Here is a 288,358-nt window from a genome sequence, read left to right on the forward strand (position 1 = left end):
AGGGGTAATCAGAGGTGACCAGAGGGTAGGTGGGGTGATCAGGGGCTGGGAGGTGGGGTGATCAGGGGGTGGGAGGAGGGGTGACCAGGAGGTGTGTGGGAGGGGGATGGGTGATCAGGGGTGACCAGGGGGTTGGGAGGGAGGGGTGATCAGGGGATGACCAGGGTGGGGTAAAAGTGTGATCAGGGGGTGACCAGGGGGTTGGGGGTAAGGGGTCGGGGTGACCAGGAGGTAGGGGTGATCAGACGGTGTTTGGGGGGGGGGTAATCAGGGGTGACCTGGAGGTGGTGGGGGGGGGGGGCTGACCTGGGTGTGGGGGGAGGAGGGATGATCAGGGGGTGGGGTGGAGGGATAATGGGGGGGTGGGGTAATCAGAGGGTGTGGGGGGGGAGGGTTGATCAGGGAGTGACCTGGAGGTGATGGGGGGGGGGGGGTGACCTGGGTGTGGGGGGAGGGATGATCAGGGGGTGGGGTGGAGGGATAATGGGGTAATCAGAGGGTGTGGGGGGGGGAGGGATGATCAGGGAGTGACCAGGAGGTGGTGGTGGGGGGGGGCTGACCTGGGTGTGGGGGGGAGGGGTGATCAGGGGGTGGGGGGAGGGGTGATCAGGGGGTGACCTGGGGGTGGGGGGAGGGGTGATCAGGGGGTGGGGTGGAGGGATAATGGCGGGGGGGTGGGGTAATCAGAGGGTGTGGGGGGGGAGGGATGATCAGGGAGTGACCTGGAGGTGGTGGGGGGGGGCTGACCTGGGTGTGGGGGGGAGGGGTGATCAGGGGGTGGGGGGAGGGGTGATCAGGGGGTGGGGTGGAGGGATAATGGGGGGGTGGGGTAATCAGAGGGTGTGGGGGGGGAGGGATGATCAGGGAGTGACCAGGAGGTGGGGGGGTGGGGAGGGGTGACCTGGGAGTGTGAAGGAGGGGTGACCTGGGGGTGGGGGGGAGGGATGATCAGGGGGTGGGGGGGAGGGATAATGGGGGGGGTGGGGTAATCAGAGGGTGTGGGGGGGGAGGGATGATCAGGGAGTGACCTGGAGGTGGGGGGGGGAGGGGTGATCAGGGAGTGACCAGGAGGTGGGGGGGGAGGGGTGACCTGGGAGTGTGGAGGAGGGGAGATCAAGGGATGACCGGGGTGGGGGAGGCAGCCAGGTCACTGAATTACACCCCTCCCCTCCCCCCTCTCCCCTCCACCTTTCCCCTTTTCCGGCCAGGGTTCCGTCACTCAGCAGCGGGAGGTGACGGCGGCGGCGGCGGCAGGAGCAGGAAGCTCTCGCGGGCCGGGCTGGCAGCCTCCCTCCCTCCCTGTGAACAACCCCGAGAGGCAGGAAACCGGGAGAGGCACCGCCTCCCCCCCACCCCCCCTCTCACTCACTCACTCACACACACCCCGTCTCTAACCCCCCCCCCCCGGGAGCTCGTCTCCAACATCAGCTCCTCACCAACCCGGGGGCACACACACAAAAAAAAATCAAACAGAGGGGGCGGAATGGCGGCAAATATGTACAGGGTCGGAGGTAGGTGGCGGCTGTTTGTTTATTGATTGAAATGGGCCGGGGAGGGGGGGGAGGAGGAGGAGGTGATCAATTTGTTTTGTTTTTTAAAAAAAATAATAACCACAGACTCGCCGACACGATTGTTTATTAATTCCCCTCCTCGTGAAACTACAGATCCGGATAATACTTTTTTAAAAAAGATTATATATATATATACATATCATGAAGAAAATACAAGTGGGAAAGTTCAGCCTCTCAGGACTCAGTTGATCGAAGATTTCCAACCACCCCCCCCCCTTCTTTCCTCACCATCAAAAAAAAACCTCTTTAATATTTTTTGCAAAGTTGTGTGAAGTGGTTGTTTGACTTTTTTTTATTAGTTGTGTGTGAAGGTGGCGTGTGTGTGTGTGTGAGAGGAAGGGAGCGAGGAGGGTCAGTGACTCCTCATCAAACACACACACACTTCTTATCAGGAGAGGAAAATGGCGAAGTGACACTTACTCACCCTCAATGTTAGGCCTGTACCTCCCAAAGCCAGGGTGCCTCTGCCCATCTCGCTCCCTTTTTAATGGCAGAACAAAAGCCACCCCCAAATAATCACCCCCCTCTTTCCACATCCATCCCAATCCAGTGAAACTGTGCACCCCTCCCCCCCCAAAAAAAACAAAAGGCTAAAAGAAGAGAGCCACATTTTATTCCAAGTCATCTTCCCAATTACCTTTTTGTTTTCTTTTCCCCTTACAAAGATTTAGTCCCAAAATAGCAGCATCACCCACCTTTGCGCAGATAGATAGATAACCTCTTTCTTGCCTTTGGCAACCACCCTGTTTTCTGTTAACCTGTACATCATGCCCGCTGGCTTGATTGATCTCCCACCCACCTCTCTCTCTCTTTCTCTCATCGACCCAGAGATTTTTTTTCAGACAGCCATTTACTTAACAGCTTGTGTGTGAGAGAGAAAATCTTTTATGTCAGCACCAAAGCTAGAGGGAAAGGAACAACCGGTGTCCCAATGATATGAGGATGGGGATGGTGGCTAAAAATACATTTTAAGCAAAGGGAAAAAGTTAAATCTTTGTCAGTGTTTTTGTTGTTGTTGTATAAATATTGGAATTTCAAATGTGTTGTGTTCAATTAGGGGAAAAAGGTTATAGATGTTTTTTGTCACTTTGCTTCCCATTAAGCCAATGATGCTGTGAATGCAATCCATTAATATTCTGATTTTAGCCCCCCACCCCCTGCAAATTAATTCTGTTCACGTAGCTGGGAGCATTAAGAACAACAGGAGGCCACTCATCCTTTTAAGCTTGGTTTGCATTTATTTTTTTCCATAGAACTTGTGAAAAGTTACACACAGAAGGAGGCCATTTAGTCCATCTTGTCCATCAAGCCCAAGGACACCCTTGTGCCCTTTCTAATCGCCTGCACTGAGCCCATAGTCCTGGAGCTTGTAGCACTTAAGATGCAGATACAGGCACTTTTTAAAAGAGTTTAGGGCTTCCGCCTCCACCACCAAGTTGGGCAGCAAATCCCAGACACCCACCACCCTCTGCATAAAAAAAAGCTCTTCCTCGTGCTTCTACACCTTCTGGCACTTATCTTGAATCTATTACCCTTAGTTCTAGAATTCTCTGCCAAAGGAAACAATTTGATCCTATTTGCTCTATCTCTTTGCCTCATAATTTTGTACGCCTCAATCAAGTCACTCTTCAGCCTTTTTTTTTGAAGGAAAATAACCCCAACCTATCCAATCTCTCCTTATAGCTAGACTTTTCTAGCCCTGGCTACATTCTTGTAAACCTCCTCTGTGTTCTCTCCAGAGCAATTACGTTCTTCCTGTAGTGCGGTGACCAGAACTGCATGCAGTATTCCAGGTGTGTCTTCAGCAGTGTTTCATACAATTCCTATATTAAATTCTTGGTTTTATATTCTATATTTCCACCTATGAAAGTAACCCATTCCATGTAAATTTATAAATATATAAAAAGGAAGAGGCTGGCTAGGGTGAACGTTGGTCCTTTAGAGGATGAGAAAGGGGACCTAGTGGTAGGGGATGGGGATATGGCTAAGGTATTGAATAACTTTTTTGTTTCTGTCTTCACGGAGGAGGACGTGAATAATTTGCCGGGTGTTAGCGATGGAAAGGTGGTAGGACTGGAGGGTCTTAATGACATTACTGTTACTAGAGAGGCGGTGCTCGACAGACTGGAGGGGCTGTTTGTGGACAAGTCCCCAGGACCGGATGGAATGCATCCGAGGGTTCTGAAAGAAATGGCGGAGGTGATAGTGGATGCCTTGGTGGTTATTTTCCAAACGTCGCTGGATTCTGGGGAAGTGCCGGAAGATTGGAAAACGGCTAATGTTACGCTGTTGTTTAAGAAGGGTGCCAGGCAAAAGGCGGGGAATTATAGACCGGTTAGTTTAATGTCTGTGGTAGGTAAAATGTTAGAATCCGTCATTAAGGAGGAAATTGCGAGGCATCTTGAAGGCAATTGCTTGATAGAGCAGACGCAGCATGGTTTCATTAAAGGGAAGTCGTGTCTGACAAATTTACTGGAGTTCTATGAGGATGTGTCTAGGGCAGTGGATAGAGGAGAGCCAGTGGATGTGGTCTTTCTGGATTTTCAGAAGGCGTTTGACAAAGTACCTCACAAGAGGTTATTGCAGAAGGTCAGGGGACATGGAGTTGGGGGTAGGGTGTTAGCGTGGATAGAGGATTGGTTGTCAAATAGGAGGCAGAGAGTGGGGGTCAACGGGTGCTATTCGGATTGGCGGATGGTGACTAGTGGAGTGCCCCAGGGGTCGGTGCTGGGGCCTCAGCTTTTTACCATTTATATAGATGATCTGGAGGAGGGAACCGAGTGCAGGGTGTCGAAATTTGCTGATGACACCAAGATTGGGGGAACGGCAAATTGTGCGGAGGGTGTGGAGAGTCTGCAGAAGGATCTAGATAGGCTGGGCGAATGGGCCAGGAAATGGCAAATGGAATTTAATGTTGGCAAGTGTGAGGTGATCCACTTTGGTAGGAAGAATGGTAGGAAGGACTATTACTTACGTGGCGAAAAACTGCAGCAGGCGACGGTGCAGAGGGACCTCGGGGTCCTTGTGCATGAGTCGCAAAAACCCAGCTTGCAGGTGCAGCAGGTGGTCAGGAAGGCGAATGGGATGCTGGCCTTCATAGCGAGGGGGATTGAATATAAAAGCAGGGAGGTCTTGCTGCAGCTGTATAGGGCATTGGTGAGGCCGCAGCTGGAGTACTGTGTGCAGTTTTGGGCGCCGCACCTGCGCAAAGATATTTTGGCCTTGGAGGAAGTGCAGAGGAGGTTTACTAGGCTGATACCGGAGTTGAGGGGGTTGAGCTATGAGGAGAGGCTGAATAAACTAGGCTTGTACTCGTTAGAGTTTAGAAGAATGAGGGGAAATCTCATTGAGACGTATAAGATGATGAATGGGATGGATAGGATAGAGGTGGAGAGACTCTTCCTGCTCAAAAAAGACAGTAGGACTAGGGGGCACAGCCTCAAGATAAAGGGGGGGTGGTTTAGAACGGAGTTGAGGAGGAACTTCTTCACTCAAAGGGTGGTGAATCTCTGGAATTCTCTGCCCGTTGAAGTGGTGGAGGCTGCCTCGCTAAATATTTTTAAGACGCGGGTTGATAGGTTTTTGATAAGAGAGGGGATTAAGGGTTATGGGGAGAGGGTGGGAAAGTGGAACTGAGCCACGACAGATCAGCCATGATCTTATTGAATGGCGGGGCAGGCTCGAAGGGCTAGATGGCCTACTCCTCCTATTTCTTATGTGCCTTTTTTCAACCTTGTCTACTTGAATTGCTGCCTGTGTACCTGTGTGCCAAGATCTCTCACTTCATTTACCCCCTTAGTATATTCCCATTTATTGTGTATTCCCTATAACTGTTTGACCTCCCTAAATACATTTCCTCACACTTCTCTATGTTAAAACCCAGCTGTCGCTTTACTGCCCACTCAACCAACCCCTCTTTATTGTTTTGGAGTTAATATATAATGCAAACAGAAAGGGTCCCAACAGCGAGACCTATGGAATGCACCTGTAGCAACTTTCCATTTGTAAGGGTATCCATTAGTCATTACCCTTTGTTTCCTGTTATTAAGCCAACTTTTTATCCAGTTTGCCACTTTACACTGCATCCATAGGCATTTAATTTTTTGACCGATCTGCCATGTGGGACCTTGTCAGACACATTGCTAAAATCCAAGTACACGATACCCACTGCAGTACTTCCATCAACCTTTCTTTTCATTTCCTCAAGGAATTAAATCAAATTTGTGAGATAAGACCTTCCTTTAACAAATCCATGCTTAAAAAAAAACCTTCCTTTTTGGGGGGGCTGCCCCTTTCAATTTATCCCTAAGTTAATTTGAGTTTGTTTACTTGTTTGGCATGGAAAAGAGCATCATGCCTGACTCATCCATGTCTTTCTACGTGACAGTTATCCCTATCTCTCAGAATTGATTCTACTGTTTTACGCAACAATGATGAAAGACCAACTGGCCTAAATTGTTTGGCATTTCCTTCAATCCTTTTTTAAATGGTGGAATTATGTTTGCATTTCTCCGGTCCTCTGGTATCTCCCATATATCTAATAGGATTGGAAAATCTTCTCCCCAACCTCCTTCAGCAGCCTCAGAAATAATCCATCTGGTCCTGGCAACTTATGAACTTTTAAGGATTCTAGCTGTTTGAGTACTTGCTCTTTTATGATTATCCCGTCCAATATCTCACTGTTTTTCCTGGACTATTATATGTGCATCATCCCTTTTGTGAACAGAGACAAAAATAACCATTTTAAACCCTTCCCACAGCCTTTGCATCTACATATAAATTCCCTCCATTATCTCTGATAGATCCACTTTTTCCTTAACTAACCTTTTATCATTAATATATTGGTAAAAACGTCTTCGGGTTTCTTTAATTTTACTTGTTTTTTAATGCCTGCTCTTTGATTTCCTTATTGCCCTTTTTACTTTGTTCCTACGCTTCCTATATTTGCTTAGTGTGGAATTTGTATGCTTTCATTTTTTGTTTGGTCTTCTCCTGTAGTATTCTAGATAACTACGAGGGTCTAGATTTGGCATTATGACTTATTTTGGAGGGGACACGCCTATTTTGTATATATAGGATCTCCCTTTTTAGTGCTTTCCACTGATTTATCCTCCAGCAGTGCTGTCCAGTTCACCTCAGCCAAGTACTTTTTCATTGCTGCAAAATTTGCCTTCCCCTAGTTCAAAACTTTTACCCCTGCTTTATCTCTGTCCTTTCCCATGGTAATGCTAAATCTAACTGCATTGTGATCACTATTCCTGATGTGGTTGCCAACTGTCACTTCACCCGCTTGCCCTTTCTCACTCCACAAAACTAGGTCTAGAATTGCATCTCCTCTTGTTGGGTTTGTCACTAATTGATTGAAAAAACTTTCTTGGACACTGCATGAATGTTTCTCCCTCAGTGCCCCTTATATTATTCGAATTCCAGTTGATATTGGGATCGTTAAAATCTATTTTTGCCCCCTTTGCAAACAGAAATTTGCCTACATATTTGTTTTTCTATCTTCCTTTCACCCAGACCTTGGGGGTCTGTTGCATACTCCAGTAGTGTGACTGTCCTTTTTTAAAATCTCTTAAGATCAACTGAAAAAAGCCATTAGTGCTACTTCTCTTCCTTTTTTATCTCCCATTATATCGTATCTGAAGAATCTATAACTAGGGATATTGAACTGCCAATTTTGCTGCTCTTTAAAGCCAGGCTTCTGTTATAGCAGTGACACCCAGCTGTCATGTGTCTACCTGAGCCTTTGACATATTTACCTTGTTTGGCATACTCCTCACATTGAAATATAAACAATTTAACCTATCAATTTCCTTTGCAGGATACTTTTTAAACTTTACTTCTCCTGTAATTGCAAGTCTATCACTACATTTTCTACATCACTAGCTAATGTTCTACCTTCATTTTTCTGATTTCCATCCCCCTGCTGCACTAGTTTAAATACTCCTGAACAGAACTAGCAAAGTTCAAAGACTTTGGTCCCAGCTCTGCCTGGGTGCAGCCCATTTGGTTTGTACAAGTCCCATCTTCCTCAGAATTGGTTATAGTGGCTCAAGAATCTGAATCCCTTTCAGCTACACCATCTCTCCAGTCATGTGTTTATTTCGTCTATCCTCTTATTCCTGCTCTTGTTAGCCCGTGGAACTGTAATCCTGAGATTACTACATTTGAGGTCCTGCATTTTAATTTATTCCCTAACTTTCTGTATTCAGCTTGAAGATCCTCATCCCTTAGCTTACTTATGACATTGGCACCAATGTACACCACGATCACTGGCTGTTCACCTTCCCTCTCCAGAATGCTCTGCAGCTGCTCTGTGACATCCCGGACCCTGGCACCGGGGAGGCAACATACCATCCTTGATTCATGTTTGCAGCCACAGAAGTGTCTGTCAGTGCTTCTTACAGTATTGAAGCTCCTATCACTACAGCCCTGTTATTCATTTTACTCCTATCCCTTTGAGTAGCAGAGCCACCCGTGATGCCTTGAACTTGGCTGCTGCTGCTTTTCCCTGAGAGGCCAACCCCCAACAGTATCCAAATTGGTATTCTGTTTGAGAGGGGGATGACCAGAGGGTACTCCTGCATTGCTTTCTTCAGTCTTTTACAGTTCCTGATGGTCACCCATTCCCTTTCTGCCTATGCAATCCTTTCCTGTGGTGTGACTGCCTTGCTATACGTACTATCCACAACTTGCTCAATGTTTGTGGATATTCCACATTGAGTCCACCGCAGCTCCAGCTCTGAAATCTGGTGTGCTAGAAGCTACATTTATACACCCTCTGCACGTATGATCATCAGGGATGCTGGACGTGATCAGATTCATGTCTGATCTGTTGCTCAAATCTATTAACCTGCCATTGCGCTATCTCCATCAATCCCCTTGCCAAACAGAAATCTGTTGATTTCAATCTTGAAAAGTTGAATTGTCTAAACATTTGTTGCCTTTTGGTTAGAAAATTACAAAAGTCCCCCTGAATGACTAATTTTAAGATTATGCTTACATGTCATGCTTTCCACCACCAAAGGCAGTGATTTCTATCTAGAAAATTCTTTCAACATTTTGAACATCTCAATCAGGTTGCCCCATCAATACTCAAAGAATACAACCAAGTTTATGAAATTTTATAATTTAACCCTCAGAGCCCTGGTTATCATATACAAAGGACTTGATGCAAGTGGAGGTGCTGAATGAGTGTATCACCCAGAGTGTTGATCGTTTTTTTTAAACGTAAGGGACCTTGGGGCTGAAGGCTGTTTGGCTTATGATGGAAACCATTAGAACCAACCTCAAATGTACCTTCACTTCAGTCACCAGGTCAGCAGGAGGGGAAACTGGATGATTTAATTCTTCTTAACTTAGTAGTGCTGTGCTCATTTTTGGCACGTGCTCTGTTACTACCAGAATGGAGGTCAAGAAATTTTGGTCCTTAGCCATGAGCCTTTAGAGAGTTATATGGGAACAGTGTTGTTGGAACATTTATGTGACTTCACTGGATTTCATCTTTTTTTGTTACAGATTATGTTTACTTTGAAAACTCTTCCAGTAATCCTTACTTAATAAGAAGAATAGAGGAACTCAATAAGGTATTTTAAATGTGTGCGTAAGTTTTTTGAAGGTAATTCACTCTATAATTTTTCCCATCATTGTACTTTCTAGGTCATAGAATACTAGTAACTGAGAAGGCATGAAATTTGTAGCAAGCTTTTTGCCTGTTCTGGCTACTCCAGCTGTCACAAAGCATGTAAGAACATTGTTTTGTTTAGAACTACTTTATGTAACTGCTTGTCTCCAATTATAGTGAGAAGTCTCACAACACCAGGTTAAAGTCCAACAAGTTTATTTGGTAGCGCAATCCATTAACTTTCGGAGCACTGCTTCTTCATCAGATGAGTGGGATTTTAGTTCACAAACAGGGCATATAAAGACACAAACTCAATTTACAAAATAATGGTTGGAATGTGAGTCTTTACAGATAATCAAGTCTTAAAGATGCAGACAGTGTGAGAGGAGAGAGGGTGGAGCACAGGTTAAAGAGGTGTGTATTGTCTCCAGTCAGGACAGTTAGTGAGATTTTGCAAGCCCAGGCAAGTCGTGAGGTTACAGATAGTGTGACATGAACCTAAGATCCCGGTTGAGGCCGCCCTCGTGAGTGGAACTTGGCTATCAGTCTCTGCTCAGCGACTCTGCGCTATCATGTGTCGTGGAGGCTGCTTTGAGAATGCTTACCCGAAGATCGGAAGCCGAATGCCCATGACTGCTGAAGTGTTCTCCAACAGGAAGAGAACACTCTTGCCTGGTGATTCGAGCGGTGTTCGTTCATCCGTTGTCATAGCATCTGCATGGTCTCCCCCAATGTACTTTGCCTCGGACATCCTTTCTTGCAGCCTATCAGGTAGACAACGTTGGCCAAGTTGCAAACACATGTACCATGTACCTGGTGGATGGTGTTCTCGTGTGAGATGATGGCATCCATGTCAATGATCTGGCAGGTTTTGCAGAGGTTGCTGTGGCAGGGTTGTGTGGTGTCATGGTCACTGTTCTTCTGAAGGATGGGTAGTTTGCTGTCGACAGTGGTCTTTTTGAGGTTGTGCGATTGTTTGAAGGCAAGAAGTGGGGGTATGGGGATGGCCTTGGCAAGATGTTCGTCTTCATCAATGACATGTTGAAGGTTCCAGAGAAGATGTCGTAGCTTCTCTGCTCCGGGGAAGTACTGGATGACGACGCGTACTCTGTCCGCTGTGTCCCATGTTTGTCTTCTGAGGCGGTCGGTGCGGTTTTTCGCTGTGGCGCATCGGAACTGTTGATCGATGAGCCGAGCGCCATATCCTGCTCTTATGAAGGCATCTTTCAGCGTCTGGAGGTGTCTGTTCCAATCCTCCTCATCTGAGCAGATCCTGTGTATACGGAGGGCTTATCCATAGGGGATGGCTTCTTTAATGTGTTTAGGGTGGAAACTGGAGAAGTGGAGCATTGTGAGGTTACTCAACGACTTGCGGTACAGTGAAGTGCTGAGATGACCGACCTTGATGGAGATGTGTGTGTCCAAGAATGCAACCGATTCCAGAGAATAGTCCATGGTGAGTCTGATGATGGGATGGAACTTGTTGATGTTATCATATAGTTGTTTCAGTGATTGTTCACTATGAGTCCAAAGGAAGAAAATGTCATTGATGTATCTAATGTATAACATTGTTGAAGGTCCTGTGCGGAGAAGTCGTCTTGTTGAACCTGTGCATAAAGATGTTGGTGTATTGAAGTGTGAATTTGATCCCCATGGCTGTCCCATGTGTCTGGATGAAGAACCAGTTGTTGAAGGTGAAGACATTGTGGTCCAGGATGAAGTGGATGAGTTGTAAAATTGCATCTGGAGATTGGCAGTTATCTGCGTTGAATACTGAGGCAGTTGCAGCAATGTCATTGTTGTGGGAGATGCTGGTGTAGAGTGCCGAGAGATCCATTGTGAAGAGGAATGCTCCTGGTTCAACTGCTCCATGTGTGCTGAGTTTCTGTCGGAACTCCGTAGTGTTGCAACAAAAGCTGGGGGGTTCTTTGTACAATGGGTTTCAGGATACCCTCAACATAGCCGGAGAGATTCTCGCACAGGGTCCCATTGCTTGATACGATGGGACGGCTGGGTGTGTTTGCCTTGTGTAGCTTTGGGAGGCAGTAGAGATCTCCAATGCGGGGAGTACGTGGGATGAGAGCATGGAGGGTGCTCTGAAGGTCCGGATCAAATGTCTTGATCAGCCTGTTGAGTTGACGGGTGTGTTCTTTGGTCGGATCTGCGGGTAACTGTCTGTAGTGTTCCTTGTTGTTCGGTTGTTGGTACACTTCTTTGCAGTAATCCGTTCTGTTCAGTATGACGATGGCCCCACCTTTGCTGGTTTGATGACAATGTTGCGGTTGATCTTAAGAGTGCAGATGCCATTGCATTGTGCTTACATGATGTTTGGGGCTGTTTTGTGAGTGCAACTGATGAATCTGTCATTGACGCACCTCCTGACAGCTTGGGCATACATGTGAAGCCGAGGGCAGCGGCCTTCCGGAGGAGACCAATTTGACTCTTTCCTCTTTGGTTGCTGCACGGCGGATTTCTCTATCGGCTGTTCCAGTTCATTGGCTGTTTCGTTGTGTTCACTATTGGCCTCTCGGGGTTTGTGGAAGAATTCCCGCAGCCTCATTCGCCTGATGAATTCCTTTGTATCTGCTGCAAGACTGATGGGGTCTATTTTGGTGGTGGGGCAGAAATTGAGCCCTCGGCTGAGAACTTCGATTTCATCCGGTTGAAGTGTGTAGTCCGACAAGTTGACAGTGGACTTCCCTGCAGTGGTACTGCTCCCCACTGTGGTACTAGGGGAGGCTTGGTTGCTGCTGGTGGTGATGCCGAGTTTCTCAAGTTTCCTGTTCTTTGTGTGCAAGTAGATGGCATAGTTCCTTTATCTCATCTGCTTGGCAGAGTTTTGCAGCTGGTCTGCGTCCTGAGTGCAAGCTGAGAATATGGACTCTACCTTGGTTTCCAGGATGCGGTGTTTGCTGTAGAGCTGGTGTATGAGGTGGTTGAGGAGTGTGAGAGAGGTGCGACAGCAAAGTCTCTCAGCATTAGTCTTTGTTATTCAGTAGTAGTTTGTGTCTTTATATGTCCTGTTTGTGAATTGAAATCCCACTGATGAAGGAGCAACGCTTCAAAAGCTAGTGGCTTCTGCTGCCAAATAAATCTGTTGGACTTTAACCTGGTGTTGTGAGACTTCTTACTGTGTTTACCCCAGTCCAACGCCAGCATCTCCACATCATGTCACCAATTATGCCAGATTTGTTGTAGTGGGAACACTCCTGTTGCTGAGTCAGAAGGTCTCGAGTTCACTTGGCATTTCAGAGGTTTGAGCATGCAACTTAGACAACAGTTTCTACTTCAGCACTTAACATATCACTAATAGAAAGCATTTTTTGAGTTGAGGTGCAGTCTGCCTCCTCGGGTTCAGTTTTTTGGAAAAAAAAGCAGGGAGGTTCTCTTAACCAATGTCTCTAGAACAAATTATCAGGTTTTTTTCCCTTTTTTTATTGGTTCACAGGATGTGGGAGTCGCTGACTAGATTAGCTTTATTGTCCTTGAAGTGGTGGTGAATTACTGCCCCGAACTGCACCTGATGTTGGTGCACCTACAACATTATTAGGAAGGGAGTTCCAAGACTTTGACTGAGCAATAGTAAAGGAATGGCGATGTATTTCCATGGATATCAGGGTGGTACATAACTTGGAAGACAAGCTGCCCATGTCCTTGTAGGGGTCATGGGTTTGGAAGGTGCTGTCAAAAGAGCCTTGGTAAGCTGCTACATTGCATCTTGTAAATGGTTCACACTGTTGACACTCTTTGTTGGTGGTAGAGGGGGTGAATGTTGAAGCTGCTGAACGGGATGCCATTCAAGTAGGCCCCTTTGTCCTGGGGGCTGGGGGGGTCGTGTGGCTGAGCTGAGCATTACAAAATCATCAGCGAACATCTCCACTTCTGACCTTACGAGATCATTGATAAAGAGCTGAAGATGGTTGGGCCTCAGGCACTAACTTGGGGAACCCCTGCAGCAATAACCCGGGACTGAGATATTGACCTGCATCAACCACAACCATCTTTCTTTGTGCTGGACACGACTTCAACTGCTGGAGGGTTTTCCCTCTGATTCTTGTTGACTCCAGTTCTTACAGTTTTGCAAGGACTCCTTGATGCCACGTTCAGTGAGATCCTGCCATGATGTCAAGGGTTGTCACTTTCACCTCACCTCTTGAATTCAGCTCTTTTGCCTGTGTTTGGACCAAAGCTGTACTGAGGGCAGGAGCGAAGTGGCCACAATGTAACCCAAATTGAGTGTCAGTGAACCAGTTATTGTTGTGTAAGTGCCGCTTGATAGCAGTGTCAATGATCCCTCACTCACTTTACCAATGATCGAGAGTAGATTGATGAGGCTGTCATTGGTCTGGTTGTGTTTGAACTGCTTTTTGTATAGAGGACATACCTGGGCAATTTTCCACATTGCTAGGTAGATGCCAGTGTTGTAGCTGCACTGATGGGACAGTGATTGGCTGAGTTGGATTTGTCTTGCTGTTTGTAGACCCTTGTTTGTAAATGAATGCGAACATAATCACCATTCCACTGTACTAAGTTAATGAGAGATTTAAACATTTTCTTATGTTATGGTAACACTTTTCTTTCCACAAAATATTTGTTTAAAGCCTATTTGTTAATATTTCCTTGTTCTACATACTACTGAGTATGTTTTCAGGCATCTGCCAGGTATTTTGACAGTGGGTACCAAGAGTGCACAAGCTGTCTTGACATGGTGAAATTCTATTCCTAACTCCTTCCATTTTTAAACATACTCCCCACTCTTACGAATCTTTTGGCTACCCCAAGTAATATTACCTTTCTGATCTGTCATCCCTTTCACGTCTTCAAGACATTTTTCTATGTTAAAGATGCTATACAAATGCAAGTTAGATCAAGTTTTTAGTGGTGTTGGAATAATCAGAGTCCTGCTTTCATTGATCTTGGTGATGGCATTCTAACCATGGTTAGCACTTCCTTGAAGACTCTGCACATATTTACCAACTAGCACGAAGTGCTATTTGCATTCCTGTTACTGGATTCCACACTGATGATTAAAACTGTAGGATTCAATGTAACTGGAGACTGATAGAATTCCATGATTACGATTTCTGTGAATTCATGTGACACAGTTCAGAGTTTTGATGTTCCTCAGTCAGAGCATTTTACAGTGATGAAGTGTTACTCGTGTGAAATGAGTAAAGCGCAAGGAAGTAGCACTGTCAGTCCAATTTTGTTAGATGGTCAGTTCCATGTCAGCTGATTGTGAAACAGAATATGGTAGAAAAATCTGTCTGCTGCTTAGTTTACCTTTGAGTAGTTGAAAGTCTGATCCCTTTGTTGAGGATGCTGGATAGAAAATTACTTATCAGTACAGATATAAATTAATTATTTAGCTGTGAATAAAATGTTTCCAATGGATTATTTGCACTTTCGATGGATAAATGTTTAGTATTTGTAATAAGGATGAAGTTAGTAAACAATTAAAACAACATGGACTAACCAGTGACATTCATCACAAACATGTAACAGTTCATTTTTAAACATAAGAAAAAGAAATAAACAAAATTAACGATGATGACTGAGTGCATTTGCAGAACTTTCCAAGTTTTGCCAAAATATAATTAAGGATTGCGGAAAAAGTCATGTTAAGAGAGGGATGCAGAAACAAAAGAATGAGTCTGACTGTGCTGGTGCATGTTAACTTGCCTGGTTCTCTGGGATATTATTGTTAAAAGAAAAACTGCAGGCCATCAACCCTGCTCTGCCGTTCAGTATGAGCATGGCTGATCTACGGTTTCAATTCCACTTTCCCGGCTGTTCCCCATACCTCTTGATTCCCTGAGACACCAAAAATCTGTCTGTCTCAGCCTTAAGTATATTCAATGGTGGTGTACCCTTAACCCTCAGGAGTAGGGAATTCCAAAGATTTATGATCCTTTTCTAATGTTCTTGTGTTTGAGGTGCCATTAATAGCTATTATTGGAGTCTGCCAAGGTGGGGTTTGACATCAGCTTCATTCAGAACAGAACAAAGAATAACTACATCTAGAATGAAACTTCATTCTTGTCATGAGGCTGTCAGGGAGAACCCAATCATGCGATCTTGCATCACTTCCCCAAGATGAAGTGAACTGTCTCACATCAATCCTTCACGTGACATTTCCCCCCAAGTCTGACTTAATCTCTAATTCACAGAGGCTTTAAGCTGTCTACCCATCTGTGTTCTCAACTCTCTTGGAGGAAATTGAGAATTCAAGCTCTTCATGCATTCTCTTGAACTCTGTTGGTCAGGATGAGAATTGCTGGAGGATCAAAACAAAAACAGAAAATGCTGGAGAAACTTAGCAGTCCTAACTGCATTGTTGGAGAGAGATGACCCTTTGAGCTCTAATGAAGGATCTTCCAGACTCAAAATGCTGTCTCCATTCTCTCTCCACAGATGCTGTCATACCTGCTGAGTTTCTCCAGCATTTTCTGTTTTTGTTTGATTCCAGCATCTGCAGCGATTTGCTTTTATCAATTGTCAGAGGATGCCAGCTCATAGTTCAAGTCGTACTCCAGGTCTCTGGAAGAACTGATCAATTCTGTAAAAGATTCCCTCCTTGTAAAAACTACAATACTTCTGTTCCTTTGCACTGTATCATTTTCTGATTCCGCAAAGTAGGATCATGGGTGTGCTGTTTTCTCAAGAACTTGGCCTTGATTAAGTTGGTTACGAATCCACACTGATTCTCCAGGTTGGAGGTCTGATAGTTCATGTACGATCTGGCAATTGTTGTAGTTCTGTGTTTGATTGGAAAGGTTCTCTTCTTTCTTCTCCCACACCTTGTCCAAACCTGCTGCTGTCAGACACAGTGTAAATACGTGCACAAGATTAGAAAGCTGAGCCCTCAGCCTTCTTAATATTAAAAGCTTGCACGAAACTGTACCAGTCTGTTTGTGGGATAGAATGATAACTTAGCAGTGTCAGGTCAATATCATTGTTCTTTTTAAATTAAACCTTTTGACTTCACCATTGGCTTGCGCATAGCTTGGCGAGCTATTTGTGTGGGCAAACCTGCACCCTGAACTATCTGTTAGCAAAGTATGGACTGTTTGAAATGATGAGATTCCATGGGTGGCAAAATTTTCTTTGTGATGAAATGGCATCCATAGATGTATGATCATGTAGACCTTTTAACTTTTACCACTTTGAATAGTAGTCAGTCACTGTCAAAAAGTTTTCTCAAACTCAAAAAGATATATCCTGATATGTTCTCATGGTATGGGTGGAAATCTGGGTTCCCTCTGGTCCTGCTGATGGGTGATGTGATGCAATTGTATATAATCTCTTCTACTGATTCAGAGAACCCTGGCCACCAGATAGAATTACTTGCTCTTGATATCCCAAGTAACTTTAGTGGAACCTCTGAAGCATATTGAATTGTAGGGCCCTAGGTAATAGCAATCTCTCATTATGAATCAGCAAGTCATCCAAGACACAGGTTTTTTTGCTTAACATATTGCCTCGAAATAGAATTTTGTGGCGTATATTCCAGCCATCCTCTGATGATGTCCTCACAGATGGTTTGTAACGTTTGTGCATTTCTGGTCTCATTTAAGCCTTGTGTTATGTCTGGTAGATATTTGTTAGTGAAGTAAAGTTCTCTTCAACAAAACTTATTTCTCTAGTTCAGACCTAGCTAAAGCAATATGTGACAACACATTCGCTGTAGTCTGTTTCTTTGCGAGTAGCATGAACTCATATCAAAGTCGTTTGACATATTTGCACCCTTGGCAGCAAATCCTTTGCTAAATCGTTCGTATTCAATAGAGAAACCAAACTTTGTGGCCCATCTCAGTCAGTTGTGAACTTAAGGCCCAGGACATAGTCTGTAAGCTTTTCACAAGCCCGGGTAAGAGCTAACACATCATTTTCAATTACTCCAGAGCTCTGTTTTGTTTTAGGCTAAGAGTGAGATGCATAGTGTGCCAGTCTATGTTTACCATCCCTTTGAGTCAGGAAAAGTACAGCATCCAGCCCTCTCCATGATGCATCTGCAGCAACAGATCTGGATCAAAATGAGCCAATGTGCCTGTGATTTTAACATTTCCTTGATCTTTTTAAACATCTCCTTGATCTTTTTAAACATCTGTTGGGGCTTCTTGCCAGAACCAAACTTGGTCCTGTTTTAGCAGCTGATGTACCACTTCATTCACATTTACCAAGTTAGGTAATAATTTCCTTAGTTCCTTCACTGTTCCCATCACTGGAGCTCTGTGACATTTCAGGAAGGTGGAAATTCTTTGATTGTTTTAGTTTTCTGATGATCTGCACTGACCCCTGACGTTTATGTAATACGTCCTAGGAATTTAATAGTGGGTTTCGAGAGCCCCCATTTGCTTGTAGATATTGTAGCACAGCCTTCGTTTGGCACCATGCTTGTTTGTAATGGAACCATGGATTAGGACATCATCCATGTGGTAAATTCTTCCCTCCGATTCTTCCAGGGTACATGTCATTATCTGATGAAAAATCTGAGGTCCAGATATGACATTAAAAGGTAATCTGATAAAGCAATCCCTCCCAAATAATGTAAGTTATTTGCGTTCATCCTCTCGGTGTAATTGCCAAAAGTCAATATTTGTGTCTACCTTAGTGAAAATCAAAATCTTTCCCAGCTTCACCAGACTCTCATCTACAGATGACATTGGACAAATTTCCTTTTCAACAACTTTATTCAACTGTATGAGATCTACACAGAATGTAGTGATCCATTTGATTTCAATAATGGAATGTACCTGAACACCAACTTGTAGGCTTTGTTACAGGTGAGATTACTTCCTGTTGTAACATTTGAGTCAATTTCCTGTTTTATCAACCGCAGAAGTGGATGAGGAGCTTCCCTCGATGTGAACAAACACACTGACTTTGCTTTGAGCCAAAGGTGATGTAATAAGCTATTTTCAGCTTCCCAAACCCTTTGAACAATGGAAATTCAGCATAAAATTTTTAGACTGTTCTTAGTTTTCCAATTCCTCCACTCTATAGATCAATTGTAGATCAGTACAAGAACTTCCACTTAAATGCGAACAATCCTTCTGTTTTACTTGCAAGATTTTGCTGTTTCTCCTCTCTTTTGAAGTGTTCCAGTCATCTGTCCCATGACTTTGTTATATGCCTCTTGCCTCTTGATGGTTGCAGGAAATCTCATTCCAAACACAGCTCAGTGTTGGAAAGAACCAAAACTGCAGCGTCAGTGTCCAGTTTAAATCATGTTTTTTGTTCAGTGACTAAAATTACAGCACTCCAGGAATTTCCTGTTGCCACTTTTATCTCACCCAGAACTGGACTTCTCAATCATTAACATTTTCAATTCGTTGTTTTTTTTCAACCTTTTGCGGATTTTTCTTTTTGTTTCTGCAACGTAAACTTCTTGCAACGACACACTGCTTTAAAATGACCCATTTCACTCTGCAATTTTGGTGGGATAATTTCTCCATTTATGCTATCTTTTCCTACCACACTAATAACACTTGGTTATGGTGGGTTGCTGCGTACTGTTCAGGCTTCCTGTTTCTGTATTGTCACTGTTTTACTCTGAAACTTAATGAACTCCATTTTGTTGATGCTTCTTTGCAAATGAGTCTCCCTGTCAGCTTGAAGTTATGAGTAATTCTGTTCCCTAGCAACTGAACAGCCTCGCTGCAAGAAGTCTGACAAGTTTTCGTCTCGACTCCAACAACAATTCCACCTCTCAAATTAATTCTTCTTTTGAGTTAGCCCAACTGCAACACAAACTTGCTTGAAGCAATTTGGTAATGGCAATGACTTTTCCATTCCGTTCTTTTCTTAAATCTGCTGCTCGTTCACATGCTATTTGGTCGCTGGCTGTTTTCCTTTTGTCCCTTACCTGCTGTCACCATTTAATGTTCTTGTGTTCAAGGTACTGCTAATGACTTGTTGGTAAGGGTTAATATCAACTTTATTTAAAACATGAAATAGAATAACTATATCTAAAAAGAGATTTCATTCTTGCCAAGAAGCTGCAAGAGAGAACCTGATCGTGTGATCTTGCATCACTTCCACAAGATGATGTGAATTTTCTCCTTTACGTATTCGCATTAACTCTTTACACCACATCTTTGAGTTAAGACATTTCTCCTCATCTCAAGCTGTTGAGGCCAAGTCATTCAGTGTCTTTAAGGCAGAGATAGATAGGTTCTTGATTAATAAGGGGATTAGGGGTTATGAGGAAAAGGCAGGAGAATGGGGATGAGAAAAATATCAGCCATGACCGAATGGCGGAGCAGACTCAATGGGCCAAGTGGCCTAATTCCACCTCCCCCGCACCCCTGTCAGTTGAGTCCCCCTGAGTCAGTGGCTTCACCTGATTGAACCTGATTTCATCACTCTACCATGACCCTGCCACCCTGCCCTTCCCACAGCACCTACCCCCCTGCCACTGCACCTCAACAACACTCCTTCACTCACTGACACGCCAAAAAGCTATTTAAATGTCTCAGGTTTTGCAGTATGTGAATAACTGCAGACGTATCAGCTGATGCTATCAAAAGAGAGTGTGGCTTGGCTTCCCTTGACTTACGGCACAATGAGGAAGGACTCCCAGAACAGATTTGTTGCGCGTTTCTGAATATGGTAAGAGGGCCTACAAACCATTCCCACCAGTGTCTTCTGACTTTTGCTATTCCCGATCTCCATTCATCCTGATTCTACGCCTTGATTTTCTGAGCCAAGATCATGTCTCATTGATGTCCTAAACATCATCGTTTATTAACAGGGTTATCCTTTTCGATTCTGCATCTTTGAGAGAAGTGGATGTTGTGGTTGTATATACAGTCTTTGGTAATGTATATAAAAATGTTTGTTGCAAAGGTGAAATTATGTGATATTTAAGGGAATTTGTCCTCTGTCTGGGTAGGTGGAGTGAAATTCAAGGGTGTAGAATTAGTTGGAGTGAAATATCCATTGACCTTGTGACAAGTAAACCATGGATTGCTTTCTGTGGAAACAAATTTGGTTTGACATGATCGTGCAATCTGAAATTGAGGGGAAAGTGGAAAAGGAATGATGGCACTGAATTTTCAGTGAGTAAAAATCCAAGACTGCAACCGTACCCTGAGAACACAAGCTCACTCTTCAGCTTGAGATCCAACACGTACTTTTTGAAGAAGGTTGCATCAGGGAGAACTGAGTAGTTGTGAGGAGCTTAGAACACAAATGTATATTAAAGCCAGAGGCCGGAATGTTATGGGTGTTCACACCAGCAGAATTTTCCCATCCTGCTGCAGTGAGCGGAGATTTGGCTGGGCGCCAAATTCTCTGATCTCGCTGCAGTGGGAGCGTGGTGTGAGTGGCTGTATCATCACACCCAGAGATTAAATTTTTCTTTGGGTGCAACAGTAATATCTTGAGCTTGAGAAGTTTGAATCTGCTGCATTTGAGGTGCACATGGACTGTTGCTGATGTCAGCCCTGCTTTGCATGATAGGGCAAATCCCCGTTGAATCAAAAAGAGGAACTGTCTCAAGAGAATTGTATTTGAGATAGATGTGCACATTTTTAAAATATTAATATTGTTGCATGTGATCTCAGGAAAATATGTTGGTCTGAGTATTTTGTATAAATATTTTGAAAATAATGTCTTGGATATGTCCAAACCTGTCTGATTCTGCGCAAGCCTTATTCTACTGAGTTGAAACACAAAACCCAATTTTAACAGTTGTTGGCAAGCTTTGGATCGATGGGTGGCAAGACTATTTGAGAAGGCATTTGTTGCTCCAGTAATTAAGCATGGGTTAGAATAATTGCTGGGCCTCTATTAAACCCTGCTGGCTGATTTTGTGCCTGCAATCAACTGAAATGGAAAATAGAAGGGCCTGGAGATTGTAATTGGAAATGGCACTTTCTTGTGGTGTTTGGATGTGCTGCAGAAATGGTTGAACCTTTCCTTATCAAGTGCTGTGACGCTCCTTTTGGTCCTACTTGGCTGCCTTGGCCCCTTTCATTGCTGCTTCTTAGCTTAGCTTTTACTGTTCAGCCCACATGGTGTGACTGGGCCCTAACGTGATCTATTAAGAAGGCCTGGCTTGCATTGATCAGATATTATTGCTGCCGACTACGTAGAACATGTTAAAGTTGGGATTGTAGTTTCCTGATAGTTTTTTGATGAGTGCGTGACCTAGACAATTTTAACTGTTCACCCATTTGGCTTCCGCTGGGTGTGTAGGGTTAAAACCATTCCTACAGAATAATGAGAAAGTGCTGTCTAACTGAGGGAGAAAAATCGAAGGCAAATCAGCTCAAGCATCACTCTTGCGCATTTTTACTGAGTGAATTCAGACATCCTGTTGTTTTGGTTGAGTGGTAGGAATTTAAAAGGAGGGTGTAATTGTACGTGACGACAAGAAGAGTTATGAGATGGTTTTCTTTTTGACAGACAGAGAAGGTTACTTTCCAAGAGACATATTAAATGATATGCTAAATGCGTACCCCTCTTAATTTCTACTCCATAGTTGGCTTTCTCGGCAATGTTTTGTGTTGCTTTTCTACATTAAAAGTGCTCTACGAATGTAGGATGCTGTGAATGTGTTTTTAATAGTTTTTAAGCATCACTTGTGATCCATACACTTCTGTTAATTGATATTAAAATATGTCATAGAGGGCTATGCCCTCAAAAGCATGGTTTGATATTTTGTCTGTTCTTTCCAGACTGCAAGTGGCAATGTGGAAGCAAAGGTGGTCTGTTTTTACCGGCGCCGTGACATTTCAAACAGTCTAATAGTACTTGCCGATAAACATGCAAGTAAGTTTCATTTAAGACTTTAAGTGCTGAGTTGTTGATTAACTTTGTGACCAATGGCAGCAGATTTGCACCAAGTTAGACTTAACGGTTTAAAATATATTTATTCGGTAAAGTACCCATCCGAGAATGTTCTTAAGTCTTTCCATAAATGTCTCTGCAACAGTAAGATATCGCAGAACATTTTGGTTATATTTCATACAAAAGAATTGTGCTTGTTTTAAAGTCTTTATATTTGGTTTTCAAGATTTCACTATTTTAGAAAAATTTAAGTATCAGTTCGAGTACACAAAGGTATGAAGAACTTCTATGAGATAAAGGAAGTAGTGAGTTGTGAACAAGCATCCCACAACCCAGTAGTACAGTGCATTGCACCATGCCATCGTAACCTTTGGAGCATTTAAAAAAAAGTGTTGTAGAACAACTACATAAATATTATTTTGAATCTATTAGCAAAGCATTTTAAAGTTGTTTGACAATATTGCATTTGAGCACAATTTCTCTTTTTTATGTGCCTCCCCAAATAGCAGTTTGTTGAAGAATGATGGTCTGCGGCCTAATATAAAATTTAAAAAGTTATAAAAATAGGTTAGAATTTTTGGCCTCAGCTAATAATTACCTCGTGGTTTGAAAAACTACTTCAATAAGAATCTTTGTTGAACATTAAATTACTGATGCTGTGCATGACTACTTATCAACATAAATATCTCTTTGTAGATTACTTGTTTAATCTTAATATTTGAATCTTAATTTCCTCTTTCTACCTTTGAATTTGGTAATTTTTTTTTCTCACCAGACTCTCAAACCATGTGTCTAATTAGAGATGAATGTAGCTAGATTAGAAGGCAGAACTTAATTTGTACTTTGCAAAATTGCACCAATAATTTTAAGCGATGACACAAAAATCAATCTTTGTTTTTGAAAATATTGCCTGCAGTGTTTATGAGTAGGTCTATTCTATCATAAACCATCATTATTTGCCAGCTTGTTTAGCGAAGTTTGAAGCAAAATTTGTGTAGTCTGGTTTTTTGTTATATTTCAGCCTTAAAACACCTAAACTATGCTTTAAAAAGCCTGTGATCTCTCTGACCTAAATCTCACTCGTCAATTCCCTAGTCTTAACGTTTCGGAATCAGGGTACAAATATACACGAGTTTGTAGCCAGCATTTGACCTAGCTTGCAACATAAGTGAGTTAATTTGGCTAATGGAAATGTGGTTTTAATTCAGTACCCACGCATATTTTCTGTTTGTTTCATATAGATTGGCTTTGTCCAATGTGGTACATTTGCGCTTGCACATTGATAAGAGATTTGTGCACCGTTCTGCATAATGCTTATTGCATGTTTCATAAAGAACAACTGTATTAAAATTTGTGGCAGCTTTCCAATATTCCTTAAAAGTAAAACCTTTGTCTCTGCCATTTTGCAACCAAGTTCTGTTCAGTGCTACAGCTGTTGGCGATAGCAGCTTTTTTTATACTCTTTCATGGGTGCGGGCATCAGTGGCTAGGCTAGCATTTATTGTTCATCCCGAATTGATCTTGAGAAGGTGGTGATGAGCTGCCACCTTAAACCACTGTAATCCACATGTTGTAGGTGCACCCACAGTGTTGCTGGAAAGGGCGTCCTTGAATTTTGATCCAATGACAGTGAAGCAATTGCAGTATAGTTCCAATCAGGAACTATAGCGTGGCTGGAATGGGAACTTGCAGGTGGTGGTGTTCTCATGCATCTGGCTGTCCTTGTCCTTTGAAGTGGTAAAGGTCATGGATATGGAAGATGCTGTTGAAGGTGAGTTTCTGCAGTACATCTTGTAGACTGCTACCACTGTGCATTAGTATTGGAGAGAGTGAATGTTTAAGGTTGTGGTTAGGGCGCTAATCTAGCAGGCTCCTTTGTCCTGGATGGTGTTGAGCTTCTTCAGTGTTGTTGGAACTGCACACATCCAGGCAACCTGAGATTGTTCCATTCCACTCCTCACATGTGCCTTGTGGATGGTGGGACACGTTTTGGTGAATTGGTATTACTCTCTGCAGAATTCCCAGCCTCTAACATGCTGCCGTAGTCAGAGTATTTACACAGCTGGCCCAGTTCAGTTTCTTGTCAATGTAGCCCCCAGCATGTTGATAGAAGGGGATTCACCAGTGATGATGCCTTTAAATGCCAAAGAGTGGATGGACTGATTCTCTTGTTCGAAATGGACATTGCCTGGGTAATTGTGTGGCATGAATGTTACTTGCCAAGGCTGAATATTGCCCAGGACTTACTGCAAACGAACACGGACCACTTCTGCTAACTTGGTTTTAAGCTTGGAGAAATAATAAAGGGATAGCATGGTGACACAGTGGTTAGCACAGCTGTCTCACAGTGCAAGGAACCGGTTCGATTCCGATCTTGGTTGATTGTGTGGAGTTTGCATGTTCTCCGTGTTTGCGTGGGTTTCCTTTGGGTGCTCCGGTTTCCTCCCACAAATATGTGCAAGTTAGGTTGATTGACCATGCTAAATTGACCTTTAGCGTCCAAAGATGTGTAGGTTAGGTGGATTACCCATTGCAAATGCACAGTGGTCCTGAATAAGATGCACTTTCAGAAAATCGGCGTAAACTTGATGAGTTGAATGATTTGCTGCACTGCAGGGATTCTGTAACTGTAATGATTTTGGGATTAAGGGCAGATCATAATTTTAGAATTGAGTCCATTTTGGGGTCATGGAGAAATTTTCCAGGGATTTTTTTTTTCCGTAAACCGGACAACTAAATTTTCTTCTTAAAATCTTATGGCTGGGGACATAAGGATAGCTGGTAAACTATGCCATTGCAGGCTCAGGCGGCACGGTGGAAGAGTACTAGCACTGTTGCCTCAGTGCCAGGGACCCGGGTTCGATTCCGGGCTCAGGTGACTGTTTGGGTGGAGTTTGCACATTCTCCCCATGTCTGCGTGGGTTTCCTCTGGGTTCTCCGGTTTTCTCCTACAGTCCAAAGATGTGCTGGTTCGGTGGATTGGCTATGATAAATTGCCCCTCAGTGTCAAGGGAATTAGCAGATAAATATGTGGGATTAGGGGATAGGGCCTGGGTGGGATTGTTGTTGGTGCAGTCTCGATGGGTCAAATGGCCTCCTTCTGCACTGTAGGGATTCTATGATTCAAATCAACCAATTTTTAAAAATAAATAGCTGCTTCAGTGTAATCTGAATTCAGTGTACACATTGAATTCAATTTGTACACTGAAAAATACAAGGCAGCTATTTTAAAACTGCATCATTTTGGTTTTAATGGAGATTTTGTCTTTGGTAAGTATTTTTTACTTTGAACAAATAGTGATTATACAAAATTGAATCAGTCTATCCAATTTTATTTTAAAGAGAAGTTGCATTCTTACTAGTATCTTGCATTGACAGCTCACTGTATGGATGGCTCATTAAAGCTTATTCCAAATGTGTTCTAAAGTAATAAGCATAGTGGAAGCTTAACTTAATTTTAAAGTTGGAATTGCTAGTAGCTATTTATTTTAAAAAAAAATTGATGTAGGCATGAAATGTGATGTTGGTGCAATGACTTATCATGTTGGTCTATTAAAAAAAATCTTCATGTTGTGTGTGCTTTTATTGATAAATTTTTTGGTTGTGAAAATAACATGATTTCGGTTGACTACACGGTATATAGTCTTGCCCAGGAATTCGATCGAACTCCTTTGAGCTTGTATTCCTCTTAGAAGTTATAAAAAAAAAGCAAAAGACCAGCTGGTCCATATGAACCTGCAGTGGCATAAGGTTACCAGCACTCCTCATGCCCCCAGCCACAAGTTTTTGAGGAGAAGAAAATTTAGTTGTCTGGCTTGGGAAAAGAAATCGCTGGAAAATTTTTCTCTGACTGCTGAAGGAAGTGGAGGAAGCCCTAAGAGACCACATTGACTTGTGACATTACACCAGCTGCCCACAAACCTCTGTGTAGATGTTTACCAGACCCAAGAACTACATCAGCCCCTTTGTGAATTATTTTTCTAAAAATTGTACTCAGTGCAAATGCTGGTGATTTTCAACAAACACTTTTTCCAAAAAGAAGGAACATTTTCCATTAAGCTTAGTTCTGTTTTTTTCATAACTTATGCTTGTGTCTCTGGTCTTTCCTCAAGTATCCAGCTTAAATAGTTTAACTAAGTGGATTGAGTCTAATTGTTCCACTATTTAGCAGATTGTAATTGTATCTCCTTGAGGAAAATACTTGAATGAAATTAAAAACTTCAGGCCCCAAAGTCTATGATATGTGAATCCTTTTAAATAGGTATCAATCTGGTAGACCGCCTCTGAATCTTTTCAAGAGTATCTATACTGTACAATTTGAGGAGACACTAGTCAGAAATAGCATCTACATCTGACCTGATCAAACTGTGTACAAGGAGATTGCTTTTGATATAATTGTCTACGTTGCATATCCTGACACACTGTTTTCACAGTAGTTCAGCAGCATTACTCATAGACCTTGAATGATTTGTACTTAACTCAGCAGCCTTCAGCACAGCATCCTGCATTGTGTCTAACATATTTGAAGAATCCCTCTATCCAAGTCCATCATGATTATAACTTATCTGTGTTGAAAGACATTCACCATTCTGCCACCTTGCATCCCCAGCTTCATTGCATTTTGATTTGCATGCAGCGTTTTAATGGAAGGTCCTTGTTTCAGCACAAAACATTTTGTCTTAGCCACGAACTTGCAAATAATGTCCTCATTCCGATTGTTGGTAAAGATACTAAAGAGCAATTAATTGTCTTGACTATCTGTGCGAGGCTCCACTAGTGACTTATGCTCTCATACAACCTCCACCATTGGTAACTTGTGTCTTCTTATACAAATAGAATAGTTTCTGATCCAATCCGAGATCTGCTCGTCAGTCCACAAGATTCAGCCATTTTTACTATTTATGCTCCCTATGGAGAGCAATAATGTGAAAGTACCTAACTTCTCCGAAAACAATAACAAAAGAAAAACCCAATGGACAAGATAATTTTAGTTATAGCAGAAACCAAAACTAACATAACTTAGAACATAAGAAATAGAAGCAGGTGTAGGCCATCAACCCCTTGAGCCTGCCCCGCCATTCAATAAGATCATGGCTGATCTGAAGTGGCTCAGTTCCACTTTCCCGCTTTCTCCCCATAACCCTTAATCCCCTTGCCTACCAAAAACCTATCTACCCGCGTCTTAAATATATTTAGCGAGGTAGCCTCCACCACTTCAAAGGGCAGAGAATTCCAGAGATTCACCACCCTTTGAGTGAAGAAGTTCCTCCTCAACTCTGTTCTAAACTGCACCCCCCCCCTATTTGGGGCTGTGCCCTCTAGTCCTGCTGTCCTTTCTGAGCGGGAAGAATCTCTCCACCTCTACCCTATCCATCCCTTTCATCATCTTATACGTCTCAATAAGATCCCCCCTCATCCTTCTAAACTCTAACGAGTACAAGCCCAGTCTATTCAGCCTCTCTTCATAGCTCAACCCCTCAACTCCAGTATCAGCCTAGTGAACCTCCTCTGCACTTCCCTCCAAGGCCAAAATATCCTTGCGCAAGTGCGGCGACCAAAACTGTACACAGTACTCCAGCTGCGGCCTCACCAGTGCCCTGTACAGTTGCATCAAGACCTCCCTACTTTTATATTCAATCCCCCTCACTATGAAGCCAGCATCCCATTTGCCGTCCTGACCACCTGCTGCACCTGCAGACTGGGTTTTTGCGACTCATGCACAAGGATCCCCGGGTCCCTCTGCACTGTAGCATGCTGCAGCTTTTCGCCCTGTAAGTAGTAGTCCTTCCTACCATTATTCCTACCAAAGTGGATAACCTCACACTTGCCAACATTGTATTTCATCTGCCAGGTCCTCGCCCACTCGCTCAGCCTATCTAGATCCCTCTGCAGACTTTTGGCACCCTCCGCACAATTTGCTGCTCCACTTTGTGTCATCAGCAACTAAACAGTCATTAACAGACAAATAGTATTCAACAGAAATCATAAGCTGATATAACAAAGATTAGTTTCCAATTTTTTGGCAGCACGCTTAGCACATATATGGTACCATGTGCAGCCCTAATGTCTCTCACAACTCTATGTTCCTCGAGTAGAGTTCAACCACTCTTTGTCATGCAAGATCTGATCCTCAAGAAGTCTCTGACAATTGCATTACTCCATCTGAATTCCATGGATGCAATTGTCACCAACAAGGTGCATTCCTCTAGATCCTCTGTCACTGCTGACAGCTATCCAAACAGTCAGTACCACCAGAGTAAATAGAGTGGTCGTTTTTGATAAAAGCTAACCTCCTCAATGTGCCTTGACAGTTCCTGCAGCTTTTCAGAACCTCTCCCCTGTTTTGTCCACGAGCTGAAATCTGATCTGCCAACATTGTTTCTTTTTCCTAAATTAGCTCTCATTTGCCTATAAAGCAGAGACTAGTTTCTCAGAAGTCTGTCGTCACACTCAGGAAATCCAATTAAACAAACCCAGAAACCCAACTTTTCGGTTTCTGATTCAGTTAGGGACAGTTTCAAAAAACGGGCTTTGAAATCCTTTCATCACAACTTATCAAAGGTTACTTGAAGAGTTTTTGCACAATATCAACTGCAGTACCATCATTATAACTTGCTCAAAAACAAATTCAAGTTTGTGTCATAGTATCTTCCTTTCCTGAAGCCATGTTGAAATTTTGGAACACGTGCTTTGGTTGTGAAAGCTAATTCTAAGCAATTGAAGCCTGTGCTGTATCCTGACACTCTGTCTGAATCTTCCCTGCAAAATCCTTTAATCATTCTTCAAGAACTGTCACTCCGACCATGGATGGAAAGACCATGCTTTTCTAGTATACTGATGAGTATCCTTTGACTGTACCAAAATCCATATTTATTATTTTTAATGCCAGTTTTTAGAATTCTCAGAGTTATTCTATTTAAACATAAAAAATTCTACTTTAGCCCAATTTGCGTTTATGCAATTGACTAGTTAAGTATTTTTCTACCTTTAGCGCTTTGGAGGTGGTGGCGTATAATAAAGTCACTTATTCAATAATCCTGAGGCCCAGGCTACTGTTCTGTAGGCACAACTTAGATCTCATCTTGGCAACTAGTGGAGTTAAATTCCATCGATAATCTGGAGTTGAAAAGCTAGTCTCGGTAATAGTGAGCATGCAACCATTGTTGTAAAAACCTCCTGGTTTACTAATACTCTTCAGAGAAGAAAATCTGCCATCCTTGCCTGCTGAGATGTGACTCTAGACCAACAGCCATACGGTTGACTCCTAACTGCCCTCTTAAATGGTATGGCAAGCCACACCATTTCAAGGAAAATTAGGGATGGGCAACAGGTGCTCATGTTACCAGCAATGCCACACTCCAGAAAGACTTAAAAAATGCATGAGGATAGCTCAAAAAAAAATTTCATTTATCAGTTTTGTTGTTTGTGACAAGTAGGAATAACCAAGCAAATCTAACATCTGTCATCTTTGCAAATTTAGCTCTCTTATGATCTAGTGTTAACATTAAGCTTGCAGCAGCATTAATTTGAATGATCATCTGAAGGTGAATATTTCCCATGAATTTTGCCTCTTTATTCCATTTCATATTTTGACAGCTACGAGTGGTCAGAGACTCTGAAATAGGACTATGAATTCCAATGCTTGTTTTTATAAGAGATTAAACACTTCAACGAAATATATTTTCTTATAAGGGATTATGTGGTGAAGGAATGTAAATGTAGTGTATGGGCTTTTATGTATGAGAGTTTAAAAAAAGTCTGCAATTGACACTGAAATTTTACTTTAACTTGGCATAGTTACTGAGATCTGTTCATGGTGGATGTTAGGTGAGTTGGGCATGGTGTAAGTGAAAATAATGGTGGGTGGGGGGAATGAGGAGCTGGCCTTATTTGATACTTGATTATAAAGGGCTATGAGTGGTGGTTGGAGGGGCATTGGTTGCCATGGGGTGGATAAAGGGCATGAGGTGACATGGGTGGGGCATGAGGGTGTGAGGGCTGGGGGATTTTTTTCTTGTGTTCATGCTTTTTAGAAAGTCTTTGACGATGTGCTGCTGTACCAAGGCAGGTCTTCCATTCAGCCCACACCCACGCTTGGCAGCCTCCACAGCCATGCCGAGGTCACCCACTGTGGGGTAATAGGATTCACACACAATCCCATTACCCCGTAACAAAAATCCCATTTCCAAGCACTTTCTCCCAGATCAGGTTTGTGGAGCTATTGCTTGAACTAAAGTTTAGGCTTTTGTCAGTTTGCTCTTTTCGTAAAGGCAGTGATTCATGCATGGGTATCAGTGACCACCCAGTCGGTCCCTTGCCCAAATAGCCAGGCTCTACATGTCTGACAATGATGTTTGAATTTACCAGCCATTTCTTTCCCCATCTTGGACAGCTTCTGTGTAGTTCTCTTGAAAAAGTGCTAGTATGCTTTCTGCTAACTCTAAAGCCCTTTGGGCGTTTTCAGATACACGCCTAGCAGTATGTATGTTATTGTGTTTATGTCAAGTTACCAATGGAAATTGTCTGATGTAGTGGCAGTGGGCTTGAGAAGTGGTTTTGTATTTTTGGGATATTCAATATTGCTAAGGCACCAGAGAGGGTATTAGATTTTAATGGTAGCCGAACTTAGTCAAATTAATTACCAAGTGTGAAATTTGGAGAATAGCAAGAAAAAATGTAAAAGTCTGCTTTTTTTTTTAACTAACATTACAGCCCCACAGAATCATAGTAATTTAACTATTGGACCACTTGCACGCCTTGCATTGATTTGTACTGAAATTTTGTAAGAAGTGCAGCACAAGTATCCTAACTTATCCTGGCTGGATTGGAGAGAGATGGATAGGTGTGGAGACTGCACAATGGGTTTGGAAAATCCAGACCTTAGTGTCAGTGGACTATTTGAACATATGGCTTACCATAGCTGACATATGGCTACCCATACTTAGTGTTGACACCTTCATTGTTCAGCAGGACTAGGTAGATAACAATCAGGGGCAGTAAAGCTTTAAAGTTCTGATACATTCAGTATCAGTACATAGAGTTCTGATAAGGATGGCATGCTGGCACAGTGGCAAGGACTGCTGCCTGACAGCACCAGAGACCCTAGATCGATTCCCGCTTGGGTCACTGTCTGTGTGGAATCTGCATTTTCTCTCCATGTCTGTGTGGGTTTCCTTCAGGTGCTTTCTCCCATAGTCCAAAGATGTAAATTCTCCCTCAGTGTACCTGGACAGGTGCCAGAGTGTGGCATCTAGGGGATTTTCACAGTAATTTCATTACAGTGTGAATGTAAGCCTACTTGTGACTAAAATAAATAAACATAAACACGTAAATCTTTGAAAGTGGAAGGACAAGTGGTTAAAATTGTAACAAAAACTATATGGGATCCTATGTTTTATAAGTGGTTAGGCTCCAGTTAGAATATTGTATCTAGTGTCTGGTGTTAGTTTGGGAATGAATGCAAGGTCAGATGCAGAAGAGACTCGCTTTCATACCAAAAATGAAAGTAGACACTAGCTTATTAGAATATTACGCTAAAAGGAGAAGTGATAGAGGTGTTCAAAATTGTGAAAAGATTTTATTGAGATAAATAGTGGAAAAATTTCTCCTAGCTGCTGTGCATAGAAACAAGATAGGCAATTCAACCCTTTAATCTATTTCATCATTTATGGCTGAACTGTACCTCAACTCTGAACACCCACCTTTAATGTATCTTTATATCACTGATGATCCTGGCTCAAACCCCCAAATGTTTGGTATGATTGGTTAGGACCAGTACCTTTTTGTTTAGATAAGGCAAAGTTTCAGACTCAAGACACTTGCTATCATAATAACGCCATGAGATTCCATAGTTTTTCAACAAAGAAAAGATAATTTTACCATGCAAGGTCAGAAAGATAAAATGATTGACAATATCAATCTTGTACTCTAACATTCAGGGTTAATTTGAGATACATGTGTATTAACAGGCAACCTGTGGTCAAATATAGCACAAAATATGGAAAATGCAACCAAGACAGATTCGAGATTTTTCAATAACCCACCCAGGTATCAGTGCACACTTGTGAGTCAGCTAATTTCATTGAAACTCCGTCTTTGGATTGCAGTCTTTACCTTTGAAAGTCTCATCTTGGAATTCTTTCCAAAAGTCGCTCCAACTCAGATGGCCCGAATGACAGCCCACTGTGCAAGGTTTTAATCCCATCTCCTGAGACTCCTTCCCTGGAATCCCGCGGCTGACTCCAGCATCAATTCACAAGCACAACTTCAGTTCTTTGGCTGTTCCAAGCTGAATATTAGTGCTCCAAAGAGGCACCTTTGCCCCAACAACCCATAGTATGGCATCAGCTTCAGCCTACTTCAATCTTGAGGGCATCTCCTAAGGCCCTATTACTTAGACATTGTAAATTGCAGCCTTTTGTAAGCTTTCTTCTTTTAAATTTTGGGACCCTATCCCCTTCCTGGGACTTTTTATGCGGCTCCACTCCTGATCACATGATCAGATTTCCCTTTCATGCAGGCATGCCGGGAGTTGTAGTCCCAAGCCTCCTGAGGACACAGTAAGTCTCAATCTTCTAATAGACTTGTTACTCATACCTAATAAAAATCTTTGTATTGAAAATTAGCATATAACTCTTTAATCCTTCATCCAAGTCATGGGTAAACGATAGTGAAGGCTTGAAGCTCCAGTACAGCATTATCCCAACCTCCTCCTGAAACAAGTTTCAGTCCATGACGCAAGTAGCCTTCAATTTCATACATTTTTTGGTTAATTTGTTGTGCTGAATCTTATCTATTGCATTCTGGATAGGGATAAAATCCATAGCCACACCCTCATCTGCTACATTAGTGACTGTCTCAAAAAAACTCAATTAGTCAGACATGATTTACCCTTCAAAAGCCTTGTTTATTCTGATCAACTCAAACTTGTCTACTGTTCAAATCAATAAAAGGAAGATGGGAGAGGTTAAGGGAATTATTTTTACACTGTGTTGTTAGACTATAGGTCTCCTACTAGCAACAGTGGTAGAAACAATCCATATGCAAGTGGATAACTATTTAAAACTGAAAATTTTAAAAAAAGTTTGCAGAAAGGAGGCAAATGGGACTTAGTGGACAGCTCTTTAGAGAGCTGGCTGAGGTGTGATGGACTGCATGGCCTCCTGTAATATAAAATTGTGTGATTTTTATTTGTTATCCTTAGTAATGATCAGTTGTAATGCACTCCCATCTGACCAGGTTGAAACAATAATTACTCAATCCCGAACAGAAAGCATACCAGGATCATCTTGGTCTTCGTGACTCAGTGCTACCACATTATGTGTTGGACCATTTTTCTATGCTAAAGTTAAATGCTGCAATGAAGCATGGGAATTGGTGGGTACAAATAGATCTGGCTACTTATTTTGTGGTTGATGGCAGTAGAATAAATAATATCTTGGTGAGGAGTTAGTTGCTTATCATGAAGGGAATGAACATTTTTTACTTTTGGTGAAAGTGTTGTCTAAAAGGTTGGAAATTCTCTGCATTATGTTATATAACTGTAATTATCTAGTGTAATATATAGTTAGTTCTTGCTGAGGGAAACTCACTGTATAGGTAGCAAGGATATGTTGATTGGTTGTCTGGATTGAAACCATAGCCATCCGGGCAGTATGGTGGTACAGTGGTTAGCACTCCTAACACTTTTAACTTGTGTTCTGGGCATATAAGGACTGTTATGAACTGAATCCTATACCCTAATGCCTGTCATAAATGGGATACCATTTGAGAAGTGTTAGCACTGCTGCCTCACAGCACCAGGGACCTGGGTTCAATTCCTGCCTTGGGTGACTGTCTGTGTGGAATTTGCACATTCTCTCTGTGTTTGCATGGGTTACCTCTGGGTGCTCCAGTTTCCTCCCACATGTCCAAAGATGTGTGTGGTAGGTGAATTGGCCATGCTAAATAGCCTCTTAGTGTCCCAAGACATGCAGGTTAATGACATTGCGGGGATAGGGCTGTGTTGGAGAGGTGGTGCAGATTCGATAGGCCGAATGGTCTCCTCTGCAATGTCGGGATTCTATGAACACTAATTCAGTAAAACTAATAGAACAGGAAAGGTAAAGTTGCCAGAGCCCCAGACAACCATAGGGGAGAGCTGAGTGGTGGTGATTTAACCTGAGGATCACCACACCTCAGGCAAGGGGCAAAATTGAGAAGGCGGGGCTTTCATGAATATTCTTAGCCCATACGAGAATTGAACCTGTGCTGTTGGTGTTGCCTTGCGTCATGAACCAAGTGTTCACTCAACTGAGTTAAACCGACTCCCAGTTGAATGATTATTCTTTGGAGAACTGTAGGTATTTTATGATGACTATTCATGTTTATCAAAATTGTTGTGTTGCTGACAGAAGTCAAAAATAAAGAATGCCAGATGGCCATAGCTAAAGCTCCATATTAAGTGTCATCAATGGTTGCTATCTTGATCAACTAAAAATTGAGATCAGATCAAGTGGACCAATTTGATCAAATGCATTGAATGATCAACAAAGACATCCATATCATTGAAGAACAGCCTAGTGATACCCAATTCCTTACTTTGTATCACTTGCCTAGCTCCATGTGTGATTTCCTGTGTAATGTCCAGCAAAGATGCCACTGAAAAGAACAACAAGAATTTTGGACTTTATTTTAAATCAGTTTATGAATCGTATTGCAATTTTAGCATCTCAATATGTCTTAATTTTATGATAGCTTATCTTTATTATATTATCTTTCTTGGAAGTAAGTTTATTAGTCATGAGAACTGGGTATGATGCCCACGTGATTGCCAGTATAGTTCACTATAGTTAAGAGACTGCTCAAATGGTATCCCATTTATGATAGTCATTAGGGTAGAAGGTTCAGTTCATAACAGTCTTTGTATTCCCTGAATACAAGTTAAAAATGTTAGGAGAAGGCTAAACCATAACAAATCATCGATTTTTTCCCAATTTGAATACAGTCTGGGATAGTGCATCTTAGTACCAATGCTTGTGATTGTACTGTGAACCTTTATATATTTGAGATTTCATCAACACTCATCATGCCTATGAACTTCAGAGTGAGTAGGGAGGGTCCTGTGTGAATTATATTTGGTAGCTTTAATTAACTTCAATAAGTTAGGTTAAAATCTAATTTTAGGGGTTTTAACTGAGAGGGAGTTTTAACCTGAACTAAATACAAAACTAAATTTGGTTGGCGCAAATTATGTGTCTTAAGTTATTTAATTATTTAGTGCTATTGAAACTTTTCAGCTTTCAACCCTGGGATTAATGGTACAAAGGAATTTTGGAAAACTATTGCAAACATAAAGGCCGAAATTCCCCCCAAAAAATTCTAAGTGTCAAATTTGCATGAAAACAGATGTAATTCACACTGTTATTTTTCACGCTGGAGTAATTTTCACGCTAGTGGGAGAAGAATCTCCCACATTCTGTGCATTGCAAAGGTCACTATCATGTATATCATTAAAAATAAGTGATTGGAACCTATTCCCGCTGCAGAGGCTGGCAGCATAGCGCTGAGGAAAGCCACTGCACATGCGCTGATCAGGCCACTGTGCATGCGCTGATCTGTCAGAGCTGGGATAGGTGCATGTGCAGTAACGCCATACTGCTAGCTTCCTGATTACTAAGCAGCTTGTTTGTTGGCCAGCTCTGCGATTTCCGTATTGCCTGTCTCTCCCCCACTCCACCCCCCAACTCTGCAGCCCCGATTGCTGTCCCCCCAACCATTCCCAGGCCCTGCGCCGATCCCTGGCCTTCCCTCACCGATCCTCTCAGCAGAGTGGCAGTGAGACTCCCCTACCCCCACCAATTGACCCATGAGGCCCAACCCCCCCCTCCCAATAGCAACACCCCCAATCCTGGTACTGCCCTATGCCTGACAGTGCCAAGGTGCCCCCTTGGCATTGACACTTTGTCCCTTGGGCAGTGACAGTGAGCTCAGGCTAACATTGCCAAGGTGACAGTGCCCAGGAGGCACTCTCCCTCACTCTCCCCCCCTCCCCCACTGCCTGATCCTCTGGGGGGGTCCTGATTGCCATCCCCCTTCCCTCCAGCAGGGTCGGGTCGTTGGTTCCTCATTATTGGGGAGCTAATGTAATCCCTGCTGGAGTGAACTGCTCTGGTAGGGAGGGGATAGATGCTTGTGGGGGGGTGGAATGCTAGTAGGCCCGGAGACTTCAGTCCCAGGTCCGCTAATCATATTTAATTTATATTAAAATGACCATTTAAATGGCCTTGGTTTCTCCCTGCTGATTTCTGGCGTGAAGTTGATGCTGCCAGGAATTCAATGCTGGGAGATGCTATCAAGATGCAATGGATGCGCGAATCCAGCGAATCGGTCGACACAAAAATGTCCCAACTAAATTGAATGGGAAAATTGTCTGCAACACATCAATAAATTCTTCAGAGTGTGTGGTTTTGCCCTGTGGCAGTAGTAGATGCTACAAAGGAGAGAGTTAATTGGTAAGCGGTGGGTAAGTGGTTTCTCTCCAATTTAAGGAAAGATAAGAGCCATAGCTTTTTTTCACAAAAATGTCTGAAATAATTTCCTACTTGGCATAAATTTAAGGTAAGAGTTGTTTAAGCTCAGAATATGTCTGTGAGCTCAGTCCCGCGTTTTGTACAGCCTGGAGCGTGTGGGAATTCCTGGACGTTCCGTGCCACACATGCAGAAAGTGCCACCGGCTTGACCAGCTTGAGAGCCGTGTTTTGGAGCTTGATCATCAGCTGGAGGCACAGTGATATATCCACAAAGCTGAGAGGCTTGTGGATAGCACGTTTATAGACGTAGTCATCCTGCAGCTTGAGGAAGTGCAGTCAGAGAGGCAATGAGTGACCAGTCAGAAAAAGGGGGGAAGCATGTAGGAAAGCCCCCGAGTGCATCGCACTCAAGAACCGTTTTTGTTTGGAAAACGGTGAGCGTGACAGTTCCTCTAGGGAGTGCAGCCAGAGCCAGGTTCACAGCACTGTGGGTGGCTCAGTTGCTCAATTCAGGAGGGGTAAGACTGGAAGAGCAATAGTGGTAGGAGACTTCAGGTGAGCTGGGAATGTGGGGCAGGGGAAGGTGTGTAAAAGAGGAGGTGATGTAGCAATATTGATCAAGGAGTCATTTACCGTGGTGAGGAAGGATAATATCTTGGCAGGCTCCTAAGTTGAGGTCACATGGGTGAAACTTATAAACAGAAAGGAGGTAATCACGTTACTGGGAGTGCACAATAAACTCCAGTCAGGGAGAGATAGAAGAGCAGATATGTAGGCAGATCTCAGAGAAATGGAAAATAATAGAGTTAAAGTAATGGAGATTTCAACTTCCTCAATATTAATTGGAGTAGGTAAAGTGTGAAAGGCTTAGAAGGGTCAGAATTCTTAAAGTTGCATTCAGGAGAGCTTTTTGAGCTAGCATGTAGAAAGTCCTACAAGAAAGGGGTGTGATACATGATCTAAATTTATGGAATGAAGCTGGGCATGTGGTAGAGATGTCAATGGAGGAGTATATTGGTGATGATGACCATAACTCGATAAGATTTAAGGTAGTGATGGAAAAGGACATCAATGGACCATGTATAAGGTTTTTGAACTCAGGGGAAGGCTGATTTTAATAGGATAAGATAGGATCTGGCCAATGAGAGAGAGAGAGAGTACAATGCCAACATGTTCCTGTAAAAATAAAGGGTGGGACCAACAAGCACAGAGAACCTCAGATGTCAAGGGATATACAGCATTGGGTAAGGGAAAAAAAGGAAGCTAATGGCAGATTCAGGGGCTCAAAACAGTAGATGACCTAAAGGAGCATAGAAAGTGCAGGGGGATACTTAAAAAATAATTTAAGAGAGCAAAGAGGGAGCATGAAGAAACGGTGTTCAGTATAACACCACTCATCACTCAACATCCAGGAGTGTTCTCTCCCTGTCAGGGAACACTTCAGCAGTCACGGACATTCAGACATTTTCGGGTAAGCGTTCTCAAGGCAGCCTTCACGACACATGACAATGCAGAATTGCTGAGCAGAAACTGATAGCCAAGTTCTGCACACATGAGGACGGCCTCAACCGGGATCTTGGGTTCACACTACCTGTAATGCTCACGACTTGCCTGGGCTTGCAAAATCCCACTAACTGTTCTGGCTGGAGACCATACACAGCCCTTTAACTTGTGCTTAACCCTCTCTCTGCTCACGTTGTCTGTACCTTTAAGACTTGATTACCTGTAAAGACTTGCATTCCAACCATTATCTTGTAAATTGAGTTTGTGTCTGTGTGTGCCCGGTTTGTGAACACAACTCCTCACTCACCTGAAGAAGGAGCGACACTCCGAAAGTTTGTGTTACCAAATAAACCTGTTGGACTTTAACCTGGTGTGGTGAGATTTCTTACTATGCTTACCCCAGTCCAACGCCGGCATCTCCACATCACAGAAGAATGCCAGAGCTTTTGAGGATAGCTAATGTTGTACCAAAATTCAGAAAGGGAAGAGCAGTTAATTACAGGCCAGTGGGTCGATAATCAGAGGTAGGGAAATTATTGGAAATCCCCTGAGGGACAGAATTAACCTGCACTTAGAAAGGCAAGGGTTAATCAAGGACAGTATTCATGCTTTTGTCGGGGGGGTGCGTAATCATGTCTAAGAAATTTGATTGAATTTTTCGAAGAGGTGACCAGGTGTGTAGATGAGGATAGTGCAGTTGATGTAGTCTACATGGATTTCAGTAAGTTTCTTGACAAGATCCTGCACGAGAGACTGATCAAGAAGGCCAGAGCCATGGGATCCACAGCAGTTTAGCAAATTGGACCCAAAATTGGCTTAGTGGCAGGAGGCAGAGGGCAATGGTCGAAGGTGGTTTTTCTGACTGGAAGTCTATATCCAGTCGTGTAGCACAGGGATCAGTGCTGGGTCCCTTGCTGTTTGTACTGTACATTAATGATCTAGTTGTGAATGTGAGCGGTATGATACTGAGTTTTCCACGCATGCATGAATGTACACTAGGCACGCAAGTGTTTAGTGGTATTGTTAATGTGCTGAATTATGTGAGATTTGTTTTATGTGAACAACATGTTAGACGTAGCCTATCTTGATGCTTCACAAAGTATTGACTTGAGAACAAACTAGAATGTTTGAATCCGTCATCAAGGAGGAAATAGCGAGGCATCTTGAGGGGAACTGCTTGATAGAGCAGACGCAGCACGGTTTCCTTAAAGGGAAGTCGTGTCTGACAAATTTACTGGAGTTCTATGAGGATGTGTCTAGGGCGGTGGATAGAGGAGAGCCGGTGGATGTGGTCTTTCTGGATTTTCAGAAGGCGTTTGACAAGGTACCTCTCAAGAGGTTATTACAGAAGGTCAGGGGGCATGGAGTTGGGGGTAGGGTGTTAGCATGGATAGACGACTGGTTGTCAAATAGGAGGCAGAGAGTGGGGGTCAATGGGTGCTATTCGGATTGGCGGATGGTGACTAGTGGAGTGCCCCAGGGGTCGGTGCTGGGGCCTCAGCTATTTACCATTTATATAGATGATCTGGAGGAGGGAACGGAGTGTAGGGTGTCGAAATTTGCTGATGACACCAAAATTGGTGGAAAGGCAAATTGTGCGGAGGGTGGGGAGAGTCTACAGAAGGATCTAGATAGGCTGGGCGAATGGGCCAGGAAATGGCAAATGGAATTTAATGTTGGCAAGTGCGAGGTGGTCCACTTTGGTAGGAATAATGGTAGGAAGGATTATTACTTACGTGGAGAAAAGCTGCAGCAGGCGATGGTGCAGAGGGACCTCGGGGTCCTTGTGCATGAGTCGCAAAAACCCAGCCTGGAGGTGCAGCAGGTGGTCAGGAAGGCGAATGGGATGCTGGCCTTCATCGCGAGGGGGATTGAATATAAAAGTAGGGAGGTCTTGCTGCGGCTGTATAGGGCGTTGGTGAGGCTGCAGCTGGAGTACTGTGTGCAGTTTTGGGCGCCGTACTTGCGCAAGGATATTTTAACCTTGGAGGGAGTGCAGAGGAGGTTTACTAGGCCGGAGTTGAGGGGGTTGAGCTATGAGGAGAGGCTGAATAGATTAGGATTGTACTCGTTAGAGTTTAGAAGAATGAGGGGAGATCTCATTGAGATGTATAAGATGATGAATGGGATGGATAGGATAGAGGTGGAGAGACTCTTCCCGCTCAGAAAGGATAGTAGGACTAGGGGGCATAGCCTCAAGATAAAGGGGGGGCGGTTTAGAACAGAGTTGAGGAGGAACTTCTTCACTCAAAGGGTGGTGAATCTCTGGAATTCTCTGCCCGTTGAAGTGGTGGAGGCTGCCTCGCTAAATATTTTTAAGACGCAGGTTGATGGGTTTTTGATGAGAGAGGGGATTAAGGGTTATGGAGAGAGGGTGGGAATGTGGAACTGAGCCACGACAGATCAGCCATGATCTTATTGAATGGCGGGGCAGGCTCGAAGGGCTAGTTGGCCTACTCCTGCTCCTATTTCTTATGTTCTTATGTTCTTAGAAGCAGTACTGTCATTTAAAACAGCTCCACGGTATTGTAGAAGTGCTCTTGTGGTAGTTAGCTTACTTTTTGTTTGTAAAATAAAGTGCCCAAAATTTGGATGTAGTGTTAATCACAGTAAACGAACATGTAATATCTGGAATGTTTCAACATGACAATCAGCTGGTACTGAATGGGTTAAGTACTGCTGCTGTTTTAATGTCAAGATGGCTGCCTGCCTAGAAAATCAAGCTGGATAGATGAAGGGGGAGGGGTAAGGACACAGGAAGCACAGTTTATCTCAGTCCTTGAAGTTGTGCAGCTTTGCAGGTCAGGGTCACATAATGACTGAAGGCTGTTCTTATCTGGAGTGCTATAGCGCTCTGTCATAACCTCCTGTTATTTTCTTTTGCTAACCAATATAGCATCTGATTTTTGAACTATGTTTTGCAACAAACCATGATCACGATGGAGACAATACTGATCATTACCAGTGTTATGTTAAATTTAGTTTTGGTTGATCATGTACAGACAAAGATAGCCTTGCCATTAGAGTGGCGACAGTGGTTAGGGCAAGATACCCATGCGGTCTATGTCTGTTAGGAACAGAGAAATACAAAACGCTGCAGCTGAAAATGGGAATCTGTTTAATTACAGTACTTAGTACTTCACAGGATTTAATTTCAGTCAGATTTTTACTATTTAAAATTAAGCTTATTTCCTTGATTTTTGTTTGCATTTTGGAAATCTGATTAAGAATTGAATGCAGTAGTTTAGCTATTGTTCCCAATGCTTATTGTCACTCTTTAATTTTTCTACTGTCCGTGCCTTTCCGTGGGAATCCTTTTGTTTAGATGGAAATCTGCAAGTCACATAGAACTACATTGAAAATATAAAGCATTTAACTCAACCAATCTGTCGATGTGTTTTATCTTTAATGCAAGTTGTGACCCGAATACCTGTTCCCATGTACCTTTAACAATCTATTCAACTTAAAATTAACTGATAATATGGTCTCTGCTGCAGTCACTAATTTCACTAATGCAGTCCAAAACCTTTTGCCCCAGAGAGAAAAATTCTGCTGTCTGTCTTTCTTACATTAAATTTTCTATATATGTTTGATTTGATTTATTATTATCATGTATTAACACACAGTGAAAAGTATTGTTTCTTGCATGCCATACAGACAAAACATACTGTTCACAGAGAAGGAAACGAGAGAGTGCAGAATGTAGTGTTACAGTTAAAGAACAAAGAAAATTACAGCGCAAGAACAGGCCCTTTGGGCTCCAAGCCGACCACGCTGCCCGACTTAACTAAAACCCGCTACACTTCCAAGGACCATGTCCCTCTGTTCCCATTCTATTCATGTATTTGTCAAAACGCCCTTAAAAGTCACTACCGTATCCCCTTCCACTACCTCCCCCGGCAACGAGTTCCAGGCACCCACCACCTTCTGTGTAAAAAAATCTGCCTCGCACATCTCTTTTAAACCCTGCCCCTCGCACCTTAAACCTGTGTCCCCTAATAATTGACTCTTCCACCCTGGGAGAAAGCTCCTGACTATCCACTCCATCTGTGCCCCTCATATTCTTGTAGACTTCTATCAGGTCGCCCCTCAACTTCCGTCGCTTCAGTGAGAACAAACCAAGTTTCTCCAACCTCTCTTCATAGCTAATGCCCTCCATACTAGGCAACATCCTGGGAAATCTTTTCTGTACCCTTTCCAAAGCCTCCACATCCTTCTGGTTGTGTGGCGACCAGAATTGAACACCATATTCCAAGTGTGGCCTAACTAAGGTTCTATAAAACTGCAACATGACTTGCCAATTTTTAAACTGAATGACCCAGCTGATGACGGCAAGCATGCTGTATGCCTTCTTGACTACTTTCTCCGCATGCATTGCAACGTTCAGTGACCTGTGTACCTGTACACTCAGATCCCTCTGCATATCAATACTCTTAAGGATTCTGCCATTTACTGTATATTTCCTATCTGTATTATACTTTCTAAAATGCATTACCTCGCATTTGTCCAGATTAATTTTATCTGCCATGTCTCCGCCAAGAATCCAACTATGTCCTGCTGTGTCCTCCGATGGTCCTCATTGCTGTCTGGAAATCCACCAACCTAGGTGCCGTCTGCAAACTTACTAATCAAACCAGTCACATTTTCCTCCAAATCATTTTTACAAACAGCAAAGGTCCCAGCACTGATCCCTGAGAAATGCTACTTATCACTGCTCTCCATTCGGAAACGCACCCTTCCACTGCTATCCTCTTTGACCAAACCAGTTTTGTATCCACCCTGCCAGCTCACTTCTGATGCCATGCGACTTCACCTTGAGGGACTTGTCAAAGGCCTTACTGAAGTCCATGTGGACACCATCCACTGACCTACCTGCAGCAGTCATCTTCGCCATTTCCTCGAAAAACTGAATCATGGCTAAGGTGTAGAGCAAGATCAACGTAATGCAAGTTAAGTCCCAATAGGGTCCAGGTGAAGGCTGGGATGAAAGCGCTTTATCTGAATGCACGAAGCATTCGGAATAAAGTGGATGAGCTGGTGGCGCAGATCGACACAAATGGATACGATCTGGTGGCCATTACAGAGACGTGGCTGCAAGGTGACAGGGACTGGGAGATGAATGTACAGGGCTATCAAGTGTTTAGGAAGGATAGGCAGGAGGAAAGAGGGGGTGGCGTAGCTCTGCTGATTAAGGATAGTATCAAGGTGGTAGCAAGGGATGATATCGGAGCCAAAGAGCAGAAAGTGGAATCGTTGTGGGTGGAGATTAGGAACAGCAAAGGGAGGAAGACGCTGGTGGGTGTCGTCTATAGGCCCCCGAATAATGATCTGGAGGTGGGGCGGGCTGTTAACGCGCAAATAAGTGCGGCGTGCAGGAATGGGACGGCAGTAGTTATGGGGGATTTCAATCTGCATATTGATTGGTCGACCCGTGTTGGACGAGGTGGGCTCGAGGAGGAGTTCTTGGAATGCTGCCGGGATAATTTCCTTGAACAGTGTGTGTTGGAGCCAACGAGGGAGCGAGCTATCTTGGATCTGGTGCTGTGTAATGAAGCGGGTAGAATTAGGGACCTTGCGGTGAAGGATCCTCTTGGAGAGAGTGATCATTGTATGGTGGAGTTTCTGTTGCAGATGGAGGAGGAGAAAGTGGGTTCCCGGACACGCGTCCTTTGTTTGAATAGAGGGGAGTATGGTAGGATGAGAGAAGAATTGGCGAATGTGGACTGGGGGAGCGCGTTGGAAGGTAGGTCTGCTGAGGAGCAGTGGAGGATCTTTAAGGAGATCTTTCTTGGTGCTCAGCAGAAATTTATTCCGATGGTCAAAAAGGACCGTAGGAGGAGAGGTAATAAGCCGTGGATAACGAAGGAGGTGAAGGAAAGTGTTAAATTAAAAGCGGAGGAATTTAGAGTAGCTAAGAGCAGTGGGCGAGAAGAGGATTGGGAAAGGTTTAAATGTCAACAAAGATTGACAAAGAAGTTGATAAAGGAGGGTAGGAGAAGCTATGAAGCTGGGCTAGCACTTAATATAAAAAAGGATAGGAAGAGTTTTTATAAATATATAAAAAGGAAGAGGCTGGCTAGGGTGAACGTTGGTCCTTTAGAGGATGAGAAAGGGGACCTAGTGGTAGGGGATGGGGATATGGCTAAGGTCTTGAATAACTTTTTTGTTTCTGTCTTCACGGAGGAGGACGTGAATAATTTGCCGGGTGTTAGCGATGGAAAGGTGGTAGGACTGGAGGGTCTTAATGACATTACTGTTACTAGAGAGGTGGTGCTCGACAGACTGGAGGGGCTGTTTGTGGACAAGTCCCCAGGACCGGATGGAATGCATCCGAGGGTTCTGAAAGAAATGGCGGAGGTGATAGTGGATGCCTTGGTGGTTATTTTCCAGACGTCGCTGGATTCCGGGGAAGTGCCGGAAGATTGGAAAACGGCTAATGTTACGCCGTTGTTTAAGAAGGGTGCCAGGCAAAAGGCGGGGAATTATAGGCCGGTTAGTTTAACGTCTGTGGTAGGTAAAATGTTAGAATCCGTCATTAAGGAGGAAATTGCGAGGCATCTTGGAGGCAATTGCTTGATAGGGCAGACGCAACACAGTTTCATTAAAGGGAAGTCGTGTCTGACAAATTTACTGGAGTTCTATGAGGATGTGTCTAGGGCAGTGGATAGAGGAGAGCCGGTGGATGTGGTCTTTCTTGATTTTCAGAAGGCGTTTGACAAGGTACCTCACAAGAGGTTATTGCAGAAGGTCAGGGGACATGGAGTTGGGGGTAGGGTGTTAGCGTGGATAGAGGATTGGCTGTCAAATAGGAGGCAGAGAGTGGGGGTCAATGGGTGCTATTCGGATTGGCGGTTGGTGACTAGTGGGGTGCCGCAGGGGTCGGTGCTGGGGCCTCAGCTATTTACCATTTATATAGATGATCTGGAGGAGGGAACCGAGTGTAGGGTGTCGAAATTTGCTGATGACACCAAGATTGGTGGAACAGCAAATTGTGCGGAGGGTGTGGAGAGTCTGCAGAAGGATCTAGATAGGCTGGGCGAATGGGCCAGGAAATGGCAAATGGAATTTAATGTTGGCAAGTGTGAGGTGGTCCACTTTGGTAGGAAGAATGGTAGGAAGGACTATTACTTACGTGGCGAAAAACTGCAGCAGGCGACGGTGCAGAGGGACCTCGGGGTCCTTGTGCATGAGTCGCAAAAACCCAGCTTGCAGGTGCAGCAGGTGGTCAGGAAGGCGAATGGGATGCTGGCCTTCATCGCGAGGGGGATTGAATATAAAAGTAGGGAGGTCTTGCTGCAGCTGTATAGGGCATTGGTGAGGCCGCAGCTGGAGTACTGTGTGCAGTTTTGGGCGCCGCACCTGCACAAGGATGTTTTGGCCTTGGAGGGAGTGCAGAGGAGGTTTACTAGGCTGATACCGGAGTTGAGGGGGTTGAGCTATGAGGAGAGGCTGAATAAACTAGGCTTGTACTCGTTAGCGTTTAGAAGAATGAGGGGAGATCTCATTGAGACGTATAAGATGATGAATGGGATGGATAGGATAGAGGTGGAGAGACTCTTCCCGCTCAAAAAAGACAGTAGGACTAGGGGGCACAGCCTCAAGATAAAGGGGAGGCGGTTTAGAACGGAGTTGAGGAGGAACTTCTTCACTCAAAGGGTGGTGAATCTCTGGAATTCTTTGCCCGTTGAAGTGGTGGAGGCTGCCTCGCTAAATATTTTTAAGAAGCGGGTTGATGGGTTCTTGATAAGAGAGGGGATTAAGGGTTATTGGGAGAGGGCGGGAAAGTGGAACTGAGCCACGACAGATCAGCCATGATCTTATTGAATGGCGGGGCAGGCTCGAAGGGCTAGATGGCCTACTCCTGCTCCTATTTCTTATGTTAGAAGTCTGACAGCAGCAGGGAAGAAGTTGTTCTTGAGTTGGTTGGTACGTGATCTCAGACTTTTGTACGTTTTTCCCGAAGGAAAAAGGTGGAAGAGAGAATGTCCAGGCTCATGGGGTCCTTAGTTATGCTGGCTGCTTTGCCGAGGCAGCGGGAAGTATAGACGGAGTTGATGGATGGAAGGCTGGTTTGCGTGATGGATTGGGCTACATTCACGACATTTTGTAGTTCCTTGCTGTTTTGGGCAGAGCAGGACCATACCAAGCTGTGAAACAACCAGAAGGAATACTTTCTATGGTGCATCTGTAAAAGTTGGTGAGAGTCATAGCTGACATGTCAAATTTCCTTCGTCTTCTGAGAAAATAGAGGCATTGATGGGCTTTCTTAACTGTAGTGTCGAGATATGGGGGACCAGGACAGGTTGTTGGTGATCTGGACACCTAAAACCTTTAAGCTCTTGACCCTTTCTACTTTGTCCCCGTTGATGTAGACAGGGACATGTTCTCCTTTACGCTTCCTGATGACTTTTCATCAGGAAATTACTATACTGTTCCTTCACAATTTAGGACACCTCCAGGCATCTCCTTTTGTTCAACAGTTACAGCTCAATTTTTGAGTATTTCTGTGTAATTGTATTTTCTTCATTCAGCATCCCCATGAATCTTAGCCATTGTAAAGTTTTGATGAACAAATCTAGTTGAATGTTAGAGGAGCTGACTAACATAGATAAATGAGTGTCAGTGGTTGTTGTTTATATGGACTTCAACAAAAGAGACTTAACAAAAATGAGAGCACCTAGAATTGGAGGAAACCTGTTAAATTGATTATGATAGAAAGTAAGGATAATGGCAGGCGCATTCAAATTGCAGGGTGTGACTAATAGTGTCCCCCAGGTATTTGCATGGTTTTAAACTTGATTGAGAAATTACTTGGATAAAAGAATAGATGGCCATATAATCTAGGTTTGCTGGCAGTATCAAGTTAGGTGGCACAATAAATAGTCTGGATGAAAACAGGAAGTTGGAATGGAACTCAAGTGGACAGAAATGTGGCAACAGCAGTTTAATTACAGGAAGTGTCATGTCATCCTTTTTCTTTGATTGATAAGAGTATTTTCAAAATGGTGAGAAGCTGGAAATTTGAGCAGCAGAGAGACTTAGTTGTCCAAATACAGAAATCATTAAAGGGTGGTGGACAAGTACAAAATATAATTTAAAAGGCTTGTGGCCTTATGTTGGGGTGCTGGAATCCAAAGATGATAGAAGTGTAGACAGAATCCATTGACTCTCGGCAAAGCAGCCAGCATAATTAAGGACTCCACGCACCCCAGACATTCTCTCTTCCACCTTCTTTTTATAGAGCTCTGGCTAGGCCCTACTTACACTATTTTCTGGCTATTGGTTGCACTATCCAGAGTTATGATCTCAATTGAGACTTGTTATGATCTGACAGGTGGCAATTGCTGTGCAAATCAAATCGTGAAGCGAAACATGGAAAGCTACCGTAGCGATTTTTAATGTGTATTTTATTGTAACAACATAAGTAAGCTGAGGTCAGGATTCACAAATTCCAATGCACTGTTGGAGATTCTAAATAGTAAATAAAAAATATTTTTGATCAAAAGAAAAGGAAACTTAAACACACAGTATTATATTTACACAGTTAAAAATTAGCCTTATAGACCATTTCCACAGCTGATTTTTGGTTAGAAATAAGTACTTCTTGAGACAACAGTTCTGTAGATACTTAACTTACTAAACAAATCAAGTAATACTGCCACAAAGTTCAACCCTCTGATGCTAGGGGGGAGATGTGTCACAGGGCTTCTTTCTTTTTCTCTTTCAGACTGGAAATCTTAAGGCTTTAAACAAATCCTACTTTCTGGAACAACAGACGTTGCTCTGGTAAAAGCAAATTACTGCGAATGCTGGAATCTGAAACTAAAAGAGAAAATGCTGGAAAATCTCAGTAGGTCAGGCAGCATCTGTAAGGAGAGAAGAAAGCTGATGTTTTAAGTCCAGATGACCCTTTGTCAAAGCTGATTGCTCTGGTTTGGTTGAAGGCTGCTGACTTCACTTCTTCATAGTTGTGTCCCATCACAGCACTTCGTTTAGGAATTCACAAGGCCACACCCCTGGCATAACTTCTGGCATATCTTTCACTATATCTTTCCCCTTTCATCTTTTCCTAATTGTCCTCCTTCTTCTTTGAAATTTACCATTCCCAGAATATTAAAATATTTTATATTCTTATCACCAAAACATTCAGGTAAAATCAAATTTCTTAACTCTGCCAAATTATGACAGTTATAAACTTCTTCTTGCCCCCACTTTGAAATCATTGCTAAAATCCAAATTCTCATTTATCCCCTAATGCAAATTATTAACCATGTTGTGTTTACTTGTAAATCATCAATCTTGGTCCTCATCACTTCAAATGCCTGCTTTGCATGCTTAGCCCTGCTGATTGTCTCAATTCTATTGGCACTCAGTTCCCAGCCTAATTAACATTCGCCTCTTTTTTAAAAGATGAAATCCAAAATCCCAGTGATAAAATAATGAAGCCATAAGACTCTACAAGAGTCAAAACAAAGCAAACACTACATACCAAGTATGTGACAACGTATACTGTAAAACCCAGGATCAACACAAGCTAAACATGAATTAACAGGCTAATTGCAGGCCTAAGTGAATTTGAAGCATATTTTTTTCCAGGAGAGGATGCAAAATAGAGTTAAGAAGAGGGGAAGATGGATGTGTTGGAGAGTGATGCAAGGAAGTGATCAAAGCTGTTCTTATCTGTTGACGGCAAGGTCAAGGGGTAGCCATGAATATGGGTGGGGGAATTTATATGGAGGTTGAGTTTAAGGGATTAAAGAAGATGGCATTTGCAATCCCGGTGAGCTATTCTATCCTGATTTAAGCTTTCAACCACGTACTGCATCAATAAGTCAGGCTATCCTCACCAATGTAACCATGACCACCTGTTTCCAATTAAAACTGTTCCTTGTATTGACTTAATGACCTTGACTCTCACTATTTATGGAGCCTATGAAAATTTGCAACTCTCCAAAACTCTGACTTTAGCGTCTTGTCATTCTCTCTCTCTCTCTGCTGTGCCGTTGATGACTCTGCCACCTGCTTTCTAAGCCCTACCCTCTATAATTCTCGCCATCTCCTCTGCTTTCAAAACCTCCTTAAAAATTGACAAATTATTTTTGGTCTGTCGCTGAATTTCTCCTTTCTTGAGATGATTTTTGTTTGATTGTACCTTGGGACACTTCATAATGTGGAAGGTGCTTTAGAAATGCAAATGTTGTAGATCAAACTAATATTTTAGCCTGTTTTTTGTTTGCTAACACAAGTAGATACCACGCTATTGTCATGCCCAACATTCTCTTAACTTTAAACATTAGACTGTGCTCATATGGAAGCTTCTGGAACTGCATTCATTTATTTCAAGAGGGACATTGATGAACTGTTAAGCTATCTCCAAGGGGTGAGATGATCCTTGCAACTTCAACACAGACTGTCAGACTTCTGGAATGTTCTGAATTGAATAATAATAGGTGTGGTATCTTGCCCCAGTCTAAACACACCTTTGTGGAATCCATGCCTGCTATTGTCAAAGCTTACTTGAAATCAAACAGTTTATTTGGTAGCACAAACTTTTGGAGCACTGCCCCTTCTTCTGGTGAGTGAAGAGTTGAGTTCACAAACAGGGGACATATAGGCACAGACTCAGTTTACAAGATAATGGTTGGAATGCGAGCCTTAACAGGTAATCAGGTTTTTACAGTTACAGATAATGCAAGTGGAGCGAGGGTTAAGCACAGGTTAAAGAGGTGTAAATTGTCTCAAGCCAGGACAGTTAGTGAGATTTTGCAACCCCAGGCATGTGGATGGTTACAGATAGTGTGACATGAACCCAAGATGCCGGTTGAGGCCATCCTCATGTGTGCGGAATTTGATTATCAATTGTAGCTCAGCGATTCTGCGTTGTGTGTTGTGAAAGCCGCCTTGGAGAATGCATATCTGAAGATCAAAGGCTGAATGCCTTGACTACTGAAGTGTTCCCCGACAGGAAGGGAGCAATCCTGCCTGATGATTGTCGAGTGGTGTCCATTCATCCGTTGTGGTAGCGTCTGCATGGCCTCGCCAATGCACCATGCCATGGGACATCCTTTTCTGTAGCATATCAGGTAGACAACGTTGGCTGAGTCCCAAGACTATCTACCATGTACCTGATGGATGGTGGTGTCACGTGAGATGATGGCATCCATGTCGATGATCCAGAGTGTCTTGCAGATGTTGCTGTAGCAGGGTTGTGTGGCATCATGGTCACTGTTCTCCTGAAGGCTGAGTAGTTTGTTGTGGACAGTGATCAGTTTGAGATTGCATGGTTGTTTGAAGGCAAGTAGTGAGGGTGTGGGGATGGCCTTGGCGAGATGTTTGTCTTCAGTGACGATATGTTGAAGGCTTTGGAGAAGATGTCGTAGCTTCTCCTCTCCGGAGAAGTACTGGATGACGAAGGGTATTCTGTCTGTCATATCCCGTGTTTGTCTTCTGAGAAGGTTGGTGCGATTTTTTGCTGTGGCGCATCAGAACTGTCGATTGATGAGTCGAGTGCCATATCCTGTTCTTATGAGGGCATCTTTCAACATCACCTCAGCACTTCACTGTACCGCAAGTTCATGGATAACCTCACAATGCTCCACTTCTGCAGCTTCCACCTTAAACACGTTAAAGAAGTCATCCCCTATGGACAAGCCCTTTTGTATACATAGGATCTGCTCAGATGGGGAGGCTCACAACAGACACCTACAGGTGCTGCAAAATAAGACAAATTTCTTCTTGTTGTCCAAGTTAAGAACAGGATATGGCGCTCGACTTATTGCTGACAGTTCTGACGCGCCACAGCATCTTTCAGCATCTGTAGGTGTCTGTTGAAACAATTTACACCTCTTTAACCTGTGCTTAATCCTCTCTCCACTCGCATTATCTCATAGAATCATAGAAACCCTACAGAACAGAAAGACGCCATTTGGCCCATTGAGTCTGCAATAACCACAACCCCCATATCCCTACATATTTACCCACTAATCCCTCTAACCGGTGCATCTCAGGACACTAAGGGGCAATTTTAGCATGGCCAATCACCCTGACTCGCACATCTTTGGATTGTACCTGTAAAGACCTGATTATCTGTTAAGACTCTCATTCCAACCATTATCTTGTAAATTGAGTCCATGCTTATATGTCCCCTGTTTGTGAACGCAACTCTTCACTCACCTGATGAAGGAGCAGCGCTCCAAAAGTTGTGCTACCAAATAAAGCTGTTGGGCTTTAACCTGGTGTCCTGAGACTTCTTACTGTGCCCACCCCCGTCCAATGCCGTATCTCCACATCATTACTTCAAATCACATAATCTCAGTTGTGAAACTATGTGATGTGTGAGACTGTGTGTAACTTCTTTTTGTACTCACCCCAGTCCAATGCCAACATCTCCACATCAAATCACATAGTCATCCTAGATTCAGTATCTATGTTTGAAATGTGACAAAGGAAAGCTAAAAAGACCAATTAGCCATAAGTGTGCTAATGATGTGATTTTGCTAAATTTCTTTGGTTGTGCCCTGAGGAATTCTTCCAATAGAATCAATTATCTTTTGCTTTCAGATATCTGTGAGCTCATTTTGTTCTGACTTCTTTCCTTGTGTTAAAAGTTCCCTTTGAAGAATGTAGACACAAAAGATATGCAATGGAGTTTTTAAATTGACTAGGATATTTCTATGCAGGATGGACGAGCTAATTTTCCTCAATACACAAGGCAGAAGGAACTTGATCATTTTTTTTGTTAAAATACAAAGGAAGTATAGCTTAAACTTAATGGCTGCACAAAGATATTGCTTTGATAAAGGTAACATTAGGTTCTGTCAAGATCAGCTTTTTTACTAGTCTCTTACTAATTGTTCCTCAAATCAAATGTAAAATTGAAGATCTGGGGCAGAATTTTCCCGACCCGCCCGCCGCAGGAATCATAGCAGGCGAGACAGGACCATGCAAAGGTCTGTTGACCTCGGGCAGGAATTTCCAGTCTTGGAATGAGCGCAGCCAAAAAATTCTGCCTGTGGTGTCAGTATTTAGGTATACGGAAAGAGGCCAGTATTAAGACCATGGTTTGATCAAAATTTAAATGAAACGTGGCACAGTAGCACAGTGGTTAGCACTGCTGCTTCATGGCTCCAGGGACCTGGATTCAATTCCTGGTTTGAGTCACTGTCTGTGTGGAGTTTGCACATTCTCCTCATGTCTGCATGGGTTTCCTCCAGGTACTCTGGTTTCCTCCCAAAGATATGCAGGTTAGGCTGTTTAGCCATGCTAAAATTGCCCCTTAGTGTCCTGAGATGCGTAGGTTAGAGGGATTAGTGGGTAAAATATGTAGGGATAGGGGGGTAGGGTCTGGGTGGGATTGTGGTTGGTGCAGACTCGATGGGCGGAATGGCCTATTTCTGTACTGTAGGGTTTCTGTGATTTCTATGATTCTTGAGAAAAATAAAAGGAAATAAACTAATGTAAATTCCCACCATCATTGCCGATTAAATTGTGCTGAAGATTGCACAATATTCAGCACTAGTTGCGACTTCATAGATACCGAAGTAGCGCACACTTATATGCAGCAAGACCTGGACAGCATTCAAGCTTTGGCTGGCATGTAACATTCACACCACACAAGTGCTAGGCAATGACCATCTCCAACAAGAGAGAATGCAACAATTTCCCCATGACATTCAATGGTTTAGCCATTGCTGAACCCCCCACTGTCAAAATCCTTGGGGATTACAATTGACCTGAGGCTGAACTGGATCAGCCATATAAATATTCTGGCTACAAGAGCAGGTCAAAGGTTGGGTGGAAAGTAGCTCACCTCCTGGCTCTCCAAAGCCTCTCCACTGTCTACAAGGCACAAGTTAGAAGTGTGATTGAATACTTTATGCTTGCTTGAATGAGTGCAGCTCCAACAATACTCAACAGACTTGACACCATTCAGGACAAAGCAGCCTGCTTGATTGGCACCCCATTCACCATCTTTAATGTTCACAGCCCCTCCCCACTCCTCAACCACCACCACCACCATCAACGTATATTGGCAGCAGTGTCTGTACCATTTACAAGATACACTGAAGCAACCAAGCAAGGCTCCTTTGACAGCACCTTCCAAACCCACAACCTTTATCTTGAAGAGCAAAGGCAGCGAATGCTTGCAAGTTCTCCTCCAAGCCACACACCACCCTAACTCGGAACTCTACTGCTGTCCTTTGACGATTTCTGGATAAAAATTCTGGAACTGCCTCTCTCTCAGCACTGTTGTGTACGTGTGCCACATGGCTTGCAGCGGGGGCAATTGGGCATCAGCAATAAATGCTGCCTCAATCAGTGATTCCCACGTGCCACTAAAGTATATTTTTAAAAATTACATGAGTAGGATAATGGGTGTTTTGATTCTCGCTCTGTAGATTTTGATTCTGTTGTTACTAACCTCAACACCGATGGCAAAAACTAATCTGTTAACCAAATGAGCAGAAGATACATCAGGAATGTTTAGAAAGATATTTCTTTTCAAGCCTTGTGCACTGTTGGTTGCAATCAATTTAGTTGAACAACTGAAAAGCAATATTTCAGTAATGCTTTTCTTAAAAAAACTGCAACACGGATGAAAAGACTATTTCCAGATAAAATGGAAACGATTTTTGCAGCATTTGTTTTGTGCTTGAATTCTAAACCATCTACGTTTTCGTTAGAAGAGTCAAATTTATGTCTTTGTTTTATAATTTAAAAATTATTTGACCATGCATTGATCAATGTATGCAGATTTTCCTCTAAAAAATTAAACAAGTGACTACATTTTGTTGCAGAAAGCTTGCTGAGCTAAATGATTGATTTATCTGACTCATGTGATCGGGTGAACACTGGTTTAAAACTCTGCCCAATAACACTTTCCGTGATTTCAGTGGAGAGTGAATTGAGCAGGATGCCTTGTACCTGAACCATCAGATTTTTCAACAGATGGGTCAACTTGAAATGGCCTCACATACCTTCGTTTTGAGTTTTTATTTTTGAAATTAAAATCTGAAAGTCTGTAAGGCAAATAGGCTTTGATTTTTGTTACCTCTATTGGACCAATGGTTAGAAACTGTAATTCTAACTTTTCAAAGGTTGACAAGACACATGCACAGACTCACCCCCACAAGCACTTTCTTTCACAAAACCTATACACCAGTTTTATCAAGCCTGGAACACCGTCCTTTAGTGTGTTTTTGTTGTTGCCACTCCCTCATTGCCAAAGGGTCCCAAATCCATCAGTGAGCTGAACCCCACATGCCTCTTCCAATCTCAGATATTCCTCATATAGTTTTACCAAACTCAACCCTGATTTTAACCACCTTTCACTTCCCCCTATTCTTTCACCAAACCCATTGGGCCATGGCTGACATACCAAAGGAGAAATAATAGATTGGAAACATTATGAAAAAAGGAACAGTTTTTCATGGTTGATGACCAAAGTGACGCTGAATGATCATTAATTTTCATCTGGCTCACATAAGTTTGCAACAAAGATTTTCTGAGCTGGTAATTTGACAGATTTTAATTTATGTGAAAAAGAACTGGAGGTTATTTTGGAGAAAAAGTACAAAAACTGCATGGTGCTAACGCAACAAAGAAACTCTTTAAACTCTTTGAGAAGATATACTAAAGACCCTAGGTTTTAACTTATACTGTCTATTGCCAACTGGCTGCTCTAACATCATGTTGTAACAGGACCTTTTGTTAATTGTCAAAAATATCCACTTTAAAAATCAGAATTAACCATCATTTATTGAAGTAAAAATTATTGGCATCCCCCTATCCTCAAACCCCATAGTTTATCTTTATGCTTTCAGTAATCATAGGGATCAATTTCATAGTCTATCTGTCCTCATAATATATTCCAGATGCTACATACTGGATATTATACTGGATCATATTCAATTTATTTTTTGTTTTGGAACAGCGTGGAAGTACATCAGTCCAGCTAGATAGAGTAGGCAATTTTCATAATTGCACAATAAATTTGTTAGGAAAACAAAGATAGTTTTAAGAGATTTATATTTGTATTGATAAACATTAAAAATAAGGTATAGTTTTAAGTGCGTTTAAATTAACGTTCTGTGCCTGGAAGGGTAAATCCGATAATTAGAATCATGCCGGACAGAAACATCTATGTGTGGGGGTTGGTTTCAATTCTAACTGTGAATCTGTTGTGCGTAGAGAGGGTTACAGTGTGACGAATAAATAAAAGGCATGGCCATTGCTTAGCAACTGGGACCCTTTGTAAGATGGCAAGGCTTTTATGTTTTAATGGGATATTTAGCAGCTGGAGGCAGTTCAGAGAGGAGAGAACATCTCAGCCCTGCCAGGACAAGCTAGACAGGACAAGGGATTTGTAAATATGCAGGCTTCCTAAGGAACATATTACAGTCAGATACCCAGGGAATTGGGACTTAATGTCTTCAGAGGACTGAAATTAAGAGAACAAAGACCAAGATATTGTTCAGAAAGTGTTCTGAGTTAAAGAGGCAATTGCAGTAATCAGCTTTAAAATGGGACTTCAGAGGCAAATGAAATACCATTTTACTAGAGGCTGGAAATCAAGACTTGAAGCAGTTGTGAACAGTTTGTACAACAGTCTAGACAAAGAGTTCCCAAAGAGATTGGTGTAAAATCTGGACTGGATTTGCTGTTAAACGCAGAGCAGAAGTTTTGTTTTAAAGTAAATGGTTAAAAATTATAACATGTTACTGTGCAGAGGGACCTGGGGGTCCTTGTGCATGAATCGCAAAAACTCAGTCTGCAGGTGCAGCAGGTGATCAAGAAGACAAATGGAATGTTGGCCTTTATCGCGAGGGGGATAGAATATAAAAGCAAGGAGTTCTTGCTGCAACTGTACAAGGCACTGGTAAGGCCACAACTAGAGTACTGTGTGCAATTTTGGTCCCCTTATTTGCGAAAGGTTATATTGGCCTTGGAGGGAGTACAGAGAAGGTTCACCAGGTTGATACCGGAGATGAGGGGGTTAGCTTATGAGGAGAGATTGAGTAGATTGGGCCTGTACTCGTTGGAGTTTAGAGGGCTGAGGGGTGATCTTACAGAGACATATAAGATAATGAAGGGGCTAGATAGGATAGAGGTAGAGAGATTTTTTCCACTTAGAAAGGAAACCAGAACTAGAGGGCACAGCCTCAAAATAAGGGGAACCAGTTTAGAACAGAGTTGAGAACGAACTTCTCTCAGAGGGTAGTGAATCTCCGGAATTCGCTGCCCATTGAAGTGGTGGAGGCTACCTCGTTGAATATGTTTAAGTCACAGTTAGGTAGATTTCTGATTATTAAGGGTTATGGGGAGCAAGCGGGTAAGTGGAATTGATCCACTTCAGATCAGCCATGATCTTATTGAATGGCGGGGCAGGCTCGAAGGGCTAGATGGCCTACTCCTGCTCCTATTTCTTATGTTCTTATCATTTGGAAAACCCAGACCAGATTTTGTAATGTCAGCTGTTAATGGAAAGCATTTTTGTGAATGAAGATTTTAAATATGTTTTTTGGGAGTGGAGTTTGGAAATTTTCATGTGACAATCATCTGGGCGGATTCTGAGGAGAAATCCACAGACATTCACTTGGGAGTCAGAGTGGAGATTGTATTTGACCACATCCATCTTGTATTTTTAAAGGACCTTTGTGCCACAGATCATCATATCTTAAGATATACTTTGTAATCCATGTTAATTTTAAAATCTGTGGGAATTAGTTAAGCTAAGGGGGGAGTAAATGAATACAGCACCATCATCTAAGTTTTTCATGTTTAATAAATGTTTTTTCTTGTTAAAGCTAACTAGTGGTTCTATGACTATGTTCCTTCACTAATAAAAGTAAAAAGTTATGATCTTTTGAGCCAGGGTTTCATTCTGGGATCTTCCCCTCCAATTATAAGATCAACTGGTACCATAGCAAATTGATCTGGTCCATTGTCAAAAATATAATTTTCCCCTCAAAACAAGCTTTATTAGTTGTAAACCTCCTTATGAAAGTGATTTCTTCTGATAAGATGTTTTGTGTTTTATTCTGTGCAGAGGAAATGGAAGAAGAACTGGAAACACCAAGTATTTTAGATTTGACAGAGAAACAAAGACATCAACTTAAACACCGGGAGATATTTTTATCTCGCCAATACGAATCCCTTCCGGCTACACACATAAGGTATGCAATTGCACTACAAAAGAAGAAATAAATTTATGTTGAATCCTACCTTGTGAATTTTGTTGTTGAGCTAATAAAATGCATCTATGTCATCATTAATGGTTGTCATATTTGTCCATGGCACTGAAGTTGACCATGTTCTTCATCTGGGGTGTTGGGTAGGGTCTGGTGGGTAAGCAGGTGACTGCTAAGACTTTTCTGTACCCAGGATAGGATAATCGGTTACTACAGATGATTGTATTTTGGATGAGTTGCTGCCTTGTGATTTCCTCTCCTTGCGATTTTACTTTGTCTCTGATATGCGTTTGCTTTCAAAGAAAGCCACAGCTTTATTTATTTAGATACAGCAGGTACAGCAATCCTAGGTGAGCTTGAAGTCCATATCAAACTCCTAAGTGAAGCCTTAAAGAGTGACTTTGTATTACTCCCTTTGATTGCCATGAGAACCCATCCTGAACTTGAGCTCATCATAGAAAATTTGCTTTGGTAAATGAGTGTCAGGCATTCTGGCTATATAATTAGCAGTTGTAACTGCTTAATTTAGTGTGGATCTTTAGCATGTTCGTTCAAGTGAGGACCTCAGTGTCTGGTATTTTGTTCTGCCATCTGATATTCAGAAGTTTCCAAAGGTGGCTGAAGTGGAAGTGGTTGAGCTTCTTGGCATGATGTTGGTAGTCCAAACCTTGCATGGACAGGACTAGTGCTCTACAGACTTACAATTTGGTAGGCAGACTTATTCCCCTTCATTCGATGTTTGAAATCTACAGAAGGCTACACTTGCTTTGCCAATTCTTGTATGCGTCTTATCATAAATTGGACAGTTTGGGAGAGTATGCTACCGAAATCGTGAGCTTATCCACTGCTGACAGTTCTGGTCATGGACTGAAAGCTTAGGCTTGAGATAGGCTTTCCTGGAGCAGGCGTGGTACGTTACTTCACTGTTCATTGTGCTGTAAGACTGCAGTTGTTGCATACATTGGAGAAAAAGTCAATGCTACATTGTATGTTCAGCTCTGAACCAACAACTAGTGAACAGGAAATTGCTGTGATTATATTGCGTCACCATTGATGATACTTAAAGTCAATTAAGTTATTAAAATACAGTTATTTGCCAGAAGTTTATCTGTTTAAATTGTACTGTCTTTTAAAATTTTTAACTGATTATGTATTATGTGCTGTGTTCATGAAGAACATTTTTAGTAAGTTTATCACCAACAACTTGTATTTATATAGAACCTTTAACATAGAAAAATATCTCAAGACATTTCACTGGTACATTTTCAAACAAAGAATGACATTGAGCTACCTGGTCAAAGAGGAAGATTCTAAGGAAGATGGGTCTCATTTAGGAGTTGACAGCATGTTTAAAGACTTCTAAAGGAATAAAAGGTTAATAATGAGCTAGTTAACTGCCAGGATTGAGGGATCAAGTGTTGCTACCTGGGCTCGCAGGAGGAAGAGAAACAGTCGAGATTGCTGGTCAGATGGTTTCAATCTTAGCGGCAAATAAATCCATGAGATCATTGCTCTTGTTGGAGGTGAAGGTGACCACAGCAGAGGAGATGGGTTTAAGACAGCAATTTCCAGTAAAGAAAATAGACCGATTGTCACCTTTGCATTTCAAGCTCAGCCTGCAAGTCAGTGAGCAGTTTTGGCAGATGAGAGCAGGACCTGATGGTGCTTTATGCTTTAAGAAAATAAGCATTATACTTTGTGTGGTAGTTTAGTTACAGATGCATTTATCTTTGCTAGCTGAACATGTATGCATATTCCATAAGCCTTTTAATATTTAGGATTTATTCCCTTGCTTTGACACCATTTCTCTCTCTGTCAACTGTCTGCGGCTGAACCACAAACTGTTCATAATGTTGGTGCCATATCTAACCCCAAGATGAACTATTTACCTCCTAATTCTGTCCTCAATTTGACAGCATGTTTCTGACTATGTGGTATCATCTGACTCTGCCTCTGCCTCATCTCATGCTGAAACTCTCATCTGTGCCTTTCGTTACCTCTAAGCTTGGCTATTCCAAAACTGGCTTCCACGTTCATCCTTTGGAAAGCCTTAGGTCATCCAAAATTCTGCTGTCTGTGTCCTAGATCATAGAAATTCTCAGTGTTTGCTAGCTTGCAGTTCGCTCCTGGTTAAGCAAAGCCTTACTCTTAAAATTCTCATTCTTGCTTTCATTTTTCTCCATGATCTTATCCTTCCCTTTCTTTGTAACATCCTCCAACCCGACAACCCTCCAAGATCTGTGTTTCTATCATTCTGACCAATAGTGAATGCTTAAGTCTTCTCTTGCCCAGCTTTAGAATTCTCTCCCTCAACCTCTAGGCTTCTGTTTCTTCTTTTAAGACACTTGTTAAAATCCACTTCTTTGTCTAAACTTTTCTTTATTAACCCTCCTCTCTTACGTGACTGGGTGCCAGGTTTTGCTTCAAAATGCCCATGTGAAGCACCTTGGGAAGTTTCATTATGTTAGAGGATGTTATATAAAAATAGGTTGGTAAGAAATTCCTCCTCATGTCATCATTTGATCTATCAAGTGGCTGTCATTTTTATAACTCCATATTCCAGACTTCCTTTCAAAAGGAAACTTTTGTCACATCTATTCTAGTGAAACCCTTCATAATTTTAAAGACCTCTATCGGGTTTCCTCTTAGTTTTTTTTCGCAGTGAAAGAAGCCCAGCCTGCTCAATGTTTCCTGATAGTTAATCACCTGGTAACATTTTCCTAAATCCTTGTTGCACTTTTTCCAGCCTTTTTGTAATGTGGATGCCAGAACTGCATGTAGTCATCCAAGTTTGATCTAACCAAGGTTCGACATACATTTTACATTATTTCCTTGCTTTTATTTGCACTCTTTATGACCGTAAAAAATGTGTTGCTGTGGAAACGGTTCACATAGATGTATTCCTAGATCTCTATTCTCCAAGACCCCATTTAGTTTCTAGCCTTTCAAGGAATGTGGCCTTTGTATTGCTTTTCCTGATTAGAACCACGTCACTATGTTAAATGTTGTTTACTATTTATCTGCTCATTATGTGTCTGCCTTTATCTTGGTGCAAGCCTTTTCTTCACATGATTGGCATCTATAAAATCTTGACACCATACCTCTAATTTCTGATTCAAAACCAAATGCATATGGTGAACAACATGATTCCAGCACAAACCTTACAGGCATCACGCTCTACTTTCTACCAGGATGAGAAAGATTCTCCCCTCATTATTATTTCTACCCTCTCATCTACCCTCAACCTATTCTGTACTGGCCTCTGACTTTGTGCATCCTTACATATTGTGAGTCTTTTATATGCCAAATATGCCTCATCCATTGTGGTGCCCTTGTCTATTGTTTCTGTTGGCTCTTCAAATAGTTCAATAAGACTTCAATAAGACTTGCTGTTTTAAATTCAAATTAACTTTTTTGTTATTGCACTCTTTGCTTCTAGCATGTTTCCTACCACAGATATTAAAGTAACTGGTCTATAGTTTCTTGGATTACTTTCATTACTCCTTTTAAAGATATGAATTACATTTGATTCTTACCAGTCCAATGGCATTTTAGTTTTATATTGATTTTTTATATTAAGGATACCAGTGCCTTTGTTTTTGAAAGTATCTGTGGGCCCAATTTGTCAGAACCTGGTGCCTTAACTGGCTTTACAATGGGCCCTTCATTCTTAGCCCAACTGCTATCTCTCAATCCTCTCTCTACAAATGCATCTGGAGATTGAAACTTGTACTTTCACTAATATTGATGGAAAAAAATAAACTGGTAATTGCCACCTTATGCTTGCAAACATCTTTATGCTAATATAAATGGGAATTTCACGAGTTTTTCTGCTAACAATTTGAGGTGTTTGTTTCAATACCCTGTCCTGAATCCACGCTGGTTATTCTTTATCCTTGAAATTCTTTAATTAGGTGGATTTCTGTGTAACCAGTGTGATGATTGTGTGCCTATAGCAATGTTTCTTGATTATTTTTACCTCGTAATTATATCCGCTTTAGAGTAATTCAAGAAGTAAGTAGACATTGCAATGGTAGAATCATAAGTTTCAATGGATGAATGAGCTTGATGGGATAAATGGCTTCGCTCTCGTTATTTTGGTGATCTCAATCTTTGTGGTTATATTATCAGCAGAACAATATTCTTTGTCATGATGCTCATCTAAGTCAAATGCATAACACTCTGAAGATACTTATTATTTTGTGAAAAACTTATGCTAATGCCTGAGATCACCAGCATGTTTCAGGGCTCTCTCCCTGACTTTTGTTCACTTGCTTCCATGCATAACTGTGGTAATTGTCCCTTGAAGGACAACGCAACAGAAGATCACCTGGCTTCAGGGACGAATTGGAAAACTCCAGCAAGAGACAGTGGGCAATGTACAGGGAAATTGGATGGCAACTCTCAAACAAGGCCTATGAGCAGCCAAGACTTCAAGGAAGAGGCAACGCAAGACTTCAGGATTCAGTAAGACCTCAGGGAAGCGAAAACGTCTTGCCTCAGAGGCGCAAATGAAGATCTCAGGGAAAGGCAATGTAAGACTTCAGAAGAGGCAATAAGACCTTATGGGAGAGGAATTGCCAGATCTCAGAGGACGTAATGGTGACCTCAGGAAGAGGCAACGGTAGGCCCCAGAAAGATTCTAGTAAGAGGGAACTGAATGATCCTAGAAGAAGGGCAACAAAAGACACTAAATGATCAAATGACACATAATGAGAGAATCGCATTCCATTGGAGACCGACTCGACCAACAATGAAGCCAAAAAGTAGAAACGAAGGGGGCGATTCTCCTTTGTGACTCACAAATTTTCTGGCAGGTCCAGTCGGGAAAGTCACATGTTGGCCATTTTGCGGGATTCGCGCATGTGTTCCCGATGCACACGCATCTCCCAGAGCTGGAGAACAGTTGCAGTCGGGACCGTGCTGGAAACCAATGGGAAGAGAGGTAAGTCATTTGAATCTATACTAAATACATTTTAAATATAGTTTGTATGTGATTATCAGATCTGGCATGAAACTTGCCAGGCCCAATAGCATCTCCCACCCCGTCAGGTGTACTTGATTCCAGCAGGGTTTAGAGTAGCTCCCCATGTTTGGGGAACTAGTGGGAGACCCAGCCAGAGTGAAGGGGGGCAATTGGGGCCCTCCAGGGGGTCAGGCAGCAGGGGCATGGGCACCTTGGCAGTGCCAGTCTGTGCCCCTGGTACTGCCCAAGGGACAAAGTGCCCATGACCAGGGAGCACCGTGGCATTGCCCCACCAGTCATATTGGGTCTATTGTGGGCAGGGCCTAGGGGGCAATTGGTGGGTGTCAGGGGTTCCTGCTGCCACTCTGTGTGGGGATTGGTCTGGACTGGAGGGAGACCAGTGATCGGGGTGGGCTGGGGAGGGGTGGGTGGTGGGGGGGAGTTGGTCTGTCTGCGGAGGGGGCGGGGGAGGTATTGTCTGACCTGAGGGTGGGGGCGGTTTGCCAGATGAGGGGGTTGGGGAGTTGCCACTGCTGGGGGAGGACGGGCTGGACATTGGGGTGCTCTGGGTTGGGGTGGAGGGATTGGGTCTGGTCTGCGAATTGTTGTGGGGGCCATGAGGGATGTGGGGGCTGGAGAGGCAGCACTGTGAGTGTCCCAGGATCACTGGTCAGAAAATGGGGAGACTGACAGATCAGGGCCACTGTGCATACACAGGGTGTTCCAGAGCTGTCAGACTCTGGCGTGAATAGGCCCTGCCCCTGAGTTTTTAATGAAAAACAGTCGTGATCTAGGCTAGTTTTCTCACCAATTTAGCACTTTTGGGAGAATTGCTGCCCAAGATTTCATTTGTGAAATGTATATTGTAATAATGTGATGGATATACCTGGGAAGAAGTGCACCAATTAAAGACTTCAAGAGAAACTAGGAACTATTGAATTACGAGGAATCAGCAAAAAGAATTGCAGCTTTAGAGAAGACATTAAAGCAGCAAGATGAAATGATTGACAGCAAACTTGAAAGAAAAATCAAAAATTAAGTTAAGGAGAAGAATTTCATGGAACAATGGAAAATGAGCTGAGCTCTATGTTTCTTGCGTGCTATACAGACAAAACATATTTCTACTGAAATCGATAATGATGAATTTTCCTAATTTTGTCATTATACACAACAAGCGGGAGAAATGTTTGGTCCATTTTTAAGTCAATTGCCTAAAATTATAGATGTGGGAACAAAAAAATACATTTGGCTAGTGAATGAATTAAAGTTGTTCATGCATTTGCTGGAGTATTTTTGCCCGCATTTGCATTTCTAGACTGATTTTCCAGAACAGCAATGTCTTTGTTCTAAATCACCACAAATCGTAACTCACTTAATGGATAACATAGGCCTACTGTATTCCTGAGACGTGTTCTGATAACTACTTTCCAGTGAAGCGGCATGCTATTAACCTTAGAAGGTAAATTTAGGATCGTAGCAAACATGCTTGCTTTTGTAAGCGCCTCAGAATATTTTAGTGAATACAGCTACTGTGCAAGTAAATATTAGTCATGTAAAATAGACAAATTTACAGAGTTGGACAAATATGTTCTGACCCTAGAGGATAGCATAATTTATTTCAATCTCATTTCTGCACTAATTTATGTTGAAGTTTTATGGCAGGTTTCTATCCAAGTGAAACTGAAGAGGCTAATTGTTAGGGAAATTTTAGAGAATTGATGTCAAGACTTGTGTATCATTTTTGGATTTGTTTTAAGTTGCACCATTACGGTATTCGACATGGACAAAAACAAACTGGTTAGAATCATAGAATTCTTGCAGTGCAGAAGGAGACTGTTTGGCTCATTGAATCTGCACTGACCACAGTTCCATCCAGGCCCTATTCCCATAACCCCACATATTTACTCTGCTAGTCCCCCTGACACTAAAGGGCAATTTACCATGGCCAATCAACCTAACCCGCACATCTTTGGAGTGTGGGAGGAAACCCACGCAGGCATGTGGAAAATGTGCAAACTCCACACAAACTCCCAAGGCTGGAAATGAACCCAGGTCCCTGGCATGATGGGCAGCAGTGCTAACCATCGGAATATCTTTGGTTTGTCTAGCTAATTTAATTTTTAACTTGTAATAAATTCCTTCTTGTTTCCTTACATGCTTTTCACATGTGCTTCTTCACTGGAGTCGATTTAGATGCTTTTAGAATGGGAAAGGGAATGTGCAGCCCGAACTAAGACTGGAGTTTGAAATTAGAATGTTCAGCCTGGGATCTGATAGCATGCTGGCTTGGGAATGGTGTGATGGCTAGATCCTGGGGCTTTGCAAGACTTGGATGGTTGAACTGAGACTAAGCAAGAGTTGAAGGAACGGCTGACTTGAAAGGTATGGAAAGGAAAGATGAGTGGGGACTGAGATTTGTGAAGAATTTAGGGGGTGATAGTGCTGAGTTGACTGAGGCCATGGTAACACTGGAATGGAGGGGACTTTGGGTGCGGGGATACTTCAGGAAAGAGAAGAGGCCTCATTTGTACATCTAGAGTGTATGTTGATCAGTCAGGAATTTGATATCAATCAGAGCAGAGTGATAATAGTAGCATGGCATCATTAAGACAAATCAACAAAGTTTCATCTCTGATCTATTGCTTTCATAATGCTTTTGAAATCATCAGTCAGTCACATCGACCCATGAATCACTCTTTTCATGAGAGAAGTGATATTGAGCTGGATTTTATGGTCCTCTGCCTGCAAGTTTTGAAGGTAGGAGGCACGTAAAATCTGGTGGTGGTTTGCTTGCCATGCCGCCATTATAATTATACCAGTGACAGGAGTAGTCTCGGGCAGCTCGCCCATCAGTGGACCAGCTGAGACCTTTTAAGTGGCAGGTAATTAATCCTCAGATCTCACCATCACCATGTTAACCGATCATCTCGACTCGAGTGTTGCTGCAGGAGCTGTTTCTTCAGCTGCTTCATCAATAACCTTTCTTCAAATAAAGTCAGAAGTGGGGATGCTTACTGTTTATTGCATTGTGGTTTGTTCCATTTGCAACTCCTCAGATAATGAGACAGACCAGGTCCACATGCAACAAGACTGGCCAACATTCAGGCTCTGGCTGATAATGGCACATAATATTGGTACCACACAAATGGCAAGCAATCACCATCACCAATAAGAGACAGGTTAACCACCTCTCTTTGGCCAGCATTATCATTGCTGAATTATCCTACCATCAACATTCTGGGGGTCATGTTCCAGCGACTTTGGAAATGGCTGTGAGGGCAGGTCAGAGATTGGGAATTCTCTAATCAGCAACACAGCAATCTGACTCCACCATGTACAAGGCATAAACCAGGAATGTGATGGACTACTCCCCATGTTCATGGATGAGTGCAGCTCTAAGACTCAAGAAATTCGACACGATCCAGACAAAGGAAACTTGTTTGGCACCCAAGCCTCGCCTTAAATATTCACTCCTTGCATCCAAACATACCAATTAGGAGCAGTAGTTGGCTGCTCAGCCCCTTGAGCTCGCTCTGTCATTCAATAAGATCAGGGCTGATCTGCTTGTAACCTCAACCTCACATTCCCACCTACCCCCGATAACCTTTGAACCCTTGCTTATCACAGATCTATCTACCTCTGCCTCAGAAATAGTCAAAAACACTGCCTTTTGAGCAAAAGATTTCTTGAGAGAAAATAATTCTCCACACCTTTGTTTTAAATGGATGAACCTGTATTTTTGAACAATGTGCCCTAGTTCGAGATTCTGACACAAGAGGAAACATGTTTTCCACATCCACCCTGTCAAGACCCGTCAAGATTTTGTATTTTTTGATCAAATTGTCTTCCTCTTCTAAACTCCAGGGGATACAAGCCCAGCCTGTCAAACCTTCCTTCATAAAACAACCATGTCCATTCCGGTTACGAGTCCAGTGAACCTCTGAACTGTTTCTAACACATGTACATTCTTCCTTAACTAAGGAAACCAGTACTAATTTGCAGTACTCCAGATGTGGTCTCACCTGTGCCTATACACCAAAGGATAACCTCGCTATGTTTATATTCAATTCCTCTTGCAATAAAAGATAACATTCTATTGGCTTTTCTAATTACTTGCTGTACCTGCAAACTAGGCATTTGCATTTCATGCATTCAGACACCCAGATCCCCCTTCATCTCTGAACTCTGTAATCTTTCACCATTTTGATAACTTTTTTTTTATTCTTCTTGCCAAAATGGATAATTTCACATTTTCCCACGTTATACCCCATTTGTTAAATCTTTGCCCACTCACGTAGTCTATCAATATCCCTTTGTGTCTTTATGTCCGCTTACACAGAAGCCGGAGTAGACCTTTCGATATGTTGAGCCTCTCCGCCATTCAGGCAGATAATCCACCTCAACACCATTTTTTCCCACTATCCCTACATCCCTTAAATCTTATTGACATCCAGAAACCAATCTATTTCTCTCTTGAACATGTTTAATGATTGAGCTTCCGTTGCTCTGAGGTAGAGCATTCAAAAGATTCACCACCCTCTGAGTGAAAAAAATTCCTCCTCAACTTCGCCGAAAATGGCTTGCCCCTTTTTGTGAGGCTATGTCCCCTGTTCTAGACCCGCCAGCTAGGGGACCCTATAATGTCCTGTAAGAATTTTGTAATTTTATTGATATTAGCCTTTGTTCCCCAAAACTGTGGAGAATGCAGGCCCAGTTCCCTCAATCTCAATCTATAAACCTCTGTTAAATTCACTAAGCAATTATAACTTTCCATAGAGGAAATTCTGTGCACAAATCATGTAGAGGACAAATTTCTCTTCTTCTCTGAGGTTCCTTCCTGCTGTGTCATAGAATGGAGCACTATGTCTAGTACACAATTTGTGTTGAAAATAAGCGGAGAAAGGAAAGAATGAAATAATCAAAGAAAGGTAAAAACATGGAAAGAGTGAGAAATGTACAGTAGGCAAAATATGGGGCAAGGGGGAAAAGATGTGAGAGTAAACGGACAGAGAAAAAGCAAAGAATTGGAGCAAGGAATTTGCAAAAGCTTATTTGAAAACATGTAATACATGTACACTTTGATTTGCCTGAGCAGATGTATGGAAGATCAGCTAGTAAGACATAAAACCTTATAAGTCTGGGATTAGAAAATGTATTTATTCCATCCAAAGCATCTTTTGCAATACATAAAATATTCCTTTCTAACATCAAATTGAATTTTAAGAAATCCAAAGCTCTGAAATAACCACGAGGAGAATTTGTGTGCTAGAGTGATAGACTTTGAGGGTCTGAGTGCCTTTCCCCTTACGAATGATATTAAGTACAAAAGTTTTTCTTTTATTCTAAATTTTTGCAATGTTCATTTATGTCCTCTGATTTGAGTTTCTTATCCTTTTAAAGTAGTAATCTGGGTTTACCTCATCTATATATAGTTGCCCAGCCCCCATTTACAAATTAATTTCTTTCTGGCCTGTAAAGCTTAAGCTTCCCTAGTCATTACTCATAGATTATCCTCTTTACAACTGAGCTTTCCTCTGAAGTAAATATAGATCTATTTGTGTGTGGCACAGTAACTGAAACAAAGCTGTAAACTAAGTGTGCTTTGAAAAGTCCGATGTAGCATTGATTACCGTGGATTTATATTCTATTATATTGGCTCTTCTAGAATTATGTTCAAGCCTCTACGCTACCTTGTAATCTTTCTCAAAGCTTTTTTTTTAACCATGCTTTTGGTTTCATATCCTCATTCTTGTGATAACATGATGTGTGATCCATTTTATTTTCCTGGGCACGTGGGGATTACTTTCTGTGCTAAAGGTACTAAATAAAAACAAGCGCTTCTTGTGCAACAACAAAATGACTTGTATTTATATAGTTCCTTTAATGTAGACGGATGTCCCTAGGTGCTTCACAGTAATAAAGCAAGTCATATAAGGTAATATTACGGCCAATTAATAGAGGCTTGTTGAATGAGCTAAGTTTAAAGGAGCAAAAATAAAAAATGCTGGAAAGTTTCAGCATGTCTGACAGCATCTGTGGAAAGAGAATAAAGCTAATGTTTCAAGTCTGAATTACCCTTTGTTAGAGCTGAAGACGATAGAGAATAAGATGCTTTATGATGAGGAAAGGAACGGGGAGCTGTAAGAGCTGGATGCAGAGACAGGAGAGGTTGACAAAGATGTCATAGATAAAAGACAAAGGGAATGCAAATGGTAGTGATCATGGCTAAGAAGGGTGCTGATAGCAGCCCAGTAAGAGATTAGAATGTGTAATTGGCAAAACAAGTGTAAGCAGTGTGTCAAAGGACAACCTGAAACAAGTAACAGATGGTCCTAGTGGGGAGAGGGGCGACAGTGGTAATGGAAGAACATAAGAACATAAGAACATAAGAAATAGGAGCAGGAGTAGGCCATCTAGCCCTTCGAGCCTGCCCCGCCATTCAATAAGATCATGGCTGATCTGTTGTGGCTCAGTTCCACTTTCCCGCCCTCTCCCCATAACCCTCAATCCCCTCTCTTATCAAAAACCCATCAACCTGCTTCTTAAAAATATTTAGCGAGGCAGCCTCCACCACTTCAACGGGCAGAGAATTCCAGAGATTCACCACCCTTTGAGTGAAGAAGTTCCTCCTCAACTCCGTTCTAAACCGCCTCCCCTTTATCTTGAGGCTGTGCCCCCTAGTCCTACTGTCTTTTTTGAGCGGGAAGAGTCTCTCCACCTCTATCCTATCCATCCCATTCATCATCTTATACGTCTCAATGAGATCTCCCCTCATTCTTCTAAATGTTACGCCGTTGTTTAAGAAGGGTGCCAGGCAAAAGGCGGGGAATTATAGGCCGGTTAGTTTAACGTCTGTGGTAGGTAAAATGTTAGAATCCGTCATTAAGCAGGAAATTGCGAGGCATCTTGAAGGGAATTGCTTGATAGGGCGGACGCAACACGGTTTCATTAAAGGGAAGTCGTGTCTGACAAATTTACTGGAGTTCTATGAGGATGTGTCTAGGGCAGTGGATAGAGGAGAGCCGGTGGATGTGGTCTTTCTGGATTTTCAGAAGGCGTTTGACAAGGTACCTCACAAGAGGTTATTGCAGAAGGTCAGGGGACAGGGAGTTGGGGTTAGGGTGTTAGCGTGGATAGAGGATTGGTTGTCAAATAGGAGGCAGAGAGTGGGGGTCAATGGGTGCTATTCGGATTGGCGGTTGGTGACTAGTGGGGTGCCCCAGGGGTCGGTGCTGGGGCCTCAGCTATTTACCATTTATATAGATGATCTGGAGGAGGGAACCGAGTGCAGGGTGTCGAAATTTGCTGATGACACCAAGATTGGGGGAAAGGCAAATTGTGCGGAGGGTGTGGAGAGTCTGCAGAAGGATCTAGATAGGCTGGGCGAATGGGCCAGGAAATGGCAAATGGAATTTAATGTTGGCAAGTGTGAGGTGGTCCACTTTGGTAGGAAGAATGGTAGGAAGGACTATTACTTACGTGGCGAAAAACTGCAGCAGGCGACGGTGCAGAGGGACCTCGGGGTCCTTGTGCATGAGTCGCAAAAACCCAGCTTGCAGGTGCAGCAGGTGGTCAGGAAGGCGAATGGGATGCTGGCCTTCATAGCGAGGGGGATTGAATATAAAAGTAGGGAGGTCTTGCTGCAGCTGTATAGGGCATTGGTGAGGCCGCAGCTGGAATACTGTGTGCAGTTTTGGGCGCCGCACCTGTGCAAGGATATTTTGGCCCTGGAGGGAGTGCAGAGGAGGTTTACTAGGCTGATACCGGAGTTGAGGGGGTTGAGCTATGAGGAGAGGCTGAATAAACTAGGCTTGTACTTGCTAGAGTTTAAGAAAAATGGAAAGAGATTTTTTTTTAAAATTGAAAAATGAAATAATGGAAGAAATGAAAATAAATAAATTGATGGCAGTAGGCTGAAGGTGGAGGAGACTGTTCATGGTCTGAAATTGTTGAACTCAATGTTAAGTAGAAAGCATAAAATGCTTAATTGGAAGATAAGGAAGAGAAGAGTGTGTGTTGGGCTTCACTATAGCGTTACATAGAACACTACAGCACAAACAGGCCCTTCGGCCCACAAGTTGTGCCAATCACATCTATACCTACCAAGTCATAGAACTATCTGTAACTCCCAATCCCATTAGATCCCATATACTCATCCAGAAGTCTTTTAAAAGACCCCAGCGAGTTCGCCTCTACCACCACTGACGGCAGCCGATTCCACTCACTCACCACCCTCTGAGTGAAAAACTTTCCCCTAACATCTCCTCTGTACTTGCTTCCCAGCACCTTAACCCTGTGTCCTCTCATAGCGACCATTTGAGCCCTTGGAAATAGCCTCTGAGAATCCACCCTGTCTATTTCTCTCAACATTTTATAAACATCTATCAGGTCACCTCTCAACCTTCGTCTCTCCAGGGAGAAGAGACCTAGCTCCCTCAACCTATCTTCATAAGGCATGCCTCCCAATCCAGGCAACATCCTTGTAAATCTCCTCTGCACCTTCTCAATAACTTCCACATCCTTCCTGTAGTGAGGCGACCAGAACTGCGCACAGTACTCCAAGTGGGGTCTGACAAGGGTCTTATAAAGTTGCAGCATTACCTCCCAACTCCTAAACTCAATCCGTCGATTAATGAAGGCCAGTACACCATACGCCTTCTTGATCACATCCTCCACCTGCGAGGCCGATTTAAGAGTCCTGTGGACTCAGATCCCCAAGATCCTTCTGCTCTTCAACACAGCTAAGACTCCTATCCTTGATGTTGTACTCCTGCATTCCATTGGTCCTGCCAAAATGGACCACTACACATTTATCCGCGTTGAAGTCCATCTGCCACTTCTCCGGCCAGTCTTGCATCCTATCTATGTCACGCTGCAACTTCTGACATCCCTCCAGACTATCCACAACACCACCAACCTTCGTATCGTTGGCGAACTTACTAACCCATCCCTCCACTTCCTCATCCAGGTCATTTATGAAAATGACAAACAGCAAGGGTCCTAGAACAGATCCCTGGGGCACTCCACTGGTGACCGACCTCCATGCAGAAAAAGACCCATCCACAACCACTCTCTGCCTTCTGCAGGCAAGCCAGTTCTGGATCCACAAGGCCAAAGCCCTTTGGATACCATGCCCTCTCACCTTCTCAAGAAGTCTTGCTTGGGGATCTTATCAAACCTTATCTGTTACAACAGACCAAAGGTGGCAGTGTGAACATGAGAGCAGGATGGTGTGTTAAAATGGCAAGCAACAGGAAGGTCTGGGTCCTGCTTGTTGATGGACTAAAGATGTTCTGTCAAGTGGTCATCAAGTCTGTGATTGGTCTCTCCGATGTAGACTAGACCACATTGGGAGCAGTGACTGTAATAGACCAGATTAAAGGAGATGCACAAGAGTACTGCTTCACCTGAAAAGAGAGTTTCGGCCCTTGGATGGTGAGCAGGAATGGTCAGCAGGTAAAGGGGCCTTAAAAAACATAATATTGCAAAGATCTTGTGTAAAAATCGGACCTAGTTTTTCAGGGATCAAACAGCATTGTAACTGTTAATTGCTTACTGGTAATTACTGCGGATCATTAATTTAAAATTATGAGCAGGAACTTTTATATTCTAACAGCAATCTCCCAGTGGATCAACAAGACTAATGTGTACCACAAAATCTATCATGAGGCCTTTGTGTAAGAATAACAAATCTGTGGCTCAATTTAAGCTGGTCATGTCAAGAGAGTTAGAATACAAGAGCAGGAATGTACTTCTGAGGCTGTATAAGGCTCTGGTCAGACCCCATTTGGAGTATTGTGAACAGTTTTGGGCCCCATATCTAAGGAAGAATATGCTGGCCTTGGAAAGAGTCCAGAGGAGGTTCACAAGAATGATCCCTAGAATGAAGAGCTTGTCATATGAGGAACGGCTGAGGACTCTGGGGCTGTACCCGTTGGAGTTTAGAAGAATGGGGGCGGGGGGTGGGGGGGGGGCATCTTATTGAAAGTTACAGGAAACTGTGAGGCTTGCATAGAGTGGATGTGGAGAGGATGTTCCCACTAGTAGGAAAACTAGAATCAGAGGGCACAACCTCAGGCTAAAGGGACAATCCTTTAAAACAGAGATGAGGAGGAATATCTTCAGCCAGTGAGTGGTGAAACTGTGGAACTCTTTACCGCAGAAAGCTGTGGAGGCCAGGTCATTGAGTGTCTTTAAGACAGAGATAGATAGATCCTTGATTAATAAGGGGATCAGGGGTTATGGGGAAAAGGCAGGAGAATGGGGATGAGAAAATCATCAGCCATGATTGAATGGTGGAGCAGACCTGATGGGCCGAATGGCCTAATTCTGCTCCAATGTGTTATGGTCTTATGGAGAAAAATTTGGAAGAAATGATTAACAAGCATCAGCAGAAAGAGCATACTGCCAACGGAGCCGTCCGCATTATGCTGTCAGGGAAGTGAAGAATTATGGTATTTTCGAATTCAAGGGTATAGTTAAGTGGTGCACAAGATTCATGAAAAGACACGGTTAAAAATCTGCCACCTGTGCTCATGATAGATCATAAACTTCCACCATTTTGTTATTTGACATAGAGAGAGGAATGTGTATTGATTGGCTTGCGTTGAACAAATGGCTGAAACATCAATGAGCATCTACATGCCAGTAACAAAATGATTTCAAGAATAGTGAAAAAACTACCCTAGTAAAGATGGCTAGCCATGTAAAGATGTGGTTCAGAGTGGCTCTATATCTTGACAGATGGCACGAAATTAAGCTCATGTAATATTCCAGCACAAAGCTTTCCTAAGATACATTTCAGAATAGCGCTGTTTCTATGTTCACGAGGGAGGTTGGATGGATGATGGCAGTTGCAAGAAATGGGTCAAAACTGTATTAAGACCAGGAGGATTACAGAATGCTTCTTTCCAAGTTGAATCATAACGTTTCACCTGTTTTTTTTTCAAACCTTCAGCTGATCTTATGAGGTTTGTCATCATCTTGGGTATAAATTTAGTTCCTCCTCCTCTTTGCATTCACTCAATTTAACCAGTTGTACCATGAACTCTGACCCGTAGTTCTGAACTTCCCCCACTATTGGAAACATTCTTTCTGAATCTACCCTGTCTAACCCTGTTGGAATTTTATAAGTTTCTGTGAGATCTCCTCTCTTCTAAGCTCCAGTGAATCTAATCTTAACCGACTTAGTCTCTCCTCATATGACAGATCTGCCATCCCAGGAATCAGCCTGATAAACCTTTGCTGTACTCCCTCTATAGCAAGAACACCCTTCTTCAGATAAGGACACCAAAACTGCACACAATACTCCAGGTGCGGCCTCACCAACACCCTATTCAATTGCAGCAAAACATCCCTAAGCATATATTCAAATCAACATACCATTTGCCTTCTTTACTACCTGCTGTATTTGCATGCTTACTTTCAGCGACTGATGCACGCGGACACGTCTCACTGAATATCCACTTCTCTCAATTTACACCCATTCAAATAATAATGTTTTTCTACTATTGCTACCGAAGTGGATAATCTCACATTTATCCACATTATACTGCATCTATCATGCACCTGCCCACACACACAGCCTGTTCAAATCACATTGAAGCATCTCTGCATCCTCCTTACAGCTCACCCTTCCACCCAACTTTGTATCAATCTTCAAACACTGCTGGAACACAGGTGTTGCTGTTAGCTTTCTAAGTTTAAGTGTATTTATTAGTGTCACAAGTAGACTTACAGCAACACTGCAAAGAAGTTACTGTGAAAAAAGACGAGTAAGATACTGATGAGTGGGATCTAAGAGCTTGAGGGTTTTCTGATCTATAAATAACATTGGGTTACAATGAAAACCAGTCATGTTGGCACATAACAAGAATGTTAGCCTGTCCTTTGTGTCTCTAAACCCAGATGCTGTCATTTCTTCTTTGGATACTGAGTCCTATTTGACATTTTCTTCCCCAACGGACGAGTTTCACCCGTGTTGAAGATCTGCCCTGACTGGTACTGTGTCTCCTCAATTTATTTCTGCAGCTCCATGGGAAACTCTTCTTCAGCTGCATGACCAACTACTGCAGACTCCCCAATCAACCTCATGCTATGCAGACCAAAATGCTTTTTAAAGTGATCAAACCACCCTCTGCTGGCAGAGAATCCTCTGGAAGATGAAGGAGGGGCCCTTCTTCATCGTCACTACCCTTTTTATTACTTTTCATATGCTGATACAATGCAAGTGCCTTATTTTGAACAGCTGGGCCATTAATTGGGATCGTTTTTGATAATGCTATACCCACACATTAAGCAACTTCTCAAAGTTTCCTCCAAGTGTGATTTTTTTTTTTCTACCTGTAAAAGTTAACCTGGCAATATGACTACCAGAAATACTAATGCTGACCTTTATTTTATCTTCGGACTGCCTAATATACTTTGTAGATTCAATAACACTGTATTCCCTGGCCAACATGGTAGCTCGTTACGTTTTTCAGCCTATCTAACATTGCCACATTTTCAGCAAATATTAGTTTTCTAGCATGTTTATTGCTTGGATCAGATTCATTCACTTTGGAACAATGATAACTTGACTCAAGATTTCCCAGATACTAGATTACACTATGCTGTGCTGAAATCATAACAGCAATGAACACCGTGTACACACACTCCAATCAGCAAGGTGATAGACGACCTTCTAATCCAAAAAACATGTTTTGGACACCTTCTATATCATATGTTTAAGATACTAATTTAGAGCCTTTTCTATTTTATGACATTTCCTCCAACTTTTCATGTGTATTTTTTCTCTGAAAACCAAGTATAGTGAACATTCGACTGCAGCTGGTGAAATGGTGCACATAATGTTTTGCGCAGATAAGCAATTTCACATATGGCGAAGACTCATTTGAAAGAAGGAACTTCCTCTTTTACTGCCCTTAACTGTCATCGTATTGGGTGTTCAAGTTGTCATGGGATATGAACCCTGTAGGATATGTGACTCAGGCAAGGTCCTGAGTTTATGCCTTATCCAAATTAGCCAATCAAACCTGATGTAAGAGTGAGGGTTATACAATTAGCATTAGTGTTTCCAATCTACAGAAGAGGAAATATTCAATAACAGTTGACTGACTGATCTCTGACATACCGTTTGTGGAGTTATGTGTGTTCAGGTGACTAGATAATCTGTTTCAGTATTTTGCTTGAGACATAAGTATTGATCAGGATGCTGTGAGGTCTCCTCACTTTGTACAGTATTGTGATCATTTACTTTTGGGTTAATGTCTTGCCTGAAAGATTTCACTTAGCACATATGCAGCATTCTGTCTGTACTTCACTGACATGTCAGCATAGATTATGTGCCTAAATTGTGGAGTGGAAATGAACCTAGAACTTTCTGGTTAAGAGGAGAAAATGCTAAGCCAAGGGTCACGGATAAGCAAAACTTAGTTTAAATTGCAGGTTGAGATTGTTGATTCCAGTCAGGTCATGATCAGAACACCACAGTTCAATTTAGCATTTCTGGAGAAAAGGAAACCATTGGCAAAAATTCCTGCTCTTTTTCCAGCAATTATTCCTGGGAAGTGTACTTACATGACCAAAGAGAAATAAGGCTCAATTGTGATGACTTTATAGTTGAATGGCATGTCAAAATTCACTTTTTGAAGGGTGGTCATTTGATTGATGTACCAGGGGGCTACTGGAATCTATAAAAGTATGTTCTGTTCCTTGCCGGCCAAAACAAAACAGAAAAGGAGAATTTAGGAAGCTACTTAGGAGCTAGAGGAAGAATAGTAACAGTTAATTCAACATAATTCTGTGGAAGCTGGAAAGCTGAAATTAAAACAGAAAATACTGGAAATGCCATTTAGCATCTGTGGGAATTAAACAGTTAACATTTCAGGTTGATGACCTTTCATTAGAAAAGCAGAAGCCCTAATGATAACAGTGATGGATAAGCAAAGAGAGTAAGCCAAAAGGAGAAAGACGAACCAAAAACTGTTGACACTTTGAAACTATCAAAAGCTTAAATAAAACCAGGCAAATAGAAATGGGCAATTGGGACTAGCTTATTTGTTTTAAAAAAAAAAGGGCAGCATGGACAAGTTGGGCCAAAGGGCCTGTTTCCATGCTGTAAACTCTATGACTGTTGGAGTTGGTAGGCTACAAATAATGTCGCAGCAGTTCACAAGGGGTCAAAAACCTCTATTATTTTCCTGAATTCAAAGCTTATCATTTCACACTGCAAGAATAATTAATGTGTTTCTTGCTAATTGTGGGAAGGGGAAGGTATTCCCTTACCTTCTTTCACCTTTCAGGCAGCAGCGTAAATTGTATGGTTAACTAATTTAAATAAGCAGAGGTATACACGCTGTCCCGGGGAGAGGCACTCCAAGACCTGGTGCAGAAACAGGTATTATAAAAAGCTGCTGCTTTAGAAGGCAAGGGAGAAAGCAGGTAACTCAGTAACAAGATTGGTAGCCAGATCATAGCGACTCCAGTGCATGGGCTTTGCTTTAAATTCTTTTTTTTACTGAAAACAACTCGTGGCTTTATTTGGAATTTTGCTGAACTAAATGTATTTTTCCCCTTAGGGGCAAATGTGGTGTTTCACTTTTGAACGAAACCGAGTCAGTGGCCTGCTATTTGGAAAAAGAGGTAAAGTATTGACCAGTGTTTTTGATATTGTTATGACAGACATTTGCTCAAAAATATCTCCCAGTAACTTTTTGTGGATGCTGAAATTTTGACCAACTATCTTCGGTGTCTTTTCTATGTGGAAAGTAATATCGCTGCATTTGAAAAAATATAAATGTTGGTATGTTTGTGATTTAAATGGCACTGATATATTTATGTCACTGTATGCCATGTTATAATTAGTAATACAATGATTGGAATTCTCCAACATTTACAGAATAACATGGTTCATGGAGTGTTGGCACTTATCCATAATGAGCGAGAAGAAGGGTTGCTGATTTTACATAATATATAACTGATGTGTGAATTTCAAAACCCACAGCAGATCCCTCGAGTATTTCTTTAGAATAGAGACACTTGCGGCACAGAGGGAAGTCATCCTGCCAATCGTGTTCATGCCAGTTCTTTGCTAGAGCAATCCAATTCTAATCCCACTACATTGTGCCCTTTCCATAGTCCACATTTTTCTGTTTCAAACACTTGACCAGTTTTTCCTTGATGCTGTCGTGTTTCGTGATGCTATTCTGTGCTTCAATGTCCTATGTACAGAAATTTCTCTTGATCACCTTGTTTTAGTGACAGTTTTAAATTGACGGCCATTTATTACAGACTCCATACATAGTGGAAATAATCTTCCCCTATTCAGCCAATAAAAACCTTCATTAATTTAAAAAATGTAAATTAATCAATTTCTTAACCATGCCTATTTAACAGTAATGGCAACTTATATTTTAAATTACAGCAGTTCGTATATTTTTAAAAATCTGGGTTGAAGAATAGAAAATTAATCTCTGGCTGTGATTAAAAACAGCCAAGTTTGACATTTTAATGTTTTTAATTACCTGATTTAAAATTTAAAATGGTGCTTTGAGAGAGATGCTTCTGATAATTCTCAAAAAGCTGTAGCGGTTTACTTCCAATGTTTATCTTCGTAAGAAATAGGGGAGATTTATGTTGATGTACCTTATTACATTTGAATAATAATTTATTAAAATAAAATATAAATTATTTACTTGATTTTAACGACACTTACTAGCAGACAATAGGGAACCTTAATTTTTACACAGTAGCCACTCCGTGTAGCTTTTACTTCGCAATTTATGTGCATTTTAGGGCTGTCAGTTAGTTACAATTAACCCCTGGTTCATGCATTCATATTTTTGGTGATTAATGTTTTAAGGAATTAATTGTAGAAATTAAGCAGATATTACCAGTTTCAAAAAAAAGAGGTTTGATGCTAACTTCCTTATTGTGTTTTCAATTTAAAAACAAACAAAACTATTTCAGTTTACCTCACACTATAGGTGGGATTTTCCAGTCGTGTTTGCCCCAAGACCGGAAATTCTTGTCCAAGGTCAATAGACCTTTAAGTGGTTTGTCATATTTTCTGTCCCCCACCTGTGATGATTCTTGTTGTAGGCAGGACTGGAACATTTACCTTTATATATTATGACTAATTTTTTAAATGTTAAAACTGGACAGTGACCTATTAAAATGCCGGAAATGATATCTTGCTGTGACCCTCAAAACAATAACAACTATTTGGCAGTATCACAGAAACTTGTGCCTCATTATCTCAGAAGAGATGCTAACAACCTCTGTGTACTAGAGACCAAATGCAAAGGGAAATTACCAAGGCCATCTGCATTTTGAACTCAACCTGGCCAACTGGTGACACCTGGTCTGCTAGGACAAAGAGCCCTACAACTTTCTTTTCACATTCTTAATGTTTGGAACATTAACAACCTCATGAACCCAGACAAGGGAATATGCACGCTTTATCCAAACCAAAGTGGAGAGGTGGGAATCATATGACATTAACTCCTAGCTGGTGGAACCTGTAATATTTCCTTGTGGAGCTACAAAGCTCAATCTGCCATCTACCAAGTGGCAGTGGAGAAAAGGGGCTTAGTTCAGATTTGAATGCCTGACCCCCATCTACACTGTTTCTACCAAACTTTTGGTACCATAGTGTACAAGACTAATTCATTTCTGCATGCCTCACTCCTTGTGGAGGTCGATTCTACTGGAAAAGTGAATTATTCAGCATCATTCAGCCTCCCGCCCTCTGAAGGACTGCATCATTGAATTCTAATTCTGCATTCTGGATGGGTGAAACAATAATTATTTTCTCTGTGGTCTTCACCCAACCTTTCACTATCCTCCTCTGTTTTTAATTCGGTGAGTGAAAGGAAGCCCCGTTGTCCTGCCTTTGAGTGTGTGCACTCCCTATTTGTGTAGATGTTAATAGAAAATTTAATTTCACCAAAGCTGAGAGTTTGGGAAATACACAACTGCTTGTAAAGGGAGAAGCAAATCACTTTTTATGGTTAGTTGGCATGAGGAGAAATCAGCGCTATTTAATCTAACCCCCACCCCTGTCTGTAACAATACCTGACAAGGAATCTTTTCTTTTCAGCCTCTGTTGCTCTTGTTACCAGCCATAAGGATGAAAGTGAAGAACAAATACTAGAGATTAAATGAAATAAATTTTAAGTCTCAAAAAATTGGGCTGATGTTGAATGGCTGGAAGAGTGTTATTCTGGTTTGAGTGGTCAAATGGAAAGTCTCCATGGCCAGAATTTTACATGGCTGGGGCATGTGCACAATTTTGACGTTGATGGGCATGTATGTGAATTGGATGCGCGTCTGCTGACAACTGAATGGTGTAAGCCACTAAAGATCCAATTGACAGTGATTTTGCCTGTCTGATTCTTAGCTTGTTGCACAGGGAAAATATAAGGGTGCCCATTATGGTTTTGCCTTTCCTCATCTAGGGGCAGGATAAAATGCCACCTCAGCAGTAGCAGTGTCTCTGTGATAGAGTTGTAGCTGTATGAGTATAGAGTTTAGCCTAAATTTCCTAGAACATTACAGGGGGCCAGTGGGGAATCTGTACGTTATCTCTCAATCAGCCACACATAGTTATGTCTAACTAGTGAGTGGTGCTATCTTTAGACATGTCTGTATGTTCACTTACTGCTGGACAGAAGTGGACACCAGGCGGACAGAGCACAAGGATTCAGGGTTATAGCTGGATTTCCCCACAGCCAGGTTTCTATAGACTGCATGCATGTAGTCATCAGGGCATCAGCAGGAGAGCCAGAGGCTTTCATCAGCAGGAAGGGGCACTCAATGAATGTACAAATTGTCTGTGATCGTGGGACACAGATTCTTCAAGTATGTGCCCCTTATCTAGGGAGATCAGGTGTATTTTGCAGTGCTCCCAGGTATCAAGGCTATTTGTAGCTTCTGCAAGATTGGACGGTTGGCTTTCTGTGTGCCAAGAGCTATCCCTTGAAGAGGTGGCTGATGACCCCCTTCCCTCATGCCCTAAGGTTATGCAAGGTGTTATGTCAATGTTGGATGTTACTTTGCTTTTGTTGCTTGCTTTCTTTGTAAAATTCTCTCTTGCTCTGTCCAATCTCTTTTTGTTTTCTGTGATTTCTCCCAGACCATTAACTTGTTTTTCTTGTAATAATTCTACTTTATTGATATTTAAAATACTACATTTTTAAAGATGACAGTTTAATTATGCAATGTTTTGAAACTTGCTTGACCCACGATAAAATGGGAGTAGTGTTGTGGGAAGTGGATAGCATTGCTTATCTTTCTCATAACGGCAGAACTAATCAAGCTGCAGGAGTTAGAGGTAAGTTATTGGACTGATGATAATAACTACAGGTGACTTGATTGCTTTTGTTTAATTGGATTTTTTAACAATGAAAATAACAATTCACCTCGCTTCAATTATTTAATTTCATGATGGATTGTAATGAGTTGTCCACGTACAAGTGTGCTCCTAGAATTTGTCCTGTTTTAGAATTGAAGAAAGTTTTGGCTTAATCATAGAATGCTAGAAACCCTACAGTGCAGAAGGAGACCATTTAGCCCATGGAGCCTATGCTGACAACAATTCCACCCTATCCCCATAACCCCATATATTTACCCTGCTAATTCCCCCCGAAACTAAGGTCAATTTAGCATGGCCAATCAACCTAACACGCAGATCTTTGGACTGTGGTAGGAAACCCACGCAGACTCAGGAAGAACATGCACCTCTGTTTGTATACTTAATCCAGAAAATACATCTCTATAGATAATTACCAAAATTTGCCAAGCTCGAGTGTGTTCAAAGATTTTTCTTTAAAATTCATTCTTGGGAAGTGGGTGTCATGCTCCAGTATGTTATGAACTTTGAGACCATATTTTAAAATTTTGAATAAAAACTTCGCTGTTAAAAATGGCCACTGCAGCTCATGTGATATTTGTTGTAACAGTTCCATACAGACCTGTGGCTCCAGTAAATACCTAATTAAGTAAGGATATTCACAGCCATCCAAGAAATTCATACATCCCTTTGTTTAAGGATGGAACGTCAACAAAAGGGCCACAGTATTCCAATTGTCTTGTCTTTCTGCTTCATCACAGACAAAAGACACATTAAGTTTCAGTTTACGATAGACAAATATGAATGAATCCCCATCGACTTTCCATTGTATTACAATGCTCCCTCATTTAAGCCTAAACTGGATAAATTTCAAATTGTTAACTGACAACACAGGATGGGATGTAAGTTGACCTGATCACCTATCTTATTTGGAAAATATCTTTGGACATAACAGGTCATATAGATGAGAGAGGCATGTCTGTTGCCTGCTCTTGAGAAGGCATTAGGAAGCCATTGACCAGCTGCAGTCACCTAAGCAGCCAAGATAATAAATAAAAAATGTGGAAGTAGGAGAAAGACTCTTCCCAACCATCCCAACTTCAAGTTCACCTGAGAACCAACCTGCTAGAAATTCAACGACAAGAAGGACCTCAGCTCACTGAGAAACCTCTGCCTACGTAGACCCTCACTCCAACCAAAGCATCAACTCATCAAAGAAACTACAGGCCTGTTATGAAGGCAACTGTAAAAATCCCAAGTTGTAGTTTTTCCTTCATCTGTGCTTAATCTTGGTGTATGTTACAGTGTAAGTGAATCAAGTGATTTTAAAAAAAAAATGGCAAAAATTCACAAAAGAATTGCTGCTAGAATGATTTAAATTGGAAAGATCATTTGAAGATAAAATCTACACATTTCACAGAAAAATATATTGATCATGGACTGAAAGAAACCCATAAAATTCTGTCCATTGCGTAGGCAAGGCCAGCATTTATTGATAAATATCCTGAGAAGGTGATTGTAAGCAGCTGCCTTGTGTCACTGCAGTCCATCTGGCACAGTTACCCCAAAAGTGCTGTCAAGTTAGGGAGTTCCAGGTTTTGACCCAGTGACCATGAGGGACTGACAATATATTTCCAATTCCTATTGGTTTATAACTTGAAAGTGGTATTATTCCCATGTGCCTGCTGGTGGTAGTGGCCACAGATTTGAAAAGTGCTGTTGGAGGGGACCTGGCAAGTTACTGTCTTGCATTTTATAGATGGTACACAATACAACCAAGTTCTGTTGATAGCGGAGGGAGTGAATGATAAAAGTGACAGGGTGCCAATTGCCAATCATGTCAGCACCTTTGTACTAAATTATGTTGAACATCTTAAGTGTTGTTTGAGTTGTACTCATTCAGGCAAGTGGAAAGTATTCCACCGCACTCCTATCTAGTGCTTTGTAGTTCATGGAAATGCTTTGGGAAGTCAGGTGATGAGTTAGTTGCCATAAGGTACTCAACCTCTGACCTGATCTGATAGCAGTAAAAAGCCTGACAACACCAGGTTTTAGTCCAACCGATTTATTTGATAATACTCACAAGCTTTCGAGGTAGTATTATCAAATAAAGTATTATCAAATAAATCGGTTGGACTAAAACCTGGTGTTGTCAGACTTTGTACTGTGTTTACGCCAGTCCAACGCCGGCATACCCACATCTGATCTGATAGCTACAGTGTTTATGTGATTGGTCCTGTCTGGTTAATGGTAACCATCAGCATAATAATAGTGGAGGGGTGATGATAATGTCATTGAATCTCAAGGGGAGGTGGTTAGACTCTTCCTTGTTGTTGATGGTCATTATCTGGCTACTTGACAAATAATCTGTTTAAGCCTGCAAGTTGCTCAGGTCTTGAAGTATACTGGCACGGACTATATCATTACCTGAGGAGTTGCGAATATCACTAATCATTGCCATCATCCTTACCTTAGGATGGAGAACATCCAACGTAAGCTGAAACAGTTGAAGCTGGTTTGGTCTCAGACATTACCCTGAGGAACTCCTGCAATACTATCCTGAAGCTGAGAAGATTGGACTCCCAACAACCACAGTCATCTTTTGTTTTATTAGACATGACTCCTAACTAATGGAAAAATTTCCCCTAATTCCCATTGACTTCAGGTTTACTTGGTAAAATGCTGCCTTGACGTCAAAGACAGTCACTGTCCCTTATCTCTGTAACTTGTTTGGCTGTTGGCGTTCTAAGGATTGCGTGTTTCTGGTGGAACCCAACTTGAACATTTATGAGCTGGTTACAAGTGACTAAGTGCCACTTGGTAGCAGTGTTAACAAGCCCTAAAGCCCAGATTATCAAGTTTACAGCAACAATTTTATTGGAATCCAAGAATGATACAGTGAAGAATGAGCTCATTCAGCTCATTGTATCTGTGCCAGCTCTTTGATGCAGCAGTTCAATTACACCCACTCCCTTGTTCTTTTTCTCATTGCCCTGTAATTCTATTGTCTTAAACTGTTTGTGTAGATACCTCTTAAAAGTCACTACTCCATCTGTTCCCACCAGCCTTTCAGGCAGAATTCTCCAAATCATAATTTGCTGTACAATAAAGAAGAAATATTTCCATATCAAAACTGCTCACACTTCAGTAAGATCTCTCCATTCCTTTGCTTTAAGGAAAATATTCCCAGATTCTCTGGTCTCCCTTTCTAACTGAAGTTCTTCATCCTCAGTAACATTTTTGTACATCTTTTCTATAGCCTCAGGAAGACCTATCTAAAGTGTGGTACCCAGAACTGTCGAGCTGGTGCCTAACTAATGTTTTTAATAAAGGTTCGACACAACTTGCTTGCTGTTGTGCTCTATGCCACAAGCCAAGTACTGTGCCTAAATGTACTTCGTAGAATCCATAGAATCCTTACAGTGCTGAAGGAGGGCATTGAATCTGCACCAACTCTCAGACAGAGTGTCTTACCCAGGCTCTTTCCCCTGCCCCATCCCTGCAACCCCACACATTTGCCATGGCTAATCCGTCTAATTTACACATCTTAGGACACCTTAACCATGGCCAATCCACCTAACCTGCACATCTTTGGACTGGGAGGAAATCGGAGAACGTGAAGAAAACCCATGCAAACATGGGGAGAGTGTGCAAACTCCATATTCCACCCCCCCACCATTTAGACAGCAATGCAAACCACTGTGCTGCCCTTTTGGAAGGTTTCCAGGTTTGTCCAAATGTAGCTCCTGATCCAGTAAGGTGGTTGACTCTTAATTGTCCTCTGAAATATCTAGCAAGCCACTCAGTTCAACGGTAGCTGGGGATGGCAACAAATACTGGCCTTGTCAGCAACGCTCACATTCATGAAAGAATAAAAAAAACCCTATCTTTGTTAGATGTCATACTGCAATTTGGCAGCACTTCTGAATAATCCTGAGTGCTATATTATCAACCAATTTAAGATAATCAGTCAACATATAATATGTTCGTCTGTTCTTGCTGGAAAGGACGTTTATATGTACTGACTCGTTCTCTGAAAACAAAGGGTATGTTTAAACCTTGCTCCCTTTTTGAATTACCTGGGAGGGCTTGGCAAGTCTTTGGTTCCTTATTGTTTACCCCAGGGCAATGGGGAATCAGAATCGATCAGTCAGCACTCTCTTCTATAGTATAAATTGTGATTGTTTAAAATTTGGTCTGACGAGTGCAACACTACAACATGTCTCTTTTTTCAGTAATATCCTTGAATCTCTGCATTCTAGGATGAAACGTGGCTTTAGAATTTGGCTTCAGTTTCAGTTGACCATTGCTTATTGTGACAATGTACATAGTTGTCAATGACCATGCAAACGTAGGGCAGTGATGCACATCTTTGGACTGCCATCCTCTGTTATTCTATGGGCAATGAAATTTAATGTTCGCTTGGAGGTGATTTATGATTTGTAAAAATGTTTGTTTGTATGTTTGGCAATTTTCATATAGTAATTTTCAAATACTTCTTTTCTATTGTGTAGGATGGCTTTTTCTACTCCTTGGTCTATGATCCCTCACAGAAAACACTTTTAGCAGACAAAGGAGAAATAAGAGTAGGTTCTCGATATCAGGCAGATATTTCAGACATGCTGAATGAAGGTAAGAATGTTATTTTGTTGCACCACATGAGCCAGTATCTTGAAGAGAGAATGGCATTGTATTTGCACAGCTCATAAATCTAATTTAATCATATAACCAGCTTAATTTTAATAATTGCAGTACCACTTTAGTGCTTTAAAACATTCAAATATGATGTTTTATAGTACAAAATAACACTAAGTTCATTTTTGAGAAAATTAGAAAATTTTTAAAATTGTTCTGTTACTGTCACGCAAAAGAAATTTAATGAAATTGTAAAGCAGTATGCTGTGTGTCTGCAATTTCCCCTTGTACCTGCTGGTCAGTTTAGTGGCACGAAACAGAAAGTGAACATCAGCAGGGAGAAAAAATGGGAAAGGATTCCTACCTTTCAGTTGCAATTCTACATTTGGAAGAAGTGTGGGAAAAAGTTTTCATATTGCAATTGCATGTTTTCAGTTCTCCACCCCAATCTGAAATTTTGATGCTTCAATCTCAACACCTTTGTGCCTATTCCCTCTCCTGCACAAACAAAATGTTAGTTCCAAGTCTGCTAATGAAGAAAAATAATCATTTCCCACTTGTGCAGACACAGATTTGTCATCACCTTTACTCATGTTGTATTTATGGATGCTCTATGGTGGAAAACCTTCATTGTTGTGACAACTGCTAAAGTGGCTCTGTACTCAAAAGGTTAAATGTAAAGATTATGTAATGAAAATAACATAAAATTCTATGGAACATTCTAGCAATAAGAAGAAAGGAAAGTTAGATGGTGTGGACATTACAGGGGAAACCTTACCAAAGAAATTCTAAGTGCTGAACGAGCATGTGAACAGGAGAGAATCGCACTCATTTTTGGGGGGGTTCTCAGCATGGCATTTAGGAAAAAGAAAATGAAGCAAAGCATTATTCTGGCCAGAAAGAGGAGTGGGTGGAGTCTATTCACACAGGAAGTCAGCCACATGTATTCTGATCTCTGGAGACCATACGTGACCATCGCTGGTGAGGACCTCCATGAGGTCATGAGCCAATAAGATTGTCCCCGACATTTTTTTGGATACCAAGGAAGTTAAACAGGTTGATCCAAACTATTTGGCAAACCATTTTGGGTATTGTTCCATTTGACCATCAGTTGTAAGAGCAGAAGTAGGTTATTTGGCGCATAGAGTCTGTTCTGCCGTTCAATGAGATCATCATTGATCTGATATGATATCAACTCTACTTTCTTGCATTATTCCCATAATCCTTGATTCTCTTACTGATTAAAAACCTGTCTATCTCAGCCCTGAACATACTTAACAACCCATCCTTTATAGCCTTCTCTGGGAAAGAATGCAACAGATTCATCACCTTCTGAGAGAAGAGATTCCTCCTCATCTCTGTCTTAAATGGGTGACCCCTTACTCTGAGATTATGGTCTGGTCCTAGACTCTCCCACAAGGGGATACAAACTCTCAGCATCTGCCCTCTTAAGCTCCCTAAGAATCCTACATGTCTCAGTAAGGTCAGCTAGCCAGTCCTCTATCCATGTTAATATCTACTTCCAACACCAAAGGCTCTTATCTGATGGTGTAGCCTTTTGTGCAGCACCTTATTATGTCTAATGGTTCTCCTTTATCTATGCTTGTTACCACCTCAAAGAACCAAAAGATTTGTCAGGTCTGATTTCCCCTTCATGAAGCCATGCAAGCTCTGCTTGATTATATTATGTATTTCTAAATGCTGTGCTATTACATCCTTTGTAATGGACTCTAACATTTCCAATGAAAAATGTTAAGCTAACTGACCTATAGTTATCTGTTTTTGTCTCCCTGTTTGAGTATTGGTGTTATATAGGCAGTTTTCCAATCCTCTGGGACTTTTCCAGAACTTAAGGATTCTTGCAAGATTGTAACCAGTGCATCCACTATCTCTGTAGCCACTTCCTTTAATATCCTAGGATGTAACCCACCAGGTCTAGTGGACTTATCAACCCTTAGCCGATTTCATTTGAAAATGAAAGACTACCAGTAGGTCATGGCATAAAGTATTGCGTAAAGGATTTATTATTTAAAAAATTGAATAGTCTTGAAACAACAAAATAAGAATTGTGTTGTTCAATTGGTTAAATTTGATTTTATTTAATCTACCATGAGATGAGACTGTCACTGGCTAGACAAGCATTTCTTGATTATCCATAATTGTCCTTGAGAAGGTGAGAAGTTTTCATGAACTGCTACAATCCATCTGGCATAAGTATACCCACAGTGCTATTAGAAAGGGAATTTCAGGTTTGTGACCCAAAGACATGAAATGGGAGGCAATATAGTTTCCAGTCAGGATGCCTTGGAGGAAAACTTGCTGTTGTTGGTGTTCTCATTCGTCTGCTGCTCTTGTCCTCCTTGGTGGTAGAGACTGAAGGTTTGGAAGGTGGGGTTGAAGCAGATTTGGCCAGTTGCTGGTGTGTCTTTTGTAAATGGTGCACAGTACCATCACTGTGCATTGGTGGTGGATAGAATGAATATTTATGGTGTTGCATTGGGTGTCAGTCAAGTAGGCTGTTTTGTCCTGAATGACATTTGAGCTTTTTGACTACTGTTGGAGCTACACTCATCCAGATAAGTGTGCCTAATAGATGGTGGACAGCTTTGAGGAGTCCGGAAGTGAGTTGATTTACTATAGAAATCTAAACCTTTGACCTGCTCTTATAGCCACAATATTTATATAGCTGATCCAGTTAAGTTTCTGGTCAGTGGTAGGATGCCATGGTTGGAAATTTAGCAGTGGTGATTGCTTTATATTGTCACCGTGAACTGTGGACACTTGGTGAGGCTGTAGTTTATGGATGCTGATGCATGACTAGACTGTGGTCTCACTCTTGTACTTGATTTGAACTGGTTTGTTAACACTATATACAATATATTACAGAGTAGGCTTCTGTGTTCCATCTTTTCTTTCTCTTTCTTTTTCTGTCTTTTTCTCTCTCTCTTTATTGCGCTTTCTTTCAGGAATCTGGCATATGTCCCTAAGTCACTGTAAGGAGGGACTGAAGTTCCATATTGTTTTCAGTCCTTAGGGAAGATGTCTTGGAGATGTGAGGGTTTTCTTCTTTCCCTTGGACATCAGCGGCAAAATGGGACAGCAATTTTGCAGTGTTGCTAATAATCATCGAGTAGACTCCAGGACTGCAAAACTATAAGCACCATGGAACCATTGCAACGAGAGACTTATACAAGACAGAAGACTGGAGGACATCAGCCTTTGACTTTCTCTAACCAGAAGAGAAGGAATTAGGACCCTGGAGCCTTCTGTTCTGTCAAAGCACACTGGAAAAAGAGTTGAGAGGATAAATCATCATCAACTCCATCAAAGACAAAAAAGATTGAAGACCTGAGATTTTAATAAATCTGGACAACGAGGAAAAAAAAATAAAGTTCCTGTAAACGTTGCTGGAAAGGGAGAAGAGATGAGTTCCTGATGATATTTTGGATAGAATTCAGCTTTTAGTGGGCAGTGGTAACATTGCCACATTTTTCTCTGTGAGGCTGCTCCACCTTGGCAATTGGAAGAATTATTGGGGATATGATGATAAGAACACACCATTTTCGACAATGGGATGAATTCCTAAGGCAATATAAAAATAAATTTGTCATAAATAACTTACCTGGAAACTAGGTTCTTGTATACAAGTTTGCTAGTTCTAGTGGGAAGAACACTTTCAGTGGCAACTGCATCAATTGACTTTCAGCGCTAGAAACAAGCGCTACCAACTGTTTGGCACTGTGATCCTGTATAGACACAAACTTGGGGTTGAGCGTGACATTTTCCCAGGAAGACACTACATGGTCAGCATTAGTAGGTTCAGGGAGACGAGGATCTGAATGCTGTTCTGCCATTGAAACATTGCTGACTCCTCAAAGTCCAACAGAGACTTTGAATGAAATGATGGGCAAAACTTCTGGGATCTCATTATCCAGGCTATTCAGTTCTACAACAGCCTCGTCCTCATTACTTTCTTCAAGAAAGAGCCATTTTGCTCTACCAATGGCAGTTGGAAAAATTATTAAGAATATGACGATAAGACCACACCATTTTCTACAATGGGATGAATCCCTAAGCAATATAAAAACACATTTCTTGTAAATAAGTTACAAGGAAACAAGGTTCCTGTATATGTCCAACATACGGATGGTCACTGTTTGCTGCAGTGCTTTCTGTATCAGCAACCTCTGGCCTAGCTTTGGAAAGAACTGAAAGATTCTCCAACCTCAATATCCATCCAGAGAATGAAAAAAGACTCTGCTGATTGAATAAACCTCCTCAATGTTGTGGGGTGAAATTCCACAGGTTCTACTCAAAACTTTAAAAATCGTTCCAGGAAAGACATTGAATTGTTCAAATGCAGGTTATCACCTATTTTTTTTCTAGAATTCTTAGAAGTATGTCAGCATCTCACTTATTAAGGATGTGTGTTAACTGTGAGCAGAGAGTTTCAACAATCTGTCACTCCCTTATATTGTAGAGGAGCAATTATCCTGCCCTTGTTACTTGTTTTAAACTGGTTCATTAACTCTGTGTATAAACAGGTTGCAGTGTAGTATGTTGAACAGTTTTTCCATCCCCACCTTCTCTCAAGAATCTAGCATATGACTACTGATGTCAGTGACATTGATCATCGATATCACTCATTGGCATAACTATTTCCATTAATCCATCATTCTTCAGTAATGTTGACGTCAGGGAGAAATGGTTATATTTTCTCTAGTTAAATTTGGTTGGATATCCGGTACTTGTGTGGCATGCAAGTTACTTGCCACTTATCAGCCTAAGCCTGAATGTTGTCCAGGAGGACATGCACAGTCATGTGGATTGGTTCAGTTTCTGATGTATCATGAACAGTACTAAACACTGATGATTGGCCTCTGACGACCACAAACGTCTTCCTTTGTGCTTGGTATGATTCCAGCCAGTGGAGAGCTCATAAACTTGAAGCCTGTGGGCTTCATGTCTAAGTGGGTCAACCAAGACACTGCACAATTTGACTTCACAATGCTAACTGTTCCAGATGACATGCAGAGAATGGAAATTGTGATGCCCTTGGGTGATAAATTTGCGATGCTATCAAATTTGGCTATATATGCAATTAAGACATTCTGAGAATCAAAGGCCCAACTTCATGTGAATGAGAGTATAGCTCAGGTCACTTGATTGGAAAATTGGTAAATCGGTAAAGGATAAGTGGAATATATTTCCAATAGCATACTGCTGTAATAACTGGATAACACTATATCTTGGATTAACAACTGGAGGTTGAAATCATCCTAAAGGGAACAAAACAAGAAACTGCAGTAAGGAATAAAGATGAAAAGACTGAGGGGAATGAATAGAAACATATTGAAGAATGTGGTGTAAAAGAAAAAAAGAGCTTGCATTTATATAACATCTTTCACAATGTTAGAATATCCCAACATGCTTTCTAATAAAGTATTTTTTGAAGTATATTTTTGAAGTATAGCCTCTTTTGTAATGAAATGTGACAAACAATTGCAATGACAAGATATCAATTGAGTATTAACTCGCTTCCTCTTGAAGTCATTCCATGTATGTTTTTTGTCTTCTTGAGAGTTTAACGCTTCATCCTGAAAATGGCACCTCATTAAGAGTGGCATTGTAGAATTAACCTTGGCTTTTGCGTTCAAGTCCTAGAGCAGGACTTGATTCACAATCTTGTGACTCAGATGTCAGAGTGCTACCAACTGAGCCATTGCTGATCAAAGGGACAAAATGGAACCAAGAAGTGAGCATGGCTGTACTTGTATAAGTTCATAGTAAGAAATGTGTTCAGTACTTTAACAGCAAAAGGTTGATCAGAGACAAGAGGTAAGCAATCTAAACTTAACTTAGTTACAATGCCAAATAATTACTTCCCCAATATACTTACTAGAGAAGACAAAGTCATTTGAAAATCACATAAATGATGGCCCAAAATGAATAAATCCCTTCTAATAGATGTCAGTCGTGGCTTGCTGGGGGCCTTGAGGAATGACATTTGAAGTGGTGAGCTTAATTATAAGGGAGTGGATAGATATCCATGATAACATTTTTCAAAAAACATGTCAGGCAACTGCAGCTTCATCAGTCAGAAATCAGTATTTTGTAAAATTATGGAGTTAGCTATCGGATGTAAGATTAAGGACTACATTTGTGATGGTAACCTAATAAAAATCATTGGCCCATTAAGTCTGCACTAGCTTTTTTGAACCACAATTAGTCCCATTCCTCCACTTTTTTCCAATACTCCAGTGTTTTTTTCCCTTTCAACTATGTATTTGATTCCCTTTGAAGGCCAATACCAAATCTGTGTCACCACCTAATCAGGCTTTGAATTTCAAGTCCAAACCGCTTTGTGCACAAATATGCTTTTCTTCATGTTGCCTCTTTTTTTTGGCAATTACCTTAAACCTCTGCCGTCTGATTATCAGCCCTTCAGACATTGGAACAACTTCTGTTTATTTCCTCTACCTAAATGCCTAGTGATTTTAAACACATCCATGAAACCTCCTCTTGGCCTCAGCTATACAGAGCATACATCCAGTATCCTGTAATCACTCGTCTATAGAATCATCCTGGTAAATATTTTGTTTAATGTCACCAAAGCCTGTACTGCATGAGGAATTAATGCAAAAAGGCATTAGTTCTTATTTTTGACATTAGTTGAACAAAGACAATTGAATAATATAAAGCAACGTGCCCTTTAAAATTGAGTTGTTTTCAAACTGAGTTAGTTGCTGTTCAAAACAATAGCAGTCCTAGAAATTTAGGAGTGAATAGCCTGTGGTAGTAATGAATGGAATTATTTTGATTCTATTGTAAAGAGGAATAACCATGACCCTACAAGTGAATTTGTTGCCTTTGCTCACGAGCCCTGTAGCATTACTAATTACATGTCTGTTTTTCATCCTTCTATGAAATGCCTTGAGATATTTCTTGCTCTAGAGATGCTTTATTGATTAAAAATTGTTATGATAGTCTTTTGACATTTGCAAGAAAATACAACAACAATTGCATTATATTTGTGGAAAAATACCCCACTGTGCTTCTTTGAAACATTGGGTAAAAATGAAGTTCAGCTATGGGAACCTGCCCGTCCAGTAATTTGACAAATTTAATATTGTGTTTATTACCTTCTACTGCTGTCGCAAGCATTTTTATTTAACCACTAAGACTGCATGCCTAGTGACCGAAAGTCTTTTGAAGTAGGTTCCAGATGGTGACGTGAGGGCTGATGTTAAGATTAATAGTTGCTCAACAAGCCACTTTGCTTTGCACTGCAGAGTAGTGCAAGCTAATAATGTACAAAAGAAAATAAGAAATATTGGCAAAGAAATTAGTAATTTAGAGAGGTACAGTAAATGGATATTTTGCCATCAGCATTTCTCATCTCTTCTTGAAATTGGATTTTTAAAAGCTGAAGTAAGGGATGAAAACAGATAACATTTTCTATTTCAACAAAGCCAAATCTGCGCTGATGGTAACAACATGCCCCTGGAAAGCGTTCAGAGGCAGACATAATCTAGTTTTAAAAGGTTCACATCAGTGATCTGGGATTTTATCCCAGTTACACTATAAATCAATAACCGAGAAAAGCACTCTAGCCCTCACCCTTCACATCCCCTCCCTCAGCCTCATGCATTCTCCATACTGCGTCCATGCCAACTCACGGCACCCTGGGGCCCCTCATACCTGCCATGCCAAACTATGCCCCTCCACCATCGCCGGCACCTCATATCTTCCATATCCCTTCATATGATCAAAGCCAGCCTCTTGCACTTCAATGCCAGTTACCCAGTATATAGGCTATATACAAAATTTTATGCTAACAATAGCATGTATGAAAAATAATTTGAAAAGGTCATTCATTCTTAACTTTCTACTTCATAAAAATTATTTTACTGCAGCTCTATATAAGTCAATCATCCAGGTGCTTTAAAGTATCAATAGCCAAAACTGCAAGCACTTGCCATCTCTTTATCATGTGTAAATAATTAGTGTGCAATTGACATAATAGATCACAGAGAAATAGCTGTTAATCAAATAATGTTTTCCCTTGGGCGCAGCTGTTTCAACAAGCTAATGACTGTTTGGGTTCTCAGCCAATGCTTAGCTACTTTAAATGGTCAGGATGATTGACATTTACATGGTTATAAGTGCATTTTTTAAAAAATCGAAAGTTATGAATGAATGACTTTGTAAAAATCTTTTTGGCACATGCTGTTGTTACTGTAAGTTACAGTACAGAGCGTATACAGAGGACATGGAAGTGTCATGGGTTGACATTGAGGGTATGAAGGACCATGGAGGGATTGTTGGAAAGGCATAATTCGGCAAGGGAGCAGGGAAGAATTTGCCTTTGAGCAGGTTCCCTCATTCACACTATGGTTCATGAGGGGCAGTGAATCATAATACTCTGAAAGCTGGTCTGATAGTACAAAAGTTGTGGAGGGCTTGGAGATGACTATCACTGCAATGGAGCCAGCTAAGTCAGGAATGTAGGGTGAAGACTCATGGCTTGCACCAGCCCAAACCCTTATCCCGTGCTGGTGAAGTTTAGTGAAACGAGGCTGGGACACTGAAGTTTCACTAAACTTCACCATTTTTGCAAGTGGGTTTTCCCAACTGTGAAAATCCAAATTCCAAAATTAATTGGATGGGAACGTGAGAGGAATAGTTTATGGTTCTATAATGAGCATGATGGACTAAATAGCTTTGTTTCTTACTCTCACGTACTATGAGGAGAGTTTTCCCATCCCTTCTGCCTGGGAATCATAGAAAGGGGGAGGCGGACATTGTAAAGATCCGTTGTCCTCAGGTGAGATTTTCCGGTTTTGGGCAAGCATAGCTAGGAAATCCCACCCTTTGACTCTATTCCATGAACATTCGAATTAATGCAAGTTTTACATTGTTAAACTTGAGCTGTGGTACAGTTCTTCCCAAACTTTTTCCCACACTGGCTCCATTTTGAGGTTCCTAAATTGGTGTGAGCCCTTAGTGGAACCTGCAAAAGCACTGGAGGCATGGGGGTGGGGGAATGATCTGTGAGAGCAAGTTTGCTGTGGTGTGTAGGGAGACCTGAGAGAGCAGGGTGGGTGTGAGGGATGGAGAGACCTGTGAGAGCAGGGAGAGGAGGCTGAATTTTTAAGCTTCACAGGTTTTAAAAAGTTTACTTTTTTCAGTGTTTTATTTTGGAGTAGACCATAAGACATAGGAGCAGAATTAGGCCACTCAGCCCATTGCATCTGCTCCGCCATTCAGCCATGGCTGATACTTTTCTCACCCCCATTCTTCTGCCTCTTCCCTGTAACCCCTGATCCCCTTATTAATCAAGAACCTATCTATCTCTGTCTTAAAGACACTCAATGACCTGGCCTCCACAGCCTTGTGCGTCAAAGAGCTCCACAGATTCACCTCTCTGTGGCTGAAGAAATTCCTCCTCATCTCTGTTTCAAAGGATCGTCCCTTTAGCCTGAGGTTATGCCCTCTGGTTCTAGTTTCTCGTACAAGTGGAAGCATCCTCTCCACGTCCGCTGTTTCCAGGCCTCGCAGTATCCTGTAAGTTTCAATAAGGTTCCCCCCCACCCCCCTCCATCCTTCTAAACTCCGAGTACAGACCCAGAGTCCTCAACTGTTTCTCATACGACAAGCTCTTCATTCCAGGGATCATTCTTATGAACCTCCTCTGGACTCTTTCCAAGGTCAGCACGTCCTTCCTTAGATATGGTGCCCAAAGCTGCTCACAATACTCCAAATGGGGTCTGACCAGAGCCTTATGCATCCTCAGAAATACATCCCTACTCTTGTATTCTAGCCCTCTCAACATGAATGCTAACATTGCATTTGCCTTCCTAACTGCCAACTAAACCTGCACATTAATCTTAAGAGGATTTTGAACAAGGACTCCCAAGTCCCTTTGTGTTTCTGATTTCCTAAGCATTTCTCCATTTAGAAAATCGTCTTTGCCTCCACTCCTCCTTTCAAAGTGCATAAACTCACACTTTTCCACATTGTATTCCATCTGCCACTTCTTTGCCTACTCTCCTAATCTGTCTAAGTCCTTCTACAGTACCCCCCGCCCTGCTTCCTCAAAACTATCTGTCCCTCTACATATCTTTGTATCATCTGCCAACTTAGCAACAGTGCCTTCAACATAGATTGTTAAATCGTTAATATATATTGTGAAAGGTTGTGGTCCCAGTACTGACCCCTGAAGCACACCACTAGTCACTGGCTGCCATCCTGAAAAAGACCGCTTAATCCCCATTCTTTGCCTTCTGCCAGTCAGCCAATCCTCTATCCATGCCAGGACCTTACCCTCAACACCATGGAATCTTAACTTATTTAACAGACACCTTGCCAAAGGCCTTTTGGAAATCTAAGTAAATCATGTCCACTAATTCTTTATTATGTAACTTTTTTGTTACTGCCTCACAGAACTCTAACAGATTTGTCAGACATGGCCTTCCTTTGAAGAAACTGTGCTGACTCAGTTCTATTTTATCATGCCCTTCCAAGTACTCTGCGATCTCATCTTTAATAATGGACTCTAAAATCTTGCCAGTGACTGAAGTCAGGCTAACCTGCCTATAATTTCTCATCTGCTGCCTCCCTCCCTTCTTAAACAGTAGTGTTACATTAGCTACTTTCCAGTCCTCTGGGACCCTCCCTATCTCTAATGATTCCTGAAAGATCATCAATGCCTCCACAATTTCCTCAGCTATCTCTTTCAGAACTCTGAGGTGTAGTCCATCCGGTCCAGGTGATTTATCCACCTTCAAACCTTTCAGTTTCTCCAGAACCTTCTACTTTGTGATGGCCACCAAAGGCTTCCCAATCCTCTGGCTTGCTACCGATCTTTTCACTTTGTATGCTTTTTCTTTTGCCTTTATGCTGTCCTTGACTTCCCTTGTCAGCCATGAATGCCTTGTCCTCCCCTTAGCATGTTTCCCCTTCCTTGGGATGAATTTCTGTTGTGCCTCCCGAATAACCCCCAAAAACTCCTGCCATTGCTGTTCCACTGTCTTCTCTGCTGGGATCCCTTTCCAATCAACTCTGGCCAGTTCCTCCCTGAGGTTTTTGTAGTTACCTTTATTTAATTGTTATATGATTACATGTGTTTCCAGCTTCTCCCTTTCAAACTGCAGGGTAAATTATATCATATTGTGGTCACTGCTCTGTAAGGGCTCCTTCACCTTAAGTCTCCGTAATCAAGTCACCAAATCCAGAATTGCCTGTAGCCTAGTAGGCTCTGTCACAAGCTGCTCCAAAAAAAATCTCTTAGACATTCCACAAATTCCTTTTCTTGAGATCCACTACCTACTTGGTTTTCCCAGTCCATCTGCTTATTGAAGTTCCCCCATGATTATTGTAATATTGCCTTTTTTATATGCCTTTACTATCTCCTGATTTATTTTCTGACCGACATCTTGGCTACTGCTATGGGGCCTGTACATAACACCCATCAGGGTCTTTTAAACTTTGTGATTCCTCAACTCTGCCCACAGAGATTCTGTGCCTTCTGATCCTACATTGCTTCTTGCTATCGATTTAACTTCACTCCTTATGAATAATGCAACCCCGCCCCCTTTGCCCATCTGCCTATCCTTTCAATAGGACATATATTCTTGGATATTTAGATCCCAGCCCTGATCCCCTTGCAGCCACGTCTCCGAGATGCCCATAACATCATACCGGCAAATTTCATTGTGCGCAATTTACCTTGGCCTGCGCGTGTTTAAGTACCAACGCCCTTAGTTCTGCATCGACCACCTCCCTTCTCATACTTGTCACCTTTTTTGTCTGCCTGAGGTTAGATTCTGCCATCTTCTATACTCTTTGTCCTATTTGATTTGATTTGATCAAATCAAATTTGATTTGATTTATTATTATCACATGCATTAACATTCAGTGAAAAGTATTGTTTCTTGAGCGCTATACAGACAAAGCATACTGTTCATAGAGAAGGAAACGAGAGAGTGCAGTTGTAGTGTTACAGTCATAGCTAGGATGCAGAGCAAGATCAATTTAATGCAAGGCAAGTCTATTCAGAAGTCTGTCAGCAGCAGGGAAGAAGCTGTTCTTGATTTGGTACGTGACCTCGGACTTTTGCATCTTTTTCCGAAGGAAGATGGTGGAAGAGAGAATGTCTGGGGTGCTTGAGATCCTTAACTATGCTGGCTGCTTTGCCCAGGCAGCAGGAAGTGTAGAAAGAGAATATGTGAAATCATTCTATTACACGGTCTTGAAACTTTACTAATCTCTCCTGAGTCCTCGACTCCTTTGACTAGATGAAAGCCCTCATCATTGAACTACACTTCTACCTTCTCCTTTAACTTTGATTTTCTAATTCTCCATACAACTGAATCTTTCCCCCCACTAGTAGGAGTCTGGACTTGAGCAATGCCTATTTGGGCTGTGTCCAGTGTTTTTAAAAAAATGCGAGGATTTAGAGGGGCCTCATACTTTTAACACTCAGTCAGAGCTCAATGTCATTCATTGTTGCCACGGAGCCTACAACCCCAAAATCTCATCTCATGACCCTCAGTCTGGTAAGCTTTGTTCTAGTATATTGTTATATTTGCCCTTTGTAGAGTTGACCATCCTTTATAAAATTAATGCTTAACAGATCAGTGAGGCATAATCAAAATCATGTTTTTATTTGGAGAAGTAAGAAAGCTTCCACGATCATTTGAAAGTTATCATGGCACAAAAATAATAAAGTTGTTTAAACAAGGTCCAGCCACTAGAATTTTTTATCAGAACTGTTCAACCTGCTGTTTCTGGCTTAGAAAATATTTTAGCTTGATCTGCTTAATACTTTGTTTACCAGTTGGATCTCCATCAGTAAAGAGGGAATATTTCACTCATCTACCATAAAGAAGTGCTCACAATTTAGAATATCTATATGAAGAGAAAAGATAATGCCACTATAATAAAATTGCAGTGTCAACAATATAATGCCATTTCAAGTAAACCCACTTGGCTTTAGATAATGATGCTATTATGAATGGGATTGCTATTACCCTTTCAATATCTTGAAAGGTGCTTGTTACTGTATGATAATTTTTAAACATGTTTTAAGAAACACTTAAGAGACATGCTGGTTAGGTGCATTGGCCATGCTAAATTCTCCCTCAGTAACCCGAACAGGCTCTGGAGTTCAGTGACTAGGGGATTTTCCCAATAATTTCATGACAATGTTAATGTAATCCTACTTGTGACACTAATAAATACATTTTAAACTAAAGGAAACAACACATATAAATGTTTGTTTAATTTTCTAACTTTGTAAGTACCCCTCTGCTTCTTTTAACCCCATGTTCCAATAAACCTTTTGCAGTTATCACTAGAATATTAAAAAATGTTGTTACCAGAATAAAAACTAGGTTCACCATTAAGCATTGTTTTCACACTTAACATTCTATAATTCTATACTTCATAATTTACACACTCATGAAACACTGTTAATGAATTGTCCATGTTTATATTGTGATGAATATCTACTTCATGGTTCATGTTAATTTTTGAGGGGTAATTATTAGTTCTGGAAACATTGGTGTTGTGAAAATAAAGTAATTAAAATACTGGGCTTCCAAGAGTGCCAGAAGAAACAAGAAAGTGCCGGTTCAGAGGTTTACCAATGTTTGCTTAATAGAATCAAAGAGGAGATGGGGCCATAAAAAAGCAGACGGGTGTTCTTAACTGGAGATCTGCAGACATTGGGTGAGATTCTTGCGTGTTTCATGGTGGCGGGAGGTGGTGCATCATTGGCTGGTGGTGGGATTTTTTGGTCATGCCGCCATCAATGGGATTTCCCATTGATTCTACTTGTCATCGGGAAAACTGCGCTGAGGATGCGCAGTCGGCAGGACTGGAAGATACCTGTGAGGTGAAGAGCTGGAAGATTTTGTCCACTATGTTTACACTGCTTGCAAAAAAGTGCTGTCCAGAGAGTTTTGTTTTGGGAGTTTGAGCTAAATTTAAAATTAGTTCTAAGACATCCAGCAAACCCTGATAGACTGTGCCGTCATGGAGGTGGATGTACCTTAAAACGGTTCTCTTGTTTCAGTTTAGGTGAAGTCCTGGCAGCTTATTGAAGTTAGTGGTCTGCGAAAGATTAACATGTGCAGGCAATTAGAGGTGGAAATACAGCTTTGTAAAGCCCGGATAGCACAGTCTTAGGAGGATAGACTGAATCATTGCGAGTGAACAGTTATTGAGGTCGTCCAACTTGGTGTGGGTTTCAACAGAGCTCAAGAGGCTGGACCTTTTGGAGACAGAGTTTTAGTAAGATATTGTGACCCGGATGCCACTAAGATCTCGAAAGTTGCTGAGAAATCTGTGAGATCTACATCTGCCATTTAATGTGCAGTGTGGTGTGTCTGATCACAGTTTGTCGGTTAATTCACATTTACCTTGTTAATTCTGAATGTTATATGATGGATATTGTAGATTGTTTTCCTTTGCTGATCTTGCATAATAAAAGTTTAATTTGTTTGTTTCAAATTGTAGAATCTTGTGGCTTTACTCTCTTAGTAAGTCACTGGAATTTCAAATTTTGACTACTTTAATCAAGAAGTTACTAGTCTCAGTATTGATTTCTACATAGTCATGGCAGCTTTCTTCCGAGCATATAAGCTCTCTTGGACAAACTATTCCCAAAGTTTTTTTTCTTGCTTTAATTGTTAATTAAGCATAATTAAAGACCCCACGCACACCAGGCATTTTCTCTTCCACCTTCTTCCATCAGGAAAAGATGCAAAATCTGAGGTCACGTACCAACTAACACAAGAACAGCTGACTTCTTCAGGTTATAATACAGTTGGATAATACAACCCCCCTATCCCTTCCCCTGCACTAATTTCAGGCAGAGTGGCAGCGGATCCCTTCTTCCCTCTACTGAGTGGGCCCCTCTTCCCTGCTGCTGTCAGACTTTTGAATGGACCTACCCTGCATTCAGTTGACCTTCCTCTTCACAGCTACTTCATTGCAATGTTAATGTAAGCCTCACTTGTGATTAATAAACTTCATGACTGTAACACTGCATTCTGCACTCTCTCGTTTCCTTATCTGTGAACGGTATGCTTTGTACGTTTAGCGCACAAGAAACAATACTTTCAACTTTTTATATACACTAATACGTATGACATTAATAAATTAAATCAAATGTTACCACTGGTTCTACATATAATTTCAACTTTTGAAAGTAGTGGCCGAAAGTTGACTCTTTATGTGCAGGTTACTTTACTCCCATTTTAAATGTTATGGAGTCTCCTGTATCCATTTTTCCAACTATAACCTGAAGAAGTCATACAAACTCGAAGCATTAGCCCTGCTTCTCTCTTCATAGATGCTGCTGGACCTACTGGGTCTTTCCACCATTTCATGTTTTTATTAGGTACTATATAATCTCTCTTCACTTACGGAGCCCTATTTCACCATTTTGATTTGAAGTGCTGGGTGGATTTGAAACTGGAAGTATTTCAGATCCGACTTTTAGACTCGTTCTCAGGCGCCCCCATGCGCACGCCACCTGAAAAAATATCAGCAATTCTGAATCGCACTGCAGAAGCCTGTGGGTGGGGCTTAATGCACCCGAAACTCTGCAGCTCCAATCAGCACCTCCAACTAGACATGCGCAGAAAAAAAAGACGGAATGCGGCTCTTCTGCCGCATCGTTCCTGGGCTGGATATTGCCCCCCCGCCCCATAGACATTGCCCCACTCCCACAGCATCACTGACCCTCTTATCCCCCTATCCTCCCCCACCCAGACCGATTGCAGGCCCCTCCCCCCTTCCCCTCCACTGATCTCAGGCAGAGTGGCAGCGGATCCCACTTCCCCGCACTGATCTCAGGCAGAGTGGCAGTTGACCCATCTTCTCCCCCACTGTCTCAGGCAGAGTGGCAGTGGACTGCCCCTTCTCCCCCAATGACCTCAGGTAGAGTGGCAACAGACCCCTCTTCCCCGCCACCAATCTCAAGCAGAGGACCATTTTTGTGCCATGGTAAAGGGGGAACTGCCGTGGAGGCAAGCGCAGATCCCGCTACTCACCTCACGCCCGACTTTATCAAGTTTTCGAAAACAGATGCAACTTGATGCAATTTTAATGGTAAAATTGGGCCCACTGTGTCAATTCTTGGCATAAATGTACCATAATTTAAATATTCTTTACAGCTATTGCCCATTTGTGTCACTGCTGTGTAAATATCGATACAAAGACTAGTCACAAAGAAATGTGGTTGTGAACAGCTTTAGAATAATTTCCTTTATTCTTAACAAAATTCAGTGCAATGTTGTGAGAATACATTAATTGGTAAGTAAATTGTGTGACTCGGATCTGAAATACTTTAAGTTGATAAGCAGATTGATTACTTATGCTGTTTTTTTCATGATTACTGGAATTGATCATGATGCATTTATTATTTCTTAAAAGGTCTTTACATTGATTGCAGTAGAAAACATCTGGTATTGGTCTCAGTTTATTGATTTTGTTTTGAAAGAACACAAGTGTATACCTCATAAATATCAAATTGACATTGATAACTTGGATATGGTATGCAGGTTGGAAAAATTTAAATTCCTGTGCTGTTTACACATTATGAAGACTTTCCCAAATTGGAGGAATAAAGCACGTTTAGTGTCTTCTGTTTTAATTTAAAACATTATTGCCATTGCCCATATATCATTTTACAATCCAATTTAAAAACTTCATTAGCTAATTCATGTTTTAAGCAGAGTAAAAAAAAATACTTTTGGCATTCCAACAACCTTTATGTATCAGATCTTTACAACATGCTGACAAATAAAGTAAGCACTTATACATGTATTTATATATGTGTGGACATGCTTACCTTATTTGTCTGCATCTTGCATGTAAAATTAAAAGTTCTTGTTATTTTATTGCTTTCCAAGGAACAAAACTCTGAAGTGTTAATTCTGAATAATTGACTTGTACATGATAGCTGGACTTCTCCAATCTTCTGTTCCTCCCGATGGCGCACCCCGCGCTTGTGGGTTTCCAGCAGTCAGGTGGTGCATTCAGCTGGAAGCCCCATTGTTAACATTGGGACTGGAGGGTCCAACCTTCAATCAATGGCAGGCTGGTTCCACCACTGCGGACATGTGGCGGGTTGTTTGGAAAATCTTGGCCATAGTGCTGCAAAAAAGTGCCATTTTACATGGATGTAAGTGATTTCATGGCATTGTTTAGTGAAGTACTGAAGGTCTCCTCGTGTTGTCAACACCTTTCTTAAACAACAAGTTACATTTATGTTTACAGAGTGCCTTTAGTAAACAAAAATCCCAATGCACTTCACGGAAACTTAATCAGAAAATTAAATAGCAAGCCAAAGAAGGAGATATTAGAAGAAGAATGACAAAGAGCTTGTTTCATGAGTTGAATTTTGGGAGGAGAAGAAGAAGATTACGAACACAGCAAACAAATTGGAGAGTGTGATGTCCAAGGAAAGCACAACTAGCTTAGATAATTGGAATTTTTATGAATATGGGACTGCTAGCCATTCATGACCAAAGCAATAATGTTTTATGTGACAAATATATAAACATTATTCTGTGTTTAAAATACTATATTAATAAGAACTATGCATGAATTGTTAAAGGGTTGTTACCTTTAAATTACCTCTAATCAAAACTAGGTAACCTTTGTGACCGAAAGTTGGCTGAATTAAGAAGTCACCTATCCAATTTAGACATTGAATGCATTAAATCAGTTTTTTAATAATAAGTTAGAGTACATAACATATATAAATGCATCAATAGAAATTTCTAAGTACTAGCCAGTCACTTACATAGGAAAGGTTAGTCCATTCGGGCCCTTAAATTTGTTTTCCTATTCGATTAGATCATAGCTTATTTGCACCTCAATTTCATTTACTGACTTTGATCTATATGCCTTAACACCCTGAGCAAACAAAAATATATTAACCTCAGTCTTTGAAAATTTAAATTGACTTTGGGAACTATATGAAAGTTAAGTACAAAAGACATTGGCTTTGTCATCTGTTACAGGCCATAGAGATGTCTGTTTTACTATAGTGATCTATAATGCTTTGTTATGAAATCTAAGTCACCATTAAATATGGTGATGGTCAGGTTCTTGTCAAGTGGCAGGCTGTCAAGGGAAAGAAAGAATTGTGAAATTAGAAAAATCATTATACACCAGAGTTATTCCTAATTGTACAGTGTTGAAAATCCAGAAGTGGTTGCATGAAATTTCACCATTACTTTAGTTTTTTTTTGTTGAAGTTCTGTTCAGCTATTTGGTTGAATGCTTTGAATCTTTAACAGAGCTTCTGGCTCTGTTCAAAGGTTCTAATGGGTCGTGCTCATCAGGGTTTGTTGAAAAAGCTGTCGAGAGGAATATGAGTTTGTTTATTTTGGCAGATTTATGAGCTTACTTCCAAATGTTAAATAAGGCTTGAGGTGTTTTATCTATAGTGTGCATTGCGTAAATGAGTTGAGATGGTGAGTAACAGGCTGAGGGTTAGAGTGGCTTCACAGGTATCTCCAGAGAATTGGGCCAATGTCTTAGCAAATGGAGGTAGATCTTTGGAGGTGGACCTGACTGCCTCAGTATTGGCCAGCTTCCATTCAGCAGGCCTGACTCCATTCCGTCTCTACCTCCATTGGTTGAAAGCTGCAGTAGCAGGCACTGCTGGGTCAAAGGTGGAATTGCGACGTTGCTAAATGTTCCAGCTCCTGATTCCGACAGCAAAGATGAAAATTTGGCTCCCTGTCTTTACTGATGCAGAGTTCATACTTCAGAAATTATTATCCGTCTTTGTTGTTTATGTTGTTACTATCCCAATCGATATTGAGATAATTGAAACTGTCATTTGGGGGCGGCATGGTGCACAGTTGTTAGCACTGCTGCCCCACAGGTCCAGGGACCTGGGTTCCAGTCCCGGCTTGGGTCACTGTCTGTGTGGAGTTTGCATGTTCTCCCTGTGTTTGTGTGGGCTTCCACTGGGTACTCTGGTTTCCTCCCACACTCCAAAGATGTGCAGGTTAGGATGATTGGCCATGCTAAATTGCCCCTTGGTGTCCGGGATATGTAGCTTAGTGGGATTAGCAGGTTAAATATATGGGGTGTTGCAGATAGGGCCTGGGAGGGGTTGTTGTTGGTGTAGACTTGATGGGCCGAATGGCCTCCTCTGCACTGTAGGGTTTCTATGATTCATTATTGTTACTCTATCCTTAATGGTTATCCCAAATATTATTAATTGCAAAGCTTTTATTTCTAGAATTAATATACTAATTTGAGGTTGAGATGATAATCAGTCAATAAATCTATCCTGGTTTCAAATTAATTAATTTTTAAGATTGTTTCTTAATTTATTTACTCTTTTTAAAGTTAGTTATTTTTCAATCAGAGATAACCAAATGCAATTAAAATTATAGGATGTTTGCAGAATTGATTTACCGTAGTTTTCATGGGCTCCTCCACCAGGGCATCTGTGAAATCATGTTTTCAGAGTCTGCTTCCTTTCTTTGCCACACTGCTATTTAAATGCTTGTGGACACTCCTGTCGTGCTTGTACATCCTGGTGCTCATGTCCATATGCTATCTCAGTCATACCTGTTTGCTTTCCTTCTCGCAAAATATGCTTCTGAATCCTCAAACCAGATTCCCAAGTCACAAAATCTCTCAGATCCATAAACAAAGTGGTTTTCTCGTCTTGCTGAAACAACATTTATCCCCATTCCTTGGATTTTGGTATTGATGGTTTATTGTCCTGGGTTCATTCATCGGACGTGAATGCCTCTGCTTTCATACAATATCTGTTTAATTGTGTTATTCCTTCATGTGTCATGGTGACAGAAAACTGTGATCAAATGAGGGCTACCTACAACTTCACCTGTAAACCATGGACATATTGAACTGTTTAAAGAGGACCTATTTTTTAAAAAGAGGTAGGGGAGGCAGTGGTGTAGTGGTAATGTCACTGGACTAGTAATCCAGGGACCCAGGGTAACATTCTGGAGACCTGGGTTCGAATCCAGTCATGAAATTTGAATTCAATAAAAAAAATCTGGAATTAAAAGTCTAACCTAGACCATGAAGCCATTGTTGATTGCCTTAAAAATCCATCTAACTCACCAGTGAAATCTGCCATCCTTCCCTGGTCTGGCCGAGAAGTAACTTCAGATGCACAGCAATATAGTTGACTCTTAATTGTTCTCTGAAATGGCCTAGCAAACGACTTGGTTCAAGAGCAGATAGGGATGGAAAATAAATGCTGGCATTGTCGGTGATGCTCACATCCCATGAATAAATTTTTTAAAAAGTAATGAGAGAACTCATCTCTTTAATTACTTGGCAATAATCTGGAACAATGTACTTGATTTCACTGAGCTTTAATTTAACAGCTCAGCAGTGCTTCAAATCTGCTTGAAGATGCAATTCTTGAAGAACCTTGCAGGGTTGCAAATTACAAACCAAAGGATCAATGTATCTTGTAGTTGGAGGGTCCACGCAACTTGTGACCAATGTGGGTTGGATTTTTCTTTGGAGTTGTTTTGCTGCTGGCTCACAGGTTGAATGAAACTTCTGTTGTCAGTCCAACCACACTGTGACTATCTTTAGCTGTGAAAGTTAGTTATACCTCCAGCATGAGCTTCTGGTGTTATCTCTGGCATTGCAGATACTATATCTGTTGTAGCATCAGAAAGAGGAAAAAACATATTTAAAGGGATTAGAAGTACCTGGAAGATTTTAAATGACATTCGCAAAATACAGCAAGTGAGTATTGTATCCTTATTATCTTTATCTTGATGGTAGACCCTTGCCTTTGCGCCGATGATTGTGGCTTCAAACCCCCTTCCAGGACTTTTATCATTCATGCTTGGCTTACCTTTCAGTGCAGTACTGAAGAGATGCTATGTCAGAGGTGCCATTATTTGTGTGAGACATCAAATGAGGTTTCATTTCCCTCCTTGGGGTGAATGCAAAAGATAGTTTGGAACTATTCAGCAAGTAAATGAAGTTATAAGAACATAAGAAATAGGAGCAGGGGTAGGCCATCTAGCCCTTCGAGCCTGCCCCACCATTCAATAAGATCATGGCTGCTCTGAAGTGGATCAGTTCCACTTTCCCGCCTGCTCCCCATTACCCTTCTCTTATCTATCAGAAATCTAACTACCTGTGACTTAAACATATTCAACGAGGTAGTTTCCACCACTTCAATGGGCAGAGGATTCCAGAGATTCACCACCCTCTGAGTGAAGAAGTTTGTCCTCAACTCTGTTTTAAACTGCCCTCCCTTTATTATTAGGCTGTGCCGTCTAGTTCTGGTTTCCTTTCTAAGCGGAAAGAATCTTTCTACCTCTACCCTACCTAGCCCCTTCATTATCTTGTCTCTATAAGATCCCCCCTCAGCCTTCTAAACTCCCAACGAGTACAGGCCCAGTCTATTTAATCTCTCCTCATAAGCCAACCCCTTCATCTCCGGTAGCAGCCTGGTGAACTTTTTCTGTACTCCGTCCAAGGCCAATATATCCTTTTGCAAATAAGGGGACCAAAACTGCAAACAATACTCTAGTTGCAGCCTCACCAGTGCCTTGTACAGTTGCAGCAAGGCCTCTCTGCTTTTATATTCTATCCCCCTCGCGATTAAGGCCAATATTCCATTCACCTTCTTGATCACCTGCTGCACCTGCAGACTGAGTTTTTGTGATTCGTGCACAAGGACCCCCAGGTCCCTCTGCACAGTAGCATGCTGCAACTTTTCACCACTTAAATAATATTCCATCCTACTATTATTTCTTCCAAAGTGATAACCTCACATTTGCTAACGTTATACTCCATCTGCCAGGTCCTCGCCCACTCACTCAGCCTATCCAGATCTCTCTGCAGACTTTCGTGTCCTCCATGCAATTTGCTTTTCCATTCATCTTCGTGTCATCAGCAAATTTTGTTACCCTACACTCAGCCCCCTCCTCCAGATCGTCTATGTATATGGTAAGCAGTTGACGCCCCAACACTGATCCATGCGGCATGCCACTAGTCACCAACTGCCAACCAGAAAAGCACCCATTTATTCCAACTCTCTGCTTCCTGTTAGATAGCCAATCCTCAATCCATGCTAACACTTTACCCTCAACTCCGTGTACCCTAACCTTCTGCAGCAACCTTTTGTGAGCACCTTATCGAACACCTTCTGGAAATCTAAAAACACCACATCCACCGGTTCCCCTCTGTCTACCGCACTAGTCACATCTTCATAAAAATCCAGTAAATTTGTCATGACTTCCCCTTCACAGATCCATGCTGTGTCTGCTTCATCGAACTGTTCTTTTCTAGGTATCCTGCTATTTCTTCTTTAATGATGGATTCTAGCATTTTCCCAACTACGGACGTTAAGCTAACCAGCCTGTAGTTACCCACCTTTTGTCTGCTACCTTTTTAAAAGTTATCCTGTACCTTGGCTAAAATATATCCCACAGTTAACATTACAAAGAACAGATTATTAGATGAATAATTTATTTGTTGTTTGTGGGACCTTGTGTGTTGAACCAAGTATTATACTTCATCTTGAGGGCATGAAAGATGCTATTTAAATGTAACTATTTACATCCTTTTCAAGTATGAGGCAAATGAGAGGGAGAATGAACTATTAATGGGTTTCTGCTTCCATCAGAGTCTCCAGGCACTTCGTTTGTTGGTTATGCAAGTACTGCCAGTAGTCAGAAGCATGATATCAGGGAATTCTGACAGCTCCTCAGACCCTCTATGCCACCTCAATCCCATGATTTAAATGGAGCAGGGTGGTCAAGGAGTGAATGCCAAGGTGTCGGCTCGTGAGGAATTTATTGGTGGTTTCAGGTGTAGGTGCAAGCAGTATGGCTCATTTAAACACAATATTCCTGCTTTTTCACTACTTTACTGATTGACTTCAGGCCCATCTCACAGTAACTTAATATTTTTAGGGAACATTCCCACACAGAAAAGTTTCATAAGAACATAAGAAATAGGAGCAGGAGTAGGCCATCTAGCCCCTCGAGCCTGCCCCGCCATTCAATAAGATCATGGCTGATCTGTTGTGGCTCAGTTCCACATTCCCGCCCTCTCCCCATAACCCTTAATCCCCTTGCCTATCAAAAACCTATCAACCCGCACCTTAAAAATATTGAGCAAGGCAGCCTCCACCACTTCAACAGGCAGAGAATTCCAGAGATTCACCACCCTTTGAGTGAAGAAGTGCCTCCTCAACTCTGTTCTAAACCGCACCCCCTTTACCTTGAGGCTGTCCCATCTAGTCCTACTGTCCTTTCTGAGTGGGAGGAGCCTATCCATCCCATTCAACATCTTATATGTCTCAATGAGATCTCCCCTCATTCTTCTAAACTCCAACGAGTACAAGCCTAGTCTATTCAGCCTCTCCTCATAAGTTCAACCCTCTCAACTCCGGAATCAGCCTAGTAAACCTCCTCTGCACTCCCTCCAAGGCCAAAATATCCTTGCGTAAGTGTGGCGACCAGAACTGCACACAGTACTCCAGCTGCGGCCTCACCAGTGCCCTATACAGCTGCAGCAAGACCTCCCTACTTGTATATTCAATCCCCCTCGCTATGAAGGCCAGCATCCCATTCGCCTTCCTGACCACCTGCAAGCTGGGTTTTTGCAACTCATGCACAAGGATCCCGAGGCCCCTCTGCACCGTCGCATGCTGCAGTTTTTCGCCCCGTAAGTAATAGTCCTTCCTACCATTATTCCTACCAAAGTGGACAACCTCACATTTGCCAACATTAAATTCCATTTGCCATTTCCTGGCCCATTCGCCCAGCCTATCTAGATCCTTCTGCAGACTCTCCACACCCTCCGCACGATTTGCCGTTCCACCAATCTTGGTGTCATCAGCAAATTTCGACACCATACACTCGGTTCCCTCCTCCAGATCATCTATATAAATGGTAAATAGCTGAGGCCCTAGCACCGACCCCTGGGGCACTCCACTAGTCACCAACCGCCAATCCGAATAGCACCCATTGACACCCACTCTCTGCCTCCTATTTGACAGCCAATCCTCTATCCACACTAACACCCTACCCCCAACTCCATGCCCCCTTACCTTCTGTAATAACCTCTTGTGAGGCACCTTGTCAAACGCCTTCTGAAAATCAAGAAACACCACATCCTCCGGCTCTCCTCTATCCACCGCCCTAGACACATCCTCATAGAACTCAAATAAATTTGTCAGACACGACTTCCCCTTAACGAAACCGTGCTGCGTCTGCTCTACCAAACAATTCTCCTCAAGATTACTCGCAATTTTCTCCTTGATCACGGATTCTAACATTTTACCTACAACAGATGTTAAACTAACCGGCCTATAATTCCCCGCCTTTTGCCTGCCACCTTTCTTAAACAACGGCGTAACATTAGCCGTTTTCCAATCTTCCGGCACTTCCCCGGAATCCAGCGACGTTTGGAAAATAATCACCAAGGCATCCACTATCACCGCCGCCATTTCTTTCAGAACCCTCGGATGCATTCCATCCGGTCCTGGGGACTTGTCCACAATCAGTCCCTCCAGTCTGTCGAGCACCGCCTCTCTAGTAACAATAATGTCATTCAGGCCCTCCAGTCCTACCACCTTTCCATCGCTAACACCCGGCAAATTATTCACGTCCTCCTCCGTGAAGACCGAAACAAAAAAGTTATTCAAGACCTCAGCCATTTCCCCATCCCCTACCACTAAGTCCCCCCTCTCATCCTCTAAGGGTCCAACATTCACCCTAGCCAGCCTCTTCCTTTTTATATATTTATAAAAACTCTTGCTATCCTTTTTTATATTAAGCGCTAGCCCAGCTTCATAGTTTATCCTACCCTTCTTTATCAACTTCTTTGTCAATCTTTGTTGACATTTAAACCTCTCCCAATCCTCTTCTCGCCCACTACTCTTAGCTACCACTACTCTTTGGCCCACCAAGCCTGCATCAATCTCATTGTCCTATCTAGACCAACCACCTGTATCCCTCTATACCTCTCTCGTTCATGTGTCTATTCAGGTAAGTTTTAAATGTCGCTAATGTCTGCCTCAACCACCTCATTTACCAGTGCATTCCAGGCCCCACCACCCTCTGTGTAAAAAAAACTTCCCCAGGCATCTCCACTGAACTTTTCCCCATTACCTTGAACTTGTGCCCCCTTGTAATTGTCATTTCTGCTCTGGGAAAAAGCTTCCAACTGCTCACCTTATTTATGCCCCTCATAATTTTATAAACTTCTATCAAGTCGCCCCTTAGCCTCCATCTTTCTAGGGGGAACAATTCCAGTTTATTGAATTTCTCCTCATAGTTAATATCCTCCATATCAGGCAACATTCTGGTAAATTTTTTGTGTACTTCCTCCAAGTCCTTCTGATAGTGTGATGACCAAAATTGGACACAGTATCCTCTTCTTGCCCACTACTCTTAGCTACTCTAAACACATCCGCTTTTAATTTAACACTTCCCTTCACCTCCTTCGTTATCCACAGCTGATTATCTCTCCTCCTACGATCCTTTTTAACCATCGGAATAAATTTCTGCTGAGCACCAAGAAAGATCTTCTTAAAGATCCTCCACTGTTCCTCAGCAGACCTACCTTCCAACGCGCTCCCCAATCAACATTCGCCAATTCCTCTCTCATCCTACCGTACTCCCCTGTGTTCAAACAAAGGACACATGTCCGGGAACCCACTTTCTCCTCCTCCATCTGCATCAGAAACTCCACCATACAATGATCACTCTTCCCAAGAGGATCCTTCACCACAAGGTCCCTAATTCTACCCGCGTCATTACATAACACCAGATCCAAAATAGCTCGCTCCCTCGTCGGCTCCAACACACACTGTTCGAGGAAACTATCCCGGCAGCATTCCAAGAACTCCTCCTCAAGCCCACCGCGTCTAACATGGGTCGACCAATCAATATGTAGATTGAAATCCCCCATAATTATTGCCGTTCCATTCCTGCACGTTCATGCCCATTGTTTTACATTACATAGTGTTGGACCAATGTAATATTTTGTGAACTTTCCATATTTAGAAACTCAGTCCTGTTTTTTTTGCAATAAAACAGGGGACAAATCAAAGCTAATGGTGGAAGATAGTAAAAGGGAGGAAGGTTACTTAATGTTCCTGAGCTGAGAAATATTGGGTTGTATTTTACATGTCCGCACTGGGTATGTTTTTTGAGGGGGCACTTAAAGTAGGTCATGTGGCTAACCTACCATCGCCCTCATCCTATGATAAGTGGGCAGGTTCCAAAATGGGCAACTTGCCTGCTTCCTGTAATTAAGTTAATGGGCATTTAGGTTTGTTGGCAGTCTTTATTGACCTGAATGATATGCTGCCCATGCTTTTTACCTGGTGGGGTGGGAATGGGCAAGTCATTTTTAAATGCGAGCATGTTCAAAGGTGGGAAGGAAGTGGGGTGCACTGCATTCAGGAACAAACCCCGCCCCGCCCCATACTTCCGCACCACCTACCTGATGGAGCATGCCCTCCACCATCTTTCTCCCCTCCCTTAAGTTCTGGGCCTCTCCTTTCTTAACTTAAGCTTCTCAAGGCAACCATGTTCCTCTTCAAACCTTTTTCTGACAGTCCTGGCAGTTCCCACTAACTGATTCTAGTTCTGTTGGGCATGATAGAACTTCTAGCTAGTTGGATTACCCAACAACTCCAGAGTACAAGACTTCCTCTCAAATGAGGGACAGAAGTTCCACACTCCACCAATTTAACCTGCCCATTGTATATTATGGTTGGCAAGGAGCAAGTCAGCTTCTGCCCAACTTTGCTTCCGGGAAAGGGGGTTGGGGTGTGAGCGGTCTGCCCTACAGTAAAATGCAGCCATTGTTCTCAATGATCTTTCATTTCTCTCTGGAAGCCTCCAGGATGGAACGTCAGGAAATACTATTTATTTCAAAAATCATTGAGAAGTTGGGCGTAATGCTGGAAGCAGTTAACTTTTCCTTAAAAATTTATATATACTTGTCATCACTTCTTAAGTTTTATATAGTAATGGAAGCCTAAAATTAGAATTTAAATGAAAGCATAAATAATCTGTACGATTTTGGAAAAATTGGCAATGGCATGGATGGGAAATAATTACAAATAATGAAAAATTAATTTTTCCTTGTTCTTCCTATTTCACTGGATAATTTTTCACTGTTTTCATTGTTCAATGCCAAGTTAGCTATATATCTTTTTGAATGAAATAGACTCATTCATCCAGTGAATAGGGCCAACACTTTGTTAGCCTAGAACGTTTGGGCTAAGAAAAACCAATAGAAAAATATTTCCGGACTTTAAGTTTTCAGAAATGGCAAAATATTTAGCTTATTTCTTGCGGAATGGCCTAAAAACTCAACCTGACTCCAAGAAGGTTTATGTATTTCTATCTAAAACAGACTATCCTCTGACAACCTTTGAGAAGGCCTATGACCAGAATTGCATTATCACATGCTTTTATTGTTGCCAGCAGCAATTCAAAGTTGCCCTGAAAAAGCAAACTCAGAAGATGAGCAATCCTGTCATAAAGAATCATAAAATGCCACAGCACGGAAACAAATCATTTGACCCATCAGGTCTGGGGCTGGACTTACTTTTTTTTCCCCAAATGAATAACTTCACCTAGTCCCATTTTCTTGCCCACTTCCCAAAACTGCTAATATTTCGAGCACTGTTTTTTGTTTCTAAGACAGCCTATTACTATATGTTGTTAGGATGCTTTATGATCTAAAAGACTTGTTTCAGATGACCCCTCAAGCTTCTCGTATTTGGTGCAAAAGTCTCTAACTTCTCAAATTATCTTCATCATTGAATCCACTCAATTTTTAAGAATGTGCTAATGCCAGGTTTCCCAAACTTTTCTGGCTGTGATACTCTTTTGTTAGCCCAAGAGTACTAAAGGAACTCCTGAGAAACATTCATATTATATTGAAGAATTAAACCACAAAAAAATGATTATTGTTAAGCAAGAGGTACAAATGTACAAAAATGAACTTTAAAAATGTTTCTGTCTATACAGTTATTATAATAAGATCTGTTATTCAAATAATACTTTCAAGTCTTACCTTCAATTTATTATTTTTAATGGGAGCATCCACTCACCCATACACCCATTTTCACCCTCACCCTCTACTCTCACCCTCACCCACTCTCTCCCACTCATTCTCCAGCTTGCCCTCTTAACCCAAGCTCAGGCTGTCCTCAGGCCTCAGCTCCCCTCGGGTCAGGTGAGGGCGAGAGAGGGTTGGTTTAGGGAGTGTGTGTGAGTAAGTGCTCCCACTAAAAATGATAAAGGAAGTTAAGACTTAGAAGTATTTGTTGATAAATGTATACATATAAACCATAGAAACACCTGTTCTTGTATGTTTTGTACCTATTGCATAATAATAATTTGTCTGTGGTTGAATTCTTAAATGAAATAAGGATGTTTCTCAGGGCTTCCTTCAGTACTCTGAGGAGGTCAAAAGGGTTTCATGGTTTGAAAAGTTTGGAAAACCCTGATGCAGGATATTAAGTCAGACAGGTACTATAAGGGATGTTTTTTCAGGAAATCAAATCATTTGAACACATGATGAAGTAGTTTCCTGCATGGAAGGAACCCGCCGGATGGTCCAGTAGCCCTCTATTGTGTTTCTTTTGACTGTTTTGGTGTGTCTCCAATTGCTTTTCATCTATAGAATGCTTACCCAGAGTTTGAGGAACATAATGAAAAAGTGATGATGCCTTTCCATATGCTAATTTTGCCAATGATAAGTCTCATGGAATTTATTAGACTAGTTCTGGAGTATGAAAATCAAATTAATTGAAATGCAACGAAGAAATGCACTCTGCTTCTATGATATATTGGGTGGTTCTTACCTTCCTGAAGTGCACTGTAATTAAACTTTGGATGTAATCAACTCATATTACTTAACATGAAATTATTAATGAATTAATAACACTGTTAATATAAGCAGGGAATTGTAGACTGCTTAAATTAATAGCTGTTTTGATGTATATCTATTAAACTCTAGATAATTAATTTCAAGTTTGAGTTTCTCTTTATCCCTTTGCATTCTTTAAATACTTAGCAACCACATCTTCTCGAAACCGCCCCACCCCCCCTCACTACCTTCTTTAAAAATAAGATTCTCCCGGGGATGGTAATTATCTGTACCTTGGCTTGAGAACAAGTAACAATGCTTGAACTCAATGTTTGTGACATTTCAGATCTTGGTGTTCTATCAAGTTTAATACAATTTGTCACAGACAAAATGTATATGTTTTCTTTCACTGAGCGTGATTAGTATGTTTGTGTAATTGTGGTGTATTTCTTACCTTATGTGTGAGAATCCCAATCAAATAATTTCCAGCAGCAGGCTTTTTGTGAGCTTAAAGTAAAGGAGCTTATTTATTATGATACACTTGCCACAGAATTTAAAATGCAACGTCTCACACACATACATGAAGATTAGATACAGCTGAAGCTAAAAAGTACAGTTGTAATTGGTAATATCTGAGCCCTTTTTAAGCAATTTTCTTACATGGAGATGATGCTTTGAAGTATTAGTGCAAGTCTGATAAAGTGAAGGATTCTCAGTAAACTGCAAGGTTTCTTGTAGTCAAATTTCAAGGAATTTGGTTCATGGGTGAAATCTAAATTGGAAGAGGTTAGGGGATGTCTTTCTCCCATTTTCAAGGTATTGCTGATTATTATATTGCTTGGGTGACTTGCAGCTATTTTCAGTAGAGTTCTCGCTCTGTCTGCAAGCAACCTTTACTGATTGAGCAGACCACAAGCTAGGCTTTCCATCATGTAATTTTTGTATGTTCAAAGTCCTTTTTCCAAACAAAGGGTGGTATGTCAATTACATACCTTGTTTTGTTACTTGACACTTGCGCATTTGAGACAGCCAGTATCTTTGTGTTTCATTGACCCCTTCAATTTGAAGTTACTCTTTTGAGTTATTTTCAGGAAAAAGTATTGAATTAACATCAATATGGAAGATTCCTTTGGTTTGCTGTTAAGATAGGGGAGTGGTTTCAAACCACAGAATAAGTCAGGTGAACCTGGGGCAGGTATCTTTTACAGCTTTTTGATCAGTTTTTAAAAGTATGAGGTACTGATGCACTGGTTCACAATGTACTGAAACGTGACAAATTCCAAAGGCTAAAAGTAAAGAATACTTTTTTTGAAAAGCTATATCGTTAAAGAGAAACAGTTTTTTCTGTGTATTCAAGAGTTGTGGAAATCACTAGCAGAGCCAGTACTTCTTGACAATCCCTAATTTCTCTTGAGAAGGTGGTGGTGAGCAGCCTTCTTGAACTGTTATAGATACATCCACAGTGCAACAAGGGAGGGAATTCTAAAATGCTGATCCTGCAACACTGAGGAAACAGTGTCAGGAAAGTAAGTGATTTGGAGGTAAGCTTCCACGTGGTGGTATTGCCAGACATGTGCCTTGCTCTATAAAAGCAAATTACTGTGGACGCTGGAATCTGAAACCAAAAGAGAAAACACTGGAAAATCTCAGCAGGTCTGGCAGCATCTGTAAGGAGAGAAAAGAGCTGACGTTTCGAGTCCAGATGACCCTTTGTCAAAGCTTTTGTCATAGAAAGTGGGAGAAATTTATACTGCAGGGGAAGGGAATGAAAGATGAGTCAGAGCCATAGAAACCAGGGGAAAAAACTGCTAATGGCTGTCCACAAAGAGAGTAAAGTGCGTGATTCGCCAAATGGCAGAGAAGTTGTAAGCTGTGACAGATGGAGATGTTATGGGTGGTGGAGGGGAGGACAGGGGGGATAAAGGTAGAGTGTAGAAAAGGGGAAGAAAGGGAAGAAAAGATAAGGGAAGGAGGATGAAGTAGGAGGAAAGAGTTGGAGAGAAAGAAAAATGAAGAAAGACAACAGTAAAAAAATTAAATAAAATAGAATGAAAACAAAGAGGGCCAAGGTAAGGTAGAGCAAATCATCTGAAGTTGTTGAATTCGATGCTGAGACTAAAAGGCTGTAAAGTGCATAGCCGGAATATGAGATGCTGTTCCTCAGTTTGTGTTGAGCTTCACTGGAACATTGCAGCAAGCCAAGGACAGACATTTGGGAATGGAAGTCGGATTGTGTGTTAAAATGGCAAGCAACTGGAAGGTTAAGGTCCTGACTGCGCACAGACCAAAGATGCTCAGCAAAGCAATTTTTGGTTGGTGAGTAGACCTCACCCAGTCTACTCCAACAGAGGAGACCACATTGGGAGCAGCGAATGCAATACACCACATTGAAAGAGGTGCAAGGGAAACGCTGCTTAACCTAGAATGAAAGTTTTGGACCTTAGATGGTGAGCATTGAAGAGATAAAAGGACAGGTGCTGTACCTTGTACGATTGCATGGGAAGGTGCTATGAGTGAGGGAGAGGTGTTGGGTATAGTGGAAGAGTGGACTAGGTTATCCTGGAGGGAATGGTCTCTGCAAAATGCTGACAGCGAGTGAAGGGAAGATATGTTTGGTGGTGGCATCATGCTAAAGTTGGCAAAAATGGCACGCGGAGGCTGGCGGGGTGAAATGTGAGAACAAGGGGGACTCTATCCTTATTCTGGGAGGAAGGTGAGGGAGTGAGGGTCGTAGTGTGGGAGATGGACTGCATGCTGTTGAGAGCCCTGTTGACAGCTATAGAAAGGAATACACGGTTGAGGAAAAAGGAGCACATATTAGAAGCACCACTTTGGAAAGTGGCATCACTGGAACAAATGCAATGGAGGTGAAGGAGCTGAGCGAAAGGGATGGAGTCCTTACAGGATGTGTGGTGTGAAGAGTTGTGGTCCAGATAGCTGTAGGAATATCATCTTTCATTCCCTCCCCCTGCAGTCTAAATATCTCCCATTTTCTATGCCTTTCCTTTTTGACAAAGGATCGCCTGGACTCAAAACGTCAGCACTTTTCTCTCCTTACAGATGCTGCCAAACCTGCTGACATCTGCTTTGCTGTAAGTGTTAGAGGTTGACAGTTGGGAAAGTGCCACTGAAAGAGCCTTTTCAAGTTGCTGCAATGAAATGTGTATATCCTGCCACTGTGCACCAATGATGGAGACAGAAAATGTTTAAGTGGTGTCTGGGGTGCCATTCATGTGGGCTACATTGTCTTGAATGTTGTCAGACCACTTGAGAGTGGTTTGAGCTGCAATAATGTAGGCAGCTGGAGAGTATTCCATCACATTTGTGATCTGTGCTTGTAGATGATGTACAAATGTTGCGGAACCCAGAGACATGCTAGTTGCTGCAGAATTCCCAGCCTATTCTTGTGGCCACAGTATTTAAATGGCTGGTCCAGTTTCTGGTCAATGTCAGTGGCAACTCCCAGGTTGATAACGGAGAATTGAATGTCATGGGGAAATGTATAGATTCTTTCTGTTGGAGATAGTCATTGCTTGGCGCTTGTGTGGTATGAATGTTGCTTACCACTTATCAGTCCCAGCCTGAATTTATCCAGATCTCACAGCATGGCATAGACTGCTTCAATATGTGAAGTGTTGTCAATGCAAGCAAACATTATGAAATCATCAGCGAATATCCCCATTTCTGACCTTGTGGTAGGGAAGGTCACTGATGAAGCAACTGAAGACTGTTGGGCTTAGGACACTCACCTGAGGAACTGCAGTGATGCCGTGGAGCTAAGATGATTGTCCTCCATCTTCCAATGTGCTAAATATGACTCCAGCCAGTTTAGAGTGATTCTTCTAACTCCCATTGACGAGTTTTGTAGGGCCTCTTGGGGCTGCACTCGTTCAAATGCTGCATTAATGTCAAAGACCATCAATCTTGCATCAACTTTGGAATTCAACGATTTTACCCATGCTGTAATGAGGTCAGTTGGAGCCCAAACTGAGCATTAGTGAACGGATTATCAGTAAGTGCTGCTTGATAGCTCTCTTGGTGACATAGTTAATTACTTTGCTGATAATTGGAAGTACATTGTTTGATAGGTAATTGGCCTGAATGGATTTATCTTGCTTTTTGTGGGTGGGAAATATTTGCACAGTTTTTCATCTCATCGGGGGAGATATGTTCTAGCTGTATTACAACAGCTTACCTAGGGTTGTGGCTAGTTCTGGAGCACAAGTCTTCAGTGCTGCAGCTGGGATGCTACAAAGACCAGTAACCTTTGCAGTATTCAGCATTCTTGGTATCACATGAAGTGAATCAAATTGACTCGACTTTTTTCTGATGGTTGGGATCTTGGAAGGAGACAGAAATGGATCAACTACTCGGCACTTCTGCCTTAAAATTATACACTCAAAATTTTATCTATCACTTTAATTCACTTGAATGATGTAAGTTTCTGTTGTGGACCATATGCTAGTCATGAATAACAGAAAAATCAACTTGGTTCTTGATTTCTCTTAAAACAAATAGGAAGGTATAGGATTGGAAAAGACATTTCTGACTGTATCCCAAAAAAAAATCACTTGTTCAATCTTCCATCTCAATTTATGGAGCGTAGTTTTGAATTTGTTAATGTTCCTATGCATTTTCCAATTTGGAAAGAACTGTAATTGTCCTTGAAACAATATCCATGGCTGTTTATGTATAATGCTCCATATGTTAAGTAAGATGTGTTAATTGTTATTCTTGGTAGGTGAACCAGATACCAGAGATCAATCGAAGATGGAAGTTAAAGTCTGGGATCCTGACAACCCATTGAATGATCGACAGATAGATCAGTTCCTGGTAGTTGCACGGTGAGTTCAGGAAAAATGACTGGCACATTTATTTTGTTAACTAAGAGCACTTGAATAGATTAGTTAAGTAATACAAAGTGTATAAGTGGGTGAAATGATGACAAATAGTTTTAATAGGGATAAATATAAAATGCAGTGTGTTGGAAAAAGAATAGTGAACCTACATGTGTTAAGATCACTATAGAAACTGATGTCTTTTAGAAAGAAATATGAACTTCCAAATACAAATAGCTAAAAAGCTCACACAATGAGATTTCAAGTTTTAAAAGACTTTTATTGTACCACACAAAATTAGAGCAATATTGACCAAACACTATTTTGGTAGGCAATTTGTGCTCTAAACTACAGAAACGATCCCCCATTTAACATGTCAAACAACTGAAAATCTTCCATAGTTACACTTTACTTGGTTCCTTAAGTAGACATTCTCCTAGAAGAAATACGATGTGTTGTTTAGCTCTTTTCCATTTTCCCGCTGGATAGTTCCTAATCCCTGAATTGACTTTCATGCCATGAATTATCCTGGAGATACCTCCTTCAGGGTAAATCTTCCATCCTAATTTCAACTATCATGACCTCCATCTGCTGAATCCAAGTGCAAGTACCCACCTACATTATGTGTGGTGAATACTAGAGATTTGCTGCCTTTCCTTCCCTTTGCATACACTCACACTCATCCTCTCTCTCTCTCTCTAGCTGTGGGATCCTTGCACACTGCTGCTACTCTGATGTTCAGTTATATTTTCAGGAAATACCTACTTACAGTGGTTTCCTGTGGATTCTTCCCCTCTCAAAGCCAATTGTCATGGCAACGTGAATCACATGGGCTAATTAGTTATCCTCCAGACCCAACCCTAACTTCGAATAAAACAGGCAGTTTAATATATAACTGTTTACAAAATCTGACATTCCTAACACCTCCCTGTGACTTGGAGACAAGCTTATCTACCATCAGCACAGCTTCTCGGGCCACTGTTCACAAGTATGAAGATCTTGCACCTTCTTTCCAGTAGAAGAACCAGGCCCTCCCTTTTAAGCTTGAACTACCAAGGTTGTTGTCAGACAAAATTCAGAATGGGTCACATGATCCCCTTCATTCTTCTGTTTTACTCTATAAAGAGACAGTCCTGAACTGCAACAATCTTATAACCTTATATCTGTAACATGTGAATGGTCAAATTCAGAATGGGTCACATGATCCCCTTCATTCTTCTGTTTTACTCTATAAAGAGACAGTCCTGAACTGCAACAATCTTTATAACCTTATATCTGTAACATGTGAATGGTCTTAAAATAGCAAAGGATAAGGTTAAAACGAAACTAGGAGTTAACAGACTTAGTGCTCACATTAAAATACATCAGGCATCCAGAGAAAAGTAGAAAATCAAGGGGTAAGAGGGAGAGAGGAACTTAAAACAATCATGATCACTACAGAAAAATGTATTAAGAAAACAAATGGGTCAAAAGGTCCCCTGGACCTGATAGTCTGCAGCCTAGGATCCTGAAAGAAATGGCTGCAGAGATACTGGATACATTGGTTGTAGTCTTCAAAAATTCCCTAGGTCCTGCAAACATCTCAGCTGACTGGAAAAGTACAAATGTAACAACATGATTCGGAAAAGAAGGGGCAATGAAAGTTGGAAACTACACCACTTAGCCTCACATCATGGGGAAAATGCTAGAATCCATTGTTAAGGAGAAAGTAGCAGAATATTTAGAAAATCATTATATATTTAGACAGTCAGTATAGTTTTATGAAATAGGAATCATATTTTTAATATTATTTGATTATTTTGGGGATATAACAAGTAGAATGATTAGAGGGATATCAGCAGATGTTATGTATTTAGATTTCCAAAAGGAATTCAGTGAGGTGCCACATAAAAGTTTGCTGCACAAGGTAAGAGCATATAGTGTTGGGGGTAATATATCAGCATGAATAGAGGATTATCTAGCTAACAAGAAGCAGAGAATTGGGCTCACGTTGACGAACAATTATTAGTGAAGCACCCAATGATCAATGCTGAAGCCTCAACTACTTACAATCTATATTGATTATCTGGATGAAGGGACCAACATTTGTTGATAGTACAATTATATGTAGGAGAGCACGTTTTAAAAAGTTCTTTCACAGGATGTGGACATCACTGGCAGGGATGGTATTTGTTGCCCATCCTTTATTGCCCTTAAGTTAAGGACAATAAGGTGGTAAGCCGCCTTCTTGAGCCACTGACATCCTTGATGGTATAGATGCACCCTCAGTGCTGTTTTGAAGGGAATTACAGGAATTTTACATAGTGAAGGAAGAGCAAGTTGTCCCTAGATATGATGATGTGTGGCTTGGAGGTGGTGTTCCCATACATCTGCTGCCTTTGCCCTTCTAGGTGGTAGACATCACAGGTTTAACAAAAGAACATAAGAACTAGGAGCAGGAGTAAGCCATCTGGCCCCTCGAGCCTGCTCCGCCATTCAATAAGATCATGGCTGATCTTTTTGTGGACTCAGCTCCACTTACCCACCTGCTCACCATAACCCTTAATTCCTTTACTGTTCAAAAATGTTCTTATCCTTGCTTTAAAAACATTCAATGAGGTAGCCTCAACTGCTTCACTGGGCAGGAAATTCTACAGATTCACAACCCTTTGTGTGAAGAAATTCCTTCTCAACTCAGTGCTAAAGCTGCTTCCCCTTATTTTGAGGCAATGCCCCCTAGTTCTAGTTTCACCCGCCAGTGGAAACAACTTCCCCGCTTCTATCTTATCTGTTCCCTTCATAATCTTATATATTTTTATAAGATCTCCTCTCATTCTTCTGAATTCCAATGAGTACAGCCCCAGTCTACTCAGTCTCTCCTCATAAAACCTTTCAATCTCCTCTGCACCCCCCTCCAGTGCCGGTATATCCTTTCTCAAGTAAGGAGACCAAAACTATACACAGTACTCCAGGTGTAGCCTCACCAGCATCTTATACAGCTGCAACATAATCCCACTGTTTTTCAACTCCATCCCTCTAGCCATGAAGGACAAAATTCCTTCTTAATTAGCTGGTGCACCTGCAACTCCTTGAGATTCCTGCATAAGGACACCCAGGTCCCTCTGCACAGCAGCATGTTGCAATTTTTTACCATTTTTTGAAAGGAATGTTGAGGAGCTTTGGTGAGTTCTGTAGTGCATCTTGTTTTTGGTACACATTGCTGCCTTTATGCATTGGTGAAGTGAATGAATGTTTAAGTTGGTGGTTGGGATACCAATCAAGCAGGCTTGTTTGTACTGGATGGTGTTCAATTTCTTGAATGTTGTTGGAGCTACACTCATCTAGTCAAGTGAAGAGAATTCCCTCACACGCTTAAATTGTGCCTTGTAGCTGGTGGATATGCTTTGGGGATTTGAGGAGGAGGATACAAAGAGTCTTAAGAAACAATTATGAGTGGAGGAATGAGATACTACAAGTGGCGGCCAATTAAGTCATTTGAATAAAGGCACTGACATTTGTTGCTGATACAATTATTCGTAGGAAAGCAAGTTTTAAAAAATTCTTTCTTGGGCTGTGGACATCACTGGCCAGCCCAGTATTTGTTGCCCATGCTTTATTGCCCTTAAGAACAATAAGATAGTAAACCACCTTCGATTTCTCATCAAATTGAAACAAATATAGATAGGTTAAGTGAGTGATCAGAAGTTTGGCAGATGGAGTATGATATGGGAAAGTGTGAGCTTGTCCATTTTGGGTGGAAGAACAGAAAAGCAGATTATTTAACTGGAGACAGACTACAGAAGGCCTTAATACCGAAGGATCAGGGTGTCCCTGCACAGCAAGTAATTAGACAGGCAAATGGACTATAGGCGTTTATTACAAAGGGGGTGGAATTTACTAATAGGGCAATTTTGCCATTATTGAACATGGCCTTGATGAGACTACATCTAGAGTGCTGTATGCAGTTTTAGTTTCCTTATTCAAGGAGGGATTGGATGCAGTTCAGCAAAAGGTTTACTCTGCTGATTCCTAGGTTGAAGTGATTGTCTTAAGAGGAAAATGGAATATGTTGTGCCTATACGCATTGGGAGTTTAGAAAATGAGAGGTGACTTTATTGAAACATATAAGATTCTGAGAAGGATTGACAGGATATATACTAAGTGGGTGTTTCCCTCTTTAGGGGGAATCTAGAACTGGGGCACAGTTTCAAAATAAAGGGCCTCCCATTTAAGATGGGAGATGAGGAGGCATCTCTTCTCTGAGGGTTGTTGACATTTGGATGTATCATTGAATACCCTCAAGACTGAATTAAACAGAATTTTGATCCGCAAGTATAATAAAAGGTCATGAGACATACAAGAAAGTGGAGTCAAGGCCACAATCAGATCAGCTGTGATTTTATTGAATTGAAGAATAATGATTCCAAAGTAAATAAAAGTGAATCACCAACATCATTAAGTTGATCCTTATACAACTATAAATGATGAAGTCTCTTGTACAAAACAGTTGCAGAAATTATAATGGTTGTTTTTAAAGCAAACTTGTTACCAAGGATTGAATAGCAAATCATTTAAGCAGTATTCCCAATGTGATCTAACTAGGGGCTGTAATAGTTCAGTGTATCTCCCGTACTTTCCAATTCTGTCCATCTAGAAATCAATCCGGCACTTGATTTCTTTTTTATGCCCTTACCTGTATTTATACTTCTAGGGATTTGTGTATTTGTACTTACAGTTCCCTTTGTTTTTCCACTGTATTTAAATTCTTTTTTTCTGAGATTTTTTGACTGCCTTTATTTTTCTTAACAAAATGTGGCACTGCACACTTTTCTGTGTAAAAATTCATTTGCCAGTTATATCCTCATTCTACTCATTTATTAATGTTGTGTTGTAATTTATTGAAGTTGACCACAATATTGATTTATCCCAATTTTGTGTTATCTGCAAGTATAGACATTTTGGATTTCTAAAATTTCAGATTATTATATAAACAGTGAACAGCAGTAATTCACTACTTCCCCTTGGGGACTCTACCTTTCACCTTCTGTCATGCTGAGGAACTAGCCTTTACTCCTATCCTCTGCTTTTTATCTCACAGTCAGCTAAGCTATCCATTCTGCTACTTGTCCCCGACTGCACTGGCCTTATTCATTAGGTTTATTCAAGGACCAGGTTATTCCATCCATTCTATGCCTGTTTCTGAATATCTCTCGAGCAATTATTTTAGGCTGCCACATGGAGTAATTTTTACATGCATGGTTAGAAATTTGCCTATCCCAGCATTTGGAATCAGACACACATTGCACAAGCAATGTACGCCTCAACTGTGAGGCCAGAGGCCAAGCTGAAATCTTCTTTTGTACATGAACTGTTGCCATCTGTAGAATTTTCACAGGCAACTCCTGCATTACAAATGCCAAATATTAGCTCTTTGCCTCAAAGATAAGCTAAGGAGGAGAATTTGAAACCAACAACAGTGGGATGGGGGGATGTGGAAGGCATAAAATAGCTGTGGGATGAGGGAGCACTGGAAGTTTTTTTAAAAAATGAAAGTAATGTGCAATTTGTTGATAGCCACAGTAACCATTGAAAAATCCTGAAGAGGGTACTCCTGGCCTTTGTTACATTCATCATGAGCTAATTTTACAGAGGGATCCTTCATCAGGTATTAGTCTCTAATTGACATATGGAGTAAAGAAGTCATGCTGCATTTGAACTGAGTTTTAGTGAGCTGTGTCTGAAGTACTATGTGCAGTTGCAGTCTCCACATTTAAGAAAATGTATGCTTGCATTGGAGACAGTACAGCAAAGGTTCACTAAATGAGTCCCTCGAATGATGGGGTTTTCCTGTGATGAGAGGCTAAGCAAATTGGGTCTTTTTTCTCTAGAGTTTAAAAGAATCAGAGGTAATCTCATTGAAACGTTCAAGGGTGCTTGATAGGGTGGACACTGAGATTGCTTCCGCTGATCAAGAAGCACAAAATGTGGGGGCACCGTCTCAGTCTAAGAGGCTAGGGGGAATTATTTCATTCAAAGGATTGTGATTTACTTTGGAATTCTCTGCCCAGAAGATTGTGGATCTCCATAGTTTCTGGTGCCTCAGGGAATCAAGGAATATGGGGAATGAGCAAGATAGTGGAGTTGAAGCCCAAGGTCACCATGATCGTATTCATAGAATCATACTGCACTGACGAGGCCCTTTGGCCCATTGAATCTACATCAACACATCAGAAACACCTGAACTCCCACCTATTGAATGGCTGAGCAGGCTCAACAGGCCATATGGTCTACTCCTACTTCTTGTGTTTATAAGCATAAAGCAAGACAATTTATGCTTGCAAATCCTAATATTGCACTAATATGGTGGTGTTTGAAATGCAACAACTGATCAACCACCAAAATTACTTCCGTTTTCAACTGGAGAGCGAGTGAATAGATCAGTTTCTATCCCATACATGAATGGTTATTATAAAGGCTTGGTTCGCTGTACAAACCGGAGAATTTTTTCATGACAAATGTTGTTATTAGCTTCTCTGTAGGGATCTCTCTTCCTAAAATGTACTACCTCGATATGTTCCTAATTTATGCAGAGGATGCTTAAACGAAAGAAGAAAGTTCACCTCATAAGCTTGTCTTCATTCGTTCACTGCAAATATTAATCCTTATCCTCCAGTCACATTATCCTCGTCAGGCCCTGAGGGGACATAGATTTGTCTGGAGCTGGGTATATTAGTAATTTATTCAGCTTTTGTCTTCTCTAAAAAGAATAGATGAGTGTGCAGTTTTTGGTGCTTTTTTCCAATCGAGCGAGATCCTTCATGAAGGGTCCACAGTCTGAGCTCTGACTTTGTTTGAGGTTTTTACTGCCAATAATAAACAGGAGATAGAGTACATAGAATAATGATCTTATACATCATTTATTGTAACCACTTGGACAAGAAAGGCATAATTGTACTTGAATCTTGGACACTTCATAAATCATTATGTGGAATGTTTCTGTTGGCACAGTGTGATTTTGGAGTAATTTATGTGCTTTCAGCAAATATTATTGGCTTGATTTGAAAATGGTGTGGCAGTGCTATCCAGGTGGCATAATGCATTAATTTATAATACAAATCTTGCATCTGCATGCAGTTCCTGCCAACCTTTTCCTATGTTATGCTTATACAGCCAGATTTATTATACATTCTTATACAAATTATAAATATGAACACAGGATGTTTGAGTAGGAATATGAAAATATTTAATGTTTTCAGATGGCAGATATATTTAAAATGTCGGTGTCCATGGGTGAGGTGCTGGATGATTGAACGTTAGCTCATGTTGTTCTGTTGTTTAAAAAAGGCTCAAAAAGTAATCCGGGAAATTATAGGCTGGTAAGTTTGATGTCAGTAGTAGGTAAATTATTGGAAGGAGTACTAAGAGATAGGATCTACAAATACTTGGATGGACAGGGACTTATTGGGGGGAGTCAACATGGCTTTATGCATGGTAGGTCATGTTTAACCAATCTATTAGAGTTTTCCGAGGAGGTTACCAGGAAAGTGGATGAAGGGAAGGCAGTGGACGTTGTCTACATGGACTTCAGTAAGGCCTTTGACAAGGCCCCATATGAGAGGTTAGTTAGGAAGGTTCAGTCACTAGGTATACATGGAGAGGTAGTAAATTGGATTAGACATTGGCTCAATGGAAGAAGCCAGAGAGTGGTAGTGGAGGATTGCTTCTCTGCGTGGAGGCCTGTGACTAATCGTGTGCCACAGGGATCCATTGTTGTTTGTCATCTGAATCAATGATCTGGATGATAATGTGGTAAATTGGATCAGCAAATTTGCTGATGATACAAAGATTGGAGGTGTAGTGAACAGTGAGGAAGGTTTTCAAAGCTTGCAGAGGGATTTGAACCAGCCAGAAAAATGGGCTGAAAAATGGTAGATGGAGTTTAATGCAGACAAGTGTGAGGTATTGCACTTCGGAAGGACAAACCAATGTAGAACATACAAGGTAAATGGTAGGACATGAAGAGTGCAGTAGAACAGAGGGATCTGGGAATACAGATACATAATTCCTTAAAAGTGGCGTCACAGATAGATAGGGTCGTAAAGAGTGCTTTTGGTACATTGGCCTTTCTAAATCAAAGTTTTGAGTATAAGAATTGGACTGTTATGGTGAGGTTGTATAAGACATTGGTGAGGCCAAATTTAGAGTATCATGTGCAGTTCTGGTCACCTAATTACAGGAAGGATATTAATAAGGTTGAAAGAGTGCAGAGAAGGTTTACAAGATGTTGCCAGGACTTGAGAAACTGTGTTACAGAGAAAGGTTGAATAGGTTAGGACTTTATTCCCTGGAGCGTAGAAGAATGAGGGGAGATTTGATCGAGGTGTATAAAATTATGATGAGTATAGATAGAGTGAATGCAAGCAGGCATTTTCCACTGAGGCCAGGGAAGAAAAAAACTAGAAGACATGGGTTAAGGGTGAAGGAGGAAATGTTTAAAGGGAATATTAGTCGGGGGGGGGGGATGGTTCTTCATACAGAGTGTGGTGGGAGTGTGGAATGAGCTGCCAGATGAAGTGGTAAATGCGGGCTCACTTTTATCATTTAAGAAAAACTTGGACAGGTACATGGATGAGAGGCATATGGAGGGATTTGGTCCAGGTGCAGGCCAGTGGGCCTAGGCAGAAAAATGGTCCGGCGCAGCCAAGAAGGGCCAAAACGCCTGTTTTTGTGCTGTAATGTTCTATGGTTCTAAGGAAAAAATACATAATTGTTAAAGGAGATTTTCAATTACTTCGTATCCCTTGGTTCAATATTTCTTGCACTCTTTCCTCTCTTCATCTGAAGACTACGTATGGCTTTGATTCATTGTATGCAATGCCTTGGAATATTGACGATACTATATCGGAAGATCCATTTTGTACGTGCTGTTATCCCTTTGCATATGCTGTCAGTTTTGCCAGTTTAGTTTGCAGTGGGAGGGGAAGGATCCCATTTCTATGATCTATGTAGGTAACAGTGACTTCGGTAGAATGAGGAAAAAGTTTCTGCATAGACAGTTTTTGGAGCTCGGCACTAAATTAAACTGCAGAGCCTCCAAGGTTATAATCTATGGATGGAATCCAGGATCTACGAGCTGGAATAAGTATGATAGCCAGAAGTGATCTTGGATTAGAAGATGTAGAATACATATGGGTGCAGGTCAGAAAGAACAAGGCGAAGAAGACACTGGTGAGAGTAGTCTGTAGGTCCCCTACCAGTAACTATATTGTAGGACAGAGAATAAATCAGATGATAATAAGGGCATGTAAAAAAGCAGTACTCTAATCATGGGTGACTCTAGTCTTCATGTAGATTGGGAAAATCAAATTGGCAAAGGTAGCCATGAGGAAGAATTTATAGAGTGTATTCAGGACAGTTTCTTAGAACGATATGTTCTGGATCCAACCAGGAATCTAGCTATTTTGGATTTGGTAATGTGTAATGAGACAGGCTTAATAAACAATCTCGGCGTAAACGATTCTCTAAGGAAGCAGTGATCACGTATGGTAGAATGTAGCATTCAGTTTTGTATTCAGAAGCTTGAGTCGGAAACAACTGTGCTACACTTAAATAAGGATAATTAGTGGCAGATGTTTCTGAAAATAGTTCGTGACTAAGAACAAATACATACCCCAGTGACGAGAAGGATTCTAGGAAGGGGATGGTTAACCATGGAATAGTATTAAACTGATAGTAAATAGGATAGTATTAAATTGAAAGAAAAAAAAACATAATGTGGCAAAGACTAGTGGTAAGCCAAAGAATTGGTAAAATTTAAAAACCAACAAAAGATGACCAACCAGGAAGTAATATAAATACAGACATCAATATCTTCTTTAAATATATAAAAAGGAAGAGAGAGGCCAAAGTGAGAGAATAAGACTGGGAATTAGGAAATGAAATACTTTGCATCAGTGAGAGACAGTAATAACATTTGATAAATATTAAATCAATGGGCAGAAGTGACGGGTGGGGAGGGGGAATAAATGTAACAACAATCACTAGAGAAGAAGTAATAGGAACAAATGGATTAAATCCCTGGACCTGATGGATTGCATCCCAGGATATTAAAGGATTAGCTACAAAAATAACGGGTGCTCTGGCAGTAATCTTCCAAGAATCCTGAAATTCTGAAAAAGTCACAGCAGATTGATAAAAGATGTTGCAGTGGCAGTTTTCCAAAAAGGGAGCAGGACAATAAAGCCAGTTAACTTAATATTTTTCATTGGGAAAATATTAAAGAATCCATTACAAAGGATGTGATAGCAGAGCATTTAGAAATACATAATACAATCAAGCAGAGTCAGCTTGATTTCATGAAGATAAAATCATGCCCAACAAATTTATTACAATTTTTTGAGGTGGTAACGAGCAGGATAGATAAAGGGGAATTAGTAGATGTAAATAATGCACTTGGATTTCTAAAAAGTGTTTGATAAGGTACAACACAAAGGCCTGTGTAATAAATTAAGGGTCCTTTGGGGTTGTATATTAGCATGGATAGAGGATTGGCTAACTGACACAAGACAGTGAGTTGGAATAAGAGGTACATTTTCAGGATGGCAACTTGTAACTAGTAGAGTGCTACAGGGATCTGTGCTGGGGGCACAATTATTTACAATATGTATTAATGACTTGGATAAAGAAAATGAATCTATTGCCAAGTTTGCATATGACACAAAAGTAGGTGGGAAATCAAATGGTGAGAATGGTACAGAGTCTACAGAGGGACATAAGGTTAGGAGAGTGGGCAAAAGCTTGACAGCTGGAATATAATGTTGGAAATGGGAAGCCGTGCACTTTGATAGGAGTAATAAAGCAGTTGGGTATTATTTAAATGGAGAAAGACTGCAGAAAACTGCAGTACAGAGGGATTTGAGGGTCCTTATGTATAAATCACAAAAAGCTAGCATGCAAGTTCAGCAGGTTATAGGGAAGGCAAATGGAATGTTGGCCTTTATTTCAAAGGGAATGGAGTATAAAGATAGGGAAGTCATGCTAAAACGATACAAGGCATTAGTTAGACCGCACCTGGAGTACTGTGAACAGTTTTGGTCCCTTTCTCTAAGGAAAGTTTACTGGCATTAGAGGCAGTCCAGAGAAGGTACAATGATTGATCCCGGATATGGAGGGACTTCCTTAAGAGGAGAGGTTAAGTAAATTGGACTTGTACTCAATGGGACTAGAAGAATGAGAGGCAACTTTTTGAGACAGAGAGGATTCTCTGGGGGCTTGACAGGGTCAATGCTGAGAGAATATTTCCTCTTCTGGGAGAGTCTAGGACCAGAGGGCATAATTTCAGGATAAGGGGTTACCCAATTAAAACAAGAGATGAAGAATTTCCTGTCTCAGAGGTAGATAATCTGTGAATTTCTTTACCACTGGATCATTTAGTATGTTCACAGGCTGAGATAGGCAGATTTTTAATCAATGAGGGAATCAAGGGCTATGGGGATAAGATGGGAAAATTGCGTTGAGGAATATATCAGATCAGCCATGATCTTGTTGAATGGCAGAGCAGACTCTGCTCTGAATGGGCTACTTCTGTCCTTACATGTTACGGGCTTATGGTCTTATAAACTATTACTCGAGAAAAGATCATAGTGTGGCAAATTAAATATGCAGCATCCATTGTAATTAGGAATTGACAGTGAAATTAAAGCTGGAATATTTGGCATTAAAATGGCAACTACACGCCATTGTCTATAACTGTCTGCTGTTTAACTGTCTGTTGCACACCAGAATGATAAGGAGTGGGATAGTTTGATCTTGGGTTTGGACACAGCTCGGCACAACATCAAGGGCCGCAGGGCCTGTACTGTGCTGTACTGTTCTATGTTTCTATGTAACTCTTCATCTGAAGACTAGTTTGACCTTGACTTCCTGTGGTGATTATCACAAGAGATTGCCTTGTGTATAGTATGTTTTTGTGAAATATTTTACTTTTCACATGTAAGTTTCTGATTCCACTTTTATGTTTTTAAAAAAAAGAAAATTAATTTAAACCACATTAACATAAGAACATAAGAAATAGGAGCAGGAGTAGGCCATCTGGCCCTTCGAGCCTGCCCCGCTATTCAATAAGATCATGGCTGATCTGTCGTGGCTCAGTTCCACATTCCCGCCCTCTCCCCATAACCCTTAATCCCCTTGCTTATCAAAAACCCATCAACCCGCGTCTTAAAAATATTTAGCGAGGTAGCCTCCACCACTTCAACGGGCAGAGAATTCCAGAGATTCACCACCCTTTGAGTGAAGAAGTTGCTCCTCAACTCCGTTCTAAACTGCCCCCCCTTTATCTTGAGGCTGTGCCCCCTAGTCCTACTGTCCTTTCTGAGCGGGAAGAGTCTCTCCACCTCTATCCTATCCATCCCATTCATCATCTTATACGTCTCAATAAGAACATAAGAACATAAGAAATAGGAGCAGGAGTAGGCCATCTAGCCCTTCGAGCCTGCCCCGCCATTCAATAAGATCATGGCTGATCTGTCGTGGCTCAGTTCCACTTTCCCGCCCTCTCCCCATAACCCTTAATCCCTTCTCTTATCAAAAACCCATCAACCCGCTTCTTAAAAATATTTAGCGAGGCAGCCTCCACCACTTCAACAATGAGATCTCCCCTCATTCTTCTAAACTCTAACGAGTACAAGCCTGGTTTATTCAGCCTCTCCTCATAGCTCAACCCCCTCCACTCCGGTGTCAGCCTAGTAAACCTCCTCTGCACTCCCTCCAAGGCCAAAATATCCTTGCGTAAGTACGGCGCCCAAAACTGCACACAGTACTCCAGCTGCGGCCTCACCAATGCCCTATATAGCCGCAGCAAGACCTCCCTACTTTTATATTCAATCCCCCTCGCTATGAAGGCCAGCATCCCATTCGCCTTCCTGACCACCTGCTGCACCTGCAGGCTGGGTTTTTGCGACTCATGCACAAGGACCCCGAGGTCCCTCTGCACCGTCGCCTGCTGCAGTTTTTCGCCACGTAAGTAATAATCCTTCCTACCATTATTCCTACCAAAGTAGACCACCTCGCACTTGCCAACATTAAGTTCCATTTGCCATTTCCTGGCCCATTCGCCCAGCCTATCTAGATCCTTCTGTAGACTCTCCACACCCTCCGCGCAATTTGCCGTTCCACCAACCTTGGTGTCATCAGCAAATTTCGACACCATACACTCGGTTCCCTCCTCCAGATCATCTATATAAATGGTAAATAGCTGAGGCCCCAGCACCGACCCCTGGGGCACTCCACTAGTCACCAACCGCCAATCCGAATAGCACCCATTGACCCCCACTCTCTGCCTCCTATTTGACAACCAGTCCTCTATCCACGCTAACACCCTACCCTCAACTCCATGCCCCCTTACCTTCTGCAGTAACCTCTTGTGAGGTACCTTGTCAAACGCCTTCTGAAAATCAAGAAAGACCACATCCACCAGCTCTCCTCTATCCGCCGCCCTAGACACATCCTCATAGAACTTAATTAATAGTTAATAATTAATTTATAGACAATTTAGTTGCTGGTATATACCTCATTCATTGGACAAAGCACCCGTTTTCAAGGATTACTCAAGTTTAGGGATCCCTTTTGATGTTATTATTCTATGTGTTTGTCTATTTGCAGCTAAAATGTCCCAGAGGAGCAGTATCCTGGGCTCCCATGTTCCATCCCCATTTATCCAATCATGTCCAGACATTCTCCTAGGCCGTGGCCACTCTGCTGATTCCCTTGAATCCTTATTTCCTCCTTCTCTTCCTAGCCTGCTTGCTAACTTCATGTTATCCCAAACAATCACGTGCATAATCTCTCCAACAGTCTTTCCCCACCCTCGAGTTCAATTCATTCTGTGTGACATCCCATTTACCTGCAAAATCTACATCGTAAAAAGGCAAGAGAAACATGCAGAAGCATTCAAAAATGGAGAGGAGAGGGGTTTGGGAAAATATCAAAAAAGAACAATAGTAGCCCAGAGTAAATGGAAAGTGCCAAAGGGAGAACAAGTCATGTGAAGTATGGGAAAGAAACAGAGATTCATTGACAATAAGAGTTTTGTTTCCTGTGAGCAATCCAGCAGGGAAAGCCTATGGAATTGATTGGAAGAATAAGGAAGAGTTATGTTTCTTTTAACTTTGAATTTTTTTATGGTGCAACTCATAATTAAGTTTAATAATGCAAAGCTATCTAAATTCTGAATTCAATTAAATGAAAATTTGAATGTTTGATGAAGCTAATGTTGCCCTTAATACTTATATAAAATGATTCAATTTGGCAATTTCCCCAAGTTACAACATTTCGCTTTAGAGATTACACTGAACCCTGGGAAATGTCAAAGCACAATTTAAAAAAAATCTTTCCATGATAATCAGATCCCATTTTAAAAGATGTCAACAAATCATATAAGAAGTCCCACAACACCAGGTTAAAGTGCAACAGGTTCGGAATCACGAGCTTTCAGAGCACTGCTGCCTCATCAGGTAACTCACCTGATAAAGGAGCTGTGCTCTGAAAGCTCGTGATTCTAAATAAACCTGCTGGACTTCAAGAGACTTCTTACTGTGTTCACCTCAGCCCAGCGCTGGCATCTCCACATCATGGCAACAAATCACAGCGCTATCATTATATTTCCTTGACATAGCTAAATTAGAGCTACCTCAAAAGAGTTCTTCCTGCCTTAATATCTTTCATTTTGTAAATTGCACAAATATTCTACTTTCTCCAAAATAAGGTATTCAATGTAGAATACCTTTTGAATCAATTGTTGCCTCCTTTTGTGCCTTTCCAAACTCAGGTGAAGGTTATCAACCTGATATTTAGCTTGGCATAAAAAAGCACTTAGCTGCAAGGAACTTGCGGCCCCAGTGAAATCATAGAAACCCCACAGTACAGGAACAGGCCATTCAGTCCATCGAGTCTGCACCGTGGGTTTTTACTGCCTCACCCCCCATATCTCTACATATTTACTCACTAATCCCTCTAACCTATGTATCCCAGGACACTAAGGGCAATTTATTTTTACAAAAGAAAGTATTCAGTGTAGAATACCTGTTGAATCCATTGCTGCCTTCTATTGTGCCTTTCTAAACTAAGGTGAAGGTTGTCAACCTGATATTTAGCTTGGCATATAAAAAACACTTAGCTGCAAGGAACCTGCAGCCCCAGTGTATTCATTGAAATCCCACAGTACAGGAACAGGTCATTCAGCCCATTGAGTCTGCACCATGGGTTTTTACTGCCCCACTCCCATATCTCTACATATTTACCCACTAATCCCTCTAACCTTTGCATCCCAGGACACTTAGGTCAATTTTTAGCATGGGTAATCAACCTAACCCACACATTTTTGGACTGTGGGAGGAAACCAGGGCACCCAGAGTAAACCCACGCAGACATGAGGAGAATATGCAAACTCCACACGGGCAGTGACCCAAGCCAGGAATCAAACCAGGTCCCTATGACTGTGAAGCAGCAGTACTAACCACTGTGCTACCATGCCGCCCAAAAATGTTCTTTTAGTTTATTTATGAGTTGCAAGTAGGCTTACATTCACATTGCAATGAAGTTACTGTGAAAATCTAGTAGCCACACTCTTGGCGTGTGTTCAGGTACACTGAGGGAGAATTTACCATAGCCAATGCACCTAATCTGTGGGAGAAAACTGGAGCACCCAGAGGGAACCCGGAGTTGAGGAGGAACTTCTTCACTCAAAGGGTGGTGAATCTCTGGAATTCTCTGCCCGTTGAAGTGGTGGAGGCTGCCTTGCTAAATATTTTTAAGAAGCGGGTTGATGGGTTCTTGATAAGAGAGGGGATTAAGGGTTATGGGGAGAGGGCGGGAAAGTGGAACTGAGCCACAACAGATCAGCCATGATCTTATTGAATGGCGGGGCAGGCTCGAAGGGCTAGATGGCCTACTCCTGCTCCTATTTCTTATGTTCTTATGGAACACCCCCACACAGGGAGAAAGTGCAAACTCCACACAGGCAGTGACCTAAGCCTTGAATCGAACCCGGGTCCCTGGCGCTGTGAGGCAGCAGTGCTAACCACTGTGCCACCGTGCTGAAGTTAAAAATAAGTATACAATTTAAATAAGGATAGGTCTGCAAATGTGGATCATGCAATGCAATAATCCCACATCATGTTGGAAGGGTTAAAAGCTAAACACTCTTACTTTTACAGCTTAAAAGTCATTACTAGGCGTGAAAGGCATTATATAAGAAGTAAATACAGGAAATTGAGTAGAGCATTTAAAATATATTAAAAGGTTCTTTTTATTTGTAATCTTGATCTTGGCAGGACAGTTCCTTTAAAGATTGCTGTACAAAGGTGCTGGAATATACATTCGGGCCTGTTTTTTTGAATGGTTCCTTTTTCTCACATGATTAGGGGATATGTCACAAATTTCAAAACAGTGTAAATTGTTAGGCTACCCAGAGCATCCTTTAATTCATTTCTTATGTTATGGCTCAGGTCAGAAACTCCAAAGTGTTTTATGGACTCTGCCTGGATCATAGATTTTGCATCTTGAATTTGGCTAGGATAAGCACAATAGGTTTCACCTCAGGTATGATTTAAATGACCGATGAGGGAGCTTTTACCAAACAAGTTTATTTAAGAATATAGTTAACAACTGAAGCCAAATAAGGTCAGGTGTAAAGATTCGCATTCTAATCAGTAATCTGTAAACTGTCTGCTTTATATGCTCTGTCTGAGGCCAGAACTCTCCGTTCACCTGACGAAGGGGATAACCTCGAAAGCTAGTGAGTGTACTATCAAATAAATTGATTGGACTTAAACCTGGTGTTGTCAGACTTTTTACTGTGTTTACAACTGCAGAAAACATGATTTAGAAATCTCTTAAAGGTACACTAACATCATGCTTAGCACAGCAGGATACCCATCTAGGCTATTGGGTGAGAATGTTATATTGGTAATGGAACAATTAATAATGGGCCTAGTTTGAGTGCAGCAGGGCATCTGATGAGTTCTGCCATTAGTTAGACTGGTAATTGCATGTTTAGGTTTTTATTTTTCTTTGCATGGCAAGCCACTTAGAGCGGAAGCTGGTAATGTCACAGTGAGGGAAATCAGGCATCCAGGACCTGAGCAAATAGGCCAACTGTGTGTCTCCTTAAACAATCAGATTGTAAAATTGAGCAATTAGCAGCTCAAGTACTGAGAAGGAAGTGTAAATTAAACTGAGTGAATACATTGTCAAATCAGGTACAGAAACAGAAATAAGAGAGGGCAAGAATGATTGGATTAAGTGTGAAAAAAGATAAAAAGAGAAACTGAAACAAAAATGTTTTCATTTAACTTTGACACTTTTGGGACTCCACATGTAGTAGTTCATTTCCACTGCCAGAGAGCTTGTTCAGCAAGAGATTAACACCAATTATGCCATTAAATGGATATTTGTACTTAAAGTGATGAGCCTTAACTTTCTGCAGTGAGGTGTCATCAATCCCAGATTACTGAGAGAGATAAGAGAGGAAATTCCTGGGCCTCTAACGAAAATCTTTTGCAACAGGTGAGGTCCCAGAGGACTGGAGAATAGCCAATGTTGTCCTGTTATTTAAGAAGGGTAACAAGGATAGCCCGGGTAATTACAGGCCAGTGAACTTGATATCAGTGATAGTGAAATTGTTGGAGAAGGTTATTAGGAATAGAATCTACACATTTGGAACTGAATGATCTTACTAGTGACAGACAGTATGGTTTTGTATGAGGCAGGTCATATCTCACTAATTTGATTGAGTTTTTTGAGGAGGTGACAAAAATGATTGACAAGGGAAGGACTAGTGATGTCTACATGGATTTTAGTAAAGCAAGGTCCCTCATGGCAGCTGGTGCAAAAGGTTAAATCACACTGGATCAAGGGTGATCCTAGCCAGATGGATTCAGAGTTGTCTTGGCCACAAAAGACAGAGGGTAGCAGTGGAAGAGTATTTTTCTGTATGGAGGTCTGTAACTAGTGTTGTTCCACGGGGGTCAGTGCTTGGACCTCTGTTGTTTGTAATATATATAAATAACTTGGAAGCAAACATAGCTGGTCTGATTAGCAAGTTTATGGATGATACTAGGTTTCCTGGAGTTGCGGAAAGTGATGAAAATTTGTCAGAGACTGCATCAGGATATAAATGGGTGGAAAATTGGACAGAGAAAAAGGAGATGGAATTTAATCCAGACAAACGCAAGGTGGTGCATTTTGATACATCCATTTCAGGTGGGGAGCTATAATATGAATGGCAGAACCACCAGGAGCATAGACACACAAGAAAATCTGGGAGTATAGGTCCACAGACCCTCATAAGTGGCAGCACAGGTGGAAAAGATGCTGAAGAAAGGTTATGGCATGCTTGACTTCATAGACCAAGGCATCGAGTATAAAAGTTGGCAAATTATGGCAAGTTGACATATGATACTGTGTCCAATTTTGGTCATCACACTATCAGAAGGACGTGGAGGCATTGGAGGAAGTACAGAAAAGATTTACCAGAATGTTGCCTGATATGGAGGATATTAACTATGAGGAGAAATTCAATAAACTGGAATTGTTCCCCCTAGAAAGATGGAGGCTAAGGGGCGACTTGATAGAAGTTTATAAAATTATGAGGGGCATAAATAAGGTGAGCAGTTGGAAGCTTTTTCCCAGAGCAGAAATGACAATTACAAGGGGGCACAAGTTCAAGGTAATGGGGAAAAGTTCAGTGGAGATGCCTGGGGAAGTTTTTTTTACACAGAGGGTGGTGGGGCCTGGAATGCACTGGTAAATGAGGTGGTTGAGGCAGACATTAGCGACATTTAAAACTTACCTGAATAGACACATGAATGAGAGAGGTATAGAGGGATACAGGTGGTTGGTCTAGATAGGACAGTGAGATTGATGCAGGCTTAGTGGGCCAAAGAGTAGTGGTAGCTAAGAGTAGTGGGCGAGAAGAGGATTGGGAGAGGTTTAAATGTCAACAAAGATTGACAAAGAAGTTGATAAAGAAGGGTAGGATAAACTATGAAGCTGGGCTAGCGCTTAATATAAAAAAGGATAGCAAGAGTTTTTATAAATATATAAAAAGGAAGAGGCTGGCTAGGGTGAATGTTGGACCCTTAGAGGATGAGAGAGGGGACTTAGTGGTAGGGGATGGGGAAATGGCTGAGGTCTTGAATAACTTTTTTGTTTCGGTCTTCACAGAGGAGGACGTGAATAATTTGCCGGGTGTTAGCGATGGAAAGGTGGTAGGACTAGAGGGCCTGAATGACATTATTGTTACTAGAGAGGCGGTGCTCGACAGACTGGAGGGACTGATTGTGACAAGTCCCCAGGACCGGATGGAATGCATCCGAGGGTTCTGAAAGAAATGGCGGAGGTGATAGTGGATGCCTTGGTGGTTATTTTCCAGACGTCGCTGGATTCCGGGGAAGTGCCGGAAGATTGGAAAATGGCTAATGTTACGCTGTTGTTTAAGAAGGATGGCAGGCAAAAGGCGGGGAATTATAGGCCGGTTAGTTTAACGTCTTTTGTAGGAAAAATGTTAGAATCCATCATCAAGGAGGAAATAGCGAGGCATCTTGAGGGGAATTGCTTGATAGAGCAGATGCAGCACGGTTTCGTTAAGGGGAAGTCGTGTCTGACAAATTTATTGGAGTTCTATGAGGATGTGTCTAGGGCGGTGGATAGAGGAGAGCCGGTGGATGTGGTCTTTCTTGATTTTCAGAAGGCGTTTGACAAGGTACCTCACAAGAGGTTATTGCAGAAGGTAAGGGGGCATGGAGTTGGGGGTAGGGTGTTAGCGTGGATAGAGGATTGGTTGTCAAATAGGAGGCAGAGAGTGGGGGATAATGGGTGCTATTTGGATTGGCGGTTGGTGACTAGTGGAGTGCCCCAGGGGTCGGTGCTGAGGCCTCAGCTATTTACCATTTATATAGATGATCTGGAGGAGGGAACCGAGTGTATGGTGTCGAAATTTGCTGATGACACCAAGATTGGTGGAACGGCAAATTGCGCGGAGGGAGTGGAGAATCTGCAGAAGGATCTAGATAGGCTGGGCGAATGGGCCAGGAAATGGCAAATGGAATTCAATGTTGGCAAGTGCGAGGTGGTCCACTTTGGTAGGAAGAATGGTAGGAAGGACTGTTACTTAAGTGGCGAAAAACTGCAGCAGGCGACGGTGCAGAGGGACCTCGGGGTCCTTGTGCATGTGTCGCAAAAACCCAGCCTGCAGGTGCAGCAGGTGGTCAGGAAGGCGAATGGGATGCTGGCCTTCATAGTGAGGGGGATTGAATATAAAAGTAGGGAGGTCTTGCTGCAGCTGTATAGGGCATTGGTGAGGCCGCAGCTGGAGTACTGTGTGCAGTTTTGGTCGCCGCACTTGCGCAAGGATATTTTGGCCTTGGGGGGAGTGCAGAGGAGGTTTACTAGGCTGATACCGGAGTTGAGGGGGTTGAGCTATGAGGAGAGGCTGAATAAACCAGGCTTGTACTCGTTAGAGTTTAGAAGAATGAGGGGAGATCTCATTGAGACGTATAAGATGATGAATGGGATGGATAGGATAGAGGTGGAGAGACTCTTCCCGCTCAGAAAGGACAGTAGGACTAGGGGGCACAGCCTCAAGATAAAGGCGGGGGGCGGTTTAGAACGGAGTTGAGAGGAACTTCTTCACTCAAAGGGTGGTGAATCTCTGGAATTCTCTGCCCGTTGAAGTGGTGGAGGCTGCCTCGCTAAATATTTTTAAGACGCGGGTTGATGGGTTTCTGATAAGCAAGGGGATTAAGGGTTATGGGGAGAGGGCGGGAAGGTGGAACTGAGCCACGACAGATCAGCCATGATCTTATTGAATGGCGGGGCAGGCTCGAAGGGCTAGATGGCCTACTCCTGCTCCTATTTCTTATGTTCTTATGTTCAAAGGCCTGTTCCTGTGCTGTTCTTTGAGGGATGCAATTTATACAAAGATATTTAACTGTAAGTATTAAACCGTGTATCTCCCCTCACCTGAATTGCTGTACCATTGCACATAACTAATGGGAAGTGCCTTCTGCCTCCCTGTTATTTTGATGGCAAACTCTGGCCTAATATATAAAAGTAACAGAAAATGCTGGGAAATCTCAGCAAGTCTGATAGTGTCTATGGAGCAATACCAAAGCTAATGTTTTGAGTCTGGATGACCTTTCATCAGAACTGAAGACAAAGAAAAACATGTGATGTGATTTATACTGTGAGAGTAATTGACAAAAAGGCCATAGACAAAAAGACAAAGGAAATGTAAATAGTGATGATTAGGGTTCTGATTGCGGCTCATTTAAAGATCAGCATGTGTAAATGTCAGAACAAAGGTAAACTGAGTGTCAGAGTTTACCTGAGACATGTAGCAGATGGCACTAGTGGGGTGGGGGGGGGGCAACAAAATGGAAAGTGAGGTTTTAAAAAAAATGGAAGAAATGAAAAAAAAGCATATATAAAAGAATATAAATAAATAAGAAATAGAATAAAAGGAGCGGAGATGGAAGAGAGAGTTCATGCTCTGAAGTTGTTGAACTCAAGACTTTAAAGTGCCTAATTGGAAGATCAGGTGCTGTTCTTGCAGTTTGCATTGGGCTTCACTGTGTGGAGTTTGCACATCCTCCTTGTGTCTGTGTGGGTTTCCTCTGGGTGCTCCAGTTTCCTCCCACAGTCCAAAAATGTGTCGGTTAGGTTGATTGACCATGCTAAAAAATTGCCCGTTAGTGTCCTAAGATGCTTAGGTTAGAGGGATTAGCGGGTAATAATATGTAGGTAAATGGGAGTAGGACCTGGGTGGGATTGTGGTCGGTGCAGACTCGATGGGCCGAAGGGCGTCTTTCTGCACTGTAGGGTTCTGTGGAGCATTACAACAGGCCAAGGACCGACATGTGGGCATGAGAGCAGTTATGTTGAAATGGCAAGTAACAGGAAGGTCTGGGTCCTGCTTGCGAATGGACCAAAGGTGTTCCGCAAAGCAGTCAACCTGTCTGTGTTTGGCTTCACCAATTGGAAGCAGCAAATGCAATAGACCAGATTAAAGGCAGTGCAGGTGAAGCGTCACTTCACCTGTAAAGAGTATTTGGACTCTTAAATAGTGAGCAGGGAGGAGGTAGACGGGTAGTTGTTGCTTTTTCTACGATTGCATGGGAAGGTACCATCGGCGGTGGGGGAGATATTGGGTGTGATGGAGGAGTGGACCAGTGAATCACAGAGGGAATGGTCCCTGTAGAATGCTGACAGGGGGAGTGAGTGGAAGATATCTTTGGTGGAGGCATCATGCTGGAGATGACAGAAATGACAGAGGATGATCCTTTGAATGCAGAGGCTGGTGGGGTGAAAGGTGAAAACAAGAGGGACCGTATTGTAGTTCTGGGAGGAGGGAGAATTGGGTTGGAAATTATTTAAACCTGTCAACCATAGTGAGTGGGAAACCATGCTTAAGGAAGAAGGAAGACATATTATTTGCACCATTTTGGAAAATGACATCATTGGGACAAATGTAATGGAGGTGAAGGAACAGAGTGAATGGGATGGAGTCCTTACAGTACTTGGGGTGTGAAAAGCTGTAGTCAAGGTAGTTGTGGGAATCCAAAGGCTTGTAATGGATACTAGTGGACAATCTATGCCAGAAATTGAGACAGAAAGGTCAAGGTTGGTAAGTGTCAGAGATGGGCCATGTGAAGGTAATAGAGGGGTGAAAATTGGAAGTTGAAATTAGTACACTTTTCCAGGTCCAGGTGAGAGCATGAAGCAGTGCCAAAATAGTTGCCGATGTTCCAATGAAAGAGTTGTGGAGGGGGTCGGTGTAGGACTGGAACAGGGCATGTTCCACATGCCCCATAAAGAGATTAACGTAACTAGGACCATGTGCGTATCCATAGCCCACGTTTTATTTAGAGGAAGTGAGATAAGTTAAAGGAGAAATTGTTGAATGACAGTACAAGTTCAGCCAGATATTGGAGGGTGGTCATGGATGCAGTTTGTTCAGGTCTCTGTTTGAGGACAAAGTGAAGAGCTCTCGGAAGTGTAGAGGGTTTGGATATCTATGGTAAAGAGGAGGCGGTTTGGGTGAGGAGCCCTTACAGAATAAACCTCAAGCTATTTTCTTTGCCTTCTTTGACGAAGGATTGTTCAGACTTGAAACATTTGCTTTATTCTCTCCACAGATGCTGTCAGACCTGCTGAGATTTTCCAGCATTTTTTGTTTTTGTGACGGATTCCAGCATCTGCAGTAATTTACTTTGGTCAAGTACCAGTATCTGTAGACATTGGTGTATTGGAGACATTGGTGTATTGGAGACATTGATGTATTGTGAAATTTAATCCCTAAAACAAAGGCAAAATCCTAGCATACCATGAAATAAGGAATTAATTTGATTTGTTAGCTATCTAAATGATGTACGATGTGTTAGTATAGAACCCATTTTATAAATTAAATGAATCTGATTCACCATAAACAATTTGAAACTACTAAGGATTGATGTAAACAATCATCAAATATATAAATGGAATAAAGGAACGAGTTAGATAACTGAACGAATCAAGCAAGTTTGTGATTTTCCAGTACCAAAACTTATATTGCAAAAGGGTTTTAAACAAAATAAAAACAAATATCACATAATTCACAATTATGAGTAAATTTACATGTTGAATTAATTTTGTAACTTTCAATGTCTAGTTTGCACTTAGCCTTAGTCTATCTCAAAAGCCTAGATATTAACTAGATTTACTATAAAAGTATGGACAATGAACAACTATCAATCAGCACAAACAAATCTGATTGTTGAAGGCACTTTCGCTACTTCTTTCAGTGACTCCAAATTCTCTACCCAGAGCAATAACCCTTAAGTTTACAGTGGAATAGCCACAACAAATGTCAGCAGTTTAGAGGAAATAAACACCAAATCAGAGAAGGCTCAAGTGGAGGATAAACACTGGCGTAGACTGTTTGGGCCAAATTTTTCAATGCTGCATCGATCCAAATGCCAGTAAATTGACCCATCTTGACCTTCAGTAGTTTTGAAAGAGCTATCAACTTCTTTTTCTGAAAGTGATACTAAACACACAACTTTATTCCTTTTACAGCCAGATTTTTTTAGGAAATTGTTGAAAGGGACAGAAAACGAAATGCTGATATTTCAAACCTCAATTCGAGAAAGTAAATTTCGTTTGTTTTCATAGAACCATAGAATCATAGCACCCTACTGTGCAGAAAGAGGCCCTTTGGCCCATCGAGTCTGCACCAAACATAATCCCACCCAGGCCCTATCCCCATATCCCTCCATATTATACCCACTAATCCCTCTAACCTATGCATCCCTGGACACTAAGGGGAATTTCTTAGCATGGCCAGTCCACCTAACCTGCACATCTTTGGATTGTAGGAGGAAACCGGAGTACCCGGAGGAAACCCACATGGGCACGAGAAGAATGTGCAACCTCCACACAGACAGTGACCTGAGCTGGGCATCGAGCCCAGGACCCTGGAGCTGTGAAGCGGCAGTGCTAACCACTGTGTTACCGTGCTGCCTTTATGGCTATTCAAAATAGCCATAAAGGTAGCTATATATATACTTGGCTCCTAAAGGAATCCTGTGCTCCAATTCCAAACTAGAGAGCTGGGAACATGAGTGCTGCAGAAGAAGTCTGAAAATTGTTTGGTGTGGAAAAAGTTGTCTGAATTTATGCAGCACATCATCTCAAAAGCAAAGTAAAATCTAATTACAAAAACAAAACTCCGTGTGGATGCTAGAAATTTGAAATAAAAGTAATATCTGTTTGTCCACCAACAATGGTGTGCATAAGCTCTGAAGAGCAACATACTAACAAAGAACACACTTTGACCGTTTCCATTCTCTCTTTCTTCTGTCAGTGCTGTGGGTACATTTGCTCGAGCTCTGGACTGTAGCAGTTCTGTCAGACAACCCAGTTTACACATGAGTGCAGCAGCTGCTTCAAGAGACATTACCCTGGTAAGTTCAACACAGTTTTACTAGAGACTTACCAAGATTACCAGGTAACCATGTAGAAAAAAGGCAGTTTGTCGTATTGATAACCCGATACAAATGTCAATATCGTCACATTGCATACCATGTATGCATAAAACTTTAATGCTTAGTGCTGCGTATGTGACCATGAAAAACATCCTGAAATGTTCCAGTGATACTATAAGCATTCCAAGCAGTTCGATGATAAAATGAAGTCAGAAATGTATCTCCACAGTCTATATCCAAATCAAGAAATCTAGAGCAAAGTGATATTATCTTAAATTTAGAGTGAGGCCAATGGGAGTGAAATTAAGACACATTTTTCACATGAAGTGAAAATCTCAAACTATCTTCCTCATTTTGATGTGGATGCTGGAATCAGTTAAAATATCAAGTTGGAAATATATTTCTGCCCTGTAAGGATATCCAGAGAGATGGTGAAAGGCTGGTAAATGGAACTGAAGTACAAATCAACTACAATCGGCTTGGGGGTTGAATGGCCTTCTCCTGTTCCTATGTTCATTTAGTTCTCCTGTTTAAAGGAATACTTGGTTAGCATCTGCAAGTGAGGTCACAGCAATGGGTTATTGTAGTTTACTATAGGTGTTAAGCTTTGTTTGCACATCAAGGAAAAGAAAACATTTGTCAATAACCTAGCTGTGCAAAACCAGAAAGCAACCATAGCTGGGTGGGGATACTGATCTGCAAAGATTGATATACACTAGCTTGGTTTAGTTGTTGTGTTCATGTACTATAAAGGACCTAGGACATGTAGGTTTGACAGGAGTGGGATGGGGGAAGAAGTAGTCCACTGCTATAGTTTTCTGTGGACCTGTTCTTGAATCTAGTATACCCTTCTATCTGGGGTGATGAGGCTTGATAGGCCTCCTGATGCATGGGCATTGGTCTGTTCTTTTCCATGCATTTGGGAATGTCAAAAATTTGGATATTAATGTTGTGTCCCCATTGACAAGGACATGGATTTCTTTTTATATAGCTCTTTCTGAGTTCATCCTTATTAGGTAGAGCATTTGGCTTAACATGCTATTCTGCCTACAGTCTGTGTGGATATGTCTTGAGAGTTTTTCGGGCAATTTTTAGACTTCTGTCCTTGGGTCCAAATGTTCCTTTCTAAAGGTGCTAAATTTTCTGTGGCAGAGTGTCAAGTTGTACTGTAACTGTATCCTGTTATTTGTATCCCCTGAGGTTAGTATGCTGTAATCCTCCATGGGTTTTGAAGGTTAAAGCACTTTTGTCCAGCTCCCTGGTATGGAGAATGGCAAAGCAGCCCGTGCAGACAAATGGTATACTTTTGGACTTGAATGGAGTGAGCACTGTGTCAAGAGAATCCTGTGCTGTAACTCTTTATCCTTTGGGATCATCAGTTGCTCTAGCTAAGTTGTATTTACAGCCCTCTCTCAGTGCAGGGTTTCACCTTCGGTTGCTTATGCCCATGCCCTGGTGCTTCCTCCTGCCTTCCTTGCTCACCCACCTCATTTAAGTGGCTTTAAATTCCTGCCTCAATGTTCCTCATAAATCTCTTTGTCCTCATCTAGTTGAGGTTTGGCCCGTTGGCCAGATTTCCAGTTATTTACAAAGGCCACCTTGTTAGTTATATACTGTGTTGTTTAAACCTTCATCTCTGGATCAATTTTATTGCTTCCCAAATGTAAAAACAATAACAGAGTTGATCATTTACTTTCCCTTTTAATATTTGAGGCTGGCTGCATGTCAGTAAGTTTCAAGGAACCTATTTCTTTTTCTCTATGTCATTTGTTCCTTTATAGGTGACACCCTCACTTGGATTCTTCCGTTTTCTTTCAGTATCCCTCGGAACCTCACTTTGATAAGTTCTAATCTGGTCCAGATAGGCAGCACGTCATTCTGTAGATGTTGTTCATATGGTGAACATAGGTATCCGCTTTTCTTCGCAAATAGTACATTCAGTAGCAATCTGTCTACTTTCAAGCTGCTCCTTTGTTCAGGCTGACTGCACAGGTTTCCTTGTTATCTTCTATGATCCTGTTTTTTTCCTCCGTTCATGCACAGTTTCTGGTATTGTTTTCTAATTGTCATCTTTTGGGTTGCTTTACAGGCATTTCTTACTTCGCAAACTACTGCCAAATCCATCTGTAATCCCTATGTATATTTCAAGGCAATGCTTATCTTGGATGTATGAATCTTTAGCTCTGATTTGTGATGGTTTGCTAATGTTAGCTCAGTGAGCAGTCTGCTGGCTCTACCATCTGCACATTATCAGATATTTGGTATAAGGCATTCACTTCCTGTTCGTGAACCTGGTGTCATGTCATTATAATTTTTAGTCATTCTTTTCCATTACTATTTGCCACTATAAATTGCCATGTCAGCATTTTCCAATCAGTTTTATTTTAGCTGTTGTTCTGTTAGCTGCTCAGACTATAATGTATTTTCCCAATTCTGGCAACATCGTGAATAAACATACCTAGTTGATTAATTTAAATTGTATTTAATATGTACCGTACAGGCATTTACCTATAACTCTTAACTCATTTTTCAAAAGAAAATCAGACTAATTTCCATATGATCTGAATTTCTGATGTATGGAAACAAGCTGATTAATCAACTCTGTAAAAAGTAAAGTCACCATACTCTCAGAGGACCAAGGCTGCTCTCCTTTTTGAAGGGAAGAGCTGACGGGTGGCGGGGGTAAGGTTTTGACGGCAGGCCTTCATGTATCCTTCTGAAAGATTTTGGTGTAGCCAATCATTGAATAGCCACTGCTTTTGTCAACTCAAAACACATTAGTCATTCAAGCTGCTAAAATTGTTAACTAATGGTGACCCAGTAAGGGAACCAGGGCATCTGGAACCTAAGTAAAAGAACAAGAAACTGTGCATCCCCATAACCATCAAATTGTAGGATTGAGAAATAAAGTATTCAAGGACAAGAGAAAGAGGATTAAATTAGAGTGGGTGAATGCAATGTCAAATTAGAGACAGAAAGTGAAATAAACTGAGAGAAAGAAAGCTTGTGTTATAGCAGAAAGAAAACAAGAGACAGAAAGGAAAAGTTTTAAGTTAAGATTTTACATTCTTTCAAATCTTCAACAACAGTTAATACCTGAGGAAATGACACTCCACCTTGTAATAGTTATTTTTTAGTGCTTGAGAGGTTGGTTAATAGTAAGTAAAAATGATCATCTTAGGAAAAGGGCACCCAAAGACTCAATGCTGTCGAGAATGGCACGGGGGGGGCTAGCAGTCGGGGTCACACTAATATCTGTGTGGTTTGACGGTGGTGGGGGCAGTCAGGAGTTGTGGGTGTTCCCCTTGCCTGCCCAGAGGGTTGCGATGTCCATAGAGGGGCCCTGCAACCATTCTCTGAGATCTAGTCATCCTTTAAAAAAAGGTGTCCCGATCTACATGGAGCTGACCTTGCTGGCTCTGAGGCCCCGTCCGCCAGAATAGAAGTGCACATATGCATCCCTGTTTGTTTTTGACAAAATGCCAGAAGATCTGGAGTGAAAACCTGGCTGTGTTTCTGGGGAGAAACAAGCCCAGTTTTCAGTCAAAACCTGACACTTTGTCAGATTCTGACCATGATTTTTCTAGTTTGCTGAGTGGTTTGGCTTTGAAAAGCTTGTTAATCCTTTAGAAATCAGGTTTAATCTATTTTATATGCATACAGAGTTACAGTTTTTGTTACGTAAAACATCAAAATGGGTGAAGATTGTGCTACCAAATTATAGAGTAAACATAAGTGTTTACTGTAGTTTTCACATTGACTCTTGAGTCCACAGTTAACCTGAAAATTATGCACCAGGTAGAACCTGACATTTTGTCCCCAGTAAGAGAAGGAGAATGAGTGAAGTGTTTTAATAGCCTTCTTGTCAAAAGCAATTATGTACCTCCACTAGCTATGACAAACAAGAAAGCAACCATAGTTGTATTTTTGCTTTTATGTTTGCCAGCAAGTGTTTCTCTATCTATCAATTAAAGTGTTTGTGAGCAGTGTCATGGTCGGTGAGCATAAAAGCAGAGAGCCTTACCTCTTCTACTTTACAGTTTGAAAGTTATCAGTGCCTGGGGACTTGAGCTAATTAACAAATCTTATTATAGCAGGACTTCAGTCAACAAATTAATTAGTGAAGTTTTCATTTATTTTTTATGTTTAACCTTTCTGCAAAAGGATGTTGGGATGTGGTGTTCTGAATCATTTGATGTGAAGTATAGGCAGACTAATGAAAATAAGTAGCAAGTGAAATTCTACGAATATCAGTGGTGTAGTTCATCAGCAGGGAGCGTTTTGAAAAGGTTACTTTGAACAAACATTTGGGTGGATTTGTGAATCTCATACTATTTATTAAAGAAAGGTCCTTGTTGGAACAATATTGAATAAGGGCATATAGATCCAGCTGAATTAATTATTGAAGTTTGGATCAACAGATGTTTCCTGCTGATTGATGAATATTTTAAACCACACCTTTATGTTGAGCCCCTTCTGGAGCAACCACGTTTTTATTATTGTGTCATTAAGAATAATTGTCAGAGACATTGCGGGGGAGAGGGGAATGTAGAAGGGGCGGGTTAGAAGGTGCTGTGGAAGAATCTTGATGAGTTGCTGCAGTGCATATTTGTAAGAGGTACATGTTCTTACTGTCAGTTCTTGACTTTAGGATTTTTATAAAGGACCAACTTACATGGAATTGGTCATCATTGGAGAGCTGGCACTGTGTGCAACCTGTGAGATGTGGATGCTATGTGTGTGAGGGTAAAGGGAAGCGGATGAATGTCACCTATGATGTCTGACTGATAGAAATGGTTAATAGGTACGTGATTCGACCAGTAGCTGAGGCTGCTGGTGCTGTTGGTAGGATGTGACCTTTGATGTTCCAGTCATTGACCACTCATGTCAAGTCATTAAACTTCTTTTGGTACTACATACGGATTCTTGCAGCTTGATTAGTTCCCATTGCCTTTTATAATGTGTGTCTGGAGGGTTTCCTGTTCCTTGCAGATGTGACCCCTGCCTCCATTGGCACAGTAACACAGTGGTTAGCCCTGCTGCTCCACAGCGCCAGGGTCTCAGGTTCGATTCCCGGCTTGGGTCACTGTCTGTGTGGAGTTTGCATGTTCTCCTCATGTCTGCGTGGATTTCCTACAGGTGCTCCGATTTCTTCCCACATTCTGAAAGACATGTTGGTTCAGTGCATTGACCAGACAAAGCACTGGATTGTGGCAACTAGGGGAATTTCACTGTAACTTCATTGCAGTAAGCCTTACTTGTGACTAATAAATAAACTTTCCATTGTGCCATTCCTCATTCTTTCCCACATCAGACTTTCTTTAATCTCAATTCCCAGTAGTTACTATATCCAGAATGCATCTCCCTTTTAAGAAGTGCAGACTCAGTGACGCTAGTCAGTCACAGTATTAGCTCCCTGCTGATTAATCCAGCTAGTGAACATCATAGAGCTAGCAGGATGCAGAGTGCATTGAAAGGAGAAACAGCACAAAGGTGACATGCTAACTGCATTGCAGTGAACAAGTATGGGTTAATCACATGTTGTGATTCCTGTGGTATCTAATTTGACCCCTGAAGAATTGATACATTACAGCAGTTTTTCAGGGTGGTTCTTGCTTTTAGAACAAGTAAAACAAGTCTTCATAAATTTTGAACCTTAAATCCAGATTACAACTTGGGTTGAGAGGTGAATATGGGCAGGAGGACTTGCCTTGACTCACCAGCATGATGCCTATATATTTTTCACTCCTGAATCTCATTACCGTTAGGGTGCACATGGCTGCAAGTGGATTGGGAAGTGGGGGGTGGTCAAACACATTCAGGGGAGAGGAGAAATCCCAGTGTAAGAGAATCTCAAGATTTTCTTCTTAGACTCCACTCTTGCTTCCCATGGCCAACAAGGAAACTATGGGGAAACACCCCCCCCATATTTGGTGTTTCTGGCAAGGTGGACATTAGATGTCAAACACATGGCATGGTATTAAAATCATGTCAGGTCTTAACTAAATTACCAATAGCAGCATTTGAATTTCACTGAGGCCCTTGGCTTGGGCAAGGACATCTGACACTGTGCCAAATGTCAAAATAATGCAAATTATAAGCAACTGATGGTTATGGTGAAAACTTTGCTGTCTCAACTTTAACTCTCCTTGAATGAGATGCAAATGGGCTCCAGTTTGGCACATTCGCATCTGATTCTGAAGGTTGAGGGTTCAAGCCCCATTTCACAGACTTAAATTCAAGATGCATGTTGCCACTTCAGTGCCCCACTGTTAGCGGTGTGCTAACTTTCGGATTTATGTCAATCTGAGGCCCTTACTGCTCCCTTGGGTGATTGTAAAAGATCACATGGCAGTTTTGTTGTAGCTAATTTTTATCCTCCAACCAAAATGATTAAAACAAATTATTTGTTCATGATCACATTGTAATTTGCGGGTTCTTGCTGCCATGTTTCCTAAATTATAATGGTGACTGACAACTTCAAAATTAATTAATTTGTTTTAAGGTTGTGGAGGTCACTATTTAAATACAAGACTTTTTAAAATTCAAGCCTTTTGCATTGTGTATATCAAATTCTGTTGGAAAGTTTTATCATTCTAAGTGTTGTCATATACACATTAAAGTTCTGCACAACCTACCTATAATATTAATCAAAATAACTCCCAAAGGTAATGTTTTATTCAACTGAAAGACATCAGTTACTGTCACATTGAGCTAAACTAAAAATATATTTCTTTATGTTAATGATGAATTCGGTACCACCTTGCACTTTGAAAGGGTGCGACACTTACTTCTCTCATGGCTTTCTGTAACTGATGTAGAAGAGGAAAAAAGAACAAATCGATTTCTTCAAATAGAAACTAATTTCTGGTCTCCTTCATACCTTTTGTTAAGGGATTGTGTTGTCTTTAAAACATAGAAGTGAATTAATCTCAAATATGCTGTCAAAATGATTAGCTTGGGGAAGAAACTGTTAATAGAATTTTCAACGGTCAACTTAATGTATATATTTAATTGTAGAGTTGGTGGTATGTATGTGGCATTCAGTGTGTGATTTCTGATGATTTCACTTGTTCCAGCTAACATTGAACTAAAAGAACACGTGCAAAATGCTGACTTTAATCTGCATACTGTGCTTTATTTGCAAAGGAAACCACAGCAGTATGAGAGGTTAGTTGGTTGTGAAAGGTTAGGTAACTTCATTGAAAGGCATGATGGTGAATAGGCAATTGCAAATATTTAAGAAATGAATGTATGCGTTGTAACATTTATACGTTCCTCTCTGGCACAAAAACACATCAAACAAATTGGCCCAACCGTTAGATCCAAGATGGAGTCATATAATGTTGCCACAAAATGTAGCAAGCCTGAGGCTTACTACTTGAGTTCTGTCTTCACAGATGACACAGATAACTCCCAGAAATGCTAGGGAAGCAAGGGTCTCGTGAGAAGGAATTGAAGGAAATTAGTATTGGTAAAAAACTGAGTTCTAGAAAAATTAATGGGACTGAAAGCTAATAAATTCCCAGGACCTGATAATTTACATCCCAGGGCACTAATGGAGGTGGCCATGGAAATAGAGGATGCATTGGTTGTCATCTTCTAAAATTCTGTAGATTCTAGAATTTTCCCAGGAGAATGAAAAGTGGCAAATGTAATCCCATTATTTAAAGAAGGAGGAAGGGAGAAAACAGGGAATTACTGACTGGTTAGTTCAACATCAGTATTAGGGAAAGTACTCAAGTTTTTATAAAGATGTGATGACTTAGAAAATAGCAACAGGTTGGACAATGTCAACATGGGTTTATGAAAAGGAAATCACTGTTGACAAAACTACTGAAGTTTTTTGAGGACATAACTGACAGAATAGATGAGGGAGAACCATTGGATGTGGTGCATTGGATTTTCAAAAAAGTTTTTGGTAAAGTCACATATAACAGGTTAGCATGCAAAATTAAAGCACATGAGACAGGGAGTAATGTAATGGCATGGATTGAGAATTGGTTAGCAGACAAAAAACAGGGTAGGAATAAATGGGTCTTTTTCAGAGAGGAATACAGCGACTAGTGAGATCAGTGCTTGGGACACTTCTATTCCCAATATTATCACTGATTTCCAAATCTGTTGATGACATAAAATTAGGTGTGATTTAGACAAATTGGGTGACAAAGCAAATCCATGGCAGTTGCAGTATAACATGGATAAATGTGAAGTTATTGACCTCAGTGGGAAAAGCAGTATGACAAACTATTATTTAAATATGATATGTTGGGAAACATTGACGTAAAAGGGATCTGGGTTTCCCCGTACACCAGTCATTGAAAGCAAGCATGCTGATGCAGCAAGCAGTTAGAAAGGCAAGTAGTATGTTGGCATTCATTGCAAGAGGATTGAAGTAGTGGAACAACAATGTCTTATTGCAGCTGGACAGGACCTTGGGTGAGACCACATCTGTGTAAAAGCTCAGGTGTCTAGGGGATGCAAGAGATTGGGCCTCGTGATTGGGGACTCTACAGTTAAAGGGACGGATAGGAGAGTTGGTAGTAAGGGTAGGGATTCAGGGCTGGTGTGTTGCCTACCAGGGGCTGGGGTCCGGGATGTGTCAGAGAGGATATTCAAGACTCTTAGGGGAGAGGGTGATCAACCCCAAGTTATAATTCATGTGGGGACACATGACATAGGGAGGCTAAGGGAAGGGGATATTAAGCAGAGTTTCATGGAGTTGGGATGGAAACTAAAGGCCAAGTCAAACAGAGTGGTTATCTCTGGACTCTTGCCTGTGCCACGGGATAGTTTAGAGAGGAATAGGGAGAGGGAAAGTTTGAACTTGTGGCTGAGGGGATGGTGCAGGAGGGAGGGGTTTAATTACTTGAGCAATTGGGGCTCATTCTGGGGAAGATGGGATCTCTATAAGAGTGATGGTATACATCTGAACCAGAGGGGAACAAATATCCTGGGGGGTAAATTTGTGAAGGCTATGCGGAGTGGTTTAAACTGATTCAGAGGGGGGGTGGGATCCTGGGTAGAGGGGGTGAAAGTGAGGGGGGCATAGAAGAGGATGGCATTGCACGGCATTGTGAGGGTGGGGCGGAGCGAGGTTTGAAATGTATATACTTTAACACGAGGAGTATTCGCAATAAGGTGGATGAACTTGCAGCGTGGACCAGTACCTGGGACTTTGATGTTGTGGCCATTTCAGAGACGTGGATAGAGCAGGGTCAGGAATGGATGTTGCAGGTGCCAGGGTACAAGTGCTTTAGTCGGAGTAGAGAAGGAGGTAGAAGGGGGGGTGGAGTAGCATTATTGGTCAAGGACTATATCATAGTGTCAGAGAGGAAGTTTAATGAGGATTTGTCTGTTGAGGTAGTATGGGCAGAAATTAGAAATAGGAGAGGAGAGGTCACCCTGTTGGGAGTCTTTTATAGACCTCCAAAAAGTTCTAGAGAGGTTGAGGAAAGGATTGCAGAGACGATCCTGGTTAGGAGTGAAAGTAATAGGGTAATTGTTATGGGGGATTTTAACTTTACTAACATTGATTGGAATAGCTATAGCTCTAGCTCGTTAGAGGGGTCAGTTTTTGTTCAAAGTGTGCAGGAAGGTTTTTTAACTCAATATGTAGATAGGCCAACTAGAGGTGAGGCTATATTGGACTTGGTGCTGGGAAATGAGCCAGACCAGGTGCTAGACTTGGAAGTTGGTGTGCTTTTTGGTGATAGTGACCACAATTCGGTTACGTTCACCTTAGTGATGGAAAGGGATAGGCATGAACCTCGGGTCAGTAGTTTTAGCTGGGGGAAGGGTAACTATGAGGCCATTAGGAGAGAATTAGGAAGCATTGGTTGGACTAGGAGATTACAGGGACTAGGAACGTCTGAAATGTGGAGTTTGTTCAAGGAGCAGCTACTGTGGGTCTGTGATAGGTATGTCCCTGTCAGGCAAGGAGGAATTGGTAGGGCTAGGGAACCGTGGTGCACGAAAAAAGTTGATTTGTTGGTTAGGAAGAAGAAGGAGGCTTATGTTCGGATGAGGCTTGAGGGCTCGGGTAGTGCAGTAGAAAGCTTTAGATTGGCTAGGAGGGAGTTGAAGAGGGAGTTAAGAAGGGCTAGAAGAGGGCATGAGATGACTTTGGCTGATAGGATTAAGGAGAATCCTAAGGCGTTCTATAGGTATGTCAAGAATAGAAGGTTGGTCAGGGCAAGATTAGGGCCAGTTACAGACAGTAGGGGGAAGTTGTGTGTGGAACCGGAAGAGATTGGAGAGGCATTGAACCATTATTTCTCTTCGGTGTTCACACAGGACGATATGAATGTAGCTGAGGAGGTCACTGGGGTGAAGGGGTGTAAAATAGAAAGTATTGTAGTTGATACAGAGGATGTGTTGGATATTCTAGAAGGGTTGAAAATAGATAAGTCCCCTGGTCCTGACGGGATTTACCCTAGGATTCTATGGGAGGCAAGAGAGGTGATTGCAGAGCCACTGGCTCTGATCTTCAGGTCGTCGTTGGTCTCTGGTATAGTACCGGATGATTGGAGGACAGCGAATGTTGTCCCATTGTTTAAGAAGGGGAGCAGAGACTTCCCTGGGAATTATAGACCAGTGAGTCTTACTTCTGTAGTGGGCAAGGTTTTAGAAAGAATTATTAGGGATAGGATTTATAGTTATTTGGAGAGTAATGAATTGATTAGAGATAGTCAGCATGGTTTTGTAGCGGGAAGGTCGTGCCTTACTAACCTTATTGAGTTCTTTGAGAAGGTGACCAAAGAGGTGGATAGGGGTAAGGCAGTAGATGTGGTATATATGGATTTTAGTAAGGCGTTTGATAAGGTTCACCATGGTATGCTTCTGCAGAAAATGCAGATGTATGGGATTGGTGGTAATTTAGGTACTTGGATCAGGAATTGGTTAGCAGATAGGAGACAGAGGGTGGTGGTTGATGGTAATTATTCATCATGGAGTTCGGTTACGAGTGGTGTGCCTCAGGGATCTGTTTTGGGGCCACTGCTGTTCGTAATCTTTATTAATGATCTGGATGAGGGTATAGTTGGGTGGATTAGTAAGTTTGCTGATGACACCAAAGTCGGAGGTGTGGTAGATTGTGAGGAAGGGTGTCGAGGTTTGCAGGGTGACTTGGACAGGTTGCAGAGCTGGGCCGCGAGGTGGCGGATGGAGTTTAATGCGGAGAAGTGTGAGGTAATCCATTTCGGTAGGAATAACAGATGTGTTGAGTATAGGGCTAACGGGAGGACTTTGAATAGAGTGGAGGAGCAGAGGGATCTAGGTGTATGTGTACATAGATCCCTGAAAGTTGGGAATCAAGTAGATAAGGTTGTTAAGAAGGCATACGGTGTCTTGGCGTTTATTGGTAGGGGGATTGAATTTAGGAGTCGCAGCGTCATGTTGCAACTGTACACAACTCTGGTGCGGCCGCACTTGGAGTACTGTGTGCAGTTCTGGTCCCCACATTACAGGAAGGATGTGGAGGCTTTGGAGAGGGTGCAGAGGAGGTTTACCAGGATGTTGCCTGGTATGGAGGGGAGGTCCTATGAGGAGAGACTGAGGGATTTGGGGTTGTTTTCACTGGAAAGAAGGCGGCTAAGAGGGGATCTTATAGAAACATATAAGATGATTAGAGGTTCAGATAGGGTGGATGGTGATAGCCTGTTTCCTCGGATGGAGAAATCTAGCACGAGGGGGCATGGCTTTAAATTAAGGGGGGGTAGTTATAGGACGGATGTCAGGGGCAGGTTCTTTACCCAGAGGGTGGTGAGGGACTGGAATGCCCTGCCTGCTGCAGTTGTAAATGCGCCTAGTTTGGGGGCGTTTAAGAGATTGGTGGATAGGTTTATGGACGAAAAAGGAGTGGTTTAGATTAGTGGGTCAATGTTTTTTTTTAAAAATAAGACTGGTCGGCGCAACATTGTGGGCCGAAGGGCCTGTTCCGCGCTGTAATGTTCTATGTTCTATGTTCTATGTTCTATGTGTACGTTTTGACCTCATTACCGAAGGAAAAAATTGAGTGCAGCAAAAGTTCACCAGACTTATTCCAGGGATGGCAGAATCGTCATAAGAGGAGAAATTGGTCTACTGAACCTGTGTTTACTGGAGTTTAGAAGAATGAAAAGGGATCTTATTGAAATATATAAAATTCTGACAGGATTGCACAGACTGGATGCAAGGAGTGGGGGGTGGCGGGAGGGGTCTCATCAAGAACAAGGGATCGGGATTACCTCAGGGTGGTAAAGCTGTGGAGTTCTCTAATACATAATGCTGTGGGTGTTTAAAAAAGAAATAGATTTCTACACACTAAACACTAAAGGGTTTGATGAGAGAATGGGAAGTATGGTGTTGAGATAGAGGATCAGCCATATTCACATTGAATGAACCAAATGGCCTACTTCTGCTCTTATTTTCTATGTGTCAAACTAACTGATTTTCTGTGAGAAAATGTCAGTTTAAACTTTGCCTTGTTTAGTGTTTTGATGTACCCATCGAGTTTTCAGAAAACAAAAATGTAAGCTGGGAATACGCAACAGGTTACAGAGCATCTGTGAACAGACATTGTTCAGTTGATGTTTCAGGTCAAAGGTCCCTTTTCAGGATTGGAAGATGTTATAAAATAACAGCATTTTAATAAAGGAACGACTCAAGGGGGATAAAGGGAAAAAAACACTCACAAGAAAATAGAATGATCTGCCTGTGGGAGAAACTAGAGATGGTTAAATGCTGGAAGTGATGATGTTAGCAGAAGACAAAGAGAGATATAATGAAATAAATTAAAGATGTAAAGTGCATGCACAAAATCCAGGCACAGTGTGTGTGAGTAACTGAAGGAGAATAGATAGAAAAGGAATTGTGGAAAAACTGACAGGAGGGAACAGACTCCGATGGCCTTGGAATATGAAGTTGAAATTACAGTCAGACAATCATGATCTTATTGAATGGCAGAGCAGACATGAGGGCACGAGTGGTCTACTCCTGCTGCTTTAGTTTGTATGAGTCTAGTGGAAGTGAAACAGGTTGACACCACAGTTCAGACCACTCAGTGAGTAGTGTTCTGACTTGGCATTTCAACCTCAAGTTCATAGAATCCTACAGTGCAGAAGGAGGCCATTCGGCCCATCATGTCTGCACTGACCACAATCCTACCCAGACCCTATCCTCATAACCCCATGCATTTACCTAGCTAGTGCCCCAGACACTAAGGGTAACTTAGCATGGCCAAACCACCTAAGCTGCACATCTTCGGACTGTGGGAGGAAACCGAAGCAGTCAGAGGAAACCCATGCAGATATGGGGAGAATAGGCAAACTCCACTCAGACAGTGACCCAAGCCGGGAATCAAACCTGAGTCACTGGCACTGTGAGGCAACAGTGCTAACTACTGTGCCACCGTGCCTTCCCAAATTTAAAGTTCCAATTGTTTCCTTCCTCATGTTGAATTGAATTGATTTATTATTGTCATGTGTATTGGGATATGATGAAAAGTATTGTTTCTTGCACGCTACACAGACAAACACACCATTCATAGAGTACATCGGGGAGAAAGAAAGGATAGGGTGCAGAATATATAGTGTTGCAGTTAGCAATAGGGTAAAGAGAAAGACCAGTTTAATGTGTGATAGGACCATTCACAAGTTTGGTGGCAGCAGGAAAGAAGCTGTTCTTGAGTCAGTTGGTATGTGTTTTCAGACCTATGTATCTTTTTCCCTTTGAAAGAAGATGGAAGAGAGAATGTGCGAGCTGTGTGGGGTCTTTGGTTGTGCTGGCTGCTTTCCCGAGGCAGTGGGAAGTGTAGACAGAGACAGCGGATGGGAGGTTGGTTTGTGTGATGGACTGAGCTACGTTCACAACCCTTTGTAGTTTCTTGTAGTCTTGGTTAGAGAGGGAACTACATCAAGCTGTGATACAACCAGAAAGGATGCTTTCTAAGGTCATCTTTAGGAAATTGGTGAGAGTCATAGTGGACATGCTGAATTTCCTTGGCCTTCTGAGAATCTCTGATAAAACATCCCAACTACTTTCTCAGAGAGAAAGTGGAAACTGTAGGTGTGGGTTGAAGTCAATGTTAAGGCCATAAGGCTGCAAGAACCTTATGGAAAGGTGAGGTGCCACACTTGAAACTTACATTGAGATACTTTGGAATAGTATAGGGTGCCAAAGACAGAGAGCTGGTAATTATATATTTCACAAAGAAATAATTAAAATTGTCTATATGATGGTATTTCAGATGTCTTTGTGAATGTTTCTTGTTGGAAGCCTGTATCTGTTTCAGATGTCTGAAGTTTGAATTCATGACATTCCGTGAGGTTTAACCAGTTACTATGTACAAAGGTCACACTGGTGGGCCATTATTGTTAAATTGCCCCAATATTAATATGTTTATCAATCTGGTAGACTACAATTCTCAAATGTAGATTCAGGCTTTATTTTAGCAATCTAATACAGAAATGGGGAGGCAGGTTGACAAACAGGAAATCATGTTTACTCTGTGAATGATCAATCTTTTTGACAGTTATTTGAAAATATCTGATGATGTAAATGTCAGTTTTCTGAATAAAAAAAAGTAGCCTTCAGATCTACAAAAACAAAATTTGTCTTCAACATAATTTCCAACATAATTTGCTATGATACTAGTGCTGTTGTAGCCCCGTGGTTTTAAAACGCTTACCTCTCTCTCACTTCAACAGCCACTTGTGCTGTGCTCCAATCCCGAGCTCTTCCTAATTGCTTTCCTCCCACATGCTTCACTCCCCCATTCCTTCCTGTCCCCTATCTCTGGCCACTACACTCTGCATCTAGCTATCTTGTACTTCATTCCTTAGTCCCTTCAGTACACAATTTCTTGGCTAGGAATTAGATTGTTTGTCATAACCTCACTCTGTGAACAATACCAAGAGAAATTTGATAGAGTAATTAAACAATCTTTTATTTTTACAAAAGAATTCTAATATTGATATATCATGATTATACACCTATAATAGATTATAAGTTTCCTTCTTTTGCACAAGTTACCTTATCTACTTTTGCATTTGTTTTCTTCCATTAGTTCCATGCAATGGACACATTGCACAAGCACAACTATGATTTGACAAATGCAATCAGCATTTTGGTACCTCAGGGTGGTCCTGTTCTCTGCAGAGATGAAATGGAAGAATGGTCTGCATCTGAAGCTAGCCTTTTTGAAGAGGCATTGGAAAAGTATGGCAAGGATTTTAATGACATACGGCAAGACTTTGTAAGCATATCAGAACTTTAAGTTTACCAATCATGACCTCATTGAGAAAGATTGGGTGGCACCGTAGAAATGGGATTCCTTTAAGCAGGTTAAGTTCTCAGGCAGCTTGTTATGATGACATGAAGGCTTCATCTCTGAGCTGCAAGGATTCTACATGCTGATAAGGTGTCTGCTCTTTAGACGTCAATGCATTCTTTTCCTGTGAATAAGAATAAATGAATGACAAGATAATAGAAAGTAGTTGCAAACAAGATTTAGTTTGTGCAAGAAGTATTATTCAAAGATCTACATTTTAAGTTTCCTATTCCTACATCCCCAGATCTTCCTCTACTGTTGAACACTTTGTGCAGGATTTTCCAACCACACTTCCCCCAAGAAAATCCCACCTGAGGTCAACTGACCTTTGTGTGATCCTGATCCGTCCACTACGATTCCCATGGCAGGTGGATTGCGAAAATTCAGCCTTTTACTATCCTGTCTTTTTCTTCTTGAGAATTCTCCACATCTGTCAACCACCTAAACACTTCCCGCTGCCCAAAGAAATAGCTCCTCACTTTAATCCCCTTCTTGGTTTTTGCATGAAATAACTCCTTATCTTTGGTTATTTCATGCGGCCTTAACTTTTACCCTTTGGTTATTTCACTAATTTCCTTTCCCTCTTTATTTCAAGCTCACCTCATGCCACCATATTCCTTCCTCTACCATATTCATACAAACAGGAGTCAGCTATGCAACCCTTTGAGCCTGTTCTGCCATTCGGCGAGATCATAGTGGAACTGCGGCATAACTCCACATTCCCAATTTTACACCAAATTCCTTAAATTTGAATAGCAAAAATTTTATCAATCTCAAATTTAAAATTTGTAATTGATCTAGCAAGACCCCCAAACTTCTACCATCCCTTCTATTATTGTTGTGGAGAAGTGTTTCCTAATTTCAGTCCTGAGAGGTCGAGCTCTAATTGTTAGGCTATGCTGGCCTAGTACCAGACTCTCCAGCCAGAGATAGTTTCTGTCTACTGTATCTGTTGCCCTTAGTATCTTGAAAATCATCTCTTAACCTTCTAAAATACTGTAGTTTGTCATATTTAAATCCTTGGTAAATGTTGCCCTCTCTCCATGGCCATATATATCTTTCCTAAGATGTAGTACCCATCCACTGTGAGATCATTACTTTGCTCTCATCACACATCGGTTTGAGATTTTTGTTACTGATTGGAATGCTGTAAGATTTTCTTATTTGCTTATATACTCTTCTTGAAATTTTTAGCTATTTCTGTTTTTCTTCCTCTTGTGAAAAACTACTGTCTTACTCTCATTTGGGCCCCTTTTTCTTTGGTGTGTTATCTCCCATGAAATTAACACCACTGATCATTTTGCTAATTGTCTGGCATCCACGTTTAAGGTCCCATCCTCTCAATTTCGCAAAATCTGCTTGAGTGCTCCCACTACCAGTACAGTGGCAACTTTGTAGTTTCAAATTCACACATTGGGCCTGATTTTACCATTTTCGTTCTAAGTGCCAAATCTGGGCACAATTCAGATCTGACTTCAGGCACCCCCAAATGCATTCAGTCTGGAAAAAAGAATTGCGGGTCTGAATCATGTTGTGGGTGGGACATAACACTCCCAAAACGATTGGAACTCTGAACTGTGCATGCGCAGTTAGAAAAAAATTTGAAAAAGTGCGCCTGTGTCCGATCGCTTGTGGACCGCAGAAATTGGAGAAAGTGGCCCGGGAGCAAAAAGCGTGAGCGATAGCCCCAAGACATCGCTGTACCCTTTATCCACCCCCACTGCGCTACCCACACCGATCGTGAACCCTTGCCCCTCCCCCCCCCCCCCCCCCCAAAGATCCATCTGCCCTCACCCACCAGTGAGTGATTGGGCCTCCACCCCCCCACCAGTGATACATCTTAGCTGCCTCCCTCCTCCTCATACACACCCCAACTCCCTGAGAATGATCTGGCTCCCTTCCCACCCCAGAGGAGCATTGGACCCAACAATTGCCCCGCCCCCCCCAACACGTGCAAGCACACACACACACACACACACACACACACACACACACACACACACACACACACAGCCAACCTGAGTCGGAGAGCCGTTGGAAGCTCTGAACTCGCCTCTTCAGCAGCTGGGGCACCCAATTCAGACTTCTATTCAGCATGTTCATTTCGGCACGATTCCAGATCGGCAAACGCGGCAGTAAAGGGGGAAATGCTAATAAAGTTGGGCAGGCAATTCGTTAATTCAATCTAAATGCATGCATGTGCGTTTAAATCACCATTGCGCCAGTTTTGGTCATGAATCGGATCGCGGCCATTCCCAGGCGTTGGTAAAGTGCCCATCTGCACAGACGTGGGCGCAGATCGCACTAATGGCCTCACACCCGACTTTACCATGTTTTCGTCCCAAAAACGGGCATGATGCAATGGTAAAATAGGGCCCATTGTGTATTCAAATGTGCTAAGCTTATGACTGTGGTATCCTGTCTTATTTGAATGTCAAGGTTCTTCTTCATTCCTTCTCACTGGCTAGATTCTGACTATAATTCCAGAATTACCATGGAAGAATGGAAACAATGCCCTACTGGCAATCATCTGCCTCCATCCTTTCTTCATTGTCTAAATGTAAGCAACCAGTGGATTTCATGCCCAAAATAAAAGAGCACATGTGCCTTCATTCTACTTATTCCATTCTGATCCTATGCCCCTTCCTCCTTATAAATTGTCTATCTATCTAATCTTTATTCCATTTACTTTTAATCTTCTAGCTTTATCAAATTCATCTTGCAGTCCATCTCCTGATCTTTTGCCCTACTTTTCATCCAACTTCCTTTCTTGCTGATATTCCTCTTATTTCTATTCCTTAGTATTGTCTGCACCCCTTGCAAAACACCCGTTCCCATCATCTTCTCCAAAATGCCCACCTTGAACCCTTCCATCCTCACTTACTGCTGCCTTATCTCAAATCTTCAAATGCATTATTTTATTACAGTGATATGACTATCTCCCACCAGATCCAACAATTTAGTTTATATCCTGCCCACAGCAAAGGAATTACTTTGTCAAATCATGAATAACTTCTTCTGCACTTTTGCCTGCTTTCACTGAAGCTTCACATCCGTGGTCATTCAATGCTTTTCAAACATAGCTCCTTAGCAGACCAGCTTAATGTAGTTGTTCTCACTATGTCCATTCGTAGTTGTCCTAATGACCTCATTACATGTTCTCCAATGATTTATCTGAAGAAGATTAAGTACTTTATGTCTTTATATCATAACTTGTATGTTATCCCATATCTTATGTCTTTGCATATGCTGGCATGCAGTATATTTCAGGCCGTTAGTGTCTAGAATCCAACTTACTTTTTCCTTTCTGAAATCCTACGGTATACAAATTTTATTAGTTAAATGTGAAAAGCATGAACTAATGTATATGTTTCATTTGAAAAGTTTGTTTTAAAAGACATAAAAGACACGTTTTAAAATGTTCTGAAGCCATTTGATAAGAATGAATTTTGCCTTATCTATAACTCAGTTGTTTGTCTGTATATTTTTAATAGTTACCATGGAAATCACTTACCAGCATCATAGAGTACTATTACATGTGGAAAACTACAGATAGATATGTACAGCAGGTATAAATATTTACGTGCATTTATGAATATTTACTAAATTATTTACAGTTTACAAAATTACTAATTTTTCATTTGAAATGTGTGATAATCATATTGTTCATGATAAAAATAATATTTAGTGAATGAAATTGCTCAATGCAAATTGAAAATATCCAGGAGTAAACAATTTTTAAACGTAAGAGAGGGGATTAAGGGTTATGGGGAGAGGGCAGGAATGTGGATCTGAGCCACGACAGATCAGCCATGATCTTATTGAATGGCGGGGCAGGCTCGAAGGGCTAGATGGCCTACTCCTGCTCCTATTTCTTATGTTCTTATGTTCTTATGTAAAATATACTTTAAAAAATGACATAGTTGGCTTATGCCAGCTGACAGAACTTTGAGATTATTATTTGTAGCAATTTCTTCCTTGCAAAATTAATACACCTATGAGATTCTTATTTATGAAATGGTCTGTTGAAAATAGTAGAGTTGGTGACATCTCTGTTCTGTTTATTTAGACAGCTTCAGTTAAATAAATCATATTTTTTATTTCCAGACAAAAAAAATTCTAATTATGCTGGCTCATATGAGTTCCATTCATCGTGGCAGAGCTACCTTGTTGATATGTATCAGGGTTCACTGAAATAGGCAAACCGTTTAGGACCAATATCACAAAATCACACTCCCACTCATTTTAATGGACAGAAAATAATTGGGAAAAATCAACTCTGAATTTCTTACGATGCACTCAGAGCAGGCGTGCACACTTCTATGAAATTGGCCTTTTATAAACCTCAGCCAAAGGCTTTTTTTGTGATGGTCAGAATTTCAAACTGGTAATAGTCCATTGTTTTTATACCTGAAATGTCCAAGATATTCTTTGTTCAGGGGACTGCCCAGAGAATAGGCAACGGTGCAGACAGTTAACCCAGTATTGACTGAAACAATTTTTCTTTTAAAATAATAGGTGAATGAGGATATAGCCTCTCAGGAGCACATTTTTTATTCACCCATGGGTTTGACATCACTGACAGGGCTATCATTTATTTCCCATCTCTAATTATGCTTGACAAGGTGACGGTGAGTTGCCTTTTTAGACTGTTGGAATCTGTGTAGTGTAAGCACACCCACAGTCCGCTTAAGGCAGGGAGTTTCAGAATAGTGCAAGAACAGCCATATAATTCAGTCAGGGTGGTGAGTGACTTGTAGGGGAATGTGCAGGTGGTGATGTTCCCATGTTCCTGTTGCTTTGGTTCTCCTGGGTAGTAGAGATCAGAGGTTTTTTTGGAAGTTTATGTTGAAGGAGCCTTGGCAAACTGTTGCTGTTACTTTTAACGGGGTCAACTTTTGTAGAAAAGTTTCTGGGTTGTTGAGGAGACAAAGACTGACCTTTTAAACAGGAAGTCAAAAGCAAGCTATGGTTAATTCAATGTTATTCCAAGTAAAGCAGGTTGTAAACCGTGTGGCTGCGTGGTAAAAAATGAAGTAATTCAGCTGAAAATTAGGTAACGTGTAATGATGATGAGATAATTTTGTCCTATAATTGTATTTTTTCTATTTTTAGAAGCGTCTTAAGGCAGCTGAGGCAGAGAGCAAACTGAAACAGGTGTACATCCCAACATAGTAAGTGCCTGTAAACCATTTTGCAGTTCTAACTATTAAAATGTCACGATGGAGAAAATATTTTGTAGGTTCCAAGTTTAAAATATTGGTTACAAGATTAATGGAGAGCCAAAATAGCCTTTTTCATTTATAGATCTACATGAATAAGAACAATAATCCACCATCTTTGAACCAGAAGATTGTCTGGGGGTAGTTTTCTTTGAGTTACAAGCTTTGTGGGTTGTAATTTACTGTCCCTGCCTCTTCCCCCTGGGGGAAGAATGGCTGACCTGCAAATTGTAAGTGTTTGGGGTAGGTAAGAGGGATGTGTTGGCAATTTAGAGACCATGTTGAGAGGAGAACCTGTGGGAGGGTGTTGCACCTTGGGAGGGCACATTGATGGGTCAAGGAATCCCATTAAGGAGGGATCCCCTTCCCCACCACCAGCCCACGTAGGGGAAAGATGTTGGGCTGGGTGTTTGCTGCAGGATTTAATGCCTGTTAAATCCCGACGGTAGTGGGATGAGGTCCTTAACTAAGCTTTAATTGCCAATTTAAGGGCCTCAATTAAGCCATTTGAAGTTTGGTAAAACTGTGTTGCGGGTGGTGCAAGATTGGTCAGTGGTAGGTAGTCTGGCTGCCCATTGGGTTTTACATACACCCTCAACCCCTCTATTTTCAAAGCTGCCAGCAGTGCAAAGTACAATCCAGCTAAATGAGCCTGTTTGGATGATCTCACTTCCTCTTCCGTCCATGTTCATTTTTGTAAAGAATTTAGTAGTTGGCTTGATTTTGCTCAGTTTGCTTGCTGCATTCTGCAATAGGCTTGGCTATTGGTCAGTGTATGATATGTTTGTGTTAAACACCTCAATTTTAAAATTCTCAACCTTGTTTTCAAATCAAGGGCCTTGCCCTTCCTATCTCTGTTATGTCTTGTGGCACTACAACATTCTAAGATATTGTTGCCCCTCCAATTCTGTGTTGTTTCAGATTGCCAAATTTAAGCACAAAATCACTGGTAGCTGTGCCACCAGATCCCAAGGCTTTCAGCCCTAAACCACACTGCTTTTTACTTCTCTTGCTTTAAGATATTTTTTAAAATCTATCTCTTTGATTGAGCTTTTGGCCATTCATTCCTGTGAAGTGCATTAGGAGTGCTATATAAATGCTAGTGTCATTGTTGTAAACTGATTATGTTTGACCAAATAGGTTTTCAGTGAGAAATATTTTAAGAGTCCACCCAAAATTTGGCAAAGCAACTTGTTCAAGTTTCATTCCTGGAGCTATAAGAATGCTTGTTTGCACGTGTACTTGAATCCTCTTCAGTGTTTGAGGAACACTGGACTTTGAGGGGTTTGTTCTGATTCAGTGATGGCGTCAATTTGTTTCAATGTGTACACTAAGTACTGAAATCCTTCCTAGTGACTGATTTTCATGCCATCTCCTTACCTTGAATTTCGACTTATGGCCCATACAGTCTGAAATCCCGGAGCCTTGCGGGAAACCTCAACATAATGTTCTTGCTCAGCAGAAGATGATTATGACAACAAAGTCCTCCAAAGCTCCTTTTTCTCCAGGTTGTCAAATGTCTCTCCAGCTCTACCTCATGTGCATGAGAAGGATTTCAGGAAGGGAAGTCAAAGGATCTGCTGACCGTGTTGTTCAGTGTACCACCTCACAGGTCTGGAGGAAGGTGCTGAATTTCTGGGAGTTATGTTACTCCTTTTGGCACTAGAGTAACAGGATTCTGAATTTTCTGAATGACAGGATTCTGCTATAAACCTGCAGTCAGCCGACACTAATATCAAGCATGTCACTAAAGCAAACTTGCCTTTGATCAACAAAAATGTCTTTGGCAGGAATTGCTAGTGTGCCACTTAATGCTTCAACTGAGGATTTTATTGTTTTGCTGCTTGAACTTCAAAAAAAGTTAATATTTCAGTGTTCAGAAAATAGCTGATTGGTGAGTAATTCAGTTAGTCTCGAGCACCTACAAATAGCAAAGCCTAAATGTTGTTATTGCCGTGGACCCCAAACCGAGTATGACCAGTCCATCCTGGAGTGCATGATGGGGGAATTCCATCCCTGAGTTACACTTTCAAGACTGGATTGATTCCTGAAAGGTTTGGCTTATGGGGAGAGATTGAGCAGAGTGGGCCTTTATTCTGTGGAGCAAGTGGGAGGCAAGAAGTCCCAAATCCATCGGATAACTGTCTGTTTGGAATCTGTAGGATTGCTTCCGAGGTTGGCATCCTCAACTCCCATCATTGGAAGCCCTACACCTCACCCACCCCAGGTCTGAAACCTGAGTACTCCAACCCCACCTGCACCCATGCATGGAGTTTCTTCCATCCTTTAGAATTTCTTCACCCTTCTTGCAACCAGAGACTTTTGCCCCCACCCCCCACTCTCACCTCACCCATTCAGAGTCTCCTCCTCACCGGTACGAAATGTCTCCTCCTCCTCCCAGTCTTCTGTCCTGAATTTTCCCTCCCATCCTTTGCAGTGTCTCCTTCCCTTCTCCCACTCCCTGTCACCAATATCTCCACTCACCACCTCCTCACAATCTCCCCCTTTCCTGTCCCCAGCATCTCTCTCTCTCTGCCACAAAGAAAGTGATTAGGCACATTGTGCCTTATTCCTGGAGCATGTTGCACTCACTGCCTTTTTAATATCTGTCTTTTCAGCAGCATTGAGGCTACCTCCCACAATCAGTTGGCGTTTGATGGCACTTGGACCTCAAACTAATTGTAACTGAGAGCTGCATATAGCCTGAGACCTGCCACTGAGATCTTGCTGCACAGGGTTGGAAGAAGATTTCAAATGTTTCTTTCTGAGATCAGGAAAACCATTTTTGGATCTCTCCTCACCTGGAGTTCCCTTCTCCTTCCCATTGATAAGATCCTTCCAGTCTCACATGCTGCACTCTTGCAAATAAATTAACTTCTATGTTGCAGCTCCAAGGAAATGAGTTCTGACTAAATTAGATTTTTTTTAAGCAAGGTCTATATTTTTAATTAGCATTTGATCAGTTTGCAGACACAGTCTTCAGATGGATTTGCAGTTTCAACTTTCAAGATGATGAGTCAAAGAGTTTTCATACTCAAAGCTTGTGTCTATGGAAGCAGCTCAGGTCACGTTTCGGCTTGCTGACTTTGATATTTATATCTGCCACTTTCTTAGCCTCTGCTTGGTATTGTTGTTTTAGGGCAGCCCTCACCGTTCGTAAGAGTGCTGAATGTAACTCAAGCCAGCCTGCCTCTAAAACGCTGCCATTGTCACCTCACTCCTTTCACTGCTGCAGCGAAGATGGCACCCAGCAAATTCTTGTCAATATCTAGTTTCAATTGATTGATTTTTGTTATAATCTGGGTAAGTTTCTAATTGGATAGTTTGTCCTTGTTTGAGTCATCGAGCTTCAGACAGGCTGTTGACCTTTTTTCACATGGTGCTGTAACCTGCTCCAACCTAAAATATATGAGAAATTAGGACTGTCATTACAGGACATTTTTGAGAGCTATTTCATAATCAGTACACCCTGTTGATTTAACATAATTCTAGTTGATGGTAATAACCCTGCTCTCCATTGAAAGCATTAGCTCAGTTGAAATAGCAAGTCAGTCCTACATTCGTGTAACCAATAGCAGGACATTTCCTGATTTCAGCTGATTAAAATAGGTTGTCACTTTCTGTTCAAAGTTTGATTGCTGTTATCAGTTAGGTAAAAAAACTGCCAATTTTAAACCCATTCTTAGGTCTTGGTTAAATTAATAAGAGATATTGTATCATATTAAAAACCCTTGGTAGATATTAAGTACTAGACAACAGTCTGCTAATGTGTCTGTGTCTAGCCTTCATTTTACTCACAGAGCCTTACTAGACCATGCTTATAATTGAGCTTTGATCAAGGTTGAAATCATCTATTCTGTACTCTGAAATGCAATTCCCATGGCATGGATTCACCTTAATATTTCAGATTGATGAACCTTGGTCATGGGCTTAAAGACTTAAATATGGGGAATTGTATCTTTGCTGGGTTGTTCAGTGTTTGTGGTATCACCCACGTCCTCTCCACCTCGGAGCCATATGCTTATCAACCTTTCTATTTCATGATGATCAATCTCCAAACATAATATTCTTTGCAAACCTAGGCTACAAAGCTGTTGGTGTATTCACAGTTTAAAAAAAATACATGTTGGAATCATTTTTAGAGAATGCTGACATCTAGATAGGTGTTCCACCCATGAGACAGGTGACCATGTCAATTTGTCACTACAAATTCATGTTTAAAACTTGTCAGTATTTGTAACTGGGAACTCCAGCTTTAATTGATAGGAATTAATTGTATCAAAATGATTTAGTTTCTTAAGAGATTGCTGCACATAATAGATGGATCACCTTAATATTGTTTTATTTCAGTTCAATACTTAAGGTAACACTCAGTTGACCCCCGATTATTTATTTAAATATGATAAGCATGTTGCCAAGTTCAGCGCCCACCCACACCACCTCCTCATATTATGGGGTGAGTTCTGGGGTAGGTGAGAAAATGGTAAGATGGGCACCTGCCCTATTTTATTTTGACTGGGTAAAATCCAGCCCACGGATGGGTAATGCTATAATGGAACTTAAACATGAGAATGAGAAACTTAATAAGAGGCATTGGGGAACTGGAAGTCAATATAAGTTGGCAAGATTGGGTGATTGATGAGTGATTTGGTGTGCAGTCATTTGGTAGGCAGCAGGGTTTGAGAGGAACGATTGAGAGCATGGGTAAGACGTGACAAACATGTTAATGATTTGGTTTCAACAGCATATGGGCTAAGGCAGGGTGGAGATGAGCAATATTTTGGAAATGGCAGAGGGCAGTAATGGTCTTTGTGATGGTGAGGATACAGTTGGAGGTTCATTTTGGGTTGAAGAGGACACTGATATACAATCTTGTTCAACTTGATACAGTGACTGGGAAAGTAAGAAGAGTACAGAGTTTGTGTTGGAATAAAGGTCATGGTTTTGACATTTAACTGGAGGAAATTGAGGGTCATCCAGTGTCTTGGACAAACAGTGTGACAAGATAGTGGAGGGTCTGAGACAGTTGTTGGAGAGGAAGAATTGGCAAATGACAGCATGCAAGTGAGAATGAGGAGATGTCCGTGGATAGATCCTTGAAGTGGTGGGAGACCTCCAGAAATGAAGTACAGAAGCGGGAGGAGAAGCAATTGCTGCTAGTTACAAATGAACATGTACACTACATCATAACTGCAAATCAAGATTAAATTATTCTTTTAATTTTAGATGTGTTTTTTATACAACATATATATGTACTGCAATAAATGTGTTGCATTATATCATCAATTAAAGGTAATTTAAAATCATAGCTTACTTCAAACACAAATTGAATTTTCCCCTTTGCTGAACTTGGTAGCATGTCAACATTTGACAAATTATTTTTAAATGCATTTGACACTGAAAAAACAAACTAATATTTCATATTGATAAATTGTGACTACTCATACAATACATTGACAAATAGGTATAATCGTCCAATATGTGCCTCATTCTTCAATTGGAGCACTTAATAGCACAAACACATTGGACTGGATTTTGTGGGGCAGATGGAGGTCTCACCCGCAGTTCAGAGGACAGGCAGGGGAACCCCTGCCAATTAAGTGGCTGCCATCAGGCCTCCCCCGACAGCAAAGGTGCTATCTGCTGAGAGTTGCCAGCCAATCAGACACTGCCAGCTTCTCTTCCCTACCTGCAGGATCAGTGGCTGGTGATGGCACTGCATCCATTAGAGACAAAGGAACATTGTGGCACATACACCAAAAGTCTACTCTGTTTACACTTCCTGCTGCCTCGGCAAAGCAGCCAGCATAGTTAAGAATCCCGCGCCCCCTTACATTCTCTTTTTCCCGATAGAAGAAGGTGGAAAAGATACAAAAGTCTGAGATCATGTCCCAACTGACACAAGAACAGCCTCTTCCCTGTTGCTGTCAGACTTTTGAATGGACCCACCTCGTATTAAGTTGATCTTTTTCTATACCCTAGTTATGACTGTAACACTACATTCTGTGCGCTTTCATTTCTTTCTCTATGAATGGTATGTTTTGTCTAAATAGCACAAGAAACAATACTTTTCACTGTATGTTAATACACGTGACAATAATAAATCAAACCAAATCCAAGTAAGCAAGGATGGGGAGAGGGGGGAGTGCAGCCAGAAATCTGAAATCCAACCTGAAAATGCTGGAAATACTCAGCAAGTCAGGCAGTGATAAACTGAGGTAATGGCAGTGATCTTACCAGCTGTTCACGCAACACTCCTACTGCAATGAGGTTGAAAAATTTGTCACACAGCCAAACCTCCATTCACTGTAGTGGAATGGGAAAGTCCCACCAGTGTGAACAATGGTGACATTCTGACCAGCGTTTCAGGTTGATGACCTTACGTTCTGATAAAAGGTGATTGAAATGAAATACTGGGCCCTATTTTACCATTTTGATTCCAAGTGCTGGGCAAACTTGGAACGGGGAGTGTTTCAAATCTGATTTTTAAATCCATTCTCAGGTGTCCCGATACGCACTCTGCCTGCAAAAATATCAGCGATTACAAATCATAATGCACAAACCTGTGAGCAGAGCTTAATACACCCCAGGTCCTGCAGCTCCGATCAGCACCTCCAACTGTGCATGCGCAGAAAAAGAATGATGAGTGCTGCTCCCCTGCCACATCCTCCTGGGCTGTATAATGCCTCCCCCTGGCCCTCTCAGATGTTGCCCCACCTCCACAACGTTACTGACCCCCTTATCTGCCACCCAGACTGATTGTGCCTCCCCCCCCCCCCCCCACCGATCTCAAGCAGAGTGACGGCAGAACCCCCTGCCTTCACTGCCACTGATCTCAAGCAGAATGACAGTGGGGCCCCTCCTCCCCCACCGATCTCAAGCAGAGAGCCGTCCGACACTAGGTGCCTACCTCCTCATTAACTGGAGCATCTGAATCAGATTTACATGGAGCATGTCTGTTTCGCAATGATTCTGGATGTGTGAATGCGGTGGTAAAAGGGGAAGGGCCGGCAAAGTTGGGTATGCAGCCGTTAAGTGAATTTAAATGCATGCAAATGCACTTAAATAGCTGTTGCGCCTGTTTTGGGTGCGGGCCTTGGTAAAGGGGGAACCAGTGTGGAGGCAGGCGTGGATCGCACTACTCGCCTCACGCCTGACTTTACCATGTTTTCACTCCCGAAAATGGGTGCAACACGATGGTAAAATTGGGCCCATTAGCTTTCTGCACAGGTGCTGCCAGATTTGCTGCGCACTTCCAGCATTTTGTTTTTTCAGCTGCTGTAATGCTTGGTCAAACTGTGAAGGCTTTTCCACAGCCTGGATCATCTGTTAAAACACTTTTTCAGATACAGCCAGGGTGCAAGCTACTGCAGAGGATAACAGAACTTTCTGATCTTTTTGCAACTGCAAATGATTTGTTCCGTTAGATGGGCTGAGCATGTTACCTCAATATATCTGGCTCACCCACTTGCTGAGCAATCATTTCATTGTGACGTGAATCTGAGCTGCAAAGATATTGAGCACCTGGAAGTTGGTTGTTTAACACTCTGATGTTGCTATTGTAGGAAGGGGACAATTTGCTGGAATTTAATGCTGGGCATATCAAAACTGATGTTACTACATGCACCTCCAAAGATGGTATTTTGCTGACTTTGTTTCAGTTTGTAATTTTTAATCACTCTGGTTTTTGGTGTACTGTTTCTCTCTAATGATTGAACATTTTTCTACTTCTACTTTTTAAATATAGCAATAAACCTAATCCCAATCAGATATCAAGCATTAATGGAAAGCCTGCTATGGTGAATGGTCCAACTGGGGGAGTGGTTTATCCACCCCAGAACTCGGGCATAGGCCGGCCCTGTGAGAGTTGTTACAGTGAGTACTGTCAAAACTAAATTATTTCAGAATAAGACCTGAAACAAGAGGATACTGCAGCCAGACATATTCTTTGTAAATTGACAGATATTTTTGCCTGCCAGGGGATTAATTGACCATTAATATTTTTGGTTTCTATGATTCTGTCTGACTCTACAACCCACAGCCTTTAGCTTCAGATGACAATTCTACAATGTCAGAGGAAGACATGCTTAAGTCAAACATTGAAATTTTTTAAAGACATATTTTGTTTGAAACTGACTAAAGTGATTTCAAATCTACAGCAAGATGGCCAAAGCTAACTGCGGCACTACATCAAAGACAACAAGTCTATGAATTTCAGTACATACAATGGCTTTTTTGGGGATTTGTAAACAATTCTCTTTCTGCCTTATCAAAGGTATCTATGGAGGCATCCACAGTGCTCAACAATGGAAAATGAACTATTCAGAGCCTGATTACATGAACAAAAGACCTTGATTCTTTCCTAAGATAGCTCTCCAGATGAGCTAATCAAGTTATCATCAAAAAATGCAATTATTTTTAGAAATTGAAGAGAGCTTTTTGTGTGTGTTTGAAGCATGCGCTTGGGGCAGAACATCAGCAGTTGAATGAAGAAAAGCCCCTTGCTCTCACTAGTGGCAGAGCATGAAGAAAAGGGGACATGTCCTCTCTCTGTCCAATCCCAAAAATCTCTGCATCTAAAGACTGAGCACTGCCTACTAAATTTAATTGTATCTTCATTAATTGGAGTAAATAAAAAGCTTTTAAAGAAATACTTCCATTTTCTGCATCATTGCCAGAGAAGAAGGAAACATCGGCTACATCTGTAAATTGGAACATCAAGACTGGCTGATTCTATCTGTTGCAGGAGAAGATAGCCTGCAATGAACTACGAACGTTTTATGTGAACTCTAACGTGACACAATCAAAGCCCTCCTACTCTGTCACCTGTATTTGTGTGCTGCATGTATGTGTTTGCACAAGCTTTACCTGGGTTAGATTTTAGTGTTTAAAAAAAAGTCTCACTTTCTTTAAGTTAAGAAAACCTGACCACAGGTCAAATATCCTTACCTGTAAATCCAAAATCTGAACACATCCAGAAACCGCACTTCGACCTTAAGCACGGGAAGCCTGTGATCTGAGCTGACACAAATCTTGCCGACTGCAACCAATCTATATTGTTCAGTGCTGCATTTCACTTTTTATTTCATTATGTCTGTTGTCATCAATACCACTAAAATTGGGCCTTGTGTTGGACCAGATCTCAAATATTGTGTTATAGTGAGCGTCTTGTATGCATACGCGGACAGAGATATATCATGTAGCCAATTGCCAACAAGAATACTAAAAGAATAAACTGCAATGTATAAATTACTCTCAACACTGAAGATATTATTAATGTGGAAGTTAAATTGACCTTATCTTCTTGAGCAGTCCCTTGGGACCGTGGATGACTTGCTTACCCTCCAGTTTGATGGGCTCTGAGATGGCTGATAAGTCCAGTACACAATCTGCAGATTCTGCCACATGTGGAGTAGGGGGTGTGAGAAGAGTTGGGTAATTGGGCTGTTTTGAGCTTTGTACCCTCCCACTGATGACTCCACTTTGTCACTGCACACTCCCAACAAAGTGTCTCTAAGTGCTCAGCGCCCTACCAAACATGCTTTCTCCATTTTGGATGTTCACAAGCCAGTATGTCCTATGAATCAGTAGTATGTTTGACCTTTTCGGGGATGATTTGAGGGCATTTACAGTTTCAGCTGCATTCTTGGATGTCCCCTGCCATGCCCAATCTCTGGGTCGAGCACTTGCTTCGGATGTCTGGTGTCAGGAATATAATGGAAAGATCCCACCTAGTGGAGCTGGTTTTGAGTGATTAGTGCTTTGCTGCTGGACAGGTTGGCCTGGACAGGATATTGCTGTTGGACCGTCTTTTGTGCCACCACAATGAAAGCACAGCTGGTGTTGCTTCTCTAGTGCTTTGAGGTGCCAACTATTGGCTGTCCAAGTTTCTGACATGTATTAGAGGGTATCCATTACTGCTGCAGTTTTGGGCGCCGTACTTACGCAAGGATATTTTGGCCTTGGAGGGAGTGCAGAGGAGGTTTACTAGGCTGATGCTGGAGTTGAGGGGGTTGAGCTATGAGGAGAGGCTGAATAAACTAGGCTTGTACTCGTTAGAGTTTAGAAGAATGAGGGGAGATCTCATTGAGACGTATAAGATGATGAATGGGATGGATAGGATAGAGGTGGAGAGACTCTTCCCGCTCAGAAAGGATAGTAGGACTAGGGGGCACAGCCTCAAGATAAAGGGGGGGCAGTTTAGAACGGAGTTGAGGAGGAACTTCTTCACTCAAAGGGTGGTGAATCTCTGGAATTCTCTGCCCGTTGAAGTGGTGGAGGCTACCTTGCTAAATATTTTTAAGATGTGGGTTGATGGGTTTTTGATAAGAGAGGGGATTAAGGGTTATGGGGAGAGGGCGGGAAGGTGGAACTGAGCCACGACAGATCAGCCATGATCTTATTGAATGGCGGGGCAGGCTCGAAGGGCTAGATGGCCTACTCCTGCTCCTATTTCTTATGTTCTTATGTTCTTAACCTCGGGTTTGGGATCCGAGCTCTCAGAGACTCTCTTCCTCCATTGACCAAAGGCTGATTAGAGGAGATGATGAATTTCATCAAGAAAAAGCTCCCAAGATACAAAATATAGTCCACATTTTCCAGGATCTCACCCGGGTTTGATTCCAGCCTTGAATGATTGTCTGTGTGGAGTTTGCACATTCTCCCTGTGTCTGCATGGGTTTCCTCTGGATGCTCCGGTTTCCTCCCACAGTCCAAAGATATGCAGGTTAGGTGGATTGGCTGTGGTAAGTTATCCCTTGGTGTTCAAAGATGTGTCGGCTGGCTGGATTAGCTGTGTAAAATGTGTGGGGTCATAGGAAAACTGTACCATCAAATTTACTCCTAATCATTGGATTTCATTGGAGCAATTCCAATTTATTTTGGGTTTTGGACTTCTAGCAATCAGATGGAAAATAATTCAACAAATCACATAAACGTCGGAATAGTCAGAAAATTAGAAAATTAACAACTAATTTGGATTTTCTTGGAGATCTATACTTGTGATTGCAATTTCTTACAACGTTCCACAGTTTTAATAGGTAGTAATTCTTTTTATAGGCTGAAATATTCAAACCTTTTTCATAATTGGAATAAGTAACTTTTACTTTCCATTCTTCGCTTCTTTTTCAGTCACACAATCTCAACAGTGGTATTCATGGGGACCTCCGAATATGCAATGTAGACTTTGTGCTTCATGCTGGACGTACTGGAAGAAATATGGTGGTCTGAAGATGCCTACTCGAACAGAGGCAGAGAAAATGTCCCCCACGCACGATAATTCGGTAACAATGGGCAGAAAGATTTCAATTTTCCAAATTATTTCTACTGGTGATTAGCTGCTGAGACGTAGTGGTTCAAAGTATGATTGATGGATCAGCTTATGTTGTTTTCTACCAGAAGTAATTTCTGTCATTAATTTGTGGCAGTGGCAGATATTTTATTTATACTCTGCAAACTCCATTGCCTCCCGTTGTTCCTAATATATGCGTGACCTTAATAAGATTTCAAATTAATGCTGATTGGGCTCTCCAGTCTGGCTGTATAAAACTACTTTAGCATTTTGATCGATATTCTTTCTCATCTTTTCCTCCTTAATAGAGAAAAGGATACTGTACCTTTCTATCACGATGGCACAAGAACCCATTACAGCATAATCTTGTCATCTTACGTTTTAAAATGACTGCAAAGCCCCCACAAAGTATGACAGAGTAAAGTTAACATTAAGCTTCAAAATGTAGTGTTTACTCAGATGGTTGTAAACACTTCAGATAGCTGGGAATGTTACAGATGGCACGGTCAAGTTTATACTTCTCCTAAAGTGCCATTGATGTTATTTTGCATGTGTACAATGTAGGATTGTCTTAGCTTTATCCCATGGTACAAACTAGTCAGGTTAATCAGTCTTGAGTCTAGAATAAATTAAAATCAAACACGATAATAAAAAAAGTTTTGAGTGTGTTGGTAATGAGAAACTGATGTTCAATGTCTCTTTCACCTCCCAAATGGTGTTTGTTTGGCTTATCTTTCTTTCCTCCTAGTGTGTATTCAGAGGCTAAGGAATGTGGCTTTCCAAATTTGACTTACAAATGCTGTTTGTGGTAGTGCTTTTTGTTTTGCAATGTGCAATGCATTTACTGACTAACTATATTCTCTTTTTCTCCATATTTTGAAAAGGAGCCGCACATAAGAGGTGCCTTTCGTCATGGCCAACCTGGTGTGCCAATACACATCGATAGTCCGAAGTCTACTTTGAAGACCCGCCAATCTTTCTTCTTGCAGACAACACATCTTACAAAACTTGCCAGGCATGTCTGCAGAGATATTCTGCGACTGAAACAAGCAGCAAGGAGGCCATTTGTTCCAATTAACTGTGCTGCCATTAAGGCAGAATGTAAGAACTTTTTAAATTCCTAGCTTTGACTTTCATGCTTTCAACCATTCCCTGTCCTATTGTTTGCAATAAATGATACTTATGACTTACTACATTATTTATTTGTGTGGATTTTTTTTTGAATTTGCTCAAAAGTCTTCTGTTGTTGTATGTGTTATTCTGTGAACAACTTCAAGGAAGACTGTCTGCTTGAAAAAATTAAGAGTAATGTCTCAAAAATCCTATTTTTAAATAACTAAGAGGATTTGGATTAATAATGGAATTCATTTTTAACATTCAAAAAAGTTGCCTCATGCTAAACACAATCTTTATCACTGAGAAATGGTTTAGTTTTAATGCCATGTAAAGAAATCTGTTTACATGTCTTTAATTTTTTTGATTATGTAGTAATAGTTTAAGGGCCATAATAAATTGTCAAAATCTGATCTAATGCACACAATCATACCTTATCAGTAATGCTGGTAACATTCCAGTAGCCATATGTTTACAAGAAAAATATAAATTTGTTAAATCATATGATATATACTGAGCTGCAAAAATCTAGATTTTCCATTGCAGCATCATTTTCTTAAAAGAATTGATTGATGAGAGCAACTTTGAATTAAGAATAAGATGCATTAATCAACTGAATGGGCTGCAAAATGGATATTTTTGCAGACCTTCTTTCTTTAGGTTGATTTATATTGTGCTTCATATCTGCTGCTTTAGCTGCAATCAAGCCAATCTGGATGCAATTTGACTTCACAAAACTAAAGACTGAGATAACTATCAAAGGAATGAGATGAAATAAAAGACTGGCACTTACCCAGTTATAAGTAGGAAAAATAAATTTATAAACATGACAATAGTGACACTGCTCTTGGATTGTCTTTTCCACAAATATGATTTGATGATTCTGAATATTGTACAATTAGTATTCAGTTTACCTTTCCAGATGAAAATTATTATGAAAGCTTTAAATACAAGAATCCACTACAACAGTTTTCTAAAAAATAGTTCCAACTTTTGCTTTAAACTGAATACCTGTAATGTTGCAAGGCATATACAGATGACAAATGTGATGACTTCTTTTAGTAGAAAATGATTAGCACCTTTTGCAGCTGCACTTTGTTTGATTTCTCATCATTTGTGCCTGTTGTAAATCATGTGATTCCTTTAAAATGGTGCATGCAGCTTCTAATTTTACATAATCACAAGCCATCTTCATAAGTGTTCCATATTCTGTAACAGCCTCTGATTGACAGTAGTCTGCTCTTGCAATGCAGAGATTGCTTGATTAGCAATTTATCAAATGTAGAAAGGACTGGGAGTGAGACTTGCAAGTAATTATTTTGAACACGCTGACATTTTGTAATATCACAACTGAATGCCAATTAATTCAATAATACATAGATGTCTGTGGGATGCTTTTCATATTGTGGGAAAGCTCAACATAAATTTCCTGAATTTGTTGAACTGTAGAGGAACTCTTAAGCTTCACTGAAAATGTTGTGCTAATGTGAGTAAATGAATGGCTTAATTAAGCTTTGAAAGTACAAAATGTCAGCAGTTTCCCCTTTTTTATATAAAGGTAATAATGGTGTGACTTGTCAGCATGTTACGTTTTCAATTTAATTAGATGAGTAAAGATGTTACATGAGAACTGCTGACTTTTAGCAAAATCTATTATGATCAGACCTTTTTGTCAGATATGTTAGAGAGTATTTTAATATCCCATTATAGAGAGAGCAGGTAAAATGGAGTGGTGCCATTTCTCACTCTGTTCCTGCTGATTCCCTATTTTAATAGAGCTAGTTTTGGAAGCGAATGAGGCAGTTACCGCACTCTGCTTAAAATCTACCGGGCCTCCATTGAAGTCTCCTGAGCAGGATTTCTACCTGCATTTACCGGTTCCCCCCGAAGAGTTAAAATTGTCCAGCAAAGCATAAAATGCTGGAAACACTGAGCAGGTCTGACATCATTTGTGAAGAGAAAAACAGAGTTAATGTTTCGTGTGTCACTAGAACTAAGAAAAGTTAGAAATGTGTTAGACTTTGAGTAAACTTTGGAAAAGGGAAGGGTGGGATGAGGAACTAAGGGAAAGATCTAAGCTAGAGTGGAAGGCAGGTGAGATTAAATGACAAAAGATTTCATAGTACAAAGAGAATAGTAATAGGGTGAATAAAGAGACAAGATCTGTCTAGAGGAGGTGTGAATGACAGGATACCTGTCAGTTGAATGACAGAAACAGGAAAATTGACTAGCAAAAAAGAAACAAAATGGGAGTTGAAGTTATAATCTAAAATTGTGGAGATCAGAAGGCTGTAAAGTGTCCAGATGAAAGATGAGGTGCTATTCCTTGAACATCTCAATGAGCCAAAGACAGAAGCTTCAAAATAGGAACAAGATAGTGAATTAAACTGACAGGCAACTGGAAGCTCAGGGTCAAACTTGCAGACTGAACAGAGGCATTCTGCATAGCACTCACCCACTCTGTGTTTGGTCTCCCCCGTGCAGAGGAGGTGACATAGCAGTAAATACAGAATACTAAATTGAAATAAATATAACTAAATTGCTTATTAAATCAGAAAATGCTGGATAGACTCAGTAGATCTGGCGCCATCCGTGGAGAGAGAAACACAGTAAATGTTTCAAGTCCATATGACCAATTAAGTTGCTTTCTCACTTGGAAGAAGTGTTTCGGACCTTGGACAATGAGAAGGGAGGAATTAAAGGGACAGGTTTTTTATCTCCTGCACGTGCTTGGAGATGTACCGTTGAAAAGAGAGGGATGTTGGGGGTCACTGAGGATGGAATAGTCACTTTGGCCTAGTGAAAGGGGGGAGAAGAGAAAGATTTGTTTGGTGATGGCATCATTCTGAAGTTGATGGAAATGGCAGAGAATTATCGGTTAAATATGAAGGCTAAGTGAGGACGATGGGAATCCTGTCATGTTTCTGCGATGGAGGGGAAGAGGCGAGACTAGAAGTGCATAGAATAGAGCATAGTTGAAGACTGTGTCAATCATTTTAGGAAGGCATCCTTGATTGAAGAGAAAGGAATATGTGCCAGAAATGTTAGTTTGGATGGTTGCATCATCCGAACAGATTTGAGGGAGGTAAAGAAATTGGGAGAATAGAGTAACATCCAACAGGAAGTGGAACGTGAGGACACGTACACTAAGATAGCTTTGGGAATCTGTGGGCCGGTAGTGAATATTTAATGATAGCCTCTTCCTCAGAAATGGAGACAGAGCAAGGAGCAGAAGTGAAACGGATTGTGAAGGTGAGAAAAGGGTGGAAATTGGAAGCAAATTTGATTTAATTTTCCAGTTCAGGGCGGAACCAGGAAATAGCAGCAATATAGTCATGAATATATCAGAAAAAGAGGTGAGGCTATATACCACAAAAGATGGGTGTAGCCAGGATCCATGTGGGTAACCATGGCAACATATTTTATTTGGAGGAAGTGAGTTGAATTGAAAGAAAATATTTTTGAGAATGTTCATGTGAGAACAAATTCAGCTGGGTGCTGGTGGATGGGGACTGGTTGGGCAAGGAAGAGAATTGCTCCCAGACTTATGCTTGTGGGAGAGGCATAGAGAAGGATTGGCCAACCGTGGTGCAAAGGAGATGAGTAGGTCCAGCAAATAAAACTATTGGATGTGACAAAGGCCACCGAAGAGTCATGGATGTAGGTGGGAAGAGCCTGGATGTTGGGAGAAAAAATATAGTTGAGATGGAAAGTAAACTATTCAACAGGGCAGGAGTCTGTTGAAATGATGGATGGGCTCTTGTGGAGGCGATGGGGAGGTCCTGCCTGGTAGCTGGAGGACTGGAAACACCACCATATTGCTTCTTTTTTTGAGAAGGCCTGCAGCATCTTGTGGCACTCAGGCACTTGAAAGGTTAGTGGAAGGCTTTCTTTGGGATCAAGGAACCCCAGCAAGGATGTCCTGCCCAATGAGAACTGTGGGCCAGTTCAAGGGCTGCAGCTCTTCTATACTCAGCAGCACCAACAGGTGGTTGATGCTAGTACTACACCACCTCAGGCCTTAGATCAAGGAGAGACCCAGGCACTGGTGAATGATGGCAAGGCAGGGATCATGGGGGTGACCCTGCTTCTTATACATGGATACAAATTAGATATTGATCAGTTGGTAAGTTGGGCAGAGCAATGGCAGATGGAATTTAATCCTGATAAATGTGAGGTGATGCATGTTGGGAGATCTAATAAGGGTAGAATATATACAATGAACGGTCCCTAGGGAGTACAAGACCATAGATTCCTGAAGATAGCAGCAGAGGTAGATAGGATGGTGAAGAAGGCACATGAAATGTTTGTTTTCTTTAGTCGGGACATAAAATATAGGAGCAGGGAAATCTTGGTACAACTTTATAAAACCTTGATTAAATGGACCATTGTGTGCAGAGGATATTCACCAGGATGTTGCCTGGAATGGAAGGTTTCAGCTGTGAGGAGAGACTGGATAGGCTGGGCTTCTTTCCCCTGGAACAGAGGAGGCTGATGGGGTATCAGATAGAGATGTACAAAATTATGGGCGGCATACATAAGCAGATCATAAGAATATTTTCCTCATGGTAGAGACGTTGAAAATCAGAGGGCATAAATTTAAGGTGAGAAGTAGTTTAGATGGAACCTGAGGGAAAATAATTTCACCCAGAGGTGGGGATATATGGAACGCACTGGCTGAGAGGTGGTGGAGGCAGGAACTCTTGCTTTTCAGAAGCATCTGAACATGCATTTAAATCACCAAGACATAGCAGGCTATGGTCCAAGTGCTGGTAAATGAGATTAGTATAGATTGGTGTTGGATGGTTGGCATCAACATGGTGGGCCTGTTTCTGTGTTGTATGACTGAGGCCGCTGCAAAAGATCAGAGGAAATTAGATCAGTGACAATTCTGGAAACAATGGCCTGATGTTCAATAGAGGGGTCGTGGTGAGGTGAGAGGAAGTAACAGAGTTGATATTTGACCTCTGTGAGGTGAAAGTTGGTATGCCAAATAACAAAGCTTGTCAGTAGGCTTGAATATGTTGTTAAGATTGGACCCAAGAGAATGGATTGCTTTGCTGCAGGTTCAGAGGAAGATAAGTTAGAGTCCAAGGGGAGCAGAAAAAATGAAAAGCCTGATGCCAGTTTGGCAGTTCTCAATGAAAAGATTGAGAGAGGGTAAGAGGATGGATGAAAGTTTCCAATCGCAGAGACCAATATTGCTGATTCATAAAAGGATCTGCTGAGCAAGGAGGAAGTCTGGTCAAACAAATGGATGTGAAGGTAATGGAAGAAGAGCTTAGCGTTCTGTCTCGCTTGACATTCATTGTGGTGTGAGTCTAAGGGGATGAAGTTGAGACCTTTGCTAAGGATAGATCGTTCAGGGTTAGAGAGGGGAAATGTATCGTGAACACATCCGGGGTGAGATTCGAAGAAGGGAGAGGAGTCATATAAAGGGTGAAAAGATCCCAAAAATTGTTTGTACCCATGAGTTGTTGAAACTTGGGATCCTCCATGGTTTAAAGGAAGATAAAATTTGGATGAGGCAAAGGATGAAATGAAGCTTGAGACCTGGACAACTTTGTGATAATGGGCAGAATCTTGAGCTGTTGCTGGTGACAACCTTGGAGATGGGAAAGGCATGTAATTAGGCGGGATGGGTGTTGGAGCCCTGCCACATTTATACTTCTGCCAGAATTAAATTCCTTGCAGGAAGACCCATCGTCAACTTGTTGTCCCATTGCCAGTTGAGTTCCTTAAGAAGACAATTAATGATCACGTAAGGGCCTCGTCCTACTGCCACAGGTATTAACCCAGTAGTGGGTGAGCCTGTCAACATGCAGTGGGAATGACAAGTAAAGCTGTGGTCAGCTTGTCAATGTCAGAGGGTGGGGTTGCCCCTCAATCAAAGGCACTCAGTGCCTCTCAAAGTGAGTTGGGAGGAGGCAGGAATTCCCTGCTGCTGACCCTCCTGTACCCCTCTTCTTACCTTGGCCTGGGTTATTCTACAACTTGGGATTCTGGTGCCTGTCTTCCCAATAACAGCCAAGGCCTCCATTTACTCCTGATAGGCAAAACCATTTCCCCTTGAGTCTTGAATGGGATGTGGGTCGATGGACCTTCCTGAAAAGTGGTGGTGCGGGTCTCTCACTGGCTCTCCAGCTGGCAGGCAAGGCGCCTGATGCCTCAACAAGATTCTGCCCAGCAAGCTATTCACATCTCCCCTAGATACATATTTAGTTTTTGTCCCATTACCACTCCCTTGACTTTATACAATGAAACATTTCATTTAGTCTCTTCATCTCCTTCCATCACAGATCTTTTGTTCTTTTTCCCCATCCTTCCCTTTCACATTCAAAAAACCTGTTACATTTCTAACTTTTCTCAATCCTGAAACATTAGATTTGTTTCCCCACAGTGGCTGCTGGACGTGAAAGTTTCAGCATTTTCTGTTTCTAGGTTTTCAAAGTCTGCATTATTTTGCTTCTATGTTAAAATGGACCATATTCTATCAGGAAATACTAAAATCCTAAGAAGGCTGAGGAATATTTTGTCTCCTGATTATTATTTTTCAAGGCCACTGGGATTCCCGACATATCTTGGAAGACATGGTATGGAAAAATGCACTTAATTGTTAGAGTGGGACAGGTGTCTGCTCTTCTTTTCCTTCTGGTCTTCATAAAACAAAATGGAGGCACGGTGGCACAGTGATTAGCACCGCTGTCTCACAGCTCCAGAGACCTGGGTTTGATTCCTGGCTTGGGTCACTGTGTGGAGTTTGCACGTTCTTTCCGTGTCTGAGTGGGTTTCCTCCAGGTGCTCCGGTTTCCTCCCAAAGATGAGCAGGTTAGTTGCTTTGGCCATGCTAAATTGTTACTTAGTGTCTTGGGATTCGTAGGCTAGAGGGATTAGCTGGTGTTACAGGGTAGGGCCTAGGTGGGGTTGTTGTTGGTGTTGACTCAAGGGGCCAAATGGCCTTCTGCACTGTCGGGTTTCTGTATTTAAAAAAAAAGTTTGAATGTAAAAAGACTTTCAGGATAAGTAAAATTTCCAAGATTCCTTATACATTGAAGAAGGCATGGTAGCAACTTTGAAAGACATTTGGTATGATGAGAGATAAAACCCAAGAGTGGGTTGCAAAAGGAAAAACTTTGTTCCCAAATAACATCTTCAAGTCTAACTTGGCCATTGACCTTATATTTCCAGTATTCATTCCCAAGTAATTCAAGATTGTTCTTTCAGTAACACTGACTTCTCTCAATTCTATTTTTTCCAGCTATGATTCGAGGGTTGTTTTCTTAGTGAGCATGTCCCAACTGCGTTCTCAGATATGTAATATGATGGCAAGTGATACCCTGAAAGTAAATATTAGCAATACTTAGATTTTTTTTGTTTGGGATGTGAGGAGTGTATATGTGTTGTGAATAGTATAACCTGAAGATTATTCTTAATTAAGATTAGTTGTTCTTTAAATCCTATAATGCAAAGGTTATGTGCTAAATTGCTTAAGATTTATTGAATAGTTAATTATTCATGAACCATTTTCATATAAAGATGGAGTATTTTTGTTCAGGTTAAATCCTCTGATTTGGTATAAATTTAAGTGTTAAGTTATGCACAATTGTTAAGCTTTTTGTTTAGAATTGTGATGCCTTTACTGTTTAACAATTGTTCTTGACTTTCCACAAAGCCTGTATAGCTACCGCGTGTAATTTGAAATGTTTAATATTTCATGATGGTATTGCAGCTGAGAGCATGTAGCACTGAAGGAAAGAGGTTTTAGAGCAAGTTGCGTTGAAGGAGAGAAATTAGTGAAAATAATAATTAATTCAAGTTTTTCAAAACTACATCTTGAAATTTCAGTTTTAACCTTTTCAGACTGAAAGGAAGAATTCTTTCTCTGAGAATTGTTGATCTTTTCAACTGTCTGCTCCAGAAAGCAGTGAAGGTTGAGTAATTGAATATATTTAAGGCTGAGTTGGCAGAATTTTAGTTGACAAGGGGGTCCAAGGTTGCAGGGCAGGCAGGAAAGTGGCGTTAAGGCTATGAATGGTGGAGCAGGTTCAAGGGGCCAAATGGCCAACTCCACTTATTTCTTATGTTCATGAAATTCTAAGAAAAGCATTGGTGGGATAGGCAAAATTGAACTATTGTCTTTCATTTGCGTGACTATCCTATTTTTTTTTCCCTTGCGCATTTTGTTCACCTGTGCTCTTTTAATGGCAGAAGTTATATTGGGCTTTCCTTACCCTTTCTAGTTCTACAGTAAGTGGCAAAAAAGTACCTAAGTGCATTCAATAAAATGTTGACTTGGATTGTATGAATTGACTGTGGCTTGGGGAGTGGTGCTGGTACCCTGGGTATAACACAGCAATTCCAGAGAATGTACTGCTGCTATTGCAGTTGCTGAGCAATACAGTTGTTTAATATTTCAATGGAAGACAAGGGGCGGCAAGGTGGCACAGTGGTTAGTACTGCTGTCTCACAGTGCCAGGGACTCAGGTTCAATTCCCAGCTGGTCACTGTCTGTGCGGAGTTTATACATTCTTCCCACAGAAACTGAAAGACGTGCTGCTTAGGTGCATTGGCCACGCTAAATTTTCCCTCAGTATACCCAAACAGGCTAGTGTGGCGACGAGGAGATTTTCACAGTAACTTCATTGCAGTGTTAATGTAAGCTTACTTGTGACACTAATGAACTTTGAAAGTACAAAATAATACCATTGTTGTAACTGTGCAGAGATTTATGAATTACAAGAGGATTTTGTAACTCTTTGAATAGATCATAGAGTCTCAACAGATTGTGCATTTTGGCTTGTCTTGAACCAATTAGGCAAAGATTGAACTGCTATTCGGATTGGTGGCTGGTGACTAGTGGAGTGCCCCAGGGATCGGTGCTGGAGCCTCAGCTATTTACCATTTATATAGATGATCTGGAGGAGGGAGTCGAGTGTAAGGTGTCAAAATTTGCCGATGACACAAAGATAAGTGGAACAGCAAATTGTGCGGAGGGTGTGGAAAGTCTGCAGAGGGATCTAGATAGGCTGAGCGAGTGGGCGAGGACCTGGCAGATGGACTACAATGTTGGCAAGTGCGAGGTTATCCACTTTGGTAGGAATAATAGTAGGAAGGACTACTACTTACAGGGCGAAAAGCTGCAGCATGCTACGGTGCAGAAGGACCTGGGGGTCCTTGTGCGTGAGATGCAAAAACCCAGCCGACAGGTGCAGCAGGTGGTCAGGAAGGCAAATGGGATGCTGGCCTTCATAGCAAGGGGGATTGAATACAAAAGTAGGGAGATCTTGATGCAACTGTACAGGGCACTGGTGAAGCCGCAGCTGGAGTACTGTGTGTAGTTTTGGTCGCCGCACTTGCGCAAGGATATTTTGGCTTTGGAGGGAGTGCAGAGGAGGTTCAGTAGGTTGATACTGGAGTTGAGGGGGTTGAGCTATGAGGAGAGGCTGAATAGACGGGGCTTATACTCGTTAGAGTTTAGAAGGATGAGGGGGGATCTCATTGAGACGTATAAGATGATGAAAGGGATGGATAGGGTAGAGGTGGAGAGGTTCTTCCCGCTCAGAAAGGACAGCAGGACTAGAGGGCACAGCCTCAAGATAAGGGGGAGGCCAGTTTAGAACAGAGCTGAGGAGGAACTTCTTCACTCAAAGGGTGGTGAATCTCTGGAATTCTCTGCTCGTTGAAGTGGTGGAGGCTACCTCGCTAAATATATTTAAGACGCAGGTAGATATGTTTTTGGTAGGCAAGGGGATTAAGGGTTATGGGGAGAAAGCGGGAAAGTGGAACTGAGCCGCTTCAGATCAGCCATGATCTTATTGAATGGCGGGGCAGGCTCGAAGGGCTAGATGGCCTACTCCTGCTCCTATTTCTTATGTTGAATTAATTTGTCATACAGTTTTATATAAGTTTTTTATACATTATAAAGGTAGAAGATTAATGGCTAAAATTCAATTATAGTTTTATCCTGGGTAATTAATGTTTTAGCTGTATGGTACAGTTTTTGTTGTAACATATATAATTTTGAGAGGATATACATGTAAAGAAGTTTTAATTTTATACTATTGTTATTTCATGTTCCTGTTACGTTGAATGTCAAATATATTTAATTGGAAAAGTAATTTTGGAATACATATTAGAGTACTTCAATTAGTTTAAAGGCAATTATGCAGTTACAAATCTTCCAGCCTCCAGATGCATTGTAGGCCAGATGTGCAACTGAAGATACACATTGGGACCCTGTGGAAGTCCTAATGCACAGATTTACATGAGAATTGCCCCGGAAGCTTAAATCTCCAATAAACAATTCCCCATGCTGCCTGGAACCCTGCAGGGAAGTCACGAAGTTTGACTTAGATCTGTGAGATTTGTCTAGGTAGTTATGCAGGAAATGTTTAAAACTTAGCCTAAACCTTGAGCAACTTCACAACTGACCCAACACGACCACCTACCTACTTACCCACTTATCCGCCTCACCCACTTATCTGTGTCACTCATTCTCATTCGCAAACCCATCTATTCATCCTCTCACTCATTCACTAACATTCAAACTAGACATTTAAACTTGTCCCATGGCAACTAGTGCTGTAACATTGGGCAGGGGATGGGGAGTGCCTTGTTTTCCCCAATTTGCTCTGATGGAGCACCCAAGGGATTCTGCGCTGCATGTTTCTGTGAAAACTGGCTTTGGAACTCCCCAGTAGAAATGCACAGCAGTGTCTAGCATAGAGGGTTTAGGAGCTGCAATCTGACGATCATTGCCACTATTTGAAAGATTCAAGCCATACCTGGAATATTTGAAAGATTCAAATCAATTCAGGGTCTCAGATTCTGAGCATTCTGTAATTACATTCTTATTTCAAATCTGTATAAATATTTGCGTGTACTTTTGAAGTGTAGTCATTGTAATAACGTGGAGGATCAGAGCAACCATCTTGTATAAAAGGGGAGGGGTGGATTTTCTATCTCCATTTTGGGGGAGTAGATGGGAATGGCAGGAGTTGGGGGGGTGTGGAGGAGATGGGGAATTGAGTGGGAGACCCAAATAGCTTTTACACCAGCGAGATTTCTCTGCTTGATTGTTCTCAATCCCAGCCAATGGCGTAATGAGGTTCCCAACTTTAAAAGTTGTGACCCTCATTTACATCTAACTTACAATGTAGATCAGGCGCTTACACCTGATTGTCTGCTCGCATCTGACCACCCATTCACATCAGCGGGACAGGGTTCTGCAAGTTCTGTTTGAATATAAAAGTAGGGAGGTCTTGCTGCAGCTGTATAGGGCATTGGTGAGGCCGCAGCTGGAGTACTGTGTGCAGTTTTGGGCGCCGCACCTGCGCAAGGATATTTTGGCCCTGGAGGGAGTGCAGAGGAGGTTTACTAGGCTGATACCGGAGTTGAGGGGATTGAGCTATGAGGAGAGGCTGAATAAACTAGGCTTGTACTCGTTAGAGTTTAGAAGAATGAGGGGAGATCTCATTGAGACGTATAAGATGATGAATGGGATGGATAGGATAGAGGTGGAGAGACTCTTCCCGCTCAAAAAAGACAGTAGGACTAGGGGGCACAGCCTCAAGATAAAGGGGAGGCGGTTTAGAACGGAGTTGAGGAGGAACTTCTTCACTCAAAGGGTGGTGAATCTCTGGAATTCTCTGCCCGTTGAAGTGGTGGAGGCTGCCTCGCTAAATATTTTTAAGAAGCGGGTTGATGGGTTTTTGATAAGAGAGGGGATTAAGGGTTATGGGGAGAGGGCAGGAAAGTGGAACTGAGCCACAACAGATCAGCCATGATCTTATTGAATGGCGGGGCAGGCTCGAAGGGCTAGATGGCCTACTCCTGCTCCTATTTCTTATGTTCTTATGTTTCCATGGGTTGCATGCTTTCCTTAATTTTTTAACATGCTGGTGGATGGGTTCTGAATGAGCTCGCCCCACCAGCATGATGTTGTCAGACCCATCTCGTAAGTGTTAAAGAATATAGCGTGAAGAGCTAGCGGAGCAGCTGGCGGGCCAAACCCTCCTTTTCCCACCTGAGTTGACACCACCAAAATCAGAAAATTCTGCCCAAGATCCGAGATGCAGCAATATAATAAATGACCAGATAATTGCAATACTACAACAAATTGTAGTTGCATAATATCTTTAATTCATTGCAAAATGCCCTAGGTTTTTCAGACAGGCATTACAAAACCTAATATGGCACCAAGTCACACAACGAGATGTTTGGCTGGTGGCCAGAATATTGCTGAAGTCATTTAGGTTTTAAGGAGCCTCTTAAAAGAGGAAAGATAGAGAATTCACAAGGAAGAGAAGTTTAGGAAAGCAATTCTGGATGTTAGGGCCTGTTTAGCTGAAGCCACAACCGCTAATAGTAGAGCAATTTGAAACTGGGGATGCTGAAGAGACCAGAATTAGAGGAGCACAGATGTCTCGGAGGCTGGAGGAGATTACAGGAACAAGGAGGGTTGTGGCCATTGGAGAGATTTGGAAACAAGGATGAGAATTTAACTGGGAGCCAGTGTGTTGTGACTTAGTACACAGGTAGCAACGTTTTGAATGTGGGCGGTTGGTCAGAATGGTTAGACCTAGAGGTAACAAGACCATGGGTGAAAGTTTTAGCAGCACATGAGCTTCTCAAGGGCAACTGGGGATGAACAATAAATGCTGGCCATCCAGTGACACCCATGTCCCACGAATGAATAAAAAAACTGAGACAGGGATGCAGTCAGGTGATTTTCTGGAGATGGAAATAGATGGTTTTAGTGATAGAAACCTGCTCCCAAACTAACATAAGGGTTGTAAGCAGCCTGGCTTAGTTTCGGAAGTTACCAGAGAAAGGGATGGAGTTGGTGACTAGGAAGCAAAGGCAGTGGTTTTGGGCATCCCAATATTTGATTGTGGGAAAGTTCTGCTTCTCCAGTACTAGATAGTGGACGTGTAGCCTAACAATTTGGAGACAGTGGCAAGGTTGAGTGTGGTATAGAGATAGGGCTGGGTAGGCGTCATCAGCATATGTATAGGAGCAATTGTGTTTTTGAATGATGTTGCCAAGAGGCAGCGTGTAGATGAGAAATAGGATGGACCCAAGGTTAGATCCTTGGGGGACATAAGCGGTTGATGGCAATGGTTTTGGCAAGAGATAATTCTCTGGCTGTGAGTTAGAGACTTGGCTCAGAAATGTTTTACCCTGTAAATGCAAACTAATAACTCAGAATATAAAAACAGATAGCAAAAGTTTCTACAAATCTATTATATACAAAAATATAAAATGAAAAAGAGTGGCAAAAGTAAACATTGGTTCTTTAGAGGACAAAAAGGGGGATGTAATAACTGGAAATGAGAAAATGACTAAGGCATTGAACAGGTATTTTGTGTTGGTCTTCACAGTGGAAGACACAACATGCCAAAAATTGATGACAGGAAGGCTGTGGCAGGTGAGAACCTAGAAACTATCATTATCACGAAAGAGGTATAGTTGGGCAAGTTAATGGGACTTAAGGTCCTGGTCCTGATGGAATGCATCCTCAGGTACTAAAAGAGATGGCAGGAGAAACAGCAAATGCACCAGTGGTAATTTACCAAAATTCGCTGGACTCTGGGGTGGTTCCCGCTGATTGGAAAACAGCAAATGTGATGCCACTGTTTAAAAAAGGAGGGAGACAAAAGGCAGGTAACTATAGGCTGGTTAGCTTAAGTTCTGTAATAGGGACAATGCTTGAATCTATCATCAAGGAAGAATTAGCGGGTCATCTGGATATAAATTGTCTCATTGGTAAATTGCAGCATGGGTTCATGAAGGGCAGGTCATCTTTGAGTAATTTGGTGGAATTCTTGAAGAACAATGGGGAATCTGTGGATGTGGTGTATCTGGATTTCCAGAAAGCATTTGACAAGGTGCCGCACCAAACACTACTACATAAGATAAAGGTGCACAGTGTTACGGGTAATGTATTAGCATAGATAGAGGATTGGTTAACTAACAGAAAGAAAAGAGTGGGGGTAAATGGGTGTTTTTCTGGTTGGCGATCAATGACTAGTGGTGTACCTCAGGGATCAGTGTTGGGATCGCAATTTACATAGATGATTTGGAGTTGGGGACCAAGTGTAGTGTGTCAAAATTCGCAAATGACACTAAGATGGGTGGAAGAGCAAAGTGTGCAGAGGATGCTGAAAATCTGCAAAGGGAAATAGATAAGCGAGTGAGGATCTGGCAGATGGAATACAACGTTGGTAAATGTGACGTCATCCATTTTGGTAGGAATAACAGCAAAGTGGACTATTATTTAAATGATAAAAAAAATTGCAGCATGCTGCTTTGCAGAAAGACCTGTGTGTCCTTGTGCAGGAATCTCAAGGAGTTGGTTTGCACGTGCAGGTAATTAAGAAGGCAAATGAAATTTTGTCCTTCATTGCTAGAGGGATGGAGTTTAAAAACAGCGAGATTATGTTGCAGCTGTATAAGGTGCTGGTGAGACCACATCTGGAGTACTGTGTACAGTTTTGGTCTCCTTACTTGAGGAAGGATATACTGGCACTGGAGGAGGTGCAGAGGAGATTCACTAGGTTGATTCCTAGTTGAGAGGATTGGCTTATGAGGAGAGACTGATTAGACTGAGGCTATATTCACTGGAATTCTGAAGAATGAGGGGAGATCTTATAGAAACATATAAGATCATGAAGGGAATAGGTAAAATAGAAGCAGGGAAGATGTTTCCACTGGCATTCAAAACTAGAACTAGGGGGCACAGCCTCAAAATAAGGGGAAGCAGATTTAGGACTGAGTTGAGGAGGAACTTGGTTCGATTCCCAATTTGGGTCACTTTCTGTGCAGAATCTGCACGTTCTCCCTGTGTCTGTGTGGGTTTCCTCTGGGTGCTCCACACACATCCCAAAGATGTGCGGGTTAAGTGGATTGGCCATGATAAATTGCCTCTTAGTGTCAGGGGATTAGCAGGGTAAATATGTGGGGTCACGGGGATAGGGCCTTGGCGGGATTGTGGTTGGTGCCAATGGGCCTCCTTCTGCCCTGTAGGGATAGTGTGGATTCTGAATGTTCTACTCACACAGAAGCTCAGTTAGACTATTGTGTATAGTTCTAGACGCCACATTACAAAAAGAATATTGAGGCACAGGAGAAGGTAAAGACTATTTACACAGATAATGAGAGATTATACCTATCAGGACAAAAACTGAATTTGGCTGGGACTCTTTTTCACCAGAAGGTCTTAATAGAGGTCCTTAAGATTACGTAGTTTTTTTTAAAAGGTAGTTGTAGGTTGTGAAGGAGTCTTAAAATTCAATCATTGATATAAGTTAGTTAGCAATGAATCCAATAAGGAGTTCAGGAGAAACTTCTACATGCAGAGAGTGGTTAGAATGAGGAACCTGCTACCATATAGACTAGTTGAGATGGATGATTTTAAGGAAAAGCGAGATAAGAACGTGAGAAAGAATAGAATAGAAGGGTATATTGATTGGATTAGCTGCAGTAGGACAGGCAAAGGCTTGTGTGGCGTGTAAAACACCGGTGTAGACCAGTGGGCTGAAAGGCCTGTTTCTGTGCTGTAAATCCTATATAAAAGGAAGGAAGTATATCTCTTAGTAATACACTTAAGAACTATAGATGCAGGAGAAGCTACATGTACATAATGGCAATAAACTTACACTGCTGTGGAATGCATTTACTGCTTTTAAATTTCTGTTGGAGACAAAGTCTACAATGCAAATTGCTTTTTGTTCCTCTATATTTAACCTTTTAGATTTGAATTTTCAGATTGTGTTGCAGTTTCTAGAATATTTTACCACTGGAATTTATTTTAATTGTTGCAAAATGTAGTGTGAGAATTTTGACACTTGCAGACCATAGAATAGAGGTTGGGAAAAGACAAACTCAGGAATGCTCCCTCCTCTTTATTAGTAATGCAACTTTGAAGGGAGGCAAAAAGTATCCCAAAACAAATCTGCAGCTAAGTTTAGGCAAGTTTTGGGTCATTCCTATCTGGTTCTCTAAGGCAGTCAGGTTATTCATGATGCATTATTATTTAACCTTGCTTTGTTCCAATGTGTTTAGGAAATAGGACTGTATATTGACAATAAAACTGTTAGATTCCATCTGACCCTCATCTGGCATTACACCGCATTTTGCCTGTAGTACCGTTTTGTAGACTTGAGCCCCAAAAAGTATCCATCACCATTTTGAAATTTAGAACATTCACTTCCTTCCACTGTTCAAAGCAGGAATACTCCGAATATTCATCAATTGCTGTGCAAAGTAATTAGATCTTAACTGGTTATTCACTTCTGGTCTAAGCTTGAGTGTACACCCTCTTGTTCCAGAACATATGCAAATATTGACTATCATTCCATGATCCTTTTTATACTGTTTAATATCATAAATACATCAATAAGGCCACCCATAAGCTTCCCTTTTTCAATGGGAACATTGTCAGTGCCAGTAATCACTTCTCAAAATATCCTATTTAACAAAAGCTGTATTGCCTTCATAGATAGTGTTCCAAGGACTGGATATAAATCTCCCAGGTCTCAGTCTGTATTTCTTGCAGACTGTTGCCAATATATTTGTACTGCCACATTATTTCCCTTCCATATTTTGAATTTCTATTCATTTAATGACATTTCGGCCTAAGCTCCAAATTAATCCTTATCCTTTGACAGATGGTCCACTTGTTTCTTCTTGTATTCAACCTCTTTCAATTGGTTTTCCATTAACAGACTTGCAAGCCCTTATACCCATCCCTTCCACAAAACTGTTTTTATGCATTCAAAGATAACGATGGTCCCAGAACCACTCTGGTTCTTCCATGTTAATGTTTCGTTAATAACTATCTTTTGCAACTTCCGAATCAATGAAGTAGTTAGCTCTGTCTTTTTTGTGCTTTTCTATCCCATAATATCCCAGGCAAAAGGCGGGGAATTATAGGCCGGTTAGTTTAACGTCTGTGGTAGGTAAAATGTTAGAATCTGTCATTAAGGAGGAAATTGCGAGGCATCTTGAAGGGAATTGCTTGATAGAGCAGACGCAGCACGGTTTCATTAAAGGGAAGTCGTGTCTGACAAATTTACTGGAGTTCTGAGGATGTGTCTAGGGCGGTGGATAGAGGAGAGCCGGTGGATGTGGTCTTTCTAGATTTTCAGAAGGCGTTTGACAAAGTACCTCACAAGAGGTTATTGCAGAAGGTCGAGGGACATGGAGTTGGGGGTAGGGTGTTAGCGTGGATAGAGGATTGGTTGTCAGATAGGAGGCAGAGAGTGGGGGTCAACGGGTGCTACTCGGATTGGCGGATGGTGACTAGTGGAGTGCCCCAGGGGTCGGTGCTGGGGCCTCAGCTTTTTACCATTTATATAGATGATCTGGAGGAGGGAACCGAGTGGAGGGTGTCGAAATTTGCTGATGACACCAAGATTGGGGGAACGGCAAATTGTGCGGGGGGGTGTGGAGAGTCTGCAGAAGGATCTAGATAGGCTGGGCGAATGGGCCAGGAAATGGCAAATGGAATTGAATGTTGGCAAGTGTGAGGTGGTCCACTTTGGTAGGAAGGACTATTACTTACGGGGCGAAAAACTGCAGCAGGTGACGGTGCAGAGGGACCTCGGGGTCCTTGTGCATGAGTCGCAAAAACCCAGCTTGCAGGTGCAGCAGGTGGTCAGGAAGGCGAATGGGATGCTGGCCTTCATAGCGAGGGGGATTGAATATAAAAGTAGGGAGGTCTTGCTGCAGCTGTATAGGGCATTGGTGAGGCCGCAGCTGGAGTACTGTGTGCAGTTTTGGGCGCCGCACCTGCGCAAAGATATTTTGGCCTTGGAGGGAGTGCAGAGGAGGTTTACTAGGCTGATGCCGGAGTTGAGGGGGTTGAGCTATGAGGAGAGGCTGAATAAACTAGGCTTGTACTCGTTGGAGTTTAGAAGAATGAGGGGAGATCTCATTGAGACGTATAAGATGATGAATGGGATGGATAGGATAGAGGTGGAGAGACTCTTCCCGCTCAAAAAAGACAGTAGGACTAGGGGGCACGGCCTCAAGATAAAGGGGGAGCGGTTTAGAACGGAGTTGAGGAGGAACTTCTTCACTCAAAGGGTGGTGAATCTCTGGAATTCTCTGCCCGTTGAAGTGGTGGAGGCTGCCTCGCTAAATATTTTTAAGACGCGGGTTGATGGGTTTTTGATAAGAGAGGGGATTAAGGGTTATGGGGAGAGGGTGGGAAGGTGGAACTGAGCCACGACAGATCAGCCATGATCTTATTGAATGGCGGGGCAGGCTCGAAGGGCTAGATGGCCTACTCCTGCTCCTATTTTCTTATGTTCTTATGTTCTTCACACAAAGGGTAGTGAATCTTTGGAATTCCCTGCCCAGTGAAGCAGTTGAGGCTACCTCATTGAATGTTTTTAAGGCAAGGACGGATAAATTTTTGAACTGCAAAGGAATTAAAGGTTATGGTGAGTGGGCGGGTAAGTGGAGCTGAATCCACAAAAAGATCAGCCATGATCTTACTGAATGGCGGAGCAGGCTCAAGGGGCCAGATGGCCTACTCCTACTCCATGTTCTTATGTTTTTATAACAGTAGATGATCCTGGACCTTTACGAATAGCCCTTAGGAGGTGAGATAAAAGGCTTGAGTAGTAAAGAAGAGGGATGGGGAGGGGTGAAACTAAAGTGGGTGAATTAAATATCAAGAAAGAAAGATTGGCTGGAAAAGATAGTGACAGAAAAGGTAAAACAATAATCAAAATGCGAAATTTTCAAATCTTCAACAACCACTAACTACACAATGGAATTATTGTTTAGTTTCTGAGCCACCAAGGTCAATAGGAAGTCATTAACACTTATCAAGTTATTTAAAAAAAAGGTGCTCGGTGCTTTTAATTACTAACCTTTCTGTGCTGAGTTGATGCGCATCACAGCAATTCCAAGAAACTCATGGGAAGGTTCAGGGTGAAATATTATTCTTGTGAAGTTAAAGGCAGAGCAGTGTAACTTGTGATGATTTGCAACTCATGAGTTCTCTTTTCCATTCTACAGTTTACTGGCTGAATTGCATGTTAATAACAGTATGCATTGGTATTTTTCAGCCAAGTCTTTGTCATCTGTTATCTGGCCATGACTGAATTTTACCATAACTCAAGATTATTTTATTTTACCAGAAATATTTACTCATTTTTGGGATTTGGTTCCACTGATAGCAGACGTCCCCCGGTAAGCCATCCAGTCAGCCTTACTTATTTTGTGCTGGCTGACAGTTCTTATTGATGCTGAACTTAGCCGTAGGAGATTCCATTTTTTTCCCTGACACCCGCAGAAGAATCACTAGATAGCAGTCAGAAGCTCCCTTTCCGAACAAAGGGATAGTAAGGTTAATTAATGTGTCCCATTAGTTTGGAACAGATGGTTATGAAGTCAAACATGTCAATTTCTAAACCTGTATGTTTCAACTATTGAACAGAAAATTCTGCTGCACCTTAGGGTCAGTGTTATCAACTAATATAGCCTTCTCACTTTTCATATCCAATGCTTGTACACATAGAGCATAGAGTTTGGTTTGGCAATGCATAACAAATCCCTTAAATTTCAATACTTATGGCATGTAATTTCTTACTCAAATACTGAATTTTGCATGCAGATCTGAGGCTGTGACAGTGCTGGTATATGAGCAGTAAATTACTTGACATAACATATCACTTAACCCACACATATCCACAAACACTGCTGTTCCTTCCAATGGATTTAACATTTCATCACTTGATTGCGTTATTCAAACATGTAACATGTAAACAAAGAACAACAAAAGGAAACATTGAGAAATGTTTGTCCGGATACAGTGAGGCATTTAATTAGCAACCACCAATTTGTATTAATAAAGTTTCCCCAAATCCTTCATTTATTTTACAAAACTTAATGTAATAGGACAGATGACCAAAAAAGCATGATTAAAGAGAGGGGTTTTCAGGAACATCTTAAAGAAGGGGGAAAGGTTAGGAAAGGAATTTCAGAGCTTTGGGCCTTGGCAGCTGAAGGCACTACTGCCTGTGGTTGAGTGATTACAACTGGGGCTACTAATGAGGCCAGAATTGGAGACGAGCACAGATGTATTGGAGTTTTTACTGCTGCTTTTGAGGATAATTGATGTCCAGTTAGTGTTATGGAAGAAGCATTAAATCAGAAAACTGCTAAATAATACCAACATCAAGTATGTTAGCATTAATGTGATGAAATGCCTGCAATGCTGCATCTTTTGACAACCTTAAATGAAATAATGAATGTACAGTTATTTGTAGCAGTCCTGTGGTGGGTACCTTACAGCCCCCACAATACTTTTTGTGAACTAAACAAATTATGAAGTTTGACTTTGTTTCTGCTGATTTGTCTTATTTTATCTTTTAGTAATTGATGCAGAGCCCATCAAAGAGAAGTGGCCTACCTAAAGTATAAATCATCTTTGGTTATGTGATCTCTAATTACAGTTGCTCTTAAAATTGATCAATTTTGTGGAGAATGTCAGATGTCCAATACATCTTAGCTTGGAGTTTGATTTTATATAAATTAGATCAGATTAACAACCTGTAAAGTAGAAAGAAAAATGTTGATAGTGTGTACAAGTAGGTGAAATACAAGTCTGAAAATCATTGAAATAAGACCATGGGTGGCATGATGGCATAGCGGTTAGCACTGCTGCCTCACAGCGCCAGGGACCTGGGTTCGATTCGCCCTATGCCTCCGTGGGTTTCCTCAGGGTGCTCTGGTTTTCTCCCACAGTCCAAAGATTTGATTTGATTTGATTTATCATTGTCAATTGTATTAGTATAAAGTGAAAAGTTTTGTTTATTGTGCACTGTACAGACAAAACATACCTTTCATAAAGAAGGAGAGGAGAGAGTGCAGAATGTAGTGTTACAATCATCGCTAGGCTGTAGAGAAAGATCAACTTAATGGAAGATAAGTCCATTCAAAAGTCTCACAGCAGCAGGGAAGAAGCTGTTTTTGAGTCAATACGTGACCTCAGATTTTTGTATCTTTTTCTCAATGGAAGAAAGTGGAAGAGAGCATGTCTGGGGTGTGTAGGGTCCTTAATTATGCTGGCTGCTTTGCCAATGCAGTGGGCAGTGTAGGCAGAGTCAATGGATGGGAGGCTGATTTGCGTAATGGATTGGGCTACATTCATGACCTTTTGTAGTTTCTTGCGGTCTTGGGCAGAGCAGGAGCCATACCGAGCTGTGGTACAACCAGAAAGAATGCTTCCTATGGTGCATCTGTAAAAGTTTTTGAGAGTTGTAGCTGACATGCCAAATATGCACATATGCGGACGAGGTGGATTGGCCATGCTAAATTGTTCCTTAGTGTCAGGGGGACGAACAAGGGTAGGACAACGCATGGAGTCATAGGGATAGAGCCTGCAGACTTGATGGTCCGAGTAGCCTCCATGGGCACTATGATTCTATTATTAACTTAAAACGTGCATGAAAAATGAAATAACCCTGGACCAAGAGTTAGCTTCTGTTTGCTTTATTATTTCCTCAGGCAAACCCAGCATCTGTTGTCCATCTGTAATTGCCCTTGAGTTGAACACTTCAGATTGCTGTGGGCCTGGAGTCACATGAAGGCTGACCATTAGGGGTCTTATACACCCTCTCCCACCAGTGGGAATTTTTTAGTTCCGTCGAAGTTGATGGATTTTCAAACGTCTCACTGCATTTTTCAAACCCTACCTTCGCTGTGACGGGGCCGTAAAATATCACCCCAGGTGAGGATGGCAGATTTCCTTCCATAAAGGACATTAGTGATCCAGATGGGTCTTTATGAGAATCAATGATGGTTTCATAGCGAGCTTTGCATTCCAGATTTAATTATTGAATCTAAATTCCACCAGCTACCATGATGGGATTTGAACTCATGACTTTAGAATATTACTAGACCAGTGACATTACCCCTATGCCACCATCTCTCCCCCCACCCCTGTATAAGAATAAGAACAACAAAATAGAGTGACAGAGTGCGAGGATTGTGAAGCAGGTTAGCGTCATTATGAAGCAGACCGGAGGATTGTGAAACAGGTCAGCTTCATTGTAAAGCAGACCAGGAAGAGTGTGAAATAGGTCAGTGTCACAGTGAAGCAAACCGAAGGAGTGTGAAGCAGGTCAGTGTCACTGTGAAGCAGACCGGGAGGAGTGTAAAGCAGGTCAGCGTCACTGTGAAGAGACCAGGCGTGTGAAACAGATCAGTGTCAGTTTGAGGCAGACCGGGAGGAGTGTGAGGCAGGTCAGCATCGCTGAAGTGAGGGAAAATAAACAACTGTCAACATCACTGGAAAGCCATGAGTTGACTGATGAGTGACTATTGCTGCTGCTTTTCCTTTCTCCTTGGTGGATGTTAGGAAGCAGTGAGAGCAGAGTGGTGCCTAAAACACTGTGGAGAGAGCGAGCTTTCACATGGTGAGCAGCAGGGAGCAGTGAGAGCAGAACGTGGCTATCAACCGCCATCAGAAGCCTACCTGTGGATTGGAGTCCATGTTCATTCAGAAAAATTGTGATGTGAGATTATTGGGAAGCAGGTGGGTGATTGGTTGGTGAGTATTTCCTATTTATCTTATCTCAGTGATAGTATAACCACCTGAGTTCTCTTTTTTAAAGTAAGGTTTACTACGACCAGTAACGTTATCTTGAGCATTCGGATTTATTAGTTTTATTTAGGTTTAATAGTATTGGTAAGGTTTATTAATAGTATGAAGGTTACTGGTGCTGATAAAGGTTTATTAATGGCAGTAAGATTTATTTGCAGTAGCGAGGTTATTAACTAACACATAAAGGAGTTGGAGAACTGTGCTAGCTTCTCAAGTGCACATCCTGTGCTATGTGGGAACTCCAGGACACTTCCCATGAGATTGAGAGTTTTGTGAATAGCACAATTATAGGTGTGGTTACCCTGCAGCTTAAGAGTTTGCAAGGAGAGAAGGAATGGGTGACCACCAGGCAGTCCAATTAGAAACTGGCTGATCGCGGAAGAGTCGACGAAGTGCAAACCACTCTCCAACCAGTATTCAGTTCTGAATTATAACGGGAGTGCAGCCAGAGCCCCATCCATGGCACAGTGTGTGCAGAGATACACAAGCAAGACTAGAGGAGCATAATGATAGATGATTCAGTAGTTAGGAGAATAGGCAGGTATTTCTGTGAGTACAGAAGTGATTCCAGGATGATATGATGTCTCCCTTGTGTCATAATCAAGTATGTCAATGAACAACTATTGGGTGAGGTGATAAGGCAGTATTCATGGACACATTGGTATAAACAATATAGGCAGAAAGAGGATTATAGCATTGCTGTCAGAACTTAGGAAACTAGGTGGGAAATTAGCAAGCCAAACCTCAAAAGTAATAATCTGTAAATAATTCCAATTAATATAGGTAGGGGAATATTTAGGGGACACTGACCATTGCATCATAAGGTTTAGGCTGGCTTTAGAAAAAGACAGTGAATAATCCAAGAATAATTAACTCGGGTAAACCAACTTCACTGGAGTAAGAATGGATTGGGGCCGAATAATTTGACATCAAATGTTGGCAGGAAAATTACTAACAAGAAGAGATGCACAATGAAATGCACAATCAAGGTATATTCCCTTGAAAGGAAAATGTTGAATAAATAGATCCAGAAGCTCCTTGGACGATGAGAGATAGAGATTAAGATGATCAAAAAGTATGCTTATGGCAGATGTTAGGCAAATGATACAATGAAGAACCAGGCTGACTATCAAAGATTGTTAGAGAAAGTGAAAAAGCAAATAAGAGGAGCAAAGAGGCAGTATGAAAGGAGACTCACTGCTAAAATAAAAGAGAAACGCATTTAGGCACATGGTAAAAGGGTGGTAAAAGGAGGATTGGGGCTGTTTAAGGACCAAAGAAAGGATTTGTGCATTGAAACAGGGGCATTGCTGAGGTACTAAATGAATACTTTGCATCTGTCTTTACCAAAGAAGAAGATACAACAAGTGCCATGGTGAAAGACGAGCTAATTAATCCACAAGAAGTATTTAAAATTGATGAAGAGGTGGTTTTGGACAGGCTGTCTCTACTTAAAGACGCTAAAGCATCAGGACTGGGTGAGATGCATCCAAGGATACTGAGAGAAGTGGCAGTGGAAATTGCAGGGGCACTGTCTGTAATTTTCCAGCCTTCCTTAAAGTCGGATGGTTCCAGAAGACTGAAGAATCGCAAATGTTGTACCCTTGTTGAATAAAGATGTAAAGATAAGCTCAACAAATACAGGGTCAGTTAGTTTAACTTTGTTGATAGGGAAACTTCCAGAAACAAAGACAAGATTAATAGGCATTTGGACGAATGCGAGGTAAGTAAGAAAAGCCAGCATGGATTTGTTTAGGGAAAATTGTATTTGACTAACTTGATGAGTTTTTTGAAGAGGTAACAGAGACAGTTGATGAGGGCAGTTCTGTTGATGTGGTGTACATGGACCTAAGGCATTTGATACAGTGCCACTCAGCAGACTTGTGAGCAAAGTTATGGCTCATGGAGCAAAGGGGGAAGTAACAACATGGATATGAAATTGACTGGAAACATAGAGTGGTAGTTCGGGATTTTTTTTTGAACTGGAGGAATCTTTGTAATGGAATTCCCAGGGGTCAGTGTTGCGAGCCTTGGTCTTCCTGAAATATATTAATAACCTTGGTGTACAAGATGCAATTTCAAAACATGTGGATATTGCAAAACTTGGAAGCATTGTGAAATGTGAGGAGGATAGCATAGAACTTCAAAAGGACATTGACAAGTTGGTGGAATGGGCAACTGCATGACATGAAGCTCAATGCTGGAAATGTGAAATGATAGACTTGGGAAGGAAAATCAATATAAAATAAAGGATTCAATTCTAAATGGGGCTCATGATCAGAGGGATGAGGAAATATATGGAATACAATGTTGGCAAGTGTGAGGTTATCCACTTTGTTAGGAATAATAGTAGGAAGGACTACTACTTACAGGGCAAAAAGCTGCAGCATGCTACGGTGCAGAGGGACCTGGGGGTCCTTGTGCATGAGTCGCAAAAACCCAGCCTACAGGTGCAGCAGGTGGTCAGGAAGGCAAATGGGATGCTGGCCTTCATAGCGAGGGGGATTGAATATAAAAGTAGGGAGGTCTTGCTGCAGCTGTACAGGGCACTGGTGAGGCCGCAGCTGGAGTACTGTGCAGTTTTGGTCGCCGTACTTGCGCAAGGATATTTTGGCCTTGGAGGGAGTGCAGAGGAGGTTCACTAGGCTGATACCGGAGTTGAGGGGGTTGAGCTATGAGGAGAGGCTGAATAGACTGGGCTTGTACTCGTTAGAATTTAGAAGGATGAGGGGGGATCTCATTGAGACGTATAAGATGATGAAAGGGATGGATAGGGTAGAGGTGGAGAGGTTCTTCCCGCTCAGAAAGGACAGCAGGACTAGAGGGCACAGCCTCAAGATAAGGGGGGTGCAGTTTAGAATAGAGTTGAGGAGGAACTTCTTCACTCAAAGGGTGGTGAATCTCTGGAATTCTCTGCCCGTTGAAGTGGTGGAGGCTACCTCGCTAAATATATGTAAGACGCGGGTAGATAGGTTTTTGGTAGGCAAGGGGATTAAGGGTTGTGGGGAGAAAGCGGGAAAGTGGAACTGAGCTACTTCAGATCAGCCTGATCTTATTGAATGGCGGGGCAGGCTCAAAGGGCTAGATGGCCTACTCCTGCTCCTATTTCTTATGTTCTTATATGTGAATGAGCCAAGGAATCTGGCAGGACAGATTGAGAAAGCGGTTAACAAAGAATACACTATCTATCCTTTATTAATAGAACATAGAGTACAGGAGCAAGAGGCAATGTTGAACTTGTATAAAACACTGGTTCAGCCTCAGCTGGAGTATTATGTCTAGTTTTGGGTGTTGCATTTTCAGAAACATGTGAAGGTGCTGGAGGGAGTGTAGCGAAGATGCACACAAATGGTTCCAGCAATGAAATCTTCAGTTATGAAGAAGTTGAGACTGTTTTCCCCAGAATAGAGAAGGCTAAGAGGAGGTTTGTAAGAGGTGTTCAAAATCATGTGGGATCTGGACAGAATAGATAGGAAGAAACTGTCCCCACTCCTGAAAGGATTGAAAGGGGACAAATTTAAAGTAATTGGCAAAAGAAGCAAAAGCAACATGAGCAAAACCTTTTTCATGCGGTGAGTGGTTGGGGTCTGGAATGCAGTGCCTGAGATTGAACCTGCCTCCAGCAGAATCGAGGCATTCAAAAAGGAATTAGACAGTTACTGGAGAAGGAAGAATATGCAGCATTACAGGGAGAAGGCAGGGGAATGGTATTAGGTGAATTGTTCTTTTGGAGAGCTGATGCATACACAATGGGCCAAATGGCCTTCTGCACTGTAAAAAGTCTCAACACTGGGTTAAAGTCCAACCAGTTTATTTTAACCTGGTGTTGTGAGACTTTTTACTGTGGTTACCCCAGTCCAATTCTGGCATCTCCACATCACTTCTGCACTGTAACAGTCCTGGGATTCTGCAGCATACTGTTTAAGAAACTGCTGGATAGAAAAGAAGTCGACAGTGCGTAGAAGCATTAAGACACACGAGAACAGGTTTGTGCTGGTATTTGCTATAATTATAGTACTAAATTAAATAGCCAGCATGAATTCGACAGAAGATCTCACCTGACAAGCTCCCCTGGGATAATTTAGGGTATTAAAGCTAAAGTTGGTAGCAGCACTTGTTATACTGTAGTTTACTTAGGCTTTCAGTAAAGTTTTGTGAAGCTCCATCTGAATGATTTTTAATTAAACTAAAAACTACAGGAAGCTAAGATACATTGGTCTGGAAAAGAAGTTGATTTAAAAAAATTAGGAAACACACTTCTATAATATTTGAGCAAGATCAAAGTAATCCTGCAGGGTTGGTTGATGCTGAGGTTCTTTCTTACATCTAAACAGCTTTTAAGTGCTAACTTGGATCAGTGGATGCACCCTTGCTTCAAGGTCAGAAGATTAAGAGCTTAAGCCCCAACACAGATGCACATAATCTGACATTTTAATTTCAGTTGTATCACTGATATCGGTCAAGCGATGAATATTGGCCAAGGCACTGGCAGAACCAGCAGCTATTCTTAGATATAGGTTTCATGGGATCTTATGTCAGATAATCTCTTTGTACCTGTAGTTGAAGTCAAGTGAAGCATAAAAGAGCCCATGAAACCTACTCAGGGCAGGTAATTCAAAGATGGATAATCCTGAAATTTAAAAAGAAGTCTTTCCTTCCATACCTACTCTCCTCCCTAGCTACTATTTGACACAACAATGATAATCATGCATATGCAGGTTAAATTTGAGAGCTTTATGTGGAGTCTAGCTTAATTGTGTGCATGGATTGGAGAATTGGGGAGATGAAACTTTGGTGAAGATATTGCCACAGGAAACCAATTGACTAAACATCCATTGTCTGAAAAGTATTCCAAACATTTCAGAACTATACAGCTTTTATTATCTTGATAATTGAATGATCATTGGTTAAACTAGAGGCAACAACAGCTTATCATTTTAGTTTGTAATTTTTTTGTTATTCATTCGTGGAACATGGGGTTCCACTGGCTGGCCAGTATTTATTACCCATACCTAACTGCCTGAGGGCAGATGAGAGTCAACCACATTGCTATGATTCTGGAGTCACACGTTGACCAGACCAGGTAAGAATGGCAGATTTCCTTCCCTAAAGGACTTTAGTGAACCAGATGGATTTTTCTGATAATCAACGATGGTTTCTTAGTTAACAGTAGATTTTTGATTCCAAATATTTTTTACTAAATTCCAATTCCACCATCTGCTGTAGCGTGGAGCGTCAAGCATTCATTGAGTTTCTGGGTTAATCATCCAGTGATAATACCACCAGGCCACTGCCTCCCCATTTCTGTAAAGCTAAATTGAACGGATAACCGGTGGTACAAAGACTAATAACCTGAATGCGTTAACCTGCTGCTTGTAGAATGTGCTTCTGAGTGTTTGGTATATTTCAGAATTCCTGTTGGATTAAGTCTTCCATTTGACTCAAAATATTTTGCATGGGAGTTTCATATTCTGTGAATTTAAGTATTGTATATGTTTGGAGAATGGACAGAATATTCAAAGAGAAAGTTCCACTTGAAGAGTACTGTCTAACCATCTAGGTTTGCAGCAGCCGATGCATGTACATGAGATGTCTCCTCTTTCATCCTCAGGTACAATGAGATTTCCAGAGGAAGTAAAAAGACCACTAAATATCAAAGCTCCCTTGAGGAAGCCTCTGACAAGCATTATCAAGTATCTTGGTGGGTGCTGAAGTCTTCATAATGGTCTGCTGCTTAATTCGACTTCTGTTTCAGAAATCCTAATTGAAGTGTTGAGGAATCTATTTAGGTAGAATGATGATGTATATACCATCAAATATATCTAAATGAGGGTTAAGTTAGATCAAACGTAACAGATGATTCTCACAAATAAGACATGCAAGTGTGAAAATAATAGCACAATGTGATTTTGGAGCTATTAACATTACGTCATCCGAATTTTTATTTTTGTCATGTTTCAGGATACCATTGCTATGTTGAATGGCCATTAGCTCTGCACCCCCCACCCCAGCAACACACAGAACAATCATTTAGAAATGTTTAATATATTACTGATAAATCTACAGAGTGATTTTAATTAAGTATAATATTGATTCAACACCATAATTTTTAATAAATTAACTCTAGGATGAACTGAAGTTGGGGACATAGTGGTTAGCACTGCTGCTTCACAGTGCCAAGACCTGTGTTTGATTCCCGGCTTTGATCATTGTCTGTGTGGAGTCTGCACATTCTCCCTGTGTCTGCGTGGATTTCCTCCCGCAGTCCAAAAGACGTGCTAGCTAGGTGCATTAGCCATGCTAAATTCTCCCTCAGTGTACTTAAATGGGTGCTGGAGTGTGGAGACGAGGGGATTTTCGCAGATACTTCATTGCAGTGTTAGTGTAAGCCAACTTTTGACTTTAATAAAATAAACTTTTAAAAACTACAACTGTAGCACAAACTCCATAGAAACTTGTAAAAATATGGAGATAAGCTATCTGTGATGTATTCTGGGATATCATCGATTGATATTTAAGTATTCCTGCTTAAACCATGTAAACTGAGATCTTTGTCACGCGCATTAAGGGCAGTTAAAACAGCATAAAGCTGTACAAACTCAAGGTTCCCTCAATTTAAGAGTAGTTTTTTCAAAAAATAACAACTGCCATCCTGTTCTCCAACTGCCTTGATTGTCTATTATCTCACTGAACAGAAATTCAAACTGAACTATTTAATTTAAAATGTGATTGAAGAATAAAATCAGTAGATGTTACAAGTCAGCAATAAAACCTAAACAATAGTAGAATTATTAAAATTTTACATGTGGCAGCAGGTGAACTGAGGCAGGGCTGAGTTGAGCAATATTAAGGGGGTGATAAAAAGGTATTCTTAGCAATGGAGCAGATATTTGGTCAGAAGTTGACCTTGGTGTCAAATCTTGGGGCAAGGGAGAGTGATGGAGTTGGTCGCCAGAGAGTGGAATTTGTAGTGGGGAACTAATGACAGTGGCTTTGATCCCTCAGTAAGTAATTGGGGGAAGTTTCTGCTCAACCAGATATCGATCAAGTGGTTTGATTATTTAGAGTCTGCGGAGGAGTCAAGAGAGATGATGGTGAGGTTTTGTCAATGTACCTGTGAAAATTGAGACTACATATTAGCATATAGATAAGAAATAGGAGGGGTGATGGTGGTGGGAGGTAAGGATAGATCCTTGGGGGACATCAGTGGTAATAGTGCAGGAGTAGGAAGAGAAGCTATTGCAGATGAGTTTCTGGCTAAATTACTGAATAGGTAAGAGTGGAACTGAATTACATGTTCAAGTCTGTAATGCAAATAAACTTGGACAGTAGTGCTTCCAGCTAAGTCAAACTGATCCTTGACAAGATTGGAAATTGGGAATTTGAGAAGATGTTGGAACAGGAGCTGTGTGCTAGTTTTGTTTCCACATGATGATTGCAGAAAGGTTGAAGGAGGTGTGGTGCTGCAGACGTTAAGACAAATGTGGAAATGCCATAAATTGCTTTGCCCTAGATAGAAACCTCAGAGCTGTCAAGGTTTATGGTTGATCTGTGATTTGAGTGGGAGATTTAATGTGTAGGCTGAGATTGAGTGAAATAAGATGTGCAAAGGTGTCAGAGGAGTAGGCATGTACACGCTCCAAAGCTCAGCAGTAGATAGACAAGAGATGTCCCAATATTACAATATACATACTGTTAATTGTTGATAGAAATGCTTTAACATTGAAACAGCGCTTATTTAATGATGATCAATACAAGCAAGAATGTACTTTGACCCAAAGTGATCTGAAAAAAATTATTTAGTGATTTGTACACAACAATGCAATGCTTTGTAAGCTGCATCAGGTTAGTGCACACAGATAAATATTCACCAAGGATACCAAAAAGAACTCCTGTACCCTTTGAAGTATATCCCTGTGGAGCTCAGAAAAAATAGATTTCATCTCATTGAAATTTAACAGATCCTTAGTGGGCTTGTAGAGAGACTGTTTCATCTGGAGATTCTCAAATTTGGGGTCGTGGTGTCACAGTAAGGGGTTGGGCAATTAGTATTGAGAAAAGCAGAAATGTCTTTACTCAGACGATTGTGAATCTTCGGAATTCTCCATTATAGGGAGTTGTGAATGGTCAGTTGTTGAGTATGTTCCACAGATGCATAAATTTTTAAGTACTAAAGGACATCAAGAGAAATGGGTATAGGGTGGAAACATGGATTGGAGATAGAATATCAGTCCATGATCCTTACTGGGTTTCCTCCCACAGTGCAAAGATGTGCTGGGATATATAAAGGGGTTGCAGGTGGCACTGGGTATTGAGCGTGTGTATGCGGAGTTGTAAAAGAGAATAAAGAGTTGTGAAGAAGCTGGACTTGCATCATCTTTTATTACTGGACTGCAACTGAGAGGCTCAACATCCACAGGTTTCGTCCGGTTGCTCCCACAGTCCAAAGATGTGCTCGCTAGGCAGATTGACCATGTTAAATTATCCCTTAGTGTCCCAAGATGTGTAGGTTAGGGGGATTAGCCATGGGGTCCTTGGTAAGGTACTCTGTTGAAGAGTGAGTGCCTGAGCTGAATGGCTTCTTCTGCACTGTAGGGCTTCTATGATTCAATGCTCTTTATTGAATAGCAGAACAAACTTGAAGTTTGTACCCCAGCTCCTATTTCTCATGTTATTATGAGAATTACAAGGAGCAGTGTTTATTTTTTTTACAATATTTAAAACTTTCTATCAATAACCAAGATATGAATTGAAGTCGTCATCAACATTTCTGACCTGCTCTTTCTTCCACTTTCTCAATTGTCTAATTGCACATAACCTTTTTTTCTCAATACACAGAAGTGCATCCTGCTGTAAAGCCAAAGGTGTTAAGAAGGGTGCCAAGCTTCACTTCAGGGAACTCCAGTCAGTCACCAAAACGACTATTTGCAATTCAAAACCATGGCTCTCCAACAATTCTAGGAAAGCAAAGCTACAGCCGGCACAACGGAGTGGATGGTTAGTTTAACTCTCAAGTTTAATTACTAATAGTGTGTTCAATCAAATGATATATTCAGTTTTATTCATACAATTTTTAAATTGTTACGGACTCTCCTTGCTGTCTACATTTTTTCTGTTCTTCAGTAGGGAAGTGATTGTACAGTTTTACACTGAGTATTCCTGTGTCAGGAAATACTTCACAGGGTTCAGTACTGGCTAAAAATTAATTTTGAGCACTGATAATTTGACTGTCAGACAAGGCTGAGGTTTACATTTGCCATCACTTGGGATATGAGTCAAATTTTTCTGTAGATTTGAATAATCCAAAATCTTTTCTCATCATGGCTCAGGAGTTTCACGTAATATTCAAATGATTGAAATTAGACTGCCAGGTTAATTTTCTCTGATAAAGATGTACACAATAACAATTTTAATGAAAGTTCCAATGTGTATTATGCTGACTCGCAGACTTTCTGTTCACGAAAGTATATGGAACCATTTGATTGCTCTCAAAGTCACCTTTTCCAAACTGGCACAAACAAAATTAGACCAAAATTTGCCTTTTCAGACTGCAAGCCTCATTTCAATATATTGGTCTCTTAGGCCATCTTAGGCTTGCTTGATTGCAGTAATCCCTCTACTATTAACATCAATGGGGAAAATGTTGCCTATTTTGAGTGGGTGAACGCAGCAACTTAAGTGATCGACCACAAAGATCTGAAAGTCTGATTCCTGAACTAATTAGTTGATCTTGATGGTATTGTTGGGATTGGTCTGGGTGGCCTTATCAAAGAATAGAAACTCAGTCAAAGCTCCAGCCCGCTTGGCAGGTGTGCATGCCAGATGAGGGCAGGATGGATTGTGTTGGTTCCAACAGTAGGGAAGAAAAACAAACTTAAACTTTTTAAAAAGAAATATAAGATTCCGGGTCATGAAGTGATTCTGAGTTGAAATGTCAAAGTGGACCCTCCTTCCACCATGGTGCTGACCACTATACCTGCTTTCATGAGACACATAAGCACCTTTTGAGGACAGAGTCCATGGGAATTCCTCATGTATAGGCTGTCGCCTCCACCCTCCAGCCCTTTTACATCAGTGATTTTGTTTCGGCTGGGTGGAGGCCTGGTGCCCAGCCTGGCTCTGACTGTTAGGGCAGATTTAACCTGCAGTTGAAGGAGAGTGGACCTGATTTGCAACCCACCATCTTATCAACTTTTTGCTAGGCATGTGTTGTAGCTGGATTCTGCTGAGGGCTCAAAAGTGGGCATGTGGCTACAATTAGCCTGAAGGCCGTTTACATGATGTATTCCTGACTTGTATATATTAAGGCTACAGGTTCAATTATTGACCTTTGCTAATTTAAACAATCCCACTAGTACAGTGGGGTGGAGGGGGGAGTTTCTAGAATTGGTCCCAGTATCACCAGTTCGTGATCAGTTAAAATTGGAAACTGTCTGAAGAATTGTAGATGCAAGTTTGAGTGGTGGCGTGTCAACACTTGCCCAGGTGTGCAAATTAATTTTATATATACTGAGGCAGTATAAGCGGAATGAACAATTCCTGCTTCAGGGATACTTCCTCATTGGGACCAAAGGCTTATGATTATTTGGAGCTGGTGACAGTGATGTTGTGAGTTGAATGTGAACTATTGTTGTGTGAATAGTACAGTTTTGATGAATTCTGTACGTTGCAACGAGCACCAAATACCTGACATGAACTTAATTTCCATTTAGGAAGTGTGAAGAAACGACTGTTGATGCCCTATCGGGGTAAGATTTAATAATATCTACTTTTTTGATTTGATTTATTATTATCACATGTATTAGCATATAGTGAATAGTATTGTTTTTTGCACACTATACAGATAAAGCATACCATACATAGAGAAGGAAAGGAGAGGGTGCCGAATATGGTGTCATAGCTAAGATATAGAGAAAGATCAACTAAATATATGGTAGGTCCATTCAAAAATCTGATGTCAGCAGAGAAGAAGCTGTTCTTGAGTTGGTTGGTACGTGATCTCAAACTTCTGTATCTTTTTCCCAATGGAAGAAGATGGCTGAGAGTATTCCGGGATGCATGGGGGCCCTTGATTATGCTGGTTGCTTTTCCAAGGCAGTGGGAAGTGTAGACAGAGTCAATGGATGGGAGGCTGGTTTGCGTGATAGACTGGGCTTCTTTCACAATCCTTTTGTAGTTTTTTTGCTTAAGGCCTATGTTATATGTTATGTAGACATGATGTGGAGATGCCGACGTTGGACTGGGATAAACGCAGTAAGAAGTCTCACAACACCAGGTTAAAGTCTAACAGGTTTATTTGGTAGAAAATGCCACTAGCTTTTGGGCCTCTGACCCTTCATCAGGTGAGTGGAGAGTTCTGATCACAAACAGGGAATGTAAAAACACACACTCAGTTTACGGAATACTGATTAGAATGTGAGTTTTTACAGCTAATCAAGTCTTAAAGATGCAGACAACGTGAGTGGAGATAGCATTAAGCATAGGTTAAAGAGATGTGTATTGCCTCCAGATAGGACAGTAAGTGAGATTTTGCAAGCCCAGGCAAGTCATGGGGGTTACAGATAGTGTGACATGAACCCAAGATCCCAGTTGAGGGAGTGGATATCAAATTGGGGATTTGGACATTGGTGGATGGATCCAGAAACACAGTGTTGGGGGCGAAATGTTCAAGCATTGGGGTTGGAGGTGCAGTTTGTTATTGAGAGGAGGGTAGGATCAGACATCAATAGTGGGATGTTCAGATACTGGGGGGAATCAGACATCAGTGGGGAAAATAACATATCAACGAGATGTGGGGGGGAGGTGGCATGGGGAAGTATCAGGTAAAGGGAGGTCATTTACATTGGGGGTTGTCAGGCTGTTGTGGGGTTGGACCCGTTCAGGTAGGTTACTGGGGGACAGGGGTAGCAGGGAAATCCCATGTGTGTGAGGGCTGGTGAATACCGTGGGGTATGGAGTGCTAGTTGGAGTGGTGTGGGTGATCCCCTGGGGAGTAGGGTGTATGTGTATGTGTGTTGGGTGATCCATGCAGAACCCGGCCTAGCTGTTTAAAATAGCTACTTTGAAGTTAAAAGTACGACTTTTTCTTTTAACTCTTTTGGTGTAACAATTGGTGAAAATCTGGCAGAATAATTTGAAGGATTCCTTTGTTGGATGTTTCCCAGCCCAACGTAATTGTCCAGAGGAACTTACTGGGTAAACACTTACCTTGGAACTTCCAGGATGGATACCCCAGCACGTCTTTGGTACACTCCAAATTTGGCAGTGGGGAGCCATGAAGTTAAGCAAATCAATCCACAAAAATATTGTTAATAACCCTATATATCTCATAATGTTAATTCTTCACTGTATGCTAAATGCATCCCATGTTCTGTCAGTTGAATGCAGAAGATCTATATGATTCACTCATGCTAACATTGTTCAAGAGTTGTGCCATTCTCTTGGTATAGAGTAAGGTTAAGTAAGGCTTATTTTGTATCTATCTTTACTATACAGCACATTAAGGGCCTTAGTGAATAAGGGCACTCTAATTAAAGTTAAATTTAGGAAGGCTGAAAACAGGTTGGGCCCTTGTAATTAAAATCCTGTTCAAAAGTAGACATCATCATACAACACCATTCAAAACAAATCCTAACACTTACATTTCTGTAGTGGGTAATGGTTCTTTATTTTTAGAATTGTCTACGATATGTGGTGCAGTGCTGAGTTTGTCCCAACTGGTTTGGAGGAAATTAAAATCACCCTCAGTGACTCTGGTTTAAGAATGGGGGCAAAATCAGCAGGGCTTGTCATTTCTGACAGCTCATTAGGTAGTACTTGTTAAGTCAGGGCATTATGTGGCTCTGCCCTCTTGTTAAATAGTTTGACAGCAGTCATTGTCCAAGCTTAAGTTAAAAAAAAAGACCCACCTGGGGAATTACCCGCGTGACTGCCAGCAGCCAAACAATTATTCTTTTTTTTATTTGTTTGTAGGACATGGGCGTCGCTGGCTAAGCCAACATTTCTTGCCCATCCCTGATTGCTCTTGAGAAGGTGGTGGTGAGCCGCCTTCTTGAATCGCTGCAGTCCATGTGCTGTGAGTTGACCTACAATGCCGTTAGGGAGAGAATTTCAGGATTTTGACACAGCGACTGCAAAGGAAGGGTGTTATATTTCCAAGTCAGGATGGTGAATGGCTTGGAGGGGAACTTGCAGGTGGTGGTGTTCCCATGTATCTGCTGCCCTTATCCTTTTAAATGGAAGTGGTTGTGTGTTTGGAAGATAGTGTCTAAGGATCTTTGGTGAATTGCTGCAGTGCATCTTGTAGATGGTACACTGCTGCTACTGAGCATGGTGGAGTGGCAGTGGAGGGAGTCAGTGATTGTGGATGTGGTGCCAATCAAGTGGGCTGCTTTGCCCTGGATGGTATCAAGCTTCTTGAGTATTGTTGGAGATGCACTCACACAGGCATGTGGGGAGTATTCCATCATACTCCTGACTTGTGCCTTGTAGATGGTGGACAGGCTTTGGGGAATCAGGAGGTGAGCTACTTGCCACAGTATTGCTTAGCCTCTGACCTGCTCTTGTAGCCACTGTGTTTATGTAGCGAGTCGAGTTGAGTTTCTTGTCAATGGTAACCCCAAGGATGAACCACCACAAAAGTGAGATGAGGGATAATTGCAAAGACTGGACTAATGTCCTTGGTGAGTTTTTGCTATGACGTGGATGTGCCGGTGTTGGACTGGGGTAAACACAGTAAAAAGTCTGACAACGCCAGGTTTTAGTCCAACCGATTTATTTGATAGGAAGAGGGAGTCCCCTCGAAAGCTTACTATCAAACTATTAAATTACTATTAAACTGTGAGTTTACTATCAAATAAATCGGTTGGACTAAAACCCGGTGTTGTCAGACTTTTTACTGAGTTTTTGCTAACCAGGCATAATAAAGTATTAAAAAATATTTGCAAGAATAATCACAGCTTTGTAAGATAAATCACAGCAGATAAATAAAAATGTGTAACTTCCTGATGCAGTTGTTTTATTTTAAAGGAACTAATAGCTCGCCAAGTTATTCCCCATTAAAAAAAATTATTGATTTTCATCTAATAAGCAATTGTTATGATTAATATTTTAGTTAAGTTACAATCCAATATTAATGATCCACATGACCCTGTGTGTTGCAGTCCACTATGATGGTAAGCTGCCAATAAAAGAAATTAAATATTGAACAAAAAATTCATAATATATGTAATAATAATTAGGAAAAATACTTTAATGCAGTGATTTTCAAAGCTGTAATCTTCTCTGGGTTCACTTGAAGTTGGTTAACCATTTATATTTGACCCATGGCGTTTCAGTTATCATCTGAATTCCTTAATGAAAGGGTTACTTTCTGCCTACTCCCAGATTCTTTGATTTCATATTCATTGGTAATTGTGTACTTCACTTTGTTTCAAAAATATTGTTAATTAGGTTCAGAGCATATCTGAAATAATTAAATTAATTCCACAGCTTGGATTTAATCAGACTAAAGATAGATTGAATTCAATAGTTCAAGATTTATTTTGTTTGAATTTTGATAACATTAGAATTAAGAGGATTTAAATTCCACAGTTGGCACATAGCTTAATGTTAATTACTTGTGCTCACAAAAAGGGCTGAGCTTCATTTTGCTTTGTGCACACTGGTAACCAAACACAGTGCACCAGAAAGAAAGGGACTTTTGTATGTTTTATTCTTATTTGTTAGTATTGGTCACTCTTATGCGGTTCTGCATATTTACTCTAAGAAAACAACAATTAATTTATTGAGAATGTGTTCTATTCAATGTTGTTTTCTTTTGGAATGAACATGCAAGTCGTATACTTCAATATTTATCCAAATGTGCCTGTATATTTATCAGGGACCTGAGTTCGATTCTGGCCTTGGGTGACTGTCAGTGTGGCGTTTGCATGTTCTCCCCATGTCTGTGTGGGTTTCCTCCCAGTGCTCTGGTTTCCTCCCATAGTCAAAAAATGTGCAGATTAGCTGGATTAGTCATAGAGTCATAGAGGCTTACAGCATGAAAATAGGCCCTTCAACCCAACTTATCCATGCTACCCCCTCTTTTAATCCCGAAGCTAGTCCCAATTGCCTGCATTAGGCCCAAATCCCTCTATACCCATCTTACCCATGTAACAGTCCAAGCACTTTTAAAAAGACAAAATTGTGCTTGCCTGTACTACTATCTCTGACAGCTTGTTCCAGATGCTCATCAGCCTCTGTGGTCATGCTAAATTGGTCCTTAGTGTCCCAATCTGTATGATTTAGGTGGATTAGCCATGGTAAATGCATGGGTTTGCAAGGATGAAGTGGGGCTTGGGCCTGTGTAAAATGTGCCTTAGGAGAGTCAGTGCTCTTGAGACATGGTGGGGCTGAATGGCCACCTTCTGCACTGTAGGAATTCAATGGTTATTCTATGGATTTTTCCTTTGTGATATATCAGTCAATCAGCATTCTACTTTCCATTTTTTATATTTTTGATTTTCCCAATTTATAATTTCTGAATTAACCTGGTATGGACTTCCATTGTGATTTAACTCTAATACAGCCAATCTCAGTTGTGTGCATGTCATGCAATAAGGTACTATAATGTTATACACGATTGTAACTTCTTTTAATTTGTTAATCCTAATCTTCCAGATGTTACAAATCACGTACAAGGAGCACTAATGGTAAGTGTGTTATGTTAGGAATACTTAACAAAAACTGAACTAAGCCTGTGGTTATTCTGAGTTGTTTAATTCTGTTCAATGTATCATAAATGTTTAAGTACATAAAATTAATAGTTCCTAATAGAACTATTGCATGATAAATGCCTTTCCAGTGGTGCCCTACTTTCTTCCACTGATTTGGTTAAGCATTAAATCCCAGGTGGCATACCTTCCTGTGTTTGCTCCCATCTTTTAAATGAACTGAACTCAGCTGAGTTCAGCTGAAACAAAGCTAAGCTCTTGCAAAAAGTACCTCTGGACTTAAGCTGGGCCCCAGTGTTTTAAAAATGACCAGCAATCCATATAATCCATGCTTTGATTCCTAACAGAAATCAGAAGTGGCACTGCTGCCTCACGGGGTCAGGGACCCGAGTTCAATACCCGGCTTGGGTCACTGTCTGTGCGGAGTCTGCACATTCTCCTCATGTCTGTGTGGGTTTCCTCTGGGTGCTTCAGTTTCCTCCCACGGTCTGAAAGATGTGCTGGTTAGCTGCATTGGCCATGCTAAATTCTCCCTCAGGTTACCTGAACAGGCGCCAGAATGTGGCGATTAGGGGGTTTTCTCAGTAACTTAATTAATGTAATCATATTTGTGACACTAATAAATAAACTTTAAGCAATAGCATTACTCATTTGAACAAAGGTCAATTCTTTCAAACATTAAATGAACTTTTATTTCAGTCAGCAATTTGAGCACCTAATTTTTGGTTGGGGCTAGGGGTAAGAGAGATTATATAAAGTGGAGGGTGGAATTAAACCTTTCCTCCCAAAATATTTAAGATACTGAATTTTGCATTTTGTATTTTGGAGTTTAATTACATGTCACACTTGTTGCTAATGGAAACAGTCTCAAGATGTTTGGATAAACTTGTCCGTGTGAAAAAAACTGAACATTGAAAATAGTCAGTCATCTGCCATTCCTTGCAAATAATAATAAGTTGTTTTTACTTATTACAAATTGACAAGAGAAATGCTCACAAACAAATGCTTTTCATTTGGCTTAACTTTTGTTTGTTTGGTACAGTACAACATACACCCTTGTTATAATATTGCGCTTTATAAAATTTACTGAATATTTACCTCTATTTTAACTTTCTTCTTTATTCTTTCATGGTATGTGGGCACCACTGACAAGGCCAACTTTTGTTACCTATCCCTAAATTGCTGTTGAACTGAGTGTCTTGCTCGACTGTTTCAGAGGGAAGTTGAGAGTCAACCACATTTTTGGATCTGGAGTCGTGTGTGGGCCAGACTGGATATGAATGGCAGACTTCCTTTCCTAAAGGATATTTGTGAACCAGATGGGCCTTTTCATTAACAGATGATAGTTGTCATGGTTACCATTATATGAGGCTTCCTTTCTATTCCAGATTATTAATTAAATTCAAATTGCATCCGCTGCTATTGTGGGATTGGAATCCATGATCATGTGGATTTTTGGTCCAGTGACATTACTAATACGCTACTGTCTCCTCCAATTTTATACAAATTGCTATTCTAAATATATCCATCTAATTAAAAATCTGTAGTCATTGGGTAAAAATTACTGAACAAGTGGAATGAAAAGTTATATTTTAATTAATCAATCAAATATCTAATTGATTAAACATGAACATATGAAATACAATATGATTCAGCCCATAAGTAACAATAAGAAATCAGTAAGCAGCAGAAAGTTCAAGTGAATCCCCAGTTAATGCCCACCACTTGAATGTAATTAGATGCTTAATTAATATAGAATTAACATCTGCAAGTATCAAGTCATTGGAAAATGTCATGAAGTTGATTTGATCCATGATCCTAAATGTTTGCTGCACTGAAATGTAATATTCATCATATAAATCATTGAGAAAAATTCTGATTAAAATTCTTATGCCTGTACAATGTTTAAAATCTACTTTTGCAAAGTCCAAATATGGTGACCAGTTCCTGGATATCCTCGTATCTCCTGTGCCCTTGCCTATTTTGTCTCCTTCTTATGGCCAGTGCAAATATTTGGTGTCCTTCTTGTTGCTTTTGCTTCTCAGCCTCCTCATTTGAGAGTTTGAACAGTAAACCCTGTGACATGCCCATATTTAGGACTGTTTTAAGAAAAATCAGAGAGCGCTTGTTGTTCTCTACAAACACTCTCTTCCAAAGTTTTAATAATTAAACAATATCCAAAATGGCCATCAACTTTGGCCAATAGAACCCCTGCATGTTAACATAAGTAAGCAGTGATATTATCTAATTTAGGTTTTTTTATTCATTCATGGAACATTGTCTTTACTGGCTGGCCAACATTTATTGCCCATCTCTAGTTGCCTGAGGGCAGGTGAGAGTCAACCACAATGCTGAGGTGTGGAGTCACACGTAGGCCAGACCAGATAGGGACGACAGATTTCTTTTCACAAAGAACATTAGTGAACCAGATGGGTTTTTCCAGCAATCGACAATGATTTAATGGTCATCAGTAGATTCTTAATTCTAGGTAATTTTTATTGAATTCAAATTCCACCATCTGCCATGATGGGATTCAAACCAGTGTTAATACCATCAGGCCTTCACCCCTTTAAGGATTCCTTTAAGTTCTGGTTCTAAAAGCTCGTTCCCACATGCTCCTCCCATGATATGTTGGACAAGAACAGGAAATCCTGTTTGAAGCATACACGAGCAGTTCCAGAAAAGGGCTGTGATTCCGGGGTAGGACCGTAATGATATTTAAATGGATCCTGCATTTGCAGCAGATGACCAGAAGAGGTCACCTAGATCAGAGGGCCAGGGCTAGCATGGTGTAGCTGGCACCTTTGACACTTCATCAGTGCATTACATTGCACTCAAAAATTGGACTTCTAGCATCTATTCTGGACCCCAAAGTTTTCGTAAGAAGAATCACAAATTAAGTCCAGATAGTTGCAAAATAACCCATAGGATTTGGTTAGGCTGAAGACTTTGGGCGGTCTTATCATAATAGGCTCGGCGACAGTAATGAAGTACATTCTTTCTGGGATCATTGTCTGATATTTTTTGAAATTTGATCAGGAGCAAAGGAAGTGAAAAGTCTGCATTTCTCCAATTGATTGTCTCAAAGTTAAATCACGCACAGGGTTCTTTTTTCAAACTAAAATGGCAGAGGCACGATTATTTATAAGACCATAAGATATAGGAGCAGAATTAGGCCACTCAGCCCATCAGGTCTGCTCCGCCATTCAATCATGGCTGATATTTTTCTCATCCCTATTCTCCTGCTTTTTCCCCATTACTCCTGATCCCCTTATTAATCAAGAACCTATCTATCTCTGTTTTAAAGACACTCAATGACCTTATCTCCACAGCCTTTTGTGACAAAGAGCGCCTCAGATTCACCACTTCCTGGCTGAAGGAATTCCTCCTTATCTCTGCTTTAAAGGATCGTCCCTTTAGCCTGAGGTTGTGCCCTCTGGTCCTAGTTTTTCCTACTGGTGGAAACATCCTCTCCACGTCTACCCCACCTTTCTTTAAAAAAATAGTTTTTTCTTGTGTTCTTTCAACTTCTGTGCATTTCCAAAGGTAGAAAACTCCTGTAAGACAACTGTTTGCTAAAAGAGTCTTATATTTGTGACATGAATGCCTAGAAAGGATCCGAATTAATTTTGCAGTGGCAAAGTAAATTAAAGGCCTTATGAACCAAACACTAGTGATAACACACTAACAAGTGAGAGCGATCTTTAGTTTTGTCTGTCCCCTGTCGTTTATTTCAGAGTACTGACCAATTCTCATACCTGGCCAATGGGAAAGGAATGATGACTACCATCAATACAATCCAGCCTGGCACCATTCCCGTCACCAAGAGACAACGACCAAACTGGATTGATGCCCCGGATGATGGCTTTTTTATGGTTACTGAAGAAACAAGGTGACTTCCTTTTTGAAAGGAGTAAATGCAAAAATCCTATATTGATTTGATTTCTTATTGTCACATGCATTAGCATACAGTGAAAAGCATTGTTTCTGTACAGACAAAGCATACTCCTCATAGAGTACATAGGGGAGAAGGAAAAGAGAGGATGCAGAATGTACTGTTATAGCCATTGCTAGGGTGTGGAGAAAAATCAGCTTAATATATGGTAGGTCCATTCAAAAGTCTGATGGCAGCAGGGAAGAAGGTGTTCTTGAGTTGGTTGGTACGTGACCAAGGGAAGAGGTAGAAGTGAGTATATCTGGGATGCGTGGGGCCCTTGATTATGCTGGCTGCTTTCTCGAGGCAGTGGGAAATGTAGACAGTGTAAATGGATGGGAGGCTGGTTTACATGATGGACTGCCTTTGATCACACAGCAACAGCACATTGTACATGTGAAGTCCATTTGGTTTCTGGTAAGGAGTAGAATTCACTTGTGGCCTTTGCAAAGCAATATAGAACATAGAACATTACAGCGCAGAACAGGCCCTTCGGCCCACGATGTTGCACCGACCAGTTTTTTTAAAAAAAAACACTGACCCACTAATCTAAACCAATCCCTTTTCGTCCATAAACCTATCCACAGATCTCTTAAACGCCCCCAAACTAGGTGCATTTACAACTGCAGCAGGCAGGGCATTCCAGTCCCTCACCACCCTCTGGGTAAAGAACCAACCCCTGACATCCGTCCTATAACTACCCCCCCTTAATTTAAAGCCATGCCCCCTCGTGCTAGCTTTCTCCATCCGAGGAAAAAGGCTGTCACTATCCACCCTATCTAAACCTCTAATCATCTTATACGTTTCAATAAGATCCCCTCTTAGCCTCCTTCTTTCCAGCGAAAACAACCCCAAATCTCTCAGTCTCTCCTCATAGGACCTCCCCTCCATACCAGGCAACATCCTGGTAAACCTCCTCTGCACCCTCTCCAAAGCCTCCACGTCCTTCCTGTAATGTGGGGACCAGAACTGCACACAGTACTCCAAGTGCGGCCGCACCAGAGTTGTGTACAGTTGCAACATGACGCTGCGACTCCTAAATTCAATCCCCCTACCAATAAACGCCAAGACACCGTATGCCTTCTTAACAACCTTATCTACTTGATTCCCAACTTTCAGGGATCTATGTACACATACACCTAGATCCCTCTGCTCCTCCACACTATTCAAAGTCCTCCCGTTAGCCCTATACTCAACACATCTGTTACTCCTACCGAAATGAATTACCTCACACTTCTCTGCATTAAACTCCATCCGCCACCTCGCGGCCCAGCTCTGCAACCTGTCTAAGTCACCCTGCAAACTATGACACCCTTCCTCACAATCTACCACACCTCCGACTTTGGTGTCATCAGCAAACTTACTAATCCACCCAACTATACCCTCATCCAGATCATTAATAAAAATTACAAACAGCAGTGGCCCCAAAACAGATCCCTAAGGCACACCACTCGTAACCGAACTCCATGACAAATATTTACCATCAACCACCACCCTCTGTCTCCTATCTGCTAGCCAATTCCTGATCCAAGTACCTAGATTACCCCCAATCCCATACATCTGCATTTTCTGCAGAAGCCTACCATGGTGAACCTTATCAAACGCCTTACTAAAATCCATATATACCACGTCAACTGCCTTACCCCTATCCACCTCTTTGGTCACTTTCTCAAAGAACTCAGTAAGGTTAGTAAGGCACGACCTACCTGCTACAAAACCATGCTGACTGTCTCTAATCAATTCATTACTCTCCAAATAACTATAAATCCTATCCCTAATAATTCTTTCTAAAACCTTGCCCACAACAGAAGTAAGACTCACCGGTCTATAATTCCCGGGGAAGTCTCTGTTCCCCTTCTTAAACAATGGGACAACATTCGCTGTCCTCCAATCTTCCGGTACTATACCAGGGACCAACGATGACCTGAAGATCAGAGCCAGAGGCTCTGCAATCACCTCTCTAGCCTCCCAGAGAATCCTAGGGTAAATCCCGTCCGGACCAGGGGACTTATCTATTTTCAAGCCCTCTAGAATATCCAGCACATCCCCGCTATCAACTGCAATACTGTCTATTTTACACCCCTGCACCCCAGTGTCCTCCTCAGCTACATTCATGTCCCCCTGCGTGAACACCGAAGAGAAATATTGGTTCAATGCCTCTCCAATCTCTTCCGGTTCCACACACAACTTCCCTCTACTGTCTGTAACTGGCCCTAATCTTGCCCTAACCAACCTTCTGTTCTTGACATACCTATAGAACGCCTTAGGATTCTCCTTAATCCTATCAGCCAAAGTCATCTCATGTCCTCTTTTAGCCCTTCTTAACTCCCTCTTCAACTCCCTCCTAGCCAATCTAAAGCTTTCTAATGCACTACCTGAGCCCTCAAGCCTCATCCGAACATAAGCCTCCTTTTTCTTCCTAACCAACGAATCAACTTTTTTAGTACACCACGGTTCCCTAGCCCTACCAAATCCTCCTTGCCTGACAGGGACATACTTATCACAGACCCGCAGTAGCTGTTCCTTGAAAAAACTCCACATTTCGGACGTTCCCAGTCCCTGTAATCTCCTAGTCCAACCTATGCTTCCTAATTCTCTCCTAATAGCCTCATAATTACCCTTCCCCCAGCTAAAACTACTGACCCGAGGTTCATGCCTATCCCTTTCCATCACTAAGGTGAACGTAACCGAATTGTGGTCACTATCACCAAAATGCACACCAACTTCCAAGTCTAGCACCTGGTCTGGCTCATTACCCAGCACCAAATCCAATATAGCCTCACCTCTAGTTGGCCTATCTACATACTGAGTCAAAAAACCTTCCTGCACACTTTGAACAAAAACTGATCCCTCTAACGAGCTAGAGCTATAGCAATTCCAATCAATATTAGTAAAGTTAAAGTTCCCCATAACAATTACCCTATTACTTTCACTCCTAACCAGGATCGTCTCCGCAATCCTTTCCTCAACCTCTCTAGAACTTTTTGGAGGTCTATAAAAGACTCCCAGCAGGGTGACCTCTCCTCCTATTTCTAATCTCCGCCCATACTACCTCAACAGACAAGTCCTCATCAAACTTCCTCTCTGACACTGTGATACAGTCCTTGACCAATAATGCTACCCCACCCCCCTTTCTACCTCCTTCTCTACTCCGACTAAAGCATTTGTACCCCGAGACCTGCAACATCCATTCCTGACCCTGCTCTACCCATGTCTCTGAAATGGCCACAACATCAAAGTCCCAGGTACTGATCCACGCTGCAAGTTCATCCACTTTATTGCGAATACTCCTCGCATTAAAGTATACGCATTTCAAACCCTGCTCCGCCCCACCCCCACAATGCCGTGCGTTGCAGTCCCCATCTATGCCCCCCTCACTTTCACCCCCTCTACTCAGGATCCCACCCCCCCTCTGAATCAGTTTAAACCACTCCGCATAGCCTTCACAAATTTACCCCCCAGGATATTTGTTCCCCTCTGGTTCAGGTGTAAACCATCACTCTTATAGAGGTCCCACCTTCCCCAGAATGAGCCCCAATTGCTCAAGTACTTGAACCTCTCCCTCCTGCACCATCCCCTCAGCCACAAGTTCAAACTTTCCCTCTCTCTATTCCTCTCTAAACTATCCCGTGGCACAGGCAAGAGTCCAGAGATAACCACTCTGTCTGACTTGGCCTTTAGTTTCCACCCCAGCTCCATGAATCTCTGCTTAATATCCCCTTCCCTTAGCCTCCCTATGTCATGTGTCCCCACATGAATTATAACTTGGGGTTGATCTCCCTCTCCCCTAAGAGTCTTGAATATCCTCTCTGATACATCCCGGACCCCAGCCCCTGGTAGGCAACACACCAGCCCTGAGTCCCTACCATCACTACCGACTCTCCTATCCGTCCCCTTAACTGTGGAGTCCCCAATCACGAGGCCCAATCTTTTGCATCCCCTAACCACCTGAGCTTTTACAATAGGCTCACCCCCAGAGACCTGCTCCCTTTGGCTATCCCCAGTTGATTCCTCCTCAACTGTAGCCTCCAGGACCGAAAACCTATTTTGGAGGGGAACAGCCCCAGGGGATTGTCCCCCCACTTGCTTCTTTCCCCTCCTCTTGGCAGTGACCCAAGACTGATTTCTAGGAGTGACTATCTCCTTATAACTCCTATCAATGTCCACTTCTGCCTCCCGAATTATGTGGAGTTCCTCTAATTCCACCTCCAGCTCCTTTACACGCTCCTACAGAAGCTTCAATCTAACACACTTCTTACAAGTAAAATCCCCTGAAACACTACTGGAGTCCCTCACCACATACATCCCACAGGAGATGCAGCACACTGCCTGAACTGCCATCCCTGAAACAATTACCAGCAGAAAAAAAACTTTCCCACACTTATAATTTAGGTTACAGGAGGTGGGAGGGTGGGATTCTCTACCAGTGTAGAGGATCGGGTATCCTCTCTGCGCTAATTTATAGGATTAGGGGCTCAAGAAAAAAAAACTACAACTACCGGTAAGCGTCCTAGTGACGACTTCCAGTTTCTAACTAATTTTAAAAAAATGCCGAAAAACTCGCGACTTAAACTAGAAATAAACAGTTAAACAAAATAAACAGAAAAATGCACCTTTTTTGCTGCCTCTTCACACGCCCAAAAATCGCTGCCTCTGGATACTGCTCCTCAGGAACATATACTTGCAATTAGTGGAATCCTGCATCATGGGGATGCCTAACAATCCTAGTAATGCCACATTTTCTTCCTGGCAAGGGATATTGACATCGTTAGCTCACATTGAATATAGTCACCTCCCTGGTGTACAGGGGATGGCAAACCACAAGTTGTTGCTCATATCTCCAGTTGCAGTCTTGAAGGAGTCAGATGCATGAAAGTTCAATCCCAAGCTTGCTCTGAGGTTTAGTTGAGGCTACAGCAGATGACAAGTTTCAGTAAAGTGTTGTAATGGAAGCGCAGAAATCCCGCACTCTGTTTGTCACTAAGGCTGAAGTAAGAGAGTGGCTCCTTGGGCTAATATGCCATCCAATGAGAGCCCAATCCTTCCCCTCCCTCTTCTATCATCCTATTTTGCTCTTTAAGCTTGTGAGAGTGGCAGGGATTGTGGGGGGAGGTGCAGTGAAGGTGTTTATCATTCTAACTGTTAATACATATTCAGTTATACATACATGATTGAGAGGGTTGAGGCTGAAATGCTTAGCTTCATAATGACAGCACTGGTGTCATGATCTGTCTACTTTGCATACTTCTTGTGAGCATTCACTGCATATCTCACCAATCTGTCGCATTCGCACCTGGGATGACATTTTGGGCCCCAAAGAATAGTTGCTTACTGATCAGCATTTCTGACTGCCCAATTTCAAATTGTAACTTCTTTCAAATTTAGGTTTCTCTCCTCATTTGTTCTTCCCGAATTTCTGTGGTGTGGAGCAGTGAAAGGCAATACTATGGCCCTCTCTCTATAGATCTTTATCAACATAGCACCATAACTGAAAGATTAGCATCCTTCTATCTGTGAGCATGGGAATTGAACTTTAGAACTTTGGTGAGGACAAAGGAGGTCATCTGCTGACTGCTTTTAATGGCCAAGTATGTTGATTCTGGGAAAGCAAAGTCGGACACTAGTTATCTTTGTAGTTAATTGATTGGAAATACATAAAACTGCCCACACTGCAAGAAAGCATCTGGCCTGTGCCCATTTTACCTGCCATAATTTCAGTTTGTAAATTGTATAAATAATTCTATGTTCTTTCACTTTTGAACACTGGAATGACAGTGCATTGAGCCGCATCAGGCTTGATTTAATAATTATAATCAAAGAGAAAACTGAAAATGCAGAGAACTTTAAACATTAATAAAAATTCTAGACACATTCAGCTGTTTTAAAATGGGTCCATGCATTAACAAGTCTATTCTTTCCACATAAAATGACTGGCCTGAGAATTTCTAACTATTTGATATTGATTTGGAGTTGGGAAAGCTGTGCTGCATTCAATTATGTGTTAAATCCTAGGGGAAACTACAGTAGTACCAAGAAAATAAAGTTTCCCCTAGGAAACTACATTCCCCATTCCCAAAGTGACTGACTCATATAGTGTTGCAGTTCTATTGATGCAAACATCTTTTGAGTGCTACATTCAAGTACTACAAGCCCGATATTGGCAAGCCATTCACAGTCAAGTGCAATTTTCCATAAGAGCATTATTTTTTATTTGACATTGTTGTATGTTTTCAAGAAGGAGTTAGATATAGCTCTTGGGGCTAAGAGTTCATAGGATAGGGGGAGAAAGCGGGAGAAGGTTACTGAGTTTGCTGATCAGCCATGATCAAAATGAATGGCAGAGCAGGCTCAAAGGGCTGAATGGCCTACTCCTGCTCCTTTTTTTATGTTCCTATATTAGTGATCAGGAATGGGAATGTTGGCAGAATAGCCCCACAGTATTTCCAAGCCTACTCCACTGGATTGAAATTACTTACTTCAGCATAACCCACAAATTAAACCTGGGATGATCTTGATGCATGTGCATTAGGACAATCACCTGAATGATTGTTTGACTTCATTGTAGATTGTTGAAGAGTACTTCTTGGAATAGAGTATCTACCATTATTAATAGGTAGAGCAGAGACAATTAGAATGTAGTAAATGCTCAATCCCCTTTCCTGCTCTCAACCCCAAAAAACTTTACACCTACATTTTTCCTCTGATGATTTTGAGGGGTCAGCATAAAAGTGCATGTTTTAATTAAATTTTAAGGGGCAGCTTTACTATAGATTTTGTGTCGGTGTAACACAGCTCCACAAGATAAACTGCAGGTTTTGTAGTAGAGCACATCAAATGAACTGAATCATTGCGGAACAACCTAAGGCCAGTATTATAATTGCACTCAGCACTAAGCCAATTTTTATCACTTTTTAGGCAGTCCATTTAATTCCCTTTAAGTTTAACATGGAGCTTTTTGATTTTGGAACTGCTGAGGTAGTTCTGCTGAGGGACTTGAGGCCCTCCAGACACATGATTGGAAAACAGTGGGAGTAAATAGCCTTGCAAGTGATTGCCAAGAGTCAAACCCTGATCACCTGGATGCAATGCTGCAATGAGTTTAATGCCCTCGTGTGAGTGTTCAAGGTCAGTGAATTCATCTTCAAATGAAATATCTTACCAACTCCATTACTGGCTTCAAATCGTAGTCAATTCAACATCCTCACCACTCACCCAACAATTTCTATCAATCGGGACTCATACCGAACACTCATGTGTCACTGCACTTTCGTGTACTTAATATTGTTCCAGGCCACAGATCCACATCTCACAGTTTGCATGCTGTTCGAGAATGACAGACACATCATCTAAACGTATTTTGTGGCATTTACTGACCTCTCACTTAGAAGAGAAGGTAGCACACAACTAGAGGCAGTAGGAATTAACCAGCTAGTGAGAGTCCCATTTCCATGATCTTATCCACATGCTGGCACTGGCCCCTATTGGAAGAGTCAGTGTTAAAGCCATGGCCAGTGGTAGAGCTAAATCCATTAAGCATAATCATATCCTCATACCTAATGCTCCTTCTCACATACTACCTCTCCCTCATCCCATAATCTCTTATGACTGATGAGCAACAGATGGTGTTTTTTTTTGATCATGGCTGATCAGCAAACTCAGTAACCTTCTCCCGCTTTCTCCTCCTATCCTATGAACTCTTAGCCCCAAGAGCTATATCTAACTACTTCTTGAAAACATACAACAATGCCAAATAAAAAATAATGTTCCTATGCAAAATTGCGCTTGACTGAAAAAACATTTTTTTTTACTGTCCCCTCTGCCCTCAGCCTGGCCATACCTTCGTGCCTGTTCCCTTTCATATACCCAAGTGGTATAACCTACCCAGGAGGAACATTAAGAAGATATCGAGGAAAACACGTGACTTCACACTTACAGCCACCTATCCAGACATCACCTATATGAGCGGCATAGGGGCACGATTTGCACATGGTGAGACACTGAGTACAAGTGCACTGTGCTAGGATAGGGGCAGGAATAGCTGGAGGATGAGATGATAAACTAGTTCAGCATCAGAACATTCAAATTATAAATTTAATGGACCAGGCTACAGAAAAAAGCTTAATATATGTGTTTATTAATATATATAAAGGAAAGCATTGATAGTCTGTGTTCAATGTCAAAGGAGCATGCAACAGTCAGCATCAACTTGGCACAGGGCTTTGTGAACAACTTGAGCCCATCATTTCTGATGGCCAGTGCTACCAACACACTTGTGAACCTAACTATGCAATACAATGTCATGGTCAATGTCTCATTATGACATAGGCAGCTTCCACCAAAAGTCAGTAGAAGCATTCAAGCTCTGTCGTTTTGGCTATGGATACCAGTCTTTAAAGGAAGTGAAAGGGCATCACAGCAGCTCAGCAGTTTGCCCTCCATTTAGGCACCACCTTGAGGGCATAGTTCTGCAGAGCATGGGCCTGCTATCCTCTCTCAGGGTGATAGTATTCCTTATCCCACCCCTGTCATTCCACCAATGCCCTTGCTGTTTGTTGCCTGCTAGTTGGACTACCCAAACTTCCACCATCTGTGTGGGGATGATGTATACCATGGATGGGTCTTCCAGGCCCAGAACTCTAGAGATCAGCCTCCAAGATCATCTGCAGTCTCTCTTACTGCATATCAACAATCTTCCACTGAGGTTGCACTGAGACAAGCAAAGCCACATGAAAGACATGCACTAATGAATGTATAAAGTTTAAGTTTGATTTGTCTGGGTGTACATAAAATACAAGGTGATTACATTTAGAAATTTGATTTGCAATGTTAATTTTGTGTTGGCTTTTTTTTTGCACTATAGCCATGATGTGATGGTTAGTAGTAAAGGGAAGGTAAGGAGTGTGGGACTGTTGGTGAACAGGAAATTTGGATTTAGGTTACTGAGATCATAACTTGATTTGTTCTTCATGTGAAAGTTGGGAAGAAAGAGGATGCATAGCTTGCAGACTCCCTCTTTCTTCCTCCACTTCCATCTTCTCATCTTTCTCTTCTTCTCCTCCTCCTTATGCTGTTCTTCCTCAGCTGCTTGTCCTAAAAGGTGGCAGTAAGGACTACTCCTTCATGAAAACAGAGCTGTGTAGAATTCATCTTACTTCACAAATCTTGAGATCTGTTCAGTTGAATACGGCAGGGCTCCTCCACAACTATCCCAGCAGGGGAATTGTTGCTTCTGGATGCCAATGGACCACTCCTCACATTTCTTGCAATAAAATGGCTGCATGCTGCATGCTTGTGGGTGGGTTAAGAATTGGAGTCACCAGACGATATCCCTTTTCAAGCATCGTCACCCCACGGTTTGCATTGCTGAAAGACAGTTGACATACTGGATTGCTGCTGAATGAAGGCGTCATGACTATTGCCAGGATACCAAGTATTGACCTGATATCCCGGCAATATGGCCAGGCACCAGCTGGAGGTTGAGGAAAAAGAACCCCTTTCAGTTTGTGCACTTGGCAGAGTTGGCATGTGATACTTGCAGAGTAATGTGCTTGGAGTCAATGGCATCAATGCCATGGAGCACCTTGCTGAATCTTGTGCCCATTTGCCAGCTTTTCTCTAGCAAGAGGGAATTTAAGTTGTCTTACTTGGAAAAGGGAGCCTCAGTGCACTTCCTTTGGCAACAATGTGTTGGAAACTAGCTATTGCGGCTAATAGAAATTTGCCATCATGCGGGAACAGCCCTTTCCACAACTATCATCATCTAAGGCATAGAAGGAAAAAGAAGCATAAAAATTAATTGCCACAGTAACTTCACAACCATTGTCAATGTGGTCAGTCCTTGACGTGCTCTGAGGTTGCAGCACTGACTGCATTGATTACCTCCATAGTGAAGCACAGATGTCTCAAACATCAATTGTTGCTGACATTTAGATAGGAGAATTCCTCCCTGAACGCTCAAGACATATACGTCTCCTGCAAGTACCCTTTTCCCCCCACTCTCCCTGCTTTTTAGCCCTTTTTTGGCAGCTCATTTCATTTTGTATGGCCTCTGCTCTTCCTTATAGTTATGCTTGATTCTAAGATGATGTGCACTTTTGTCTAGGAGCACCTGGTCTTTGCAGAAGTCTTAAAGTCAACAATTGTCTGAGGACTTGTGACACTAATAAATAAACTTAAAAAAAACTCAAACAGCATGTCCCATATGGGAAATTATATAATCAGACTCTATATTATATAAATATTATATAAATTATATAAATAAATTATATATAAATTATATAACCAGATCATTTTATAATCAGACTATGTATCAGAAACATGTCATACCTGTTTCTCTGAAGCGCTGGATTAGTTAGGTTGTTATACATTTAGAATATTTCTCTGATAAATCACAAGGATGACGCAATAACTCTAGATGATGCATTAAATCACCTTCTGACATAATTGAATCTTCTGTTGAATCCAAGTTTGCTTTTTAAATCTGCTTCATTATTGCTAAATATTGTGCTGCATTGTACTATTTCTGACCAGGAATTGTAAAACTGATTTAGAAAGTAACATTCTTCTTCCATTGATGGATCACGTTTGTTAATCTCCCTCTATTTACTATGCCTGTCTCAATTTTGAGAAATATTGTCCCCCAGACAACAATTATTAGAAGCTTGCTTTCTTGAGCAGTCAGATGGTACACTGATTGGTGCATGAAAATACTGCATTATGGATTGAAGGATACAGTCAGCTTAAAAAAAAAAGCCCTCTGCTGAGTTGCTTTGATCGACAGGCCATCTATTAGAAAAAAAATTACCATGCAATTTCAATAGATTTCTTTGTCAATGGTCTCTAAGGGCTGCATTACAGTTTAGGTCGTTATGAATGCTTGGCTGAGTTTCAAAAGCAATTCACATTTTGATTGACACTTTAAAGAGTTGATTAAAGAATTAGTTGTTGTGTTTATGGATTCTAAGTTTGTTTGTGATTGTAACCAATTAAATACTTGAGGGAACTGTGGTTTCATAAATGGGAAGTATTTTCCCAGAATCAAATGTACATAATGGAGAGCTCTATTAGATTGTTAGATTTTTTTTCATCTCCACGTATCTCCTGAGGTCTGCCTGTGGCGGATACTGTATGAATGGCTATGGAGATGGCGTGGAGATATAAAGAGGCACCCATGCATCCATGGAGGATGCATGGGTGATTTGAGTGGGCATGGGGGTATGACTTGGCATGGAAAGGGCATGGGATTGGGTGGGAGCATGAAGTGTAATGAGGAGTGAGGGATGCAGGGCCCAACAGCTCCTAAAACAATTAGGGACAAAGTCCTGGAGAACTGAGGCGAGCCTTCTAACCAGCCTGCCCTTGTATCTTCCTACAATATGTTTTTGGGCCAGTGCAGCTGGCTTATTCCTGCTCCCACTTCCCTGGAGCAAACAAGATGTGTAAAGAGGTTCTCTGAACCAAGGCGGTTCTGCCAAGTCAAGAAATTACGCAGTACAAGCTACATACCTCAGCAGTGAAAATCTCAATTTATGGGTAGAATCCTCTGGATCTTGCAGGTCCACCAAAATCAATGAAGTCTTGAGAGGATTGCCATATTTTATGGCCCTATCTCTACCGCAACAAAATTGTAAAATTCTGCCCCACACCTTGCCATACTATCTACTTTCCAAATGGAGGGTGGAACTGCAGAGCATTTTGTGAATTAATGGGGATGATTTCAGTATGTTATAGTGTCTTGTAGTGCCTTGCTTTCATTTCCATTTTACTTGTGATTTTTGATCCTCATTTTCACATTCATTGCTCATTTAGATGTTTCACTCTAGAAATTACCAACCTTAGCAGATAATTGTTTAAAATCTTCAGAGGGTATTTCTCTGTTAGTAAAGGCATTAATTACATGAGCAGAAGAACATAGCAAATAGGAACAGTCGTAGACTGCAAGGCCCATTGAACCTATTTCACCATTCAATATGGTCATGGCTGACTTGGGCTTCAAGTTCATTCCCCTTCCTCCCACCCCATCCCTATTTCCTTTAATTCCCTGAGAGACCAAAAATCTATCTATCCAAGCTTTAAATGTAATCAATAAAGAAACATTCAGTTTCTGGGTAGACAATTCAAAGATTCACAATCATTTCAGTGAAGAAATTTCTCCTCACCCAATCCTAAATGATCAGCCCCTTATCCTGAGACTACTCCCATGTTTTATGTTCCTCAACTAATGGAAACAGAATCTCTCAACATGAACCCTATCAAGTCCTTTCAGAATCTTGCATGTTTTAATGAGATCACCTCTCATTCTTCTGAACTCGGAAGGCCAACTTCTCAGCCTCTTATCATAGGACACTGCCACCCTCAATCACAGGGACCAATTTCATGAGCCTTCAGTGTACCGCCTCCAATGCGAGCATATCCTTTCTTAAATGAGGAAATCAAAATTGCACACAGTATTCCAGGTGCAGTTTCAACAAGACCCAGTGCAACTTCTTCACTCCTGTACTCCAGCCCCCTTCTAATAAAATCCAACATGCTATTTGCCTTCCTAATTGTTTGCTGCATCTGCATGCTAACTTTCTGCATTCCTCGTCCAAACACAATCAAGTCGCTTTGAACATCAACACTTACAAGTTTCTCACCTTTCAAAAAACATTCTGCTGTTTTTTATTCTTATGACCAAAGTAAATAACTTCACATTTCCCTACATTATACTCCACCTGCCATTTTGTTGTCCACTCACCTAACCCTGTCTATATCTCTTTGTAGCCTCTCTGTGTCCTCTCCCTATTTAACCTTTCCACCTAGTTTGGTGTCATCAGCCAACTTAGATACTCTATTCTTTGTAATATGGATCAGCTAAGATTTGTTTTGATTGTCTTCATTACGTAACAGCCATATATTGATTTCACTGATTTAACAAAAATGTTCACTAGATACTTCAACAGGAAGTCTTACTCCTTCAAAGATCCGCGCACCTCCAAATCTAGCCTCCTGCACAACTTGGCTTGTAATTGCTGCCCCATTTGCAGCCATGTCTTCAACTACCTCGGCCCTAAACCCTGGAATTCCCTTCCTCCTCCTTTAAAATGCTCTTTTAAAACCCATCTCTTTCACCAAGCTTTTGGTCATCTTTCTTAATAGCTCCTGATGTGGCTTGGTGTCAATATCTTTAGATAAAGCTCCTGTGAGGCTCCCTAGGAGGTTTTACTATGTTAAAGGCGCTATATAAATGGAAATTATAGTTGCATGTTTAAGATCAGATGTTTTGATGAAATTCTACGCTCATCATGTAGAAGCTGCACATTCTTGGGGAAAACAATAATATTTTCCACTTGCCACACTGCAAATAGCATTGCAGATACCAAGGTCAGACATAGCACAAGTTTTACAGCTCCCTCTGCACTGCCCCAAAAGTATACCTTCACTCTTAAGATTTTTATTACATTCCCCACAACAGTTCTTTTGAGGCCTCTTTCATTGTAAGTGCTAATGAAGTTTTAATTGTTATGGCAGGCACAGTTTTGAACCTGGGGCTATGTATGTTTGAGCAGCAGGCTTGGGAGTACCCAGCCACATTTCAGCTGGAACTCTTATAGACAACACAGAGGAAGCTTTCATTCCATTAATTAAGTTGAATTCAAACTAAGTTCGCTGAGATGAAAGAATAGTTATGATCAATGTACCAGATAGAAATGTTTTTACTTTTTCAATCTTCTATACTCATTGTGCAATAATTAAGGGGAAATATACATCCACTTGCTTTGTAATCAGGACTATTTATGCATTTATGTAGTTCATCTGTTCTGAAATTACTGTGTCCAATTTCTTTAGAAATCAAATATTTTTAAATTTGGATTTGACCTCTTATTTTCCACATAATCATGGTACCATACAGCAGCTAAGGACTACATACACATTGTGTAGCCCTGACCATTCATTATTTTGCATGTAATTTCTTCATTCATAATACATTTCTAAATAAATTAATGCATTTACTAATATTTAACAACATTGAGTTAATCTTGAGAATTAACCTAGCGGTAAAATTTGACAATGCTTTAGATTCCACGTGGTTGCTGATGTACTATGCATATTACTTAATCGGTAGCTGTTGTTCGAGAAAAATTGATCTCTTTACCCCATGGAAAATGTATGATATATTTGTCCTTTTAAAATACAAGGAATATTTTGTTTACTTATTGTTGGAACTGGTTACTAATGAAGTTAATTCACAATTTTTAAAGCCTTTATTTTTCAAGTATGCTAAATGTTGTTCTTCCTTTCTAATTTCAATTATGAATTAACACTGTGTTGGCTTTTCCTTAGGTTCTTTCTGTAAACTTATGTTTTGAACCTTTAAAAGAACCCTTTCAAAAATACTTAATCTCAGTTTCAATACTTTCTCACTCCTGGTCAGTTTCCTTTGACAGATTACATGATGCGCTGCTCTACTTCTTAATCCTTAGTAGAGGAGATTACAGGTTGGCTGAATTTCAGTATATTTTGGAACTGACTTGAAATTGGCAAGTAGATTATTGGAAAAAGGATACCATAGATTTAAGTGGTAAAAAGAGACAGAATGAAGATTAAAACCTCAACCCAAGATCCGGCTTGGCTTGTTAAAATCTTGAGATTATTGAGTTGCTGGCTTTTAAGAAATTATTTTCCAGGCTGCTGCAGTGGGTAAATCCAAATTCTTACACATGAACATCAAGCTGCTGAGGAAATTCCTCTGGACTGGGAATCAGCTCCCCCTGCTGTTTAGTTTAACGTCAATGCAACCTGATTAAAATAAATCCTTATTCCTGGCTGCGGGGTGTTGGAAATATGTTTGTGAGTTCAGTGGAATAGTTTCAGGCTTGTATTTTAGGAACTCTGAACACTTAGAAAGTCAAGTCCAAGTAATGTTTTAAAAAGAAAACTCTGTCGGCCGGTGCTCAATTCCAAACGGTGAGAGTTAGCAGCAAGTAGGGAGTCCAGCTGTAAACCACCTGCCAAATCTGAACGGAATTGCTAGCTGCTTTGTCGATCACTTGTAAAGTGGAAAACGTTAAAAGAGAAGGGAAAGGTGTGTGTTGTTACATTGCCAGTTTGAAACACTGTTCTCTGACCAAGGGTCATTCAGTCTCAAAACATTGGCTCTAATCTCTCTCCACAGATGCTGTCAGACCTGCTGAGTTTCTCCAGCATTTTGAGTGTGAAACATTATTCATGTGGCTGTTCTATCACATTTTCACACACTTTAGTAGCGCAGATGCTTCAATAAATTGATTCCTAGGAGCTTCTGCTTTTTTTTGTAAAGGTGCAAAAAGAGTTTCTTAGCTGGCGTAAAGATCTATTTATTAAAATGGTCATTCAAAACCTTCCTCATACAGTTACTGAGTTATAGTCCCAAATATTGTTCTGACTTGGATTAAAGTAAGTTTAGGGTAATAGCTATTATTAAGAATGTGCCAACCTTGTTTGAGGTCAGCTGTAGAAGTTTATTATGGGCAGATGATGTATGATACTTTTGTTTTACAGATGGATGCCCAGTTCCAGTTTCCCTACAGTCAGGAAGTAAGTTGTGCATGTGGGAATGGCATCTATGCTGCCTCTGTATTTGTACGTGGTGTGAACAGGCGATTGTAAGAAAGCATTAGCTTTCATTTGTAGTGTCTTTCATGACCTCAGATTATCCCAATGTATATCATTAGCAATTCAAAATGTATTTTTAAAGTGTAGTCACTATTTTAAAGTGGGGAAATGCACAATTTGCACGCAGTCGAGTCTCACGGTCATCACTGAGATAAATGACTAGATAATCTGTTTTTTAGCAATCTGTTGGTGACTGGGGACAGAATAGGGCCCTTCCCTATCTCTTCTCACTCTCTAGTCTGCCCTGCTTCTCTCTTTGCCTAAAGAAGGAATGGATAAATATTTTTAAAACAAAAATAAGTCAATAAGATTTGGAGAAAGGTCAAGGGAATGGGGCTAAATGGAAATTCATATTATCATAGAATCCCTTCAGTGCAGAAGGAGGTCATTTGGCCCATTGAACCTGTGCCGACAACAATTCCACCCAGATCCTATCCCTGTAAAACCATGTATTTACCCTACTAATCCCCCTGACACTAATGGGCAATTTAGTACACCTAACCCACCTAACCTGCATACCTTGTGGGAGAAGACCAGAGTAAACCCACACAGACATGGGGAGAACGTGCAAACTCCACACAGGCAGTCACCCAAGGCTGGATTTGAACCTGGGTCCTTGATGCTGAGAGCAGTGCTAACCACAATTCTACTGTTATGGTTCAGGTAAAGGCCATTTAATAATTGTGTCTGCACCAACTCCATCCAATTGTTATCATATTATGAGTTTGGACAGTGTCAACCTAGCCCCCGTTGTACGCTGATCCAAAAAACAAAGCAGTCCCTAGTTTGCTGCAAAATTGTTAATTCACCAAGAAGCTATAGAATGGCTGGTATGAGAGATGCAACGTTGTCACACTGGAAGCAGGTTGATGCATTTGGGGCTGAGGAACATTTTTGGAATTGATGGAACTTATTGGCTTGCCTTGTTTATTTTTATATTCATTCTTGTTATCTCACTGTCTCTGGCAAGGTCAGCATTTGTAGCCCATATGAATTAGGAACAGGAGTAGGCCATTCAGCCCCTTGAGCATGCTCAGCCATTCAACAAGATCATGGCTGGTTGCGACTTCCTGCCTACCCTAATAATCTTTCACTCCCTTGCTTATCAAGAATCCATCTACTTCTGCCTTAAAAATGTTCAAAGACTCTGCTTCTACTGCCTTTTGAGGAAGAGAGTTCCAAAAAGTCAGGACCTTCTTCTGAGAGAAAAGAAACTTCTGATCTCTATCTTAAATGACTCTTGCCTTAATTGCCCTTGAAAATGTGATGTCGAACCACCACCACTAGATGAACACCATCTACACCATGAGATGTAGATACACCGTCAGTACTATAGCAGGAGCGTTCCGGGATTTTGACGCAATGACAAATGAAGGAATGGTGATGTAGTTGCAAATCAGGATGGTGTGTGACTTGGAGGGAAACTTGTAGGTGGTGGTGCTCCATACATCTGCTACCCTTGTCTTTCTAGATGATGGAGGTTCTGACTTTGGAAGTTGCTGTTGAATGAGGCTTTGGTGAGTTCACAGAATTACACAAATGTTATGGTGCAGATAAAGGCCGTTTAACGATTGTGTCTGCACTGACTCCCTGAACGACTTGTTGCAGTGTAGCTTCTGTATAGTACACACTGCTATCTATTGTATGCCAGTGGGGGATTCTCTCTTTCTGATGGTTCACTCCAGCAATGCCTGGGATCACATCTAGCAACAACTAACATTTTTATATCCCTTTTATTGTGATAAAATGTTCCAGGGTACGTCACACGGGGGGCTCTACTGGAGGAAATTTAAATTGGCAAGAACTTTTAAAGTTTCAAGTTTAGTTATTAGTGTCACAAGTAGGCCTGCATTAACACTGCAATGACATTACTGTGAAAATTCGCTAGTTGCCACACTTCAGCACCTGTTCGGGTACACTGAGGGAGAATTTAGCATGTCTCTTGGAATGTGGGAGGAAATCAGAGCACTGGGAGGAAACCCGTGCAGACACTGCCCATGTGGGGTATGTGCAGACCCCACATGGGCAGTGACCCAAGCTGGGGATCGAATCCGGGTCCCTGACGTTGTGAGGCAGCAGTGCTAACCACTGTGCCACCGTGTTAAACTTTTCCAGCTGGAATCAATAAAAATTAAATGCAAAATTAGGATTTAGGCTTAAATGTCCTGTTTCAAATTGCAGCATATTAACATTTCTCTATGCCCTTAATCCTTTCAAGTAGAATCTCAGGTATTCCCCAGCTGTTCCATACAGGCGCCATTAGTCATCTTCTACTATTTATATGTAAACTGTCCTTGTCTGGTGCTTGGAAAGGTCACTTTCTTAAAAAAAGCTCCATGAATACTTTCACGAGATTAATATTAATGGGGGCTTTAGATGAGTTGCTCCCCACCATCACCACCACCGCCGCCGCCAACCAAAAAACACAGATGCTAGGAACGTAATGTTCAATTTTTCCATTGTAAGAAGTCTCACAACACCAGGTTAAAGTCCTACAGGTTTATTTGGTATTGCGAGCTTTTGATGCACTGCTGCTTCATCAGGTGAGCAGTGCTCCAAAGCTCGTGATACCAAATAAGCCTGCTGGACTTGAACCTGGTGTAATGGGACTTCTTACTGTGCTTATCCCAGTCCAACGCTGGCATCACCACATCACGATTATTCTATGACTGTTCTTTGCAGTGGAAGCAGTATGCCAACTTTATGCTGTCTAAAACCTGATCATCTATAAAGCTGATTTGCATGATTTCAGTATCCTGCCAGCAATAATCATGCTGTTAATAGGTGGAATGCATCAGCAGGGGCCCATTTCATGAGTGGCTAGCACCAGCTAAACTCACACTGTAGTGTTTGCAGGATTTCCTACAGACTTGCATCTCTTAAAGAGGTGGTGCATTATATGACTGGAGAAGGTGGTGATAGCCATGTGGGAAGTTAATCTGACCTGGAAAACAGTGGCAAATGACACAACACAAGCAATAACTGGCGACAGAGTTTTCAGGCGCTCCCTCAGTGGAGGAAATAGAAAGCAGGAAAGATATTTTTTTTTGTTTATCCTTGGGGCATGGGCATTGCTGGCTGACATTTATTGCCCATCCCTAGTTGCCAGAGGACAGTTAAGAGTCAACCACATTGCTGTGGCTCTGGCATCACATGTAGGCCAGACCAGGTAAGGATAGCAGATTTTCTTCCCTAAGGGACAGTAGAGAATCAGATGAGTTTCTCCAGCAATCAGCAGTGGTTTCATGGTCATCAATAGATTCTTAATTCCAAATGTCTTTTTGTTGAATTCAAATTCCACCATCTGCCTTGGCGGGATTCTAACTTGGTTCCGCAGAAAATCAGCTGAGTTTCTGGATTAATAGTCTGGCGATAATACCACTAGATTATCACTTCCCCAGATTTGTAGGAAATCCTGCAGACACCAGCTCAAAATGCAGTGGGAATAGGTAGCCAAGGAAGTCAGAGCCAGAAGTCAACCATCATGGAGGAGACAGTGCTTGCCAATATTGAGATGCCATTGTAGCCAGTGGCAGGACTGAAACCATCAAAGATAATGGTAAGCTCATAGTTGATCCTTTTCCTGACAACCCACATCCCCCTTACCTCGTATCTCTTTTGGTTTGCAACCCGAAGGAGCTGTTCAGACAGCTCTGGTAATTTTGCTTTCAGGTTTTTCGGGTGCATTCAAAGTTTTTTTTTACTGTAGATTTTTGACTACTGGATGATTTTTTTTAAAAGACGGTTTTGCTTGTTGTTAGCAGCTGAGTTTGTGGCAGATATATTACTGACAATTTCTAAAATGTGGATATCAAGGTAATAATGACACAAATGTTCTTTGGTAATATAAAGACTTGCTTTGACAGAACGTAATCTCAAAATGACCCGAAGTGCTTTAGTGATTTTGAGAAATAAATTTGGTCCAGGACTCTGGAAGACTTTCCCTGCACTTCTTTGAATAATGTAATAAGATATTTTAAGTGCACCCGAGAGGGAAAAGAATTTAACCTCTTATTTGAAAAAAAACGCACCTTCATCAGTGCAATCTAGATTATGTGCTCAAGTTTCTGGAGCAAGACTTGAAACCCCAACTTCCTATTCAGATGTAAGAGTGTTACCACTACTGAGTGAAGACTGACAAATATGTGTACAATACAGAATGCATGCTTTATTGATTTAATGGCCCCATCATGTAAAGCAGAAATCCTCCACTGTGATAAGAGTTCAAATGGTTCTTTCTGAATTACTGAAGAGTAAGATCATTACCTGGATCTGTACAGAACTGCTATGTATATATCTTAAAATCATAAAATGTTGCAGCACATCAAAAGGCAATTCAGCCAGAGTGCCTTTTCCAGAACTGTGAAAGAGCTAGGCATTTAGTCCCATTACACTGCTGTTTCTCCACAGCACTGCAATTTCCCTCCTCAAGTATTTTCCTTTGGAAAGTTATTATTGAATCTGTTTCCACCACCCTCTCAGGCAGTGCATCCCATATTTTAACAAATTTCTATGCAAATACTTATTCTCCTCATGTCACTTCTGATTCTTTGCTAACTCTCTTAAATTTGTGTCCTCTAGTTATGCCAGCTCTTCTGCAATTGGAAGCAATTTCTATTCCATCAAACCTCTTTATAATCTTTAATAGCTCTATTCATTGTTTCCTTAATCCTCTTTTTACAGAAAACAACACCAGTCTTTCCAATCTTACTGCACCACTGAAACCCGGCATCACTGATACCATTTGAGTAAATTGCCTCGGCACCTCCTTAAGGCCTTGCCATCTTAAGTGTGTTACCAAGTATTATCCAAAGTATTCCAGCTGAGACTGATCAGTGATTAATTAAAAAAAATATAATTTTCTTTCTTTTGTACTCATAAGAACATAAGAAGTAGGAGCAGGATTAGGCCATCTGCCCCGCCATTCAATAAGATCATGGCTGATCTGAAGTGGCTCAGTTCCACTTTCCCGCTTTCTCCCCATAACCCTTAATTCCCTTGCCTACCAAAAACCTATCTACCCGTGACTTAAATATATTTAGCGAGGTAGCCTCCACCAGTTCAACGGGCAGAGAATTCCAGAGATTCACCACCCTTTGAGTGAAGAAGTTCCTCCTCAACTCCATTCTAAACTGCCCCCCCCTTATCTTGAGGCTGTGCCCTCTAGTCCTGCTGTCCTTTCTGAGCGGGAAGAATCTCTCTACCTCGACCCTATCCATCCCCTTCATTATCTTATACGTCTCTATAAGATCCCCCCTCATCCTTCTAAACTCCAATGAGTACAGACCCAGTCTATTTAGTCTCTCTTCATAGTCCAACCCCCTCATCTCCAGTATCAGCCTAGTGAACCTCCTCTGCACTCCCTCCAAGGCCAAAATATCCTTGCGCAAGTCTGGCGACCAAAACTGCACACATTACTCCAGCTGCAGCCTCACCAGTGCACTGTACTCTATGCCTTTGTTTATAAACCAAGGATCCCATACGCTTATTTTAACAACCTTCTCAACCTATCCTGCCACTTCCAAAGATTTCCATACATATAGCCTCAGATCGCTCTGTTTCCACTCTCCCTTTAAAGTTGTATCATTTGATATTGCCTCTCCTGATTCACTGTATCAAAATACATCACTTTGTACTGCTCTGCTCCAAATCTGCCCATTTCATATGTTCATATAGGTCCTCCCAAAGTCTCTTATTATCCTCTTTGCTGTTTACTACATTTCTGAGTTTTGTGTCATCTGCATTCATCTTTCATTTGAAATTTATAAGTATCAAGATGAGCAGTGAATGTAATAATCTTATTATTTTCTTCGACAGTCTCTCGGGATTAAGAATGACTTGCTTCCAGTTTGGTTTGATGGGTTTTGAGATGGTTGATAAGCTCAATGTGTGATCTATAATCTCTGCCACATGCAGGGCAGGAGGAGTCTTTGAAGGGTCAGGCAGGAGAGGTGATTGGAAATTAATGTGACCTCTCCATTGCCTTGACTTTGTGTTCTTGACAAAGCCTCTCAATGTGTTCACTTCCTTCCTGAAGGAACCTTCTCCATTTAGGTCAGTGGCAAGCCAGGGACTTCCATGAATTGGCACAGATGTTTGTTCTCTTCAGGGATGCTTTAAAAGCATCTGTAAAGTATTTCCGCTGCCTTCCTGGGATTTCCTGCCATGACCGAGTTCCAAATAGTGTCATTGCTTTGAGAACCTGGCATCAGGCATATGATCGACATGTCCTGCCTGGCAGAGCTGGTTTTGAATGGTTAGCGCTGGGCATGTTGGTTTGGGAGAGGACGCTGCTATCTTCTTTCTTGCCACCGAGTTTGAAGGATCTTGGGAAGGCATTGTTGGTGTTAATTCTCCAGTGCTTCAACATCAAGCAACTTGGGATACGTTCCATTCAGTTCAGGTGACTTTTCTACTTCGAATACTGTCACCTTTCTAACTTCCTGCTTGTTGGCTATTTTATCCTCTCCATTTCTCTACTGCATTCTTCTTTATTGTGAGATAAGCAGTACTCTCTGCTTCATATCTCAGGATAAGGAGTCAATCATTTAGGACTGAGATAAAGAGAAATTTTTTCACTCAGAGGGTTGTGAATCATTGAAAATGACTACCTTCAGAAGGCTGTAGATACTCTATCATTGAAGATATATAAAGCTGAGATAGACAGATTTTTGACCTTTGGGGGAATCTAGAATTTTTTGTCAACAGATGGAAGAAAAAGTGTTGAATCAGAAGGTCAACTATGATTGAATGGAATGGTGAGGCAAGCTCAAGAGGTAGTATAATCTTCTTGTGCTCCTATTTCTTATTCATAGAATCCCTATAGTGCAGAAAGAGGCTATTCAGCCCATTGAGTTTGCACCTATCCTCCAAAAGAGCACTTTACCTAGGCCCATTTCCCCATCCTATCCCCATAACCCTGCACATTGATCATGGCCAATCCACCTAACCTACACATCTTTGTTATATTGTTATGCTCTAGTGAATGTAGATGCAAACTCCTCATTTAATACCTCAGCCATGCCATTTACACCCACTAGAAGATCACTTTTTGGCCCCTAGTTGGCCCAATCTTTCATTTGAGTATCTTTTTGTTATTTGTATGTTTAGATGAATCCTTCAGGTTTCTTTCTTATGCCCCACTGAACACATCCTAGAAAATAAGACCACAAATGCCTTCCAAGAATGTTCAAAAATGTATCAAAATCAGAAGTGACAAGATTTATTGATAACGCTGGAGCAAAGGGAATATCAAGAAATAGTCCCAAAAGCTTGACTGATGAGGGAAGATAACTAGGAATACAGTGGTCAACTAGCCAAATCAAAAAAATGTTGGTCAGACACCAATCTGACACTTCCTCTTGGTGGGCCAGCAAGTTAAGGAAAATTGCCTGTACATAGAACTATTGCTAAATGACTTGATTGCTTGTGTCATTTCCGTGCTGAAGCAGTTGAACACCTTTCCACAGTAAGTATAGATCTTCACACATCACATGAAATAATTCATAGCTACAGTTATAAACAAGTCTGCTCATCATGACATAAGAGAGGGAATGTTAGCAATTAGAACCACATACTAATCTCTCTTGCGTAACAATGATGCAGCAATTTTTCCCCCCGAAATTAATTGCAGTATTTCAGTGACATTTAGAAAGTTATACCAATTATATTACAACCTAAGCAATACTCCTTTAAGGCTGATAATTTTTAAATTGCATTTAAATTTGTGTTTTATTGATGGCCAGAATTTATTCAATTAGTTTTAATGAAAAATAATTAATACTTTAGATTACCTGCTGTGAATATCCTTCCCAATGAAATTCTGACTCAGTGGCTGAGTAATTGGGCTCATTAACACCTTTTCTTTGGTGCTGCATGTGTCCTAAGAGCTCCAGATGAGTTGGATTGAGTCGGACTGGTGGTTGCATTGGTGCACGTGCTGATAATATGTAGAGCAGGCAGGTCACAACATCAGTCAGCGTGCAGCATTGAGTTGATGCCAGCAGTGCCATTTTGGAGTTTTCTTTAGCTCACACAGCTAGCTTGTGACTGTAGACAGAGAATCACGCACATCATTACTCAATATCCTGACAGCAGTCACAATGCATTTATTCTGCCGCAGTTCACTGTGCCAGTTACATTGGGGCCGTCATGTCAAACCAAAGGGTGACTACTTGGCAAGGACAATCCACCGTTCACGTGGCTCACGACTCTGGTATGCAACCCAAGCACACATACAATAAAAGCCATGCTGCTGTACGAGATGCATAGTGCAGACCAATGACATGCTGGACCGCTCTGGAAGAACCCTGCAGGACTAATCGGAGAAAAAGTTTATTTATTAGTGTCACAGGTAGACTTGAATTAACCTGTAATGAAGTTACTGTGAAAACCCCCAGTCGCCACATACCGGCACCTGTTTGGGTACACTGAGGGAGAAGTTAGCATGGCCAATGCAACTAACCAGCCCGTTTTTCGGATTGTGGGAGGAAACCGGGGCACCTGGAGGAAACCGACATAGACACGGGAAGAACATGCAGACTCTGCATAGTCATTGACCCAAGCTGGGAATCAAACCCAGGTCCCTGGTGCTGTGAGGCAGAAGTACTAACTACCATGCTGTCCACAATGTCAAGATTCCTGATGGTATTTCATAGAGACAGGTGATGGCTCAGCAATCCTCATAATCTGTTGAAAGATAAATTTGCTGGATTGCTTTGACATCCTGCAAGCCCTCAGCACAATGCAATTCATAGCCAAGGTGGTAACAGTTTGACCTTGCATAACAGCAACCTGAGCTTCCGCTGCAGAATGGTGAGTGACTGTTGCCTATTCTGCAATGCAGGCTATCATCTCAACCATTAGACCTTTGAAACCTGTAAGTGCACAAACAGACCCTTCTGCACTGGAAAGGATGGGCCCCAGCTCTGCTAAAAGCTCTCTGCTAAGTTGTTGCTGGAGTCCTTTGTGCTACTTGACAATAAATGCAGGTTTTTTGGCAGCTTTCCCAATTCATCAAACATTTTGTTGCGTGTACTCTTCAGCACCCTGCTCCTGCTGCAGACTGCTCAGTTAAACTGCTCTTCTGAGTCTTCTCAGCAGAACCTGTTTGCCTCTTTGCCTGTGCGGAACTGGCACCTGATCTATTTTTGCTTCCTGCCCTGGCTGCTACTCACTTGTTGCAGATTCCGCCTGTGATCTATTCTCTAATATGTGCGCACTGCCAGTATTTGCGCTGGTGGCTGCGTACATGAGATCAAGAGATGGTTCTGTGTTTTCATCACTCTCTCCATTGTGTTCCTCGGCAGAAAATGGGGAGAAGGCCACTGGAGAGATTAAACAACATCTCAAAGCAATAGAGAGAGAAAAAGTTAACAGTTTAGGTCTATGAACTTTTCATTGGATCTGATGAAAGATCATTGATTTAAATGAGAGAAACTCTGTTTCTCTCCCTACAGATGCTGACTGACCTGTTGAGTGTTTTCAGTATTTTCAACTATTTCAGATTCCCTGCTTTGGCCCACAGAGTATTTTGCTAAAATGCACGCTAGTGTGGACTGACCCATTTCTGAAAGCAACTGCATTGTCCGATTTAAAACTCATTGTGGGAAATTTTGATTCGGTGGCCGGATATCCTTAGAAAAACTAAGTAATTCTGAAAATGCAAACTTCACAAAGGTAATACGATTCTGTTTTAAAAGCGTAACAGAGTTTATTTAAAACTAGTTTATTAAAACATAGAAAAATCAAACATGACATACAAAAAGGCAGAACGATAACTTCGGCCGAAGGGAGACCTCAGATTTGCCCACAGCACAACAGTACCACAGGGCTTTCTCAAAAGATCCCATCTTTCGTGCCAAAATATAAGTCATTAATAATCTTTTGTTATCTATAGTTCAACACATTAATTAGCTAAGTGTGATTTCATTTATTATTCAATATGTCAATTAATTATGACATATTTTAAATGAATTAAAATCTGCCACTTAAATAACGTAATTTCATTAGTTCATTCTGATTAATGGAAGTCCACCTCTTGGCATAGATTGCTCTCTTGTTACCATAGTATCCAAGAAACTTAGTTTGTTTAAATCAGCGCTAGCTAAATGCCAAAACTTGGTCTAATGCCAAATGTGGGCCCATCGTTCAGCATTATTCCAGGCTTTCATTCCAGGCCTGGGCAGCTTGAATCATATGAAATGTATCCTTAAATGTTCTTGCATACAGATATATTTTGAATGTAGTTCTTATGTTCTTGTATCTGTTTGCATCCATTGTTTCCTTAATGCAAGTTATACAGTTTTATATCAGATGTTGCAAAACCTTGTATCCTTTCATTAATGTTATTGATTTCTCTAGTCACAGTACTGATAAATTGCACACTTTTGCTTTATAAGCTTAATGGGTGGCACGGTAGCACAGTCATTAGCACTGTTGCTTCACAGCGCCATGGACCCGGGTTCGATTCCTGGCTTGGATCACTGTCTGTGTGGAGTTTGCACATTCTCCCCATGTCTGTGTGGGTTTCCTCCAGGTGCTCTGGTTTCCTCCCACATTCTGGTTGGGTGCGTTGACTCAAGCAGGTGTTGGACTATGGTGACTAGGGAAATTTCACAGGAACTTCAATGCTGTATTAATGTCATGCCTTACTTGTGACTAATAAATATACTTTACTTTTAATCCAATTCAATGGATTATTTTAATGTGACAGATTATTTCAAAATCATTATTATTGATTTCATTTATATAAAGCATGTAGCTCATGATTCAATTTCATTTCAAATCCTTTCACATATAATTAACTACTCACAATCCTAATGTTAGGTAAGATTGAATATATATATCTTTCTCTATCCTAATTGTTAGCTGCTATTAACCCCTTCTACAAAACTGCAGCCTATAAACTGAGGCTTATTATAAAATTCATGGAACACTGCTCATTTTTCGAATAGGTAGACTTTTAAAATTTCTCTAATCAATGTGGTCTAGTGTGGTGTTATAATACAGGGAGTGAAGACAAAGTTGTTTTGTGGGAGAGGGGAAGGGACTAATGGATCAGAGTGTGCAAAAACAATTCAACCTCCATTTCAAAGTCATACGTTATTCTTAAGGTTTATCGAAGTTTTATATAAATTGGACAACAGTTTGAAAAGAAGGACTTGGAGTTTCACTGTATAGCAATAGAACACACTGTAGGGCAGCAAGGTGGCACAGTGGTTAGCACTGCTGCCTCAAAGCGTTAGGGACCCGAGTTCGATTCTGGCTCTGAGTGACTGACTGTGTGGCACTCTTCCCTTTTCTGCATGTGTTTCCATTGGGTGCTGCAGTTTTCTCTCACAGGCCAAAAATGTACAGGTTAGGTGGATTGGCTATGCTAAATGGACCTCATATTCAAAAATGCGTAGGTTAGGTGGATCAGCCATGGTGAATGAGCAAGGTTTCGGGAATGGAAGAGAGAAGAGTTTTGGGGGAAGGGGGGTGGTGCAGGGAGGCAGGGGTTGGTGGTGGGGGGTGCTGTTGGGTAAGAGCTTGTCGGCACAGATTTAATGGGGCAAATGGCCTCCTTCTGCACTGTAGGGATTATATGGTTTGGACATCTGGAATTTCCTTACTAAACTTCTTTAAGATTCTCCTTAAAGCCTTACTTCTTTGACCAAGCTTTTGATTATCTTTGGAGTCAAATTTTATTGCTAATGTTCTTATGAAGTCATGATGCTATGTAAATTGTAATTATCCTTGGCTAGACCCCAAGACATGGGGTCAGGGAGATCTAGTTAAGAACCCATGACGTTCTGTTTAAAGTAAATAAAGTTTGACATTCAGGTAGCTTTATTCATTGCATAAGCATCAGGATTCCACACGTTTGGAGCAAACAAAATGAATTTTACTATCCAAGTCCAGAAAAATAAAACACTTTACAATATCTATCTTATACTGTAACATCCACAGTAAGTACGATGTGTATGTGAATTAGGCAAAGTGTGGTTGAACACGCCACACTACCCTGTGAGTGATGGGTGTGACCAAACCTCATTCCATTGATTTCTCAACAATTCACCCAGACTTTTGTTACATTGAGGGCCAACCAATCTCACTGCAACTTCACCTTTCTCACAAGGGTTTTAAATCTTCACATTTGAACATCCCACCATGTAATTCTCTCCAAACGTCTATCCCACTCTGTTGGTTTCAGCAATGACTCACCTTGCAAGGTTTTAGTCTTGCCTTCTGAGATGTCTTTCACCTGGATTTCACCTTCTAGCATAATTTCAGGCCTTTGGCCGTGCCAAGCAGAACAGTTCCTAAAGGGTAACTTTTCTCCAGTGACCCGCAACACGGAGTCACCAACCTTTAGCTGTCTCCTTGACCTTCAACGTGCTTGGTTGAGAGCCTACACGTCCATAAAGGCTTTCCTTGTTGAGGCAAGTGCACAGAAAAAAAAGCAATGCTTTGTTGACTGCTTTACAAGCTTTCTTTTCTATGATCTATTTTGTCATTGACTCATTAGTCATTCACACAAGATAAAGAGGTACCAAGTGCTTATAGTTTCTGTTATTGATACTTTAAATATCTGGATGATTGACACCTATATAAAGTTGTTCCAGCAGCAGTTTTTGAAGTAAGTTAGGAATGGTTGTTTTTGTAAGCATTTCCACATGTCAGTGTTACTGTAGGGTACATTGGTTCTGTAAAGCGTGTACAACTGGGCACAAAATTGCTAAGAGTTCATATGGAGAGTATGAGGGGCCATGGGGGGGGGGTGGCGGCGGCATTGGCATGGATAGGGCATGAGGAGTGGGAGTGGGTGATGTGATATGAGTGGTGAGGGCTTAATATTTAACAAAACATGTGAGACAAAATCTTAAAGAACGTAGGCAAGTCTTTCAAACAGCGTGCTTAACCAGTCAGCAGCCCCTGTGGGCCCCTCAGACCTGTGCCCAAATGCAAAAGTCACACCATTAGGGGCATTTTTTTCCCAAGATGGGTGTGTCAAGGCAAGGAATTTCCCAGTTTGACCTCTTCCCCCTCAATGGTGAAAGTCCAGGTCTTTGTCTCCCCAGCTTCTGTTACATCTACAAACCATCTGTAAGGGTTGGCTTTGGTCCACATAGACTAATAAATTGTCTTCTAAATAATTGCCACAGATCTTTGAATTGTATATTTTTGAGACTAAGCCAATTTTTCAAAGCTATTTATTTCATGAGTATTAAATTGAGCCACAGTTTCATACAAATTTAATCATCAGTTTAAGACGTGTGACAAAGAAACTGAATAATTTAAAAAATGCACAAGTTGAAGAGGACAAATTAATTAGATGGTTGTGTTTTGAAGCAGAATTGGACCATCAGTAGGTGAAAGTTAATGTCAAAAACTTCTAAACTATGTGTATTTTCATAGATATGTGAAAATGTGAGCATTGATTGGAAAAAATGTGAATGAAGGGCTCAATCATTCCCAGTCTCCTGAAGAGAATAGTCTCAGTTATGTGGACATGTTTTACTGATTTAAACGTTCTTTTTTTAGGTCGCCTGAGGTAAAGCCATTTCATTTCAGATTTGACATGAAGCACAAGTTCAGTAGCAACTGATGATGCACTGATCACCCAGGGGCTTCAGTGGCCCCTGAATCCCTTAGCGTGACCTTTGCATCAGGTCTCCGCTTGTGGAGACTAGTAGTGATCGCTGCCATTTTTGCACCGCATCCGAAAGCCAGAAAATTCTGTGTGCTGCATTTGAATGGGCTATGCAGATTTAAATACTAATTTAAATATGCTAATTACCCATGTGCCCTTTCTGGGCATGAACCATTGGAAAGGGGCTAGGAGAATCGTAAACTGTTTGGCGGCGGGTACGAATTTAATTTTAGATTTGCTTGCTATTCTCCGGGATCAGTGTGACCTGGCAAGGTTGGAAAATCACCCCTCCATATTTATTAATCGTGAGTTATACCCTGATTGCCAATTTGCTCTTCTCAATTCCTCCCTTGTTTTCCTGAAGCCACAGTACATAGTTTACCTGTACTATGGTTCCATTTTGAGATAGGGGAGAAAGATATATTCCAGATCTCCAGTGCCACATCTAATTGGCTATTCTTTATGTATCAGCAGAATGATTCACGATGAGTTCTTAGGCAGCACTTGGGAGTTGTAAGATTATGCTGGACAGTGGAAGAATGATGAAGGAGGACAGTAGTGCGATTGATTGTACCCAATGCTGTGGAGAAGCCACGCAACACCACAGTTGCAATCACAGTCACAAAGTCTGGGAAGTCCTGATACTGAGCGAATGCCAGATTTAAGGGATTTGAACAGCAGGTTTTGGGAAAGCTACAGAACCAGAGATGAATTACAGCAACCCTGTTACTGCAATCTAAAATTAATTGCATTGCCCTACCTTCTCCCTATCTTCCCATTTCATATTTTGTCCAGTTTTTTTCTGTTAAAGGATACAACGGTATCCTTAATGATACACTGCTTAAATGACTGGAAGTTTTCACAGTAACTTAATTGCAATTAATCCCACTAATAAATTTTTAAAAAAGTGTTCTTAACAATCTTATGTATAAAAAGATTTTCTCTTAACTTCCCCCTCACAAAATTTTAAATGGATGATTCTTCATTCGTATTTGAAAGGATTTCCTCATCTGTGTTCATTACATGGGTTACGATCTCTCATCACTTGCTTTGGAATTATCAGACTGTTCCACAAACAGGAATATGTATGTGCCCAATGTATGTTTTATATGGCACCAGTTGGGCAATAACTCTATTAGTTAACACTTTCAGAATTTGTTGTCCAATATCTAATTATTATCTAATAATGTCTGCACTTCCTGATATTTCTGTTTAATAATCAGCTTTCATCGCTTTTGTCAGAATTGCATTTTTAGGAAATAAACAGATGAAACATTTGTTTCCTGAATAAGTCTGTTTAGAATTTATTGGAAAAGTAGCTGGTTGTTAGAATGGATTTTATCTCCTATATAAAAAAAAGGACACTAGTCAGAACAGCCATGGTGGCAGCAGCTCCAGTTTTACGTTCCAGTGATCTGGTTTTGGGGGATGTTTATATTCTGGGGGAGCCTCAGGAGTAAACTAGAGGTACACATTTTCAAATAAAAGAAATTGTGGAGATTTTGGGAGTTTAGTTGTGCTATTGTTGCCAATATAGAAAAAAAGGCAAGTTTGCTTGCAAGTCGTATCTTGTACTTTGCTCTGTCACCTTGGGTAGTTAGTTACATTGCACCAAATTAGGCCCAAAACTCTCAAAATTCATGGATGTACTGATCAGAATTAGCATCCGTGTCCAATCCTTCAATAGTTGGTTGGATGAATGTAGATCATTTTAAAATGTAAGCACCACATCATGAAGGAAGGAGCGATGATTAAATTCAAAAGCGAGGCACATGATTTGATAATTAAAATGCAAGTCTTATCTTTAGATAAAATTGATTAGTGCTGTAAAGCCATTCCGTGAAGCTTAAAGCAGTGGCAGGAGTATTGATCATTTTCACTTAATTATATTGTAAAGAATGAATTGCTTTTGTTTCAGTAGCTCCCAATATGGCACTAATTTCAATCATTAAATATTTTGAAAAAAGTAGCCTTTGGATTTGTCAGTATGTGTCTGAATGATAACTTAGCTCCCTGCAGTGATGATTACAGTTTCCAAGTAATTCCTCTTGAATTAAATAAAAGCTATCAATGCAATTGTAAACATTGGTTGATTGATGTGTTAAAAGATGTAAACTATTACAATAGATAGCAGAAACAATTAATGCATAAGTTTGCATGTAATATTAAGCAAAATATTATATAAGCATCTTTCCCATATAATTGTAGTGCTTGATTACTTATAAAATAAGCCTCCTTAACTCTGTAACTCCCCCCAACTCTCCAACCCTCTGAGATCTCTGCGCTCCTCCAATTTCAACCTCTTGAACATTCCCCACTTGTTTTTACTCCACCATGACGTCAGCTGCAGGAGCTGTAAATGCTGAAGATCCCTGTCTTAACCTTCTCCATCTTTCAGATTGCTCCTTAACACTTACCTCTTTTGACCACATGCCCTCACTCCTGTGAAAATCGTCAATTAATGAGACTACATGAATGCAAGATATGGTTTATATTGTGTAAAACCTGTACCCTTTATAACTTTGCTATACTGAATACTCAGAACTGGGATTTTCACTTGTCAGCTAGCTGTGTGTATGGGGACTTTTTTGACCCACAAATTCAATGGTTTGCCTTTTACTGGATTTGTAGTATTGTTGTACTGAGTGCTTGGAAAGGATGTGCTGATATGTAGCAGTTTGAAGTAAAATAAAATGAAATGAGATTTTGTCTACATTTACCTTTCCGGTGAGACAATAACTTTACAGCTTTTGTTGAACCAATATTTTCCTGCACTAATGATGCATTGTCTGTGGGTCGCTAGATGAGATTACAGAGTCAAGAGTTCCGAGGCTTTGGAGCTCGGACTGATTTCTGATAGCTGCAATACCCCTTTAAATGTTTGTGTTTATTTGTTGGTGGGGGTGGCCTAATAGGCTGATCACTCAGTCCTATTTAACGCTGCAAAAATGCTTGTGAAAAGTTTTTTTTGTAGAAAGTTGATTTCTTCAATAATCAAATTATCTTGCCACAATGATTAGGATCACAATACATTAAGAATCATAATTTTATTGCAATAATAATTGGACACCTATTGCCTCAATAATATAGACCTTATTACATCAATGCTCAGAGTCCAACACATTAGTACTTGAGTTCCTATTGCATTAGGGTTAAGGTTAGAGTCTTACTACTTTATGATTCAGCATAGTACCACATTAATAATCAAAATACCATTACTTTAATAGTCTGGTGCCTGTTGCATCAACAATCAAGATCTTATTGCATAAATAATCAGCATCCTATTGCATTAACAATCAGGGTTCTATTGCATTAATAATCAGGATTGAGTTACATTAGTTATACAGATCCTATTACATTAATAATCAGCTACTTATTGCTTCAGTAATCAGCAATATATTGCATCAATAGTCAGGATGCTAATACATTAATAATCAATGTCCAAATACATTAGTAATTCATACATTCATTCATTAACCAATGACCTATTGCATCAATGATGTGGATCCTATAACACAAATCAAAGCCCCCACCACTCAACAGCTGAAGCTTTCCTGTCACACCCCCTCAACCCAAGTTCTCTTGAACCACGCACCCCCCCACTCTCCCCAAATCTTTACTCTGTAGTACACAAAGCCTGAAGCACTAAAATAGGATCACATTGCAGTAAAAGTTTTAGTTCCAAGGACTGGCCCAAGTGGTCATTGTTTATTGATTCACTTCCACACTACACCAAACTGTTGTGAGCATTATAAACATATGAAAACTTCTTGCCATCTAATATCCACACTATGCACTTGAATACCAAAATACAATCAGGAACAAAAAAAATGATAGATTCTAACCTCTATCACCCCTGCATCATCTGCTCCATGCACCTTCTTCCCCCCACCCAATTTCCTGGACCAGGAAGTGAGAGGCCAATTGTAGCGCCTGATTAAAAACAATTTAATATCTAGCAAGAAACCTGGTCCATATGACTTAACATATACCAAGTACTGACTTTCTCCACAAGCTGTGGTAACTGGCTAGTTTTTGCAGACATTTATGTAAATTGTGTGTGAAGGGATTAGATGCTGTAATTGGTTTTAATAAAGCCTTAGGAATTTGATATCCATACAGAATATAAACCCTCTGGATTCTCTTCCCACAAAATGATTGGTGAAAGATAAGCCTGGTGAGAGAAAGAACTTTCTGTTCAAAGTGCTTCTTGCCCATTTCACACTTTAATAAAATCATATGTAAAAATATAATTATGTTAAGATTTAGGAAAAATGTTCTTTTTTTAAAAGATTATTTTGGAGGCCAAGAGACTTTCCTCCACTTCCCTTTACAACTGCCCTGGTCGGACAAGTTGAGGTTGGTTTATACGTGTCCTCTCATGCAATCAGTTGATTTTTATTTTAATGGCAGACATTGCTTTGCAAAAGCTTTAGATTGATCCAGAGTCTAACCTTAAAAAACTCTTCTAGCTAATACTACTAGATTGAGAATTTTCTGCAGTTGGATAGCTTCAACCCAGCGACAGATAAGTCAGAAGCCGTAGCTGTCATTAATGTTACTGGTGAGTCTTTGGAATAGCCATGGAACCTTCACATAACCTGTGTCACCAAAATGCCTAAGGAGTGGAAACACCTCTGTCTATTTAACGAAAAGCACTACTTTAATGCTTTATGATTTTGGGAGGGAGAGATAAGGAAGTACTTTGTTTGGAAAGTACTGCTTGATTTTCCTTCCTCTTAGGCATTGCAATCTTTCATATTGCTCCTGATTTCTTTTTTAAACATTGTGCTCCTCAGAGATTTCCTGTGAGATCTCCGCCTGGAGTCTTTATGCATCCCCTTCTAGTAAACCACATGGTATCTCTTTGATGCCCTTGTTTGTAAGCTTTTCACGCACCTTGTCGGGATCCAGCTTCTCTTCCATCCAGCCTTCCCTCTGTTCATCTTCTCATCCTTGCCCCTCTGCATGCCATCGTGAGCCCTTGCTCTCTGCTCCCTGTACAGCCCTCCTACCACGTTGCCTCCTTTGCCTTTGTTAGGTCACACTAGCCCCCCTTTGCCACTGAGCCTCACCTCGCACTCCACCCTCCCCATTGGACCTTGGATCTTTGTCGCAGTGGCTGCATGAGTCCCACAGCACAGATTCTGTGTGGCACTATGGGCAAGGAGACGCCTGTAGTGCCCAACCCTAGGCACAGTACTGATCCAACTCAGTGACAAAGAAGGTCCATGGCTCCATCAGCACAGTACTGACTAGCTCAGCATGGAGATGGAGGGCAGGAACCAGTCTGCCCTGGCAGAGTGGTATACAGTGAAGCAGGAGCAGCACAGCATTATGGCAGAAGGTTGTTGCACTCACCACAGTCTCTGATTAACAGAGGACCACCTTGTGCACGTTATTCATTAGCAATCGGGTTTGGCGCTGACATAAATTCCTGCTGGTGTGATGCAAAATTGAAAGTTCTGATGGTGTGTTGGCAGGTAATGGTTCCAATGGACATTCATGAGATGTAAATGAATGCAAAATGACAACTATGCCAGCTGCTAGCAAGAAGAGTGACCCACCATTAACCCACCATTGGGAGAAATGCAACATGATTTTACACTGGCAGGTTTCTGACGTTTTGGCTCCTGCCAGATCAGCCACACCTGCCTGCCACCAAACCCATTGTGGGCTGATTGGGAGAATTCTCCCTCAGTATCAGAGTCAAGTATTACACAATCAGACAGAATGAAGTTCCCTGCATTCCACCCCAGTGAGATGTACCAGCTCCAGCCTCCAGTAAGAAATCCCTGCTGTACAACTGTCATATTGTTCTTTGATTTTCCACACTTTTTGAGAGAAATTATCAATTTATGCTGAATTAGGAACAGTGTTGTCTTGTCAGCTCAAAACCTTTAGGAACTGAATTGAGAATGTTAACCTCATTCCTCAAAAGACCTTTGTAGCCAAATAAATGTAGCTGAGTTTGAATTCGGACCCCAGAGGTGAAAGACCAGTGTCTAATCCACAACTGTTCTCCCATAGTTTTTGCATTTTACACTCTGTACTTCAGACTTCTTTGCATTTATTTTTAAGAGGCAAAATTAAAGGGAGTACTGCAAGTATGGTGATAAGAGTTGAAGTTTTGGAGTGTTGATCTTTTACCAATCAGAAATCTTTTGTTTTCTTCTTGTAGGAAGATTCGCAAACTTCTGTCACCTCCTGAGATGAGGAGAGCGTCTAGGCGACCTGGCCTCCCAGTTGTTGCACCATCTCGTCAATCCTCTTTTGCTCCCTCTAATCAATGCAAGTGACCTGACACTGCAGAAGCCATTGTCATTACAGACTGAGAACATGAAAACGTCAGACTGACAAACTTGTCACGAATAGAGCATTGATATAGTTCATATCGATTTCCTTTCAGGCCTTTATAACATTATTGTCTGTTGTTTGGTGTCAAGACCAATGAGCAAATCAATGTTTACATTTTGATGGCAGAGTTGCTTTCCACACTCTCAGCAGACAAACCGTTTCACTTATATTATTTCCTAGTGCTATCAGAACAGTGGTGCGAGCAAATATGTTACTGTCTTGTACAGTTTGTACATTAGATTGATTATACAAATAGTGCTGCTGTATATCTTTGTTAACATGCTTCTTTGAGAATACTTGTTTATGCGTACATAGATCAGGGACACCCAAACTCAGCTGTGGCTCAAGGCGCTTGAAACCAGACAACTCAATCCCATTTATCCTCATACTTCTCGTTTGCTGATTTGTCCTTTATGAATCTTGAGGGCCATGGATCTTGAAAAGGGCTGTCCTTAGTCTTCATCGTTGGATAAGTCTTAATTCAGCGCACCAGAACATCGTAACATCAGCAACTTCAGGGTAGACACAAGTTTGTGGAAGCACGATGAATTTTAACTTTAAATGTGGCCCCAAAGTTTGACAAAAATACCCCATGCAGTGCACAAAGATGAAATCTTGAAGATGAAAGCAGATGGAACATGGGCGGCACGGTCGCACTTTGGTTAGCACTGCTGCCTCACAACGCCAGGGACCTGAGTTCAATTCCGGCTTCAGGTCACTGTCTGTGCCGAGTCTGCACATTCTCTCCATGTCTGAGTGGGTTTCTTCCAGGTGCTTCAGTTTTCTTCTAGGTGCTTTGGTTTCCTCCCACAGCCCAAAGATATGAGAGTTAGGTTGATTGGCCATGCTAAATTGACCCTAGTGTCAGGGATCAGTAGGGCAAATATGTGGAGTTATGAGAATAGGTGGTGGTTGGGATTGTGGTCGGTTCAGACTTGATGAGCCGAATGGCTTCCTTCTGCACTGTAGGGATTCTATGAGTTCATGTTTTTCCCTCCTTATAAATTATTAAGATAAGAGAAACACAGTCCGGTACTTGTGTTCAGAGGGCCCTTTCAAACATGTTACATAGCTAGAAGATAAAGCCCCCATTTGTGATTATTTCAACAGCAAAGCTTTATGTTGAGCTCAGCCTGCTGGGTATTTGGATTACCAGCCCAGCAGAGCAGAGAGGTACACCATCTTGTGCATCACCTAATTCATGTAATTAGACAAATATATTGGTAAACTGCCAGTCCATAACTTGATATCTGGTCAATCTATGAGTATGAGAGATTACTGCGAATACAGCTGCTTACGTCGAAAGGCTTATGTCAAAATGTCAGGAGGCAATTATTAAAAATTAGGGAAATTTCACAAATGGAGAAACCTAGCAATACTTATATTGAATACCTTAAGATAATATGGAGTCTGCAGATGCTGATTCAAATACATTCTCATTTGTGTTTAAGAGAAAACTCAGTAGGAAATGTGATCAAAGCTATTAACGAATCCAGCATTATAGGTATGTATGGGCTAAAGTATTTTTCATTCAGTGATATAGTTACATTAATGGTGCATATGTAGGTTTACCTCTTTGATTCTTGCCCTGTACCAACATCAGACTTGAGCGGTTTGTACTAATATCTTTTGATATAATAGAGAAAAGCTCCCATATTGTCTAGCAGTCAGAACATCTGCCACAGATACATTCTAACACACTTTGGTATGTTTTTGTTGAGTGACACATGAAGAGTCACACTTTTTTTGGGTGGCACTCCCTATTTAAAGCCTCAAAAGCAACTTCATTTTGTTCAATGTGGAATTGTTTCACAGAATCATTGTGTAATTTTTAACACCAGTAAACCTTAAAGTTCATTAGCTGGTTTAAGCCCCTACATACTGAATGCAACAACTCATTTTAATAAGGCTTTAATCTATTTTCAGATCTTATTACATTTATGTTTCCTCATTCGTGAGATAATCTAGAGTTTCAACTATTTTCTTTTGTGTGTCTTGAATCAGACGCGGATTGGCAAGAGTGACTACAGTAGTTAAGGCTGTAACTGGTTACAAAAATCATTTGGTGTCAAACCAGTATGGTGGTGACTGTTTGCATGTTTCAGTTAATTGGTGGAACAAAATTAAAGCACTATTGGCTCTTACAATACACATGAGGAAATACTTCTCTTCCACACTGAGTCTAGAGAACTAAGGGGATAGATAGGTAAAGCCCTTTAATCTTCTTGCAGTTCTTGATTATGGTGGGCAATCCGTGGACCACATGTGGCGCATTAGGCTTCTGAATGCAGCCTGTAAGCCATTTTGTTGACCATTGTTCAGGGGATGGATTGCCAGACTCTGCTGTTTCTGACCATGTAGTTTCTTTCTGACCACTAAGTGTTACGCGCATAAAATGAGAGCATGTGAAGTCAGGTGCGTGCTGATTGTACATACTAATTGTGAGAACTGTGCATTCCCCCCATCTCCAATGACAGCGCAGCTACAGTTCAGTTGATACGCTCTGCAAAGTCTAGGTACACAAGTGCAGTTAGCAACACCACCCTATCCTGGGAGACTATTTTGGTTACAACACCAGTGAATGAGGGATGTTGCGCTTTTTTGTTACTTTTATACTTTTAATAAGGGAAGCAAAAATATTTATTTTGTTTTTACTATTAGAAGTTGATGACAGTTCTATTAATATCTGAATGATGAAGCACTTCCTGTAACTCATATGAAATATTTGGTATGTGTTAAGTGTATTTAATATTATTTACGGGGTCGTAGTTAGTAATCCTCCCCAATTTCAATCTTGCAGCCCACTGAGATGAAGGAGGGCAACTCACAAACCGAGGATGCCTTTTGGTAAGGTAGAGTTTATTATTGCTGTATCAATCTACTTTCTGCCATTTGTTCAATTGCCTTGTTTGGTTAATCCTTTTCAGTTTTCAAAAACTCACTGCACAACCTCAAGCAGATGCAGAGAACCCTTTGTTGTTGTTCTTGACATACTGAACAGGCTTATAGATAGTCATCCATTGGAGCATCTCATGGGAACTCCTGATCTGCTGAGACTCTCCTTATTTAAGTAGATGATTCTTGGCCAATTGGTTTCTGGAGCTTCCATTAATGTGGGAAGAGGAATCTTTATTTGACAGAGGTAATGTGATTTGGCCACCAAAAAGTAAATGATTAGATACTTGGATACAGCTTTGTTGCATTGTAAAAAGCTATTTTTAGGAGTAGGACAGTCATTCATCAGTTGTTATCTGAGCACTGTGCCCAGAAAGGAGAAACAAAGGGTGCGATTCTCCACCTCGCAGCCTCATGTTTCCCGCCGGCAGGAGGTGGCATGTTGTTTACTAGCAGCAGGATTCTCTGGTCCCACCACCGTCAATGGGAATTCCCATTGATGTCACCCCACGCAGCGGGGGGGTGGGCACTGCTGGTCGGACCGGAGAATCATGCCAGCGTAAATGGCTGGAGAATTACGGCCACAGTCTTTGGGAGGTAGCTGCTTGAATCTGTCAGTCACCATCTCTGCACCTACCCTATGGTTGTTACAGTTTGGAAAAAACTCCCTATGTTTCATGGATTCCATATATTTTGATGGTGATTATATATTCAGGCAAGTCCTGAACTCAAGGCATTTCCACTTTAAGCTTCCTTCATGTTTTCTTTGAATCTAATTTACTTTGAAAGAGTTATCTTTTAAACTTCCACTCAGTACGAATTTAGCCCCTTAAGATAGGTGGGTTCTCGATGCGTAAGGAGATAAGTTTTAACAAATTTTCAAATACCACTCCCACCCACCACTCCTGCATTTGATGGGTCTATGCAGATAAACCTACTTGTTGAAAGTTGGTCAATTATTGTCACATGCTGACAGGCATGTTTGAAGAGATTTGAACAGGGATTTGAATTTAACGTCCTGGTACAGGCTTTGTAACACTTGAGAAATGCATAAGTGGAACGTAGGCTAGTTTGAGCAGCACTTCCTGAGCAGGGAACGTTTCAAGTTCTGATTACCATGCTGCTCCCCTTTGGCAACTAATTTGCAGAGTGATCTTGCGGCCATTGACATGTTTCAGATGTTTTGAGGCTTCCAAATGGGGATCACGCTAGTGACTGCTCTTTGGACAGTTTCAATCGGATGAGACAGACAATCACCATCCACAGGAACAAGCTTGTGCTATGGTGGCACTTGGAGATCAGCAGTGAAACAGAGTGGAAAACAATGGAAATGAGAGCAATAGGTTATGAGAACAACCATCCACTTAAAAGGTCCACAGACAGACTCGGCTCCCTTGATTGATCTGATGGGTGGTGCTTCCACATGCACACGTTGACATCTATAACCTCCTTCAAGAAGAACTGTTCCCTTGGGTCCACAACTTGTCAGTCACTGTGAAAATCAACATTGACTTCAATTTCTTTGTCTTTGGCTCCTTGCAGTGCTCGCAGTTGGTTGCACTTAAATGGATATAGACGATGATGGATGGGTTATTTGCTCAGGTTTGACTTCCGTTAACTTCCATTGCAATAATAATAGCCAGAGATGGCAGGCAGCCAGATGTGCACCTTGACTGGCTTTCCACAGGTAAGGTTACCAACAATTAAACATTCCACCAATCCAAGGGATGAACAATTCAACCAGGATGTTTTATCAACTGCAGGAAATATCATTCCGCTAATGAACATCTTGTTTGCTCCCTCTGAGTAATCCCAGCAGTGAGGCACATGAGCATTACGACAAGAGGCACATGAGCCGGGCATGTCATAGAGCAAACCATCAGCGTATTGAAGATATTCTTCAGTGTGCCGAGGTGGCATTAGTACTTGCCAGTGAGGGATGTCTAGAATCCTAACATTCTGCAGAAGATTGCATAACACAGAGGGTGGAGGGTAGAAAACCACCGATCAATTTCTTTTGATGAAGCGACCATTGAAGAGGAGGAGAATAAAAAGCACCATGAAAATGGGTCACTATTTGCCAATCCAGCTATGCACATCGCTGCTTAGGGTTGCCCTAACAACTTGAAAGTTCCTCCGCTGACACGCAGGGAAAAAAATTAAATTCTTCAGCCCGCTTTCACCAACACAGGTCTTGCCCCAAAACAGTCCTTCAACCAATCATACCACCATTGCACAGCTGCCAGTGGCTCTTGTCATGTATTAATACTGATTATGAAGCAACTGGTAAGGTACTGAACATGATGATATAAAAGCAGTGCAAACTGTTGAATTGTACATGCAATTACAAGAAAAGGAAGCCTAACAATGTAATGTTTTGTCAAACACTCAAGTGGATACCTATGATAATTTATGAGAGCTTTCTCTTAATTCGCGGTCACTACAACACGGTGTGCTCTTTATGGCTTCAGGGTCCTATGCTGTCATTTTCTGTGTTCTTTCCAGAAGGGTAGGGGGTTTTAGTTCAGTCGGGCAGCCTGGTCAGTGCAGGCTTGGAGGGCTGAAGGGCCTGTTTCTGTGCTGTAATTTTCTTTGTTCTTTGAAAGGTAGGCTGTTCAGATCCCTGCCTGACTACTGAGATGCTTTGGCTCATGCCCTCTGGTTTTGGCACCAATGACTGCTGCACCTATGTATGCAGAGCAGTAGAGGGAGGGTAACTTGGCCATTAGGAGACACAGCAGCATGTTAAGTACTGACTGATGTGGACCACAGGTGAGAAGTGGGAGAGTTTGGAGTGGACTTCCCACCTTTTTGTTCCTTTCACCATCAACCCTGTTCTGGGTTAGTACCACATCACTCCTACCATTCTGTTGGAGAACAACCTTGTGGAGACACATGATGTATTGTAAAGCCAAGAATAAAATATCTATCACCAAGTTGAGGCAGCAGATATCTTCTGAATTGACTGATTTGAGATTTGTACTTGAAGTTCCAGGGGTTGACTACTCTCTCCATGGCACATATTCTACCAATCTATTCCTCTATCCTGTGCACTATCGGGGAGACTGAGAGTGTCACGTTTGTTAAAACCGCACAAAACTAGGGTAAACATTAGGATATTGTTCCTCTATCATTTTTCACCTCGATGATGGCCCTGCAGGATTCAGCAGCTGTGTCAAGTTGAGTAGAGTTTGGAGAGGAATGCATGTCCCATTCCCTTCGCAACACAGACGCCCTACAACTATTCCTCCCTGTAGTGTCTGTTCATGCTCACTTCTGCATGTTGCACCCTTGGGAGGAATGAGGTCCTCTGAAAAATCACCACCATGCATATCTATGGACACTTGCTGTACATACGAAGGCTTTGATAGAGAAGAGGTAGATATTGGTAGAGTACCATCCTTGAAAATAACCATGCCCAGACTTATACTTGTATAACTGATGGAGTAAATTCTGCATGTTAGTCATAGAAATTTCTGCCTGTGACCATTCATCTGGAAGATCTCCATCTCTGATTGACAGGGACATAGATGTCCTACTTATCTCTAGAGGCTTCTTCTTTGCATCGGTGAAGGCTGCACAAGTTGTGGCAGGCCACCTCCGATCCATTCCTTAATGTTTTGCACTCTCTTCTCTTCAAGAGGCAAATGAACAGATCTGTGGGTAAATACGTGTGTGGGGTTGAGGTTGGGGGGGGGGGCGGGGGGGGGGGGGGGGGGGCGGTGTCACATGTTCAAATAACAGTTGCAGTGCAATTGGTATGGTTGAACATCAGACAAAATTCGGCACATTGCAACGAGGGGCAGCAGTAGGTGGATAAATAAGAAGATGCTGACGTCCATTCAAAAGGGAGGAATGAGTCCTGTTTAAGTGGATGTGAGGAGTGATATGAGTGATATTAGGGGATGCAGTGATGTAATGGTATCATTGTTGGACTAGTAATTCAGTGATCCAGGATAATGCTCTGGGGACATGCATTCAAATCCCACCATGGCAGATGGTGAAATATGACTTCAATAAAAATCTGGAATTAAAAGTGTGATGATGATCATGAAACCATTATTGATTGTCATAAAAACCCATCTGGTCCACTGATGTCCTTATGTGGTCTGGCCTATATGTGATGCCAGATCCACAAGCAATGTGGTTGACTCTCAAGTGCCCTCAGGGATAAGCAATAAATACTGGCCCAGCCAGTGACGCTGACACTCCATGAGCAAATAAAAACATGGTATGCTTAGCAGTTTGTAGTTGAGGGGGAGGGAGGTGGTAGTGTGGGGTTTGGTGACTTATATACCACAGGATGTAGGTAAAGCTGAAACTGTACTCACTTTAGCTGACCTAGTTAGATCAATAAATCACTTTGTGGACTGAATTCATAAACTGGATACAGTGCTTCTACTGTTTATCTCGACAGACAGCTTCCATCACATCTTGATGATAGCAGCAGGTTTCTTTCAATGCTGTAGAAAACTATGTCCCAACTGCCACTGCCTCCATCAAGCAGTGAGTGGGGAGAAACCTTGGGCTGGCCTTGTTCACCAGGACTCCTTGATGAATATATCTCACCACCACTTTCCAAAGCCTCCCAACTCTTCCTAATTTCGTTTTTTGCCTGCCATCACATTAAGTGTGTTGGCGTTACACCTGCTATGCAGCCTGGAGTTGCAAAACCAGGAAGAAAAGAAATTAAGTAAGTGATCAAACTAAAAATCTGAAATTCTGATCTGCTAACTTCTGGACTTCACACAAACAATTTCTCTTCTTACTTGCTACCTGCCTTTGCCTTAATATTGTGGCCTATGTCACTGATGTTCATTTCACATTAGTTACACTTTTCAAATGTTTGAAAATACTGTCACAGTTAAGTCAGATGGTCATGAAACCACTGCAAATAATGTTGGCTACCTATTGGCAATACTTGATGGTTCTTCAATCATTTTTAAAACTACATAATGTAGTGGATTGGTGAGACGTTTGGAGCATATTTCATTACTCACCTTTATTTGGTGTGAGGCTGACAGAGAACCAATATTTGAAAGCTATCTACTCGTTTTTACTTTGCAAATTAGTAACTAAGCATTTCATTACAATTTGTATTAATCCGTCATATTTGTTAAGTGAGTAAAGCTAGCCAAAAGGTACATGAACATTGATAGATAAACACTGTATCTAATGGAATGCTGATATATTTTCTGCCTTGTCGTTTACTGCATTTTTTAAGTTAATGTTTCAAGTGACTATGATTTATTATAGTTGATTTAATAGTTACATCACAAGGTGAGAGGGGGTTGTAGGGAAAGTTTGTTTTAATTATTAACTAAAGTCGTAGCACTGAAGAGAAATAGTCGCTCTTGGTAACCATGGTGATTTTGAATCAGAATATCAGAATTTAGTGGGACTGGTCTTCCAACATAACATGCCATTTTGAGTTGGTATTGTAAAACCCTTACACGTTGCAGTATTAGATGATTGCGGTTGTAAATCGGTAAAAATCATTTAGATCAGTCATATTGTTAGCATGGCGATGATAATAAGTCTAACAATGTGTTGAAAGCCATCTGGGTGGAAATCAGGTCAGACGTCCCGCACGCTAGAATGGTGGGAGATGCGATACTGGGGAACAAGGCTCCCCTATTAATTTTAAACAAAGTGCCTACCTTTGAGAGGTGGGTGCCTCTTCTACCAGTAGTACCACCCACCAGAAATTATATCAGGGTTCCCAATCAGTGGAATTGCCGCTCATGTCAAGAAGGAAGATGTTGATGATGATCACAGATTCCAAGCACAGCTTTGCAATTCACCTCATTGAATTGTAGTGCCTTTTGTAAATGGATATGATGCACAGAACAAAGCAAGTCCTAATGAACAAACTCCTCTTCATTTTTTGATTTGATTTGATTTATTATTGTCACATGTATTAGCATACAGTGAAAAGTATTGTTTCTTGCATGCTGTTCAGACAAAGCATTTCATTCATACAGAAGGAAATGAGAGAGGGCAGAATGTAGTGTTACTTTCATAGCTAGGGTGTAGAGAAAGATCAGCTTATTGCGAGGTCCGTTCAAAAGTCTGATATGAGCAGGGAAGAAGGTGTTCTTGAGTTGGTTGGTACGTGACCTCAGACTTTTGTATCTTTTTCTGACGGAAGAAGGTGGAAGAGAGAATGTCTGGGGTGCGTGGGGTCCTTAATTATGCTGGCTGCTTTGCCGAGGCAACGGGAAGTGTAGACAGAGTAAATGAATGGGAGGGTGGTTTGCGTGATGGATTGGGCTACATTCACAACCTTTTGTAATTTCTGTGGTCTTGGGCAGAACAGGAGCCATACCAAGCTGTGATACAACCAGAAAGAATGCTTTCAATGATGCATCTGTAAAAGTTGGTGAGAGTCGTAGCTGACATGCCAAATTTCCTTGCTGCGTGCACCGTTGGGTGATTCCTTTGGTAAAAGCAAAATACTGCGGATGCTGCAATCTGAAAAAGAAACAGAAAATGCTGGGAAAATCTCAGCCGATCTGACAGCATCTGTGGGGAGAGGATAAAGCTAACGTTTCAAGTCTAGCTGACCCTTCGTCAGAGCAGCTCTGACAAAGGGTCATCTAGACTCAAAACATTGTCTCTATTCTCTCCGCAAAAATGCTGCTAAACCTGCTGAGATTTTCCAGCATTTTCTGTTTTTGTATGTGGGCGATTCCTTTATTTTCCTCTTTAAACTATTCTTAAGTAGTTGCAAGGGCTGATTAAAAGATCAAAATTTAAACTTTGATCATAGCTGCATCTAAATTTATTTTCTCAATTTTTTATCTTCATTTGCATTACTTAAAACTAAAGGCCTCATGATGACACTTTATGGTACTGTGTTACTTTAAATATACATTCACACTGATTTAGTATTTTTAATCCCTGAAATCCCAAGGGGCATATTTTCATGGAGTTGGGCTAACTTTGCGATCTTTAAAAATAGCGGCCGGGTCCCACAGTCTGAAGTCCTGTCCCCATTTCTGACATCTCCTTTTTGCCAACAGAAGGGGAAGGCACTTGAATGACACATTCGGGGCATCCAAACTCAACAGAGCCATTTATGGGCTGGGGCCGGGGGGACAGTAGCATAATGGTATTATCACTGGACTAAGTAATCCAGGGACCCAGGGTAATGCTGTGGCGATCCAGGTTTGACTCCCACTACAGCCGATGATGAAATGTGAACTCAGTAACAATCTAGATTTAAAAGTCTAATGCTGATCATGAAATCACTGTTCATTGTCATGAAAACCGATCTGATTTACTATTGTCCTTTAGGAAAGGAAATCTGCCACCCTTAGCTGTAACTCCAGACCCACAGCAATGTTGTTGACTCTTAAAATGCCCTCTGAAATAACCTAACAAGCCATTCCATTCAGGTGGACGATGAGGGATGGGCAATGCATGGTCAAATGCCAGAGATTGCTGTATCCCCTGAACAAAAAAAGAATTGAAGTGCTGAGTTCAGATAATCCCTACTTCCACTGATCCAACAGTATGGTAGTCATGAATTTATGGAGCAGATGAAAATGCTTTTGAAAGGTATTTACTGTCATGAAATGTAATTTTTTTAAAAATCCCCAGCCATTTAAATATGTCAAAAAAGGGTAGAAGTGGTCAGTTAGAGATTTAAAAATATTATCTATCAGCTGAAGTCATTATGAATATTTGACTGAGTTTCAAAAGTTACAAAATCACTTATCAAAGGGGGAGCGGGGGAGCAGAGGAGCTGAGACTACATTTTGACCGACAGTTTAAACAGGCTATTAAAGGATCAGCCATCTTTGATGTGGTTACTGAATAAAGGTTTGTTTTTAATAACAGATTGAATACGATGGGATTTAAAATCTTTAAATGAGTTTTCATGAATGAGAATTTTAACCAGTATCAAATATGTATGAGTGAGAGCTCTATTAGATTATTAAAAATTTAACTTATTTCATCCTTGCATGGCTTCTGAGGTCTCCCCTTTGGATACTGGGTGAATTGTTATTGAGGTAGCATGGAGAGATCATGAATTGACATAAAGGGGGTATGGGCTACGTGGGCTACATGATTGTGGTTGAGAGGAATGAATTTGCGTGGAGGGAATTGTGGATGCTGAGTGGGAGAGGGCCTAACATCTTCCAAAAAAACTGGGACAAGATGCCAGAGAATCAAGGCAGGCTTTCTAACTAGTCTGTCTCGGCATTCACTTATCCCTATGGTTGCCTGTGATCTGTTTCCAGAGTGAGCATCCCTAATTAGTCATAAAGTGTAGAAGTTTACAGTATGGAAACAGGTCCTTTGGCCCAACTTGTCTATGCCATCATCTTTTTTTTTTAACCATCAATCACGTCCCAGTTGCCCATGTTTGAAACATATCCTGCCCTGCTTCCCTGGAGCAGAAATTGGATGCAATGGGGCCCTTTAAACTGAGGCAAAATACTGCAGATGTGGGGAATCGAAATGAGAACAAAAATGATGGAAAGATTTAGCAGGTCAAGTAGCACCTGCAGGGAATAACAGAGTTGGGGGTGAGGGGATTCTCTGCACCCCCCATGGCGTATTTCTTGGCAGTGGGAGGTGGACCACCAGTGGTGGGATCTTCTCGCCCTGGAGCTGTCATTGGGATTCCCCATTTAATCCACCCCGTCGTCAACAGGAAAATCCAAGCCGGGGGATCACTGTCGATGGGACCAGAACATCCTGCTGGCAAGAAGCACTAAAAAATGCCACCCGGTGTTTCAGGCTGATGTTCTTTCATCAGAACTCCTTTAAACTGAGGCAGGTCTGGAAATTTCCTGACTCAGGCTATCTGCCTTGCTAGCAAAAACCCAGCCCCAGATTTCTGAATGCAGTAGTTTCCATAGTTTAGCAGAATGATAAAACTAGATGCTGAAAATCTAAAACAAGCCCTGAATTTGCTGGAAACAGGCAACAGGTGTGGAGAAAACAGGTGGGTTAAGATTTCAAAATTGACCCTTCATCTGAATTTGAGGTTAGACAAAAGGTTGATAGAAAACACTTTAACTTTAATACAGTTAGTTGGTATGTGTTAGATGAATGATGGTCTATACTGAGATGTGGCCAGTACTTCAACTGACAAAGCCATCTGCTGCTGGAACAGTTACAGCCCAGGACTGACATCCTGAGCAGCGTGGCACAACCTGCCATGCTCAGCTGGTGGCATGTCTGCTGCTGTATGGCTGGAGTCCAGGTTGGCATTGGTACTCATGGAAATATAGGGACTATGCCCAGAAGGGCTGGCCCTTCAGTAACAGTATTAATCTGTCCGCAAGCTAATATTCTGGGTTGGATAATGACTGATGTCAGGTCCTGCCAGGCCTCATGGAGATGCTGAAAGCAAAGAGTCTGCCTCCCAAAGCTGGAAAAGCTAAAGCCTTGAGGATCCTGACGTCTAATTTATTGTCCATCGGCAGTGTCCTGCTCCAGCCTTCAATTGCTGGATTGGCTCCCGGAGCTGTGCAATCCTAGTGTTGTGCAATTGCGGCGCTGTGCAATTCTGCTGCAGCTGATCATTACAGCAGGTGCTGAGGGCCAATTTGCCAAGGTTACCTATGTTCTCATTGACGAGATGCAAGGTCCTCAGTTTTTTTTTGGTGATCTATCAGGAGACACCTCTTTGAGCTGCAGCCATTGGTTCACCAAGTCCACAGCTGTCTTCTAGCCAGTCTCTGAAAGGAAGCACTTTCATTCCTCACCAACTCTGAGCTTTACCCATCCCCATTCCTGGAGAAAGATGCCTGGGGACTAATCCAGTGTGAATTACACTCTCAGCTCATTCTGCCAGGTTCATGGGAGTTGGCTGCTTGGGTGTATTTGGGGGTGAGGCTGCCACTCCCAGGAAGGAGTGTTGGTTGGAGCCCTAGCTTTATGGCCATTTCAGCATAAGCTGTCTGTTGAAGATGGGGACCTCTGCCTTTCTCCTTCTGAAGTTGTCCCACCTCATCATCCGATGCGCTCATTCCGTCTTCCACCTCTATTTCTTGTGAGCTTTCCACCACCAAATCATCTAAGACAGCAATTTTTACTCTTCTAACCTTCAGGGAGAAAGTCAGAAGGTTAAAATGGTTGCCCTTACCAGCGGTGAGATGACTCACGGAGCAGGGCAATGAAGATGGGTTTATGGAATTGTCCTGAACTGCAACATTGATAAGTGACATTGAGCATAGTGAGGAGGGCAAAACTGGAGTCCCCTTGCAGGCAGACTTCTCACTGGTACCTGTGCTGTCAGCTCTGAGAAGGAAAGGTTAGAGACGGTTCAAACTCTCAACAGATATAAGGTAAAAGTTTCCAGAACAGAGAGTTAGGTGTTATTTACCTTTCAATCTCCTGCCTCACTGAAAGAAGATATTTCTTCCTCGTCGCGTACTCCCTGCCCAAACATCATGATGCCCCATTGGCTTTGATCCAGTTAAGGGGAGGTGATGCCTTGTGGTATAATTGCTAAAACGTTAATCCAGAAACTGAACTACTGTTTTGGCGACCCAGGTACGAATCCTGCCACGGCAGTTGGTGGAATTTGAATTCAATAAAAAAATCTGGAATTAAGAATTTACTGATGACCATGAAACCATTGTTGATTGTTAAAAAACCCATCTGGTTCACTAATGTACTTTAGAGAAGGAAATCTTCAGTCCCTACCTGGTCTGGCCTACATGTGACTCCAGATCCACAGCAATGTGGTTGACTCTCAACTCGGGGGAACAAGGGATGGGCAATAAATGCTGGCCAGCCAGCAATGCCCATATCCCACAATTGAATAAAAAAATTAAGATTGCTCTGTTGGATTCTGCAAATTCATAAATCATTTCATATTTGGACTTATGAATAGTTTGCACTGAAACTTGGATGCAATTTCCTCTTGGCTAAATGACCATAACGCTGGGTACAATATCTCAACGTTGCCCAAAGAGAAACCAGTCAGCCTGTCCATTTAAGGTGGGCTATTCGTGGAATTGAATGCCTTTTAGCTCAGAAACATTCTGAATTATGACATTTACTCAACTGTAGAATCTGAAAAAGCGTGCGGCAATGATTGTCAATAAATACTGATCACAAGTGGGGAAAAAAACATTGAAGGAAACTAACCAAAGAAAGTAAAATCATTGTGATCCTCGCATTCACTTCTCACCTTCCCCCAGCTGAAGGCTATACAATATATAAGGCTATACCATAATATTATAGAAATAGATTATGTATTATTCTTTATTTGTTTAAAGTTACTTTAGAATGTCACTGTTATTTATAATTATTTAATATTTTTGTGCTTTAAGCCTGCATTAACAATCACAAAGTGTTCACAATTTATTCTTTGGCAATATAATTTATGTTTTCAATTACTCTATGTGAAACAATATAAGCACTAATATTTTGCAAAAAAAAGACTTGCAGATGTAATGCATCAGATTTCTATTAGAGCTTACAAATGAAACAAAGTTGTCTTTTCCTTCAGGTCCAGCTTTGGCAATGGTGAGCACAGATCTAATTTTTCTATTTTAAAATATTTGCTTCTTCTATAAGGAAGAGATGAATACAAATATTCTGCTGTTATTGTTTTTAGCGGGTGGTAAATGCTTTGTACAGAACTGACAAAAAAAAATAAAGTTGACTCTTGTTTGTACCTATACTGTTTAAAGTTTTATTTCTGTAATTATTGTACACAACTAAAGTACCCAAATGCATAGCCTCGGGCTAGAATTCCCCCAAAAGTCTAAGTGTCATAATAGTGAGAAAACAGGAGTGATCTACACCAGTCTCTCAGGCACGCTCTGTATCACAATCTTTCAACACTGAGTCACTTTGTTGGAGAGCTGGGAGCTTGGCGGGGGTGGCGGAGTCTAAATACCCCCCCCTCCCCGCCCCGATCTCATCCCCAACAGACATAGGATCCCCCCACTTCATTGGCAGCATGTTCTCCCTCCCACTACCCTGCCCATGGAGTTACCTGATCCCTAAAGCAAGGCTCACTGGCATGGTTAGGCCACCCTCCGCCCCCCGCCCCCCCACAAACAAGTTCCTCAATACCAGTGCAAAACTTCTCAGTCTCCAAAAAAGTGACAAAGTGTGGGAGGATTGCAGTGCACATCATGTCGAAGAGACCCGCATGGATCACTCCATTATTCTTGCCATTATGTTGTTTTTTTTAGGAGATTTCTGCCCATGGGCATGAACCATTTCTTGAATGCACTATTAATTTTGCTTAAGATTAAGTACTTCAGATTTCTCCCATGTCTTTATTTCAATGTACATAGTAAGTAGAACTTGTGGATAAGACAGGAATCACAATTCTCACAAATTGCTCTGGAAACATGTCTACAAGTATCAGTCACAAGACATGTAGAATGTTGGGTTGCATAAGTAATACATTCTAAACCAAATATTTTAATGAGGTTATGGATTGATTATTAACTATTAAATTATAGTTTCTTGCTGTGCCTTGTCTCTGCTGTATCTCCTACTTGTCAATAATTTTGACAATTAGTCTTTAAGCAGTGATCTAATAATAGATCTTTGAGTAGATGGGAGAATGCAAATTGCACTCATTGGATCACTCAGATTTCCTGCTTCAATTAAGATCTGACTGTTAGTCCTGCAGCAGAGATGTTACCCGCTGATCATATAAAAGCACAGATGATGGTACTTGAAGCTTGTTTTTGGATCAGTATTTAGGTAAAGCCCCATCCATAACAAACCTCAGGTTTATGTATATGGGAATTTTTCTGTTCCTCCCGCCACGGGAATTGTAGCGGGGGTGGGGAACCATGCAAAGTTTCATTGACCTTAGGCAGAGTTTTCCGGTTTTGAGGCGAGCAGGTGCTGGATAATCCCGCTCATAGTTTGTTTATTTGAAGGTGCATTTTTTGTACTGTACCTCCTATCCCCCCCTTTCTGAAATTGGTAAGACGATCATATTGTTTGTAATTTTTATTAATGATCTGGATGAGGGTATAGTTGGGTGGATTAGTAAATTTGCTGATGACACCAAAATTGGAGGTGTGGTAGATTGTGAGGAAGGGTGTCATAGTCTGCAGGGAGACTTAGATAGGTTGCAGAGATGGGCCGAGAGGTGGCGGATGGAATTTAATGCGGAGAAGTGTGAGGTAATTCACTTTGGTAGGAGCAACAGATGTGTCGAGTATAGGGCTAACGGGAGGACTTTGAATAGTGTGGATGAACAGAGGGATCTAGGTGTGTGTGTACATAGATCCCTGAAAGTTGGGAATCAAGTAGATAAGGTTGTTAAGAAGGCGTACGGTGTCTTGGCGTTTATTGGTAGGGGGATTGAATTTAGGAGTCGCAGTGTAATGTTGCAACTGTACACTACTCTAGTGCGGCCGCACTTGGAGTACTGTGTGCAGTTCTGGTCCCCGCATTATAAGAAGGATGTGGAGGCGTTGGAGAGGGTGCAGAGGAGGTTTACTAGGATGTTGCCTGGTATGGTGGGGAGGTCCTATGAGGAGAGACTGAGGGATTTAGGGTTGTTTTCGTTGGAAAGAAGGCGGCTAAGAGGGGATCTTATTGAAACATATAAGATGATTAGAGGTTTAGATAGGGTGGATAGTGATAGCCTTTTTCCTCGGATGGAGAAAGCTAGCACGAGGGGGCATGGCTTTAAATTAAGGGGGGGTAGCTACAGGACGGATGTCAGGGGTAGGTTCTTTACCCAGAGGGTGGTGAGGGATTGGAATGCCCTGCCTGCTGCGGTTGTAAATGCGTCTAGTTTGGGGGCGTTTAAGAGATCTCTGGATAGGTTTATGGACGAAAAGGGATTGGTATAGGCTACTGGGTCATTGTTTTTGTAACTGGTCGGCGCAACATCGTGGGCCGAAGGGCCTGTTCTGCGCTGTAATGTTCTATGTTCTATGTTCTATGTTCTATATTTAATTTCTTTCTAACATGCTTTACCCGCATTGATAAATATTGAATAACTTCACATATTGACAACTTCTATTGACACTGCACCCCTTCTGTAAAGTAAACTGTCTCAGAAAATAAACTAAAATGGAATGATGGATACTGAATTGAAAATCTGGGGGCGGACGTTCAGTCCAAGAAGCGTTTGCTCGGATTTTGAAGGCACCAAGTTAAAGTGGTTTTGAGAGAAGATTTGAGGGCATTTGTGGCTCAGCAAGCACAGAAACTTACATATGTATAATAAGAACTAAGAAATAGGAGCAGGAGTAGGCCATCTAGCCTTTCGAGCCTGCCCCGCCATTCAGTAAGATCAGAAATGGATCAGTTTTACTTTCCTGCCTGCTCCCCATAACCCTTAATTCCCTTGTCTATCAGAAATCTATCTACCCGTGACTTAAACATATTCAATGAGGTAGCCTCCACCACTTCAATGGGCAGAGAATTCCAGAAATTCACCACCCTTTGAGTGAAGAAGTTCCTCCTCAACTCTGTTCTAAACTGCACCCCCCCCCCGCCTTATTTTGAGGCTGTGCCCTCTAGTTCTGGTTTCCTTTCTAAGTGGAAAGAATCTCTCTGTCTCTACCCTATCTAGCCCCTTCATTATCTTATATGTCTCTATAAGATCCCCCCTCAGCCTTCTAAACAGTACAGGCCCAGTCTATTTAATCTCTCCTCATAAGCCAACCCCCTCATCTCCGGTATCAGCCTAGAGAACCTTCTCTGCACTCCCTCCAAGGCTAATATAGTAGTATAGTAGTCCCAAACTTCAGGAAAAATCAAAGCCAAAATGTAGCTGTCAAAATAGGTTGAGATTATAGGTGCAGATGTCTACCAAGCTGCTGGAGACTGGAAAGGTTAGATTCATGCATGGGTAGTAGAGTGGTTAGCGCTGCTGCCTTACAGCAGCAGGGACACAGGTTCAATTCCAGCCTCAGGTTACTGTCTGTGTGGAGTCTGCACGTTCTCCATGTGTCTGCAGGGGTTTCCTCTGGGTGCTCCAGTTTCCACCCACAGTTCAAAGATGTGCAGATTAGGTTGATTGGTCATGCTAAATTGCCCCTTAGTGTCGGGGGATTAGGAAGGTAAATATATGGAGTTATAGGGATAGGGCCTGAATGGGATTGTTGTTGGTGGAGACTCGAAAAGCTGAATGGCCTCCTTTTGTACTGGAAAGTACTATGACCATGCAGTTGACTATATTGATTATGGCATGGATTACGTTGTGGGGTTCTCCAACAATTACAGCGGAGCTCTATGGGATCAATGGTGACACCAGATCTGAAGATCTGACTGGGATAAGAAGTTTTGTAAGTTTCAGTTTTAAAATACTGATTACAACCTAAATCTCTCCACCTTAGCGTGTTTAAAGTTTATTTATTAGTGTCACAAATAGGCTTACGTTAACACTGCAATGACGTTACTGTGAAAATCCCTTAGTCGCCACACTCTGCCTGTTCAGGTTCACTGAGGGAGAATTTAGCATGGCCAACACACATAACCAGCACATCTTTCAGACTGTGGGAGGAAACCAGAGCACCGGAGGAAACGCATGCAGACTCCGCACAGTCATCCAAGCAGAGGAATCAAACTCGGGTCTCTGGCCATGAGGCAGCAGTGCTAACCACTGTGCCACTGTGTATGGTAACCATCTCTGAGATAATGTCCATAATGTAATTAGATTTAGCATCACTATGCAAAGGGACAGCAATGCAACAAGTGTAAATTTCTAAATTGGGGAATGATAAATTTTACGAAGCTGAGAAGTGATTTGGCAAAAATGGTTTGATTCAGTGGCTGTAAGGAAAATCGTTGATATATCAGTGGGAGGCATTCACGAGTGAGAATCTTCAGGACAAGTGAAGACATATCCCCACAAAGAAAAAGGGTGGTGCTTGCCAAATCTAGAAACATCTAGTTATCCAGAGCAAACAGGGTAAGATAAAGCAGAAGAAATAAAGTTTATGATAGTCACAAACTTAATACTGTAGAAGGTTTAGAGTTGTATTGAAAGTACGGGGTGAAGTAGGAAATGGAATTAGGAAAGCAAAAAGAAGATATGAAAAAATATTGACGGGTAAAATCAAAGAAAACCCAAAGATGTTTCATCAGTATATTGAGAGGAAGAGGGTAGCTAAGGAAAGGCTAAGACCTATCGAGGATGTACAAGATAACTTTGGCGTTCGTGCAGAAGATATGGGCAGCGGTCTCGATGAGTATTTTATCTCTGTCTTCACGAAGGCCAGGGTTGCTATAGGCTTTACAGTTAAAGAGGAGGACTGCGAAATATTAGATATAATAAGCATAACGAGACAGGAAGTACTGGAATGACTGACATCTTTGAAAGTGGATAAAGCACCAAGGCCAGATGATTGTATCCAAGGCTGTTAAAGGAAGTCAGAGAGAAATTCATGGATGCGCTGAAGATCACTTTCCACTCCTCACTGGATACAAGTGGTTACTAGAGGATTAGAGATCTGCAAACATTATTGAAAAAGGGTACAAGGGAAATGTCAGAAAGCGATGGGTTAGTCGGTCTGACTTCGTTGGCGGGCAAATTATTAGAATCAATTCTGACAGACAGGCTAAACTGTCTTTTAGAAAATAATGGATTATTCAGGGATAGTCAGCATAGTTTTATTTGAGGAATGTCATGTTTTACTAATTTAATCAGATTCTTTGAGGATGTGAAAGGGACATGACAAGGAGGATTGATGAGGGTAGTGACTGGATGGATTTTAGTATGGCAATTGATAAGGTCCCACATGGTAGACTGGTCAGAAAGGTGAGATCTCACGGATCACAGGGGGACGCAGCAGGTTGGATCCAAAATTAGTTCAGTGACAGGAAACAATAGCAATGAATGTTGTGAATAGAAAGCAGTTTTCAGTTTTCAGAGTTGGATCTTTTGCTGTTTGTTGTGTATATTAATGATTTGGGTTTAAGTGTAGGAGGCATGATTGAGAAATTTGCAGATGACACAAGAATCAGCCATGTAGTTAGTAGTGAGGAGGATAGCTGTCAACTCCAGAATGATATCTGGGGTTTGGCTGAGTAGTTGGAAAAGTGGAAAATGGAATTCAATCCAGAGAAATGTGAGTTAATGCATTTAGTGAGGGCAAATAAAACTAGGGAATACACAAAAACGGGAGGATATTGAGAGGAGGAGTTAGAAACCTTGGAGTGTATGTCCACAGTCCCTGAAGCTCAGTTGGATAAGGCGGTAAAGAAATCATGTGGAATCATTTTCCTTTATTGGATGAGGTTTTAAATACAAAAGTAAGGATGTAACCCCGGAACTGCATAAAATGTTGGTTAGGCCACAGCTAGAATTTTGTGTACCGTTGTGGTCACCACTTTACAAGAAGGACATAATTGTTCTGCAGAAAGTGCAGAGGCATTTTAGAAGAATGTTGCCAGGGCTGGAAAATTACAGTAATGAGGAGCAAATGGATCAGCTGAGCTTGTTTTCCTTAGCACAGAGGAGACTGAGGGGTGACTTAATTAAGGTATACAAAATTACGAAGGGCCTAGATAGTGTAGACAGGAAAGATCCATTTCCCTGAGCAGAGAGACCAATTCCCGGGGGTATGGATTTAAGGTGACTGGGAAAAGGATTAGAGGAGTCATGAGGGAAAACTTCTTCACCCTGATGGCAGTGTGTGTTCGGAATTTGCTGCCTGATTTGGTGGTGGAGACAGAAACCCTTAACTCATTTCAAAGGTACCTGAATGTGGACCTGAATCTGAAGTGCTGGAACCTGCAAGACCAAGGACTGGACACTGGAAGGTGGGACTAGAATGGGTGGCTAGTTTTTTATTTTCCGCCCAGCACAGATATGATGGGATGAATGGCCTCTTTCTGTGCCATAACTTTTCTGTAGTTTTAAGACTTTTACCTGTCGCATTTGAAAGCTCAAAAATCTGCCTCTATCCACTTATCAGCTACCTCCCCAAATTATTCTTCTGCTCCTTGTCCTGCCTTTGATGATGCAAATGGGATGTTGTTTACTGCTTGAAAGGACAAGCCAAATGCAAATTGTAGTTACGGGTGATTTACGTTGACATTCAATAAATTAACAATATTATAAAGAAAACTTCAGGGAATGAGAATACTTATGAAAATTTATTCCTGGAATCCAGTGAACTTTTAAAATCCACCTGGTCTAAAATGAAAAAAAAACAAATTTCCACTGAACATTCATTTATCTTTTAACACAGCATGGTAGTGTTGTGTACAGTGAGAGGATCTTTCTCCAACAGCCCTTCATAGCTAGCACTTACAGCCCCACCATGTGTTGCTTATTGGAATATAAGCTCAGCAAAGTACAACACTAGCCTGGTAAGCTCTCCTTGATTCAGTCTCCAATGGACAGTAAAAAAGAAATGGGACATAGGTAGCATATTACTGATTTCTTAAGCATACTCTTACAAGGGAGTGTGATTAAATGGCCCAGATTTTCCCTTAGTGTGGCATCTTGTCGCAAGTTAGAGTTGTTCATGCACATTTAGATTTTAACAGTTTTTGCTCTCAAGGTTGCTGGAGTTTCGAGCAAGGATAACAAGGTGGCTGGGAACTTGGTGAATAACAGGACTCCAGAGAATCCCCATAAAACCCCTACAGTGCAGAAGGAGACCATTCGGCCCATTGAGTCATCAACAACCACAATCCCATCCAGCCCCTACCCCTGTAGCCCATATATTTACCCTGCTAGTCCCCCAGACACTAAATGGCAATTTGGTATGGTCAATCAGCCTGACCCGCACATCTTTGGACTGTGGGATGAAACGGGAGCACCTGGAGGAAACGTATACAGACACGGGGAGAACGTACAAACTCTATACAGACAGTGACCCGAGACTGGAATCAAGCACAGGTCCCTGACACTGTGAGGCAGCAGTGCTAACCACAGTGCCGCTGTGCCGCAAATAGTGTATCCCCTTAGCCAGTGAAATTAAAGGATTAAAGTGGCTAAATTGAATGTCAAATTGATGAAATGATAAATAAGTAAAGGGAGAAAAAGCAAGATTTGGTTGAAAGTGGTAGAAAAGAAACAAATGGGAAAATTTAACGTTTTAAAATCTCCAACAATTCACTCCCTGAAAGAATAAGATTCCACATTTTTAATTGTTCAATTTCAGAGGAAGGGAAGTTGATTTGTAATGACAATTTTGTAATTATTAATGATTGCTGGAGTACTTATGCTGTTGATTATTAGAATTAACTTTCATAGCCAAGATTAATGAGCAATTAATGTGCAAATGCCAAGAACTTCATAAAAATCAAGGGGTTGAGGCTGAGATACTGATTTCACAAGGCTAATTGTGGAGTGGCACAAATCAGCCACTCCACTATGGTAATTTCCAATTTGTCTGCTATCTCTTCCTTGATGCATGTTTCTGGCTGAGTTGCTTATTAATAATAGTCTGTGAATTTCAGATGCTGTTATTCTTTCAGCACATACCTCAAGCTGTGAAATGAAACGCTGTATTTTGTAACTGTGATATGCCGTGTTTGAAACCAAATCATTTACAACCTGTTATAACTCCAGAGTGGAACATAGTGCATTGTAAATGCTCAAAGCATAAAGTATATGTCGTTCCTCCCCACCCCCAAATACTTGGAGACCCTAACTCATTTTGATATATATTAAATGAAACCTTCCAGTTTTTACTGAGCTGATTGCCAAGGGATGACCTGAAGAAGGAAATAAACATTAACATTTGGCATGTCAGCTACGACTCTCACCAACCTTTACAGATGCATCATAGAAAACATTCTGTCTGGTTGTATCACAGCTTGATAAGGCTCTTGCTCTACCCAAAACTGCAAAGAACCACAAAAGTCATGAATCATAGAGTCATAATATGAATGCAGCCCAATCTATCGCGCAAACCAGCCTCCCTTCCGTTGACTCTGTCTACACTTCCCACTGTCTCGGCAAAGCAGCCAGCATAATTAAGGACCGCATGCACCCCGGACATTCTCTCTTCCACTTTTTTCCATCGGGAAAATGATACAAAAGTCTGAGGTCATGTACCAACCGCCTCAAGAACAGCTTCTTCCCTGCTACTGTCAGATTTTTGAATGGATTTACCTTGCATTAAGTTGATCTTTCTCTACACCCTAACTATGACTGTAGCACTACATTCTGCACCTTCTCGTTTCCTTCTGTATGAATGGTATGCTTTGTCTGTATAACGTGCGAGAAACAATACTTTTCACTGTATGTTAATGTGACAATAATAAATCAAATCAAACCTTAGCCATATTTTTTATCATTAGTTTCTCTCTTCCTGAAACCTCTGCATCTTGCTATTTCTCTTTATTCTTAAAAGCCTCTCCAAAACCCATCTGATGGGCTGTGCTTCACATCACTTCTTTGAGTCCTGATTGCTCTGCATCTGTTCTTCTTCTGTGGGGCATGCTTGAATATTTTATTACATGAAAGTGAATTGTTGCTCAGAACTCCAAGAGTAATCAAACAAAACTGCGGCCGTACTAACCCATCTGCATACGCACTGTCTTCGTTCACTTGTAATTGGCTTCCTCCCCCCACCCCACGCCAAACAACACTTGATCCCCACTTTCTATTCATACTTCAGCAGCAGAAATCCTGTTCAATATATGACCATCTCAATCGGTGCTTATTTTAATAGCCTTCAGTCCTTCATCCAAATCTTTCTTTACAACTTGCCATCGCTCTTCAATGATTGTGTGTGTGGGATGATGGGGGTGTGGGAATACATTGAGACTTCCTCCTACATCTTGCAGATTTGTTTCAAGCTTGCTTACACTGACAATTATCTGTGTGCAGAGCAGCAGAAATAAAGCTGCAACGTTGGTGTTCCAATTTTCCAAAGTGAGTGCTCAGCAAGTCAAGCTTTGCCTTGCAAGGGGAAGCTCGTAAAATTAACCAATATTCCAGATTAAAGTGCCTTTCTTATTTCCAAATTCAACCCTATTACTTTTTTTTAAAGCCCCAGTGTTTTTTAAATGAGCTCTGTCAGCGGTTTGGACGATGTTCCCAATCGCTTTCACTCTTCAAAATGCTCGGCTAATTCATTTATTTTTTGTCAGGTACAAGTCACGTTCTCTTATCTCGTGGCACAGTGGCACAGTGGTTTGCACTGCTGCCTCAGAGCACCAGGGACTTGGGTTTGATTCCCGGCTTGGGTCACTGTCTGTGCGGAGTCTGCATGTTCTCCCCATGTCTGTGTGGGTTTCCTCTGGGTGCTCTGGTTGCTTCCAACAGTCTGAAAGACTTGCTGGTTAGGTGCATTGGCCATGCTAAATTCTCCTTCAGTGTTCCCGAACAGGCGCCAAAGTATGGCGACAAGGGGATTTTCACAGTAACTTCATTGCACTGTTAATGTAAAATGACTTGTGACAGTAATAAATAAACTTTTTAAAAAAACTTTAACTTTTAACTACCTGCTTATCATTTCTTTCATTATTGTCCACAGGTATATTATTGATAGATCACCTAAAATCCGTAACTAATAGCAATTTTCTTCCATAATTCCTTTCAAGTGTTTAAATGCAGGTCACCTACCCCAGGAACTTTGTGGATATTGTTGTGAAACAACCTTGAAGCCAAAGTAAAATGTACCTATTATCCTTCACTTTCTATCAGTTTTGCTGAGTGTGAAGTAAAGATTGATTTGAAAACATCAGAAGCAGAAATAGCATAAAGAATATTTTCTGAAGTTTGTTGAGCATTTTCATTCATTTGAATTTTTTATCATAATGGAAACACTTGATATTGCATAAATTTAAAAAATATATATTCCAGTGCCGGAGAGATTGTTCAAGAGTAACTATTATTTGCTATGCCTGTTGTACCTCATTATCATTATTTTTTGTTGGGAGAAGGTGTAGCAGCAATGCTAAAATTGGAGGCTTTGCATCACTTCAGTAATTTCAAAAAATTGCTATCTGCTGTGACTTCAATGGGACACCCTGTGATGGAGCAGGCAATCACTGACAACAACTACTGGAATTCAGAGTTCATCTGCGTATATGCAGACTCTAGAGTTTGCTGTCAGTTCTCCAGGGTAGTTATGATGAATGCTGACAGTTTTAAGGATGGCACGGTGACACAGTGGTTAGCACTGCTGCCTCACAGCACTGGGGGCCTGCGTTCGATTCCCAGCTTGGATCACTGTCTTTGCAGAGTCTGCGCGTTCTCCCCATGTCTGCATGGAATTCCTTCGGGTGCTCCGGTTTCATCCCACAATCTAAAAAGACGTGCTGGTTAGGTGCATTGGCTATGTTAAATTCTCCCTCAGTGCACCCAAACATGCACCGGAGTGTAGCAACTAGGGGATTTTCACAGTAAATTCATTGCAGTGTTAATGTAAGCCTATTTGTGACACTAATAAATAAACTTAAAACTTTGTTATCATTCCAACTGCATAATTAAGGTCAAAATTTATCAGATGCTGCATGATATGACTATAAAATCTTTCAGTTTAAATATATGAAGAATAAATTATCAGTAAAAGTAGGAAATGTTGGATTACATGGCAGCTAGTTAAGTGTTTGAAAAGATAAATGAGTAATTTGGTTATAAATCCTAGAGTTATTCTTCCCTCTTAGAAAGGATAGCAGAACTGGAGGGCACAGCCTCAAGATAAGGGGGGCGCAGTTTAGATCAGAGTTGAGGAGGAACTTCTTCACTCAAAGGGTGGTGCATCTCTGGAATTCTCTGCCCGTTGAAGTGGTAGAGGCTACCTTGCTAAATATATTTAAGTCACAGGTAGATAGTTTTCTGATAGACAGGGGAATTAAGGGTTATGGGGAGAGAGCGGGAAAGTGGAACTGATCCACTTCAGATCAGCCATGATCTTATTGAATGGCGGGGCAGACTCGAAGGGCTAGATGGCCTACTCCTGCTGCTATTTCTTATGTTCTTATATTGGTATTGTTACAATTAGCTCTTTCATAACAGTGGTATTTTCTGCCGAGCGAGATAGAATCCTGAAAGAATTAAATTCCTGGCTTTGCTGCCGCACATGCCATCACTGCTGTTGGAGATCCATTAGTGTTTGCCAAACTGGAGCATTAAATCTGTGACTAACTCCTTCAGATGGACATGTAAAAAATTCATCACTAAAAAATCTGTAAGCATTGCACAGCATCAGAGAAGTTGAATTTGCAGGGGGCCTAGGATGTGATGGGATGTACATTTCATTTATAAAGTGATGAATGTAATTTCCTATTCACCTTAAACATGTCCATCCTCAAAGCCAAACTGGTGAGGCCAAGCAATGTTTCGAGGTGATTGTATTCCAACTGCGGTGAAAGTAAATCCAGACTCTTGACAGCTTCAGTTTCACCACTGTGCCATCTGTTTTATCCATGCATTTGATCCAGGCCAGCTAATCACTGTGGATTGATTGAGGGTATGCGCAATGCTGCCAGCTCAGGCATTGCCTTACACTGGAGAATAGCTGGCTTTCCAACACGGGCTGTTTGAAATTAAAGCTATTATTGATCTTAGTCAAGTGCAATGTGTGCACATTAATTGTAGCACACATTTGATGCTCACATTAGGATTCTACGTGCTCAGCCTATTTCCTATCTAATATTTGGCCATCCATATTACCTACTCTGTACACGAATTGAGACATATAGGATTCTCAGGGGTCTTGACAAGGTAAATGCTGAGAGGTTGTTTCCCCTTGTGGCAGAGTCTAAGACCAGATGTCATAATCACTAGTAAGGGGTCACCCATTTAAGACAGAGCTGAGGAGGAATTTCTTCTCTCGGCGGGTAGTGAATCTATGGCATTCTTTACCACAGACGCCTATTGAGGTTGGATTGTTAAGTATGTTGAAGGCTGAGATTGTCAGCTTTTTAATCAGTAAGGGAATCAAAGATTATGGGGATAAGGCAGGAAAGTGGAGTTGAGGGTTATCATATCGGATCAGCCATGATCTAATTGAATGGCAGAGCAAACTCAATGGGCTGAATGGCCTATTTCTGCTTCTATGCCTTATGGTCTTGTGCAATCACAGAACAGAAGTTCAGATGTGTGCTGCATACACTTTTTTGACTATTCCAATTTAAGATTGGAAAATTATGCAGCGTACATTGGCAAAAATTCTGATAATCCTTTACTGGGGAGGAACTCTCCTTCAATATCATGAAGTTGGAAACAATCCCTTGTCTTTATTCTTACTCATCATTCTTCAATCCTTTCCCAATCTTTTCCCTTTTATTACATATGAATAAAGCATCTGTGAAAAATTCCTTCATCTCTCTAAAACAACAAGAACTTATTTTTATGTAGTGCCATTCTCATCTTCAGGATGTCCCAATGCGTTTCATTGGACTCAGAACATAATATCTAATGATTGATGTGATTTTGCAATTGGACAGCATTTACTCAATAATCCCAAGTGTGCCATGAATTACATTAACAATCAATTTAAGATTAGCTGTTAGTCTCGCAATGCAGCTCACCTACACTTGCTGGAAGCTACATATATTCAGGGACTTGTCCTCTTCAGGCAAAAGGAATATGTCCAGACATTGTGCTTTTTTTTCTGAATTTAATATAAGCATGGGAGATAATAGCTCCCTGCTGCATTCTCCATGGCAACACCTCGACCAATCAGAGTTGACTTTCCAACCACTCATCACTTTTTTCTCATGTAGCAGAAATTGTTTTTCCCTTTGAAATTTGGCATTCTTGCATTTGTCTTGATGAGTGCAAGATGAAAAGTTTCAACAGCATGAAAATTCCTTATGCTATGTAAATTCAATTTCTTCACAATGAACTTTGTGTTATCCAACACTCTACCAACCAAAATTCTCTACTAGCTGAAATTTCGTACATTTCTCTAATACAGATCATCGAAAACAATTACAAAGTTTATGCAAACTTGAACATTTCACAGGCCATCTCAGGATGTCTAGGCCAGCTTCTAGTCAAGGCACTGGTAGTTCTGTTTGTGGTTGCCATTGTAATTTGCTAGTGCATGAATTATAAACCCCATCCTGCAATTCTGGTATCCGATAAACCAGGGAAAAGTCAAGATGAGAAACATGACAAAGTTGTTTGACACTAAAGCAGAAAATTAACATCAGTTGGTTGACATATTGAAAAGGGCAAGAATTGGAAGGTTTTGATGAGAGATTCTAATGTTGGTTCATTTACAATACATAATACCCAAAGATGAATAGGTTAGGTGGATTGGCTATGCTAAATTGCCCCTTAGTGTCAGGGGGATTAGGAGGAGAAATACCTGAGGTTATGGGGATAGGGTCTACATGGGATTGTTTTTGGTGCAGGGTCAATGGGCTGAATGGATTCCTTCTGCACTGTAGGGATTCTATGAATGTCAGGGTCAAGTTGAAGTTTTTTGCTAGTTTTGTATCAAATAAAGTTGCTGAAAGATGCCATATTCCTTGTGTGCTTAACTTAGAGCAGCTGGATCATATTTTACATGAATGGATTTTATTGAAACATCTGGAGGGTGTCCCTATCTCCCGACCATTGGCTTGAAAAAGCAACAAAGGTTTCATGAGAAAATGAAATTGACTGAAGCATGTGCATTTTCTGATGGATGGTTGGTGTTTTAAACTTTGTCACAGCATTAGAAGGTTTGATGTATCTGGTGAACAGAAATCAGCTTACAGTTATGATGCTGAAGAATACTGCAAAATTTTTAACAAATTGGTTGCTGAACTTAATCTATCCCTTGATCAAATTTATAATGCCAGTTATAATGGGGCTTGTACCAATGGTGAGCACTGCTGCCTCACAGCGTCACCAGGGATCTGGGTTCAATTCCAGCCTCAGGCAACTGTCTGTGCAGAATTTGCATGACTTTCCCGTGTCAGTGTGGGTTTCCTCCAGGTGCTGTGGTCTCCTCCCACAGTTTAGGTGCATTGACCATGCTAAATTGTCCGTCAGTGTCAGAGGGATCAGCAGGGTAAATGCGTGGGGTTACGGGAATAGGGTCTGGGTGGGATTGTTGGCAGTGTAGGCTCGCTGGGCCGAATGGCCTCCTTCTGCGATGTGGGGATTCTATGAAAACTGACTTATGTCGGCGATGTTTGCTGAATTCTTTGTGAATGGATTTAGTTCTGCTGATTTTAAGCAGAATGAAGATAGAATTACAGTGCTTATGTTTGCAAACACTGCAGGTCGACATAGAGTGAAGCTTTCAGTGGTTGGAAAGTGTATGCATCCTAGACCATTGAAAGCTGTTCCATAGCAACCTGTAATTTACAATGGGTGGATGGACAAAGATATTTTTTGGGAATGGTTTTGTCATGTTTTTGTGCCCGCAATGAAAGAACATTTCAGATAAATAAGGAAGTCTGAAGACAGTGAAGAAATTGTATTGCGAGACAATCTTCAAACTCACCCTTGTGAACCTGTGTTCGTGAATGGTAACATTTATAAAACCAATTTCCTGCTCTCCAGTATAACCTAATTATCTCAACTGATGCACTGCATGCCATCCAGAATATGAATTGTTATTATAGGAGCAATTTCACAAGAGAGTTTAATCAATTATAGGACACTACACAGAAATTTCAATCTGTTGATAGCAAAGAAGATTTGTGATTTTTAAGATAGTCTGTACCTGAATATCAGTAAAAAATGCAACATTGAGGAGGGCCGTAAATTAAAACGTTGCGTGTCGTGTTAATGGAAAACTCTTCCGACGAAGAAGATTTTGAAAGCGTTGGGCTTAGAACTTATGCATGATGGAAATTATGGACAAGAGCAAATTACTGTGCTGGAATCTGAAACCAAAAGAGAAAACGCTGGAAAATCTCAGCAGATCTGGCAGCATCTGTAAGGAGAGAAAAGTGGTGACGTTTCAGGTCCAGATGACCCCTTGTCAAAGCTAAAAGGCACAGAGAGTGGGAGATATTTATACTGTAAGGTGGAGGAATGAAAGATGAGTCATAGCCACAAAAACAAGGAGAACGGCTGCTAATGGCAGTCCATAGAGAGAATAGAAGATGTGAAAGGCCAAAGGGCAGACAAGCTGAAATCAGAAGATGAGCTGTGACAGATGAAGATGTCGGGGGGAGGGGGGAGATGGATGGGAGAGAGGTAAATTTGAGAATTTTAGCTCTCTGCCAAAGTTTAACAAAGGGTCATTGGGACTTGAAATGTCAGCTCTTTGCTCTCCTTACAGATGCTGCCAGACCTGCTGAGATTTTCCAGCATTTTCTCTTTTGGTGATGGGAATGATGAATTATACTACTTTTACATACCAAATCAGCAAACTTAATGGAAGTGAGATGGGAGAGTGGCTGGAAGCTGACAAAGAGGATGAAGTGACACATATTGTTGGCGATGCAGAAATGATGGAGAGTGCTGTGAATCATCAAAAGCCAAAGGAGACTGAAAACATCTCTAAAGAAGGAGACTGCAGTGAAAAGAGGAAGATAACTTGGGCCAATGCTGCTTCTGCTTTAGACATTGATTAAATTTGCTGCAAGGCCAATTTGTTATCCTGAACAAGAGCTTATTCAATTGCACATTCTGCAGTTTGATGCAGAAAAGGTAGGGTACTGATAGGCAAGCTGACATCAGGGATTTATTTCAGAAAACCTCCTGGGCTTGTACTGGAACCCAACCTCCCACACCTTCAACATTTTCAGGGGTAGTCATAAGAGATGCTGAGGATTTGTTTGACTGAACTGTATTATTTTATACTTTAAATTATGTTTTAATGTAGGGCTGAAAATTAGAAGTAAAAAAAATACGGTCCTTTATTTTCTGAGTACAGGCATTATTTCATTCCAGGGCCGGAATTCTCCCACCCTTCACACCGGCGGGATTCTCTGGTCCTGCCAATAGTGCACCCCCGCTCACTGGTTTCCTGCTGGCATGGGGTGACGTTAATGGGAATTCTCACTGACAGCAGCGGGATCAGAGAATCCCACTGCTAACAGACAAAACGCCACCTCCTGCCGATGGGAAACGTGTGGCTTGGAGGCCAGAGAATCTCGCCTTTTATTCTTTGAAAGCTCATGCTACACGTATACCACTGTATTACATCATTAAGTGGAACTCTCTGTCAGCCAGTATTTTTTGATTAACTGGCACCATTCATTCCCCATGCAAGCCAGATAATAAATATTTTACTATACTTCTTTAATATTGCCAGTCGTGGAGCTGGATCATCTTTTCCAGTACAGTTTTATTTCTATCCTGGAAGGGTTAGTGCAAGGCATCTAGATGTCACATCTATTGTGACCCATTCAAGACATTCGTACTTCGTCTCATAAACCTCCAAAAAGTCACATATCCAAAAATTAGCATTGGCCATAAGATTTGGTCTGCTAAGGCTTAAGAATGTTGTTTAGGTTCTATACTAAATTCAGTCTGGCATCGAGGTGGGTATCAAGTGCATCCTGCACAGTGGCACAGTGGTTAGCACTGCTGCCTCACAGCTCCAGGGACCCGGGTTCGATTCCCAGCTTGGGTCATTGTCTGTGTGGAGTTTGCACGTTCTTCCCGTGTCTGTGTGTGTTCCCTCCCACAGTCCAGAGACATGCAGGTTAGGCTGATTGGCCATGCTAAATTGCCCCTCAGTGTCCTGGGATGCGTGGGTTGGAGGGACTAATGGAGCAAATGTGTGTGATTATGAGGATAGGATGTGAGTGGGATCGTTGTCGACGCAGACTCGATGGTCTGAATGACTTCCTTCTGCACCATGGATTCTTGATTGTCTGTGATTCTATTAGGCAAAATCACTTTCCACATCATAAGAACATAAGAACATAAGAAATAGGAGCAGGAGTAGGCTATCTAGCCCTTCGAGCCTGCCCCGCCATTCAATAAGATCATGGCTGATCTGTCGTGGCTCAGTTCCACATTCCCGCCCTCTCCCCATAACTCTTAATCCCCTCTCCTATCAAAAACCCATCAACCCGTGTCTTAAAAATATTTAGCGAGGCAGCCTCCACCACCTCAACGGGCAGAGAATTCCAGAGATTCACCACCCTTTGAGTGAAGAAGTTCCTCCTCAACTCCATTCTAAACCGCCCCCCCTTTATCTTGAGGCTGTGCCCCCTAGTCCTACTGTCCTTTCTGAGCGGGAAGAGTCTCTCCACCTCTATCCTATCCATCCCATTCATCATCTTATGCGTCTCAATGAGATCTCCCCTCATTCTTCTAAACTCTAACGAGTACAAGCCTATTTTATTCAGCCTCTCCTCATAGCTCAACCCCCTCAACTCCGGTATCAGCCTAGTAAACCTCCTCTGCACTCCCTCCAAGGCCAAAATATCCTTGCGTAAGTACGGCAACCAAAACTGCACACGGTACTCCAGCTGTGGCCTCACCAATGCCCTATACAGCCGCAGCTAGACCTCCCTACTTTTATATTCAATCCCCCTCGCTATGAAGGCCAGCATCCCATTAGCCTTCCTGACCACGTGCTGCACCTGCAAGCTGGGTTTTTGCGACTCATGCACAAGGACCCCGAGGTCCCTCTGCACCATTGCCTGCTGCAGTTTTTCGCCACGTAAGTAATAGTCTTTCCTACCATTATTCCTACCAAAGTGGGCCACCTCGCACTTGCCAACATTAAATTCCATTTGCCAGTTCCTGGCCCATTCGCCCAGCCTATCTAGATCCTTCTGCAGACTCTCCACACCCTCGGCACAATTTGCCATTCCACCAGTCTTGGTGTCATCAGCAAATTTCAACACCATAGACTCGGTTCCCTCCTCCAGATCATCTATATAAATGGTAAATAGCTGAGGCCCCAGCACCGACCCCTGGGGCACTTCACTAGTCACCAACCACCAATCCAAATAGCACCCATTAACCTCCACTCTCTGCCTCCTATTTGACAACCAATCCTCTATCCACGCTAACACCCTACCCCCAACTCCATGCCCCCTCACCTTCTGCAATAACCTCTTGTGAGGTACCTTGTCAAACACCTTCTGAAAATCAAGAAAGACCACATCCACCGGCTCTCCTCTATCCACCACCCTAGACACATCCTCATAGAACTCCAATAAATTTGTCAGACACGACTTCCCCTTAACGAAACCGTGCTTCGTCTGCTCTATCAAGCAATTCCCCTCAAGATGCCTCGCTATTTCCTCCTTGATGACCAGTAGCTAAGAGTAGTGGGCGAGAAGAGGATTGGGAGAGGTTTAAATGTCAACAAAGATTGACAAAGAAGTTGATAAAGAAGGGTAGGAGAAACTATGAAGCTGGGCTAGCGCTTAATATAAAAAAGGATAGCAAGAGTTTTTATAAATATATAAAAAGGAAGAGGCTGGCTAGGGTGAATGTTGGACCCTTAGAGGATGAGAGGGGGGACTTAGTGGTAGGGGATGGGGAAATGGCTGAGGTCTTGAATAACTTTTTTGTTTCGGTCTTCACAGAGGAAGACGTGAATAATTTGCCGGGTGTTAGCGATGGAAAGGTGGTAGGACTGGAGGGTCTCAATGACATTATTGTTACTAGAGAGGCGGTGCTCGACAGACTGGAGGGACTGATTGTGGACAAGTCCCCAGGACCGGATGGAATGCATCCGAGGGTTCTGAAAGAAATGGCGGAGGTGATAGTGGATGCCTTGGTGGTTATTTTCCAAACGTTGCTGGATTCCGGGGAAGTGCCGGAAGATTGGAAAACGGCTAATGTTACGCCGTTGTTTAAGAAGGGTGCCAGGCAAAAGGCAGGGAATTATAGGCCGGTTAGTTTAACGTCTGTTGTAGGTAAAATGTTGGAATCCGTCATCATCATCAAATTCATATTGTGATAAGGGCGGTACGGTAGCCCAGTGGTTAGCACTGCTGCTTCGCAGTGCC

At 41.5% G+C, this 288,358-nt stretch overlaps 2 protein-coding genes across 6 annotated transcripts; both read left to right on the plus strand.

The window, feature by feature from the left end:
• The first annotated feature begins 1,411 nt into the window (after window positions 1–1,411).
• Window positions 1,412–176,901, plus strand: LOC145351017 (metastasis-associated protein MTA3-like). Of its 5 annotated transcripts, none has more exons than XM_080200607.1 (14): window positions 1,412–1,511; window positions 9,093–9,160; window positions 21,885–21,978; window positions 57,058–57,184; window positions 76,745–76,808; window positions 85,032–85,149; window positions 118,784–118,886; window positions 143,761–143,860; window positions 158,928–159,116; window positions 162,686–162,760; window positions 164,307–164,365; window positions 172,161–172,288; window positions 175,544–175,695; window positions 176,588–176,901. In XM_080200607.1, the coding sequence occupies exons 1-14, from the start codon at window positions 1,484–1,486 to the stop codon at window positions 176,825–176,827; spliced, it is 1,545 nt and encodes a 514-aa protein (XP_080056733.1). In that variant the 5' UTR covers window positions 1,412–1,483; the 3' UTR covers window positions 176,828–176,901. The 5 variants fall into 5 exon arrangements, with proteins under 5 accessions (XP_080056733.1, XP_080056734.1, XP_080056736.1 ...); XM_080200608.1 differs by lacking the exon at window positions 9,093–9,160 and adding an exon at window positions 9,234–9,318 and having other exon boundaries at window positions 1,446–1,511; XM_080200610.1 differs by lacking the exon at window positions 1,412–1,511 and having other exon boundaries at window positions 9,106–9,173.
• Window positions 176,902–200,812: 23,911 nt separating this feature from the next.
• LOC145350461 (metastasis-associated protein MTA1-like) lies at window positions 200,813–261,266 on the plus strand. Its single transcript, XM_080199661.1, has 7 exons — window positions 200,813–200,918; window positions 208,279–208,437; window positions 210,153–210,188; window positions 215,101–215,132; window positions 218,891–219,045; window positions 234,607–234,642; window positions 254,538–261,266. Exons 1-7 carry the CDS (start codon window positions 200,813–200,815, stop codon window positions 254,653–254,655), a joined length of 642 nt encoding a protein of 213 aa, XP_080055787.1. The 3' UTR covers window positions 254,656–261,266.
• The last annotated feature ends 27,092 nt before the right edge of the window (window positions 261,267–288,358 follow it).

The sequence above is a fragment of the Carcharhinus amblyrhynchos genome, chromosome 12 (assembly GCF_965287045.1).
Source record: "Carcharhinus amblyrhynchos chromosome 12, sCarAmb.v2.hapA, whole genome shotgun sequence".
Taxonomy (NCBI): Eukaryota; Metazoa; Chordata; class Chondrichthyes; order Carcharhiniformes; family Carcharhinidae; genus Carcharhinus; species Carcharhinus amblyrhynchos.

What these genes read in the sequence shown, in the direction of transcription:
- LOC145350461 (XM_080199661.1), top strand. Translation starts at nt 200,813, where the DNA reads ATGGTGAAAGACGAGCTAATTAATCCACAAGAAGTATTTAAAATTGAT. An exon ending in ACTGTTGATGCCCTATCGGG is followed by an intron (nt 210,189 to 215,100) that starts GTAAGATTTAAT and finishes CTAATCTTCCAG; the next exon opens with ATGTTACAAATCACGTACAA. An exon ending in ATGGTTACTGAAGAAACAAG is followed by an intron (nt 219,046 to 234,606) that starts GTGACTTCCTTT and finishes TTTGTTTTACAG; the next exon opens with ATGGATGCCCAGTTCCAGTT.
- LOC145351017 (XM_080200607.1), top strand. Translation starts at nt 1,484, where the DNA reads ATGGCGGCAAATATGTACAGGGTCGGAG. An exon ending in CTTCAAGAGACATTACCCTG is followed by an intron (nt 143,861 to 158,927) that starts GTAAGTTCAACA and finishes TTCTTCCATTAG; the next exon opens with TTCCATGCAATGGACACATT. An exon ending in GCCCTGTGAGAGTTGTTACA is followed by an intron (nt 172,289 to 175,543) that starts GTGAGTACTGTC and finishes CTTCTTTTTCAG; the next exon opens with TCACACAATCTCAACAGTGG.